We start from the raw sequence: 288,358 nt of genomic DNA on the forward strand, positions 1-288,358 counted from the left end.
GAGTTGAGGTGAGTTGAATTATTATTTACTTAACCCGAAGTTTCGAGACCTTTCCAGATCATGTTTAATCTAATTCAATTATGTCCCATTTTGCCAGTGGGAGGGTCCTTTGCACAGGATGCCGGCTAGATTATGGGTGCCACATCGGCGCCTATTTCTACCGTGAAACAATAATGTCTAAGCATTATTGTGTTTCAGTCTGAAGGGCGCCGTAGCTAGTGAAATTACTGGGCTATTGTGACTTAGCATCTTACGTTTTATGGTGACGAGCGGATTTGAAATGCCGCTCAGAATTTTTTGTTTTTTCAAAAATTCTGAGTGGCACTAAATTGTAATGGGTTGCGCGTATCAATTACTATCAGCTGAACGTCCTGCTCGGCTCGTCTCTTATTTTCACAAAAAAAATCTCCCCTGAAAAACATATTCATTATTGTAATATTCATGTGTTTCTTTCCATCAAATAATGAATATTTATTACTTGACTGAAAAATTTATTAACGTTTTCAATTGAGGGTTTCCAGACTTTAAAAATACAACTGAAATTATTTAACAAGTCCACGTAATTTAACAATTAAACAATGAGTTTAACAGACCATTCTTTGAGCTGAAAGTTTTAATTGGCCGTTATGTTAGTGTTTGAATCCTTATGCTGAATCACTTTAAACTTCTTAAAGATTGTTAACCATGTAACGGTTAAAGGCTCAACTAAATGTGCTTTTGTACCTTTATCTCGTAGATAAGTAGATTTCTTTATTTTTAATTTTCTAAATTGTCTGCATCTCTTATATAATCTGGTGCTACAGGTTTTCTTTGGGTGACGATTCTTACTACCTACGATGTGATCACTTGCCGAATTCGGATATTTTTATTCTCAATAGTAGCTTAAATCACTTCTTGAACTTCAAAATCTACCATCCACGCCATAATTTTTGCCTCAGACCTCACAATAAGTACCTTCGGGTGCAAGAAATTCAGCAAACTTAGATTTAAACAATTTGTTATTTTTAAAGTGATATCCGTTACTTCTGGGGACATTTATACAAATTAGATTTGTAACCAAAATTTCTCGACTCGAACCCACCACCTCTCGGGTTCCGTCCCATTGCTCTTACCTTCTTAGCAAACGGTTAGTTAATCTTGGTACGTCTTGTTTAACTCTCAGGTTGTGGCTCCATCTATAAGATCTATTTTACGGTTGATATTCTGCTCAACCCGAATAATTGCATATTAGGAAGTTACGCATCCAATCTGTGGTATTATTATAAAAGTAATGTTGCGTAGCAACGCTTCGACGTATATGACGAGAGTGTCAAATTTCATATCGTGCAGCAACGTAAATGACGAGAGTTGTCAAACTTCAAGACACTGTTAATTTCAACAGCTCCGTCAGCAATACTCATAGCTCAGCGGAAAAGTGTTTACTATAGACGCTGTAGACCCGGGTTCGATACACCTACCAGTGTATGGATTTTTTGGGTTTTGTAAAGTTAATGGAAATTTCTAGTAAGTTCAAGCTCAAGTCGAACAGAGTAAAGAGGATGGAAAATGTGTAAGCAGGATAACAATAGTTAAAAGAAATTTCTAGTACAATTTAAATTTAAAGATGGAATGGGGGAATCATTTTGAAAATAGAACAGATCCGGGGGTATATAAGCCGTACTAAGCGTGGCCTACGGCAGTTCTAGTTCTGACTCGGAAGTGTTAAGAAGAAGAAGAAGCTAGAAGAGACTTAGTGTTCGGTGCGGTGTGACGCGTTGAAGGTACTGCCGCCCACAAGAGGAACAGCGGCAGACCGGCGAAGTGCAAGTTCAGAAAACCTGAACGCAAATAAAGACTCGTTCCTATAAGCGGAGTATTATTTCCAATCTCTGACCCACTCCCGTGTCAGTAATTTATGTTATGGTAATGTTTACCACATAAACATAACAATACTTTTGAATTTCGTAACATATGTATTTTGTACATTTTCTGGGGTCGTGTTGTTAAAACAATGTATATCGTTGCCTAATTGACCTAACTAACTCGACTTCACCGGGTAGTAGATATGACATAACAAGTTTATGTTTGTTCCTCGTATTAATGTGCTTATGAACATTCAGACCATTATAGAGAATATATTGAGTTTGCAACAGTTAAAATTTTTATTAATAAAAAAAATCTTAATTATTTAGGAACTTGATTATAAAAAGCGCGAAGAGCACTCTTCTACAGCTCTAATATGGTATTAATAATGCACTGCACTACCCCATAAAAATATACCATAGCACATAATACTATGAAATTTACAAGTAAAGAAGTCGCGCCGAATCTATCTCAGTAAATTGTCTAATTTTTTAACCGCATATGCTACAGAACTAAGTCTATTAGCCAATCCTTCATAACGTGAATTAAAGGCAGAAAAAATATTGAACTAATTTCGTCTGTCTGTCGATTTCTTCCGGTTAATCTCTGAAACGGATTATACAAATTTGTATCTTTGGTTACTTTTATATACGAAAGATGTAAAAAATAACCCACGAAATTGTGTCCGTTATACAATTCAATGGTCAGATTGTCTGTGAACTTTACGTGGGTTGAAATTTAGGGCATTCGCTCGAAGAAATAAAACAGCGCTTTAAGCAATTGTACATCAAAGCCGTATAAAATCCAATCGAGATAAAGATCCTCTCACAACGTTATAAAACACTTAGGTAAAAACTTATATGTTCCACAAAAGAGTTTAACAATTCAATTGAATTCAACAATTTTTATGTTCTTATTAATATTGTGTAAGTAATTTGTAAAGAAGCATTTTACACTTAAAATTAACTGATATTATGCTGTATGTAAAAAAAATTAAACGCTTTTTATTATCATCTCTTCTTTATACATTTAAAAATGAATTTCTGTTCGTAAGTCTCGCTAAAGCTGTAGAACTGCTGGACCGATTTGGCCAATTTTGATCTTGAAATATTTGTGGGAGTCCAGAGAAGGTTTAAAAGGTGAATAAATATAAAAATGCTCGGAATTAAATGAAAACAATAATTTTGTTTTTTCTTTGATGTGTCCCCCGTCGTTCAAAGAACAATTGAATGAATAGTTTAAAATGAATAACAAATTAGAATTTTTATATCTTTGTAACTCTCTCAAGAGGTAAAAATATAAACTTAATTTAGAGTAGAATCGAACGAAATATAGTGCGGTATTGTATTTTACGATGTAAAAGTGATAGTGAAAAAACACTTATGTTATATTATGATACCTATATAATATATAGGATATTATCTGTCTCATGCTGGCCACGCCAAACCGATGTCTAGTTACTATACTTGGTCTATTCCAATATCTGTTTTGTATGCTCATATTTTTTATGAGAAAATTTATTGACGCACGGTTTGACAGTTCTGCTGTGAAACTATTTCATTATAACAACAGAGCGCATATTTTACAAAATAATTCTTAATGTTATGAAATATTATTGCCAAATTCATAAAAAAAAAGAATTTTATTCATTATGTACAGAACAACGTGTGTCGGGTCAGCTAGTATGATAATAAATGATCGCATTACTTCTCCGGCCTTTTAGTTTTAACTGGCAGAACGTCTGATATGAATTAACAACGAATATAGAGAGTGGTAACTTTATCTTGTCGATTATTCCTGCTTTTCATTTAATCGTGCAACTATTTTACGTTCCTTTTAACTATTACGACACCATTTAAATCTCCAGGAAATCTTTTGTACTTTGATGTTGAGGTTTTCTTTTCAGTCTTTTACGTTAGATGGTATTTTCACGTTATCCCTCGTTTATACTTTAATGAATCCTCTATATATAAAACAAGTGATCTCTTGCCTTTATCGTGTATATATCATGGCCAAGGCAGCCAACAGTATAATAAAGATAATAATATAAATACACTAATAATATAGTATATATAATTTTGGACACGGGGAGCGAATGAGTGAAGAAAGAAAGACTTATCGAAGGCAGGTCGGTCGCTGGAAACCTTATAGAACATTCGTCGACCAAATTGGGGACGTTTTGAGAAAATGAATGGTTCGAAGCACCCCGAACCAATAAGAATGTATTAAAAGAGTAATAGAAGCGCGTGAGGGTTGTAAGGATAGAAGCAAGTGGCATTATTTTGTCTCTGCCTACCCCGACGGGAAGAAGGCGTGAGTATGTGTGTGTGTGTGTGTGTGTGTTATAATTTTCGTGAGCTTATGTTTATTATAAGATAGTTAGTAACTCTAAAAAGTATAAGGAAAACCCATTTCCAGTCTAGGAGTACCTAAGTGAGAGTTTGCTTTTGTCGTTTATATATTCCGCAAAAATCAAATTATGGGCACATCCCTGGAAATTCGATTTATTATTATAAGTGTTACCGAATCCAATTTAAGTATAAGTAGCAAATAAAGACGTGATGCCTTAAATCTTATATTAACATGTCGAGAAAGATTTTAAGTCCACTTTAACGAAGTATGGGACACAGATGTAGATAGTTGTGCCAAAGAAGTATAATTTGTGACATGTCTATATTCATAAAAAGAAAGAAAATAAAGAAAATGTTTATTTATTACGTATAGTACGTTTTAATACACAAGATCTTAATATTATAAAGGCCGATATCACCAACGTCGTATAAATGTTATTCCTAAAATAATTTGTTAATAACTCGCGAATGAGCCTATTTTATTTTTCACCAACATTTAACCTAGAGTAATCTTTATACTAGAGTAAAATCGTTGACCACCTCATTGATTTCGGCCGAGAAACAGAGTAAAGTAATAATGGAATAGCTACTCTAGTGTAAATACAGTTTTGGTAAAAGCAGGCCTAAGAGAGACAATCAAAAAACTGTGGAGATACGTCACAAAGTCGTTCCAACTCAGCATGTTTGCTGGTTTGAATACCATATATATACCATTATAATATATACCATTTTTATCACTCCACTGTAACTCTACCTATCATAAAATTAAAAATAATTATAATTTGAAAAAAGAATATGTTCTGTTGGAGGGTACTATCACGTGCTATTAAGACAGAGATCGTGTTACTTCAAAGCTGTCTCCAGCTAGTTAACAATTACCGTTACTGCGTAATGGTTGCTAGAGACTCATGTTAAATTAAACTTTATACTATTTCCGGTTGTTAGGAGATGCAATTAGCAGAAATGTTAACGAACCTATCCCTCCACTGTTATAGTTTTTCAGTCAGTAGATTACAAGCTGTCTATAATAGCTTGAATTATTAAACTAATTAGAGAAGACATTATTCTATTATATAGATTCGATAGCCTTGTTGTGCCCTAATAGTGGTTAGTGACCCTGCCTGCCAGGGGCGGATCTACTTAATTGCTTTTTGGGTTGCAGCCCAGGGCTCCGTATACATACAGAGGGCCCCCCACCGAACTGAAAACAATAGACGATATTGTCAACAATAAAAATTATCTAATATTTAAAAAATCAGTTCCTAAGGTTGGCAACACTGCGATCAATTAACCCGTGTGCGCATCTATCAAACGGTGAAACGTGTCGGTGTATTCCGTGTATTGACTTCCCTCCGCTTATCGCCTGACGCAATTTTGTTATTTTCCGAATTTTTGTTATCGTCGACTATGTTAACGAATTGACTTTGTTATTGTTGGAAAAGTGTTTAGTGCGTGTTTAGTTTACTAAGTGATATATAACTTAAAAGTTATAAGGCCCGGACCTTTCTTTTAATTTACTAAAATTGAAAGTGTTCATCATAAGTAGACTTCCTGCTTTTAGTAGGCGGTAGGTAAGTAAAAAGAATTATAAAACATGACTTTTCTTTTCAGTTTTCAAAACTAAATGAATCGAACTCGTTCGATATTAAATCATAATTTGTGAATTGGTACACTCATTACAAAGTATTTATTTTACATTATGTCTGCTAGAAAATATAAAAGTGGAGCTGAAAAACGAAAATTACAGTTTGATCGAGAAAAAGAAAGAGGGAAATGCGCAAATATTTAATCTTTTTTTTAAATCCACTTCGGATGATGCGAATAGGGTGGTGTCATCGGCATAGCGGAGGTTCGATATTTTGACTCCACCTATCTTTATGCCACCTTCCCAGTTTTCTAGCGTTTGTCGCATTATCTGTTCTCCGTATATGTTGAATAGGATAGGGGATATCACGCATCCCTGTCGAACACCTTTTTGGAACTTAAATGTGCTCGATGTGACATCCGCAATCGTAACTGTGCCATAACCTGACTCATAGAGGCTGCGTATTAGCATAACAAGTTGCGTTGGAACACCTGACATTGAGAGTACATGCCACAGTTCTTCCCATTTTACGCAGTCAAAAGCCTTCTGGTAGTCAACAAAGCACATGAAGGTCGGCGTGTTGTACTCGTAGCATTTTTCTACTATTCGTCGCAGATTCAGGATTTGCTCTCTCGTTCCTCTGCCCTTTACCATACCTGCTTGTTCTTGCGGTATTTGCCAGCCGAGAAAGGATCGCAATCTCGCGTTGATTACATGTAGTAGAATCTTACTAGCATGTGACACCAGGGCGATTGTTCTGTAATTATTACAGTTTCTTACTGAGCCCTTTTTATGAAGAGGGAGTATAGACGAGTGTGTCCAGTCCGATGGCCAGTGTCCACTTTGCCATACTGCGTTGCAGATGTTGTGCAGTTGGGTTATTCCGTTAGGTCCCAGGGCCTTTAGAACCTCCGCTGTGATACAATCTGGTCCCGGAGCCTTGTTGTTTTTCAGTTTCCGGATGGCATTTTAAATTTCCGTACGGAGCATTGATGGTTCTGCATCAATTGGTGTTGCGGGTGCCAGTGCAGACCGGTTTGACTGGTTCTGATAAAGTTCTTCGCAAAACTCCCTCCATCTTTCAGCGACGTTCGTGACTTCATGGATTGGATTTCCATCCTTATCGTCTATTACCCATGACGATGGCTTGAATTTGCGGGTTATTTCCTTGATCTTCTTAAAAAGATCCACTGCCTGGTGTTTCTCGGCATGGTCTTCAATTTCAGAGCATATGTTCTCGAGATATTGGTTCTTGTCTCTCCTACACTGTCGTTGAATCAGTTTATTGAATTCACTATATTGCTCCTCATATGTGGAAGACTTTCCGCCTTTTTTCATTTCCTTACGCAATTCAATATTCTTCCATGTCTCGTCTGATATCCAGTCTTTTCTCACTTTATTTTGAGTTGCCAAAGTGTCAAGAACATTGATGACTCTTGTTTTGAAAGTTTCACATTGATCGTTAGGATTAGTTTCCGTTGTGTCTGACAGTAGTTCAAGTTCAAGCATGTTCTGGAAGTGTTCATGTTCAGGTTTTGATAGTCTAATGAACCGTTTTGGTTTCTTGCGACAGATTTTAAGCCGCAAGCGTATATCCGCTACTAGGAGCTGGTGGTCTGAGCCGCAGTCAGCGCCCGGGAAGGTTCTGGTGTTAGTGATTGAGGACTTCCATCGGTTTGGAATGGTGATGTAGTCACCCAAGCTTAAAATATATATAAATATGGAATGAGCATCCTTGTGCGCTGTTGTGTGTACCTCCAAAAAGCACGTACAGTTTTCTAAAATGCTCCTGAGATTCTTCTGGTGATGCAAGAGAATATGAATCACTTACAATCATGACGCGTATGCTCGATTGGCCTCTTCCATAAAAAAAAAACAGATTGGTGTGAAAATTTCAAAACAATAATATATAAAATAATAGTGACGCATTCGATCGATTGTTATTAAATGTGTTTTAATTTTTTTAATATCTATGGCCAGCTAACTTAGCACACTTGGCAAATGAGACTCGACATCTTTTGTCTCAAAGTGATGAGCGCAGTTGTATTGCCGCTTAGAATTTTTGAGTTTTTCATTAATCTATAGCGGCTCCCCATTGTAATGGGGAGGGCGTATCAATTACAATCAACTGAACGTCATTCTCCTCTCGTCCCTTAAAAGCCTAGTGTCTGTATTATATTTTTTTGCATTTATTTATCCAAGTATCCTTACCATATTATGGAGGAAAAACACCATGTAAAATAAATATACAATAAACTAATAATATTATTATACTTTATATTAAAACACTTTTAAATAAACACCTAAATGAAAAATTTAATATTATAAATAAAGGAACTAAGTAAGCTAGCTAAAGTACTTGAACGGGAATAACGAATCTACTGTTTCGCACAGATACTCAACTTTTATTGTGTGGTTTCCTTTCTCGTGGATTAAGGTTTAATTGTTTTCATATTTGACAATCTGTTTAAATATTATTTCATGTATCAAGGTTTCTTCATATTTATTTTTTTAGACGGACATATTACATATTGTCAACTTTATTACAGCATTTTCAGATCATCAATTTGAATCTTAATGTTTCTTGTTTGTAAAATAGAAAAGGTAAGCAAATCTACTGTTAGTGTAACCGATTTCGATTGACAGGTCGTAAATAGTCAGCCACGTTTGGCATTAGCTCCACAGTATTTTGAATATTAAACGCACAAATTGACAAATAAAAATTTATCTTCCAATTTAACATCTGCTATTGCAATAAAATTAAGCCAACCATTTAATTAAATCAATGCATATGCCATTTAGTTAATTTTACAATGTATACCATATTCCATATTGTTTGTTGCAGCTAAGCGTTAGTTATAGTCTCACACCGGATGTAACTGCTAATTGGGTTTCCTTGGTGGCCGGAAATTGTTAGTGCTTACTACGATGCAATGCAGACTGTTTATTACGGGACAATTTACTTAGAATATAACAACCGAACAAGAAATACTTGCCTATACTCGGATAAAACGTTTATTTATTTATAACTAGCTGACCCGGCAGACTTTGTACTGCCTCAATGGATAAATAAAAACCTAAACTTTTGTTTAAAATAAACTCAAAACAAACAAAAGGAATATTTTTTTTTATTATGTTAAATAAAAAAATGCTCGGTATGAATGAAATTTTATAATTATTTTATATGTGTAATTAACATTATATTGCTTGCTTACTAAACAGAGTTTTGATACAGTCTGTTAATCAATTTAAAGCTTTCTGATATATTTTTGGGCTGTTGCGTCGTGCGGTTAGATTGAGAAACTCAATTTGTGACAAAACTTAAGATTTATTAATCTACCTATCGATGTTTGAATACTGTAATTATTCTACCAACTATAGTTAGCTGAAATTAAGTTTATCTTTTACCTCCTGAGAGATAGAGAGATATATAGATTCTAATTTGTTATTTATTTTAAACTAATCTTTCAATTTGATTTCTTAACGACGGGGGAATATCAAAGGAAGAACAGAATTTTGGGTTATATTTATTTTTTTCCGAGAATTTTCATATTTATTCACCTTTTAAACCTTCCCTGGACTTCCACTAATAATTCAAAACCAAAATTAGCCAAATCGGTCCAGTCGTTCTCGAGTTTCAGCGTGACTAACGAACAGCAATTCATTTTTATATATATACACTAGTGGACCCGACAGACGTTGTCCTGTACACACGTCTGAAATATGAAAAATCGGTCCAGCCGTTAGGAGGAGTTCACTAACATACTCAAGAGCAGGAGAATTATATTATATGGACGGAAATGAGAATCTAAACCAATCTCAAATTCACTGAAACAAACAAAAAAGTAATCAAAATCGGTCCAGCCGTTTAGGAGGTAGTTTAATTGTGAATCTAAACCATTCTCGAATCCACCTGAAGACACACACCAATCTCAAATTCATTGGAATACACAAAAATATCATCAAAATCGGTCCAGCCGTTTAGGAGGTAGTTCAATTGTGAATCTAAACCATTCTCGAATCCACCTGAATACACACAGAAAGTTTCATTAGAATCGGTCCAGCCGTCTAGGAGGAGTTCAGTGACATACACACGCACACAAGAAATATATATATAAAGATATGTATGAATATTGATGCATCTACTGTAGTAGTTTGATGCAATTTTATGACATACATTATTACTTTGTTTTTTTTTTGAAGTTATACTTCTTTAGGCGCATTCAAAATAACAGGGTGAAGTTGGTTCCTACAATTTTCTGACGTTTGCGACAATTTTCAAGTTTTTTTTTTTTTGGTTTCTTCGTACATTATTAGGATAGGCAAAGGGATCAAGCCCGTACAGCCGTATTCGTTATTTAATAATTAATTGTCAATTGTGCAACGATGTGCAAGATTTTTACAATATTATTATTTCTACAAACGTAGAATAGCACGAGGAATAAATAATTTTAAGGATTTTCGTAAGTAAGAAGTAAGTATAACTTCTTGCGTGCATACATAAGTACACACACATTGTTTATTTCAAATTAATAAAGGACCTGAAGTTACGCCTTGATTTCGTGAGTATTTTTGTTGTATCATTTTGCATATAATATTTTATAGATATTTTGTTAAAAGCTAATTCTATATTTATATAGAAGGTTGGCAATGAGTTTTTCGTTAGTTTAATTAATTAGAGCTCAAATTTTTTTTATATGTATTTTAGTATGTATTTTTTTTATTCTTCGATTTCATATGTATGTGTGACATAATTTGTACAGCCACATATGTATGTGTGACATAATTTTTACAGCCACACACATGGAAACACATATCATAAGTACATACTTTTGATATGTGTTTCCATTGAAGTTCCATGTTGAAATTAGATCGAATATTATTACAAAGTGACTATTTGTACAGGTACTGGACGAATAAATTATATTTATTCGTCTATTATTAGGGACTACGCGCACTTATTCAGCTCTTTTCAGCTTTTGTCCAAAGAAAACAACAATTTTGTATGGAGACGTGTACGCGTCGATTCAGCTTTCCGCGTCCATTTTCTTTCGCGGCAAACCAGCATAAAATGAGGATAAATGTGTTTTTATTATGCGAATGCTATAGAGAGCGTTCGGCGCTGTTCTGCCGCGTACAGCGCTGTTCGCCGTCGAATGCGGCGGAACAGCTCTTTACAGGGATGGTTCGCGACTCCTTGTCGACAAGTTGCGACCTGTATTGTTCCTGCATTGATTTGACGTAATCATTATGCACGCAAAGTTTAAAGAGTGCAGACGTGATTTAAAGTTATTATTCTCATTCTTACGACGTGTGACCAAAATTGTTCAGTGAAACGCGAATGGAGCTGAATAAGTGCGCGTAGTCCCTTAACCGGAAGATTGTCAATCGACTTCATTTATTACAATTTACGGCCTGGTTTTCAGTCTTTATAGTGACATTGTAAGACAATGATATTTTGACTATTTAACTGGTCGTTAGTTTATGAGGCCGTCGCTGATTGGTCTGTTTCTTGTATTTATTATATAGTCATCATTTTTTAGTTATGCGTTAGTGTAATCAAGTAATTCTTATCCAATTGAATCAGCCCTTGTTCACTAGTAAAGGGAATTGAAACAACTTTCACATATTTTCTACGTAAAGATCGTGAACTGAGGTTTTGATGACGAGGCCTAAGCTCCAGAATCTTCGGAGAATTAAAAATGTATTGTGCTGTGTTTGTCTTCAAATGGGTACATTACAAATTACAAATGAAATTACTTCTCAGTGAAATTGTTACTATAAATACCATCTGAAAATTTCATGGTATTTGTTTGTATCTATATCTACAGTTATAAGGTAGGAGCTACCTCTTACATTATAACTTCTTTAATTAGAAATGATATGAATGAAAAAAATGTAAAAATGTTATGCGTCCTTTAACGCGGTGGGCTTATAACGTGTTTTAATATTACGCGATTTCAATCGGCCGGGGAGAATTGAATATGTTGTACCGAATACCAAACTGCAAAATACAAAAAACTTTGTAATGTTTTCATATAGCTACTAAGAAGAGAGGAAACTAAAACGACTAACTTACAATTTCATAAACCAAATTAAATATTTTTGTACTCGACTACTTTTATCTGTCATAGTACATATTATATGCACTAAAAACAACGACGTTATAAAACGTCATTGACTGAAAAGTATAAAAATAAATCGCGTATTTTCATACAATCTAATTAATCCAATAATATAATTTTATTTAGTTCTTTTGTTTAATATATTCTGCTTTTTAAAGGCAAAATTAAATAACAAAAGTAATTAAGAGAATATAATAAATATTATCTAAACTCTGTGATAATATTTAATTCGATATTAGCAGGATTTTTCTACTTCAAATATAATAGAAGTCATAAGCAGGGATGGAATCAGTCATGCTCTGATTAATTCTCAGATGTTTGCCTTACTTACACATTTATAAAATCTCCGAGGCAATAAAACCCTCCTGATGGATAAAGTGACGCATCGGTTATTTCTCTTCTCCAGACGGCGACAAATACTTTTAACATTTCCAACCTATTTCATTATTACCTTTTCCTTGAAAAGTTCCACGGCATTTCGCTTTTCATATAACCTTTCTGTTATAAACTAGAACGTTCTGAAATCTGCAAATTTATGCTACATAGTAGAAATATAATTGTCACTAATGAGTACTTTTATATTAACAAATTATTTAATTATTAATTAATATTTTATTGTTGTCCATCACATACTGAAATATTTTAACTTTACATTTTATATATATTTATATCCTTTGCACAGGACGCCGGCTAGATTATGGGTACCACAACGGCGCCTATTTCTGCCGTTAAGAAGTAATGTTTAGGGTTATAGGTTATAGGTTATCACGGGCTATTATCCGCAACTCGACGACTACAGCGCGCCTATTTTGCGTGGTGAGGAGGGCGGCTAATCCTGCCACCCCAGTTCCTCAAGGTAATGTATCAAACCTCTGATGTCACCCATGACCTCGGGGAGAGTCCTCGGTGACACCAGGTGTTTGGCCCGGTATGTGGCCACACTCCTACACTCCAAAATGACGTGTGCGGCCGTTTCATCCGCCTCCATGCAGGCTCTGCACAGTGGGCTGTCGGTGACACCTATATTGAACAGATGCTTGTGAAAAGGGCCGTGACCCGTTAGTACATGAGTTATTTTCCGTAACCAAGGTCGTGGAAGTTTTACTAGCTTGCGAGAGAGCTTGGGGTCTATTTGAGGTAGAGATATCCAGTACTTTTTATGTAATTCCTTGGTGTGTTGGCGTATTACCGTGGTAGGACTGCTAGGCGGGAGAGGGATAGTTGGTTCTGGTCCTTTTGCTGTCATCGCTGAGCCTCTCCTGGCCAATTCATCAGCGGCATCATTCCCTCGTGAGTTACTGTGACCCTTTATCCATTGAAGAAGTAATGTTTAAGCATTACTTTGTTTCGATCTTAAGGGCGCCGTAGCTAGTGAAATTACTGGGCAACTGAGACAACATCTTTCGTCTCCAGGTGACGAGCGTAATTGTAGTGCCGCTCAGAATTTTTGGGTTTTTCAAGAATCCTGAGGGGCACTGAATTGTAATGGGCAGGGCGTATAAATTACCATAAGCTCAACGTCTCGTCACTTAGTTACCATAACAACTATTAAACAAAACACTTCTTCGATTCAACACAACTGGATCAAATAAACGTCAATGACGCCATTTTTTTATCGGTTTCAAGTGGGTCTCGGCGAACGCTAAGATGTCGCACAAAAACTTAGATAGTGTTTCGTTAGCGCTTGTCAAAATTAAAACTTGGCTACGATATAACATGTGATGTAGCGATTTTAGCCTCTGGTAGAAATCAACATTGTAGAAACGATTACATATCTATTCTACCATTTTGAACGATGTTAACTTGGCTACCAATTTTCTATTCGTTGGTTTTGACCACGCGACCTTAACGTTTTTGTGACGTCATTGCCATATATTTGATTAGGTTTCTACTAGCGTTGAGGATTGTAGATTGTCAATTTGGCTAGTAATATAAATTGTCATATTTGTGTACGATAGCGCAATAAATGAAATTTATATTTTAACCACATAAATTCTATTACTTTTGTTCTGATAAATAGAGTAATTCTTGCGAAATTATTCCCTAACCATTCCGAAATGTTAAAAATTCACAACGTTAATGTTCAAGTTTTCACTTCTGCCGGCACTCCCGGAGTGTAAACTGCAATCCGTTAGTTTATCTTATCTCTTATGTAAGTGACTTTTTTGTGTTAATGCAAATAAAAAATTCTATAAACCAATTATGTGAATGGGAAACCGTAGATATATGATATGGCGAGTGCAGTGATGTGTGTGTTTAATAGAGAATTTCAATGGAATCTTTGTGTCATGAGTAAATTCTAAATTTTAATTATGATCGATATCACCAATCACCAATTTATAGGTGGTCGTTAAATCAATAAACGGTTTTTATTAACAGTTTTATATTCGTTAACGAATTAACTTTCTTGACTCAAGCGTACGAGATTTCTTAATCGACTGTCGCGACTCTGTGAAACTTTGACATTTGTTAATTGAAGTTCAAATTAAAGTCTTTAAACGACTATGACGTCTCTCGAAGGTACGATTCTTTACACAAGAGGCATCCTCCACAAATTCCCAGCGAACATTTCGGCGTATCATCTCAATAAACTTATCTTTTTTGTTTGTCAACTGAAATGAATGTTATTTATTTTATTAAGGCACGAAAACGATTGCAAAGTAAAAAATATCAAACAGAAAATATTTATACATAAAGTACTTATCTGGGAAATAATTTGTATGAGTTTTTCCCTCTCTATACAGGTTAAGAGGATAATGGTCACATAATAGTAAGTGAGTACACTTTGGACCCAGTTTTTGGAGGTACTGTGTCGTATCGACCTGGGAACACCGCGCAAGGAATCGCAGTTTTGATTTATATGGAGGAAAGTTGTTTGAAAACCACACTGTGGGTGGTGATAGTTTGCAGTGGGATGGTGGAATTCAGTAGCAAAGAACAGGTCATTCCGAACACACAAATGCGGTAGAAGAGATACAATGAAGCAACATCTCTGTGCAATATTATCGAAACCAGTGGGAGGTTCCTTTGCCCAGGATGCCGGCTAGATTATGGGTACTACAACGGTGTCTATTTCTGCGGTGAAGCAGTAATGTGTAAACAGTGTTTCCGTCTGAAGGCCGCCGTAGCTAGTGAAATTACTGGGCAAATGGGACTTAACATCTTTTGTCTCAAGGAGACGAGCGCTATTATAGTGCCGCTAAGAATTTTTGGGCTTTTCAAGAATCCTGAGTGGCACTGCATTGTTATGGGCAGGGTGCACCATCAGCTGAACGTCCTGCTCGTCTCGTCCCGTATTATAATAAAATAAAAGATATAAAAATGATTTCGTTATAGGTATATATGGGCGCAAATCGCCAGCTACCGTCAATTGTTTGCAACTATTGATATTTATGTTTTAGTTTATCGTTAAAATTAATATGGTATATCTGAAATATATAAGATTTAATACAAATAGCTATTTGTAAACATAAAACTGTTATTTATTAAGGTCTAACTAATTTAATAGACACTGTTTTGACTGTTTGAATTGTTTGAAGATGTTCCATGTTTTATTTATTGTTAAAATACTTAATTGAATTTGAAAATGTTCAAATTAATTTGTATTAGAATTAATACCGTTATTCTGTATCAAACTTTATTATTTTATGCATTAAGTCTTTCTAATTGTATTTCGAAACTTGCTTGCAGCGCCATCTTCTTACTTCGTAATGTTTGTTCAAATTAAATGAACAAACTATTATATAAATCATTTGAAGTTACATAAATTCACTAAAACATTTATTGAGCTGTATTTAGGAATTATTTTACAATACCTAATTGTATTTGTGTTATAAAAGAAGTTGTATCTACTCTGTTTCATCTATTGTACGGAAGCTATAAAAGCGGTTCTTTTATGTAAAGACGGTTCATATCTGTACTAGCAGTTGTGCTTCAATAAACTGAGAAATTATTAGTGTTGTATTTCTTCATGGTGGACCCTGGTCAAGGAAACCCTGGCGTAACGCCGACATATATATACAAGAATTGCTCGTTTACAGATATAAGATAAGATTATATAAATGGAAATACGTAGTAAACGTACCTACACCGTTCATGTCAAACACGAGCACCTAGGTTATGAATATTCCATATTTAAGCAAATAACACAGACCAGCTTGAATATTGCCCGGAGACTGGTTATGTCGTCTTGGTACCCGGTCCACTGACTTCTGTTAATATCTCCTGCATATTCCTTAATAATATACTTAATATTTTGGCAACATGTGTCTGTATTTTCAAGCATACAATCACACGAATAAAATACAATATAAATATATTTACAAGGTAACTAAAAAAAGATATTTTCTATAGTATTTTGAAATTAGTCAAGCATGAAAATTAAACATGCAATAGTAAATGTGTTACTAATGATCCACCCTCGATTCTTTTTGATGTAAAAAAGAAAATATTTTAAAATTTAAGAATTTTTTTCTGATAACGTGTATATCTTAGTGAACCTGGTTAGGATATACATTAAGACAAAATTACGAAGATAATGAAATGTCATCGGTTCTTGATAAGTGTAAAGTTTTATTATAATCCGACCGCGACGTTTTAAAATGGATCTTCTTCTTCAAGTGCCCCTCTCTGACTGGGGGTCAGCAGTCAGTTTTTAAATTTTTCCTTGTCCATGCCTAAGCGGAACAGTTCTTGGACTGTCTTGATGACAGTCCACTTCCTTATCGCTGAGCCAAGACTTCTTTCTTCCTCCAACACCTCTTTTCCCAGCAATTTTCCCCATCAAAACAGTTTGCAGCAGGCGGTAGCTATAGTTGCGCAGTATATGACCGAGGTACGAGATCTTACCCTGTTTGATGGTTCTCACTAACTTGATGTGCTTCTGCATTTGGACGAGGACCTCTGAAACTTTAACCGTCCAACTTATGCGAAACGTTCCACGATACATGCACATCTCGAAGGCTTCAATGCCTCACAACCGTATGAGTTGAGTTTAAAGTGGATGGAAATCACAAAATATACATAAACCCTTTAAGAGATTCTACTCGATTCTGTTTATCGTCAACGCGAACAAGGTTCAAAAGCACATTATTTCAACCAACTCATATCGACCACATTGCTCACAAAATGCCAATAATTTGGAGCGTCCTATGGTGACAGGGAAGGTAGAATGAAAGAGACTGAGAGGCCGGAGTCCCATACGGTGGTCTGACTTAATTTCCAAAGAGCTGGAGGTGCCAATGTATGTTGCAATACATCAGGTAACGGAACGCAACTAATGGCAACAGGTAGTGGACAAAATCAGTCACGATCCTCAGCAGTGAGGGAAATTACTGAGAAGAGAGAGATATCGTCTGTTGACGACAAGCAAGAGAAAGCGATAACACTGAACAAAAAATAGTGTGCAGAAATTCCATAAGACTTCTTCCAAAATATTTGTTTTTGAGTAACCCTTAGAAATTTGTGAAATAAATCTTTATCATATACAATCTCCATTACATGCGGGAGGTTTCTATTGTAATATTTTCTTTACTTTTACATTTTATGAGTACACTATGAACAGTCAAAGTTCAGGTAAAATTTCGTATTTTCTGTTTCGATAGAAACACAGATACAATGCATAAGATACCTATCAGTATTTTTTTTAACAAAGATGCGTTATAACGTACACACGTACGGACGTTTGTATGAAAAATATGACGGGACTTTTAAGGACTCAATTATCCGAAGAAATTTAAAGATAATATAGAGTACACAATAGTTGATAGTGGAATTATAATACTAGAATAGGGTATATTTTAGTCTGTGTGATAGTCATTTATTTTTTATATCGCCGCATCGTATATTAGCTGTAGGAATATAATAATATTGGTATCACCGACAGTGAAACTTTGCTTTAAATCTGAAATAAAAAGGCAATTTAGACTCAGACATACATAATCTGTGAGAATTTCAACTATCACGGTAATAGGGTTCCGTTATACCTTTGTTTACCGCACCCGAAAAACGGTGTGTGCATAAGAACACACAATGGTAGTGAAAACGCGAGGTAAATAATATGAAAATAGTTATTTTGTCATTAAGTAAAAGCATCTACAATGTACATATTCACAGAATATACAACGTGTTACAAAATTCCCCGTAAAAATATAATTATTTATCAAAGCCACGGACTAGTAAAAAAGAAGTGATATTAGCAAGTGAAGCCCCTTTGTGCTAGTGTGTGTGCTAAAAATTGTGTAACTGGTGTACCCCGTAACCGCACGGGGTACACCAGTTACACAATTTTTTCACCCTTAAATAATCATATATCCACAAATACTTTTATTTTATTGTTTTTACACTTTTTCTCAACGCACGACAGTATTTTTTAAATATTTAATTGCGACGCAAACTGATCTGACGTCTGTCACAGACGATGGCAAATCTCATAATGGCGGCCGATCGGCTTGTATTAGTGTAAGTGCATGTGTGGGGCTATGTATTTACACGTTTACCGGCTTGTTTTGGTGCCTCACTGTTATGTAAGGTGACACGGAGTCCTTATTTACTCGTCCGTGATCAAAGCAAAAATTTTGTCAACCCTAGTAAGCTGTCATGTCAGGGAACCAGATTATCAAACAGAAAGGCCTAGGTACCTATTTTACCTAATAATTGTCTACTTTAATAGTTTTTCAATTTTTTATTCATAAAACATTTATACTACCTCAATACAAGGTTGTCGTTATACTCAAGAACGGGCTTCAAAAAATGTCAAGTTCCTAAAAATACTTATGCGAAGGACTGAGTGTATTTCTCCGATTGCCTTACGGTTGCCGAGGTGGAACAGCGTGTTGGATCGGTTTTTGCATCAATAACACCCACGATAATACAAAATTCCACACAAGTAATATCCCGACGAGTGAGTTTGTGTATTGAGCAAGGCGGATACACTTTGAGTCGTTTCTGTAAATTACAATTCAATGATATGTTGGACACCTCCAACATGCATTGCTATGCAGATGACAGCACTGGTGATGCCGTATACACGGGCCATGCAGGTCTCTCTCGGGAAATCGTCGACCAGTGCCGGGAGAAACTTGTGTCTTCTATCGAGTCGCGGAATGGGGTAAATTGAACCTTGTCCAATTTAACCCCCAGAAGACTCAAGTTTGCGCGTTTACCACTAAAAAAACCCCATTTGTCGTATCACCGCTCTTCGAGAACACTTCTCTTAAAGCCGCGCCTAGTATCGGAATACTGGGTCTCGAAATCTCGAGCGATTGCCAATTCCGTGGCCATCTGGAGGGCAAAGCCAAATTGGCTACGAAGAAGCTGGGCGTCATCAATAGAGCACGGCAATACTTCAAGCCGGCCCACATTCTAGCGCTCTACAAAGCGCAGGTCCGGCCACACATGGAGTATTGCTGTCATCTCTGGTCTGGTGCACCCCAGTATCTTCTCGATCCATTTGACCGCGTGCAACGTAGAGCAGCTCGAATTGTCGGGGACTCAGTGCTCTGTGAACGGCTGGATCACTTGGCGTTGCGTAGAGACGTCGCTTCATTGTGTGTCTTCTACCGCATTTATCACGGGGAGTGTTCCGAAGAGCTGTTTAACCTAATTCCTGCCGCCGAATTTCACCTTCGCACGACACGCCACAAGTTAGGATATCATCCCCACCATCTGGATGTGTGGCGGTCCTCCACAGTGCGGTTTTCAAGAAGCTTTCTCCCTCGTACTACAACGCTGTGGAATGAGCTTCCTTGTGCGGTGTTTCCGGGACGATACGACATGGGTACCTTCAAAAAAAGCGAGTACACCTTCCTTAAAGGCCGGCAACGCTCTTGTGATTCCTCTGGTGTTACAAGAGAATGTGGGCGGCGGTGATCACTTAACACCAGGTGACCCGTACGCTCGTTTGTCATCCTATTCCATAAAAAAAAAATATTTGACGTTTATTATGAATAAGTAAGTGTGCGTTTAGGTTGTTTCATTTTTTTATGGAATTAAGGATGAGATGAGCAGGATGTTCAGCTGATGGTAATTGATACACCCTGCCCATTACCATGCAGTGCCAGTGCAAAGCCCCAAAAATTTTGAGCAGCAAATGAAATTACAAGGTGACGAGCACAATTGTAGGATAGGTCTTTTTTCTCGTTAGGTGGAAATGTAGGTATATTCTGCGTAGTTTACTCTTTAATTTTACTGAAATGATTTTTTTTGGGTATGTACGGCGCTATTACGGTTCTATATTGTGAATGGACTCGTTATAAGGCCCCATTTAACCTCCTTTGGGCTTTACGGGTAGTTTTGTAACATCCTGTATATAGATACATATTTTATACAATGTATTTAATTTTATTTAAACAAAACAAATCTTATAATGTATTTAATTATATATAAATTACTCTGACTGATCACACTCCCTTAGTCAACTCGAGCTTACTTTAAAAAACGAACGTTACTTGACCTTTCGGGACAGCTCAGTCTCATTAAACACCCACAAAATAAAGAACGAAACTAAAGAAGTCTTCACTTTTTTATAATATTATGCAATGAGGATTAGATATGGAAAACGATAAAAGTATAAATCTGTTAACGTTTATAACGATGGAATTTGGAAATCAAATTTTCAAAGTTGATGCAAATATCAAAATTGATTTATGTTTCAATTCATTGGGAAAGTAAATAGACTGTTCACTTAATTGGGATTGCTTGGGCGTAAACGACTTCAAACGTAAATCTACGGATGACTTCTTCATTATAATATTCTATACATTTCAGTATTCTGTAAGATTTTGTTCTTATAATATTTTGTCTGTGATAAATGTTAGAATGATTAGTGAAACTTTTTCAGTAGGTATATAATGGCAATTAAATGAAATGCCTTTACTTGTATTACAAGAAGATTTAAATATATTTATGTGGTTGGTCTCCAGTTTGTAAGCTGCTATTCTTTGCCGATTATGATAAACCATGTTTTGCACCATTGGCTTCACAATTTGATCCTTCAAGATGGTAACCGCCTGAAACTGTGACAAAGTTCCGATAAATGACGACCTATAGAGCCGAATTTTTAGTGACCCTGACTACTTAGCTAGAGGTCCCGGGTTCGAATCCCAGAAGGTGCAATCATTATGGATATATTTCTCCGAGTCATGGATGTTTATATGTATTTATGTATGTTTATGTAAGTATATATCGTTGTCACGTACCCATAGTTATAGGCTATGCCTAGTTTTGGGCAATATAATTTTGTGTAAAAGTGTGTGAAATATTATTATAACTAATTGATAGGGGTGTGATACAAAGATTTACCTTTCGTATTGATTAACGAGAACCACAAGGCTACCACAAGGGTCTATTCTTGGACCCTTCCTCTTCCTAATCCTAATTTATATAATTGATCTACCTAACCTTGTAGAAAAAAAACACAAGGTGGTATTGTTTGCGGATGACACTTCACTTATATTCAAAGTGAAACGAAGCCAAGTTTTGTATGACGAAGTAAACAATGCTCTATCTGACATCGTGTACTGGTTTAGCGCCAATAACGTATTGTTAAATAATCATAAAACCAAATATATTAAATTCACCGCGCCAAATGTCAAAAATGTAGATGCAAATATTTTATTAAATGGAGAGGTGGTAAAACCAATGGAATCTGCTATATTTCTTGGCATTACTCTTGATTCCAAAATGCATTGGGGCCCCCATATTGAAGGATTGGCGAATAGGCTTAGTTCTGCAGCATATGCGGTTAAGAAAATTAGACAGTTAACTGACATAGATACGGCGAGATTAGTATACTTTAGTTATTTTCATAGTATTATGTCCTATGGTATATTGTAATGGGGCAGTGCGGCCGATATTAATACTATCTTTGTGCTGCAGACGAGGGCTATTCGCGCGATTTATAACCTAGGTCCTAAAGAATCATTAAGAGAAATTTTTAAGAAATAAATATTTTGACTGTTGCTTCTCAATACATTTTCGGTAATGTTTTGTATGTTCATAAGCACATTGAGGAATTTTCTAGAAACTGTGACATTCATAATGTTAACACGAAGAACAAACATAAACTTGTAATGCCTACTACTCGGTTGGGTCGAGTTAGTAAGTCTTTTGTTGGGCGATGTATATGCTTCTACAATATGATCCCAGAAAATGTACAAAACAAATGTGTGACGAAATTTAAAAGAATTGTTAAAAAACGTTTGTGTGGAAAAGCTTACTTTAATAAACGATTTTCTTAATGACACCACGGACTGGGAATAAAGCGAACACCCTAAGGCTCTTTAATTTTAAATGTTTATTGTACGATATTACATTGTAATCCATATTTAATATCAAAAAAAAAGCCCGCTGAGTTTCTTGCGCCCATTCTTCTCAGGTCTGAGGCAGTCTCTTTTGAATGCGTGGTAGATTTTGACGTTCAATAAGTGATTTTGAATCCTATTTTGAATAAAAATATTTGAATTTGAATTTGAATCTGTATTTACATACTTTATAAACTTTTTATGTGTAACAAATTAATTGTAAAGAGTCTATGGCAATTTTAATATTTTATCAGCTTTAGTTATAATCAAATGGAATCAAATTTATTTAGTAATACGGCTTTACTCATGATTTGTCGGTGTGGGTTCCGGCTAGTTTCGGACTATCAGGGTGAGTATAGTGGGTTCTCGATGACCAGAGTAAGAGACGGGACGTTATGGCGAACCCACTACACTCACCATACTAATAAATAAGTGTTCGTTTTCTTACCCCTTTTAATGTACTGTCTTTCTCTTTTATTGTATTTGAAATGGTTGCCTGGAAGAGATCATTATATAGTGATAAGGCCGCCATTTGCATGATATGATGTTATTATGTATTTTTTTATGGAAAAGGAGGACAAACGAGCGTACGGTCACCTGGTGTTAAGTGATCACCGCTGCCCACATTCTCTTGCAACACCAGAGGAATCACAGGAGCGTTGCCGGCCTTTACGGAAGGTGTACGCGCGTTCTTTGAAGGTACCCATGTCGAATCGTCCCGGAAACACCGCACAAGGAAGTTCATTTCACAGCTTTGTAAAACGTGGAAAAAGCTAAGGAGCTTTCTTGAGTGTGGTGTGAGGAGTGCGGTTTTCAAGGGAAAACCGCACTGTGGAGGACCGCCACACATTCAGATGGTGGGGATGATATCCTAACTTGTGGCGTGTCGTGCGAAGGTGGAATTCGGCGGCAGAAATCAGGTGAAACAGCTCTTCGGAACACTCCCCGTGATAAATGCGGTAGAGGACACACAATGAAGTGTATGTTAGTAGTTAAGTTATATTTAGTGTCAAAAAAGTGTAATAAATAAATGAAATAAATAAATAAGTTAATTATGACTCACGTAAGGAATCAAAATTCATTTATTCAATAAGACCAAAAAATGAAGCTTATAATTAATGTGCAAGTCTTAAATACATTTTACGATGGGCCATCACTAAGGAAAAAAGATTATTTGTGAATTAAAATAAAAACTTAAATGAGATGTGGCAAGATGTTAATATTCGCAATTTTTCAATATTTACAGCTTTCGGATTTTACAAATACTAATACATAATCTGCAACACGATGGAACAAAAAAATACTAAAATATTCAACCAACTTGAATTCCAATCAAAACTATTATGGATACATACTCTATAAATAGTGCAATGCTGACCAAAAGCCTTTATAAGAATTAGTACATGTGCTAAATAATTGCTTTCTATTCGTTCGTGTCAATTACTACAAAATTTTCGACATATCAGACACATCTGTGACATTTCAGAGGAAGTAGTTTGGTATATCTTTTGTATTGTTTGGTATATTGTATTGCAGATATTAGCGAATCATGCGAAATAAAACTATTATTAAGAAGGATGTACTACCTATCTCACTACTACTGTCTCCATTAAAGCTTTAGCTGGGTTTTAAAAATGGAACTCGAACAAAGTGTCTACATTTTCCTGAACACTGAGGACATATTTCACGTGTGGTGCTCTGCACGAATGCTTCTGAGATTTCTATAATATTTCTCTCTCTAGTTCGCTGCACTTATTGTTTTAACGGTTGTTCTTGAAATCTATTTCAAAATTAAAATCTGTGAACATTTGTGCGTTTATTTGTTAACAAAATACTATTGAAATGGAAACTCAAGGATGCCTCAGTACTTATTATGTATTCGTGCTGTTTGAAGGACTGTATGATGTCTATATACCTAAATATAATATTAAATCTTTTTTTTACAATAAAATTTAACAAAAGACTCAGCCCTAGCTTATGAAGTTCCATCTACTGCGTAACTGGAAAGTTTCTGGCTTCCTCAGAACTGAAAACTCTTAGTTATCCAATCTCATGATTACGATTATAATTTATAATGTCATTATGTCTGTTATGAGTTTATTATATTTGGAATGCAAACATGAAATTCATATTTTTTAAATGATGTAATATATTGTTGACAGTGACAGGTGGACAGGGTGACGACGTCTATAAAAGGCAACGTGTCCCTCCCTAGCATCGACACAACTCAGAGGATACTCCATAGGAGTGCCGCTTGCGCCTCTCTCTCCCCATGAGAAGGTCGCCTTCAATGAAGGCTTAGAAGGCACCTGCCTAAAGCCAACCTCGGGTGGAGTTTAGTGGGTAGGCACGTAGGCTTTACGTGAGTCCCACATGGTACGCATGAGCATTTACCACCTGCCTCCTGTCGTTATCCCGGAGGGTAGCCTTTTCCCTTTGTTTGGGAGCAAAAAAAGCATCGACACATTTCCGCTGCAATCGTTGACTAGTTAGGTCGTTACTCTTCCCGCTTTCTGGTCGTATATTAGTCATGATGTTATTTAAAGTTTATTCTTAGAAGCTTAACGAATTGATCTATTTCATTTAAAAGTTAATTATTTAGATGTTAGCTTGTTTGTGAATTTTTAGTAGATAGTATTAAAATTTGTCAATTGTTATAAAAAAAACTCTTTTGTTCTTATTTAAATAAAATAAATAAATAAATCCTTTATTTTGCTAGAAAACATGTAACAATGGGTGTAAATAGTTTTAATGTATCAATGTTATCGGCCATTTCTGGAATGCGAAATTATTATTAACAAAATTCTAGTTATTATTATAATTGATTTAACATTAACAAACTCTATATTTTAAGCACTTAGGTCAATTTAAAATATAATTATTATTTTTAAATGTCATTATTTAAAGACTAGAATTAATATATATAAAGTCAATTTAATTCAACCTAATGTGTCAACATTTCACTTATGGAATACAAACATTTATCTATAAGCCATGTAAAAAGATCCTTTTTAAATCGTTGGACGGGTAATACGCGTAAATTTGGAGGGAGTTTATTAAATATTTTTATACACATGACATAGCTACATTTCGTAGGATGCATTATGAAATTTGTGTGCAATCACCAGTCTGTCACCGTTTCTTGTATTTCTCGGATAAATATCTCTTGCTTTCCTAGAATATTTTATCAAATAACTAACGCACACTGATGAAAACAAAATTCTTTGTATCAATTTAATAACATTGCAAGGTAGATATGAAAAAGTGAAATTTTACAAGAGAGGAATTTATAATTAGTCCAAGGCTTTGAATATTGCATAAGGCTCTATCATAGAGTAGCGCGGCGTGAATATTGCCCGGAAACTGGTGAATATGAAACTGGTGTCTTGTTACACGGTTCACTGGCTTCTGCTAATATCTCCTCTGCATATTTCATTATGTAATGTGCGAGAGCTTGCTCGATTTATATTTTTATCGCATATTTTCGTTTGATAAATATTTCATTATACATAAATACCGTACCTACTCACCATATATACATAAATATAATATAATCTTACTTATGCTTAGATTTTCAGTTGAATATGAGAAAAGCGGACAGAAATATAATATATCAATATTGTTAATATTGGTACGAGTATTATATCCCCACAAATCTAAAAATTATAGAGACGAATAAAAGGTTATTATATAATGAAAGCCTGGAGGTGAACTAAATCATCCTAATTAATGTCTCAACATTTTCCCAAGGGCTGTTCCATTTGATTGCCCAACATAATTGCTTCGCCTTTATAACTGAACAACTCAACGAACACTTATCTACATCGATGTTAATAATTAGTGCTAGATAACAAGTTAAGTCGATTGGAACATAACGATAAACTAAAATTCACATTTAACCCAATCAGTTGAATGGGCTAAATATGGCACATTGATAATACTAAGAACATTACTTTATTTTACAAATAATGGACAAAAAAATTTAAATAAAATTAAATGGTTTTTTTTTTTTTAATCCAGTTAATTTATTTAAATACTTGAGTATTTTTAGCTTTTGCATAATTCATGAAAATTTCCAAATTCTTCACAGAATCGAATCCAAAAATTTCATTTGGATTTGGTCTAACATGTTAACTATTGTTTTAACTAATTGTTTTTCATCTGTTTGGTCATACTTTACTCACGTTTTGTTCGTTGGTATTTCACCATGGGATAAACTATTTGCACCAAGATATTTTCCACACGCAAGTTCCTATATAGATTCAGTAGCTTGAGATTAGACACACATACAGCGGTTTTCAATAACCTATCTATCCTTAGTTTAATTTACTAGAAGTAAGACAAATCTAACCTTATACGCTTACTTACATTTCAATAACCTATCGACATAAAGCATTGGACACTAATTATACTGGAAATATCTATTTATAGATAAGATATTGTCATTAAACGGTGACAGCAATGTATCCGTTACTAGAGATACGTTATTGAAAACGGCCGTTAAACAATTGGATGCATCGATCCATTTTTGTGAGCGCTTATTTTTCTGTAATAGCAACCAGGGGCCTATTGCATAAGTTTACTAATAATAATAGAAAATAATACAAGTTACAAGCTAACGATTTACAAGTCGTACTAATTTGTGTTGAATAACAATTTTTTTGTGCTAATAATACAAGAATATTTAAATTTTTCTAAACTATAATTTATATGATCTGAATTAACTAGTATTAATGTATTTATCGGAACTAGTAATAGTGGTTCTAATATAATCAGCAAATTATACAAATAACAAGATTATTTTCGATCAACGAATACCTTAATAATATATATCCCTTGGGTGTGTAGAAAAAAATACAAGTTTCTTCTAATAATTTGTATTTTCACCTTAAATTGCAACTAATAACATTTGCTTGTACTTTTTGATGCAATAGGCCCCAGGGGTTTTTATTTAACTTCTGTCTATCGATTTAGTATCGCTAAGTAAAAAGAGTTACATAACTTCCCAGTGAAAAGATATTTACTATAACGTGATTGTATTCTTTGAGTATGCATTAAAATTCAATACTCTCTCAGCGTAAAAGCCTCTTTTGTACCTTACGAACTTCGAACAAGTGATTCGATAGGGCCATTCAACAATGAACTAAAGTTTTATGTAAATAAAGTCAAGTCTCTCGTACAGATTATTATATTGTAGAGAGGCTGTTGATCTGTTCTTTATTGTCTTTTTGGAAAATGTTTTTCATGTCAAAATAAGAAATAATACGTTCGAGCAGATGTGCCATCAATGACAATACGGTCTGTGTCGTAAAAATATCACAAAATGGTTGGCGTAGCGTAAGAAGATTTAAACCACATTAAGTCGAACTGCGCCCGTCTGCCTGCACAGGCTAAATATATTATTATTATGAAGGTTCTTTATTCCCCTTTTTTGTGTATCCTAATTATTTTAGTATTCTATAATTTTCTTCGTCAAGAATAGTCTTACGAAGCAATTATGATAATAAAATATAAAATCTAAATCACATTATTTTACACTTTTAAGATTGCAGTATTCCATAATTGAAAGATTCGTAAATTGACATTCTTAATATTTATTAATTCATTTATTTAAACATAGACACCTTTAAAGAGTACTATTTTCAAACAGAATTTGCATTGTGATAATAAAAGAGGTTCTTCCAAGAAACGTCATAGTCGCGTAAAGACTTTAATTTGAACTCCAATTAACAAATGTCAAAGTTTCACAGAGTCGCGACAGTCGATTAAGAAATGTCGCACGCTTGAGTCAAGAAAGCGATTGGTAATTAGTTTAATTAAACAACCCTCCTTGTTTTGAGCTAATAATTTATTTGTATTGTCATACTAAAACATTCTCATTGCAGTGACGACGTATTGAGAACCCCCCATTAAATCGAATCAAATAAAATCAAACATAACACATAAGTTATGTTTTTGGTCAAGAAATTACACTTAAGAATAACGAAATCGATTATATACAGGATGGTTTTTTGAGAAGGGCGGTGATGGCCAAGTCGGGAACTACGAGACAAAGAGAAAAGTGGTGAAAGGAGTTACGCCCTTGATAAATAAGAGACCAATAACTACATAGTTCCTTAAAATTTCTTGTACTTTTGACGGAAATAGAACCGAATGATTTTTAAAAAAAATTACACCTGTATTATAAAACCAATGGACTCTCTTGTTGATAAGAATCAAACTTTTCAAAGATATGTATCACTTAAAATGAAAGCAAATAGAAAAAAATTACAAATTGCCTTTCATATCTCAATTTTACCTAGGTAATAAGTTGCTCAAAATGGTCTCCGTTGAGTCCAATGTATAAGCTTATATATCTATCTAATGACCTTACTGCATTTAATACCATGACAGAATTTATAATCGATAGAATTTTAACAAAAAAAGTAAGATATGTAACAAAAAGTTTAAATAGGTGAGTTTTCTTCTGTGTAAAAAAAACAGAAAATTTGGTATTTCATTCTTAGCAGCAAAAGAGTCCATCAGTCTATATGACTGATGGACTCATGACTCATGACTCAGGACTGATGATACAGGATGTTATTTTTTAAAATTATTACTGGGGTCGAGTTCCGTCAAAAGTTCAAGAAATTTAAAAGAACAAATGTGATGTTATTGATTTCGATTAAATGCAAATTGCAATGAATTTATTGCCACTCCTTTATAGCGATACTTTAACTCTCGAATTTTGTCTCTTTTATACAAGTTAGGCCCGATTTCACCATCACTGAATTTACACTAGAGTATATCCTAGTATAACTTCACTCTGTCGCTTAATTCGACGGTTAACTCAATTTTGTTTTATCACATTAGTCTATAGATATCTTGCTCTCCCATTCTTATTCTATGACGTTGAACGAATGAATTCAATGAATGCGTAATGCACCCAAGTTAAATAGACAGTTTGACGTATGCCAGCGCAATAGCGCAACGTATTCTTTTATTTGTTCGGATAATACGTTAGCTTGACAGTTGAGTTGACAGTGATCCCGTCTTTCAGTATATTATAATGTACACAGTGACAGATATAGTGACAATACTGATCTACGAATAACAGCTTACTCGACCGAAATCGTTGGTTTATGATTTTAGTCTAGTACCTATAGAGATGAAATATTGGTGAAACGTAAAATGGGTTTACTCGCGAGTTACTAACAATTTATTCCGAGAATAAGATTGATACACCGTTGGTGAAATAGGCCCCGAGGAAGACAAAACAAAATTGATCACAGATTACGTATTGAGACAACTTCTAGTACACGAACCTGGCTTTTGAAACGTTTAGGCTTACTTCAGGAAGTTAATAAAAGAAGATCAATCAAAAAATCTCCAAAGATAATTTGAGTAAATTACATAAATCAACTTACGCTTACTGTAAAAACAGCGGTATTAAACAAAGTTTTATATTTAGAGTTCTTAATAACAATATCGAACATCAAGAATGATGATCCCGTAAATAACTACTTTAACAACTCCCTGTTAAAGTACTTAATTCGGGAATTCAAATAATAATATAGTTCATAATTTAATTCAAAAAGAACGCGCGCAATTTTTTATTTTAATGTTATCTATATAGGTGTCAGTATTGGTTGATATTTTATATTAGTTTATAGTTAAATGATAAAAAAAAATATCGATAGTTTTATTGGTTGCTTTATTTATAAATATCGATAGTTTTATTTTAGCCAATATTATTTGTCCTGTACAACATTTGGTTGTAGGTTGATGTCAATATAGTTGAAAATTTTTTCCTATTGTAGCAAACTGTAGGTAAAATTAAATGAACTTTTAATGAAACAATAATGTTTGATTTATTAGTTACATTTATTGGTATCAACCAAATGCATGTTATGAAATTTTTGACATTCGAATTAATGTTTTATATTCCAAATAACTGACATGTAATTTTATATGTCGGCTAACGGGTGAATATCGTGTTAATCAGCCGTTTGCAAAAACCTATCTACCCTTAGTTTAACTCACGGATACATTGCTGTCACCGTTTAATGAAAAGATCTTATCTATCCATCGTTATGCCTAATATAGTTGTACAGCCGGTTTCAATAATCTATCTATCCTTAGTTTAACTTACTGGACGTAGACAAATCTATCCTTGTACGCTTACTAACATTTCATTTACCTATTCACAGATAGCATTGGACTATAACTATATTGGACATAACAATGGATAGATAAGACCTTGTCAAACGGTGACAGCAATGTATGTGTAAGTAATCTAAGGATATATAGGTTATTGAAAACGGCCGTTAGTCCAATACTATCTGTCAATAGGCTATTGAAATGTAAGTAAGCGTAATAGATTTGTCTACGTCTAGTAAGTTAAGTTAAGGATAGATAGGTTATTGAAAACGGCCGTTAATAGTAGTTGATATACCCCGCATATTACAGAGCTTCCGCTATTTCAAGGATTACTGGGGACAAACACAACCTGAGACCGAAACCAAAACTTGAATCTGTTTTACACACACATAATATTGAACGAATAAGGTATTTATAGAAATAAAAATACACGAAATTCACGAAAATCCTTGACTATCCGTATCTTATATTCAATCAATGGAAATTACTCAAGGGAAAATAGTACGCAGAAATCTCTAAAGACGTGAAATTCGGAATATTATATCTGGGGAAATAAAAATCAAATCAACCAATCTTTTTTGTATCTTTCATTTAATATTTTGAGGGAAAAATCTCTTTTTCCTAGTTGTTATTTATAAATTCTCGCCTCTTTATCAGAATAGCCGCATTTTGAGTCAAATATTTTTCATTCAGAAGATATGTGATATAAATTCGAGTGTTATATGTATAATAAAAGTACTACATATTTCATATTCTTCCCTTTTCAGTTATTTAACAACGGCTTCTTTTACTTCTTTGTAAAACATAGCTATTTGTTGTTTATGTTACGGGCAATTTGATAAGTCCGGGCACAATTGGACAATGTGATTAAAACAGCATGAGTAATCACATTTCCCGGCTATTATGAATAATGCCCACCCAATCGTGGGCAAAGTAATAAAATAGGTGAACTGTAGTGTTTTTGTTTATTAAATGAAATTAAACTTACAAAATAATCATGAAAAGATAGCAAAAAATAAAGTATTGAACAAAGTAGTAAAAAATAAACAGTTAAAAATGTAATAACATCATTAGTTAACTACTTTTATTTTGACAAATATATTACTTAAGAAAAAATACTTTAAAAATTAGTAAGCTGAGAAAAATCAACAAAAATATCAAATAATTAAGGACTGTGCAAGAAAGTTATTAAGAAAGTGATAAATTCAAGCTATATCAAACATTGTTTTTTTACATGGACCACGGGTCGTCGGGCATTATTAATAATGGCCGGTCAAAGTGATAAATTAATCACTTTGCCCATCGCTCTTGGGCATTATTAATAATGGCCGGTCCTTATTAATAATGCCCAGATAATCACGTTGCCCGTAACATTTACATGTAAGAGGATTATTAAGCGTACACATCACCTGATGATAAGTGTTCACCGTCGCCCAGATTCGCCTGTAACACCTGAGAATTCACAGGACCGTTGCCAGTCTTCTAGAACAGTATACACGTTTTCATTGAAAGTATCCATGTAGTATCATTCTGGAAACAGGATGGTGTCGTGTTTTTTTGGTCAAAAAATATTTTTTTTATGACAATAAGGGGCGAGACGAGCAGGACGTCCAGCTGGTGGTAATTGATACGTTCTGCCTATTACAATGCAGTACCACTCAGGATTATTGAAAAACCCAAAATTCTGAGCGGCACTACAACTGCGCTCGTCACCTTGAGACATAAGATGTTAAATCTCATTTGCCTAGTTCACTAACTCGGCGCCCTTCAGACCGAAAAACAGTAGAGCTTATATACATTACTGTCTCACGGCAGAAATAGGCGAAAATTAATCATGTTGATATATTTTTTTGAAAAAAATTACTAATATATATATTATTAATGATCTATAAGCCTTAGGTTAATTTGTAAATGCAAAACTAATAAAGTTTCCGTTAACATTTCTTACAGTCTCTTAAGGTGAAGACACTATAACATAGAGTCTTCGCCTTAACTCAATTGTTCACTTCACATAATTCCACAGAGTTTTCACTACACTAAGGTTTAATTCTTTCGAGTCTTCTCCCTAGGTCCAACACGAGCCTTGAAGAGCTGGAGCTTTTAGTTAATGCCTATAGCTTTTTTTATGGAAGAGGACAAACGAGTCTACGGGTCACCTGATGTTAAGTGATCCCCGCCGCCCACATTATCTTGCAACACTAGCATATTCACTGGAGCGTTGTCGGCCTTTAAGGAAGGATCTGTGTCGTATCGTCCCAGAAACACTGCACAAGGACGCTCATTGCACAGCTTGGTTGTACGTGGAAGAAGTTCCTTTAAAACTGCACGGTGGAGGAACACCACAAAACCATGGTGGGGATGATATTCTAATGTGTCGCGTGTCGTGTGAAGATGAATTTGGGCGGCAGGAATCAGGTCAAACACCTCTTCGGAACACTCCACGTTATAAATATGGATCTGATATTTTATAAACCATAATAAGTTTCACTCTTGTACATAATATTATTATAAAACATTTGTAACAACCCATGCTCGCACGAGTTAGCAACGATCGCTTAACAGTTAAATTAAATAGAAACTTTGTAATATTTGAATTGTTTCATCAAAGAATTAACATGGAAGTTATGATTTACAAATAACTGAAGGGAGTTATAGACCTCTTATATATCACTGAATAATTTTATATTTATAAACCTGGAATTACTAATCTCTCATAACTCAAGTGATAATGGGAAACTATGTTGGTCATTACTTTACTTTAAAAAATATTTGGGTATTTCAAGAATCCTGAGCGGCACTGTATTGTAATAGGCAGGGCGTATCAATTACGTCCTGCTCGTCTCGACCCTTATTTTCATAAAAAAAATATGTAAGTCATATTATTGAATAGCCATGATTTTATTTAATTTTAATTCTTTTACATGGTGACTTTTACAAGTTCCTCTTTATAACATCCATCACATCTATTACATAGGACTTTGGGAACAATTTACGATAATTTTAATATAAAGTTAAATTATTATGCTTAAGAAAAATACATTGTGAGAATATTAACAGAAATAGGGAAATAGAACAATATTTATTTACCACAGGGAGTGACATTAACATAACATATTGAAAAAGTACTTGTTAAACATCATGAATCTACATCAGTTCGTAGAGAGGCTTTGATATGGGATATATATCTCATCTCCCGGCCCATCTTGTAAATCATATAACAAATTAGCCTACACAAATAAAATTTGAAAAACAAAATTTTATGAACGATGCGTGATTAGAACCCCGGCGTTCCGTGCTGGTGCTCTAACCAACTGAGCTAACCGTTCGAGTACCGCCTCGTTATAAAATTCTGTTTGCTTTGTTCGACTCTCAGGTTGTGGCTTCATCTACAGGATCTACTTTACAGTTGATAACCTGCTCAACCCCAATATTTGCATATTAGACCACCGGCACGGAACGCCGGAGGTCGTGGGTTCGAATCCCGCATCGTTCATAAAATTTTGCTTTTCAAATTTTATTTGTGTATTAATCCTAGAAGTGAGGGTTATCACTTTAAAAAACATAACATATTGTTTACAAATTAGTCTATTTAATATAATATCATACAATTTCAGGTGGCCTGCGCAGAACTAGACAAGAACCTGTAAGGTTGTCTAGTTGTGCGCAGGCCTATTCCTCTATATTCCCTATATCCTCTATATTATAATCTACTGTACTATAGAAAGCCTTCTTTGTCAAATAATGGGCTTGCTGATCATACCTTTATTAATGAACTATTATACTGGTGTGAATTCAATTTTTTTTAATTTTATTGTTTTATTACTATTATACAATTTATGTTTTGCATGCGTAATACACGATTTGTAACGATATTAGAGTCTGTCACTAAGTAAGATATTATTCTTTTACAATTTACGCGACTCTTGTTTGTGTCGCAAATGGAAAAAGAGCAGTACTCGTAAATTATTAAACAGAGAGCTCTGAAACTTGACCTTATTTCAAAATGGATTCATATAGGGTGAAAGCTTTGTAATAAAGTTACCAATATCATCACTCATATGCTGTGAATGTTTTATGAACAGATAAGTTAATAATAATTTTTCAAGCGTAAACATTACATATCATGAGTTACTGCTATCATTTTTTTTATTGTTGAACTAAAATTAATGTAATTCTAAAGTAAGGTTTCATTTTTTTATTATATATGTCGTAGTCAAGAACGTCGAGGCACGAGCGAGTAGAGAGATGTTTCCGTACTCGTCTTGGCTCGTTTGTAATCGGGATGCGGTGCGAGTACGGTCGAGATCGGGTGCCTGGCGAGCGCCCAGCAGTGAGTCGGGGAAGAACCATCGAGCGAGGTGGTTGTCTTGCACGCGCATACATGAAACACCAAGCATCATATGGCTTTGTGAAGTGTAGATAGCTACCATTACAGTTGTAACGTTTATAAAACTGTGTTTTACTTGCTATCGTGTTCAACGCCTACAAAAAAGGGACAACCACGAAGATCCTGACTATGTGACCGGCCTTGACCCGTCAGTATAATAATACTTTATTTTTTCATCTTTTTCTTACACTCACTGCAAGTAACTTAATTTACTAAATGTACAATATTTATTTGCATAATACTAATTATTAACATCTTTTTATCGTTAATTGTAATAATAATAACATTGGAAACCGGTTTTGCAGTGATATTAAAATGGGTGGACCTCTGACCCCGAAACTAGTTAAAACTGTATCTTTGGGATCAGTGATTCCTCGACAAATGACAATGACCAATGAAATAATTAATAATAAATAGAATGGATTTTGGAAAAGTATGGATTTTGTATTTATGAATTAATTATAGCCACATACTTATTATGGCATTTGCGGTCAAAATGTAGACTTTTTGTAATTTGTAGACTTTTAATGAAGAATTTTGAGCGAATATGAACGTGCTGTACAATGGGGTCACTAAGTCAATGATTCAATGAACTTGAATCTTTGCACATCAAAATGCGATGTTGCCATCCCGCGCGCTTCTAGTTCAAAAATCCTGGTCGTTTGTCAAAACAGCTTCGCGGATTTAAATTCAATTCTGTTCTATCCTGTTGTTTATGTTGCCAAAAAAAACCAATTTGGAAATGATGAACATACCGATCCGTTTTTGGAAAACATGTTAACTGATGAAATATAGAGCACGTGCGATAACGTACAAGAACGTCCTTAGAAGGTCGGTCAAGCTTCACTGATGGTGTTATGTATTTGTTGTATGCGATTACTAATAATGACAATAATCACGACCATCACGTTCACAGCATCCTTACACAAACAATAAATTCAAGCTTCAAAGCTTGATGCATCCAATATACGATAACTTATATTTATAAAATTTATTCTTCATTACTTTTTATAATACAGGGCGTCCCAAAGTTATGGGACGGGGAAGGGAAAGTACTCATCAACTTAAATATCGTAGATAGGGTATTTTACTGAAAGAAGACTTTATGTTATTTTTAAAAGTTAGTAATTCTGCATTCAAAGATTTTCTAAAAATTACATGCCTCGTCTGGGAATCGAACCGACTTAAATGTAAAAGCACATCCCTACTTTTATGATGCCTATCGAAAGAATGGTCTTCTTTCAGTAAAATACCCTATCTACGATATTTAAGGTTATTTTCCTTCATGTCCCATAACTTTGGGACACCTTGTATATTTGAAACTTAAAACCCTTTTAAATTTGAACACGATTAATATATTGGATGCAGCACCTTACAAACTAATTTAGTAAAATACTATCGATTGAAAAGAGTGGCCGTTGAGTTTCTTGTATGTTCTTCTCACGAGCTCTACTTTTTCCGAACATATGGTAGATTCAGTAATTTAAAAGAAATATTTATAGTGATAATTCAAAAGCGCTTAACTTGAGCCTTATTGGATAAAGTTTATTTGACTTTGACTTTGTGGCACAACCCGGTTTAACTCGCAATGCGGTAATTCTGTGTTTATGGTAGGATTTGAAGGGCGTTCTTCATTAAGGTTTATCTCCGGGCAGGACCATTCAGATCTCTACTATCAACAACAGATGAGGGTACACCAAGAGATTTATGAAAGAGGCCTAAATTGATAAGTTGAAGGTGTGGTCTTTTATCATGATAACGCAAGACCACATCTTCAGTCACCCAGCAAAAAAATTGAGTTTGGTTGGGAGAGTCTAAGTCCGCCATACTTTGCACCTTCAGATTTCCAACTGTTTCGATCTCTTCACAATTCTTCAGAAGTGTCAGGTTAAGATCAAAATAAGACTACCAAAATTACTTGTCGCTTTTTGAACGTTATAATTCTTTTGGCGCGTTAGGGAAAAATTATCACACCGTCACGCAAATTCGACACCCTGACGTTAACTGGTCAACTAGACCATTAGTATCATACTTCAGCTACCAAGCCTCTTATAACTCATATGTCTTCTGAACCATGATCAATAGACGAGAATTAAATAAATTTTAAAATAAAATGATTTCAATTTATGAACAAGTTGTAAAATAAAAAGAAAATATTTCTCTCTAATTGTATTAAAATAATTAAATGATATTTAATAACACGCTATTTAAGTAAATTATTATGTTGAATAATATTTTCATTGTTTTTATTTAAAACCTACTTAATCACCTTAAATATTGTTTTTTTTTCTACGATTTCACGAGGAATAATTTGTTTTAAGGATTTTTGTTTTATTACGCCAAAGAAGAATAATTTTTTACCTGCGTACATAGGTACATACCTTATTTTTTATCAGAAGTGTCAAAATTTTTACAGAAACGTGGTCACCGTGGTCAACCGACCGACGATCTGTCAAAGATAGCTGGAATACGTTGGATGAGGGCATCGCAACCCATCGTCATGGAGATCAGAACACGATGATGACACTTTGAAAAAAATCTGTTGAGTTTTAATTTAAATGCGAAGAAACATTTTCTGCAAGCTATAATAAATATCTTAGAAGGGAACAAATTGTCGAATTCCGCAACGTTTTATCTAAAACCATTGACCCTTGTACCATATTTATCATTGGATTCAGGCAATTTCAAGGGAAACGTGAGATAAATGCTAACTTTAAGCCTTTATCTATACGAAACAGGCATCTCCTTAACGATTGTCCAGTTGAAGTGAAGCGAAAATTTGAAGTCTCTATATTGTTATGAATGATAAACAAATTAAATTATTTGCTAAAAATCTTTTAAAAACATTAAAGTGGATTACGTTATTATGTTTGTGTAAAATAATTTCATTGTATGTAATTATTCTAATTGAATTCAATATATTTTTATTAGATACTAGCTTTTACCCGCAATTTCGTGCGCGTGCAATAGTTACTTTGGGCAGCAAATTTTATTTTTTAATATTATCACTTTGCAAATAAATATATTACATATTATATTGTAATTTGAAATGATTTGTAAATCGATGTAGGTACTTGAATGTAAATCTTGATATAAAAGAGTGGCAATGAGTTTCTTGCTACTTCTTCTCATTAGTTCAACCCTTTACGAAGTAGCGGTAGATTCAATAAGAAAAATTTTTTTTTGACATTCAAAAGTGTCATTTCCGTGACCTACGTGAATAAACTGATTTTGATTTGAAATAATACACAACAAACTGGCGTGGTTAACATTTTTATAAGCTGCGAAGTATAGAACTTTAATACCCCTTTTTCATCCCCACACAGGTCTCAATTTTATAATCGATAGAACAATTAATATTTATTTATTTCTTATCAAGGGCCTAATACAAATTTCCATCTTCGATAGTGACGAACTTTCATATAAATTTCCAACCCCTATTTCAACCTCGCCAAGCCTTTTATTCGCGATAAAAGGTAGCCAATGTCCTTTCCCTAAGCTCTTGTCTGTCTCTGTACTAAATTTCATCGGTTCAGTGGTTTAGGTGTGGATGCGTAACAAACATACTTACATTCACATTTATAATATTAGTAGGGATTATTATATGTATTTACTCATGTCAATTTATTATCTCTATGTATGAAACACAGAAAAGGCGTTGGAAATGCTATTTCGCAACAACCGCAATAAGTACAGATCCCCATAATATATCGTTCGAAAGGTCTTGATGAAAAGGTTAAAATCGTTGAATTTAGTTTTCCATGTGGTCGGGATCATAAGGCTCAAACATTTCCCATAGAGTATTTTCTTTAATTAACGCGAGTGTTACCCATTTAAATCCAAAACTTTTGGTTAGTCAAAATGTATGTAGTGGTTAGGACGGTCTGTTATGTGTCCACATACAGCCACAGTAGACAAAATATAGCTAACTTATGATGTGATGATCGTGATGTCTGTGTTTGATATCCGCAATGTGTTCTTTAAGTCGGCTTGAGATATTGCGTTTGGTTTGCCCAATGCCAGACAGGTCACAGTTACAGTCCAGTTTATAGACACCCAACTACCTATGTTGGCAAATACTATCTTGACTCATTTCATCAAATTTAACTTCAACGCAAAACAAAGTTACAATTACACGCGTTTTAATCCTTTAAAAATTGTATAATTTAAATTTCCCATAGAGTTACACTGAAAATGAGGTTTCCACGTATTAACTATTATTATTTCTATTTCTTTTTGCATACATTCTTCATTAGATATTAACTGCCCTAAGTATATATATTCCTGAACGTATTCTATTTGCTCGTTATTAACTGTTATTTGCACTGTTTGTGAAGAATTTGTCATTATTTTTGTTTTTGTTAAATTCATTGAAAGGCCTGCCTTAATACTCTCATCCGCTAACTCCTGTAACATTCCATTTAAAGTTTCTGGGCTATCAGAAAATACGATTAAGTCATCAGCAAAACGTAGATGATTCAGATTTTCGCCATTTATATTTAGTCCTTTCTTTGACCAATTCAGATTCCTGAATACCATTTCTAGGACGGCTGAAAACAGTTTAGGTGAGATAGGGTCTCCCTGGCGAACACCTCTTTCAATGTCAAACTCTTCACCTGTAGATTCAAACTTTATTTGTTGCAGTACCCTTTTTGTAAACGTTTTTCAGGGTTCGAATGTATTTTGTTTGTATTCCTTGAAAATGTAATGCATCCCAGATAAATTCATGTTCTAAGGTATCGAATGCTTTGTTAAAATCAACAAATCCGATAAAGTAGGTTTTCTTAAATTCTTTAAACTTTTGTAGTATTTGTCGAAGGGTGTGGATGTGGTCTATAGTTGAAAAATTTCTACGAAATCCAACTTGCTCCTTAGGCTGATTTTCGTCAAGGGTATTGGCTATTCTAGATAATATTATTTTGGAAAACACTTTGTAAACATTGGACATTAAGCTGATTGGTCTATAATTTGATATATTTGTCTTGTCTCCTTTTTTATGTAGTAGTATTATAGTCGATTTGGTCCACTCCTCTGGAATAATTTCCGTTCTGAGAATCTCGTTAAATATATCTGTTAGTTTTGGAGCGATCACTGGTAATGTGGTTTTTAGTAGTTCATTTGTAAGGAGATCTGGTGATCCTGGTGCCTTATCGAACTTTTGTGTCCTAATAGCTTTTATAGTTTCATCCTTTAATATTACAGGTATTTGCTCTTCGTCCGTCAGCGCAATGGATTCTTTTGTAGTTTTTCGAATTTTATCACTTTTGTATATATTTTTATAATATTCGGTAGCAATTTTTAATATATCGTGTCTATTGCTACTAGTTTTACCGTATTTGTTTTTAATATTTGGTATCCAGTCTTTTTTGTGGCTAATTTCCTTTAGTGCCTTTTTAATTCCACCTGTTTTTTCTATATAAACTTTCATCGTATTTAAATGTTTAGTTTTTCTTTCTTTTCTAAGTTTTTCACTAATCTGTTTGCTAATTTCTGTTATTTTTTGACGGTTGTCTTTATTTTTCTTTTTTTGTAAAAGTACCTTCCGTTCCTGTAGTAATTTTTTAACTTTAGGTGATGCTTCGTTTTTGTTTCTTGTCTTTGTTCTGCTTGTGATAGTTTTTATATTGTTAATTAATTTATTGAATTTTTCTTGTATAGATGTCGATTTTTTGTTATCATGTTTCTCTTTATCTAGTGATGTCTGAAGATTGTTAAGCAGTAGTTCCGTGTTTCCTGTGATTCGAAAAGCTGTATATTTATTGATAAATGGTCTAGTTTTCTTGATACGTGTTCCTGACAACGTTGTCCGAATCATCCTATGGTCTGTGTTAAAGTTTAAATTTTTATAATGGTCAATAACATCTTTAAAAACTTTTTTATTGTTTGACATAATGTAGTCGATTTCATTCTTATAGAGCCCATTAGGTGATATCCATGTCCATTTATTTGAGAGTTTCTTCTTATAAAAGCTATTTAGTATGGTAAGTCTGTTTTCTAAAGCAAAATTTATTAATCTTGTGCCATTTTTACTTCATTCATTACCAAAACCATATCTGCCTATAATATATTCTTCTCCGTTATTAGGTGTTCCGATTTGGCCATTAAAATCTCCCATTACTATGATATTCTTATATGCGGTTGCAATAGTATTTTGGAGGTCATGATAGAATTTTTCAATTTTTACTATATCTCCGGTTTTGTCTGATTCTGTTGGTGAGTAGGCCTGTATAATGGACCATTTCTCTTCCTTTTCTCCATTCACATTTAATTTTATATTAAGAATAGCAATACGTTCTGAGATTCCTCTGAGTTCTTCTATATTGTTTACTATTTTTCTTTTCACCATGAATCCGACTCCGTACAACCCTGGCGTTTCTCCTATATAGTGTAATATGTATGTTCCATGATCTTCTATACTTTCTCCCAATTTTCTCGTTTCACTAAGTTCGATAATATCCCATTTAATTTGTGCGAGTGCCATTTCCAGTTCTTGAAGTTTTTCAGGGGTTCTAAACGATCGACAGTTGATAGTTGCTATATGAAAATCATTTGTTTTCTTCTTCGTGTGAATTTTATTTTTAATCTTTGGAGGGTCGTGGTCATTTTCCCCCACGAGGACCATTAGGCTTGGGGGAGGCTGATGTTTTTGTTGTTATGTTGTCCTTTATATAACTAGGTTGTTGGGTTTTACGTTTACCGATAGTTAATTGTTATATTTTGTTAGTTTTTATTGTGGAGGGAAGTGAATTAGATCTAATCTTCATCATATTATACGCATTTACTGAGTTGGTGTTTGTGGGCTTTAAAATTTGATGTTTCTTTATATGTGTACTATTTTGTGGTGATACTGATATATTATCTCTTTTTCTATTATCGTTGGTTGTGTTAATGTTTTCCTTTTATTATTAGTTTGTCAAGCTTTATATATGCAATATTTCCTTTTTTCCTCTCCTCAATTAATTGTGGTTGCAGCATTCTCCTTTTTTTTTTAAGTTTAAGTAAGTATATTGTATTAAATATATCGTTGTCACAAGACAAACTAACTCCAAACTAGGCACAGCCTGTGCTATGGGTTTGTACCCAATTTGTGTAAGAGTGTGTCAATATTATTGTTATCAATATTATATTTTCACATTACTTCAGGAAATGCTTTTAGAGTAGCGTAGCTACTCTAAAAGCAAACAATATACAGAGAGCTCACTGTTCATTATTGCACTTGCAAGCTTCTGACACAGTGAAAACATATCACATTTGTTACTCTATAAAATCCATGTTTTCACAGAGCGTGCAATTTTTACGTATAACGGGGATTATTGAGAATTGATTACTTTGTTGCTTTATATAGAGTAGCTATTTTTCATGAAAATATTACCGTACCATTAATCTTTCTTAATTTTTTATGTGGAAATTTAAACAATAAGTGTTTTAAATGATTTAATACTTCAATGTATTAACGTGTACTATTAATCTATTTTTTATATGGAAATGTTAAATAAACAAATCTCTCTTTCTTTCATAGCATAGGTTGGATCGACAGTATAGAGCTAACTGAACTATTCTTACAATTACGAGTGCCGTCAGTTCGCACTAGACACACGTCTCTATTCCAGGTCCCGCTGAGTCACACCAATTATTATGAAAATTCAGTAATCTGTCGCACTCTATGCAACTCATCATTATCATCAGCTGAAAGATGTCTACTGTTGGACAAAGGCATCCCCCAAAGATCTCCACGACGACGGGTCCTGCGCTGACATCGTTCAACGAATTCCGGCTATCTTGACCAGATCGTCGTCCATCTAGTGGGGGGCTTACCAACACTACGTCTTCCGGCACGTGGTCGCCATTCGAGTACTCTTCTGCCCCACCGGCCAACTGTTCGTCCAAATATGTGCCCTGCCCACTGCCACTTCAGTTTCGCAATCATTTGGGCTACGTCGGTGACTTTGGTTCTCCTGCGGATCTCCTCATTTCTGATTCGATCTCGAAGGGAAACTCAGAGCATAGCCTTCTCGATTACCCTCTGAGCAACAATGAGCTTCCTCATAAGGCTAACTCACACACATTTTTTCCATGCCACACACATAACAATACAATCTTAATACTTAATATACATTCCTAATCCTAACTTAACTAAGATGTGTAGCAAAAGAAAAGGCCGATTCTAAGCTTGTGCTGTAAACCAATACTGGCTGCAGCGCTGATCTACCTGGTTAACTGTCGAAGTGCCAGTAAACATATTATATGTAAAATATATAGTTTGAGTTAATTTAATTTTATCTTTAAGTGTCTAATTTTTTTTGTAACTATGGGTCTTATTATGCCCGAAGTAAATGCCTTTTAGTTATTTAATAAGCATTAACACTATATTAAAAAAGTACCTTAATTTAACTAGCTATATAATAAAGCAATATAGTTAATTCCGATGAATATTTGTAAAGTGTAGGTTGTAGTAGCTTGACCTTTTTGTCACTTATTAATACGAAAGGATTTTTCTCCTCAAATATGAGGCTATAATAACAAATAAATAATTAGACAAACGAAATCTGTTAATAGATAGGTCTCTTGCTAAACATATTTGAAGTTTTTATTTACCTCTTTGATAGACATGTTATTACCAACAGGCAATAAACGAAATCAAATAACACAATGATGAATATTCTTTGAAGAAAAAACAATCTCTTTTAAAACATTTAAGTTTTTGTATTTTGGTAGGGATAATAGAGACATTTTTCCAAATAGCTAAAGCATCCTCTTGCTATTTCATTCGTTTGAACTCTATTCGCCTTTCGAATAGAATTGCTTTACCGGCAGTTTTATTCTCTCCAACATTTATTTACTTTCGTTTCCGCTTTGTCTTGTGTTCGACAAACTCTAGCACACTAATCAGTACCGGCATTTTGATGTAATGTATTGATTATTTTTTTCAAATTTTAGGGCCAAATATGACGTTTAAATTTATTAATCCTATGGATCCCCATCTATATGCTTTGTAAAGCGATTACGAACAAATTCCACAGATCACTAATTGAAATGCCAAAAGCAGGAAATGAATTATAATTATAATATCCGATAATTTTAATTACGATTGAATTTAATATAAATTGGTATTAAATTGAAAATAATACTTCTACTTACAATAGTACAAAAAATAAGATATAATTATGAGTAATAGTTATATTTTTTTTATTGAGATTTTAACTATATTTGGATTTTTGAAGGTGTTTGAAAATGTAATTTGTTAATGTTTCAATTAACATAGCTTGAGTAGAAAGGCTCAATTTATGTAAATACTTCAATAAAGACATTTAATAGCCTCGTCAATGTTGAAAACGACGTAATTGCTTAAGCTCTTTACAGGGAAATCGCCTGTCGTAAATATAATTAATTCTTCTGAATTTCGTTGTTTACTAAGATTCTTAATCTTGTGATTTATGTATTAATTTTCCTGTTCACTAAAATTCTAAGCAAACAATCTTGTAAGGGCACAACACTGTTACTCTTTAATAAACATTTTGAAATATGGTGACAGACATACTCTTGTCTAAATAAATATTTTCTGAATATTTCGTTTTGTGATGGCTTGCTTTAAACTGTCACTTTTTTGGGCAGATTATCTGCTGCAGAAGTCAAAAAAATCTTAACTAAAGCCGAATTTAAAATGTCGATTTACAGGTGACGATCGATTTGTTTCCAGTGGGAGGCTCCTTTGCACAGGATACCGGCTAGATAATGGGTAACACAATGACGCCTATTTCTGAAATGAACCAATAATGTGTAAGAATCGGCCTGTAGAGCGCTGTAGCTTCTGAAATTACTGGGCAAATGAGACTTAACATCTTATGTCAAATTGCCTTCAATATCCGCAGCGTTGCAAGTAAGAGCACTTTCGCACTACGTCCGATCCGTATCCGTGAAAACACGGTCCAAAGTAGTCGTAGAACTATTTCTATTGTAGTTTACGCACTAGCTCCGGCTTCCGTCATCCAATTTCTTTCCGTCAACCGTTAGAAATAGTAAACGATTACACCGGACCGTATTTTCATGGGTTCGGATCGGATTCGGATCGGACTTAGTGCGAGAGCGCTCTAAGTGTTGTAGTACAGCGAAAGTCATCCCAAAAGATGACAACTTTGAGCTGCATTGACCACACGAAATGGACTTTCATACCACCAACTATACTTATACAACTATTTTACCGCAGAGTTGTACAGAATAAATAACGCCCTTTCAGGCAGTCGACATTAGAGAAGGTGGTGGTATAAGGGAAATTCCAAAATAGGCTATACCTTTGTAACTAATCAATTTAAAAGAGACACTGTATAAAGGAGTCGCTTTCGCCCGTAGGTATACTTCGTATAATCTTTGTTACCGCGAAAATCCTCTTCGCTTCAGCGGGCGGGCAGCTACAAGAGAACCAACCGTATGTTATAGAATAGAAAGATGTTTATTTTTTAATAGAGAGATGTTAATTTTTCTTACTTAAATATTGCATTATGTATACAGGTGGATGGTGTTTTCGGCCTGAGTGTGTCAGCTTCATATAAGATTGAAGGATTTTTTTTATGGAGTAGGAGGATAAACGAGCGTACGGGTCACCTGGTGTTAAGTGATCACCACCGCCCACATTCTCTTGCAACACCAGAGGAATCACAGGAGCGTTGCCAGCCTTAGAGGAAGGTGAACGCGCTTTTTTTAAGGTACCCATGTCGTATCGTCCTGGAAACACCGCACAAGTAAGCCTATACCACAGCTCTGTAGCACGTGGAAGAAATCTCCTTGAAAACCGCACTGTGGAGGACCGCCACACATCCAGATGGTGGGGATGATATCCCAACTTGTGGCGTGTCGTGCGAAGGTGGAATTCGGCGACAGGAATCAGGTTAAAAAGCTCTTTGGGACACTCCCCGTGATAAATGCGGTAGAAGACACACAATTAAGCGACGTCTCTACGCAACGCCAAGTGATCCAGCCGTTCACAGAACACTGGGTCCCCGAAAATTCAAGCGGCTCTGCGTTGCACGTGGTCAAATGGTTCAAGCTGATACTGGGGTGCACCAGACCAGAGATGACAGAAACACTCCATGTGTGGCCGGACCTGCGCTTTGTAGAACGATAGAATGTGGGCCGGCTTGAAGTATTGCCGTGCTCTATTAATGACGCCCAGCTTCTTCAAAGCCAATTTGGCTTTGCCCTCCAGATGGCATCGGAATTGGCAATCACTCGAGATTTCGAGACCCAGTATTCCGATACTATGCGAGGCTTTAAGGTAAGTGTTGTCCAAGAGCGGTGATACGATTGGCAGTAAATTGAAATACTTGGTCTGATAGAGATCTATATAAGTGTTGTATTGTCTGTGCTGTGAGCTTGTTAGTGTGTACAAAATGCTGATACTGGGGTGCACCTGACCAGTGAAGAAAACACAAGTCTATTATGTGGTCAGACATAGGCTTTAAGAAGTACTAAAATGTATGCATAATATGGATATATAATTTCCTTAGATCATTCATACGTGTACATAGACTATAACAGCTGTGAAAACGTCGAAAAAAATGTAGTTTATAACTAACCTCTATTTTGAGCAATTCACGCACAGTAACACAAAGTGTCACACAAATCGCGAGTGTATGACGTAGTTTGTCCCTCAAATTAAAGTTATAAACCTGGCCTGTTTTCATCGATTGTCTAACAGCAAGAGGTTCCTAGACGTGTTAATTATGTAAGACAATTTCAATATCTTAATAAGCCCAATCACACGTTCCACTAGAACCCTTGATATTTTATCAGTAATAATCTAAATCCTTAAAATAATTCGTTATATAAAGAAGTTCTGGTGGCAATTTGTGTCTTTTAATTTAGTTACACTCCACCACCAGTGGGAGGCTCCTTTGCACAGGAAGCTAGATTATGGGTAACGCAACGGTGCCTATTTCTGCCGTAAAGCTGTAATGTATAAGCATTACTGTGTCCGAAACACAGAAGGGCGCCGTAGCTTGTGAAAGTTGAATCGAGCGCAATTGTGGTGCTGCTCAGAATTTTTTGGGTATTGTTATGGGTAGGGCGTATCAATTACCATCAGCTGAACGTCCTGCTCGTCTCGTCCCTTTCTATCATAAAAAAAAGTGAAATTTTTTATGACAGTTTATTTATCGCGTAATGGAAGTCAAGTATTATTTAAATGTATGCGATTTGAGATGATCCAGAACGGGTAACTTATTTTGCAGCCCTTTAAGTAATAGCCTGAAATGATCTGACATCAATTTGATAAAATTAGGTCAGAACCTATTTTCAAGCGAGCCAAGAATTTTTACCGTTATATTCAGTCTTTATCATATTACTGCTGAGTTTTATGTTAATATTTTTGTTTACTTTTATATAACATTATCAGTATTTTTCAGGTTCTTTGCACCTTAAAACGAGTATTTTAAAAAATAAATCGTATATAGTGCCTACAACTTTTCGACTAGACGCTATCTCGGCTTACTTATTTTTACAATAATGCAATCAAATCATATCAAATCAAAATCACTTTATTCATGTAGGTCACGGAAATGAGACTTATGAATTTTTCTTGTTGAATCTATCGCCACTTCGTAAAGAGTTGAGCTAATGAGAAGAAGTAGCAAGAAGCTCATTGCCACTCTTTTATATCAAGAGTTACATTTCCATCGATTTACAAATCATTTCAATTACAATATAATTATATGTAAAATGATGCAACAAACATACAATAGGTATACGATAAATATTTTTTATACATTAAATACAGCCCTGATTTTTATATAATTCAAGTAGTTTTAGTATTTATTTATTACAATAATACATAAATGCCATCAATAACACAACATGTAAAAAAACCAAGTCTCTCAGTTCGTCTACCGTAAAAATTTGTGAGATCCATGTAATACCAAGTCGGTCAATTTATTTAGTCTCTACTTAAGGGTCCTTCTGTCTTAAGTTAATACGTAATTAGCTCATCTAACAACATCGTATCCTGACCATATCAATATTAAATATATTTTATGTTTTAAATAAATAGATCAACTTGTCCATCGCATGAAAACGAAATTTAAAAAATATTATTTTTTTTGTTTGTCCTATCTTGTCTCTTGCCCGTTTGCCCCCTAATAGAAAATAGAATACCACCTCGATACTAATTGTAAGCAGTTCTAAGATGCCGTGATAATTTTTATAACATGGATCGGGTATATGTAGAATTCAAAGTATTTGTGAAATACGATTGCTTTTTCCTAAATTTTAAAACTTGAAGCAGATCTATACACTAAAATGTTTTTTTTTTGGTAATAGGAGTACAAACGAGCGTACGGGTCACCTGGTGTTAAGTGATCACCGCCGCCGCCCACATTCTCTTGCAAAAAATAAAATTGACAAATGAAAGTATTAGAATTATACATTAAAGAATTAAGAAAACATTTTGAAAATGCTCATAATTTTTCCGAAAAAGCTGTTCAATAGTATAACAATAATAGATTGCATAAAACGTAGGCAATAGATCGTTACACAGCTCGCCAGAAATTTTAATTTACGGGTATCAAAATAAGTCTCCCAAATAATTTACTTAGAACGAAAGACCTTATATAAGGTCTTTTAATAATTTTTATGCTTCAGAAATCCTATGTATAATCTCTACAGCCAGGTTTTCACATAATATAGAGATGGATTGATTATTAAATAAAAAGCTCTTAAGGAATCAAATAAAATTATTTTTTAAATTTAGGATTGTTTTAAAATAGGTTTAATAAACCAGGTATCAGGCGCGTATTACCTCTTGAGAAGTGATCACCAACACTTTGAGAACAATGTACTGCCTGCGTCAAAAGAACCTGAAAGAATAAAAATATCTAACATCTAGATCTGAAAGATATGTATTGAGTGAGACCATTCATTGATTGATTATCTGTCTGTGAGTGAACTTAACTCATAAAAACGGGTTTTTTAATCTATTTGTGTTCTACATGCTGGTTGGTGGCTGTGATGATCTTTCTGCCTGGTCTAGTTCTGTTTATTGTTAGGTCAGACCTCATACGCTAATATGTATATGATTTAACTAAAATGAAAAAAATCTTGCTTCCTTTTCTTTTTATGACAATAAGGGACGAGACGAGCAGGACGTTCAGCTGATGGTAATTGATACATCCTGCTCATTACAATGCAGTGCCACTCAGGATTATTGAAAAACCTAAAAAGTCTGAGCGGAATCTGAACCTTGTAACCTTGAGACATAAGATGTTAAGTCTTATTTGCCCAGTTAGTTCACTAATTACGGTGCCCTTCAGACCGAAACACAATAATGCTTACACATAACTGCTTCACGGCAGAAGTAGGCGCCGATGTGGTACCAAGGAACCTCCCACTGGTTAATCCTTAATTCACCATTGAGCTTTTGCAACAAAACTAGCTCCTTAATTATCACCTTTATACTGAATAATGATGAATTATTTTCCTTGTATTTATAATATATGTATGTAAATATGATCTATACTCAATCATTTCTAGTAAAATATGAAATTATTTCATGAAACAATTGTTTGTTTATTGTGTTATACGTTTATTTATAATAACTTACTATATTAAAACCACATTAAATCATCTTCAACTGATCCTTTATATATGCAAATATACTTGAATGTAGATACAGAAATGGAAAAAAAGCGGAAAAGTCTTCAGAAACTTAATCACCACGACAAAGAAGAAGAAAGTTAATTTTCAATTGACTAGTAGTGCAACGGTACAGGGGAAAATACATCTAAAACTATCACGTTGTATATATAATATGGAGGTGATTAATTATTAGATCGTAGAATATTATAAATTAAATATTTACCCTATTTTATTTTCTTCTCGAAGAAATATAATTTTTTTTTGACGAGGGTAGAAAACGCGACGTATCGGCATCAAAAGTATTTCATTTCTCGTATAGAAACACCATAGAGGACATGATAGAATATTTTATTGGCTCAGAATTTTTCATAGAAACCGAAGTTTTGCGTACAAAGGTGTGACCCTCGTCAACACTTCATTCACCGGCACTTTAATAAAATATGTGATCTATCACATACTCTTTGTATACCATTATTTTTCTTAATTGATAGCCCTTCCATATATAATGCGCCGATTTTTGCTTGAAGATGATTTAATGAAATTGCGTTTCATTTAATATAACCATATACTAGGTTAAACATTAACAGTTTTACGAATGATTGTAACACAGTGAAGGAAAACAACAAACTGTAGATTATAGATTGCAACTTAAAAAATGAAAACATAACTTGTAAATTTTACAAATTAAACATTAAATTTTAAATTTTGCGTAAAGAAGATTATTAATATCTTAAGTGTTTTTTCCCCTAAGTTTTATTAAGTTATTGCATAGGTTCTATAGCGGGCCTTGAGCGTGGAGACCGAATCCAGAAATTCCGTAACGAAAATAACCTAACACTTACATACTAGATCTATATAGATATTTCGCCTCGGTCATTACAGTTGCCGTGGACCAGCAGTTACACGTATGATTTTTGTGCAGAAGGTCCCAGGTTCCAGCCTGGGGTACGTCTTGATTTTTTTTAATTTCTTTATTTTTTTTATCACGTTTTTTTAATTTTTGTTATTATGACAAGCATTTTTATTTAGTTTCACCTGTCCCGTTGTCTGTCTGTAATCAAATCTTGCAAGTAAAATTTTACTCACTTCCCGTTTGCTTTTTTTTTAATTAATTTTATCAAAAATAAATACTGCATAAATAAAATAAATAAATAATTATAATTGCATAAGTTGATAAAAAATGCTATGCAATAGCTTTACCGCGGCAGTCCCCGAGTGCCACACGTCTTTTTTTTTTTATTATAAGTCTAACGAGGCATCTGTTGTTTCAGAGTTCGGCTTACGTATTAAATCTTAAAACATGTAAAAAGCTCGCCTACCTGAATTTCAGATATAGTTGGGTTAATATAGTAGTTGTGTAACCGTTGTTGGTAAACTTATTGGTTCATACGTACTGCTTCATTGGTTTAATATTAAATTCCGGTAATTTCATGTTAATTTCCGATATAATCCCCTAAAGATTCTGTCATGCATTATCAAGGCACGTATCATTAATTACATTTTTATACCACACCTCCGCGGAAAGTTCGCTTTCTTATACAGTTTTCCGGGAGAAAAGTGGGACTTTTCAGAGGTTACTTCCCCACCCTAGTTGTGTATATATTAATGTATCAAATCAAATCAAAATCACTTTACTTAAGTAGGTCATGAAAATGACACTCGTGAATGTCAATTTTTTTTTCGTATTGAATTTACCGCCACTTAGTACAGGGTTTAGCTAAAGAGAAGAAGTGGCAAAACAAGAAAAGTTGCCACTCTAATACATTTACATTTTCATCGTTTCACAAATAATTTCAATAACAATATAATATGGTAAAGTGATGCAACAAAAATACTCAAACGTCAAATAGTCAATACCTTACACGAGTGAGTCAAAAAAATAAATGCAAATTAATACAAAGCAAAAGTTATTGAGTACAGTTATAGCTGCATCATCCATAAACACCGTAAATAAATAAAAGTATTTTTCGAGCATTTTATAAGCGATTAAAAAAAAATATTTTTTAAGAATCTGAATATACTGTTGTGTGAGTTTGAAATAATCTGTCTTCTATACTTTTAATTTAAATTACTGTACATCTTGTATTAGACTCGAATGAAATAAACCACAATTGAAATGGGAGCTGTAGGTAGAAGGTGAGACATATTGATGGCGCCCATAAATAAAGAACAAACTCAATTTGTTTAACAGACGTCTCAACCTTTACGGTGAAAATACTTAACTTGAACAATATACATATATAAATCGGGTTCGAATCCCGGTAGGTGCAAGCATTTATATGATGAATATGGATGTTTGTTTCCGAGTCATGGATGTTTAAATGTATTTATGTATGTTTATATGAATGTATGTATGTTTAAGTAAGTATATTGTATTAAATATATCGTTGTCTTGTAACCCATAACACAGGCTATATATGCTTAAGTTGGGGCAAGATAATTTGTGTAAAAAGTGTGTTAATATTATATTATCTAATATATAAAATTCTCGTGTCATGGTGTTAAACATTGAACTCCTCCGAAACGGCTTGACCGATTCTCATGAAATTTTGAGTGCATATTGCGTAGGTCTGAGAATCCGACAACATCTATTTTTCATCTTCCTAAATGTGGGGACCTCCTAAAGGGTGGTCCACACTATTTTTATTTTTTATTTTTTTTAACATTTTTTTTAAACTTGTTTGATTATGAGTTAGCATTAAAAAAATATATAAATACATACAACTTCAAATTTTCACCCATCTACGATCAACAGTTACTTTTGTATCGCGATTTTAATATCGGCAATACAACGTTTGCTGGATCAGCTAGTTTTATATAAAATCTGCAACATATGGTATGAAACATATACTGAAATATTTTTTGTTTTCATAATTATTTGGTGTGGTTATTTAAATTCGATCTATTTCAATTAGTTATATTTTACACCGATAGCCCCCACTTCTGGGATTAATTACACAAATTAAATTTGAAAAAAAAAAAATTATGAACAATGCTGGACTCAAACCTTGTTGAACTCTCTTACATCCAAACAAATTGTTTAGTCTCAAGTCAATTTCCTACTATGCAAATATTGGGGTTGAGCAGGCTATCAACGGTAAGGTAGTCCTTGTAGATGAAGCCACAACCAGAGAGTTGAACAAGACATACAAGAATTAACAACGATACGTCACTCGAGCGGTTGGCTCAGTGGAAGAGCGCTCGCACAGAACGTGAGAGGTCGCGGGTTCGATTCCCGTATCTATCTATTAGTTACTTTGATATATACTTTTAAATTATTTTCGACGACAAACCTATCATAAATTCAAATATTTTTATTCAAAAAAGGATTTCAAATTACTTATTAACCGTCAAAAACCAACCATTCGAAAATGTATGCCTTAGACTTGAGAAGAACGGGCAGAAGAAACCCAGCGGGATTTTTTTTTCAAATAAAATTTATATTCATATAAATTTTATTGATCACGGTCACTCCATTTCCAATCGGTGATATCATTTACAATGTTATAGTAACCTTACCACATAAACGTGTTTTTAACAATTCTTTTGAAAATTTATTGAATTAGGCGTTACTTTGCGGAAATCCATAATTATACAAATGATTTAAGTTTTCTTTACTGTTAATTCCGCCAATATTTGTCTTTAAAACAATTCGACACGTGTTTCGCCTCTACACGAGGCATCCTCAGGACGTGTTGTCTCGCATTTTCTGGAAATGGAATTTTTTTTTTCTTTGTTTCAGTATTTATGGCCAGATTAGGTAATTAATTTGATTCTAGATTATTGTTATTTTTGGAATCGGTGTGCTGCAGCCTCGGCGTTTATTTTAAGTAGCAATATTGAGTCGATAAACTACTTTCGTAGTTTGGCAGATTGTAAATATGAAATTTGTAATGGCTACTTGAATAAATAAATAAATAAAAAGATAAATGATGTAACATTCGTATATAAAGCTCCTCTAATCGTCAAAATTAGTTTACAAGTTGAACGAATTCGTGTGAAGTTAGGAATGAAGCACTCACTCGAAACGCAAGATTAGAGGATTACTTAACAGGAGCCAAATAAATTGCTTTCCTAATGGCAGACCAGTTTAACGATCGGAACATTCTCACTCGTTTCAAAGCAATTCAACGGTTCGTTTTCAATATTAAATTTGTTTCAATAAACAAGCAAAAGTGTAGGTTTTTTGATATATAATTTAAAAATTATCAGTTATTTCTTATCATTATTATAATAACACTGAGCTTTATAGAGCGCTAGAATGTGGGTCGGCTTGGAGTATTGGAATGGTCTAGTTATTATACTCAGCTTCTTCGAAGCCAATGTGACTTTGAGGTGCCGATGACCGTGGAATTGGCAAATGCTCGAGACCCAGTATTCCGATACTAAGTGAGGCTTTAAAGGAGGTGTTATCGAAGAGCGGTGATACAGCAAATGGGTTTTTTGTTGTGGTAAACGCGCAAACTTGAGTCTTCTGGAGGTTAAATTGGACTAAGTTCATCAACTCCATTCCGCGTCCTTCTCAAGAGAGGGCTCGATAGAAGACACATGATTATCGAGCAGCATAATTTCTTAACCAGAAATTGTTTGCTATGTTTAAATTGCAATTGGTAATCCGATGGTATTTGTATAGCCCTATTTTTTAAAAAACTTCACTGTAAACAACATTTCTTGTTCTTTTTTCTGGCTGAAGAAAACTCTGGTGAACTGACTCTGGCCATGCAACAACTGGCACAACTAGACCTGATAGAAGACACATGTGTCATCCGGCGCTGGTTGACGATTTCCCGAGAGAGACCTTACCAAATGCCTTTTCTGTCTATTCCGAGTAATCTCAAGAATGGATGTACCAATTTTGACGGGCATGTTACGTTGTTTATGTTGAGTAAAAGGTTTATTTCCGATAAAAGGGAATTAGATTTATGCGCAATAAAATGTCAGCTGCAGACAAACCCCCGAAAACGTCGAATATAGCTCGGAATAATATAAGAGGTTGTTATTTATATATGTTTGCTATGATTTATATTATATCATTAATTATTATTATCATTAATTGGATACAGTTATCAAAGAGCTATACAAAAATTTGTCCAATAAATATAATTCAATTATTCACAAGTAAAAAATTAAAAAAGAGTAACTTTCACATGTAGTTGAGTAGTTTATATTCCACAGACAACATTATGCATGACATAGTACTTTTTTATTCAATATTCTGTTTAGTTTACTTCTGCCTGGCTGTCGATACTGACAACACAAAGGCAAATTGAACTAGATTGTGCTCCCTTTTCGCTGAGCTTGGAATCTTCATCTTGTAATTTACTCCCACTTTGTACAAACAAATAGAGTTGGGACATTTTATTCAATTCCCCGGGTGCGATCACCCACTACGTACTATTTTCGGTTTTCGAATTCATGTAATGTTTGGTAATTCCAAGCTAAAGCTTACGTATAAATACGGTAGGCTATGTTCTAGTAACTCCTCAGATATTTCAAGGGAGTAACAGCCATGGGTCAGAGGACCCAAACGCTATGTTCGTTTGTAATCCTCTTCCTTAAGAGTTGATGATTAGACTTCTGGCACTGTTTGCCAGCAAATAATACCATTGTACTATTTACTTGGTTAACATAACCAAGTGACGTATCCTACTAATATTATAAATGTGAAAGTTTGTATGTCTGGATGTATGTTTGAACTTATTTAACGCAAAATCTACTGAATAGATTTTGATGAAACTTTACAATAATATAGCTTACACACCAGAATAACAAATGGGCTATAATTTATAAAACTATAGTGTGAATTATACAAAATATAAAAGAAGTGTGATTGTTACTAATGAATACAACTAGCGCCATCTCTTATCAACTAGCAAGCACAAGATCAATACAATTTATATGGCAAAACAACGTTTGCCGGGTCAGCTAGTGATGAAAAAAATAGAAATACCACGCTATTTACAATAAAATACATTGTTTTTTTTTAAATAATTACATTATTTGTTGTCTATGCTTATTGAAAATAATTTTCTACTTTTCAGTTTGATTTTCTATAAAAGCGTATAATTAGTTTTTTTTAACTACTGTGAGTCCATGAGCAGTGTGCAAAGTTTCAAATTAGTCCAATGTTTTGAAGGATTCTTGAAAAACCCAAAAATTCTGAGCGGCACTACAATTGCGCTCATCACCTTGAGACATAAGATGTTATGTCTCACTTGCCCAGTAATTTCATTAGCTACGGCGCCCTTTAGACCGAAACAGAGTAATATTTACACATAACTGCTTCACGGCTGAAATAGGCTCCGTTGTGGTACCCATAATCTAGCCGGAATCCTGTGCAAACGAGCCTCCCACTGGTAAAATCATATCACCAACAATCATATCGTTAAAATATTGTAAAGTAGGTAAATATAAAGACTACATTATAATCCATACATTTTTAAGTAAAGCAATACACAGCTTATGACAAAAGGAAGGAATTTTCAGTAGTTTCCGGATTTACAATGCAGTGCAACCATTATAACTCTACATGCACCATTGGTTGTATGCGCAATAGTTGCTAGGTTCTGTGAATTATTAAGCAGATATATTAATACCAGCTTTTGTTCTCGCTGAAATAACGTTCTATTTACTAAAACATCCCTTAATAATATTGTAGTGAAAATACTAATGGGTTGAACTTATCACTACGTATTTTAAAACAATATACTTTATGTCTGTTCGTGATAACTAAAAAACTACTGAAGTGATTTTAATGTGAACACCAAGATAGAGTGATTAATGAGGAAGGTTTAAGTGTTAAATATGTTAAAGGTTTGTGCATCATGCTTGAAGTATTGTGATGATTGTCGAAGATGTAGGAAAAAATCAAGCCTGCTCAGAACTTTCATAGAAAACGCTGCCTAATGAGTATGAGAAATAACAAGACAATGTATGTTGGTATTATACAAATGATTTAAGTTTTCTTTAGTGTTAATTCCGCCAATATTTGTCTTTAAAACAATTCGACACATGTTTCGCCTCTACACGTGTCAGATTCGTCACTCGTCGTCATTCTTCGTCATCAGTCTCGTGCCAGATTTTGGCGAGACAACACGTCCTGAGGATGCCTCGTGTAGAGGTGAATAACGTGTCGAATTGTTTTAAAGACAAATATTGGCGGAATTAACACTAAAGAAAACTTAAATCATTTGTATAATTATGGATTTCCGCAAAGTAACGCCTAATTCAATAAATTTTCTTATGTTGGTATTGTCACTTTTTTTAGGTCTGCATAATAAGACATATGGCATAATGTAATATATTATGTAAACAGGACGGCCACTATGACATATTAAATCAATTTTATCAAATTTTCATATTATTATTTTTTTTAAACCGATTTCGCTACCTGAGCTCGAACGGACGAAACTTGTTTGGGCGCTGGTTTTCGTGATACTATTACGATCGCAATTCTTCTTATACTCAACTATATGCACCCCTCTCGCGCGCTTCTTAGATATTCGGAGCAGTGATAAGTTAAACCAGTAATTGTATTGAGACGGAGGACATGAAGAGGGGCTGCCCTAGCCCCGGTGAGCAACCCTCGGCAAAGGTGATCGCCGAGATGTAGTACGACAGCCCGACCTCGCCGCCGGAGCCCGAGCACGACAGAGCCCATATCTCTGTCATCCAAGCTTTGTACTACAGATCCGCAGAGGAGCTAGGTAGTGCACTACAGGAACTGGGGTTCAAACCCACCAAAGTTGTCGCCTTCAAGGGTGACGCCAGTGCGTCCGAGGTATCAAGTGACGCTCCCGAAGAGCACCGATTAATATCGGTGCCTTCAGAAAAGTATATTTGTCACCAATCGGTGCGAGTCTACAAATACAAAGCAAACAATAAATACGGCACTATGTGTTCCAGGTGCCAGACATTCGGACATGAAGAACGGAACTGCAACCGGGCCGCCCGCTGCGTCAAGTGCACGGGAGCCCACATCACAGCGGAGTGCGACCGGACGCTCCAGTCCGGTGCTGCAACTGCGGTGGACAGCACGCGGCCATGTACCGTGAGTGTCCCCAACGCGGCATCTACCTTGCGGCTGTCAAGGAGCGCCAGGAGCGCTTCCAAACCCGCCAAAGCCCACCACCCCAGCCCAGAATGTTCAAATCGAACATGGCGAACGACCACGGGTGGAACTCAGTAATGACCGGGAACGCCCCGTCACCGTCAGGCTTTCAGCCACAAGGCCTTCAAGCACCCATAACGCGGTCCACTGCCGGACCGCCGCCCCTCTTGGGCACTCAGTCCGGAAGACAAGTCTTCCGCGGTCTTAAAACCACTGGCCCAATGCCAGGTGTCTTCAAAAGAGTCGTGACAGACTCTTCACTCCCTAAAACTACTGAAGAGCCAGCCTCTGAGGAAATGACCACAAATGAAATAATAAAACTTATTCAAATCGCAGGTCAGCTGAAACCCCTGCTCCGCCGCAGCATGAGCTACGAGGAGCAAATCATCACAGTATTCCAGTTCCTGAGCATCCATGGATGAAGAGACCCCTCCCCCGACTGGCACTGCTCGTCCTCTACGAGTAGCGTCGCTTAGCATTAACGGTATTGTGAGTAGGAAAAGAGAAAGAAAACTCATACATTTCCTGTGGTACGGTCGTAAAAGGAAATAAAATGTTTATTTTAATTAAGATAATTAAATTAAACTATCCATTACCGTACAACAATATTTATATTAGTATTGATTTTAACATTCATGTGAACAGCGAAAAGTATCTCTCTCAGAAAAATATATGATTCACTTGGTTATCCCTTGTTGGAGATATAAATGTCAAATAAAATTCAGTTCCTCTACAGAGACAGAATATGACATTTTAACGAGGGTTACATCCGATGTAGTAAGATAAAACTGAATTATTTCTCCGTTGCCTCACCTTTATGATTAAATATAATTTGATGATACATTATTAATTGTAAGACTTTAATCGATCTGAGATTCTATACGTTTTGTTCGAATATACGTGTATACTTTATTTTATTATTTTTGTAAAGGCATAAAAGGCATTTATTTTCTCAAAATTGATTCCTTTAGAATTACTACCGCTTCGGAAACAAATGGCGCTCTGAGAGAGAAGAAGCGGCGCAAGAAACTCTCCCAGCATTCCTTTTTTGCGCTCTTTTCAATAAAAATACACAATATTGTACAGTCATTTCTATCACTATAAAATAATCACAATCTAGTCCCAGGCTGTCCGATCATTTAGATATTCAGCAGTAGAGTAATAGGATTTACGACAGAGCCTTTTTTTGATAAAACATTTAAATTTATTTATAGATAATGCCTGAACAGTGGCTGGGACTTTATTATAGAAGTGTATACATTTACCCTTAAAGCTATTATGTATCTTATGAAGCCTATAAGCAATCCTTTATTTCTAGTGTTATAATAATGAAAATCACTATTAAGACGAAAAAGGTATTTGTTAAATCCTATGTTTTTCTCCCTTTTTGTGTGTTTATCAAACAATATAATTGTATGTTGTGTATATATACAGGGTGGCCCACCCAAACCGGTCAGTATGGGGATTTCAGAATATATAAGAGATAGAAGAATATATTCTAAGGAACCACGATATCGATTTTAGAGAAAACAAAAACTGCATTCATAGATTTTCAAAAAAAAATCATACACGACTCGGGAATCGAACCCGGTCATTTTGGAAAAAAAAAATACATTTTTGTTTTATAGCCATATTGATACAGTAGGTTTTAAGGAGTGATTTTTACAACCTAGTGTAGGTTGTAAAAAATGTATTTTTTCCGTAATGACCGGGTTCGATTCCCGAGTCGTGTATGTTTTTTTTGAAAAACTATGAATGCAGTTTTTGTTTTCTCTAAAATCGATGTCGTGGTTCCTTGGAAGATATTCTTGTATCTCTTATATATTTTAAAATCCCCATACTGACCGGTTTGGGTGGGCCACCCTGTATATGGCATCATCATCACCTGGTTACATTTTTTTACTTCATTTCACACTCAATTATTTGGATGTTATTATTTTTTATTCTTCTTTTTCTGTCTTTTTGAAGTTATACTTCTTTTAGCGCGATGGAGAAAAATGATGAGAGTGAATTTTTACGATGCACGCGCACACCGACACCTGAATACTACATCGTGAAGTTAGTTCTAGGTGGCATGAAAATCGATAACAATGTTCAAGTTGTACTTCGAGTATTTTTATATTTAGAACACGTGTTTCGTAACAGTACAATTAAACAGTGTGAATAAATAAATATTATTTTGGTGTTTTTATTAAATCAATTTCATATACGACGGTGATAGTATTTACTAATAATTTAATAGTTTATATTGAATATTAGTGATAAAACTGATTTTAATAAACTGTTGGTATGTATAATTTATTTACATCGTTAATTAAAATTATTACATTATTATCTAAAATTTTTTTTTTTTCGTTTTGTTTTATTTCTGGTATATTAACAAATTTTATGTGTAAATAAAAAAAATCTATACTTGTTTATATTAACCTTAAATGCTGAGTGTTTATACTATCTTTGATCTTAACTAGATGTTAAAATTTGATTTATTTTTCCATACGCCAAAGAAGTATAACTTCTAACGCGTGTACATAAGTACACACACTCTTTTTTTGTTCTTTTCTTTATTTATTTCCTATTTTTATTTTTTTGGTAATTTTTGTCTAAAGCTTTCGATCTTATTTCCTAGTGTATATATGCTTTTGTCAATTTACAAATATTTTTCTACTTTTAGGTTACCTAGAAGATAGCTAGCGGTAAGCACTTTTTTTAAATGAAAATAAGGGACGAGACGAGCAGGACGTTCAGCTGATGGTTATTGATACGCCCTACCTATTACAATGGAGTGCTGATCAGAATTCTTGAAAAACCCAAAAATTCTGAGCGGCACTACAATTGCGCACATCACCTAGAGACTAAGATGTTAAGTCTCATTTGCCCAGTAATTTCACTACCGAAACACAGTGATGCTTAACTGCAAAAATAGGCACCGTTGTGGTGCCCATAATCTAGCCGGCTTCCTGTGCAAAGGAGCCTCCCACTGATGAATGGTATTAAGGTATTCAGTGACATGGCTGTATATTCTATTCCAAAATAAATTATTTCCTGGTTTTATATGATGTAATTTACAGTCAACAACCCCAATGTTTCAATATACCGTTTAACAGCAATATGTTCAGAGGTATTTCCACTTGAAAAGCATTTTGTGTACATTCGTGTTGTTGACATCGCTTGTAATTGTGTTCATCGTGACTTCAGTGCACCTTTACTTCTGCAGCTGCTTAATTAGAATTCTATGAATAGCCGTACAGTAAAAGTTAAGTACTTTTCTTACCACTGTTCAGGCATTATCTATAAATAAATTTAAATGTTTTATAAAAAAATAGCTCTGTCGTAAATCCTATTACTCCACTGCTGAATATCTAAATGATCGGACAGCCTGGGACTAGATTGTGATTATTTTATAGCGATAGAAATGACTGTTCAATATTGTGTATTTTTATTGAAAAGAGCGCAAAAAAGGAATGCTGGGAGAGTTTCTTGCGCCGCTTCTTCTCTCTCAGAGCGCCATTTGTTTCCGAAGCGGTAGTAGTATAAGAAATGACATCAAAAAGAAAGGACTAAAGGAATCAATTTTGAGAAAATAAATGCTTTTTATGCCTTTTTACCTTAAAGTACTTGGATGACTTAATTAGGATTTATGTCTGTATGATAGATTTTATTTCATTAAAATAGGATGCAAAAGGCTTAAATTAATTTTAATTTTATTGATATGTTTTACAAATGCATTAAACTCAATCAAATAAATCATTTACCAATTTTTAGTGATGTAACTAAAAGGTAAATGAAAATGTCAAATTTAAATACCCATATCGATTGTAGAAGAATTTTTAGAATTATAAATTATACTACCTTAGATAAATAATACATCTAGATAGAGTCTCTTGCTGTTAGATAACCGATAAAAACAGGCCAGGAATATTAGTTTGACACTTTGTGTCAGTGTGCGTGCATTGAAATCAAAATAGAGGTTAACACTAAACTCAATTTTTTATGACGTTTTCACAGCCGTCACAGTCTATCGAGACGTATTAATGATCTAAATATACAACCTTAAACCAATTTACCAAGCCTATTTACACGGAAATAATCCGTTGAATTTGATTATCCGCAGTAAAAGCCGTGGTCCCTTAGTAATTACGTTTGGAAGAAAAACAAATTAAAATTAATCGTCTGGTGCTCTTCATTATTTGATTGGAATACGCCTGAGAATTTCTTGTTTACTAAGTTTCTTGCGCCCGTTCTTGTCGTGTCTGGGGCATAAATAGGTGGTAATTTTTTACGTTCAATAAATGATTTCATATCCTAATTTGAATGAGATTGTTTGATTTTGATAAGATGAGATTTAGGGTACCACGTTAATTAATGAGGAGCACCCTAATTGTAAGTTTAATTTTGAGTATGATATATATTTAATTAATCACTAAATATTATAAAACATAGTCCTCCGCCGCGTCTGTCTGTCTGTCTGTCTGTTCACGATAAACTCAAAAACTATAGCACCGATTTTAATGCTGTTTTCACCAATCAATAGCGTTGTTCTTGAGGAAGGTTTTTAGTATATAATTTCTTCAGTTTTGAATATATTTTTATAAACATTAACGATATTTGTTGGAGATGTCGGAAAAAATAAACCGTTGTAAAGGGAGCTTTCAACGAAAACGCTGCTTAAACTCTTTGAGATATAAAAGGCGTAAAAGGCATTTATTTTCTCAAAATTGATTCCTTTAGAATTCTTTTTGATGTCATTTCTAATAACTACTAGATACTACTACCGCTTCGGAAACAAATGGCGCTCTGAGAGAGAAGAAGCGGCGCAAGTAACTCTCCCAGCATTCTTTTTTTGCGCTCTTGTCAATAAAAATATACAATATTGTACAATCATTTATATCGCTATAAAATAATCACAATTAGTCCCAGGCTGTCCGATCATTTAGATATTCAGCAGTGCAGTAATAGGATTTACGACAGAGCCATTTTTTTATAAAACATTTAAATTTATTTATTGATAATGCCTGAACAGTGGCTGGGACTTTATTCTAGAAGTATATACATTTACACTTAAATCTATTATGTATCTTATGAAGCCTACTAGAATTAGTCACAAGCAATCCCTTATTTCTAGTGTTATAAAAATGAAAATCACTATTAAGAGCAAAAAGGTGACGATTTTTGTGATCGTATATGAAATTTTCAATATTATATTCTTGAGTAGATTGTAAAGAGGTGATTTTGTGAAGTTTTGCGGAAACGACACATTAACACTAAATAATGATATAAATTTATATATTTTTAATAACAATGGATTTCCACAAATAAAATAACAAATACTATAAATTTTCGTTATTAAATCATATTTTATTTAACTGTAAGGCATAGTTTAAGAATTGGTCTCCGCTGCGCTCCAACTAGATACCGCAGGCGTAGTGGCAAAGTGCGATAACTAAAACCCAAGTGGGAGTACTCGAGCCAGTCTCGATCAATGTGTGACGTGGATGTGCCACATGTTCTGTTAAACTTTGCTAATAATTGAAACAAAAATGTCAGATTGCATTTTAAAACTTTGTAAAAATAATTATGTGGTGTCGTGGGACACCAGGTAGGAACGAAGTTCCTTCGGCTAATGTAGAATCGACACAAATTGCAAAAAAAATCGTTCTAATATTGCTATAATCGTTAACATATATTAATATAATAATATTGATAATATATACACTACTCGCTTGTGTATGCGACTGTCGCGCCTGCGCACGTCTCATTTAACGGTTTTATTCCACGCACTTTTTTCCACGGATTTTTTCTTACGGTTTTACTATCACATTTTTTTCAGTTCGGTCGCGCAGCAAAATCCCTATCCCCTCCAAGCCTGCCGTAAGGAACTTCGTTCCAATTATTACAAGAAATAAGAAAGAAACAGGGATCACATAACATCAGTAAGTTTTTTTTATTTAATTAATTTCAATGTAAAATAACACGAAACGTATTTAAGTTATAAAATTTGAAAGATGCCGATTGAGTGTCAAGATGCCACGCACACAAGCATCTTTACAAATAGCCAATACACACTACAATATAAAGTTGCCGTAATAAAAAAGGTATTGTTCTTAGGTAGTACGGTATCTAGTTGGAACGCAGCGAAGATCAATTCGATTCTAGTAATAATTTAGGGGCAAGCACTTTAATTAATTTTAATAAAAGCGGTGGTATTTTTAGTATTTTTTAATGAAAATAAGGGTCGAGACGAGCAGGACGTTCAGCTGATGGTAATTGATACGCCCTGCAGTATAATGCAGTACCGCTCTGGATTCTTGAAATACCCAAAAATTCTGAGCGGCACTACAATTGGGATCGTCAGCTTGACACATAAGAGTCAAGCCTCATTTGCCCAGTAATTTCACTAGCTACGGCGACTTCGGAGCGAAATACAGTAATACTTACACATTACTGCTTCACAGCAGAAATAGGTGCCGTTGAGGTACCCATAATCTAGCCGGTATCCTGTGCAAAGGAGCCTCCCACTAGTAGTTTATTTTATTTGTTAAAATCCAAAGACATGATGCCAGTCATGTGTTATCATGTCAGATATGTTTCAATACTAATGATCATTTTACCGACGCCAAAATTGCTTTTTCTTAGAATTTCTGTCTATTTGCAACCGATTCTAATTACAATCAGTCCACAAAATTAATCTTAATTGATATAATATGACACAACGCCTAAAAAAACGTGCGTTTGTTTTCTAATTTAACTTCAATTCAAATATTTTTATTCAAATATGGTGTAAAATAACCCTTTGGAAGTTAAAAACTACCACCCTTTCCGAAGGAATGCCTCAGACTTGAAAGAACGGGCGCAACAAACACAGCGGGCTTTTTTATTTCATAAAAATGCTTACATGGTGACAAACTAATATCGTACAATTAAACTTATTATTTAATAGCCTGAGGGCGGTCGCTCCATTCCAAATCTGTGTTATAATTAAGAAAGTCATTTATGTTATAGTAGCCTTTACCACACAAACGTTTTTTAACAATTCTTTTGAATATCGTAATAGGTGCTTTTGTTTTGAACATTTTCTGGCATCTTGTTGTAAAAGCATATACATCGCCCCACAAAAGACTTACTTACTCGACTAAGCCAAGTAGTAGGCATTATAAGTTTATGTATGTTCCTGGTATTAAGATTATGGTTATGAGAGTTTTTTTTTATGGAATAGGAGTACAAACGAGCGTACGGGTCACCTGGTGTTAAGTGATCACCACCGCCCACACTCTCCTGCAACACCAGAGGAATCACAAGAGCGTTGCCGGCCTTTAAGGAAGGTGTACGCGCTTTTCTTGAAGGTACCCATGTCCTATCGTCCCGGAAACACCGCACAAGGAAGCTCATTCCACAGCTTCGTAGTACGAGGAAGAAAGCTCCTTGAAAACCGCATTGTGGAGGAACGCCACACATCCAGATGGTGGGGATGATATCGTAACTTGTGGCGAGTCGTGCGAAGTGCGAAGGTCTAGCAAATTCACTTATATGCCTATGCAAACATTGTCTTATTAATTTAAGTAAGAAATTATTGTAAGCACCTATTGTAAGGATTATATTTTCATTTGTAACAGATCTCGTAGTAAGGATTAGGTAGAATTCAATAACGGCCGTTCCCAATATACTATCTACAGATAGACATAAATTACTACCTTCTACTGTCAGTAAGTAGCTGTCAATAATCTGAAGTTGTCCCAATATACCGATAAGTCATTCTTATCGCCTTATATTGGGACGCGTCAATTACAATTTCCATACAAACTTCTATCGCTGGTAAGATATACGTCGTCCCATTGACAGACAGTTTGTTCAGATCCGTGAGTTACCGTTGATAAGTTTATTGGGACAGAAAAGTCAACGATAGTTACGATTTTAATCTCAAGTAGGAGATAGACTGATATTAGGAATGGCCGTTAGACAGCCTGGACAGAGCACCTTGACTTTGAGCAGTATACTTGATTACGTCAATTCATTACTCGCAAGACATTCTGACGGCCTCAATATATTGCAAAGTCAAAGTCGAAGTCAAAGTCAAAAAATCTTTATTCACTGTAAAACTTTATAAGTTATTTAGTGCAAGTCAGGATGAAGTACAAAAGTTACAATAACATTCAAATGAGTATAACAATATTCATTAACAAAATTTATTAGAACATTAATTCCAACTATCTTTATCATTCAAATAATCTTTCACATTATAATAGGCCTAAGATGTTAATTTATTTTTTACGATACATTAATAGGTAACATTTTAATTTCATTTGGGAGTTAATTATAAAATATAACACAATCCACTTTAAAAGATTTAGCAATTTTACGGAGCGTAGTAGATGGAATTGCGAGTTTATGTTTGTTTCGAGTATTCACACTGTGTACATCACTATTCTTTTTAAATTAGCTAATATTTTTATAGGAGGTTCTCGTATATGTACTGGCAGTGTACTGTCATAATATTTATTTCACTAAACTTTTCTCTCAATGAATCCCTTCAACGCAGGTCCAATAAGATTGCTTCAGTTACCGCTAGTTGCACAAAGCATCTTTAAAGTTAATGTTTCATTATATCACATGCTATCTTTGACTGTCAAAATGGAAAAGAAATTGACGGTATTATATTTAATGAAACATTAACTTTCAGAATGCTTTCTGCAACTAGTGGTTAGTGTTTGCTGGTTATAATACCAGAAATTCAAAATTTTATGTTGGCTTCAGTAACCGTATGTTGGGAACTTACAGCCGTTTTCAATAAACTATCTATCCTTAGTTTAATTTACTAGTGGTAGACAAATCTATCCTTTTAGGCTTACTAAAAATACTAAAAAGGTTATTGAAATGTATTCAATAACCTTTTTTTTTATGGAATAGGAGGACAAACGAGTGAACGGTTCACCTGGTGTTAAGTGATCACCGCCGCCCACATTCTCTTGCAACACCAGAGGAATCACAAGAGCGTTGCCGGCCTTTAAGGAAGGTGTACGCGCTTTTTTTGAAGGTACCCATGTCGTATCGTCCCGGAAACACCGCACAAGGAAGCTCATTCCACAGCTTTGTAGTACGTGGAAGAAAGCTCCTTGAAAACCGCACTGTGGAGGACCGCCACACATCCAGATGGTGGGGATGATATCCTAATTTGTGGCGTGTCGTGCGAAGGTGGAATTGACAGATAGCATTGGACTATTAGCCGTTTTCAATAACTTAACTATCCTTAGCTTAACTTATTATATTGCTGTCACCGTTTAATGACAAGATCTTATCTGTCCATAGTTATGTCCAATATAGTTTTACGGCCGATTTCAATAACCTCTAGAGAGCTCCTCTATTTATTGGGCAATTTAATCTCCCATATTTTCACTTTTCTATCCTTATCATTGAATTATCATATAAATTTGTATGCTAGTGTCAGCCATAAATCGTACAGTGCCAGCTAACTGGTTTAATTGTAATTATGGCTTAGTCGGTGCGGACTAAATTAAGTCTTCATATTAATTGGGACTGGAAGAAGAAATGACGTCACAATGATAAATCTTGTATGTATTTGTTTAGCTCTCAGGTTGTGGGTTCATCTTGGATATTGCATGAACAACATCACTTTATAAGAATTTATAAAATAACAAAATGTTTACATATGAAAGAGCGACATCTCAAGTCAATTTTCTAATATGCAAATATTAGGGTTGATCAGGTTATCAACTGTAAAGTAGATCCTGTAGATGAAGCCACAACCTGAGAGTTGAACAAAGCGTACAAGATTTTGTGACGATACGTCACTGGAACAGTTGGCTTAGTGGAAGAGCGCTGGCAAGAAACGCGAGAGGTCTAAGGTTCGAGTCCCGCAGATGTAAGGGTTATCACTTGAAAATAGAAATTGTTTACAAATGACGTCGTCAAAATAAATTTTAATAAAAAGAAACTGCCAGAGGTAGTTCATGGTACCAATTAAACGGTCCATTACGTTACTCGTGCCCGAACGGCCGGCCATCTTGTTCTGATAAAAGCTAAATTTTAAATATACATACCTTTTAAGAAAGCATTACGTCCTTAAAGGAAATGTCCTCAAGCTTGTACAATTTTCTTTACATTTTATCTCTAGAAGTAGACCGTGTGAAGTTTGAATGAACGCGTAAAGCATCTCAAAGGAACAACCTAATGAAGTAAAATGTGGTAAAATGCACCTTTTCATCTTAGCGGAAATGATTTTCCGCATTTTAGAAACGTCATTCAGTGACTATTTGTGTAGATATTCGCTATTTTCTTTTAGGGTAAGCCTTATAGAACAAACATCTTACACGACATACTTACTTCCTTATTTTATTTTTTATCTTTGCTTATTGCCAACATTAAAACACTCAATGTCCTAATAACTATTACATCATCCAAACGAGTGTTGTAATGAAATTCAGTACAACATTACACCATCCGTTTTCATGATACATAATAACACTCCTTTGGATGATATTATAGTTACTAGGACTGGCTTTTTTAATGTTAGCAGTAAGTTAACTGTTTCGGAATCTTTCATAGAGGATTCATATTATGGGTATAGATAAAGTCTTGTATGCAACTGTTGATAATTATTAGGTATTAAAATACTCATGTAATATTATTATCAACACCCACATTCGTGTTTTAATACCGCTTATTACACAAAGTTGCATATAAAACTATTACGCCCCTCAACTTAGAATTATTTATCCGAAAACTATGCAAAGCATGGATATGGGTGTTCGGAGCTAAGTCGTTTATTCCGGCACTCATATTCAAAAGGCGTAATCACTGACTCATGGAAGTCAGCCCTTGTCCATCCAATCCAACAAAAAGGAGACAGTTACCTTCTTGATCTCCAAAATCATGAACAGTATAATTAACCGCCAGCTTGTCGTACACCTGGAAGGTCACCAGTTGATCAATGACCGACGGTACGGCTTTCGCCATGGTCGGTCGACGACCTTCTGTTATATCTAACACATACATGGGTGGCGGCTGTCGAAAGCATGGGGAATCGCCTGGCAGTTAGCCTGAATATTGTGAAGGCCTTTAATCGTGTATGACACAAGGTACTTTTCTCAAAACTTCCATAATTTGGGCTTCCCGAGAGCTTATGCAAGTGGACCTCAAGCTTCCTCACTGGGCGCAGCATACAAGTCGATGTCAATGGTTATTGCTCGAACCCGAAGTCCGTGAACGCTGAAGTGCCCCAAGGCTGTGTGCTATCTCCCACACTGTTTCTTCTGCATATCAATGATACGATGGACACCTCCAACATACATTGCTATGCAGACGACAGCACTGGTGATGCCGTTTACACGGGCCATGCAGGTGTCACTCGGGAAATCGTCGATCAGTGCCGGGAGAAACTTTCTTGCCGGTATTAAAACCTCCTTCCTCTGACAATGATATAACATACATACATAATTAAATATATAAACATTCATACAAACAGTGTTATTCATCATAGATAATGAACGGCATCAGTCGGGATTAGAACCAGATTCGATTCCGATAAGTACAATTTGTCGCCTTCAGGCTCATTTACCTATAATAGGTCGTCGTATTTGAAACTTAGATTTAAATTTAAAGTAAATATTCATCATAAGGAAGTGTATATTTTTTTTGTATATTTTCTGCTTATATTCACAGGAAACTCTAACCAGCTTTAAGGAGCAATAAACTGCTAGCGACGCCATAGAAGTGCATTTAATCTTCTCGAAGCAAATTTGATGACACTGTAGAAGTTTAATACGAGGGATTTATTTCGAAATGAGGCAAATTAAAATGGGAAGAACATAATAATACGTTAGACTATTACTAGTGGGAGGCTCCTTTGTACCGGATGCCGGCTAGATTATTATATTGTGGTACCCACAACGGAGCCTATTTCTACCGTGAAGCAGTAATGTATAAGCGTTATTGTGTTTCGTTCTGAAGGGCGCCGTAGCTTCTTGAAATTACTCGGCAAATGAGACTTGAAATATTATGTCTCAAGGTGACGAGCGCAGTTGTAGTGCCACTTAGAGTTTTTCAACAATCCTGAGCGTCACTGCATTGTAATGAGCAGGGCGAATCAATCCTTATTTTCATAAAAAAATTATAGATTACAACTCCAAGTAATACATATAGAAGCGAACCGTAGAAGATGTGATGAGGATCTCGTCTTTGTTATAATACTTCTGATAGTTACCTATTATGTAAAATTCTGATCCGATAAATTGGTTGTCATCTTCGACGCACGCCACATTGAGTTTCCTGATCGCTAACAATTTATATATAACTTGTGGACCCAACAGACGTTGTTCTGTCGGAAATTTCGTACACACGTCTTAAATTTGAAAAATCGGTCCAGCTGTTAGAAGGAGTCCTCTAAAATACACTATATGGACGGAATTGAGAATCTAAACCAATCTCAAATTCACTGGAACACACAAACAAATCATCAAAATCGGTCCAGCCGTTTAGGAGGTAGTTCAATTGTAAATTTAAACCATTCTCGAATCTACCTGAATACACACAGAAAGTTTCATTAGAATCGGTCCAGCCGTCTAGGAGGAGTTCAGTGACATACACACGCACACAAGAAATATATATATAAAGACTAGTTTTTTTTATATTTAGTTGGGTAGTATTTTTTAAAATACTTACTTTGCAAATAATACACATCATACTGCTATGGTTAATTCATTTTTATAAGCTGCCAATAATAGAACTTTTATTCCCCTATTTAATTCCCAGGTCTAGAGTTTAAAAGTGCTAGAACGATTAATTTTATATTTATTTCATATCAAGTGCCTATATACAAAGTTTTGTGGAGCAATGGAACCTTCTGATGGAGGATGAAGGCTTCTGTTTTACGTCATATTTTTTACCTTCAATATGAATTATTCTTAGTGAAAGTATGAAAATAAAAAAAAATCTAAAATAGTGTAGTTGCTCAAATATATGTCGTTGAGTTATATTTCTAGATTTTTTGTCCGTATCGTATAACATCAGCTATGTATTACTAAAAGGGAAAGAATGGCACGCACATAGGTGTTTTTTTTATAGAGATTGTGACATATTACAGTTTACCAGTGCCAGTCCTTTGCACACGATGCCGGCTAGATTATGGGTACAACAACGGCGCCTATTTCTGCCTTGTGGCAGTAATGTGTAAATATTACTGTGTTTCGGTCTGAAGGGCGCCGTAGCTAGTGAAATTACTGGGCTACTCAGACTTAACCTATTCCTTGTATATATAAATGATTTACCATACTTTGTACAAAATAAACATGAGATAGTATTGTTTGCAGATGATACTTCTTTACTTTTTAAACTACATAGACAGCATACTGCTTTTGATGACGCGAACAATGCTATCTCCAAAGTAGTGGAATGGTTCACTACGAATAATCTCTTTCTTAATGAAAAAAAAAACCAAATGTATTTAATTTTCCCTTTCTAATGTTAGACAGGTTGACACAAATATTGTAGTAAAAGACGATGAGTTGAAACCTGTAGATACACCGTATACCGTATTTTTAGGGATTACCTTAGATACCAAACTTCAGTGGGGTCCTCATATTATGAATTTGGCGAAAAAGCTTAGTTCTGCAGCATACGCAGTTAAAAAAATTCGGCAACTTACGGATGAAAATACCGCGAGGTTGGTCTACTTCAGCTATTTTCATAGTCTGATGACATACGGTATTTTACTTTGGGGACATGCTGCAGAAGCGAGCTATTCGTGCCATCTATAAATTAGGACCACGAGTGTCACTAAGGGAAAAATTTAAGGAAATAAAAGTTTTGACTTTGACATCGCAATACATATATGAAAACCTTGTTTATGTAAAAAAAAATATAAATTCGTTTAAAAAAATTAGTGACACTCATAATGTCAATACTAGAAATAGGGATAGGCTTGCTGTTCATGTAAGTCGACTCCAAAAAGTCACAACTTCATTCAGAGGTCTGTGTATACGTTTTTATAATAAGGTCCCTATTGACATTCAGAACTTACCTTTAAATGAATATAAATCAGTGCTAAAGAAAAAGTTGTATACAAAAGGGTACTATAAAATATCTGAATATCTGGATCTAAAGAACCCTTGGGACTGAGCTGCTGGGCTGTTACATGTCTGTCTTAGTTTGATAAATATCATTATAGTTATATAATTTAAATATTAATATTGTTTCTGTTGTTTAATCAATTTTAATAATCATTATCATGAGTTATGTAATTTGAAACAAAATTGTAAGTAGAGGCATTTAGTAAGTATGGCATAATATGTAGATGAACTTGAATTGTTTTGTTATTCGGTAGGTTTCTCGTGGCAGGTATCGTCATGCTCGCTTAAATGCCTCTGCTTGTGGCGGCGACGTGGGGCGGGTCGTTCCCTTCCCTAAAATATGGTCGAGGGAGGCGATGGCTGGTCCATGCGTCATGCTCTTGAACGGGTGCTACTCGTGGGGGCTGGATGATCTTGTTACCGGGAGGTCTGCTTGATGTGTTTTTTTTATTATTTTTATTTCCTTTAAAGTTAAAGTTATTATATATTTTGTTTTATAAAATGCTCACATAATGCCTCTATTTATTTACGGTATGTGTGGATTGATGCATCTACTATACTCAATAACTCTTGTGTTCATAAGTATTAATTTACTTTTTTTTTCTTTTTTTGACTTACGCATGTAAGCCTTTCAGTTTTTGACTTTTGAGTATTTTTGTTGCGTCACTTTGCATATATTGTAATTGAAATGATTTGTAAAACAACTAAAATGTAAATCTTGACTTAAAAGAGTGGCAATGAGTTTCTTGCTACTTCTTCTCATTAGCTCAACCCTTTACGAAGTAGCGGTAAATTCAATAAGAAACAATATTTATATATTTTTTTGACATTCTTAAGTGTCATTTTTGTGACCTACATGAATAAAGTGTTTTTGAATTTGAATTTGAATTTAACATATTATGTCTCAAGGTGACGAGCGCAATTTTAGTGCCGCTCAGAATTTTTGGGTTTTTCAAGAATCCTGAGCGGTACTGCAATGGGCAAGGCCTATCAATTACCATCAGCTGAACGTCCTGCTCGTCGCGTCCCTTACTGTCATAAAAAAATATTGTAGAATTGTAGTTTGTAGCGGTAAATAAGTAGTACATTGCTACCCATCACTCTCGTCGTACGCATAATAGCCTACGTACATGATCGGATTTGGTCCGACCGAGCCATCGTACGCGGTCTGATACCGGACCATATTTGATGGTATCTCTCATTCACCATCGCACAAAATCTGGTAATAATAATAAATTGGTTTGTTGAAAATGTATTTCGGCCACAGCGTAATAGACATACAATCTCTTCATAAAGGCCGGAACGCATTAACGCGGCGCTGCGCAGCGCTGCACTGCGCGTCGCTGCGCGTCGCGGCATAGTTGCCTCCGAGAGAATATTTTGACGCGCAGCGACGCGACGCTCAGTGCAGCGACGCTCAGTGCGACACAGCCGGCGGCGCGTCGCTTCACTATGCATACTGTTAATTGTTAAGTCTTATAGAATGTTATCTTATAATTTAATTTATTTTAATAACTAAATAAAAATAATTTAATTATTAATTTTATTAGTTTAATTTAATTATTATTTTATTCATATATATTGCATGCATACCCTTTCAAACTAACTTATTCTATGTATTTTTATATTTTCTGTATATTATTTACAATGACTGTATCATTGTAAAATACTCGATTGATTGTAAAATTTGGCCGTTGTATTTCTTGTATGTTCTTTTCAAGAGCTTTACTTTTTTCGAACATAATGGTAGATTTAGTAATTTAAAAGTACATTTTATAGTGACAAATCAAAAGCGCTTAGTTGAAGCCTAATTGAATAAAGTTTATTTAACTTGAATTTTTTTTGTCTTTCATTAATTCTTCTTCTGCGCACAATAAAGAAATAATGACCAAATTTTCGTCACTATCACTCATCTTGTAATGTTGCTCGCACGCGAAGTGCTATAGAAATGACGCGAGCTGCCGCTTACTGCAGTTGTAGTGCGATAGGTAGCGTCTAGCGACGTGAAGCGACGCGCAGCGCAGCGCCGCTGTAATGCGTTCCGACCTTAAAAGAGACTTAATTTAAAAATGTTCATGTGTGATACTTTTACAGATGTGTTAGAGAGTTAGTGAAGTGTGTAGTATTTTACTTGGTACTTACAATCCTTATGAAAAATATTGATAAACGGCGTGATATTCACGTATACAATATTTTATTTACTAACACATTTTTTTAATTAATATAATCTTTAGAAGATAGAGTATTTACTGCGTTATATACGCAGTAAATGTAATATTTAGTATATTATTGCATGCCATTTACCTGTGAAATGTTTCTTTAGTTTACACAATTTAATTTAAAACAAATTTAATACAGTACACGACTCCATTATATTTTAAAATTAATATCTGTTAAAATGCAGAACAGAACATATAATAAATAAAATAAAAAAGCCTTTTATTCCCATACTAAAGTACATAATTAAGTTAAGCTAAATTTAAAAATTACAACAAACTTATAATTATTGTTAGTAAACTTAACTTAAGACTAATATTATAAGAATTTAAATGGAGAATAGTTTTATGTAAGTATTTTTTTTTCTATTTCTTAATAATAAATCTTTAATTAGTAGTATGGGCCGCTCTTTGGGTGAAGGCCTCCTCCATTTTTTTCCACATTATCCGGTGTTTGCCCAATATTAGCCAGTCTTCTCCAGCGTATTCAATCACATCATCAGCCCACCTCTTACACGGTCTTCCAACTTTTCTAATGCCCACCGGCCCTTTCCATTTCGTTGTATTTATCGTCCATCTGTTGTCTGTGAGTCGTGATATATAAAAAATAGAACAGAACATACGGGGTCTAATTTGAAAGGAGATACTAAATTGTTTTAAAACGGTTTCATGGTCTTCATCTATTCCGTCTCTTTCTCACACCTAGGTTTTTATGTAAGGCTACTTATCTCACTTACACACAGGGTTCGTCTATACTAAGTTTATGGTTTAGGCTGTAAGTTGTTGAATGAAAGGTCAGGTAAAGAAAAATAATACACACAAATAATTCGTTTCGTCTATTTCGTGTAACAAACATTATTGAATCAGATTCATAGAGTCATCTATACAATAAGTATTACTCTATTGTGCTATGTTTATCTACAATCTTGATTTACATAATTAGTTATTACCTTATATAAAACTATTTATCTAATCTTTGCAGTTCTATTGATTTATTTGTTCAAACAAAGAGATATTTCACTATAGTAACAAATGAAGTTAAATAAAATATAGAAATTACAATATTGGATATATCCTAGAATAATTTCACTGAGAATATACAGACATGACAACAAAACGTACGTAAATAAGTAAACAATAGAATATTTATAGGCGAATACACAATATTACATAAATCAAGACACCGACAGACATATTAGTTTATATAATAATGAATATAGATACAAGGCTTAAGGTAATGTAATTGTTGTTTTAACTTATTCTTAAATGACGCAGAAAAGGAGTCCGAAAACAGGTTTACATTAATGTGAGAATCCAATAAAGAACGCTTTCTGTGAAGAGGCGCGCGAAACCCAATATTGGTTCTAGGAGCCGGTAGGTTGAAAATTCTCTGCGTGCGTAAATATCTGCTAGAAAAGTGCTATAACGATCCTTTAATTATAATATAGATAATGTAATGTTTTATCCTCAAAATAAAGCGTTTACATAAGTTGTATATATTGTAGCAGGGAGCTTATTATCGCAGTCAGACTATAATCATTTCAATACCCAAACCTCCAACATCGCATGACGACCCTGCCAGTGCTGCCTGTCGGCGGCGCTGCGCAGATGGTGTTTTATTACGAGTAAATTGCAGTTAAAATTATAACATCTAAAGTACAATTACATAAGTTTCTACAAAAATAAATTCTTCGGAATATCATCATACCAAAATTAAAAATAATAAAAAATTACGAAGAGTTCAAAATTTAAAAATGAAATAAAAGTGAGAAGTGTATATTGGCGTTTGCTATGCTGTGCTGCTTATTAAGGAAAGCTGATGATGCCTATGATATGGTGATGGTGCCTAGCAGGGTGCCGGGAGATGAAGGTGTCGGAAGTGGATGCAGCAGGGAGCTTATTATCGCAGTCAGACTATAATTATTTTAATACCCAAACCTCCAACATCGCAGTGAATATTTCATATAATTTACTAGATTCCAGTGTTAATATTTTGTGTAGAGACTTGAAAATCAGACAAATAGCTTAAAGATACAATTTAATATATAATAACAATAATGTTTTTTTTTTAAATGTTTGTCAGTAAAGTACTACACATCGTTACTTAAATTTATAAGATGTGAAACGTATTTTATTTTATTACTCATCTCAATGACGTGTATACTACGGCAGTAGGTATGCCTAAAATTTAAGATTATAATTTTCTTTGTAAGTGTACTTTGATATTTAAATTTTTTGAATTATTAATTTAAGTTTGGTTTAATCTTGCACGATGTCATGTACACTATCAAAAAACACGAATAAATGTTTCTATATATGCCTGGCTTTCCCTTTCAGCTTCGTTAAGTCAAAAGTGTGTGCTATAAATTAGAAAAGTACACATTTAAATAATTTTACGGCCCGTATGTGACTCCTAACAAAAACACTTAAGTCTTTTAACATATACCAATTCTCTCTAATCTAATAATTCGACACCGATGCACGCGACACAATAAACCAATTTTAATAAAAATTTTTTCTACCCGCATTCGCGACTCAAACCGCGATCATCCCGCTTGCAAAACTGTCAAATCTGAAGACCTCGTAATATCTCATACTTAGATAATTTATTTGTCTAGATAGAGCCTCTTGCTTCTAGACAACCGATGAAAACAAATCAGATTTTTAGTATAGTGTGCGTGACAAGCTACGTCTTACATTCACTATTTGTATGTCATTTTGAGTTAGTTTGCGTGAATACCTCAAAATAGAGGTAAACCGTCAAACTCAATCTTTTTTGTCACAGTATCTAGACGTATAAATGATCTATATATTCACAATATAAAGAATAGAATAGACAAGAAAGTCAAACCAGTTAATATTAATATGTTTTATTGCTATATTCTGATCAAACACATAGTACATTGTAAAAGGTACTAAAATATAAATTCAATGTGAAATAAACTCGGGCTGAATAGATTACACTGTCTCGTCTGTGGTCATCTATTCGCGTTGTGGTCGTTACACCAAGTGCACCGCACTCTAGAAAATAAACATTTAGATAGCATTGATGTACGAGCCTGAAGCGACCTGAATTACACTTTCAACAAATCTCTTTGTTGTAGCAAAGGGAATGAGCGGGCCATAATAAAATTGATGCAATATCGAGTAACAGCATTTTAATTGATGCATATAAATAATTGTACGGTGCTTATAACAATTCTGTTAGTATTCACTAATTTATTATATTTTTTGTCTTTGTGTGTGTGTTTGAATTAATTTTACAATTAATTAAACAAACTCAAACGCAATGGTTATTTATTTTGGTTGAAAATTACACTTAATGATAACGTTACACTTTTATCATTAAAATTAAATCAATATTACAGCGTAATGATGCTACAAATATTTTAAATACAATCAGTGCAAAGTGATGCAACACAATACGTTGGACGTGTAACTTATTTATAACTTAATTGAAAAAATAAAAACGTAAGTAAATTATTAAAAAACCTCACGAGTTCTATAAAGTAAAGTAGATGGAACATTTAACACACACTGAAAATAAATAAAGGTATGCAAACAGTTGAAATTTTTTTAAAGGTTTTTGTTGTTGTACATTTTTAAATATACACAACAAAAACCTAGCTCTCGGTGGCTGGATCATTGCCACTGAATTGCTGAACCAATCTTGATGGGACTTGTCTTCTTATTTTTAGAAAACAAATTAGATTTCCACGTAAAAAAATTAATTCAATATTTAATTTGTTTATACATTATATACATATAATAATTACTATTATTATTATAATTAGAGCTACTTAACTTACCAATCTTTGGTAACTATTAGCGTTATAATTGGAAAATTTAAACAAAATCACTGATAAAAAACATTTAAGAAACGCAACTCCATGTCTTTTTTTTGAGAAAAAAATAATCAGCTGACGCCAAATATTATATTTCAGTTAGTTAGTTATTCTATTAAATATACAATCATAGTTTTCAAAATGATTTACTGTGAGCATTACTATACTACAAGTAGTGTATTTACAAACAAATACTTTAAATGTTATTATTTATATCCGAGGCGACTAACAGCATCTGGTAAGATTCACATATGAGATGCTTATATGTGCGACAGAAGGGTCTTGTACATTTCGACTAGCAGGTTGATAAATTTAAATCTTTGTCTTCAACTTCAAGGTTATGAAGATCATCCTCATTATCCCACTGTATTACAAAATTACAACAAATAATCGCTGTGGATCAATCTGATAAAGAGCTATATTGGACGAGTGATAATGAAATAAAATAACGTCACAGCTTTGTTGCCATTTGCGCCATCATATTATTGAGTATTGACCGCTCATCGCTTTTCTATGTTCTTTCCATGCGAGCGCTATGATATTTTCCTCTGCTGTCACTAGATGGCGCTCTTTCGACGTGATCGAATAGCTAAAAAATCATACACTTGGCACTCTGTAGTGATGTCGCTACACGGTCGATTTCACATTTATCTCAGCGGATACTCCACAGGGAGTGCCGCTTGCGCCTCTCTCTCCCCAAGAGAAGGTCGCCTTCGATGAAGGCTTAGAGGGCACCTGCCCAAAGCCAACTGCAGGTGGTGCTTAGTGGGTAGGCACCTAGGTTTTCACGCGAGTCCCACATAACCAACACAGACTTAGGCTGCGTCGGTATGCATGAGCATTCACCACCTCCCTCCCGTCGTTATCCCGGAGGGTAGCCCTTTCCCTTTGTTTGGGCGCAAAAAAAAGGTCGATTTCATTTATCAAATTGTCAATCCATTACGTTACTTTGGCATTTCAATAACCGTTACAATCTATCTATGACATCCCATAGTCTATATACTTGAAAGTTAAGGTATCGAAATGCAAATCCAGGATATATTCACGAAAGATATAATATTATGTTGATAAGAGCGACCAAGAGTATAGTATACAATTTTTCTTTTCTTATTATAACAGCCGTTAGTGTGCTATCGAGTTAAGTATTGTTTGTAAATACACCTCAATCATAATAATTGACATTTTTCTAATATATCTACAAGAATTACATCGAACACACTAATTAGTACATTCTTGAATCGGTAATATTTGAGGTAAATAACTGAGGTTAACGATTTTTGTTTCATTTGAATTAAATGTAAATAATATATACTTAAGTATTTAATTTAATGTCTTTTATTTTCTATTTCACTTTCATTTACACTATATGAAAATTTAATGTAAAGTTTGACTGTACAAGCAAAAGTTATGTGAATTTTTATTAAAATAATTCGAATGAAACTCAGTGGGAAAATGTCTTTGTGCAAAATATTTAAATCGAATAATTATTCTACAGTATTTATCCAGACATCGCCTCACATCTTTGAGTTACGATACCTTATCGTAGAACAATAATTATTACGAGAGTAAAATAATGAAATCATTTGACTATGCCTATTTTTGGAAAGCTATGAAATATCCTTGTTAGAAATTTCGTAAGGTCGCTCGACCATCACAATCTCAACCTAAAACATCGAATATGCATCGATGATCCAACAAGGATCTAACGTGAACGATAATAATAAGTATATAGAAAGAAAATCTAAAAATCAGAACAGAATATATTTTAGGTGTAGACCCCAGCAAGGTTCTTGAGTTGTGAATAAATGCGATGCGTGTGATCGGGAGACGCCCCATTTTATTAGTCAAATCTTGGTATTTTGGTTCAACTCTCAGGTTGCGGTACTATCTACAGCTTCTACATTACAGTTGACAACTTAAATAATTATTAACAACGTAAATTTAATAGTTATGAGTGAGGGAAATCTCAGCAATTAACAGTTAATTTGTATATTATTCTTTTTCAAATTAACGTTACATTTAACGTCACCGCTCAAGAACACCACGGTCTACACCAAAGTGTACAATAACATCGATACAAAAGCAGAAAATAATTATCTACATATTTAAAGTAGCAATACAAAACAGTATTTATCAAAACATTGTTAAAATGTGATGAATTACGATTTGATACACGATAAGTATGTGTTTCAACACTCTCATAACACACCGGGATATTGTTCAATACCAATTCACTTGTTTTGCTCTTTACAAATCATCGACAAGTATTGTCATGACATACCAGTATTCCGAACACTTCAGTTCTTCCACCTCTTGAGTAACGATATAAGCCTGGTACAAAAACTTATTTACACCTACGATTGTCTCACTCATTATTAAACTATTAAATGTTTTCACATAGAATTAACAACACAATTAGTACTGTTAGAATGTTTACGGTGATCTGACCAGCCATCGCTGAAGCAGCAGGGGCAGGCGTTGGAGGTCCCAGCCTGGTGTTAGCTCGCACAACTTGTGACCGCCATCGAATTGTGTACAGCGGTTGCTGACGGGACAAGGCCACTAATCTAAATATAAATAAAAAAAAGCATAAATCACAGACGTTATAACAAATTTAAGGTTATACGCGAATCGTGCTTTCAATTGATGCGATCACTGCGTAGTATGCGTGTGGTGAGACTGATTAAATGCTTTTACAACAAGATCCCAGAAAATGTTTAAAGCAAAAGTATTACGTTATCCAAAACAATTGTTCAAAACGTTTGTGTGGTAAAGGTTACTATGACATAAATGACTTTCTTAATGATACCACAGATTGAGAATGGAGCGACCGCCCTCAGGCTATTAAATAATAAGTTTAATTGTACAATATTACTTTATGAAAAAAAAGCCCGCTGTGTTTGTTGCGCTCATTCTTCTCAGGTTGAGGCATTCGTTCTGGAATGAGTGGTAGTTTTTGACTTACAATTAGTGATGTTCCTTCCTATTTTGAATAAAAATATTTGAATTTGAATTGATATAATTCTGAATACGGTAATACGAGCACGCTGTTGTCTGAAAGAAGATGTTGTGATAAGGACTGAGAAAGGAATGCTGAAATGGTTTTGACACGTGGAGCGAATGAGTGATGAAAAATAGACAAATCAAATATATGAGACATCGTAGGACGTCGAATAAAATTGGGAACGTCTTAGACGTAAATATACATAATGTGTTTCTTTCGTTACAACATGAAATCAGGTGATGCTTCGATAATTTATCTATATAAAGCAATTGTTTGTAAAAACAGAATGAACGGTGCCCATAATTTACTCTTATATGACCCAAAAATCCCAGCAAAACAACTGAAGCTGAGAATAGGCCAAAAAAAAGGGGTTTACCGACTACCGGCTTGATACTATGGCGTTGAGTAGAAATGTGGGTTCTGCCTACACCTTACATATAACGGGGAGTGCTCAGAGGAATTGTTCGGGTTGATGTTGATGATCCCGTCAAAATGCGAAGTTTCTCCTGCACCATGTTATATCGTCTAGCCTTCTGGCCACGCGATTTGCGAGGAACTTCTTGCCTCGATTTGCGAGGAACTTTTGGAACTGACTCAAAGTTAAGTTTATTTGTCAATAAATATAGCCGTAATGATAGCTATGAAAATAGATTACATACATTTCAAATCAGACCTCTGCAAATACGTAGAAATGCTTCACAATTGTTTTGTTTACATAAACTTTAAAGCTATGATATGGACTTCAGCCCTATAGCCCTACGGACTACGTTCCTTCAATTTTATCACAAATTCGTTTGCATATGCCTGCTTTTAATTGTCAGCTTAGTACTTTTTCCCCCATGCACATTAAATTCTACCACAGTAATTATGGTTTAAACTCTCCCCTGCAGCTAATATTACAATTATATAATAGTACGTTTAATAAAGATGACAACATTGATATCTTTTTTTTCAGTTTTTTAATTTTAAATCCTCTCTTATGTAAAAAAAAAATAAGTACTAATAGTAAGTACATTTATTTAGTTAATCTGTATAGAATCAGTGGATTATTACTCACATGTGTATAATTATCCACAAGTATTGAATATTATAATTATGTCCGTATGATAATTAATGCATGCTATAATTAACCATCTGTATTTACATTGTTCGCGTTACCGCAGGTTTGTGGTTACACATTAATTGCACAATGAACATAAAACGTTTTAAATAAACATGTGTACAATATCTCCGTTATTGTTTGGGCCTTTTTCAAAACATGCATATTTTAATCGTTGCAATGAATTAATTACTTACAGAATATGTTTAAGGCGAAGAGTAAGCAGAAAACACGCAAACATGGTTTTTTAGACAAGTTTTGTGGTGAAAGTATAGCATTTCGAGCTATGAACACTACTTAATCCTGTTACACATATCCTTAAGTCTTATTTGTAGGTTGCTAATGCTTGCTGTTGGTTATAGTTAACTCTGCCGAGCCTTTTTGAACTACCACTTTTCTTTGAAGTTAAACAAGTTTTTTGGCATGGCGTGACGCATTTTTTTGGTACTTCTCTCAGAAAAGTTATTCTTATAGCTTGTACTTTTTTGTGTAGGTTCATTTATTCAGATTAGTAGTGAATAACGAGGATTGTAAGGATATAAACTGTTTTCCACCCAAGAATTTTGAAAATATTGGCTTTGTTACATAGATGGCGGGCCGGCAGCCGTGAACTCGTATCGCTCAAAGTCGCTGGCATTTAGTGTCGTCTTAATCAGAAATAATGTATTCGTCAGACACTATTTTTAGGGAACAGGCCCGGCTCATACTCTCTTGTAAGAGCGCTTTCGCACAACGTCCGATCCGAATCCGTGAAAATACGGTTCGGTGTAGTCGTATACTATTTCTAACGGTTGACGGAAGCCGGATCTAGTGCGGACTACCATAAAAATAGTTCTACGACTTCTTCGAACCGTGTTTTCACGGATACGGATCGATCTAATACCAGATCTACGGCATTGTGGCAGTCCGGTCTACTCCCCGTGAAGTATTGAAACAGTAAGTTTCAATACTTACACGGGCACCCCAGCCAGTAAGGACCCACGAGCGAGCAGCGACGCACGCCCGAGCTTTGTTATTCACCTACTTCACCGATCCGACCGATCATTTAAAAATGGAGAAACATAAAAAAAACAAAGCATATTAAAGCTCATCGATTCAAATTTAATTCATTAAAGCTTCCTAAACGAAGACGCTGAAATAATCTAATTATTAATATTAATATTTAGATTAATGATAGCTACCTTTTTATTTGCTAATCTAAGCATACAATACTATCTGTAACTAATGTATGTTGGCAACGAAACAATATTGATTTAAAATTACGATTACATACCTATTTAAATTATAGAAAAAACTGAGCTATTTTTATGAGATGACCTTATACTAAATAGGTACAGCTTTCGGTAAAGAAGACAACTCTAACGACGTCAGAAGAGGTAACAGTCACGCGATAGAAAGAGAGGCAACTTCTAGGTAAATAAAAATGTAGGTTAATAGCGCTGTGCGATCTGAATTACAACCGTATTGTACGGCCGCAAGAGCCCTTTTTCTTTGATTGATTTTGCAGAGTGAGGCTTCTGTACTTGTACAATTACATATTCTTAGGAGTCAACGGTTCTACATATTTCGCAATCGTCAGCTTTGATCATCGACGATACTAAAGAATATTGCACTTAATACACTTACATCATATGAGGGTTCCAAAGAGTAACTAACAGAAACTTGTTTTACTAAAAATCCACTGTTATATGCATGTTTGAAGTGCTGAAATTTTGACAAATAAGAACTAGTAGCGGCTACAGTAAAAAGTTATTAAAATCATGCCGTGGAATCACAAAATATCTAACAGTAAAGTAAAAAAATAATACGATTATTTTCCAAAAGTATATAGTTGTGCTTTTATATCTTGTATGATGTTACGGAACCCATGATGTCGACTAGTAATTGAACGGTCTCAATGTTATTTATAATTCAGAGTATTGTGGTATCAGAAAGATTTTTACTCTTAGCAATTATAACACTACTATGGAATCATAAGACAGTTATCTAGTTTTATAACTGCAATGAAATCAGTAAATTGACTATTGGATTTTTGTGTATTTTAAGAGAAACTTTTGGTGAAGCGCCAATGGGTTTTTAAATATTAAAAAATAATACGGGTTGCATTTCGGGCATGCCGGCAGAACTGAAAACTTGAACACTAACTTTGTGTATTTTTGAATATTTTGGAATGGTTAGAGAATAATTTGCATGAATTTCATTGTTTATCATTAAAAAAGTACTAGCATTTATATGGTAAAATAAAATTTTCATTTATTGCGCTATCGTAGACAAAAATGTCAATTTATATTACATATAAACACTTCAGAACTATTACAATTACACAATTACATTAAAAAGTTTATCTCTCAGAAAAATCAACTTTCATCCATAATTTCAACGACTGTCTTACGAATTCGATCAGGTCACGTGTCCTGACGCGAGATTAGTATAATATACCCATCCCAAGAAAAGTGCTCAACTCGGCGTTAAAGAGGCTCTCACTTCATAAATATTTTAGATATTTTTCATACACAATAAGAATAATCTATATATATAAAAATGAATTGCTGTTCGTTAGTCTCGCTAAAACTCGAGAACGGCTGGATCGATTATGCTAATTTTGGTCTTGAATTATTTGTGGAAGCCCAGAGAATGTTTAAAAGGTGAATAAATAGGAAAATTCTGCAAAATTAAATAAAAACGACAAATTTGTTTTTCCTTTGATGTGTCCATACATAATTACTATGAGAGAATTTATTGACGCACGGTTTGACAGTTCTGCTGTGAAACAATTTCATTACGACAGCAGGGTGCATATTTTACGAAGTAATTTTTGATGTTATGATATATTATTGACAAATTCATATAAAAACATTATTTTATTTATTATATACAGAACAACGTCTGTCGGGTCAGCTGGTCATATATATATAAGTTTATTTTTATAAGGTATAGCTTCTATTTTGAATCCTCGCGCAAATATCTGACAACGCAGCGCCCATAAACGTATAAGACTTGATTGAGGATTGTCTCGCAACATTGCCAATTGATGGCAGCAGAGACCAGGTTTCTTGCTCACCGACAGCCATTCTTATTACATTGAGTAAGCGCCGCTCCGTCTTAAAAAATCTTTTATGTTGATTTTTTATGATTAAACCATTCAAACGGTAGATTAATAAGAATTAAGGATCGCCGGCCGGCAGCCACTACAAGAACCACGTGTGAACGCGATATCTTCCCATATTCTTGTCTGTGCGATCTCAGCACCAGAAGCCAAGGTACGAGGGCTTAAGTTGCTGTGGTGTAATTCTGTGGTTTTGGTCTTTTCGAGGATTCATCATAAGTATAACAGTTTAAATTTTACTTGAACCGCTATTACCATTATTTATTGATCCTTAAATGATTATTTTTTTGCACAAAGGCGCAGGCTATTGACACGCCTTACCACCTTTTTTATTATTTAACCGAATACCTTAAGGTACAATATGAAGTGCCAATATCTTTCGGCAATAATATATCACCCATAAAATAAATGTTAGACTATAAAACTCAAATAAGAATAAGGTGAGGAAATTTCTCGAATATTTCACCAGGATATTGAAGTTACACTAAGTAAATGCGCAAACACACTTAGCACTCTACAAATGCACTTTAGTGCATAAGTTCGAAAGTTATTCTCGCGAATCTTTGCTGAAGATTTACGAGTTAAAATGCGATTTGGGAAACTCAACACGTAATACATACTCGTGCAATGATTTCTATAATACGAGCTAGCTGGGTTTAATTTTAAACACTAATTTAATTGTATTTTTAAATTGGGTTTCCTTTAATAATTGCTCTATGACTATGGGAAGAAATGGTTGCACGTTCAAAATACGAAGTGAGAATAAGATGCACACTATTTGCAACCAAAAAAGGAAATAATAATAATACTTTATACTTTATTTCATTTTCTTTTACACTCACTGCAAATAACTTAAATTACTAAATGTACAATATTTATTACACAATACCAATTATTTACATCTTTTTATCGCTAATTGTAACAATACATTGAACATTGAAAAACGGTTTTGCAGTGATATTAAAAGACCTCTGACCCCGAAACTAGTTAAAACTGTATCTTCGGGACTGGCAAGTAACGCTGTAAATTGATTAAATAAAAATAAAGAAATAATAAGTCGTTTGTTTTTTAATGAAATCTTTTGTTTTCAGTTTGTCGGAGGGTGCTGTTTATAAATTGATAAAATTGATTCGCATGCGGTTGGTTGAATAAGTATCTATGCGTGTAAAATTTTGGTAAAACAAGGTAATCAGTATTTACACAATATTGAAGTTGGTGCACCATATTTGAATGTGTAAAAACAACCACCAAAGAGCCTCGCTGGAACGCACGAAATTATGTATTTTTGGGGTTAAAATGGACTAAATTTTGCGGTCTCATTTCGAGATTTTACATGGCATAGTCTCGATTTTAGATACAAGTTTGTTCCTGTTCTCGTCGATGCTATCCTAAGAGATGTTGACGCATTTGCCAACTTGAGAATGTTTTTAATTGTAGAAAGTATATGAATTCTTGAAAATATAAATAACTTGCAATTTAGAAATTGAAAAAAGGCGAACTTAACGTTTGTAGTAAAACTATAAATAATGATCAGTTTATTTTAATTTGTCGAGTGTGATGTCGTTCAAGCGAAGCAATTAAAATAATTATTTCTTGAAGTTAACATTTTCAGTTAAAATGCTTCAACGTGGAGTTATTAATAAATATTTAGGTCATGGTTTTGCATTAAGATAAGCGTACTACAAACATTTCAGAATTTTACCTTTCATCGGTAAAATATAATAAAAATATGTATGTATGTAGACACTGCGTTTTTTTTATGGAAAAAGGAGGACAAACGAGCATACGGGTCACCTGATCTTAAGTGTTCACCGCTGCCCACATTCTCTTCAAACACCACAGGAATCACAGGAGCGTTGCTGGCCCCTTAGGTAGGTGTACGCGCTTTTTTTAAAGGTACCCATGTCGTATCGTCCCGGAAACACCGCACATGGATGCTCATTCCAAAGCTTAGTAGTACGTGGAAGAATGCTCCTTGAAAAGTACATAGTGGAGCACCGCCACACATCCAGACGGAACATAACTGCGTGCGGGAAAGTACGCGTTTAAAGTAATCGGGGTGTAAGTATTAATTATTCTTGTTCACTCTTCTCTTATCATAAGTCTATATACCTAACAGAACTGACATGCAGCGTTGACAGCTGATACTCACCATGGTTACAATATTAGTAATATACCAGTAGCGTAACTCAGCGGTGTCCTTGAAATTTATACCTACGTGTGGGTGGAGCGCTACTATTGGTAGATACAAAAAGATTTACGACGCGAACGGCGCGGCGCAGCCTATTTTACTCGGAGAGCGACCAGGCTTGGCAGCGTACGGCGTGGAACTCAATAGTTTTGTCTTCCCAAGATGGCTTAGCAGCCGTGTAAATCGTGTATATGTATGCGTGCGTGCGTCAAATCGGGCGCTCTAGTATGAAGTTAAAATACTGTTATATATTATAATATTACTGAACTGTGGCACGGTTCCCCGCTCGTATCTCGCCCGCCGCCTAGGACTAATGTGTTTCATCATCATAATCAGCCGGAAGACGTCGACTGCTGGACAAAGGCGTCATAGAAAGATCTCCACGACGATCGGTTCCGCGCTGCCCTCGCCCAAGGTATTCCGGCGATCTTGACGAGATCGTCGGTCCATCTCGTGCAAGGCCTACCAACACTGCGTCTTCCGGTACGTGGTCGTGAGGACTTTTGTGTCCCAACGGCCATCTGTCCGTCGAATTATGTGCCCTGCCCACTTCATTTTCGCAATAATTTGGGCTATGTCGGTGAATTTGGTTCTCCTACGGATCTACTCATTCCTGATTCGATCTCGCAAGGAAACTCCGAGCTAAGCTCTCCCCATTGCCCTCTGAGCGACAATGAGCTTCCTCATATGGCCCATAGTTAGTTTTTGTAGCCCATATTAATGTGCTTACGGATTTCGAATTCATAACTTTTCGTATGGTTCGCGGTGGTTACCATGTTTGCACTCTTTTTCCTTAAGCAAACCTCTCAAATAACTTACCTTATAACAACTGTATTTAATCGCCATGGGAGCGTATATGTTTGGTTCTTGTTTCTTGCGCAGAACGTGTAGAGTAGATCTCCAGCCGTTGCTGCTAATCCACCGTCAGTGTGGACGCCTCTTCCAGACCATTCATGTATCGTTATATTCCACGAACTGCATGATTTATCCTGGACGATACAATAATGGCTGAGATGGGGAATGAAAATGAGAAAATATCTATTCCTTGTGCATCAGCAGAAACTGTGCTTCGAGATTTATTATTATGTTTTGTTATAAACAGTTTCTTTTTTTTTATAAATATTACATCATAAAACCCTTACTCTATAATTATATAATTTTTTTATGTATCATTGAGCAGAAAATTATATTAATTAGATTAATCGACTAAAAATAATAAAAATAAATTCTTTTTTTTTTATTAAAATAAGGGACGACACGAGCAGGACGTTCAGCTGATAATAAGTGTAATCGATACGCCCTACCCATAACAATGCTGTGCCGCACAGGATTCATGAAAATCCCAAAAATTCTGAGTGGCAATACGATTGCGCTCGTCACCATGACGACGAAACATAAGTTGTAAAGTCTCATTTACCCAGTAATTTCACAAGCTACGGCGCCTTTCAGACCGAAACACAGTAATGTTTACACATTACTGCTTCACGGCAGAAATAGGTGCCGTTATGGTACCCATAATCTAACCGGTATCCTGTGCAAAGGTGCCTCTCACTGGTGAAATTATGGTGTATTTGATGTGTCCCAAGGTAACAAGCGCAATTGTAGTGCTGCTCAGAATTATCGGATTTCTTAAGAATGCTGACGGCACTGCATTGTAATGGACAGGGCGTATCAGTTACCATCAGCTGAACGTCTTGCTCGTCCCTTACTGTCATAAAAAACACAACATAATTTAATTTATGCCAAAAACATAGTAACATACTTTTTATAGATAAGTTGCTTACAATTCAGCACATTTTTATTCGTGCTACAAATGACATGCAATATTACCTGTTCGGAAGAAATGTCAATGAAAACTTGTCGCTCGACGTTCGAATCTAGGACCCATGTGCATTGCTGATAGAAGAATTCATTCAAGCTGCCCGTGACAGAAACATTTCTTGAAGATATTTCACCTGTTAAAGTTAAATTTATTTCAGAAAATAGGGCGATAGTAATATTACAGACTAGCTGATATCCCGCGACTTCGTCCACGTACAAACAGGACGGGGAACGTAGGAGTGGCATTTCAATTAGATTCTTAAAATAAAGGGACATTTTAACAAATGCTGTCGCGACAATGTTTGTAAATAATGATAATAATAATAATAAAAATTATTTCCTTTACCGTCTAGCTAGCTGGTTCGGCTAGCATTGCAAAATTAGGAATGAACCTTCGAAAGTTTGAAGCCAAACCGAGAAATGGCCTGACTTGAGTAGCAGTGGTTGGAGCTGGCGCATCCACAAGAGCTCGAATCTTATGTGGATTTGGTGTAACTTCGCCCGCTCGAAAAACATAGCCCAGATATTTTTTTTTTAAGAACTTACATTTCAGAATATTGAATAAAAAGCCCGCTTCCGACAAGGCTTTAAGAACTTTTATTAAGTTAAGTTAATTTTTCCGCTCCTACCAAGTCAGTATCAATATTGTCAAAGTCTAAATTAACTAATAATTGAAAAAACATTTGACAGGTGTTGGTCTCTTTTTGTCTATTGAAAGTTAAATTGTTACTGCTAATTTCTTCATTCTCAAGGTAAACCTTGAAGTAAATTTAAATATACAAAATCAACTAATTATAAACACACATTAAGACATAGGGGACTATCGTGTAAATGGCTCTTGTCCAGCAGTGGACGTCTTTCGGCTGATGATGATGATAATGATAGACAGTAACTAAAAAAAAATCGTTCAGACTGTTCATTATCAGTCCTTTTTGCACACATACATTTTTACAATAAAGTCCCATCCACTGTTCAGGCATTATCTATAAATAAATTTAAATGTTTCATTACAAAAACAGCTCCGTCGTAAGTCCTACCACTCAACAGCTGAATATCTAAGTGATCAGCCAGCCTGGGTCTAGATTATGATTATTTTAAAGCGACAACAATGACAGTAAATTACTGTATATTTTATTAAAAAAAGAAGCTGGCAGAGTTTCTTGCACCGATTCTTCTCTCTCAGAGCGCCATTTGTTACCGAAGCGATGGTAGCGTTAGAAAAGACATCAAAAAGAATTCTAAAGGAAGAATTTTGACAAAATAAATGCCTTTTATGCCTTTAATGCCATACAATAGAAAATTCATGAAACCTTAACATTTTAATTAAAAAAGAATCCTTGAAAAGATGAATTATAGTTCAGCATAATGACCACGATGAATCTCAATTACAACTGGCAACTGGTAGCCATTACCAGACATATAAATACAAATTTAAAACGAGCCATGAGCCGTTATTTTACAGGTTTTCATATAATGAAGAAAGTTTAATTGTAAAAAGTCACAGCAAAAGCTATTTAAAAATTTACATTCGCAAAAAGACCGCACGAATACGAAACTCGAAAATGGAATGTCAGGACAATGGCGACAATGTAATTGGAACTTTACAATAACTTTCGAGGATTTTTCATTTTCCTAGCTCGCGTGGAACTAGGTTGTGGCAAGTAATTTTCTTGGACACGCCTCGTGTGTCGAGAACAATATACATTGATGTGTGCTAAGCGGTGATTTGTATGTTGAATGTTAATAAGGCGGTCGTTTCAATATTTTATTTTAATTAAATTATTTTTTTTAAACATTTATAAGAAAATTAGTCTCGAAAGTTCTGTAAACGTGTTCTTAAATCTGCCTCAACTTGCTTTTGACTAGGTATCAGTGAGCTTTATAATGACGCTTTTACTGTAGAGGAGGAGAAGGATTAAAAGGTCTCTTGATACTGGCACGGGAGTGGGTCAGGGATTGGAAATAATACTCCGCTTATAGGAACGAGTCTTTATTTGCGTTCACTTTTTCTGAACTTGCGCTTCGCCGGTCTGCCGCTGTTCCTCTTGTGGGCGGCGGTACCTTCAACGTGTCACACCGCACCGAACACTAAGTCTCTTCTATCTTCTTCTTCTTGGAACACTTCCACTTTTCACTGCTTCTTCTTTTCTTCTGCTTCTTCCTCTTTACACTTTCGAGTCAGAACTAGAACTGCCGTAGGCCACGCTTAGTACGGCTTATATACCCCCGGATCCGTTCTATTTTCAAAATAATTTTCTGTTCGATTTGATCCTGAACTTACTAGAAATTTCCTTTAACTTTACAAAACCCAAAAAAATCCATACACTGGTAGGTGTATCGAACCCGGGTCTACAGCGTCTAAAGTAAACACTTTTCCACTGAGCTACGAGTATTGCTGAAAGAGCTGTTGAAATTAACAATGTCTTGAAGTTTGACAACTCTCGTCATATACTTCGAAGGGTTGCTACGCAACACTGCCCCCTCCCAAGACATGATCGTCCCGATCATCGTTGCTTCCGTAGTACTTAGCCACCCGATCGACATGTACGATTTTCGGGGGACTTCGAGGGGTACGCTGGATCCTGAGAGTCACATCATTTATCCTTGTGATTACTTTGTATGGTCCCTCCCAACTTGGTTGGAGCTTCGGAGACTTCCCCTTTCGCCTTACAGGATTATGTAACCAAATCAGGGTTCCCTCTTCAAAACTAGGAATATTAGCTCTTCGATCGTAGCGGGTCTTCATCCGTTCACTTGCCTTAAGCCCAGTTGTTCTAATTTCCTCGTAGATGTCAACCATCTTTTTCCGTAACTCATCCACATATTCTGTTATACTTTTCGGAGTATCCGGTGGACAGCCTGAGAGTAAATCAGCTGGCAATTTCAATTCCCTTCCAAAATTGGCGTACGCAAGAGTCACCGTTGTCGTCTCGTGTATTGCGCTTCTATACGACATAAGAAACAGTGGAATGTACTCATCCCAGTTATCCTGATGACTGTCCACTACTTTTGCCAGATGTCGCTCCAATGTTTGGTTAAACCTCTCCACCATCCCGTCCGACTGTGGATGATATGGCGTAGTTCTGGTCTTATGGATTCCCAAGATCTTGCAAACTTCTTGAAATACTTGTGACTCGAAGTTCCGCTCTTGGTCACTGTGCAACTCCAAAGGCACACCGAATCTGCAGAAAACTTCATTCACCAGCTTCGTCGCAATGGTAACTGCTTCTTGATTCGGTAGGGCAAATGCTTCCAGCCACTTCGTGAAATAATCCATCACCACCATTATGTAACAGTTTCCAGATTTGGTGACTGGCAACGGTCAGGCCATATCCAGAGCTACTCTTTCCCACGGAGCCCCAACATTGTACAACTTCATAACTCCTCTGCTCCGGGTCTGAGGTCCTTTGACAGCAGCACAACTCTTGCATTTTCGGCACCAGTCTTCCACATTATCACGGCTATGCAACCAGTAAAATCGTTCTTTTATTTTTGTGAGAGTTCTTCTTATTCCCAAATGTCCACCTGAAGAACCATCGTGATAAGCTCTCAGGATCTCGTTCACCTTCTCCCTGGGAACGACCAGTTGCAGATGGCAATCCTTTCCTTGCGGGGTTTCCCATTTCCGGCAGAGCAACCCGTCATGCATCACCAAACTGTTCCATTGTGCCCAGAGACGCTTGGTAGCCATACTGTGTCTAGCCACTTCAGACCATTTTAGTTTAAGTGATCCACTTGCTAGCCAATGTAAAAGTGGTTGAAGATCCTTATCATTTTCCTGAGCTCTCCTCATTGCAGCGTTGCTCCAGTTCCCATCGATCGAATCTATTCTGATCAGTCGGATTATTGGATTTTCTTTCTCCTCCTGACGAATGCAATGTTTGCATTCCATCGGACAAGGTCTTCTAGATAAAGCATCTGCGTTTCCATGAGTTTTTCCTCCTCGATGTTCGATTTCAAAGTCATACTCTTGAAGTTGCTCAATCCATCTGGCCACTTGTCCTTCCGGATTCTTAAATTCTAGTAACCACTTCAAGGCGGCATGATCAGTCCTTACGAGGAATTTGCGACCCAACAAGTACTTTTTAAAATGTTGTAATATCTTCACCACGGCAAGTAACTCCCTACGAGTTACACAGTAGTTTCTCTCCGGCTTCGATAAAGATTTGCTAAAGTATGCAATTACAATTTCTTGATCTCCCTTCTTCTGAGATAACACTCCACCAATTCCAGAATTGCTAGCATCAGCATCTACTATGAATCTTCCCTCCGTGTCCGGATATCCGAGGATAGGTGATTCACATAGTCGTTTCTTCAACTCTAAGAAAGCTTCTTCGCAGTCTTCATCCCAGGAAAAGGCTCTTTTCTCCTCCGTAAGTCAATGTAAGGGCTTAGCAAAATCGGAAAACCCTTTCACAAAGCGTCGATTATAAGACCATAGTCCAAGGAATGCTCTCACATGTGTCTTTTCTGTCGGCGTCGGCCAGTCCTTGACAGCACTTATCTTGGCAGGATACGTCGCAACGCCTTGCTCCGAGATAACGTGCCCCAAGTAATTCACCTGACGTTGAAAGAAGGAACATTTCTTTGGACTCAACTTCAAGTTAGCATCCTGCAGTTTTGCGAAGACTTTTTCGAGCTTCTTGAGATGATCTTCAAAACTTCGTCCCATAATGATTATGTCATCCAAGTAGACAAGGCAGGTTTCTCCCAACATACCTGCCAGCACATACTCCATCAACCTTTCGAAAGTAGCTGGGGCGTTGCATAATCCGAAGGGCATTGTTTTGAACTGCCATAATCCTTTTCCGGTTGAAAAAGCCATCTTCTCCTTGTCTTTGGGGTCCAGATCGACTTGCCAGTAGCCACTTTTCAAATCCAGAGTAGAGAACCACGTCATGCCACAAAGTGAATCTAAGGTGTCATCGATTCTTGGCAATGGATAACTATCCTTCTTAGTAACATCATTCAGACGCCGATAGTCTACACAAAATCTAGTTGATCCATCCTTCTTCTTCACCAGAACCACTGGAGAACACCATGGACTCGACACGACGACGGTTTTATCACACCATTTTCTTTCATATCCCGAATCATGTCTTCCACTTCTTGTTCGCGTGCAAACGGAATACGTCTTGGTCTTTGCCGTATCGGAACAGTGTCTCCTGTGTCAATCTTGTGTTTCACCAAACCAGTTCTTCCGATGTCCCCGTCGTTCTTTGAGAAAATCCCGGAGTAGCGTAGCAGGAAATTTCTCACTTTTTTTAACTGTAGCTTGGTAAGATTGTCCTTACAGCTATCCAGAAGTTTCTGTATGTTCACATCCTGGTTTGCAGCTACGGTCTTCCTCCCTTCTTCACACTTTCTTAACCAAGCTATCTCCTCACAAGCTCCGATCACTGTTCCCTTCCTAATGATTTGCTTGTCCTCATGAGGATTAAACATGGGAACCATCGCAATCTGGGAGTTACCCACAACAGTCCTGGCTGGGATCCATGTCGTGTCCGATGTCTCCCTTTCTATTATAGCGCATTTACAAGGTCTTCCTCTGTCATCCCTTGGCAGGACTACCGGGACTAGGGTCTGCGATCTCGGATTTAAAGTAGTGTCTCTTAAACACAACACTTTCCCAACAGTTCCGCCTTTTATTGCAATTTCTTCACCTCCATGCTTCAATACACCATGTTTCATGTCAATGGTACACTTCACTGATGATTACGAAGAAAATCCAACCCAATGATGCAGTCATCTGTGATATCCGCGATTACCACTTTTTGCCAGTACAACGTATCCTCGATTTTCATGGCCACGATCTTCTCTCCCTGGACTGGTATGCGCTGGCCGGTAACTGTTGTGAGTGTTAAGTTTACATTTTCTCGCATGTGTCGTCTTCCGATGCTCTCTAGTCTTCTTTGGCTAACGACTGTACGTGAGGCTCCCGTATCCAAAGTGAAACGGCAAGATTTTCCATTTATCATTCCTTCTATAACTAAAGTGTTTCCGTCACAAGTCTGCTTAATGAAGATCCTTGGGGCTTTGCTTCTACCGGCCAGCGCCCACCCCACTGCCCTGGCCTTTTCTAGTTTTCCTGCTGCTCCAGCGATGATGTTGAGACCGCCGCATCCTTCCTACGTTGCGTTATGCTCTCACGCCTGGGGCAAGTGCTCCTAATGTGTCCTCGCTCCCCACAACCATAGCATACTAGGTTATATGCTTGCCTTCGGCTGGAATCTGCTGGTACAATTTTGCGGAGTCTCAACGCCCGAGAATCGTGGCGAAGCGCTTCCACTTCCAACGCATGTGCCACCGCTTTCTTCAAGCTGGTATGATGACTCAATCGTACGGCTGCTCTAACTTCGGCGTCCCGTATTCCATAGATGAAAACTTGAAGCAACATTTCTTCTATTGCAGCTGGCGACGACTGATATGCTTTACGCACTAGTTTCTCGGCTTCCACGGACCACTGCTGTAGAGTTTCGCTGGCCCTTTGACTGCGGTCCTTAAGTTGCGCCCGGTACACATGTTCGAGGTGTTTATCACCATAGCGTGCCTCCAACGCGTCAATAAGGTCTGTGTAGGTCACTTCCTCCTTCCCAGCGCCGAGTGCTTCCAATACGGAGAGTGCTTCGTCACGGAGCGCTAGTGTGAGGGCAAAGTGCGCTTCTTGGTCACTTCAACCGCAGGCTCTTCTGACCGTCTCCAATTGTAGCTTAAAGGCAGCCCAGGAAGACTTGCCGTCGTAGGGAGGTACTTTTAAATTTCTGCTCGATGTGGTTCCGCAGGAAACTCCTTTGTTGGCTGAAGGACACACGACCCTCCCGCTGAGCTGATTAATGGTAACTTCCATCTCTCCCATCTTCTGTTGAAAGTTCTCTTCAACTTTGTCCATCTTCTTTTCTACACTGTCAATCCGGGCGATCTCTTTTTCCACAGCGTCAATACGGATGGAGTTTTTCTGCACAACGGATAAAATGTCTTTGGAGAGGCCTTGCGTGCTGGTTCCTCCTGTTGGCGCGCTTGCTCCTCTTTCAAGCCCCGCAACTACTCCTCTTGTCGGCGCGCTTGCTCCTCCTGTCGGCGCGCTTGTTCCTCTTGCAAGCCCCGCAGCTGCTCCTCCTGTCGGCGCGCTTGCTCCTCCTGTCGGCGCGCTTGTTCCTCTTGCAAGGCCCGCAGCTGCTCCTCCTGTCGGCGCGCTTGTTCTTGCATCATGACGGCCATCTGCTGCATGAGCGCGCTGATGTCTACGGCAGGAGCCTGCGGTGCTGACACGGTCGCACTGAGTCCAGAGCCGGATGTTTCTGACTCGTCCTCTGCCGCTGCAGCTGCTCCCGCTCGCGTGGTCACTCCCTTCTCGTTCCTGGGCACTAATGGCATCTTTCCAATCCCACTTCTGACACCAATTGGCACGGGAGTGGGTCAGGGATTGGAAATAATACTCCGCTTATAGGAACGAGTCTTTATTTGCGTTCACTTTTTCTGAACTTGCGCTTCGCTGGTCTGCCGCTGTTCCTCTTGTGGGCGGCGGTACCTTCAACGCGTCACACCGCACCGAACACTAAGTCTCTTCTATCTTCTTCTTCTTGGAACACTTCCACTTTTCACTGCTTCTTCTTTTCTTCTTCTTCTTGACACTTTCGAGTCAGAACTAGAACTGCCGTAGGCCACGCTTAGTACGGCTTATATACCCCCGGATCCGTTCTATTTTCAAAATAATTCTCCCATTCCATCTTTAAATTTAAATTGTACTAGAAAATTCATTTAACTATTTTTATCCTGCTTACACATTTTCCATCCCTTTTTTTCTGTTCGATTTGATCCTGAACTTACTAGAAATTTCCTTTAACTTTACAAAACCCAAAAAATCCATACACTGGTAGGTGTATCGAACCCGGGTCTACAGCGTCTAAAGTAAACACTATTCCGCTGAGCTACGAGTATTGCTGAAAAAGCTGTTGAAATTAACAATGTTTTGAAGTTTGACAACTCTCGTCATATACTTCGAAGCGTTGCTACGCAACAATACATTAGTATTGTTTATTGAGTGATGTCTAGAAATATTAATTTATAACTGATGTGTTCAACGTTATTCATAACTTTTAAGATATTTAAAGGACCAACTATTTAAGAATAGAATCTATTGTAAGTCATACCCCTAGATCTTTATTAAATCTTTATTAAAATATGAAAGCAACCATTATACAGCTTCTTAATGTATACAATTAACTAAACACAATATAACTAATTATTATTCAAAGTTAACTTTCATTATTATAGGTAACTTAGTGGCTGTCATTAAACTGATTAACCCTATCGTTTCGTACTAGTAAAAACTGTATCACAAAAGAATAGTATTCATTGTCCTTAGGTCAGCGATACTTAGGTGCGTGTACTTGAAATTAGCAAACTTATACAAACTAGGTATTTGATTGTGTTCAAAATCGATCGTATCGTAAATCATAGTATGAGTAACGTAAATGTTACACCATATTTTTGAAAAGCGGTGGTGAATTATATAGTTTTAATGCAAAATATATACAGAAACTATAAAGAGTCCAAGGTGTTTATTAGAACTGTCTTAAAACAGATTTCATGCTTTATATTGGGAACTTTAAAAAAGAAAGTTACGATGAAATAAAAAGTTTGTGTGTAATATTGTTTGCACGCAAGAAGTGTATAACTTCTTCTTTGGCGTAAAAAAGCAAAGTGTTTTTAGAAAGAACAATTTTGTAAAAATCTTGCAAAGATGGCTTTGACAATTAATTATTAAATAATGAATACAGCTGTATGGGCTTGAACCCTTTGCCTGTCTTAATAATGGACGAAGAATCGAAAAAAAAAATAACGAATGACGCAAACGTCAGAAAAATTTAGGAACTAACTCCTACCTGTTACTTTTGTGTTACAGTGAGGCGCGCGCATTTTAAAATTTCACTCTCATCATTTTTTCATAACGCGCCTTAAAAGTATAACTTCAAAAAATCAGTTATCGTGTTCGCCAACATAAAACTAAATAAAATCTATTTAAAGTTTATTGTATGCCAAACTGAGAAGCAACGGGTTGCTTTTTCAATCCCCGTTAACGAACGTTGCATTGTTCCATTGCTGAGTTTTTTTATGTCCGAGAATATACGAGGTGGAACATCAAAGTAATAAATTCCGGCAACGAACAACCGATTACTAACGCAGGGGCAGTGAGGGAGTACTCGAATACTCGATAAATACTCCATCAGTGGCATATTATTAATTACGTAATGGGTAAAAAACGTCGATGGCACTATGACTTGTCCCGCTGAGACATATATATCAGTACGGAAACTAAGCCTTGTTGATGAAATACTTACCTATATGTGCGTACACTCCATTGAAGCAATAGGGTTGTCAGGTTATTTTTCTAACCGAACTTTAAAGAAGGAGTTTCGGAACGAAGTTCCTTATGAGGCGTTGCAGAGCGTAAAAAAGTAAAAAGCGGAAGATTGTAATGTATAGTGTAGATATGATAGCTATACAGTGTATAATGCAATATTATAGTCTACATGATGACTGTTATGTAAAGTTTTTAAACAGCATTTTATTGAATGTTTTTCTTGGAAATATTTTTTTTGGAATGGTTTTTTTTTATTTTCGTTGAAATATTTTATTTGAAATACTGACGGGAAGCTTTGAAATATGTTTTTTAAACTTTGTCCGTTGAAGTTTCACTTCTACCATAGTCTTAAGAAAGTCTTCCCTGCAGTCATCTCACGAACATGTCTAGACGGGGCAATTATTGTTTTCGTGAGTGTCAATAACAAATATGACATCTATTTTGAGAACCGAGATGGTGGATGTGACTTTTACAATAAAATCAAATTGGGTATCATTTTCGAGATTTTCAGGAGTGTCGAGATTTTCGGGAGTGGAATTACAAATATTACAACCATTCCAAGATCCAACATGGCGGATGTGACATTTTCAATAAAATTAATATGGGTATCATTTTCGGGAGTGTCAGTGAAGACACAGTTTTATTTCAGTTTTCGTTTCTTTTAAGTCCAGCAATATCGGCTTCGACACCCTCGAGAATCATGAAAACAATACCCATGATAAAAAGTTGATAATTTCATGTAGCTCCAACTAGGATTTACTATTTGACAGCACTATAAGTACTATCACAACATCCTCAAAAACTTTTCATGCAGCCACCATCTTGCATTTACATTCTGACACTAGTATCTATTTCAGCACTCTCGAAGACCATGAAAACGACATGCGTGACGAAAAACTTGATAATTTTTTGCAGCCGCCATCTTGAATTTTCATATTGGTTTCAACACTCACGAAAACCATGACAAAACACCAACCACAGAAAAAAAATATATAAAAAAACATCATAGAAAACCATTTAACTACAATCATAAAAAAATGATAATAAATATTGCAGCCGTTATCTTAGGCAGTGCAAATTGTGAATTATATCCACTAATTTATTATAATCGATCTCACGTACTTATAATTCGAATACCTACTAATAATAATAATAATTGATTTTTGATAAATCATTCTTATATACTTTACTACTTTATAGTTTAAAAAACGAAAACTGGAGTTTTGATGGAGCCGAGTTCAAATAGCCGTATACCACGCAATACGCTGGCATTTTTAAAAAGATGACACTCGACTCGTATTGACGAAAACTGCTTAGGGGTCTCGTAGATGCGCATGTTTGTGTGAGTGTGTCATTTCGAACGTTTGTAGGTAGTTTCCGTACTGGTACATAATATGTCTGTGCCGCTGCCCCTTATACGGGAAGCAGTTCGATCATTTGTATTCGATTTTCGAATTTCATATGTACGTTTATTTGACGATCTTACGTTGAAAGAAAATATCCAAAAAAAAAAAAAAATTACCAATACGGCGGCCAACCTAATAAATTTTCGGATTAAAAGGTTTCGAACTTAAAGAAATTTAATGTTCATTGATGCATGATGATGATGGTGTATAAACCTTTATCCACACCCATGCTTTAAATCCTCTATTAAAGATTCTAAAACAGTTAGCTTATTGCCAATATTAAAACACCCAATGTCCCATTACATCATCCAAACGAGTGTTGTAATGTTGTACTAAATTTCATAACAACACTCCTTTGTTTTTTTTCGATCCCTTCATGCGCAAAGAGTTTCAACAGATAGCCACATTCTTATTGCTCGATGCGTGGTATCTGTATGAATTTCAAAAAAAGAACATTTTCGTTTACGGGTCTTCCACACTACCAGAACGTCGCGCGCTGTATAAAAAAGTATGTTATTCGAATCCCCGCCATTTTCATTGATTTGTTTACAAAAAATGAGCGATTCAAGTTTTTTAAACGCTGCAAACGAGCATAATATTCAAGTGAATTTTAATAATTGCACTATACAAAATGTAAATTACTACTAAAATAAATAATACGTTCATTATGTGATAAATACTTAGCTTATTTGTATATAATCAATAATGGATGATATTAAGTTACTACTAGGACTGGCTGTTTTAATGTTAACAGTAAGCTGTTTCAGAATCTTTTATAGAGGATTCATATTATGGGTGCAGATAAAGTCTTGTATGCAACTGGTGATAATTAGGTATTAAAACACTCATGTGATACTATTATCACCCACATTCGTGTTTGAAAACCCCTTATTACACAACAGTTGAATAAATAACTATTCCATTTCGGGAAACTGATCGCGCGTTATGCCTCAGATTGACGTGATTTTGGCACTCGCGCAGCGTTCTGTCAATGCGTTTTATTTTACGTGTAACAAGATTGCTTATAATTAGGATGAATTGAGAGATTGTATCTGAAAGCTATTGAAACAAGCTATAAGACCATGTAAAATAAACCATCTTATAAACAAAATAAGGGTCAGAACTTGGTGAGGGAAAAATCTAGTGCCGTGGGGTACTGCCGATTTCGGAATAATAAAGAGACAACAGTATTCTCTCTTAAATACGTAGCTACATGTTTGATACTGTCGTATATCTCTGTAGAACTCTTACCAGAATGTACTGTGTACGTCCTCTGGCCACACATAGCGTCGTCATTAAAGCTGTATGCAGCCGCGTAGTCGAACCCTCGACTCGCGTACGTGTAGTGGGCTACAGAGTACTCTAACCTCAGACTAGTCCAACTACGAACAACTACAGGCAGCCAGGCAGACTGTAACAAAGAACAATTTATGCATCGTTTCATTTATTATAATTCAAATTATAAGACAACTTTACTTTTCCCTGTCTGACCGTATTTTTTTTATGAAAGTAAGGGACGAGACGAGCAGCAACTGCGCTCGTTACCTTGAGACATAAGATGTTAAGTCTTATTTCCCCAGTAATTTCACTAGCAACGACGTCCTTCAGACTGAAACCGTTGTGGTAACCATAATCTAGCCGGCATCCTGTGCAAGGAGGAAAAGAAGAAAGAGCAAAGGAGCCTCTGACTGGTATACCAAGTAACTACTCTTAAACTATGTAAAGGAGCTTGACCTGGCTTTCACCAACAGAAGTACAACAAATCCTAATTATGTTAAATAATAACAAACGTAATTTGCTAAGCTTTTAACGTGCTTATCCAGTATTAAATGTTGTACAAATTATTATGACAGTATTGAATAAATTTAATTATTTTTCTTTTAATTAAATTGTTTCTCCTAAACTAATGAACGGATTTTAATGGGGATAACTTCATGCAGTGCAGTTCCAACTTGAGAGATATGATAGTTTTAATTTCGATTTGGGACCTAAATATGGATAGTAAATCTACTCATCAAATCTCATAGTAACGTTTTTGGTGCGCATCATTTCTCGCGCACCTTTCACTGTCTTGTATTTTGAAGCTTTATTATATTATTGAAATTGATTTATTATTATACTTTCATAAAGTTAAGTGAAAATTCTATAAATTATGGAATAATATGGTGTGAATAATAGTGCTGGAAAATCTGATAAGCACGTAGGTACTAAGTAAGTTACAATTCATAGATTACAACACTATGACATGTATTGAATATAAAATAAACATGTGTTCTTTGTATTTATTAAACATTGAATTATTCAATATACTCCATACAATTTATATGAGCTATGCACATAATTAAATGTTTAATTTAACACGGAGAGTATATATTATAGTGCATTTCACGCCAAATAGACAATTTTTAACCTAACCTACCTAAATTTAATTTTTTTAATATCTATATTTTTTTTAAAGTTATTATGACTTATTTTCTATTAACTATTTTTGTAGTTTCAGTTACGATAATTAATGATTCGATTGTATAGTTATGATGATTAAATCGTGTAAGATCTACTTAAATATAATATATTTGATATATGTCGAATAGTAAAAATGTAAATAAAATAAAATATATTATATATTCCTTAAGAATTTTCATTAATGCGTTTATTTACCCTTACATATGATGTCGATCTTTTCTAATTAATACGCTTTAATTAGCTTCTGCTGTATGTCTGTTTCAGGGCCGTGCATTCAATATAGGCAAATAGGTAAATACAAATTAATATTACTTGAGATATCTGTGATGGTGAAAATTTTGTTCGATCGCTATTACTTTACAATACCTTCAAATAACAACACGAAGAACACCTACTAAATATTAAACCTACTTATAATATGTAGAAAAATATATTAGTTTTGAATGATAAGCAGACCGATTGTACTATGTAATTTGTATTTTGAGTTTATAAGTTTGAAAATTATATGGATTAAGATTAAAGTTGTTGAACAAATGTTTCAAACACATATTATTACAATAATTAGAGTTCACATTGGATCATGGATGAGAGACATCTACTGCCTCTACTGGTGACTTAAGAAATATGAAAGTACAAAATACAATATATTATATTTTATTAGTGATCGTGAAATCGATGTTAAATTTATGCAACATCATAAATGCATAGAAAATCTACACAGTGATTGCAATTTGTGGCTTTACCGCTAGAGGGCGGTAAAAATGAAAATATGTATATATCATAGTTAATTTTAATAACAAGATCATTAAAAAAAAACTACGTGTACCTATTATGGTTATGGAGCTACAATAGGAAAACTAATTAACATATTCTGAAGCTAATAAAAAACCGGACTCTATGTCATTTTTGTAAAGTTTAATTTAAATCATATCAATATAAAATTATTTTGTAGAAAATATACGATGAATAATTAATTAAATTAAAATTGTGCTGTGCAATACCTAAATTTTTAACTATGTAATTTTATATTATTAGGTACTTATGCCTAGAGTGATAAAAACTTAAATATTAGGTTGACCAATTAATGGTCCCGAAACTATACGGGTAACACAAACAACTTCAATATTTTGACCTCAAAACCTAGTGCTGTCGGACTAAGCCCAACTACAACTAGTTTGATCTTCATGCCTACCTTGCTGGAAAACCAATGGACGCCCCTGGTCTGTTTGTAACCGACTCCATTGGACTTGAATTTGTTTAGTACCTGTTCAAAGACAATCGTTCTTGAGGAGTAAACTCCAATCGTGCGTCGGAGCTGACACACACACTTTTTTTTTATTTCAATATTTGTTTTGTAACCTGGACATATTTTCTATGAAAGACTTTATTGACGCACGGTTTAACAGTTCTGCTGTCAACAACAGGGAGTATATTACGAAATAACTCTTGATGTTATTAATTATTTTTGAGAAATTCATAAATAACTTTATTTTATTTCTAAATTTTAGGTCGGCTAGTTAATAAATGAATATCCTACAGCATAAAGCGGAAACTTCAACAGCTTTTTTTCATACAAACGTTCTCGGCACTTTTCTCTATGGTTTATATCTCTAGATATGAATTATTTTTAAATTAGATTAAAAAATAAAATAGTAATAATAATTAATAATTGTAATTAATAAATAGTAAATTCAGAAATTTGAAAGAATACAAAATATGAGGAAACTAGCCCACCTAAATAAGTTTTGTCTACCTAAATATAACAATGTATATGGTAAAAGAACCTGTAACTATGTATTACCTAGGATATTAAATACATTACCTAATGATCTAAAGATATATATCTGCAAAAGAAAAATTTCAAAGTAAAGCTAAAAAAATACAATCTAGAAGCTAATAATCAGGAAAACCTATGATGTATATTTTTAATAATACTACTACATATATGTTATATTAAGTCTTAAGTAATTAAAACAATTAGTGTTTGAGAGATCATTTTTAAAATCTAAGATGGCCACCGCGCAAATACATTTTCGGCGCGGTATATGTGGTGGTTATTAGTTGTTACCCTAATTCCAAACAACTAAAAGGCGTCTTTCGAAAATTTTTGTACCACATGGAACTAAAATCGTTGAAAACACGAAACACTAGAAAACGTCAATATGTGTTCTTCTTCACTGCATAATATTAATACAGCTGCTCCATCTTCAGGGACTGATGTTGCAAATGAGAATGAAAGTGACGGTTATATGATAGATAACTTAGAAGAAAATGGATGCATAATGTCTCGTTTACTAGATCATAACCAAGCTTGCGAATATATAACTATTGCAAATGGTTGGATATATGGCTGGTTTCGTGGTGAGATCTCTGTCACCAGTTAAATTGCATGGGTTGCATCGGCTTGTTGACTGTGAATAGTAAGTTTGAGTACCACAAATAAGTAACCTCACGAGATGGAGGTGGAATAATATATGCCTCATGCGACGTTTATGAGGTTTGTAAAGCTGCAGAATTTGTAATATATATAATATAACTGTTTAAATTAAAATATTAAATATGTTTTTAGCTTGGTGAAAAATAGTAAACCTTACATATATCCTGGATCTCCTGATACTCTATATCCATCTCAATCTCTAGTAGCCTACCCCGTATTAAAAATACTCATTGAAAAGTATTGAAATTATAATATTAATATTATATATTAATAATTATTTCTTGTGTATTTATTAATAAACAGTTTACATGAAGCGACTGTATATTTTTTTTTACTTTTCAATGAGTATTTTTAATCAGGTACTTTTCAGAAGTGCTGTGTGAAGCTGTGTGCTGCTGTGAAGTACTTCTACCGTGTATGACTTGCACACACACACAGATTTCTTTTTAATTATAAACAAAACAATAAGCATGAATTATACGAGAATATTAGTGAATCTTTTCTTAATATTATGGATAATTATATTTTCTGAGTGTCTTTATTTTGTGAATTAAAAATCGTTAATGATAGTCTTATTAGTTAAACGTATCACATAAGTTCACATATTATATTCTTCAATTTGCTTGCTTAAATGTCACTGCTTGAGGCGGCGACATGGGACTGGTCATCCCATTCCCTAAAATATGGTTGAGGGAGGCGATGGCTGGCTCATGCGTCATGCTCGTGAACGGGCGCTGCTTGTGGTGGCTGGATGATCCTATTGCCGGAGACTCGGTTTCAGATTCTTAAAAGTTGTTAGGTGTGTATATATGTATGGATACATATTTATTTATTTATAATCGCTTATAACTCACAGAACCTTTATTTATTTATGGTGTATGTGGATGATGCAGCTACTGTACTCAATAATTTTTGTATTAATTTACATTTACTTTTTTGACTTACTCGTGTAAGAAATTGACTATTTGACGTGTGAGTGTGTCTGTTGCATCATTTTACATATTATATTGTAATTTGAAATGATTTGTAAATCGATGTACTTAAATGTAAATCTTGATATAAAAGAGTGGCAATGAGTTTCTTGCTACTTCTTCTCATTAGCTCAACCCTTTACGAAGTAGCGGTAGATTCAATAAGAATTTTTTTTTTTGACATTCATAAGTGTCATTTCCGTGACCTACGTGAATGATTTTGATTTGATTTGATTTGATCTGATCTGATCTGATCTGATCTGATCTGATCTGATCTGATCTGATCTGATTTGATTTGATTTGATTTGATTTGATTTGATTTGATTTGATTTGATTTGATTTGATTTGATTTGATTTGATTTGAATATAACTACTTTAATTTACCTTGAAACAAAATGGAACTATATGTTCACTTTGGAAATATTATGGACATTTACCGCAGTTTACCGCTAAAGTTAACTTCAAGGTAAATTAGTGAATGAAGGCTAGATATTTTTCAGTAACATTATGGTCGCAACACAACACTTCGTTCTCGACCTCTCGTTAGGTGAAACCTTGACACGTTTTTCACCAACTGTCTTTGAAATATTATATTAATTTAAGGCGAAGCGTAAGCAGAAAACATGCAAACAAGGTGTTTTTAGACATGTTTTTGGTGAAAATATAGCATTTCGAGCTATGAACACTGCTTAATCCTGTTACAGATATACCTACTTAGGTCTAATTTGTAAGTTTCTAATGCTTGCTGTTGGTTATAGTTTTCACTCCAGAGCCTTTTTGAACTACCACTTTTCCTTGCAGTTAAACAAGTTTTTTGGCATGGCATGACGCATTTTTGTAGCACAACTCTCAGAAAAGTTATTCTTATAGCTTTACATTTTTGTGTAGGTATATTTATTCAGATTAGTAATGAATAACGAGGATTGTAAGCATATAAACTGTTTTCCACGCAAGAATTTTGAAAATATTGGCTTTGTTACATAGATGGCGGGCCGGCAGCCTCATACCCATATCGCTCAAGGTCGCTGGCATTTAGTGTCGCCTTAAAAGCGGCGGAAATCCTTCAAGTGCGATTTAGACTCGCCCTTGAAGGATTCCGTAGCAGCAAGTAACAGTATATGCAGTTCTTGTAGTTAACTTGTGTAACTTTGATCGATGTTTCAATAATAGTGTACTGTTTATCAAATAAGTTTTTGATCTCGTTCGAACCAATTTTATCAATGGAAGTTTGCATGGTAATGTACATCATATTTTTTTTAGTTTTATCATTCTCTTATTTTGGGAGGTACAGGTAGGTCAAGATTCACAATTCACCACTATGGAAGTGTCTCTTGCGCAAACTATTCAGTTTACAAAAAAATGATTTTTGAAACGTCAGTATCATTTTACATCATAGACCCTATCTAGAAATACCCGACACGTATGATTTGATAAAAAAAATATTAATTTCAGTTCTATGTATGGGAAACCGCCAAAATGTGTAATACCCGTTTTGTCGAAGTGATGTCCATAGCCTGAACGGCTCTATAATTAAGCAGCTTTTCTTCTGTCAATGTAATTTACATTATTATTGTTGCAAAAGAAACAAGTAAACAGACATTCAAATGCTTTTTTAATAATTATATTCCTCAAAGTTACTCCGTATTTGGAATAGACGAGGAGAACGCATTATTCTTTCAATATTTTCAAAATCATCGCATACATCGTCTTCAAAAATATAATTCAAATCGTCTTGCATTTTTATTTTGAATCAGACACATGTTAAACATTTTACCACGTCATTGAGCAAAACAATAGTTAATCTAAGTGTGCTACTTTGTTTAAGTTAATCAATCGGTACCTAACCAATGGTTAGTGCATGATGAACACTAAAATACTAATAAACGGCCGTTTAAACCTTAGACAGTCGTTCATTATTTAAACGTCTGTTAGTCAACTCGGCTCTATTTGGAATAGTATCATAATGACCAAACAACAAAATTCTCTTTTAAATAATAATAAATGTTGTTCATATTGATTACTTATTTACAAATATAAAAGTAAAAGATGGACAATCGTTGGTTTAATTGTTATTAACACTTATCTAATACTAGTTTCTGTATATATTATACTTTACACGAGCCTTTACTTCTAAATAGCGTGCCGCTACAATGGGGACATTAAATGAACACACGGTGAAACTACTTTACCGTAATCATAAAAAATAAATCTAAAAATAAAAGTAAATAATTGAATTTTTCAGATTTTCAAACAAATTATATATTCAAAAAACAAAAATGTTACCTTACATGGACACTAATCACCTCCAAGTTCTGAATAGCTACGGTGCGGCGTGGGACAAGAAGGTGTCAGTGCGCTACACCCTACAGTAGCGCGCGGCTACTAGATTGCTGTCAGGTTGTTTCGAAATAATATTAAGTAAAATTAATTTATCAAATGTGTTGGAAACGAAAATAAAATTAATATTAAAATAATTTCAATAATATGTACAATTTTATGGGGTCCTACGCCCTAGGGACGAAGAAATGTGTAGCTGCTGAGGAATGGAAATTAAAAGATTAGCGAAGGTACTTAATCCGAAACAAGCAATGGCGTGACACTTGCAGTGACTGGTTCCGGTACTGGCGTGTATCGGACGAGACAATGCACACACACACATGTAAACAGACCGTGAAGAAAAGCAGTGACAACTACCGAGTACATTAGCAACAACGGGCTGAAAAAATGACTAATGCATGGCAGTCTCTGATCGAAAAACAACGGGCTATTTACATTTATATCCCTATTTACCTAAGGTTAATGAGACCTACATATAAGGCTTGATTGTATACTACTGTAATGAAGTAGATTATAAGCACATCTCAAAATATTAATTTAATTGCGAATAAAGAACATTAAATAATGTGAGTACCTACCTCAACCAAATTTATATTTGTATCAATCATTTGTTTTGCTGTAAGTACCAATTCTTCCAAACCCAAAAGTAAACATACAAAAGTGGCATCAAAAATATCAACAATGATATTAAGAAGAATATTAAAATATATGAAGACTACAAAACATACACCTAACATCCATCTCTACTGAAATATACATTTTATTTATTCAATAGTACTGATCTATCCATAATGGGGGTTCTTCGTATTGGATATCATTTTATGACTCAACAATATTTGGGTCGTTTCTTACACATCAAGTCACGCCACATGAAAGCGATCTTTTGATGTTAAATTCAGAAAAGAAGCCGTTTTTATCGAGCCATCATATAGATGTACTCATGTCAATTATATAATATTCATGTTACAAGTATTCGTTTACATTTAAACAACAAAATATCGAATATATTAAAGACCATTGTTCCTTTTTCAGAATCGAATTTAACACTTAAATTATATTGTCTTTTTTTCTTTTTTTATTTCTTTCGCATTATTGAGTAAGACTTCCTTTGATGTGAAGCAGATTTATTTACCATTAGAACTTCTCTGAATTATTTCCTAAGTTTCACTATAAGAATAATCAGGTGATAACGTATTCCGTGATTTCAGAGTTTAACTGACATAAAAAGTTCTACATTTTTTATAACATATCTTTTTTCCAATAGAGGAGCGAGGCTTCTAAGAAGAGGTTTTATCAGATACAATTTTATTTTTGATTCTTTCGAACAAGGATTATCTGTTTAAATACCGACTTGCCTAAAGATTTCGACAAAGTAGATCTCCTTTTATTGCTCAAAAAACTTCATTTCAACAGTAATCTTATCAGTAACTTCTTAGATGGTATTCTTCTTACCTTAAATGTAGAAATCAATCGGTACTGCTTAGTGGATTTAAACATTCTCGCTGTGTCTCCTCTGTTGTTCCACAGGGATGAATTTTGGTTTAATTCCTTTTCCTATATTATATAATAATACTATACGACAATTTTGAAATTTTCAAGCAACTAAATAACAATGCAGATTGTCGCTAAGTACAGAAAGATATCAAAAGATTTGCTATGCACTCAATAAGTTGGCTTGGCCTTTGATAAGTTGAAAGTGGTAGTCTTCTTTAAAAAACGCGAACTAATTTCCTTTCATTATAAGCTAATGAATCAATCGCTTGAAATAGTAAATGTTATTTGTGACTTCAAAGCATGGTACTAGAAGTTTACTACTCAAAACGACAATTTTAAGAAAAATAAGTGTAGGTGATGTAATTGTCCACAATTGGTCTCGCAAGTCAGGCTTCAAGTATCACACTCTTTCACATTTTCATTATTGAAGCATGTTTTTTCATTGCTATCATCACGCACCAACTCAGATCGTAGAGTTCCATTGATTAGAATTTATGTAAATTACAATAAGTATATACTTCTCTAGCATTGATCTTAAAGATAGTGCTCTTATGATTCAACTAATAAGCTAACTTTTTCATAAACATAAAATTTTGATAATGAGGTAATGATAATGCCAAACATAAGTATTTTAAAATCCTGATGTAATTTTAAAATACTTATGTTTTGTATGTTTTGCATTATCTGTTACTGTTTTTTTCTCCAATAAATTAATAGGATCCTGGCTACGTCACCTCATCGGCACTTTTTTCTGCCTCCAAGCAGTAGTGTGAAAGCGCTGTTTGTGTTTCGGTTTGAAGGAAGCCTTAGTTATTGTAATGACTGACCTAATGAGACTTGAACATCTTATGTACCTATCTAAATAAGTGCCTGCTGCTCAGATTTTGGGCTTTTCAAGAAGTCTTAGGCTTGCCGTATTTCTTATCAGGTACGTTTTCGTTTACAAAATAGTGAAAAACATAGACCGCTAGATTGATATAATCTAATTTATGTTGACTGTCTATTAGATTAAGAATGTAAAACTTTTCATATTCTCGAAACCCTTTATGATCCCGGCTTATCCGGGCATAATATGCTTACTCGTTGCGTACTGATAGTAAAATGGGTAGGGTCGAATGGCAACCGATATAATAGAATTTGCAATGTTACATACTCCTTTTCCTAATAAAGCCAATATCTAGTTGATATTGGATAATCATATATTTCCGAAACTCTTGAATATTTCTTGTATCGGATACAATACAGATAAACTAAGATGCCAAAGAAAATTCAGTTATTTATCTAACTTTTCCATTACATTTCAAAACAGGACTAGTAATGATGACTAGAACACTTTTATATTTGAAAATAAGTAATCAATATGAACAACATTTATTATTATTTAAAAGAGAATTTTGTTGTTTGGTCATTATGATACTATTCCAAATAGAGCCGAGTTGACTAACAGACGTTTAAATAATGAACGACTGTCTAAGGTTTAAACGGCCGTTTATTAGTATTTTAGTGTTCATCATGCACTAACCATTGGTTAGGTACCGATTGATTAACTTAAACAAAGTAGCACACTTAGATTAACTATTGTCTTGCTCAATGACGTGGTAAAATGTTTAACATGTGTCTGATTCAAAATAAAAATGCAAGACGATTTGAATTATATTTTTGAAGACGATGTATGCGATGATTTTGAAAATATTGAAAGAATAATGCGTACTCCTCGTCTATTCCAAATACGGAGTAACTTTGAGGAATATAATTATTAAAAAAGCATTTGAATGTCTGTTTACTTGTTTCTTTTGCAACAATAATAATGTAAATTACATTGACAGAAGAAAAGCTGCTTAATTATAGAGCCGTTCAGGCTATGGACATCACTTCGACAAAACGGGCATTACACATTTTGGCGGTTTCCCATACACAGAACTGAAATTATTATTTTTTTTTATCAAATCATACGTGTCCGATACAAGAAATATTCAAGAGTTTCGGAAATATATGATTATCCAATATCAACTAGATATTGGCTTTATTAGGAAAAGGAGTATGTAACATTGCAAATTCTATTATATCGGTTGCCATTCGACCCTACCCATTTTACTATCAGTACGCAACGAGTAAGCATATTATGCCCGGATAAGCCGGGATCATAAAGGGTTTCGAGAATATGAAAAGTTTTACATTCTTAATCTAATAGACAGTCAACATAAATTATGTTATATCAATCTAGCGGTCTATGTTTTTCACTATTTTGTAAACGAAGACGTTTACCTGATAAGAAATACGGCAACCCTAAGACTTCTTGAAAAGCCCAAAATCTGAGCAGCAGGCACTTATTTAGATAGGTACATAAGATGTTCAAGTCTCATTAGGTCAGTCATTACAATAACTAAGGCTTCCATCAAACCTAAATACAAACAGCGCTTTCACACTACTGCTTGGAGGCAGAAAAAAGTGCCAATGAGGTGACGTAGCCAGGATCCTATTTATTTATTGGAGAAAAAAACAGTAACAGATAATGCAAAACATACAAAACATAAGTATTTTAAAATTACATCAGGATTTTAAGAATTTTAAAATACTTACGTTTGGCATTATCATTACCTGATTATAAAGAATATGTGGAAAAAAGGGAACGGTCGTAATATTTAAATTGAAATCTATTGTTATGGACATCAAACTTATGCTTTCCAATATGTTTTTATGAAAGAGGAGTTTAAACGACCATTGTACCCCTAATCATAAGGATTCACAAGAGCGTTACCGACACTATAAAGAGTCGAATTAACGTACACAAGAATTCAAATCGGACACACATTGGTACGTGACGGGATCGAACCGAGAGTATAGTAGTGAGAGTCCATGGTTTTGCCGATTACATCAACAGCGTTTTAAAACATACTCTACAAAAACTGAATGGAGAAATCATCGTAAAATATTAATAGATAGACGTCGTGGCCTAAGCAATAGAGATAAAAATAATCAAAAGAAGAGTCAGAGAAGTTCGCATTACACTTTATGCTAGGTGATCACTTCCTTCTATTACATCCATAATTGATGCATAAATTGAGTTTCTTCTATATCTGAGTGATGCGTCACTAAAGCATGTCTACCTACATTTGTAAAGAAGGGCTTTGTTCATCCATCTGGAGTATAAGTCATAAAAAACTGCTGATGATTAAAACGAAATGAGGCGCATTAAATTTTTGCCGTTATTTAAATAAGTAAGCAAGTATATCATTATTTGGAACAAAAACTACAAAAAAAAGTTAACATTAGCAAAATATAATAACAAATAATATTATGAATAAAATATGAAAATGTTATCTTAATAATTACGAAAATAATATACATGCCTTATCTAATTAAAACTAATTTACATCAAGAACCTGTGGCTAACAGACATTATTCTAGTATATATATTTTATCATACTACACATACTACACAAAGAATTTAAATATTTTATTTAATATTTATATACCTACTAGCTGACCCGGCAGACGTTGTTCTGTAGATATTAAAAAAAAACACTGTTTTATAGAAATTTTCCAATAATATTTAAAAACATCAAGAATTATTTCGTAACATAATTTTAATGCCCTTGTTGTTATAATGAAATTGTTTCACAGCAGAACTGTCAAACCGTGCGTCAATAAATTATCTTACAGAAAATATGTCCATACAACACAAATAATGGAAATAAAATTAATTATGGGTCCCAAATCGAAATAAAAACTATCCTATCTCTCAAGTTGGACTAAACTGTACTCCATGAAGTAATCCCCATTTAAATCCGTTCATAAGTTTAGGAGTTCATCGCGGACAAACAACGTGTCACGTAATTTATATATATTAAGATTAAAAATCAGAAAAAATGACAAGTGGTGTTACTGACCCAAGAGGAAATGAATGTCATTCAATTTATTTCCATTGAAAGTATAAGTTCACACATTTCGTTATTTGTAATATCTTTAAATAATATTCTTAATTAATTTCTAAAGCATTGTTGTATCGTATCGTGTAATTAATGTATCATATAGTATCAGTGTTTGTGTAAGTTTTATATTATAATTTATATTTTATGTACTCGTCTTAAAATGGCGTATTATAAATAGTGAAAAAGTGTTGGTGTTTTTCTGACAATGGTACTGTACCCAAACTATTAATTTCACACCCCATACGCCAAATAAAGAAAAAAAAGACAAATGTGGTGTCGTGGGACACCAGGTAGGAACGAAGTTCCTTCGGCTAATGTAGAATCGACACAAATTGCAAAAAAAATCGTTCTAATATTGCTATAATCGTTATCATATATTAATATAATAATATTGATAATATATACACTACTCGCTTGTGTATGCGACTGTCGCGCCTGCGCACGTCTCATTTAACGGTTTTATTCCACGCACTTTTCCACGCACTTTTTTCCACGGATTTTTTCTTACGGTTTTACTATCACATTTTTTTCAGTTCGGTCGCGCAGCAAAATCCCTATCCCCTCCAAGCCTGCCGTAAGGAACTTCGTTCCAAAAATGAATAAAGAAAAAAAAAACGCCTTTATGGCCTTATCAATAAAAGTCGAAACATATATAGAATTATATATAATGTTGAATATATTTTATAAGTACGTACTACGATTGAATAGAATTAAAAAAATATTTATCAGCTACTGTCAAAAAGTCAAACACCGCATTTTCCACAAACGACATGAATCTAACTTATTCACCAAAAATGAAACACGCACAAAATTAATTAGCTTATCGATATAGTGTGGTAGCTTTTCAAACCATTTTTTATGATTTATGATGTTTTCAAGTGTTTTTGTAAACAGCGATCTATAAAAAAGTCTGAAAACAGGTTAACAACTTATTACAGAAATAACAAAAGCCTCGTTTTCCAAATTTCCTTCACAGAGTATCTAACATCGTGTGTAACTAAGTGGAAAATTGTGAAGCCGGCTAATTTTGTTATGTTGTTAATAATTGAATATTCCTGGCTTTCGGGAGGAAATTGTTAGCTTAGTTTGGAGTGCGGAGTGAGGCCACTAATAACCACGATGGACACATGTCACGCTGCCAGCAACTATGCGACGGCTTATTGCCGCCGAGGCATGCCTCTATTAGAATATTGCATATCGTGGACCGCAAACAATGCAATCAACGACCTTTGAACAATTTTGGTATGGCGATTTTCAAATCTATGTCAATATTGCAGTCACGTATCAGCCATTGCTAAAACTTTTGCCGAAACAAACTCAAAAAGCATCACATTAGCTATTTCATTCTACATCAGGGTTTTGTATATGAAGTTAAAAAAGCTAATGTTTGTATGAATCACTGATCAATATAGTTGATATAATTTCAACAAGAGTTTAATTAATCATTAGAATATTCTCAACGAAAACTTGACGTTTTATAAATTTTCATAAGGTTTTGTCATTGAAATTGTTTTTAATTAACATTGAGGTATTTTGTATTGTCATGGGTGTGAGTTTAAATGATTCAGACCTTAGATCATTTATACGTCTAGATAGGATGCGACAGCGGTGAAAACGTCGCGTTGAGGTTGACAGGTAACCTCTAATTTTGACGTAAAAATCGCGAGTTTTGGACGTAGCTTGTTGCGCATACTAAAGTAATAAACCTTATGATGTCAAAGTCAAAAATTATGGTAGAAGTTACATTGACAGTTGACAGATGATATTGAAATGAGATTTTACTATCAGCTACATCGAATCGATAACCAGAATAAAATAAATATATATACGTTAGCTGATACCCTAACTGAATACTAAAAAACTACTAGTATCACGTTCATGTGGATAAGTTATATTAAACACTAGCTGACCCGGCAAAGGTTGTTTTGACATATAAATTATTTTTAGAGTTAGATCGTTTCTTGGACATTGCTTTATTTTTCTAAAATAAACCTAGCCTAAGTTACTCCTTATTACATCAGCTACCTGCCAATAAAAGTCGCCGGATTAGCCGGAACAAACAGACAGACAGACAAAAATTGTAAAAAAAATTATTTTGGTGTATGTACCGTATATGCATTCAAAATATACATTTAGTAAAAAACGGTTATTTCAATATTACAAATAGACACTCCAATTTTATTTAAATTTATAGATAATTCACACAATATTTTTATAAATTATAGCCTATATGTTATTCTGGTGTGTAAGCTATATTAATGCAAAGTTTCATCAAAATACATTCAGTAGTGTTTGCGTTAAAGAAGTTCAAACATACATCCAGACATACAAACTTTCACATTTATAATATTAATAGGATATATTATTTCTGTATTTATTTATTTTTGTAATGAATAATTCGATTAATCGATTAAATAGTAATTCGATTCTCTTCCAAGCCATTAAATAACTTTAAATATTATTTTTAGACTACCTCTACTAGCCTACGACTCCCCATTATATCTCATTTTACTTGTAATAAATCCTACAATAATCTATATAAAATTCATAAATGTACAAGACAGTCCCAATTTGGTTGTTCTTTACAAGTGAATATCGTCAGAGTTAACTAATATTCAAATTCAAATTCAAATATTTTTTTCAAAATAGGATTTAAAATCACTTCCACCAACTTCAAAAACTACCACCCAGACCTGAGAAGAATGGGCGCAGAAACTCAGCGGGCTTTTTTTTAATATAAAATATGGATTACAATGTAATATCGTACAATAAACATTTATAATTAAAGAACCTGAGGGTGTTCTCTTTATTCCCAGTCTGTGGTGTCATTAAGAAAATCGTTTATGCTATTATAACCTTTCCCATACAAACGTTTTATATTCTTTTAAATTTCGTAACACATTTGTTTTGTACATTATCTGGGATCATATTGTAGAAGCATATACATCGCCCAACAAAAGACTTATTAACTCGACCCAACCGAGTAGTAGGCATAACAAGTTTATGTTTGTTCCTTGTGTTAACATTATGAATGTCAAAGTTTCTAGAAAATTCCTCAATGTGCTTATGAACATACAGAACATTATCAAAAATGTATTGAGAAGCAACAGTCAAAATGTTTATTTCTTTAAATTTTTCTCTTAATGATTCTTTAGGACCTGGGTTATAAATCGCGCGAATAGCCCGCTTCTGCAGCACATAGATAGTATTAATATCGGCCGCACTGCCCCATAATATGCTATATAAGCTCCATCGGGTGAGGATGGCTGCTTTAAAATACATAAGCAAGGTTTGAGCTGCACAATTACATATTAAAAGTGAAATAAAAGCTTGTCTAAATGCTAAATAGTTGACATTATTCTAACACTAGCTACGAATTAGTACGATACTCGTTACGTAGTAATTAATTAGTCACAGCCGCTCTCACGCTACACTAACTAAAACTTTTTGCACAAGAGACATTTCAATTTTATTATGAGGACAATCTCATTTAGTACTGAGTTACAATTTTTAGTTGCAAGCTTTATGGTTCCGTTTTATATGCAGCTTTAATCTCATCAAAGCTAATAGAAATTATTTATAGAAATTAGAAAGTACTGAAACTGTAAAATTCTAACAATATACACAAAAAAAGGATTGTGTGGTTTTATGAAACCACGGCAAAAGTGAAACTTTTTTTGGCATTTAACTAAAAATTGAAATTGAATTTAAAAAAACTATTTGCTTTTTCCTCGTTGATCAGTTTTTTGGACTCACTTGCTGTGTCGTTGTTTAGCAAAAGCAAATAAAAGTGTCACTTTAATAAATAACAACATTTACATTAAACACTGACAAAAACAAACGAAATAGCGTGGAGCACTGGTACAAATGAGTAATAGTCTATACACTACACGGTCAGCTGCTGCGAACTATAGGCACCGGCCGACCGTCACGCGACATGCAACACACAGACGAAAAAGTTTGAGACGATGTAATAAAAGTTTCACTTTAATAAAATTTGAAAACAAAATTTTATGAACGATGCGGGACTCGAACCCACGACCTCTCGAGTTCCGTGCGAGTGCTCTTCCAGCTGAGATAACCATGCATACAAGAGTTTATGATGATATGTCACTCGAACGGTTAGCTCAGTTGGAAGATCACTCGCGCGGAACGCGAGAGGTCAAGGGTTAGAGTACCGCATCGTTCATAAAAAAATTGTTTTCAAATTTTATTTGTGTATTAATCCCAGAAGTGAGGGTTATCACTTTAAAAACATAACAAAATCTAACATTATGTTAGTTTTTACCATTGCGTAATTAAAAACGAAAATTGTGGAAATTATTATTCTATTAACTTTATAAGTTTATTATCAGAATATTATATAATGATGGCTAAACACGGCGTGATGGTTGAAATTTCTTCTTAAGAAATTTGATTTAACTCTTACTAATTAATATTAGGTATTAGCTGAGGTCTCTTTCATCTTGAGGAATACTCAAACAATATACCGTCGCGATAGCACAGACGAAACAGTAAAAAGTACGATAGTTTCTATATAACAATATAGTACGAGACGAGCAGTTCAGCCTAGCGAAACTCTCTAAGAAAAAAGGGATTCTCTCCATTGTATTAAACGTGCAGTCATTGATAGATTGACAGATGACGGCTATTATCTTGTAAAAAACGGAGCTTGACGACATCCACTACGTTTTAAGCAATTGTTCGCTTTCAAACTTAGCTAGATTATACTTCGTGGCCAATCGCGATACTGTAATTACTACTAGTTCAAACTTATGTCAAATCACTGCACGTTTCATACTAAACTAAATTTCAATTTTTATTTAGGCAGTCCCTCCTCTTATTACGTAGTATTTACATCCTCTTTGGAGCAGTTCTCGACAGTAATATTAATATGAACATATTAATTATATATTCCTACAATTTTTCTTGGGCTTAAAAATGGCAACGAACTTGTAATTTAAAAATATGAATTAATACAGAGTTAATACTTAAATTATATTTTCAGCCACATTTAAAAACAGGAGTTAATGTTTTGTGTGTTTCCTCATATCTCTGCCATTTATTTTTTATCAACAATACCAAATTATCAAGTATACCAAAAGTATTATTTTGGTTTAAAGTATAACTTGGTGAAATGAAATGATTTTAGGGTAAGTTTTCACGAATGGTGTGGTAATTACCTTAAAAATAGAAACCACCCTAGTTAAGGCAATTAATTTCTAAACAATTTGTTATTTATTTTTAAAGTGATAACCCTCACTTCTGGGACTAATTACACAAATTTATGAACGATGCGGAACTCGAACCCGCGACCTCGCGCGTTTCTTGTGTGCGCTCTTCCACTGAGCCAACCATTCGAGTGACGTCACATTCATAAATCTTGTTAATGAAATTCACAAATAGTTAATTACTTATTCAATATTAAGAAATATTCAAGTAAGCGGAGTTTTACAGGCATGTGTCTTAACGTAAATTACTCAAAGGTGTAAACTTGGTGAACAGAAAATTTGATGATTTCTACCCAAAATAAGCTAAAATGAAAATAATTTTCCACCGTTGGAAATTGAATAATCGTTAATAATCCTGTCATGCCTATTATCAATTATTTATAGAGTTACCATTCGATACGAAAATATATCGACATGTTTATAGAAAATACGCCTTAGATAAAATATACAGGTTGTTTTAATAAATCCTTACTCTTCCGAGTACATTATTTATGGCATTCCATTCGAACGCTGTACCAGTGTACGGGGCTTTCGTTCGACGCAGCCCGAGCGCGAAAGGATTTTGTTAAATCTCTCGCGTGTTACTCTCAGGATATTTGGCAAAGGATTGTTTTGTTTGGATATATGAATGTACATACGTTTTCACGAAATTCAGACCATTCACCATTCTAGGGTTAACATACTAGGCACATGTTTAAAGATGATAGAATATTAATATAGTTGTTGTTTTTCTGTTTATTTATTATTTCACATGCTGACATGACACGCATTTATAATATAAGGAGGATTTATATTGTAACTCCTACAGTTTTTCCGGCGGACGCATAAATAGCTCGCAGATTGCAGATTTATGTCCAAACTAGCTGACCCGGCAAACGTTGTTTTGCCATATAAAGTATAATTCACGCGATAGTTTTGTTCGATTTTACACCTTGTGTTACAAAATAGCAATTTTATTACGGATCCCTAATTTTGAAAAAAAACATAGCCTATAGCCTTCCTCGATAAATGGACTACCCAACACTGAAAAAATCATTCAAATCGGACCAGTAGTACCGGAGATTAGCAAGCAAACAAACAAACAAACAAACACTGCAGCTTTATAATATTAAGTATAGATTACTCGATACTTATATTATTATTATCGATAATTCACACTTTATCTTTATAAATTATAGCCTATGTGTTATTCTGATGTGTAAGCTATATTATTGTAATGTTTAATTAAAATATAATAATAATAACATACATCTACACATTCCTATTAACTTTCGCGTTTATAATATTAGTAGGATGGTAGGAGTAGATGTTGGTTGGTTCACAGCCAATTTTCCGCAACTAGCCGTCTATATTGTGCGCCTATTTTACATGAAAACCCAGTGCGTGTATGTCAATTTTACACACAACCTTTAAATTTCTTCGCATGTGTGTGTAAGTGCCATCACGACGTGTTTCTTTACCGTAACTAAGGTGAGTAAAAGTACATAATATGAATTTAGAAACCCGAACACACATGGGAAGTGGCGAGGGGGGATGAAAGGTAACGACACTAACCTTTTCACCACAGACACTCTTTTCACTAGATGTATAAGTATATAAATATACTAGCCGTTCCCGCCCGCTTCACTGGGCGAATTTCAAATAGGAAGGAACGTTGGAATTCTAATAAGTAAGAATAAGTAGCCATAAACCATCTAGGATAAATTTAGCATCGAATGGTGGTAGTATCATGTCGATACGATCAGTGGTTTAGGCTTGCAAGAGCTTCAAACAAAGACCATTTTCATTATATATACATGAAAGATTATAAACTCTTTCATACAAAGAGATTGTAAGATAGAAAATTTATTTAATTAGGACTCAAGACTTGAGTCTCGTGCTATAATTTGTCGTATCAACATCTCCTGAGGATGCATTGTGTTAAAGCGAAACACGTGTCGAATTGATTAAATACAAACGTTAGCGTACTTTACACTCAAGAAGACTCACAACTTATAGTTGATAAGATAGATTATATATGAATTCAATTTACTCATCGTCGAATGAATAGTATTTCTAATACTCATAATCTTAACAAAATAGTAGGGCTATCGGGGTAATATTGCCTGGACTTTAAATTATGAAGAAAATTTATGAACAAAGCGGAATTTGATCCAGAGCTCTAACTAATAGCCTTCCGAAATCGGCAAGTGCGCTAGGGCACAGGCTTTTAAGATACACCAAAATCGAAAGTGCCGTACGGCACACTATTCCCTCATCAAGTTCTGACCCTTATTTTGTTTATAAGGTGGTTTATTTTGCATGGTCTTATAGCTTTTTTCAATAGCATTCAAATACATTCACTCAAATCATCCTAATTATAAGCAATTTATTGATACACGTAAAATAATACGCATTGACAGAACGCTGTGGGTGCGCCAAAATCACGCCGTTCTTGCCGATTTCGGAAGGTTAGTCAACTCAAACGTCCGGATGTCGCATTATACCTATACAATTACTAAAAACAAATGAACAATTTTAATGTTAAACAATTCAATTTGTTTGACTCTAAAAAATACATAATGTTTGTATTTATTAGTCAAGAACCTCTCAAATTTCTTGTAGAAATCATTTCGGTTCAAGTAGGGAAAGGAAAAATACAAAAAGACGAGGACAATCCGCTGTGGACTCATTAGTCAGTTATATAGTCGAAGATATTTATATAAGCTAGTTAATTTGTTCGGCCGTCGCAAGAAAGCGATTCGTGATTGGTTCCTTCCATTGCTCAGAATTTTCCTTTCTGTGACAAGCAATTATCGTCAGATGTAACGACAGACATTTCATTAATGGAATTATGGTTCCTTTTTCATTCCTTTCATAGCTACACTTATTTTAAATGTCTTTGACTTAATGATGTACAAATTTAAGCGTATTTCTCGCTGTTTCTTTTTGTTAACTTTTCTACAAAAATTTTATGATCTTGTTTTATGTCGTCCACCACGCCATTTATGTTGCGTATATTTTTTCTTAGGACTTAGGACTTCTATAAAATTCTGTAGATAAAGATATATAAATTACGTATTCAAAGTACGTTACAACGAATAGTAATATAAAGGGTAACCCCCTTATTCATAATAGTCTGCTAACTTAAAGCATTGCTAATTCTCACTCTGTCTTATTCTATTGACCTAAGTCAGAGTGAAAAATAACACTCGGTAGCAGCTGTTTAAAGTTAGCGGACCATTATGAATCAGCGGGTAAAAGCATGAATTATAATCGAAAATTCAAATTATTGAAGTAAAACTTCTTTACCCATGGTTCACTTGGGGATTAAGCTGATGAATGCGTTACGAGAGCGTTACAAACGCACGCTAGCGTTACGCGAACGGTGATGTCTTGATTATTTTGTAATTTCATTTCATTCTTGAACAATTTTACAAATTAATATATATTTAACTTCGATCGTGTGGTCGAAAGCACACTCGTTTGTTTTAGTTTTTTGTGAGGTAAAATAATATATAATATATTGTATAAATCCACATACTTCTTCATTCAGATAAAAAACTTTTATTTTAGTCAAATCGACGTATCGAAACCTTTCGAGATCACGTTTTCAGGGTTGAAATAAACTCAGTTACAATTACACGCGTTTTTATCCTTTAAAAAGTCTTTTATTTAAATTGGTTACACTTGCGTTTATCAAAGATATTTTTGGATTGTAGCGGTGTGGGGTGTTGAGTAATATTGTCAAAGATCAGTTGACGAGTCGGGGCACGTTCCGCGATCATTGTTCAAAGATCCAATACAACAGACGTCAGCTGTTATTGCTTGAACGGATCTGCGGAAGCTGTAGTATTACACTATGAAGTAACCACTAAACTGTTTCGATTAATATTCTACGCGGTAAGCTTATCATTAATTTAAGTAATATCTAATATATAAAATTCTCATGTCGCGGTGTTTGTAGTTAAACTCCTTCGAAACGGCTTCACCGATTCTCATGAAATTTTGAGTGCATTTTGGGTAGGTCTGAAAATCGGACACACGCCCATTTTAATTTTTTTAATTTTTTTGACATTTTTTTTTAAATTTGTTTGATTATGAGTCAGTTTTAAAAAATACATACAACTTCAAATTTTCACCCATCTACGATCAACAGTTACTTTTGTATCGCGATTTTAATATCGGCAATACAACGTTTGCTGGGTCAGCTAGTATAATTATAATTTTAATTACAATTACTTCTATATCTCTTCTTGTTTTTAAGTTAAGCTAGTATAGTAATATCTTAATTCAGTCGAGGTTTCGCCTTTGAGGTTCATGTGTCACGCGGGGGTCACAGAAGACCATCGGTGCAACACACTTATGTTGGAACACATGCTGAGTGGCTCCTTTTTTAAACACCACACGTTTTTATATTTTTAAATTGCTTCATTTTGTTATTTGTATGTGTTGAAATAAATGTTTATTTTTCTTTCTTAAAAAAATTCTGAGAGGCTGGTATTCCTTCCTTCCTTTCCAAATCATTGTTTCCTCTTAGGAAGCGATTAAACTGAAAACGCACGCTGGATTCATTAGCTGTATCCTCACCAATCATAGCAATGATGCAATGAGGTATTTCTGCTGCCTTGATTGTACATCGGCATTCAAATTGAAAAATTACTCATATCTTTACTGATTTCATCTTAACTTTAAAACATTTATTTCTTATCTTATTTATTTAGAGCTTTGGCAGTGAGAGCATTTGTTCATAACAAAAATTAAGTAATTTTTCATTTTATTCCATTATAACCCACTTTAGGCCAAAAAAACGTGCACCGATTCTAGCGAGTGTAAAGTTATGACGTCACAGTGGTCAGTGACCTCCATCCATAGCGCCTAGATATACAATTTAATATTTCTGAAACTATTGGTCGTATTAACATTTTTTGACTATTTTAATAGAGCATAAATTAAGCTTAAAAATGTCAGTTAAGAGCTTTGAAACGGCATTGACCAAATTTCGATTAAAAGCTCATGTTAAATGTAACTTATGTTATGTTGTACTAAGTAATTTCAATTCAAGAAAATTAATAACGGTTCTACTTAAAGTAAATAAAGTTGCGAGCAGTCGCGTTCCTTAAAGACCGGCAACACTAATGGGGTTCCTCTGGTGTTGAAAGAGAATGTCGGCGGCGGTGATCACTTAACACCAGGTAAAAAAAATGTCACTTGTTGGCAAGATGATAACGAAGCAAACTTACTTGAAAGTCTCCACATAAGCAGGAGAGGTGTGTTCCATCGCCGGCCACTAGAGCGATGTGGTCATGATAGTGAAGCGGCGTGGCTGAGCGGCACTCGCAGCCGGCATCACCGCAAGCAGTTCGGCATCCTGAAGCACCAGGTACTACCAAGCTGGTTGGCTCAGCACTCCACATTCTTTCCAGCCTTTGGATCTGGGAGTAGAAATGTAGCATTACAATATGATAATAATAATAATATTGACACACTTTTTACACAAATTATCTTGCCCCAAGTTAAGCATATATAGCCTGTGTTATGGGTTACAAGACAACGATATATTTAATACAATATACTTACTTAAACATACATAAATACATTTAAACATCCATGATTCGGAAAACAACATCCATATTCATCATATAAATGCTTGCACCTACCGGGATTCGAACCCGGGTCCTCTAGCTTAATAGGTTATTATATATATACTAGTGGACCCAACAGACGTTGTCCTGTACACACGTCTTAAATTTGAAAAATCTGTCCAGCCGTTAGGAGGAGTTCACTAACATACACATGAGCAGGAGAATTATATTATATGGACGTAATTGAGAATCTAAACCAATCTCAAATTCACTGAAACAAACAAAAAGTCATCAAAATCGGTCTAGCCGTTTAGGAGGTAGTTTAATTGGGAATCTAAACCATTCTTGTATCCACCCGAAGACACACATTAATCTCAAATTCACTGGAACACACAAAAATCTCATCAAAATCGGTCCAGCCGTTCAGGAGGTAGTTCAATTGTGAATCTAAACCATTCTCGAATCCACCTGAAGACACACAGAAAGTTTCAATAAAATCGGTCCAGCCGTCTAGGAGGAGTTCAGTGACATACACACGCACGCAAGAATTATATATATAAAGATATATATAGGTTAGTATAGTATAATATTGCTTTCGTAATTTATACGTCCAGATAAAGTCTCTTGCTGTTAGGCAACCGATAAAAAATGGCCAGCTTTATTACTTTAGTGTGCGTGACAAGCTGCGTCTTACACTCGCGATTTTTATGACATTTTGTGTTAGTTTTTTTTTTATGAAAATACAGGACGAGACGAGCAGGACGTTCAGCTGATGGTAATACGCCCATTATAATGCAGTGCCGCTCAGGATTCTTGAAAAGCCCGAATATTGAGTGGCACTACAATTGCGCTCGTCACCTTGAGACACAAGATGTTGAGGCTCATTTGCCCAGTAATTTCACTTAGCTACGGCGCCGTTCAGACCGAAACACAATAATGTTTACACATTACTGCTTCACGACAGAAATAGGCGCCGTTGTAGTACCCATAATCTAGCCGGCATCCTGTGCAAAGGAGCCTCCCACTGGTGAACGTGAATTATTGCTCAAAATCGAGGTTAGTTCTAAACTTAATTTTTATCATCGTTTTTACAGCCGTATTAGTCTATCTAAAAATATAAATGATCTAAGCAATATTGCATAGTTGCATTTTTTTAATAGATCAAAATAGACAACTGGGAGTGTTTCCGTACCGTGTCTTCGCTTTCAAAGCGCTATTTGTGTCTGAGGTGGAGTAAGTGAAACCAAAAAGAATTATAATGAAAAAAAAGGATTGTGTGGTTTTATGAAACCACGGTAAAAATGAAACTTTTTTTCACATTATAGACATTTAACTAAAAATTTTTGGAATAATATTCCATTAAGGGTATAAAGATCACTTAATCAATCTTAATTTTATCCTTGGAAAATTGGATTGATAATGGGAAATAATAAAAGTAACAACATTAACATTAAACACTGACAAAAACAAACAAAATAGCGTGGAGCGCTGGCACAAATGAGTAATAGTCTATACACTACACGGTCAGCTGCTGCAAACTATAGGCGCCGCCCGACCGTCACGCGACATGCAACATACAGACGAAAAAGTTAAAGACGATGTAATAAAAGTTTCACTTTAATAAATTTTGAGAAAATAACTTCTAATGATTTTTCAATCGATGATGAAAATGATTGACTATATTCAAATTGAGATTTTAAAACATATTTTATTAACAAACATGTATTGCAAAACATTTTATTATATATATATATATATATATATATATATATATATATATATATATATATATATATAAAGTGTTGAAAATTGGTCCACAGAGGCTGTACTAAAATCTCAAGTAAAATGTACCAAGAGTAAGAGTTTTTTGGGTGAGAGAGAGAGTTTCAAGGGAAAAATAGACTGGATTGCATTACAGAATCGTGGAATAGAAATGTCTATGGACTGTTAACACACATGTACATATACATAGATATTTTACATGTAGTTATTATTATTAATAGTGTATTTATATTTAACGACATCAATTTAATCACTACTGTTACTGTACACACGCTACAGCCATTGCATTAAAACGTGTTCACAGCGAATACAATATTAGTGGCTGTACGCGAATGTTATAGAGCACAAATTATTTATTTATTAAGCGAGCTTGCCATTTGCAAAGTTCATTAGAAATAACCACAACAAATAATTGAAATTGGACAATTTCAAAATAACAACCGCATACAGATCACTTTAATAAGTGTTTAACACTGACTTTGTGTTTTATAATTTCTAGTTCTATAAATTCAAAAGAGAATTTTTGTCGAGTGTCTATTTATGGAATACAGTGAATTTGGCTTGCCTTTATAATCATTCAGTTTTACAATAATTATTAACCCCCTTATTCATAATGGTCCGCTTACTTTAAAAAGCCGCTAAGCAGCTTTTTTCTCATTCTGACTTAGGTGAATAGAAGAAGAAAGAGTGAGAATTAGCAATGCTTTAAGTTAGCAGACTATTATGAATAAGGGGGTAAATAGCTATAATATTTTAAGATCTTCGAAATGCCTTTAATACGTAATGACACAAATAGCGGACAAAACAGGGAATGGAATGAGCATCATACAGCCTCTTCGCATCAAACTCGTAAATTTTTATCAATAATGTCAAATACAAAATAATGTGATTAATTTTAATCATTCATCTAGTGTTGCTATTGGCATTCTAATCTTTGTTGAGACACGTATAATTTCGTGGCCTTTTTCCGACCAATATAATTCTTACTTATAAGAAATCTTTTTTTTTATGTAATAGGAGGACAAACGAGCGTATGGGTCACCTGGTGTTAAGTGATCACCGCCTCCCAAATTCTCTTGCAACATCAGAGGAATCACAAGAGCGTTGCCGGCCTTTAAGGAAGGTGTACGCGCGTTTTTTGAAGGTACCCATGTCGTATCGTCCCGGAAACACCGCACAAGGAAGCTCATTCCACAGCTTTGTAGTACGCGGAAGAAAGCTCCTTGAAAACCGCACTGTGGAAGACCGCCACACATCCAGATGGTGGGGATGATATCCTAACTTGTGGCGTGTCGAAAGAAATCCTTAAAATAATAATTTGGCTAAGGTTTTTTGTCCAAGATTAATATGCTAAGCCTAATAGTTAATCGATTTGAAATGTAGCGTCTAAAAAGAAATGTTGGTTATGAGAAGAATGAGTAGAATAAATTGACTGAGAACATATTGTATTTTAGTTAAGGTTATTTTTTCAGCTTTATTGTGCTTCAATTAAATTGAATGCGCAAGTAGTGGCATCAGTCCCAAGGAGTGGTATTGTATGAGGTGATGTTTATAATAATAGTATTACCTCTATAGTGACGCTCTGATTGGCAGCGGGTATAAACCGATGCGTACACAGGAGCCTCTCCTCTATGTTCCAGAACACGTGATGGTGGGCTGGAGCTGACACCCCGCCATGGGGCGGGGCTGCAAGCCCGTAGTGCGTTGAGGCACATGTGGCGTCTGGAGATACCGTGCCTTCATGTTGTTCTGAGAAACAAAACTCTCCGGTACTTTCTAGTAGCAGTTTCTAGTAGTTTTGCAGTCTGGTTGGTGTGGTTGTATTGTGGTACGCATCATCATTTTGGATTTTGTGATGCGTTATGGCTCAAATCATATCGCCATTATTGTAGAAATATGAAGCTGCTTACCATGAAGTACTACATCTGCTCTTTAATACTTTTTAATGTTGTATCTACTTTTTGTGCTAAACAATTATCTGTTATTTATATTATGTCTCAGGTATATCTACAGGACGGTTGCATGTGTTTAATAACTCAAAAATGAGGATCACAAAAATATGGGCCCTATAAAACTATGATAAACTTATCATATTTACAAACTCACCATCGTGAAATGCAAATGCTCCGTCAACGAATTCTTCTTCATCAGCACTTTGCGACGCTGCTCTTCGAATCAAGATCGTTAAATTAGCACCTTTCGAAGTGACAGCTTGGCGGACAAGGAATCTTCCAGAGGGATCGCGAGCCTCTCTCACAGAGGGTCCACAAACCCGTAAAAGTGCTCTGTCCCCTCTCTCGTATCTCTCGGATCGGTCGCCACGATTCCCAAAGTCATGAAGCCCTTCCAATATCTCAATATGAGACCGACAGCTTTGCAACCTATTAAGTAGTTTTTATGATTGTATTTGACATGAACAACTATACAATTTGTTATGTTTTGAAAGTGATAACTATCACTTCTAGGGTGAATTACACAAATAAATCTGAAAACAAAATTTTATGAACGGTGCGGGATTCGAACCCGCGATCTCTCGCGTTCAATATTTGCATTTTAAGAAACTGAGAGTTGACAAATCATTCAAGATTTTATAAACGATACGTTACTCGAACGGTTGGCTCAGTTGGAAAGAACACTCGCACGGAACGCGAGAGGTCGCGGGTTCTAGTTCCGCATCGTGCATAAAATTTTGATTTCAGTTTTATTTGTGTAATGAACAAATACAATTTCGGCGTTGAAAAATATATCACTCAGGCATACTCAGAAATAATAATAAAAAAATGAGCACCAATTTTTACAAAGCGATGATAGTAAATTAGCTTGAACTTTTTTTATAGAAAAGGAGGACAAACGAGCGTTCGGGTCACCTGGTGGTGATCACAGCCACTCAAATTCACTTGCAAGCACAGGAGCGTTGCAGGCCTTTAAGGTGTACGTGCTTTTTCTGAACTTACAGAACTATGTATTTTATGTATTACATTATATTTTTACCAAATAATAAATACATTTCGTGACATTTTTTTAAAAGAATTCCGAAAAGTCAGACGTACCAGTTAAATTTAAAGAATAACTTACAAGTTACAATGTTTATTAACTACAGGGTTATATTATGTGTTATAACATAACTGCGGTGTTGCAATTTTGCAATTGCAAAGTTCCATTGTCTTTACTAACTGTTACCCGTGACTAAATTAGTTAATATACTATCAACTCAGTCGTTTTTGAGTGATTCTTACAATCGCTGTCACATGTATAATATTATTACACAGTATATATTTCTTATTTTATTTAGATAATAGCCGTTCCCGCCCGCTTCGCTTGACGAATTTTAAAAGGAAGGAACGTTGGAATTCGAAAAACAGGGATAATCTAGGATACATTTCGCATCGAATGGTGGTACATTCATTTCGATACGATCAGATGGTTTAGGCGTGAAAGAGTCTCAAACAATCACCATTTTCATTATATATATATAGAAGTAGTAGAATTTTTATGTCATCAACTCTGCCAATAAGGTGTAATAATTTACATTTTTTTATTTAAGTTCAAAATTAATTATAACAAACAAAGCCTTTAAATTTTAGCTACAGAATATACAAGACACAAAATACTTTACCTTAGATTATAGTTAAACAGCGAAACTTGAACAACATCTGCGGGTGTGCCAAGCAAATGTATCGCACACTGAGTTCTCCAGGCAGAAGATCTAGTATCAAAATGTCCGGATCTCGCTCCACCCGCACCATACCCTCTCACAGTCGCACCACACCCCACTCGACCGTTAATTGATATCTCGTTTGATATAACATCGTTTTCTATCGCTAACTTGTCCCCTGTGAAATACGGTTTTATTGCGAAAATATTTCCTTGCCAAGAATATAAATTGCTACAAATATGGTAACCTTTCCTTACTTAATTTAAAGGCTTTTTATGGTGAGATGCATATTATAACTTAATGATACTTTTCTGAAGAAATAAAATAATTCACGATGTTTGAACATGACATTGACACATGACATCCTATTAATATATCAAATTTAAAAAGAAGATCTTTGATGTATTAACTGCATTTTCAATTTTTCTAACAAAAAATAATTGTATTATTAACATAATTAATTAGTTTTGCTGATAGAAAGAAAAAATATATTTTTTAATATTACAGTATACATTTATTCAACAAGTGCTTTCATATTCCTTTCAAATTATTCAATTTTTATTATAAGTCACAAAAATGATGAATGTATACTGCTGCTACTTGCGTTCTCATAGTGTTACTAGCTGACCCAGTAAACGTTGTATTGCCGGTATTAAAATCGCGATACAAAAGTAACTGTTGATCCTAGATAGGTGAAAATAAGAAGTTGTATGTATTTTTTAATGCTGACTCATAATAAAAAAAATGTCGTAAAAATAAAAAAATAAAAATTTGGCGTGGACCACCCTTAACATTTAGGGGGATGAAAAATAGATGTTGTCCGATTCTCAGACCTACCCAATATGCACTCAGAATTTCATGAGAATCGGTCAAGCCGTTTCGAAGGAGTTTAACTACAAACACCGCGACATGAGAATTTTATATATTAGACATAATTTTTTTATAATACTTACCATTAAAGATAAAGCAGCTTTTTAGCTATTAACACCGATTTGTATTCAATTCGTTACGAAGTTGCTATCGATAGTTAGTAGAGATACGAATATAACTTGAAAGTGTGAATAGTGGCAGCAATATTAAAATACTAGCTGACCCGGCTAACGTTGTTTTGCCATGTAAAGTATAATTCACACGATAGTTTTATAAATAATAGCCTATGTGTTATTCTGGTGTGTAAGCTATATTATTGTAAAGTTTCATCAAAATCCATTCAGTAGTTTTTGCGTTAAAGAACTTTAAACATACATCCAGACATACAAACTTTCACATTAATAATATTAATAGGATAATAGGATTGATTACTTTATGTGTTAATAAGCGTTACCAACGTCATGAACTGCCATAAGACATTAGACATTTTTGACATTATTTGACATTATAAGTTTACGACATATGATTGATTAGATTAGATTAGACATTCCAATTAATTATAACATTTATTTAACTACTTACTGTGTTAGTACTGTTTTATATATTTATAACTATAATTTTAGAAATAACTATAATAGCAAACTATATTCAATTCTTTAGCTAATTTGATTCGTGTAAGTTAGTTGGCACTACTGTAGTGCCAACTAACAGCTGGTAATATCATCACTGTGACAGTCGTGCTTAGCGTAAACATAACTTATTGTGAATTGTAAGGGGTAACGCTTCCCAAATTGTGTTAAACGATGATAAATTGTCAGTGGAAACTATAAACACAGATATTTAAATTTGAATTGCGTTTAAATTACCAATCCCTTCTACAATAGCTTTCCTTAATCTTAATCGTTAGGCAAACCCGATGCAATCCATTTGAATTTATGCCATTAACATCAGAGGATCTGTGGTCGTTAAATTATATAATATCGCTAATTGAACTTACCATGATGTGTATGATGGGTAAGTGCAGCTAAGGGTTCCGAAGCTGCAAGCACTGTTGGCGGTGGTCCACTTGTTTCTATCTTCTCTAGGAACTCCAACCTTGCGATGAACCCATTGTAATCGTAAGGTGGAACTAGGGGACCGGAACTAAACACAGACAACAAAATCAAATAATTAAAAAGAGGTTTCTTAAAAAGAAGTAAAGACACTCAGATGTTATAAATTTTATTGTTTCGGAATGGTTGTACTTAAACAGACTTGGCAAGTCTTCTTTGCACAGGATACCGGCTAGATTATGAGTACCACAACGGCACCTTTTTCTGCCGCGAAACAGTAATATGTAAGCATTTTTGGGTTTTAATCGGAATGCGCCTAATGAAACTACTGTGCAATTGAATGCTGTAGAGGAAACTAAAGCGGAGCAATTAAGTGGGGAAATCAATGTTGGTGGATGAAAAGTTCTATTTTTAACAGGGCCTAGAATTGACCGACAGGTTCTCATTCGAATCATATTTTTTTTATTATTTACTATCTATATAGTCCATTCAGGTTATCGAACAATTATTAATCATAATATAATAAAATATTATGTTGTTATTTTCTGTCTGTATATAGACTATCTTCTCTCTTTTTGCAGTATCATCGAACATTTTCACCAGTGGGAGGCTCTTTTGCATAAGATGCCGGCTGGATTATGGATACCACAACGGCGCCCATTTCTGCCGTGAAGCACTAATGTGTAAACATTATTGTGTTTCGATCGGAAGGGCGCCGCAGCTAGTGAAATTACTGGGCAAATGAGACTTAACATCTTATGTCTCAAGGTGGCGAGAGCAATCGTAGTACCGCTCAGAATTTTTGGGCTATTCAAGAATCCTGAGTGGCACTGCATTGTAATGGGCAGGGCGTATCAATTACTATCAGGTGAACCTCCTGCTCGTCTCGTCAGTGAATGGATGATAAGGTTCGGTAAATAATTTTAGAAAGTAAGTAAAAGGTAATCATTATTTATTACTGTGACAAATTCATTACTAGTTCTTTTCTTGGAATTATTTACTGTATGTGTATGTTTAAATTAGATGCATATCGATAACACTACCTTCTGTTATTTTTTCAACTAAAACAACTTCATTACAGGTTGCCTGGTAGAAATCGCTCTTAAGCGATAAGGCCACCTATTGCTTTTTGTAGTCTCGATGTTTGTTATGTTTAATTATTATGTGGTGTGCAATAAAGATAAAGATATATTTCATTACATATTTTTCTACCGTTACCTGATTAAAACAAATCAATAAATTATGCATATAAAAGCTAGCCAACCACAGATTAAATGGTGACGTATGTATAAATTAGAGGATATGGCATTTTGCTAATGCACTAGTTGGATTTGTAATGGAACGTGATAAATAAACTTTTCCAAAAATAATTTATTGAAATAGGCGTTATTATGTGGAAATCCAAAATTATCCAAATCCATATCCATAATCCGTAAATGTTTTGAGTTTTCCTGAGTGTTAATTCCGCCAATATTCGCCTTCAAACAATTCGACACATTTTTTCCTCTACACGAGGCGCCCTCGGGAGATATAGATCAGAGACTAGTCTCTTGAGGATGCCTCGTGTAGAGGCGAAACTAGCGTCGAATTGTTTGAAGATGAATATTGAAGGTCCTCTTGACAATAAAGTAATGACTCGTTTTTAACGGATCTACTGCGTTACGGACTTCCGCATGTCAATCAATGTCAATGGTGAAAAGTTGATGAAGCGAATGCATATCATATTTGCAATTTTTCATCCCCGAGGTCACCTAGATGCGTGTCATAGACGGATTGAGTTAGTTATTAGCGAGAAAAGGTATTGAATGCATTGCGATGTGCATATCTTTATAAGATAATATTATTTATCTACACCCATGCTTGGAATCCTCTTTTAAAGATTCTAAAACAGTTAGCTTACTGCTAACATTAAAAAAGCCAGTCCTAGTAACCATTACATCATCCAAACGAGTGTTGTAATGAAGTTCAGTACAACATTACAAAACTCGTTTGGATAGTGTAATGGTTAATATGGTATAGATGAAGTCTTGTATGTAACTGTAGTGTTATAAGGGGTAAAATAACACTCATGTTAATTACACAACATTGCATTATAACTATTAGCACGCCTTTTATGAAAATAAAAAATGGCATAAACACAATTCTATTAAAGATTTAGCTTAATTAGGTAGATCCCTCCTAATGGCTTTAGACCTCATAGTATTTCTGCAGAGGTATCATTCAAAACCCACAAGTTATTTTTTTATGGAAAAGGAGGACAAACGAGCGTACAAGTCACCTGGTGTTAAGTGATCACCGCCACCCACATTCTCTTGCAACACAGAGGAATCACAATAGCGTTGCCGGCCTTTAAGGAAGGTATAATCGCTTTTTTTTAAGGTATCCATGTCGTATCGTCCCGGAAACACCGCAAAAGGAAGTTCATTTCACAGCTTTGTAGTACGTGGAAAAAGCTCCTTGAAAACCGCACTGTGGAGGACCGCCACACATCCAGATGGTGGGGATGATATCCTTACTTGTGGCGTGTCGTGCGAAGGTGGAATTCAGCGGCAGGAATCAGGATCTGACACATCTGGGGCATCTACCATGCATCTCAAATGTCGTTATTACTATAGTGGTAGAATAAATAGTTGTACGCACTCACTTAAATTCTAACAGCAAATTTGGTCCTGGTTGTTCTAGCGTGGCGCTTCGTTCAGAGCAGATAGAAGCTAACAGCGGTGCGGAAGGTGAACTGCCGGCCCGAAGAGTTAGATAATCCGATGAGCAGTGACTAGATAACATAAAAAAAATAGCTATTAATAATTGTATTATCATAAATTTAATGATCGATGGAAAAGATCTAAAATCAACACTAAGCTGTAACCCAGACGTAGGTATATACCTAAGTATGAATTTATAACTTTTAAACAATAAATTTCCATTTTTCCTTTTTTTTGATTAATTGAATAATAGTTATTTATAAATCTCAGCAAACTATTGTGTTTGATATCTACATTACAAAGCATGCGTAACAAATGTCTGTGATGTTAGCCATTCTAAAGTCATCTATTTAGGAGTAAATCTTGGGTCCCTTAGCGGAGGTGACATAAAACAAAATATAATAGTTTTTTTTATGAAAATAAGGAACGAGACGATAATGACGTTCAGTTGATGGTAATTGATACGCCCTGCCCATAACAATGCAGTGCCGCTCAGGATTCTTGAAAAACCACAAAATTTCTGGACAACTGCGCTCGTCACCTTGAGACATAAGTTAGTCTCATTTTACCAGTAAGTTCACTAGCTACGACGCTCTTCCGACCATAACACAGTAATACTTACACATTACTGCTTTTCGGCAGAAACAGGATCCGTTGTGGTATCCATTATCTAGCCGGCATCCGATTGAAGGAACCTCTCCTTTGCACAGGATGCCACATTCAATGGGAACACTAAAGTTCGTGTCCTATCCATTTAAAAAGATCTGATGTGATCAAAGGTAAATTAGAATGAGAAAAACATAAAAAACATTCAAGAAACAAAGAGTCACTTCCATGATAATTCAATGCCATCCATTTTTTATATCCACACCAAAATATTTATTTAAGTTTTGTTATTTACATTGGTATTAGTACCCACTAATATAACGAAAGTGGTAATAATAATAAACGCTACACAAACTGTTCAGCAGTTCGAAATGTTGTAATCCATTGTGACATTATATTTTAGTATATTCAGCTGAATTTCAATTAACCTATTCATAGCTCAAGCAGAATTGAAAGCATCAATTAAACAGAATGGACGCCCTACTTTACAAAGTTGATAATGTCACTGTAAATTTTTAAGTAACGAATAGGGGTAGCAGACAGAACGACGTCATTTTATTTACTCACTAAACCGATTTAGTTCGTCAGCTATTTCAAACGAACAGAACTTTATACGGGTACGATAATGCTTTTAGAAAAAATTCTTTTATTGCGGTTTTCAACAATGCTTCTGATATGTTTTTTGTTTCAAAGAATTTATAGGTTATATTGAGAGAGATATTATTCCAGGAAAATCTGTTTAATAACATCAAATTCTCAAGGCTTGTGAATGATTTTTCATTGTTTAATAGTTTTACCAGTGGGAGGCTTCTTTGCACAGGATGCCGGCTAGATTATGGATACAACAACGGCGCTTATTTCTACCGTCAAGGAGTAGTGTTAAAACATTATTGTGTTTCGGTCTGAAGGGCGCTGTAGCTAGTGAAATTACTGGGCAAATAAGACTTAACATTTTATGTTTCAAGGTGACGAGCGCAATTGTAGTGCCGCTCAGAATTTTTGGGTTCTTCAAGAATCCTGAGCGGTATTGCATTGTTATGGGCAGGGTGTATCAATTACTATCAGCTCAACGACCTGCTCTGTCTCGTCCCTTACTGTCATAAATAAAATGTTATTTACAACTATATTTTGTATATTTGCCAGTGAAATAATATTGTTGCTTACGATTCGAGCTAGGTACCACATGGAGCCATTTTCTGTTGTCAAGCAGTAACGTACGAGCATTATTGTGTTTCACTTTGAAGTGTAGCGAATGAAATTACTCTGCTAATGAGTACTAATATCGTATGCTTCAAAGTGACGTCAAAGTGCCACCTTTGTACCTAATGTGACTTAGCGTAACATTGCTAAGATTTTAAGTTTTGCTTGTAAATTGCAAATACAATTTAACAAATAAAAAGTAGATAGCTTTTTGTAGTCAGCTTTTTACAAAAACATTTAGGCTGATAAAAAGTTTTGTATTTAGTATTTGTTATAAGTACCGTATTTTGTTTTACGAAAATAAGGGTCGAGGCGAGCAGGACTCTTAGCTGATGGTAATAATTGATACACCATACGCATAACATAGCAGTGCCGCTCTTCCGCGATTCTTGAAAAACCCAAAAATTCTTAGCGGCACTACAATTGTTGCGCTCGTCACCTTGAGACATAAGATGTCAAGTCTCAATCTGGGAAAACCCAGTAATTTCACTGCATTGTAATGGGCAGGGCGTATTAATTACTATCAGCTGAACGTCTAGCTCGTCTTGTCCCTTTTTCTTAAAAAAAAAACAATTTTGTCTATTTTACACCTCAGTAAACATTGAGAAAAATGCCCAAAACAAAGTTGATTAAAGAGTTAGTGAAGGTACAACATAACCTAATCATAAAGAACTTTATAATTATCTTAATATAAACTTGATTTGCACGCTCACCAGCTCGGGAAAGGGAATAAATTTTGAAATTTTCCGGTGCGCGGGAACTTAGCTAACAAAAGGGAGACGAACAAAAACTCAAGTATTTTATTAACAAATTTTCCTTCTGAATAATATAACCCGAGGAACAACGGCAGGTAGGTTCAAATAAGTTTCGTCGACTAATTTAGACTGTATTAGGACTTTGACTTTCGCTCGGTGAATGAAAACATTGATATTACCAAGGAAATATATTTAAACATAATTAAACGGCTAACATATAATTTACTAACTTGTGATTAATCTTTCTTGGAAATTTATAAACCTAAAATTTATTTATTGTGTAACGTTTACGTTAAATGTATTACACTTTATTAATTGAGAAATTGTAATATGCAAGTATTTTTGTGTTTTGGTTTACAGGCATTTTTTTTTAAATTCTGCAATAAAAATATATTTACTTATTAAATAGCGGGCTATTGCTCCATTCCTAAGCTATGGTTTCATTAATAAAGTAATTTATACCACTTTATAATTATATCTTTACTTTTATTGATAAAGGATCTGTTTTTTTTTATAAATTACTTATTATTTAATAGCCTGAGTGCGGTCGCTCCTTTCCCTATCTGTGATATCATTAAAAAAGTCATAGTTATAGTCAAGCTTCCCTGTTTGCCGATGATCTAATGATATATAGAGTAAATAGTAATAATAGTGATTGTAATTTAATTCAGGCTGATCTCAATAATATACAGGTATGGTGTTATAATATTAATATGGTCTTAAACACAAAAAAATGTCTTGTGATGAGGTTTACCAGAAAAACCATTCCTAATGTATAATATAATTATTACATAAATAACTCTGAGCTCGAGGAGGTGTTTGAAACAAAGGACCTCGGAATTATCGTGGATTCAAAATTAAATTTTAAGGCACACATAGATTCTGTAGTTTTAAAAGGTGTACAAAAGCTGGCTTTTTTAAAACGAATCACGAAAGACTTCAGATTAATCAATACTAAAATCACTTTATATAATACTCAAGTATTTTAGAATATGCTTGCACAGTCTGGAGCCCAAGCTATAGCATTCACTCGCAAAGACTAGAAACCATACAAAGGAGATTTACTAAATACTTGGCATATAGTGCTCAGGGTATATCCCACAGAAGCACTTATAGTGACAGAAGTAACTTTTTTAAGTTGAACACTCTCTATAACCGACGAAATAATTTAGGTTTAGTTTTCTCATATAATTAATAAATGGTTTTATTTATTGTCCTAAATTATTAGAAGCTGTTAAAATATACGTCCCTCACAACATGCCTCGCAAAGCTAATTCGTGTATTTTTGATATACCACGCTATCGAACAAACTTAAGGTCATTTTCACCAGTACCACAACTGCTTAAGCAGTACAATGAGATAAATAAAAAATAGTGAACTTAGACATATTTTCCAATAGTCTACAAGAATTTAAACGTAATCTTCGGAAACATTACAATAAATAAAAACCACTCGGTATTTATAGAAAAAAAAAACATCTTTTATTCTTTTTATATTTAAAAATTTAACTTTTGTACTTAACTTAAAGTCTATATTCAACTTTAATTTGTTATTAAATTTTATTTTATATTATATTAGTAATTAGGTAATAATAAGTATGTAATAGTTAATAATTGTCACAGCAGCAACTGTGAATGTTGTGTACATCTGTTATAGATACTGGCATCAGTAATGTAATTTCCTGGCTATTGTTATGAAATTGTTATGTGTGTACGGTTGATGTATCATTAAGAATAAATAAATAAATAAAAATAAACCTTTACCATTTCCAACGCTAGCGACCATCCAGCTAGGTTGTAATCAAAATGTTAAAAAATAAGTTTTTATGATAAAAAAGGAAAAAAAAACTTACTTTCGTGGTAGAATGATAGATGTAAATATTATCTTGACCCTCGTATGTACTGAGTTAGTAGCGAGCAGGTATCGACAGCGGCGATGTGGTGGATACAGGCCCGGATAGCCAGGACTGGCCAACACACAAGGAGCCGATCTACACGACACATCTTGGTACAACCAGTCGCAATCTGTTGAACATACAATGTTAATTATTAACCGTGTAATAACACGCTTCACGGCTTGTATGACATGGTTTGAGCCTTAGGTGTTATGCTACACGAATTCTGTTTAGCTATTTCTAAATTTGTATACAGATTAGTTCGTCTATCTATATACCAACTTACACTGTTGTATATTTTGTTTTAATTCTCATAACGAATACTTAAGCTAACCTTTTTTAAAAGTGAAAACCTCTTTAGCGGCGTTGAGCACTTTTCTTTGAATGGGTATAAAATGTTAAACTCGCGTCAGGACATGTGACCTGATCGAGAATTCGTAACTCTCTGGGAGAGTGTTAATTAAAGATAATTTTTAAATGTAAAATAATTGTAATAGTTCTGAAGTGTAAAATGTTTTATCTATCTATATATATATATAAGAGATTTCCACGTATATAGTCACTCATCACGATATCTCTGGAAACATTGGAGCTAAAGAATTGAAATTTGGTAGGAATGCTCTAGTACCTTTATACTGATAAATAAAGCGATTCGTGCGAAACAATTCTATAACCATTCCAAAATATTCAAAAATGCACAATGTTAATGTTCAAGTTTTCACTTTTACCGACACTCCCGGAGAGCAACCCGTTATTTTTTCATTTTGACTTATATTTGTGGCCTGCCGTGTTTCTCGCAACCGTTCATCTAAGGCATTTGTTTTCGAATGTTTTTTTTTGTTGTTTAATGAGTGATTATAAATACTTCTAATATCTACTAGAGGAATCACAGGAGCGTTGCCGGCCTTTAAGGAGGGTGTACGCGCTTTTTTTGAAGGTACCCATGTCGTATCGTCTCGGAAACACCGCACAAGGAAGCTCATTCCACAGCTTTGTAGTACGTGGAAGAAAGCTCCTTGAAAACCGCACTGTGGAGGACCGCCACACATCCAAATGGTGAGGATGATATCCTAACTTGTGGCGTGTCGTGCGAAGGTGGAATTCAGCGGCAGGAATCAGGTTAAACAGCTCTTCGGAACACTCCCCGTGATAAATGCGGTAGAAGACACACAATGAAACGACGTCTCTACGCAACGCCAAGAGATCCAGCCGTTCACAGAGCACTGGGTCCCCGGTCTGGGAATTTTGTCGTTAGAAGAACGTTGGCCGGGTCAGCTAGTATTTCAATAAAAATCAATGTGAACTATATACATAACGAGTAGGTGATCACCTAATGTAAATAGTAATGTTCAAGTAGGTTCTTATTTGTTAATTTATTTCAAACTACTACCTTAAGCTCTTCTGCATTAAGCAATCGTTTATATACACACACAAATTAAATTTGAAAATAATAATCAAGAAAGATGCGGGACTCGCACCCGCAAACCCTCGCGTTCTGTACGAGCAATCTTCCACTAAGCCAACCGTTCAATTTATGAACGATGCGGGACATAAACCTGCGACCTCTCACGTTCCGTGAGAGTATATTATTTGTGTATGTTAATTATTTTCAAATTTAATTTGTTTTAAAAATGGGGGTTTTACATTTAAAACAATTACATATTGTTTAGCGTTTATATGTGATAAAAAAAATTACAAAAAACAACCGACTTCAAACAATACAATAACCTAACTAAAATTAGATTGTATAAATATACGCAATTATTTTTATACTTTTTAGTGCATATTATATCTATTGTTTCGGAATAGTGTTTTTGAAATCGGTTGTTTTTTTTGTTAAATTTTTTTATCACATAACTTGAATTAGATTAATTAAGTAGTTTTATAAAAATACGCAATTATTTTAATACTTTTTAGTGCATATTATATCTATTGTTTCGGAATTGTGTTCCTGAAGTCGTTTGTTTTTTTTGTTAATTTTTTTTATCACATATAAACGCTAAACAATTTGTAATTAAACTAACTATTTATGTAAATATGTGTAGATATACTAAATTTTTCAATGTAGCAATGATAAGCGCTTTGCAATTTGACTACAGACGGTTGGAAATTCTGCCACAGATCGCACCCTTACTGTAAGTCGTTAAGGAGTCCCATTGATCATCATATTCGACTACGACAATTATTTTACCATAACTAGTATATTGATTCTATATGGTAGACCTAAATATCCAGATAGCATTAAAAAGATTCGGCCGAGTATCGTTAATTTGCTCCTAAGAATTGAAGAGTTCCGTTACTTTGTCATAGATTCCGTAACCAAACTCTCACCAAATTATTTTTGAAGTTATATCCTTTCCAATAAAAAAAGAATCGTCGAAATCGATTACCGCGATATTGAGTAATTCGTATATTTATCATCCACTTTGCTATACGAAAGTATAGCAAATTTAAGACTTTTATGGTTTTCTCATGGATGCCATTGTCAGATTTTGACCAAATTACAATGGGACCACACGGAAAGCACCAGCTTTCAGAATTATCAAAATCGGTTCACCCCGTCGAAAGTTTTGAGGTAACAAACATAAAAAAAATACCGACGAATTGAGAACCTCCTCCTTTTTTGAAGTCGGTTAAAAAATGAAAATACTTTCTACTACTGTTGTTAGTTTCGTTGCCAAGTGGAGAAAAAAATAATAATAGTCGCACACTGAATATATTTTCTTCATCAATGTAACAATATATCTATCTTTATAAATAGGTATATCATATTATATATGAAATTTGTAACTTAGGTTAACAGACATAAATAAAAAATTATGAAATATAACTTGTAATTTTTAAGCAATAATCTACAGGTGTCTTATGTGTGTTAGGTTAGGTTAGATATCCCGTTTTGATGTATATCGAATTTATCAGTGGGAGGCACCTTTGTACAGGATGAAAGCTAGATTATGGGTACCACAACAGTGCCTATTTCTGTCGTGAAGGAGTAATGTGTAAGCATTACTGTATTTCGATCTGGGTGCCGTAGCTAGTAAAATTACTGGGCAAAAGAGACTTAACATCTTATGCACTGCGGCACTGCATTCTAATGGGCAGGGTGTATCAATTACCATAAGCTTGTCTCGCCCTTTATTGTCATAAAACAAACTACTTATATAATGCTATTAGTATGAGATAACTATTAAGATTTCAAACTTTTACATTTATTTCTTCGCAAATTAAAAGATTCGAAACTGGCTGGGTCACATTAAAAAATATTATCATTTTCGCTTTTAAATAGGGAACAGGGATTAAAATTTACATAATAATTCACCTCTAAAATGGATTCACTTGTCTGAGAACAATACAAAATTTAATCGCTTTCAAAAAGTGGGTGAGGGCGCTATCACCGCGTAATTTCAATGTACTATCGAGGAAATTGAATCGTGCCCTACCTTAATATCATTTTCCTACAGTCATAATAAACAATTGGGTTAAAATTCACTTGAACATACATTTCCTCACTGACCTCTACTATATACCACTGGACTGGCAGCTATCAAAGTGCTTATGTGCCTGTTTGATATTCGCCATTTTGGCGCTGTTGGACATGTAGCGAGAGTCGGCGGTAGTAAAACTAGTGATGACAACCTCGGCAAACATGGTGGGAAACAGTTTAAAAAAAATGTGTATTACGTTGATTTTTGAAGAATAGATAACACGGAAAACGAACAAAATTAATTCAAAATGAAAAAAATGAATAAAATAAATGCAAGGCTTATTCTATATAGGTTTACTGTATGATGCAAGAATTTTATTTAATGAAAATAAGGGACCAGACGAGCAGGGCGTTCAGTTGATGGTAATTGATACGCCCTGCCCAATACAATGGAGTCCGCTCAGGATTTTTGAAAGATCCAAAAATTCTGAGCTGTGCACTACAACTGCGCTCGTCACCTTGAGACATAAGTTGTCAAGTCTAATCAGCCCAGTAATTTCACTAGCTACGGGGCGCTTCAGACCGAAACACAGTAATGCTTACACATTGCTGCTTCATAGCAGAAATAGGCGTCGTTTTGGTACCCATAATCTAGCCGGCATCCGGTAAAAAGGAGCCTCCCACTAGTAAATTTTTATACATATAGAAATCAACTTTTCCCTCAGGGCTCGTTTGATGAAGTCACTCCGAGTACAACAACAATGGTCCTGATTGAGTTTGTATCTTTGAGTTCTTAGGAGACATTAGCTCATGAAATCATGTAGGTGTGAGGTCACAAATTTAACAGTAGAAGGCGCCTTTGCACAAGATGGCGGCTAGATTATGGGTACCACAACGGCGCCGTTTTCTTCTGTGAAGCAGTAATGTGTAAGCATTATTGTGTTTCGGTCTAAAGGGCGCCGTAGCTAGTAAAATTACTGGGTAAATAAAACTTAACATCTTATGTCTCAAGGTGACGATCGGAATTGTAGTGCCGCTCAGAATTTTTGGGTTTTTCAAGAATCCTGAGTGGCACTGCATTGTTATGGGCAGGGCATATCAATTACCATCAGCAGAACATCCTGCTCGTCTCCAATAATTGAAACAAGACATAAAAACAAGAATCAAATTCAATATAATATCATATAATATATGAAAATCATATAAATACACACACAATGAAAACCTTTCTCTTCAATCGTATAATCCATATAGTCAAAAGCTCGAGGATACATAAAAGATATGCCGAGTAAATTGGAAGGAAAGATAAAGAAAAATACCCCCACGTAAAACTGAGGGAAAAAAACTTGAGATGAGTCTACCTGCTAAATTTAACGGTTCATTACTCCCTTCGAGCCGAACTGATATTGAAGAATAAAACAATATTATATAGTCGATACTTTACATTGATTTTATATTGGATACTAGCTGACCCGACTGACGTTGTTCTGTACATAATAAATAAAATACAGTTTTTTTTGTCAATATATTTTCACAACAGCAAGAATTGTTGTTTTAATGAAATTGTTTCACAGCAGAACTGTCAAACAGTGCGTCAATAGTTTCTCTCATAGAAAATATGCTCATACTAAACAAATATTGGAAATAAAAATAATTATGGAACCCAAATCTCTCAGGTTGAACTAAACTGCACTCCATGAAGTAATCCCCATTAAAATCCGTTCATTAGTTTAGGGAGTTCACTGGAAATAAACAGCAGGACACTGGATTTATATATAATGTATACTTTTATTTCGATGTTTCTTTGATAAACGGTAGCATTACGCTACTTTATAAAAAAAAAATAACAAAAAAACATCCGACTTCAAAAACACAATTCCAAAACAATAGATATAATATGCACTAAAAGTATAAAAATAATTGTGTATAATTTATACAATCTAATTAATTAATCTAATTCTAGTTATGATTATTGTCCGGATAGCATAAAAAAGATTTGGCCGAGTATCGTTACTTAGCTCCTAAGAATTGAAGAGATCCGTTACTTTGTCATAGATTCTATAATCAGAACCTAACCAAATTCTGACCAAATCTCTTAACTTTGAAGTATATCCTTTCCAATAAAAAAAGAATTATCAAAATCGGTTTACCCAGTCGAAAGTTATGAGATAACAAACATAAAAAAAAAACATACCGACGAATTGCCTCCTCCTTTTTTGAAGTCGGTTAATAAAATACATTTTAAAATATTAAAATGCATGAAATTGTAATTGAATTCTTACAAAAGGTTTTTGTGTAAATTAAACTGAAAATGTTGACCTGCAAATTATTAAAAATAATATATAAATAATTAAGCTTTTATGCATATACCTAAAGTAATAATTCAATTAATTATTACTCGCATTGTAGTAGTACATATAAAAGTCTTTATTTATTAAACTCTTTTATATTCCAGTTAAATAATGTGTGTAAGAAATGATTTAAGTTTTCTATAGTGTTAATTCCACCAATATTTGTTTTTAAACAATTCGACACGTGTTTCGCCCCTACACGAGGCATCCTCAGGACGTGTTGTCTCGCCAAAATCTGGCACGAGACTGATTTTTAGTCTCGTGTCGTCAAACAAATATTGGCGCAATTAACACTAAATAAAACTTAAATCATTTGTATAATTATGGATTTCCGCAAAGTAACGCCTACTTCAATAAATGTGTGTAAGTTAAGTAATTATTTTTTTATTAAATATCTGGCTCCATTAACTTGTACCCTTTTCTGTATTCCTGTTCCGATGAAGGCCTAGATCGACATAAAGCTATTGCTTTATCTTCCATCATACAAACCTACTTCCATCATCTTTACATGACCAAACTGCAACAAGTAAAGTTCGCAGTAAAAATTGAAAACTAAGAAATATATATTTTTATTCAACTCCAAGAACTGGAGTGGTTACTACTTATTATATATTTATAGCAAACATACGACGTATATAGATCCACAGAGCAGTCTACTGCCTAGCACTTAGAATAACACCGTTGAAGCGAAAACGATCGATAAGCCAACAGGAGCAATGAACAGCGTCCAATCCATTATTCACATTTCAGGGTTTCATTTTTCAGGTGTGACTTTATTAGATTTTTTGCTTTATGTATCGTTAATCTTATAATCCTTTTTTATCAACAGTATTAAATAACATTTTAATTTATTAAGGAAACTTACAACTGTTGATAATTATGTCGACATATATTTGTATATAAAAAAGCTATTTACTAGTTTTCACATATTATTTATGATTCTAATTACTTTAAAATAATCCTAGAGAGTTACGAGATTTTATAATGCGTTAGATTAAACAATTTGTTATGTTTTTAAAGTGATACTCACTTCTAGTATAAGTCATTTCTAGGATTAATACACAAATAAAATTCGAAAAACGAATTTGCCGACTATGCACTGGCACGGAACGCCAGAGGTCGTGGGTTCGAATCGCGCATCGTTCATAAAATTTTATTAGCTGTTCTAAGTATAGAATTAGTACTTAATACTTGCATCATAGTAAGTATAAAAATCTGTATGGTTAAACAAGACCTTATTTTTTTAAATAAAGATACAATTAATGTTGAAACTAAATTCCACTGATGGTCTTTAATCAATAGTTCCCCTTACAGTAAGCAAAATTATTTTAACTCAAAATAATTTTGATTATTAATGTTTCAAATCAGCACACTCTTATTTAAGGAGTTATGAGACTTATGAAGGCAAGCAATTGATAAATTTTCTCTAGGTATGGTTATGGATTGTAACGTGGTACAGTTCAGTACAGCCCTGTTTCACTGCGACCAATGTGATCTATTGTGAAGCCACTGTTAACTATACCTCACTGCTAAGATTGATTATTTTTATGAATCTTATTATATCTTTTACAGTAAGCTGACGTATCTCAAGTGGTTTGGACTTCCCAAAGAGATGCTATGTTTACGCATTATAGGACCACATTCAGAGAGAATGTGTATGTTTCTAAGTCGTATACTCAGCCTAGTGAAACTCTCTACAAAAAAGCGATTCACTCGATTGTATGACATGTGCAGTCCTTTAAAGATTGACAAATGACGGCTATAATCTTGTAAAAAACGGAGATAGCCAAATTCCACTACGTTTTAGGCAACTGTTCGCTTTCAAACTTAGCCGGATAATACTTCGTCTGCAATTGCCATACTGTATTTACTACTATTTCAAAATTTAAGTCAAACGACTAAACGTTTCATACTAATCTAAATTCCAATTTTTACCTAGGCAGTCCCGCCTCTTAATACGAAGTATTTACATCCTCTCTGGTATACTGAGCGGGCCTACGATTGGCAACACCAAAGTGATTGGACTGCTCCTCAATGTTATTCGTCTCATTTTTCTTTTTAAATTCCACAAGATCTGTATTAATTATTCTTTATTACTGTTACAAATTATGTCGAAATTAAATATTTTGTTTCCTTTTTTCACAATATAAATTTTGCCCTATGTTCTGTAGTGTAATTATGTTGCTAATAAAGTTTATTATTATTATTACAAAATGATATCAAAGCGTAGTATAACTAAACACTTGTCTGAATTTCGAGTTAAGTGCAAGTAACTTCAGATATTTTAACATTGTATGCAATTTCGCACTTTGCTGTTCCTATTACGAGCAACAATGTAACATCATGAGCATATAGTGAACGAGCGAATCGTTATGAAAAATATAAGTTTACGTATCATTTCCTTTTTGATATTTTCTTTAAAATGTTCTGTTCTTATCCCTATAAGATTTTAAGAACAAAACATATAAAATAAATAATTGCAATTTCATCCACACATAGGAATAAAATAGAGAGTGATCGAATAGTACAAAAAAACACTTATTTTCGTCTCTATATGTAAAATATTTTAGCCAATCCCACAATGTAATATTTATTCTCGAACTCATATTCAAAAGCTGATCTTTCGGTCTCTTGGAAGTCAACTCATTTCCTCACAAACTACAGGCATATAGTCAGGAGTTAACAAATCCCTCTGCTCTCAAGCCTATGGAAAGCCTCAGGAACCACCAACTCTTGGCATATCTAAAGGATTGTCAATCGATCAATGAATGATTGAATAGCTGTATATGGTCAATCTTTTGTTTCTGCCAAGTACGGATTATTAATTTTAAATTAATTAATCTCTGGTCTGGAGAACCCAAAAGAGAAAAATAGAATTTTCTGTGCGGCGTTTCCAGATCAATAGAGGTCCCTTCAAAAAAATTCGTGTGATTCGTCTGATCCTCTAAAAATTATAGGCTATCGCATCAGGATACGGACGTGCCTGTTAAGTTATCTATTTAATTTTTTGTCATCATTAATAAATTCAAAACTAAATAAATATGTTTAACTTCACTACCATACCTTTTTTGGAACAAATTGCGCTTTGAGAGAGAAGAAAGGAACGACAAGTTTCAAAGACATTTTGTTTTAATTTCTTAATAATTATTACCTGTATGTGGTATTCTAGAACCGCCTCGTGGATGAAACCCAACTCCTTGTGTGTTACTCAAGGAGGTAAAACTGAAGAAGGCTAAGAACTGTGATCTCACAGTTTTTTCTTTTATCCTGGGGAAAAATAAAACGATTGAAATAAAAAGAACTAAAGAAGCTAATGTATCTAAGAATAGATAATTATTTTTGATTGGTATAACAGGCACAATGGAAAGCAAAATATGAATACCTAAAGTAAGTAAAATAAATGCATACCTAAAGTCCAGTATTGAGGCTCCATGATCAGCAAAGAGAACCACTGGAGGAGTGTACCTCTCATTGGCTCCACATAGTCTGGTTTCCGCTGCACCACTAGCATCCTGTACAGCACTAGCACCACCAAGTTGAAGCCAGCCGCCAACACAACTAAATTCAAAGGACACTCTAATAAGTACGATTTATTGAATTTAATTAATTAGAAAGGTGGAACCAGTTCACGTGATGTTAAGTGATAACCGTCGCTCACGCAATACTCCAACACTTTTTTTATGAAAATAAGGGACGAGACGAGCAAGACATTCACCTGATGGTAATTGATATTACTGATTACATTCCAGTGTGTACAGGACTGTTGAAAAACCTCAAAAATTCGGAGCAGTACTACAATTGCGTTCGTCACCTTGAGAAATGGGTAAGATGTTAAGTCTCATTTGCCCAATAATTTTACTAGCTACGGCGACCTTCAGATTGAAACATTTCAACGGCCATTTTATTCTTCATTTTAATAGTAAATAATATAAAATGTGACTTCAGTGACAAGACCATCGATTTGTCCATCGAAAAGTAGCATGTGAATAATGAAATAGAATGATAAATAAAAGTAATCTCATCAAATGATATTTTATAATCAGCAATAATTTCCACTACTATAATATTTTCTTAATGCAAACAATTCGATCAACCATCCGAAGTGAGCGGGTGCCGGGTGCTGAAGGCTTATTGGTCAAGTAATTATCACAACATTCCGTAAACATTCGCTATTGGCTACTGGGTATTTATATAGTATCTGTGTCATATGAAAGCGTTAGTCTTTTATTAGGCATCTGTGGGTTACAAGGCTGTTGCATGGAACGTAAATACTGCGAAAGCTTATAACACTTTTCCGTTATATTTGGAAAAAGTTGTATAAGACTGTAATGGCTGCCGTTTGAATAATTCGGGTAGAATAAAGACGTCAAATTTCTCAAAATGTGGTTTTTCTCTTTCAGGATAAGTTTGGCGCTCGTTTTTAGGTTTTGAAATTTTAGAAAGCTCAAGACTGTATCAATAAATAGTATAAATGACTTCTGTAATACAATTGTAACTGAATCTTGGTGGAAAATGAAGAAAATTAAATATTTATTGAAATTTATTGTTCTATTTCTTTTAACTAATTTAAGAAACCATTTTATAGTTTCAGATGGATTTTTTATTTATACAAAGTAGTAAGCTTAGGAAAACTAGTTTCTTTTATTTCATCGTACAGTGAACGGAGATACATGGAATACTTAGATCAAAGCTACAAATGATAACTAAGAATTTTGTCTGGATTAATTCATGTGACATTTTTATCAGCATTCAGGGAAGTACAAACGAACGACATGCACTTTTGAACAATTCGAAAATGCGGGTATTTAATAATTTGTTTTTCATTCAATCAACTCAAACAATTTACGCTGAAAATGCTCTACAGTGTCGTTGATTAAGTTTGGTACAACAAGAACTCCCATATCTATAAATTTGTAAATACAATGTTTGCTTAGAAACGGAACTAGGTGAATTTATATCTAGCTAAGCATTGTCGAGGAGTTTCCAAGTTTCGTAACCACGAAATCAAGACAAAAGCAAAAGTTGGGATATTGTGTTTCAAACGGGAGTAAATCAAGCCAAGCGACCAAGTAGGTTTTGGTAATGAGAATCTTATGCACGGGGTTTTATATTGTATATCTTAGTTACACTGTTAAATTTAGTTTGAATTGCAATTTCAGCATTAATGAATCGAATACGGCTTTATAAATAAACTTGCTTTCAGTTATAACCGAGAATCAAACTGAGACTAAGCAAAAGTTTGACTATCGGCCGTTTTCAATAACCTAGACGACTAACGATAGACGTAGACAAATCTATCCTTTTACGCTTACTTACTACTATATAACTATATTGGACATAACTATGGATAGATAAGATCTTGTCATTAAAAGGTGACGGCAATGTATGCGTAAGTTAAACTAAGGTTAGATAGGTTATTGAAAACGGCCGTATATCGCTGACAATTATACTGTCAATACAATGATAATTCTGAAGTTTTCCGAATGTCAGGCAGACTTGCAAAGAAACGTTGTATGTCCAAATTAACCAATCATAAGCAAAATGTCTGTTTGTAAACACTTTGCATATTCTTGGTTTATTTTCAGACATAAATTTATACCAAGTTTATTTGTAAGGCTGTTAAATTCTTGATGAATTGAAAGGCTTGTTCTTCAAACTTAATTAAAAAGTTTGTGTGTTAACTACATTTAACGGAGATAAAACTTTGATCCACATTCATTCACTTAATTTGAAGTATAAACAATTCGATTATGCTTTATTTGTTGATCTTTTGTCGATAAAAATTATACAATGCCATTTAAATTTTAACAAAAAAAACTTGGTTTATCAGTTACCATTACTTAACACAATTATAAAACAATATGTCAAAAAAATTATTCTACGACAAAAATAAATGACGAACAAATTTCATTCAATTCACATTTTTATTTGTATTCGTTAGTTCTTCGTCGCTTCTGTCTCTCCCGCTGCTTGGATTCCTGAATCGATACAATTTTTAAGCAGAGTTTTACTTTAGCGACTAACCCGGTCGTTTGGTGGAGGTTCAGCAGAGGGCGCTTCTTGTGTGAAGGACGCGCATTCTGATTTATAAGCCTTTTATGTAGGATATTTTTGATAGGATTTTCTATAATTTTAGACATGATTTTGGAAAAGTATAATAATATGTAATAATGCTCCTATTTAACATTACAAAACAAACTGCATATTTACTATCTCTTCATCATAGACCAATTTTTTTCTGGTGCTTAATTGAAAATAAGTTATTTTTTGACTTTGTATTGGAGACCTTGTACCCATAGACCATTAATTTGCATGGTAAGCAATAAATCGTGAAAGTTACTATATTAGAAACACAGATCTTTTAATAATCCAAAGTAGCCATTAGTGACTTTTATGATTATGTGATTACTACCTGACCAACGAGCGTGAAGCGACAACTCACCTTAGTTGATTATTTGAATTGTGTGCCTTGCTAATATTATATAAGTATTAGTAGTCTTGTTGTTTATAAGGTTCATGATTGGTAAGCAATTATTGTAATGGATAAGTATATTATTTTAAAGAACTTACCTTGAACCATTAAATCTTCCAACAGAAAGTAGTCTGTATATTTGGATCTCAACTCGTTGTCCCGCATCAGGCTGCAGTAGGTAAGAGCAGTATCCAGGACCTTCGATTGAAGGAGACTTGATTTGTCCGAAAGTCTTCCCGGATTTGCTTCTGAGAATCCGGGAATCAATGGTAATGTTGCACACTGGACAAATAAAGATTGTATTAGATCAAAATAAGATTCAGAATTTTAAATGCACATCATATTTTGTAACATATCATCAAAAATATACAAACTCACTTTTTACTGATGAAAGATGGAAATCAATCTTAATTCAATTAAAATATTAATAACTATATTCTAAAATTGTATACAGAAAATGATTACAAGTGAAAAAGGTATCAATAGATTTTTACGTTGGTGTAAAGTCTCTGTAATAGTGTACAATATAAAGTTATTTAAGCCAATTTATGAATAAATGTAAGTGAAATAGCCTGTGCAGAGCTTGAGTGTGCCATTGTTGTAAGTATATACAGACCCCCCGATGCATTATATGAGTTATTTGAGAGTGTATTGGAGGAGGTTCTATCAAAATTATCAGAATCTAAGAAATATATTATGATTTGTGGTGAATTTAATATTAACTTATTAAAAAAATCCACCACAAGTATTAGATTCAAATCTTTGTTTAAATCATATAATTTATAAAATATTTTCTTAGAACCTACTAGAGTTACCAGCACCTCTAAAAGCTGTATTGATAATATTGTTACTGATTATAAACCTATTTCTCAATCAATAATTTCTGTCGGTCTGAGCTCAGTTTACTAACTGAGCTCAGACCACTTTGGTCAATTAGCCTCTTTTAATATTGAAGGAAACAAATGTACTTCAACTAAAAAGTTTATGTTTATTCCGGTATACAATAGGCGAATGGAGAAATATAGAGGCAATGTTTCAGAAAAACTCTCAAACTTGTATTTGAATTATAACAGTACTCCAAATGAGATGTATGGAAAGTTATTTAAAATAATTAAAACAGAGTTTGCTTCTATATTTACTTCAAAGACAGTCAACTCGGGTGGTCTCTTGTCATTTAACAACTGGGCAACAGCTGGTATTCATAGGAGCAGGCAACGGTTATATGAACTATATAGTGGGAGATCATCATGTAATCATGATGTATCTTTCCTTGTATATGTGAAAAAATATTCAAAATTATTTATGAAAGTATGTATGTACTATTGCTAGGTCAATGCATATTAGAGAAATAATTAAAAATGCTTCAAATAAAATAAAAATGACTTAGAAAGTTATTAACTGGGAATCTGGAAGAGCGAAAGACTGCAAGTTTGAATATAATCTAATAATAAACAATACAAAAATCCACTCTGAGCAGGAAGTAGCTTCTGCTTTTGAGAAATTTTTTTCTTACATTCCAGTTTCCATCTCAAGCACCCTTGTTTCCTCCACCAGTGTTGCCGAGTCACTTCTTTTGGAAAATGTTAAGGAATGTAAACAAAATTTCAAATTCTAAAAGTGTTGTTAGCCGAGCAGTAATATATAAATTTTCAGATCCTTAGAAATGAAAAAAACTGCTGATATATAGGGCATATCTGTAAAAATAATAAGTTCTGTTATTGACGTCATAGCACCATATCTAGCACTAGTTTTTAATAGCTGTATTGAACATGGCGTGTTTCCTGACCTTCTGAAGTATAGTAAAATTATACCAATATTTAAATCGGGACTCACTTCTGACCCGAATAACTATGGCCCTGTTTCGGTGTTGCCAACCCTTAGTAAAATTTTTGAAAAAAATTTTTAAGCCAAATGCTTACTCACTTTAACACTTATAAATTACTTCATATAAAACAATTTGGCTTTACTAGGGGACGCTCGACTACGGATGCAGGTGTTGAACTCATCAGGAATATTTTTGAGGCCTGGGAGGAATCACAGAATGCACATCTTCTGTGATTTATCTAAGGCTTTTGATTGTGTTCAACATTCAACGCTGGTCAGGAAGCTATGCCACTATGGTATAAGAGGAATTGCACTCGATCTTCTGATCTCATATTTAAATAATAGGATTCAGAGGGTCGAGGTGAATGGCAGGAGATCTCCTGGGATTCCTCTCGGTATGGGGGTACCACAAGGGTCTATTCTTGGACCCTTCCTCTTCCTAATTTATATAAATGATCTACCTAACCTTGTAGAAAAAAAAAACACAAGGTGGTATTGTTTGCGGATGACACTTCACTTATATTCAAAGTGAAACGAAGCCAAGTTTTATATGACGAAGTAAACAATGCTCTATCTGACATCGTGTACTGGTTTAGCACCAATAACTTATTGTTAAATAATCATAAAACCAAATATATTAAATTCACTGCGCCAAATGTCAAAAATGTAGATGCGAATATTTTTTTAAATGGATAGGTGGTAAAACCAGTGGAATCTGCTATATTTCATGGCATTACTCTTGATTCCAAATTGCAGTGGGGCCCCCATATTGAAGTATTGGCGAATAGGCTTAGTTCTGCAGCATATGCGGTTAAGAAAATTAGACGGTTAACTGACATTGATACGGCGAGATTAGTATACTTTAGTTATTTTCATAGTATTATGTCCTATGGCATATTGTTATGGGGCAGTGCGGCCGATATTAATACTATCTTTGTGCTGCAGAAGAGGGCTATTCGCGCGATTTATAACCGAGGTCCTAAAGAATCATTAAGAGAAAAATTTAAAGAAATAAACATTTTGACTGTTGTTTCTCAATACATTTTTGATAATGTTTTGTATGTTCATAAGCAAATTGAGGAATTTTCTAGAAACTGTGACATTCATAATGTTAACACGAGGAACAAACATAAACTTGTTATGCCTACTACTCGGTTGGTTCGAGTTAGTAAGTCTTTTGTTGGGCGATGTATATGCTTCTACAATATGATCCCAGAAAATGTACAAAAAAAATGTGTTACGAAATTTAAAAGAATTGTTAAAAAACATTTTTGTGGGAAAGGTTATTATAGCATAAACGATTTTCTTAATGACACCACTGACTGGGAATAAAGCGAACACCCTCAGGCTCTTTAATTAGAAATGTTTATTGTACGATATTACATTGTAATCCATATTTTATATTTAAAAAAAAAGCTTGCTGAGTTTCTTGCGCCCATTCTTCTCAGGTCTGGGGCAGTCTCTTTTGAATGGGTGGTAGATTTTGACGTTCAATGAGTGATTTTAAATCCTATTTTGAATAAAAATATTTGAATTAGAATTGAATTGAACTAAGTATGTATGAATTAATAAGTGTAGTGTAATAAGTTACTATTCAATGGATTAAAGGTTACTCGTGCAACTCATGCGGAAACGATATGGCAGATGAGTTAGCTAGAAGAGGCTCAAATATTACTGCCATAGAGCCAGAACCAATCATACCTCTACTTTCTGGCTGGCTCAAGAGCCAAATTCGTAAATGCACAAGACATCAACACAAAAATCTATGGTTAGCACTAGAGGACTGTAGACAAACACACTCCCCAATTTTTATGCCATTACGGCAAATCGCCAGATTAAGCTCAATAGAATTCAACTTCCTTCCTAACGGCGGCACATCACTAGTGCCTCGGGTGAGGCGCGAGATCGAAGCCTCCTGTCCCCACCATTCTGTTTGCCATAGACGGTCAACCGTCGCGCATGCATCATATTTAAGAAACCTATCACTCAACTAGGCACTCAAGTCATATTTGTAAAAGTCATTTAATATACTATAGATTCAATACAGTTTTGAAGTATTTATTTATACATTCCCGAGAAGGAACATTGGTGACCCCGACGTGATGACGACGTGATGCAGACATTATGAAGATGTAATACACTGCAGCAAAGATACGCCACGTGCACAATTTAGCCAGGAAAGTGCCCAGTCATTCACATACTTATATCCTTTTCAATTCTTCCAACTGTGATTTTTCCCTTCTTGTTTGCCTGAATAGCATTGCCAATTCTTCTTTATTTGTTTATTGCAACTATTCAAGCTACAGCCGCGCAGCCCACTTTCATACTATTATACGTTATTCATAGCAATTATTAATTATTACGCTATTAAATCAGCTTAACGATACATTCAATTTACATTTTGCCATTAATTATTACAAGAAAGCCATAAAATCTCTGCTTTATTCTTCCTTCAAGTGCAAGACAACTTTTATTTTTAAAGCTTTAGAACAATTGAATGTCGATATAAATACAGGCGGAAACAAAAGTGAAGCTATCGGTTTGCTTAAACCCTGTTTTTTTCCGCGCGCCGCCGCGCCACATGGTTACATTACTCGCATGCTTATCGCCGCTATTGTTCTCGAGCGCATCAGCTGTTTCATACCTAGATCAGTAGCAGTGTCTGAACGAGCACCAGGTGTTGGGGCGTAAAATGGCTTGAATTTACGTATCGTTTTATTTTTTATTATTTGATCTACTTGATTTTTCCTGTTTGGTAAAGGTAAAACCGTTTACTCTCACCACGGGACCGCCGTTTTTATTTTCGCCCCCGAATAACAAATATATTTTAAGTCTTTTTAATTCATATGTTGATTTGACGCTTAACAAAAGAGCATAGGTCATGGTGATCACATACCATTAGGTTTGTCCTCCTTTTGCATAAAAAATACTTCTTAATGAAGGACTCCCGATAGGTCTTTTTTATGAAAATAAGGGCCGTTCAGCTGATGGTAAATGAAACACCCTGCCCATTACAATTCAGTGCCAATCAGGAAGGATTCTTGAAAAATAATTCTGAGCGGCACTACAACTGCGCTCGTCACCTTGAGATAGAAAATGTTAAGTCTCGTTTGCTCAGAAATTTCACTAGCTACGGCGCCCTTCAGACCGAAACACAGTAATTACACATTACGCTTCACGATAGAAATAGGCGCCGTTGTAGTACCCATAATCCACTCCCACTGGTAAAAGTGAGTCTAAAAAACAGGTCGAAGACAAGTCAGTTAAGCTGCATTAAACATTCGGTTGTAGGAAGCTTATTTTTACGATTTTCTTTATTTATATACCTACTGTTTTTCCTACCAAATAACGTAAACGTAACCACTGAGAAATAGCACGGCTTGGCAGGGCAATATCATGATAGTAATAAATTTACTTGTAAAATTTAAACAGCGGATTTGCAATAGTTTGTGTTAGCAAGAATCGTGGGATGAGTAGGGGTGAGGCTTGGAGGCCCCCTCTAGTACTCCCAACTTCGGGAATTTATAGTTACTGGAAAAATGAAATTGAATTTTTGCCATTGGTTATCCATCTCAAAATTATAGATTTATTCCCATCTCTAAACTGGATAAGGAAAAATGGTGTTGCTAAACGATATTGATCATTAATATAGTAATGAGATCACAGAAGAAAAATAATAAGAATATGGCAACCTTGAGTTGACCTGGCATTTTTTATTTAAGAGAGGGCAAACGGGCAAGAGGCCCACGTTGTTGGAAGTGGTGAGGTAGCAGCCCATTTACATCCAAAAGCCAGGGGTCAAGAGATGCATTGCCGGCCTTTTAAGTGGGAGTATACTCTTAGAGAACACAGCAACCGGTAATTGAATCCACAAAGTGCCTTTCATTACGTTTCCAATAATATGGAGGTCATCCGCCGTACGTCTTATATATTTAAACGAGAATTTGTTGCACATACTTTCTTTTTTTTTGCGTATATCGTATTCTGCTGTGGTAATCAGGATAAAAGGTATTACACGGAGTTTCCGATCTATCTTACCAGTCTCATGTTTGTTTTTATACCAAGCAGAGATCGTCAATTCTCTAAGAATGATACGCCATATTTTAAAATTAGAATAGTATTATAAATCAAGTTTTATTTGAATAAAACAGACTCTGCAATCCATTGGAAAAGATACCGGGAACTTGAAAATAACTAAAACAACAATTTAAGATTCAGAAACAGGCCAAAGTGGAAGCTCTAATGCATGTTTATCTGCTTATAATGGACTAGCTGACCCGGCAAACGTTGTTTTGCCATATAAAGCATAATTCACGCGATAGTTTTATAAGTAATAAAATATTGCCTATATTATAGCCTGTGCATCATTTTGTTCTATTGTCAATAGTTTTTGCAGCGCACGCAAAAATAGGTTTTCGATTTTACACCTTGTTACAAAATAGCAATTTTATTACGGACCCCTAATCATGAAAAAAAAAAACTTAGCCTATAGCCTTCCTCGATAAATGGACTACCCAACACTGAAAGAATCATTCAAATCGAACCAGTAGTACCAGACATTAGCGCGTTCAAACAAACAAACAAACAAACACTGCAGCTTTATAATATTAGTATAGATTACCTCTAGAGAACACAATCCTGATCATGTTTTTCAATACCGGGATTAAGGGGTTTAAGATGCGTAATCCCGAGGATAGATTATGTGGCTTCAAATTGGTCTAAAGCGACTTAACTAGTTACTTAAGCATTACTTATGTATGCTTAAGTAACTAGTATGCTATTTTAGTACAACACAAATTAACATACATATAATATAGTAATATAAGGGAAGTCAAAAGACAAAAGAAAATTCTATTAAGAATTTTGCAAACCTGAACGTTTGCAGAAATATGGGTACAGAATGCCAACTAAATACAGTATGATTTTTAAGGTCTATCACACCTAGAATCCCTGGATTAGGTAATTTGGTATTTTCTAGTAAGGCCCAAACTAAATTTAGCGCATGAATTCAAATACCGACCTCTGTTTTTCAATTGGAAAAAAAATCCGTTACACAATAACTCGGCAGTACAAAAGCTGCTTGACGCTGCAATTTCCATTGATGTATACGATTAGTAAATAAATCTTTTACCAAATGAAACAATAACCGTGCACTAAATGATATAAGATAAAATAGGAAAATTGCAAATTACCTTGCGAGAGCTTGTAGATAGCTTGTATATCACACGAGAGGAATGAACCTATATTTTTTTTTTGTTCTTCCATTAAATTTAAAACGCTTGAGTAAATAGTTTGTACACGACTGTATTTATGAAGCAGAAAAAGTCTCCACCACCAATATAATAGCACGCAGCCATTGAAATACAGCGCGTCTCACCTTCTTTCCTTCCACCTTCCACAATCTTACTGTCAATTTATTTGTTAGTGCTGTTTTAACATGGCGGTAACAACTACCTGGTTACAATGTATCAGGGTCTGACGTAGATGACGTCACATTGTCGCTTTGTTACGGTATGCACAACAAGCGTCACTAGGATATTATTAATTATAAATAAATAACGATATATTTTTTCAGTATTATATGTAGTTTGATGTAAAGCGGTGTGTGTTATATTGTGATTATTATTATTATAATGATGAAAAATCATTAATCTGGAAAATCTGAAAAAATGCAATAATCTGGGTTAGGTAAAAATGAATTAATTTCCTGGCAGTACTATTATAGTGACACAGAACAACATAACTTTTAAAAACAAAAGTCAAAACGTAACAATGAAATTAAAAAACAAAGCAGTGATAGCACGAAAATATCATAACATGCTCCTAACGGTAATGAAACTACAAACCGTACGGTCGCAACAAAATGAGAGCGATGGGGGGAGCAGGGAACGGGAGGGTCCTCAACATGTAGTAAATTTGGCCGTGTAGTAAATTTGGCAGTTGATGTCACATATTTTTAATAATGTTATAACTTACTGTTGGAGCAGTATTGTTCCAGGCCACACTGGGCACACCGAGTAGGTGCTACTTCTCCACAAGGACACGCTCCATCACGAACACAGCAGGCGCAGTCATCTCCACCATCTCCAGGACACGCACATCCAGAAGATGATTGGGTCCAGAGGTCGACTTGGCCTGTTTAAAAAAAGTTTATTCAACCACCTATCAACAGTATTTATTTACACAAATAAAATTTAAAATATAATATAAATAAAACTCTAACAAAATATAAATAAGACTCATATAATACAAAAATAAAATTTGAAAAAAATAATTTTATGAACGATGCGGGACTCAAAGCTCTGGCACCAGAGGCGGCGGCGGCTTAAATCATCGACGACTATGTTGGTTTTCGGAGAAATTGTATCGCGATTTTACACTACACAATTCCGGCACCTGAACGAAGAATCTAACGAAGTTTGACGGATTATATAGGAGTATAGCTATAGCAGACAGGGATTCAGCCAAATCGAAATAATATTCAAATTTCTTGTAGAAACTGTATTTTTTCCACTTAATAGATACATTAAAGAATTTGTGGTAAATAATTTTTTGTCCAAAAATAAAAAGCACAAACATGTGTAAATACCACTGGACAGGTTGTTCCATATGTTTGACAGCAAATTTTATGTGCCTATTTGAAGCGCCACTCGCGAGCGTCCAGAGAACTAATTTTGACATACAATACAAATGCTACGAAGGAACGAAATATGCATTTTGAATTAATTTCGAACGTTTTTAGTGTTATTTATCAAGAATCAACGTAATAAAGTACACATTTTTTTTGTAAATAGTTCCCCACCGTCTATCGATATTTGCTGAGGCTGTCATCACTAGTTTTAGTACCGCAGACTCTCGCTACATGGCCAACCGCGCCAAAATGGCGAACATCAAACAGGCACATAATCACTTTGACAGCCTCTAGTCCAGTGGCTTAAAGTAGAGGTCAGTGTCGTAAAGTGACACAAGTCAAGGCGATAACAATTATTCAACCATCGAGATGCCGTTCGCAGCGGCGGATACTGGCAGCCTCAATCAAAGAGAATATAACTTCGTTCTAGCTAAATATCAAATACAATGATCTCCACCCTAGTGCTGCTGATGCACCTTTTTATTCTAAATTTAGTTTAGCGAAGCGAGCAGGTTATTTTAATAAATAAAGGATATTTAGATACTTACTGCTGCCATCCAAAAATATAGGTGTCCATGCAATTTGTGCCGAAACTGCGCACAGAAGAGCGAGAAGCAAGGCCGCGCAATGACGCATGTTGCGCACGGGCATTACCGCGCACGCGCACCGCGGCCCACGCGTCGTCTTTTCATTTGCCCAAGGCTCACGACCCGGCGTACAAATAACACAATAACTTCTCAACACTCATCATTGACCGCTCGTATTACAAATACCACAGCTTCTAGTTTATCGTAGCATCGTTCCAATTCTTAGTAATTCCCATTTCCATTTTATTCCTTTTCACATTTTGGCCACAGCGTTGTCTGAAACAAAGCAATATCCTTGATATCGGAAAACACTTCTTTTACGTAGATAAATATACAGTAACTAGCACTCATATCTAACGATGTTCTCATAGTATGTAATGTGTGTAGTGATTTAAAATAAGTGTTGTTAAATATAAATGTTTGTTTTTATTGTTTTAGTAATTGTTTAAGCCCATCATAATATTTTATCTACTCTATCCATGAATAACTTCTTATGTTTATTTCTACCACCAATATGTATTTCAATATTAATTACAGATTTACTGAGCTAATTTTTCGAGTTACGCGTTGTTGTTATCACATACCGCCTGTTGCAGAAAGCATTCTTAAAGTTAATGTTTCATTATATCACATGCTATTTGACTGTCAAAATGAAAAAGAAAGTGACGGTATTATATTTAAAGAAACATTAACTTTAAGGATGCTTTCTGTAACTGGTGGTATGCTGTTTAAAATAATAAAATTGGCTTAAGAAGGATAGCAGGAATACAATAAAATTTTCTTATGGGAGTTTGAAGTTTCTGCTTCTGATTGTTTCGCATTCGTACTATTACTAGTAAACCAAAGAGGTCAGACGCATATGAAGAACTATTGGCCAGTTATGTTTCGGTATAATAACTAGTATAGTAACCAATGATATTATAGTATTAAAAGAGGTAGATATGTGACTAGTCGCCGAAAATCAATCGCCTAAATGGAGTCAATTGGTTCCTTTTGTCGTAGTCGCTCTCTCGATACGAAAACGATACACACGCGTTTGACAGAATTGCTTACAATTTGATATAGGTACAACATTAAAATGGCGTCTTGTGTTATGGGAAGATGCACTAATTACGAAAGTAAAAAAAATCATAGAATTACATACCACAATTAAGAAATCATGTATTTTAAAATTTTATTTGATTTCATTATTCATCTAACAAAATAAATATGTCACCATGACAACGCTGATCGCTTCCAAGCCAATCATAAATTAACATACAGAAATGACGGAATATTGATGCTGTCTGTTGCGGGATGATCGAGGTAGAATATTTTAGTAAATGATGTAAAAAGTGGGTATATAGGTAGCTGAACTATCAACAAACAAGTTTTAGGGTAGGTAGTGGATGTAGACAGTGAGTGCTATTTGTTTACGTAGGAGTTTTTTCAGTAACACTGTCCCTTGCAGTATATCCCTTGCTAACTGCAGAAGAATCAATGGATCACTTTCTTCTTCTCTCATTACCTTAATGTTATAAACCCTCAATAAAAAGACATTCATAAATAATATAAGATACAAAAAATAATAATTAATAATTGTAATCTTAAAAGTTTTTGGGAGCCGTCGCGTCGTTAGTAAAATTGTAAAAATGGGACTCTTTCTGTAGATACCTTTCGGCTTTGTTTTCGTGTCTGTATGTTTTTTATTATTTTATGTATAAATAATTGATATCATCAATTTGGCTATATATTATAATCAATATTAAATTATTTTTATAATATCAATGACACATTATCTACCTAATTCCAATGCAGGTTTACTACTGTATAGCGTTTACTATATGAACTCATGAATGTAATTTAGGCATAAATCACGGTGTACGGTTAAAATAATATCTGATGAATTAACTGTATTTTTCTATACAAATACGAAGCAATTAGCAAATTCGATTTATCACTTTTTCGCTTGCGATAATTGCATTTACTATCATTCTTTGACGTGTAATCGTAATGTAGTGTGCTATTGCAATGTTAAATTATTCATGTGTGCGTTAGTGTATCATTTTCAAACACCGAATGTTGTCTACGTAACCTATCTATACTTTCAAATATCATTGATAGTAACTAGCAAGTTATTGCAAATAAGAAAGAGTTCGTGAATGGAAGTACTATTTGTAGTAGTAGTAGTTTTTTCGTGTCGTAGTTATGAAAATAAGCAATTGTGTGGTTTTAATGAAACCACAATGCAAGAGAAACTTTTCTGAAGTTAAAACTTCTTTTGGCGCACACACATTTTTTCGTAGGTTAGGCGGATCCGTCACCCCAATGAATGAAGCGATTAAATTCTCTTTGCGTCACACTCTGAGGTGAAAGGCTCGATCGTAACACGAGTCAGCCATGTACAGCTTACCTAAAGATGGGTCTAACTTACCAATCGCTAAAACAATCTTAACAGATCGATATGGCAGAGATATCTTCAAAATGACATTATACGCATTTGAATAGCTTAAACTTGTGTTGTAAGACTTTAATAATAATAATACTTTATTTCAGATCTTTGATCCATAGTAGAGACTGAATCTTTAGCCAGAATCATGATTTGAAGCCCCCGTTTCGATCCTCGCCTGCCATCTACTTTTGTTCAACGCTTTTATAAGGTCGGGAAAGTTCGTGTGATTCGTCTAGTTCTCACAAGAGAATATGGGCAGCGGTGATCACATACCATCAGGTGATATCATACTCTTTTATCCTACTCTAATAATAAGTCCATAAATAGAATACATACTTGCTGTTAGAAGGCGAATTTAAGTCATTGAACTTAGTGATTAATAGCTACGCCTATTAGTATAAGTGTTTTTTACATGCATACGGTTGCAGTCTGCAAGTTCTTTCACATGAACATGGTTTATTCACGGTCGCCCAGCGGCGGCGAGCGGTGGTCGCACGCAGTATTATGGAGGCACTAGACCACCGTTTTGCGCCCGGGTTCATATGAACGAGCCTATATAATTCAGTACATTACCGCAAAGACGGTTGCTGTGTCAAAACCGTGCTTACAGCGGAAAAGCCCGGTCACGGCACGGTCGCCGTGCCATGTGAAAGGTGTCATTGTATCTCATACATTTCTACTTAACACTGCACGGCAATGGTGCCATGACATATGCATGTGAAAAGGCACTTATATTAAAATGAGAACTGTAGTTACCTAATTAAATCAACAAGCCTCATTCGCACGAGTTTAATTTTGGCGCTAAAACTCAAAGCAATAAATTATACTTTGCACATTAAAACAAGCGAAGTACGCACATTGACTTTTCACTATACTACCTGTTGTTAAGGTAACAACCTATGATTTCGACCATATTTACCATAACCATATTTGTTGGTGCTTTAATGCTGCGAGATACAAAAATATTAAACAGTCATAATAATAATATAATATCTCTGATCGTTTGGCAGCGTTCGTAACTTTTTCGTTCGACCATTTATCTCCATCATCATCAGCCGGAAGACGTCCACTGATGGACCTTTGTCCATCTTTGAGTGAGGCAAAGGCCTCGTCCAAAGATCTCAAAGATCGGTCCTACGTTGCCCACATCCAACGTATTCCGGCGATCTTGACCATATCGAAGGTCCATCTTGTCCTAACAACACTGTATATTCCGGTACGTGGTCGCTATTCGAAGACTTTTCTGCCCCGATCGCCATCTATCCGTCGAGCATGTACCATGCCCACTGCCACTTCAGTTTCGCAATCATTGGGCTATGTCGGTAACTTTGGTTCTCCTACAGATCTCATTTTTGATTCGATCCCGCAAGAAAATTCCAAGCATAGCCCTTTCCATTGCCCTCTGAGCGACCATGAGCTTTCTCATCAGGCTCATAGTTAGCGACAACGTCCGCGTATTGTGAGTCATCACTGGAAACACACTGGTTGAAAACCTTCCGTCTTCAGACACTGTGGTATTTCTACAGGTTAATGTATGTAAATACATATTACAGCCTTACTACACTTTGGTAACAGACCTCTTTAATATATAAGTAGAGATAAAGGCGCTGACATTTAAATAAGGCCTATGTTTATTTTCGGTTCTTCGAATGGATCTAAAGCCTCGTACGATAAGGCGTACACATTTTTATGTGTTAACTAGATAATTTGTTACTGCACTCGGACAGTACTAAACTCGTAAAAATTAGTTCTGTATTAAAACAAAGAAAAACAAAATACATCTGGTAATATAATTTAATATAGCCGCCAGTTGTTAAGTTTAATATCGTATCTTTAAAAAAATTATAGAACAACAAGTTAACAGCAATAGTAGTAACAATTTTTCTCAGGAATACACTTCGCTGGAACGCAGTTGCCAGGACAAGAGATGCTTGGGTGACAAGTAGGAACAGGATCACACGTATTTTTCTCAAAATGATAACAACAATTACCCTGAATAAAAAAATATATATTAATTTAATCATTTTTTTGACATGAAAGAATATGCACTGCATTGCAGTGACGCTCAGAACTGTTAAAAAATTCTAAAATTCTCAGCGGAATTACAATTGCTTCTTCACATTGAGACATATGTTAAGTCTCATTAGCCCAGTAATTACACTAGCTTACGACGCACCTAAAAGCAAATCACAACTACTAATTGATAGAAACTGAAAAAGACGCCTGCATTAAAAAATTACTTAATTTCATATAGATCTCTATGACAAACATTTTTGACTAGTTAACCTAAAAGACGCAGTGTTCGTAGGCCCAAACGCCGCAGTAGGTTGGATGAGGGCAGCGCAAAACTGATCGTCAGGGCTTTCTTTGGGGGAGACCTTTCGGAGACGGAGACATCTTCCGATTGAAATGATGATGATGAACCTAACAGGCACTGAAAGAAAACTGATCGTGTCTTTCCTCCATATTAAGCCACCGAACCTTGCATTGATTTTAAGTAAATAATGTGTATAGCATAGTGTTTGTTTGAATGAAATATGGCAGAATAGAAATGGCAGCTAGGAATCGGTTCTTGGACATCCAAGACATTATTGGATCCACAATTTCATGTTTCTTGGTCACTTCATACACCAGTGGGAGGCTCCTTTGCACAGGATGTCTGCTAGCTTATGGGTACCACAACGACGCCTATTTCTGCCGTGAAGCAGTAATATGTAAACATTACTGTGTTTCGGTCTGAAGGGCGCCGTAGCTAGTAAAATTACTGGGTAAGTGAGACTTGACATCTTATGTCTAAAGATGAAGAGCGCAATTGAAGTGCCGCTCAGAATTTTTGGGTTTTTCAAGAATCCTGAGCGGCACTGCAATGTAATGGGCAAGGCGTATTAATTACCATCAGCCGACTTGACTTGCACGTCTCATCCCTTATTTTCATTAAAAAAATCTTAAACGAATTTGACTTTTTATAAAAACCTTCCATTTTTACACCAATATCATAAAACACTATCCAAATTGGCCCAGGCATTCTCATAAAATGGAAAATATAAACCAAATACAGTTTAGTACCTCACCATAAAATAGTATAATTGAATATAATCAAAATTTATATTACATACACAAAAAACTGGCTTAATAAACCAAAATTTTGCTGATGCAGAAAATCTTAAACTGTAATCTTTGCAAATTAATTTTATTTTCAGGTAAAAAATCGCCAACACGGAAATGCCAGAACTTTGTTTCAGAGTTCCACGCTCTCTGTTAATTACTAGAGAGGCCGAAAGTTTAAATCCCGTAATCCGATCTACATAAATAGCAGAAAAATGTTAATTTAAAAGCAGACTATGAACTTCTGATCATGATAAAATTAATTAAGCACCTACTTAATCCAACGTTCTCCAAAACTTATTTCCCTAATCAACAAAGGGTATATGGATAGAGTCAGTAAGTGTCCCATAAAATTTGTGGATTACTGGGGCTCTGAAGAGAAGCTACAACTTTATACGGATGCAAATAAATCCTCATCAGGACCCGGCAGTCATCCGTCGAATAAATACGCGGTTTAGGTCGAGACGATCAGTTCCGAAAACTCCTAAACAAGCAGTCCCTAAGTCACGTCTAATCTCGTATAATTATTTACCGTTAGGGTTGAGCGGTGATTCAATTAAAATTCAAATTTCGCTAAAGACTTTAAAGGAGCACACGAAATTTCGAGTTTGGTGTGCTGTTACAAACGAACGCTTTGCATAATCATAACGATAGCATGTAATTCTACCCGTATTTAGAGGTTTCATTTTCACAATCCAAATTGATATCAACAGAGCTGTAATAATTCATTGACTGTATGTAGTCATAAAATAAGGTTTATCATATTAAATCTGTATTGTTATTATAACTATTCTGATGTTGTGTGGAAACAGAATACGATATCAATGATCTTCAATGTAAATAAGTGCGATCGTTCATTGGGACTTGCATAATATTTGCTAATACTTTAAAAAAATGTTTATTGCCCGTGAAATCAGTCAGTGCGTACGTAATGTCGTACGAGAAACAATATCTTTAAAATGTGAAGTTAACTTGGAATAGTCAAATAGATTTGTACGTACCATATACCAAATGAACCCACGAGAATGTCTAATAGAAAAATTCAAAGAAGTTCATATTATGACCATGTACGGCCAATATATTTATAGCAATCTCCTGCACGTACACAAACATTATAATTTATACAGTAAAATAAGCGACAACCATAATCTAAACTAAACTACAAGCTTATTATAGTGCCCCTTACTGTGCTCTGTAAAAAATTGACGTTGACGAGCAATCTGCTGATTTTATGTCAATAAAGTATTTTTGACTATGACTTTGGTCTGAGGTTATTCTCGATTCAGATAACTCTACCATTCCCTTTGGTTTTATTAAGGTAAAACTTTCATGTTGTGAAAATTTTTTTTAACTACTTTAAAAAAAATATAACTAGAAAAATACCCAGTCATCTTCTGAAGCGTAGCGTCTTATTTCTTTTTCTGAATCTGCGCTGTAACTTGTCTCGACAAATGGTTTCCTTCTTGGTCGGTTACCTACAGCGACCTCGCAGGCGCGCCGCATAAGAACCGTAGGTTGATTCACCTAAAACAAAGAAAATACTTTGCAGGTAGGTGCTTAACTTCGCACTTGATATTAAATAATTACATTGTAGTAATATAACAGTCTGTAAATACCTAGAGTATGAATTCTTAGTCATCTAAAACATCTTCAAGAGCAACTTCAATAGGTTGCTTTTTATATCGTTTAGGATTTAAATCTTCACTTGCGTATGTTGGTACTTTAACGGGATCGCATATTTTAACAGGCTTTGAGCAGACATCGAATTCTATTGATACATCACGAGGACATCTCATCAGAAAGTTGGTAGAACCCATGAGTTTCGAATGTTCTTGGTCCTGCATTCCATTCCTTTTGAAAGCAGAAACCGGCAGTTTTCTCACCTGCAACCGACAGCGCTAATTTGAAAATATATCTCTCTTAACTTTACGATACTAAATTTACAATATCTCAATGTATTATTTTAATAATTTTTATCTTAGTGATCGCGCGGGGTAAGGACAAAAGCCTCAGTTTCTTTTCATTTTTCACTGCCGCTAAACGGTTGCAAGTGACAAAATTAATTACCAACGCACCTAATAGATTCATCACTTCTTAGCAACAATAACAGGGAGTTTCTTCGTGTTTTGAACTGGAAAGCAAAATGGATAATCGCTCCAACACGCATTATCCCAACTTTTTCTTATATATGAATTTCCTCCGCTTTCGATAAACTTTTGATCTTGAAGTCCATTTCTTTTCAAAGCTGAGGAGGGCATAGGGTTTACCTGTTGGTTGAGTTCTCTTAAGTTTGTAAACATCATACATTTTCATTATTAACTCGCAGTTTGATATAACTATTAACAAATTATTTTTTTGTCTTTCTTTCTTTTTACTGGCCAAACTTCCTGAGTAATCCTAGGATATATTACACGAAGAGGCTCAACAGCAGTGTAAACGCAACACTGATTACATTTTTCTCCAGCGCACAAATATCTTATAGCACCTCGATAGCCATGTAATTGATCTTGCATCCCATTGCGACAGTACGCAGAAGTTGGAAGCCTACCTTGACGACTTTCAACATATCTTTCCTGAAACCAACAACGAATATAAATGGCCTATACATATGTCGTTGGTTTCAGGAATTGGCAAATGGAAATACGAAGTTTGTAACTAATAATACTGCAACACTAAGTATTTGGAATGTATCCAAAAAAGTATGGCGTATCCCCATTTTTAATAATAGCAGCAAAAGTACTTACAATTCTACCATCTTCATATCTATAGCACGGGATCACGTATTTCGTTTTGACAGGTTCACAGCTGGGCTGTTTACAGGATGTGCAACAAGGTGGCGAGCATGACCTTCGACATTCTATTGTTTCCGTTTTACTTCTACTTTTTCCCGGATGGCTATTATTTCTGAGTCTTTCTGGCGATTTTGGTTTTTTATCGCAGCAGTAAACTATTTGTGCCTTTGGACAACGTGGCAAGCATGGGTAACAAATAACAGGAGTATCGCATTTAGTCTCACATGACGCCACAAGGACAGGAGTTACTTCAAAGTCTCCACATACTTCGTCGTAACAACAGGACATTTTTATTATTTTATTTTGTACCTTTATACACTATAAATTTTTCATAATAATACCAAAAATATTTTTCTTAGTTTTCAATCTAAACGTTTACGTCTATCACTAGAATTTGAATGTCACTTTAAATTTATTTCTCTAATAAATTAAAAAAGATTTTTCGAATTTGCCAGACAGGGTGGTTTACTATTTAAAAAGTATCACAGTAAGTAGGTATATAGCTGCTTCTAACTTAGTATAATAAAATTGCAATATCTATATTTTCGCATTCATAATTTTTTCACATTTCGCAATATATATATATAATCTGAATCTCGGAAACGGCTCCAATGATTTTCATAAAATTAAGTATGCAGGGGATTTCGGGGGTGATAAATCGATCTAGCTAGGTTTCAATTTAAAAAAAATGGTTTTATCCATGTTTGAATGAGAAACAGCTACAATAACATTAGAATACAAAGGTAAATTTCGCCACTATATACAAGACTATTATAGCTCAGATTGGGTGATCCGGAAAGCAGAAGACCCCGGTTCGAATCCAGATGTCCTATTAGTTTTTTTTTGTTCAAGTTTTGTACATTCTTAAAAATCGGAGCAAGGCTCGGTCGTCCGGATATCTTATATCTTTAAATGAGCAATTCTTGTATATATATATATATATATATAATTGGAATCTCGGAATCGGCTCCAACGATATTCATAAAATTTAGTATATAGGGGGTTTCGGGGGCGATAAATCGATCTAGCTAGGTTTGAATTTAAAAAAATGTAGTTTTATCCGTTTTAATGAGAAACAGCTACAATAATTTTAGAATACAAAGGTAAATTTCGACACTATATACAAGACTATAGTAGCTCAGATGGGACATTGGGTGATCCGGAAAGCAGAAGACCCGGTTCGAATCCAGATGTCCTATTATTATTTTTTTAAATTCAAGTTTGTACATTCTTAAAAATCCGAGCAAGGCTCGGTTGTCCGGATATTCTTATATATTTAAACGAGCAATTCTTGTATATATATATATATATACAAGATTATATATATATATATAATCTGAATCTCGGAATCGGCTCCAACGATTTTCATAAAATTAAGTATGCAGGGGATTTCGGGGGTGATAAATCGATCTAGCTAGGTTTCAATTTAAAAAAAATGGTTTTATCCATATTTGAATGAGAAACAGCTACAATAACATAAGAATACAAAGGTAAATTTCGCCACTATATACAAGATTATTATAGCTCAGATGGGACATTGGGTGATCCGGAAAGCAGAAGACCCCGGTTCGAATTCAGATGTCCTATTAGTTTTTTTTTTGTTCAAGTTTTGTACATTCTTAAAAATCCGAGCAAGGCTCGGTCGCCCGGATATTATATCTTTAAACGATCAATTCTTGTATACATTATATAATCTAAATCTCGGAAACGGCTCCAACGATTTTCATAAAATTAAGTATGCAGGGGATTTCGGGGGCGAGAAATCAGTCTAGCTAGGTTTTAATTTTATAATATGTAGTTTTATCCGTGTTTTAAATAGAAACAGCTACAATAACATTAGAATACAAAGGTAAATTTCGCCACTATATAAAATACTATAATAGCTCAGATGGGACAGTGGGTGATCCGGACAGCAGTAGACCCCGGTTCGAATCCAGATGTCCTATTATTTTTTTTTTTAATTCAAGTTTGTACATTCTTAAAAATCCGAGCAAGGCTCGGTTGTCCGGATATTCTTATATATTTAAACGAGCAATTCTTGTATATATATATATATATATATATATATATATATATATATATATATATATACAAGATTATATATATATATATATAATCTGAATCTCGGAATCGGCTCCAACGATTTTCATAAAATTTAGTATATAGGGGGTTTCGGGGGCGATAAATCGATCTAGCTAGGTTTCAATTTTAAAAAAATGTAGTTTTATCCGTTTTAATGAGAAACAGCTACAATAACTTTAGAATACAAAGGTAGATTTCGACACTGTATATATAGATGACTATAGTAGCTCAGATGGGACATTGGGTGATCCGGAAAGCAGAAGACCCGGTTCGAATCCAGATGTCCTATAAGTTTTTTTTTTAAATTCAAGTTTGTACATTCTTAAAAATCCGAGCAAGGCTCGGTTGTCCGGATATTAAGCAATTATAAGCAATATATTTTGCATAAAAATAATAAAATTATTTAATTGAAAAACTTTGTGCATCTACATAGACAAAATATTGAAATTTTTATTTTAAATGCTATTTATAAAGAATTTTATTTTAATATTTATTAACACTACTCGATCGTTAGGAAAGTACTTTCACCAACAGAGTACTTTAGTCTTTTTGTTTCTGAAGAGGGCTGTTCACGCTATTTATAACATAGGCCCCAAAAGAATCATTAAGAGAAAAATTTAAAGAAAAACACACTTTAAAAGTTGCTTCTCAATATGTTCTTGATAATGTTATATATGTTCATAAACACATTGAGCAATTTGCTAGAAATTGTGACAATCATAATGTTAACACGAGGAACAAACATGAACTTGTTATAACTACTTGGTTGAGTTGAGTTAGGAGCCTTTTATTGGGCGATGTGTATGCTTTTACAATAATGATCCCCGAAAATGTACAAAACAAATGTGTTACGAAATTTAAAAGAATAGTTAAAAACATTTGTGTGGAAAAGCTTACTTTAATAAACGATTTTCTTAATGATACAGATACAGACTGGGAATGAGGCGAACACCCCCAGGCTCTTAAATTATAAATGTTTATTATACGATATTACATTGTAATCCATATTTTTATAAAAAAAGTTGAGTTTCTTGCGCCCGTTCTTCTCAGGTCTGAGGAAGTCTATTTTGAATGGATGGTAATTTTTGACGCTCAGTAAGTGATTTTGAATAAAAATATTTAAATTTGAATTGGCTGTATTTTATTCAAATATTCGTTGTTGATAAAGATACGCAATAGATAGAGTCATTTTATTATGTTTTTTAATGAGAAAACCTTCACTTATGGGATTAACACAGAAATAAAATTTGAAAACAAAATTTTATGAACGATGCGGGACTCTAACCCACGACCTTTCGCGTTCTGTGCGACTGTTCTCCCAACTGAGCTAACCGTTCGAGTTCCGCATCGTTTAAAAAATTTGTTTTCAAATTTTATTTGTGAGATAGACTCAATTTTTGTTTGAATATTAAAAAGTTAAAAAGAAGTCTATGTAATTCAGCCTTAACATAGTCGAGATGAGCAACTTGTTCAAAATAATTTTATAAATAACAAATACCTACCGTAAAAATCGACTAAGGTGAAATTCTTAAGTAAGCGTTGAAAGCGTTCGAAAACAGACATCGCCGCCTCGGCGTCGCCACCGCAGCCGGTTCGAAAATGCAATTTTCCCAATGCAAATCGAAATCTGCAGACAGATTTAATGCTTTTTACTTGCCGATTCCGTTCATCATTTCCGGACTCTGTGGATCCACATCTGTGGAATATCACTTATATAACTTTATAGTCTTTCTTTACGACTGCTTATTAAAGTTTCAATGGTATTACTTACTTATCTCCACTTTATATTCTAGAATTTTGCGATTAAAATATTAAGTAGAAATTATTTTGAGCGAGAAAATTTTAAATATCAATTTTGTTGAAAATATATACAGTAACGCCGTGTATGTAAGCCTAAAGGAAATTTCTTTTATTTACCTTTTTGATGGTTCAAAAGCAAAATTAGCATTATAGTAATTATAAGCTAATAGTTATAAGCCTAGCGGCTAGATAGAGCCTCTTGCTGCTAGAGAACCGATGAAAACAGGCTAGGTTTATTATTTTGGTGTGCGTGACAACCTATGTCTTAAGCTCGCGATTTGTATGTCAATTGTGTTTGTGTGCGTGCGTTGCTCATACTAGAGGTTAACTGTCAAACTCATTATTTTTTTCTACGTTTTCACAGCTGTCACAGTATATCAAAACGAATAAATGATATACAGTTTTAGCTTGGTACGTTTTAATTAAGAAGTCTACTGTAAATCCACAGCAAAAATGCTGTTTAACCTGATACCTGCCGCCAAATTCCACCTTCGCACGACACGCCACAAGTTAGGATATCATCCCCACCATCTGGATGTGTGGCGGTCCTCCACAGTGCGGTTTTCAAGGAGCTTTCCTCCTCGTACTACAAAGCTGTGGAATGAGCTTCCTTGTGCGGTGTTTCCGGAACGATACGACATGGGTACCTTAAAAAAAAAGCGCGTACATCTTCCTTAAAGGCAGGCAACGCTCTTGTGATTGCTCTGGTGTTGCAAGAGATTGTGGGCGGCGGTGATTACTTAACACCAGGTGACCCGTACGCTCGTTTGTCCTCCAATTACCAAAAAAAAAGCTAGGCATAAAAAAGTAAAATAAATAGGCAGATAGGGCAAAAAAAATTTGGTAAAGTGAAAATAATAAATACCAGCAACTTAATATTGAATAAAACCTTTTCTATTATAATTTTTCTCATGGATGTATTTGCATATTAGGTACTCTGGTATTAATAAATTGGATCTTGGAATAAAATAAAATATGAAAACAATAAAACATTGTTCCTCGATTAAATGTAGATTTTTTGCGAGTCCAGTGGGAAAAAGCATTGTGAAATTGGAATATTTTAACTTGATCCATCCATCGGTCGGCGGCACGATTCCATATTTGCGTAACAATGTTTTGAAAATCCCTTCTATTTTAAATGTTTGATCCGACTCCATCACTCGTACCGATATTGTTTGTCTGTGTAACTAAAACATTGAAGCAAATACATTCATGAAATGGCATCCCTTTTGTCTCTAATGTAGTTTTAACACGTAGAAAAATTAACGAAATTCCAACTACAATTAATCGAATTGATATCTAATATATAAAATTCTCGTGTCATGGTGTTAAACATTGAACTCCTCCGAAACGGCTTGACCGATTCTCATGAAATTTTGAGTGCATATTGGGTAGGTTTGAGAAACACGAAACTTTTTTATTTTATTTTTTTTTTGACATTTTTTTTTAAATTTGTTTGATTATGAGTCAGCATTATGAAATACATACAACTTAAAATTTTCTTTCCAGTTACTTTTTTTACATTTTACAGTTACTTTTGTATCGCGATTTTAATATCGGCGATACAACGTTTGCTGAGTCAGCTAGTAATTTTATATACATTTTTGCGTACAATACTGATATTTGCTGGAGGTGTCGGAAAAATAAGCCATCTGGGAGCTTTCAACGAAAACGCTGTCTAAACTCTTTGAGTTGAACCAAAAGACAATCAGCTCAGGTGGTGTTTCCTTTCGAGGACCGGCCAACTAAGGTAAAGAAAGGAAGAAGTCAAGGAAAAATGATGATTGCCTCATTCTTTGGTCGGAAAGGTCATTTCGCGACAGTTGTGCCAGAAGATGGAAGGACAGTTGCTGCAGACTGGTATGTCAATCGCTGTTTGCCTGTTGTCTTGGAAAAAATTCGACAGCAGTGCCCTCAAAGCAGGATCCTCCTTCACCACGACAATGCTTCAGCGTACTCCGCAAAACGGACTGTTGAATATTTGACTATGGCAGATGTCGAGATAATGAGTCATCCGCCATACAGCCCTGACCTGGTGCCCTGCAACTTTTATTTATTCTCAAGAACTAAAGATAAAATTCAAGGTATTCGCTTTAAGAGCCCTGAAGATGTGGTGAAAGCGTACGGAAATGCCAGAGAAGAAACCCTTAAAGAAGAATGGGCCCACTGCTTTTCTCAGTGGTTCCATCGAATGCGACGATGTGTAGAGAGGAATGGAGATCACTTCGAAAAACAATAAAAGTATTGGCAACTTTCTACATAAGGCCGTTTTTCATTTTCTAAACATTTTTAGTGTTACCTAGGTATATAAGATTTTATATTTATATTTCTAGTCAGTGGTTTACTATTGAAACTTGAAATCTTTGCGGACACAGGACAAAAACAGGAAAAAATTATATAATGCACACGCCATTGTCTTTAATTTTCATTTTTATTGGATAGAAAAGTATCTTATAAAGTTCATATCTTTTTTTTATTGGATTATCGTGAAAATATATACTTGAAACCTTTTTATACATTACTGTACTACTAGCCCCGATGGTTTTGATTTTTCCTGTTCATAAATCATGTGATAAGCACTCATATGAAATCCAATAGTCATTTCTTTTCATAGAAAAAATATGACTGTTTTGTATCTATACGTTTCCTAACGATTCTATTGAGAAGCAGGAAACTGTACGATACATAAAGGAGCCCACAGACGCCGACTGCTTATATAATATACGGCGGTACTTTTGCAAGAAACTCAACTCGTGTGGTGATTTACGAGGCATTTCACAAAGAGCTGTTTTATGCGGGTTGTACGACACAGCTTGCCGAACTATTTATCAGTGCGAACAGTTCTCACTTATATACGATACTAACTGTTTCTTTATAGCGATGTTATTCTTTTTAACCGACTTCAAAAAAGGAGGAGGTTCTCAATTCATTAGTATGATTTTTGTTAATGAATTAGATTAATTAATTACATTGTATATAATAACGCAATTATTTTTATACTTTTGAGTGCATATTATATTCTTAGAAACACAAGAAAATTTTCAAGACGTGACGTCAGCTCTCCCCACTTGCAGCCGACAGACCGCTATATAAGCGGTAACAGAACAGTTGGTGACCATTTTTGGAAGACAGACCACCTTTTGGAAGACAGACGTTTTCAAGTGGCGGTTGAAGACGCTCTGTCTGCGGAGCGCCCCATCCAAGCCGGTGTGCCCCAGGGAAGCTGGCTGTCGCCCGTCTGCTACAGCAGATGCACGGACGACATCCCAGTCGCCGACGGCGCCATTTTAGCGCTGTATGCCGACGACGCGGCGTTCATTACCACCTCGCTGAATGCCCCGCATGCAGCGAGCACTGGACGCGCTTCCCACCTGGCTGAAGGACTGGAGACTCAAGGTCAACGAGGCGAAGACTCAGGCGATTTCCATCGGGCGGGCGCGCTTATTGCGGCCCCCGGTGTCACTCATGGGCGAGACCGTCGAATGGTCCTGCCTCTCCGTACGAAACTGTGCGTATACAAGGCGTACGTTCGCACGCGACTCACATATGCGGCCCCTCATGGTTCGCGCTGACAAGCGAGACGGGTCGCAAGTCGTTGCGAGCGCAGCAGTCGCTGGCGCTTCGCACCATCTCTGGAGTACCACGCTTCGTACGGAATCAGGTCATCTCCAGAGACCTGCGCATGGAGAGCCTGGATGACTTCGTTCGTCGCCTGAGCACCTCTATGTTCGCGCGCGCCGATGGTGCGCGATCCCAGCATTTGCGTGGCATCGCGTCATACCATCGACGACCGCCGGACATAAGAGGACTACCACGTGACCTAGTCTCCTAGGACACGACTACCTCCTCGCCACTGGCTGATGGGCGCTTACCGGTACACTACCGGCGGGCTCAACCTCCTGAGCGGCGGGCGCAAGCCAACCATGGACCTACCACCCTGCCGCAGTCCAGATTGCTCGCGACACTACGCGGGCTCGATCGCACTGCAGCAGGACACCACCGGACATTACACCTTGGACCAACCGGTCCCACCCAGTGCCCCGCCTGTAATTGCAGGCGGCGACTATATCACTGAAAGGGGCCATCGCCCCGAACAGTTACCCCGAGGCCCGTGAGGGCCTACGCGGAAGACCCAGGGTGGTGACCATTACTTCGTTTGTCGTCGCACTGTGAACATCTTACCGAAATTCTGCCCGTTTTCGTATAGATTGTTTGTAGTGAGTAATTATTTAAATTTTGTTGATAGTGACAGGTGGACAGGGTGAAGACGTCTATAAAAGGCGACGTCTCCCTAGCGTCGACACATTTTCGCTGCAATCGTTGACTAATTTGAACGCTACTCTGCCCGATTTCTATTCGAATATTAGTCTTTGTGTTGTTTGAAATTTACTCTTAAAAGCTTCAAAACCCTTTTTGTTCTTATTTCCTGATTATATAATATCTATTATTATAGTATTTTGGAATAGTGTTCTTGAAGTCTGTTGCTTTTTTGTTAATTATTTTTTCTTAATACAAAAAAACACTGTTTTAGCAAATTTGAGTATTTGGTCCGGATCTTTTATGTATACAGAATTTCCAATAATGACATTTTTTATTAAAAAAGAGGACAAACGAGCGTATGGGTCACCTGGTGTTCAGTGATCACCGCTGCCCACATTCTCTTGCACCATTCCTTCCATTCCTCTAGAGGAATCATAGGAGCGTTGCTGGCGTTTAAAGAAGGTACACGCGTACATGTTTTTAAAGGTTATTTTAAAATGGTATCTTCTGCGTATCTTATATTTCTTAGGATTGGAAGAGGTCCAAAAACTAGTTTTGCATTTATGTAAGAGCATAACCTCAACTTTTAGGACGGAATCCCATCTCTTGACCCCTGGTGTTGCGGATGTCCATGGTCCAGATGCTTCTCAATTTCCCATCACGTAAGCAATTTACTCCACTTACCCCTTCTCATATAAAATATTGTATGTTTTCTATGAGTAACACGCATCTCACTGATCTAAGATAAACAAACTGTAAACTGCGAAAGGATCTTCCAAGTTATAATTGTGTACAAACATTAACCAATGAATCATAAAATCTTACCCAAAAATAATAATTATTAAATCTATTGAAAAAGCTTCGACAAATTATAACAGGAAATACGTAAACCGTGATGTTATGTGTGTGAATAAAATACGAATGATGAAAAACGAACCGCATTTAAATTTCGTAATCGGATATCCAATCTGAATTGATTTCACATTTATAAAAAGGGCCCGTCAAAACAAGTGCTTTGTAAAGTGCTTATTGCTTTTGTTTTGCAATTCCTACAGTATTATGTTTTTCGCTGTTCATATTATCAGCCGAAAAGAAAATTGATTTATTAAGGCTTAATGGTTTTATTAATTTGAAATACCAGTCATATTTGTACTTTTAACATTTTAGTTCCTATTATTTTTGTGATAAACACTTAGATTAAGGATTGGACTCCGCTGCGCTCACTCTACATACCGCACTACTTAAGAACAATTATAGTTTTTAGTACGGCAACTATTAGATGCTTGTGTGCGTGGCATCTTGACAATCAATGGCATCTTTCAGGTTTTGTAACTTACATACGCTTCGTGTTATTTTCAGTGAAATTAATAAAATACAAAATGCTTACTATATAATTAGAGGGAGGCTCCTTTGCACAGGAAGCCGGATTGATTATGGGTACCACAACGGCGCCTATTTCTGCCGTGAAGCAGTAATGTGTAAGAATTACTGTGTTTCGGTCTGAAGGGCGCCGTAGATAGTGAAATTACTGGGCAAATGAGGCTTAACATCTTATGTCTCAAGGTGACGAGTAGTGCCGCTCAGAATTTTCGGGTTTTTTGAGAATCCTGAGCGGCACTGCATTGTAATGGGCATGGCGTATCAATTACCATCAGCTGATCGTCCTGATGGTCTCGTCCCTTATTATCATTAAAAAAAATAATAATGGGATCCCAGTGTCTTTCTTATTTCTTGTGGAATATTTTTATGAAATTTTTCTACGCAAACCGACATTTTTGTTTCAATTATTAGCAAAGTTTAACAGAACATGGGACATGTCAACGTCACACATTGTTCGAGACTGGCTCGAGTACGCCCACTTAGGGGTAATATTAGTTGTGCAAATTACGACTACACTGCAGTATCTATTTGGAGCACACTGAAGATCAATTCTTAATCTAAGAATAAACAGAGGCAATTTTATTCATTCTTTATGGATTTTTTTTAGAATTGGGTTTTATTTTTATTGGAATGATTGTTATAAGTTTATAAGGCCATTTTTTTATTACTAAATATTGCAAAATGAACAATTAAGCATTCAAATGTGACAGACAATGGGAGGCTGATTTGCACAGGATGCTCCCTTGTTTATTGGTACCACAACGCTGCCTATTTCTGCTGTGAAGCAGTCATGTGTAAACATTACTGTGTTTCGATCTGAAGGGCACCGTAGCTAGTGAAATTACTGGGCAAATGACACTTAACATTTTATGTCTCAAGGTGACGAGTGCAATTATTGTGGTGCCGCTCAGAATTTATGGGTTTTTCAAGAAGCCTGAGCGGCACTGCATTGTAATGGGCAAGGCGTATCAATTACCATCAGCTGAACATCCTGCTCGTCTCGTCCCTTATTTTCATAAAACAAAACTTACTAGTTTAGTATAATAGTAATGAAAAATTTCGAAGCCTTATTACTTAATACAACTCCCTGAATATTAAAGCTCAAAATTGCTCTTCAGTTAACTCACCTCGAGTGTATATGGTAATTTATAACGCGTGTAATATATTAGAGTATGAAACTCTCGAGAGCTTGTACAATAATGTATTTAGAAGAAGCGCACTCGACACTCACAATATTTGTGTTTGACAAGAGTAAACAAGGAAAGGATTTTACGAGGGAACAAGCTGACCCTAACTTGTCGAAAAACACAGTTCAAACATGAAAGATTTATGTCTTTAGCAAAAAGCGATCCCTCCGCTGTGAAGGATTTTCGCCGTTTCACTAATTGCATTTTCCGTTCATTCATTTAACAGATCGTTCTTCTAGTCATTGTTTTATATAATATGAATGAATTCTGCTTTTTAATCTATTTTTTTTGTATATTTTCATTTTCAACCATAGATAATTTATACGTTAGAGCCTTTTGCTGCTAGAGACTCTATCTAGACGTTCAACCTTTAAATAGTTCTGTCGGCGGTTTTCAATTTCCTATCTGTTCTTAGTTTAACTAAAGGTAGACAAATCTATCCTTTTACGCTTACATGAATTTCAATAAACTATCTATCGATAGCATTGGACTATAAATAATAATATAACTATATTGGACATAACTGATAAATAAATAAATAATAGATAAGATCTTGTCATTAAGCGTCGATAACAACCTATTCGTCACTAGAGATACTTTATTGGAAACGGCTGTTAATCTATTTCTAAGCGGCTTGATCTAGTTTGATAACATCATTTGCTTGTACCCAGTACGTGTCAGATGTGAGGATTAGAATATATTTATAAAATAGCCAATGTCATTTATAGGCCACTGTCTCAATACAACCAGACCAAAAACTGGTTGCTGGATGAATAACAAAAATTAAACGGTATTTTAATATCAATCCCAATTTTTAAACTTAATTTACGATCGACAAAATTGTTTCATGACCCACTTCGATGTTAATACTTTGAAAATCATAACAGGTTTATATTTGCACGAAAAGGATTGTATGGCTGGCGGACCTTTAGTGTATAATAAAAAGAGAACAGTTATATAGGAAATGTATGTATGTCTGTGTTTATTATGACTGAATCTGACACTAACGTGAGCCACGATTAAATTTTGTCAATAGTACTTAGTCAAATATTATCTGAATAATTGGAAAATGGATACAGGTTACAAGCATCTTTAGAAGCTCCATTTCTTGGTTTAAGTAACTTAAATATTAACTTATTTTCCATTTATATGGTGATATGACATGGAAAATATTGATATCATCGTTTCAAATGACAATGAAAAATTGTCAAAAATAAAATAAAATTGCAGAGAACAGAACTTCAGAAGGCTAAAATTACAACATATTTGATGTTAGTAAAATTATGAATTAACTCTTTAATTATCTTGCAATAAAATAATAGGAAGTATTAAGGTTAATTTCATATTTCTAAGATAGCACTGAAGGTAAAATTTGGCGTCAACTCGAGTCATGGAATATAAAAGGCCCTGGAAACGATGATATTAAGTCAAAGTCAAAAAAATCTTTATTCACTGTAAAACCTCATAAGTTATTGAGTGCAAGTCAGGATGAAGTACAAAAGTTACAATTGCATTCAAATGAGTATAACAAGATTCATTAATAAAATTTAGAATTCCAACTATCTTTATCATTCAAATAATCTTTCACGCTTATAATAGGCCTTAGATGTTAATTTATTTTTTACGATACATTTAAATTTTTTAATAGGTAACATTTTAATTTCATTTGGGAGTTTATTATAAAATACAACACAATCCACTTTAAAAGATTTAGCAATTTTACGGAGCCTAGTAGATGGAATTGCGAGTTTATGTTTGTTTCGAGTATTGACACTGTGTACATCACTATTCTTTTTAAATTGGCGTATGGGCGTATAGGAGGTTCTCGTATATGTACTTGCAGTGTACTGTCATAATATTTATTTCACTAAACTTTTCTCTCAATGAATCCCTTGAACGCATTTTATAGACTGCTCGAATTGCTCTTTTCTGCAGCACAAATATGTTTTCAATATCTGCAGCCCTACCCCACAATATAATTCCGTAAGACATGACACTATGAAAGTAGCTGAAATATACAAGTCTAGCCGTTTCAACATCTGTCAGCTGCCTAATTTTTTTTATCGCAAATACTGCAGAACTAAGTCGATTACATAAGTTTTATATGTGAGCACCCCATTGTAGCTTAAAGTCTAATGTAATGCCTAGGAATGTTGTCGTTTCTACTACATCGAGTTTTTCATTATTAATTTTTATAGGTGTTGGTTGGTGCTTTATATTTGGAAGTGTAAACCTTACACATTTTGTTTTCCTTTCGTTTAAGTAAGTTATTAACATTAAACCAATTTACTACTTCAGCAATGTCGTCGTCAACCTGACAGAAAGTTTTTTGCTGGCGTTTTATTTTAAATAACAAAGATGTATCGTCAGCAAACATTATAACGAGCTATGGCGTTTGTCAACCACAACATGATTTACTATCCGTATCCCTACGTAATACATTGATCTGAGTAGCAGGAATGTGGTTATATAATATTACAAGAGGTATTTCCGAATTGTGTTAGTATATTTTACGTGTATTAAGCGTATATTTTGTAGGAGGCTGCGTCAAAACAATTATCCTCTAATATTGGAGTAACATATTAAATATATTTGGAAATTTTTTGATTTAGCTTAATTGCACCCGTTAATGATTTGAACATAAAGGTCAAAGTCTAAATCTTGTATCGCTGATGTGATTTTCTAGACTCGCATCATTCTTTCGTTTTTAGAGTCCCGTTACTTTTTCATCTGCGCGTCTGTCAATTCCACCTTTTCCGAAGTATCAATAAATTAACATCAAATACGTGTAACAAACCTTGAACTTAATCAAATATTCTATCATATCAGGCCTTCATTTTAATTCGCAGGTAAATTATATCCTAGAGATCAGAGAGCTAGAATCATTAATTCTGGCAAATAACAAATACTCAAGGCTCAAGAAAAGGTACAAAATAATGCAAGATATTCCAAAAAACACCATTAACATATTTATTTACTTCATTATGCATAAACCTTAAAACAAGGTCACTAAAAAGCGAAAAAGAAACTTAATCCACAACATTTTAAATTAATACATAAAAATTACGATATCATACACTTATACAAAATACCTTAATATATAATGTCAGTATTAAATATTATGTTGATGTTAAGTAGTAACTATCACCAATTTCAAAATGTCTGGTACAATGGTTTACTAATGAGGGGCTCCTTTGCACAGGATGCTGGCTATATTATGGGTACTACAACGGCGCTTATTTCTGCCATGAAGCAGTAATGTGTAAACATTACTGTGTTTCGGTATGAAGGGCGCCGTAGCTAGTGAAATTACTGGGCAAATGAGACTTAACATCATATGTCTCAAGGTGACGAGCGCAATTTTAGTGCCGCTTAGAATTTTTGGGCTTTTCAAGAATCAAAAAGAAATAAAGAAAAAAGGGCAGGGCATACCAATAACCATCAGCTGAACGTCCAGCTCGTCTCGTCCGTATTTTCATAAAAAAAAACACAAATAGGTAACAAACACAAACATACATGCAGTGGAATTGAAAGCTGCAGGAATTTTTAAGGTTTAAAATACCAAATATTAAACTGAAATTGTTGTTACGTTCCTAAATAAGGTATTGATCCCTGGCAACATCTAAACTGTAAAGTACTGTAATCACTTCAACACAGGCCGCAAAATCTCATAAACTGCTCCAACTTTTTACAGCTCAACGTAAATCCCTAGCTTAGGGACTGTAATGAAAGCTTTGCATTATTGCGGTGTAACGCTCTAAATTGCCTCACCTTTATATCGTTCAATCTTTCATTCATCCCAGAATTTTATATACCTAATGGCCATTACTTTTGTTACAAGTAAAAATTTATTAATGTTACATGAATTATCTAAAAAAAATATAGTTTAATAATATAATTATAATAGTATTTTCTTTGATCAACGCGAGTTTAAATAAAACACTTTTTAAACGATGAAAACGCGTGTATTTGGTAGTGTGTTTTTTACATTAGTTTCAAGAAACGTCGCGTTAACTAACATAATAATGAAAATGTAAAAAAATTGCTATAATTTCATAAAATCCTTCAAAAAGTGCTTTATTTTAATAAATATAATACTGATATAATACCCGGCAAAAATTAAGAATTTATTAATTAAACAACAAATCGATGGCGTGATTTTAGGGAGGTCTCATTTTTATGGGGTATATAGTGAGCATTCTTCCACAAAACTGTGTACGTAAGACAGTGTAAAAATATATTAGATCACCGAATACAATATCTTTAGACTCCTTCTGAAATACAGACCTAAAAAAACTAATCACAATATTGTAAAAAAAAAATATTTTTAAAAGCGTTTGTGACACAATGGATGGACCCGTTGTCACTCGCTATATACGTTTACTTGACGCTTTATAACGTCAGAAATGCCTTTGGTGTTACTAGAGAGTATGGGCAACCCAGATGTATGTTCATTTGCCGTTCGCTACCATAAAAATATTGCTGGAGTAATCATTACTAACTGGGAATTATCATTGCACACAATTGCATGACAATTCGCTTACTGTAATTATTTTGCAATATATTATAGAAAAAAATACAACGGTGTAAACATGCCTCTTCTAGTCCAGTCATTTAAGCTTAAATTAGGTAAGAATCTCGGAATTCGAGATACCCAGCTGTATATACTTGTATATTGACACCCTCAAAGTTGTCTCAAAACCTACATATAATATAATAGTTAATAAAAATTGACAAATCAATCAATCAATAATCATTGATTTATCGATAGTTCATCAACTATTTATGGCGCGTTTTCGACCGGAGGCACCGGTTGACCTGAAGTGATGCTGTGACCGCGCGCTCTACGCCCTCTATCTCGAAAACGGTTCAACGTTTAAAAAACTTTTAAAACAAAATTTGTAGAGAAATTTGTTTTCTACAATATTAATAATAAATACAAATAGCAAAAAATCCATAGGAAATGAGATATCTCCAAAAAAAGCGCAAACAACCGATTTTCTGACCTTTGACCTTGAAATTTAATAGTTGCTTACACCCTACCATATGTAGGTTTTGAGACAACATTTAGGGTGTCAATATACAAGTATTTACAGACTTACAGCTGGGTATCTCGAATTCCGAGGTGAACTTACTATAATGACTGGACTATACCATCTTTACCATAGGGAGGCTCCTTTGCACAGGATGCCGGCTAGTTTATGTGTACCACAACGGCACCTATTTCTGCCGTGAAGCAGTAATGTGTAAACATTACTGTGTTTCGGTCTGAAGGGTGCCGTAGCTAGTGAAATTACTGGGCAAATAAGACTTAACATCTTATGTCTCAAGGTGACGAGCGCAATAATTGTAGTGCTGCTCAATCTTTTTGGGTTTTTCAAGAATCTTACAATTACCATCAGCTGAACGTCCTGCTGCGTCCAGTTCCTTATTTTCATTAAAAAAAAAACATTTTAGTGAATTTCATTATCAAACTTGACACTATGCTGTGCTCCCTTTAAAAACGCAACCTTCATCAGGTTGTGTTATTGAAAACAAACCGAATTCAAATAAAGAAAATTATACTTACTAAAAAAATAAGTATACATAATACATACCTACCGCCCTAAGAGAATTGGGTATTTAATATAATTGAGTAAAGTAATCGTTGTTTTAAAAGAATATTACTTTACATGAATCATTAACATTTCGAATAATAGCATTAAATAAATTTGTAACCGTTTAATACAGGGCTCACATATTTGTACGATTTAACATAGAGTACGGCACTCAACAACTGCCCAAGGAATTTATTTGAAATGAAACAAAGTCATGCTAAGCGAATACAAATATTACTTCGTGGTCTTCTCTCGCCGCGCCCACATGGGCGCGGTGGGGGAATGCTGATCAGGACTTTTCGTCCCCTGCAGCAAGGATCACTCGCCGCCCGTTGAAACGGGCGGGTCATTGGGGGTGAGAGTCGTTGCTCTCTGCGGTCGTCTTCTTTAATTTATGGTATGGTTGGGAGAGCGCCCCCCCCCTTTGTGGTCATCTTTTTGGAGCTGAGGGAGCGCCTGTTCCCTCAGCTGAGATCCGGTGATTGTTGCCGGTTTGCGCGGGCCTTGACGATCAGCCCCGAAGAAGAGGGAGGGCGATCAGCCGATCCGCGCGCAAACACGTCACTCTACATCCTCGTCCCGCACGAGATCACGCGGGTAGCGGCGGCTGTCAGGTGGCCGCGCGTGCCAGGGGGCCAGATCTCGCAGATGATGGAGATCGGACGAGTCGGCACGCGCGAACATGTTGACGGCGAGACGACGAGTGAAGTCGTCCAAGCCCTCGACTCTTAGGTCCCTCTGGATTTTTTGGTTCCTCACGTACCATGGTGCGCCCGTGATGCGGCGGAGGATCTTGTTCTGCACGGTTTGCAACCTTTTCCGGTTAGTTAGATTCACGAGCGCGTACCATGCAGGCGCGGCGTACGTGAGTCGGCTGCGTAGGTGGGTCTTGTACACCAAGACCTTCACCCTCAGAGGGAGGCTTGAGGAGAGCACTGGACGAAGTAAGGCCATCGCGACGTTTGTCGACGCGATGGTCTTCGTGACGTGCTCGTTCATGTTGAGCCGGCGGTCGATGGTGACCCCGAGGTACTTTACCGTCGGGGACCACGAAATGTCCTGTCCGTTTAGCTGCAACCTATGCTGGCCAGTGTGCACACTCCCAGTCGCGAGCGCCTGGGTTTTGCCAACGTTCACCGATAGCCGCCACTTCTTGAGCCATTCTGGCAGGGTGTCCAGCTGGCGCTGCATCTTCACGGCGGCGTGCGTTAGGTTGAGTGACGATGTAATATACGCCGCGTCATCTGCATATAGCGCCAGAGTCGCCGACGGATCGAGCGGGATGTCATTTGTGTATTTTGCGTACAGCAGGGGAGAGAGACAGCTCCCCTGCGGTACGCCAGCAGAGATAATCTTGGAAGCTGAAATGGCATCGTCTACCCTTACTCGAAACCGACGGTTTTCAAGGAAATTGGCGACTATCCTCACCAGGCGGGGAGGTGTCGAGGTTGCAGCTAACTTGTGCACGAGTCCAGTATGCCAAACACGGTCGAACGCCTTCTCCATGTCCAGGAATACTGCCACAGCTTTCTCTCTTTTGTTGAGAGAAGCGGTGAGGGTGTGCAGTACCCTGGACAGCTGGAGCGTGGTGCTGTGTTCAGCGCGGAATCCAAACTGTTCTTCCCTAAGCTCTATGTAGGGTCTTAGGAGTGACAGCAGGAGAGATTCGAATATCTTAGACTGGGTCGCCAGAAGAGTGATGGGCCGGTAGCCATGTACTAGTGCGGTGTCTTTCCCCGGCTTATATATTTATTTTCTTCCCAATGATACACCATATTCGCGTAAAGTTTTAATATCGCGTTTCAATAACCTACCTAAAAAGTACAACGCCATCTATCGAGCATATATGGGTAAACTCGAAATCGAACACATAGGTTGGTTAAATTGGTTCTGAACTTATTAAATATCATTTAATGCTCTTTTAGAATAGTGCCGCGATGTTTTTGAATGAAAAAGGTTTTAGGCTACAAATACTCATCTGATTCCCGTTCGCAAAAATGATTGAGCAAAAGTTGGGTCGCCAGAAGAGTGATGGGCCGGTAGCCATGTACTAGTGCGGTGTCTTTCCCCGGCTTATATATTTATTTTCTTCCCAATGATACACCATATTCGCGTAAAGTTTTAATATCGCGTTTCAATAACCTACCTAAAAAGTACAACGCCATCTATCGAGCATATATGGGTAAACTCGAAATCGAACACATAGGTTGGTTAAATTGGTTCTGAACTTATTAAATATCATTTAATGCTCTTTTAGAATAGTGCCGCGATGTTTTTGAATGAAAAAGGTTTTAGGCTACAAATACTCATCTGATTCCCGTTCGCAAAAATGATTGAGGCTATTCATCTGACTGAACAAGTCATCTAGATTCTAGGTCAAAATTAACACAATTCAAATCATAATCACTTTATTCATGTACGTCAAGGAAATAACACATGGGAATGTCAAGTTTTCTTTTCTTTTTAACCGACTTCAAAAAGGAGGAGGTTCTCATTTCGATTGGTATTTTTATTATGCATGGTTTAAATATAATAATGTCGTACCTACACTCGCCACGGGAGACTTTGAGTCTAAGCGCGCAGATACGCGCGGGCAGACGTCGTTGATAATTACAGCAAGTTAATATTTAAGTTACTAATTATAATATTAGTTTTTATTTTTTTTTTGGGCTTAGCACCCACTTAACCCCTATCAATAGCTAGCACATTCAAATAATAGCAGGTATTTTAGTAATATTAAACAAATAAGGTTTGCATAGGGGGTGTATTCAATTTAATCTTTATTAAGTTGTTTTACACGTTTTAGTTTTGAAAGTCGGTTTTTTTAAACGTAGTTATTTTTATACATTTACCGCCATCTCACAAAAGATTGAGCTTTAATTGTTTTACAAATCATTTTGACTATATTATATGTAAAGTGATGCAACAAAAATACTCAAAAGTCAAATTATTAAAAGTAATGCCTTACACATAATGACATACGTTGGTCATATGTACGATAATGGCAATGAAAGAAAACAAATAGTTTGAAGAATATAATTATTCAGTTGATAATAGCTCTGTTCGGTTGAGTTTCGCGTGCAAAAGTTTAGGACACACCGACACACAACTCCGAAAGTTAAGTTAAAATATATTTTATACAAACGAACACGTAATTTGTTTCAATAAATAATCACTACATACTATTATAAAAACAAAGTCATCCACTGCGTCTGTCTGTCTGTCTGATGGCGATAAACTCAAAGACTACTGCATTCATTTTCATACCGTTTTCACCAATGGATAGCGTGGTTCTCGAGGAAGCTCTTAGTATATAATTTGTTAAGTTGTTTAATACATTTTTGTATGTATTGAAGATATTTGTTGGAGATGTCGAATAAAAATAAGTCGTCTGGAATATTTCATCGCAAACACTGTGTAAGCCTTTTGAGATAAAACAAAGTAATTTATGGTTGGAACTGTGTAGGTATCTTACATAGGTCTACAGAAAAGTATGCGATGGCGTATGTCTGTATCTCTTAAGGATATTGTACTATATCCATTTTAATACTTTAAAAGATTTACACTAAAAAAGCGGAAATGTAAAACATGTTTACACACTTATCATTTCCAATGGATGTAGACTACATTATTTCCGAATACTTACATAATTTTTTCTATAAACAGAACAGCGTCTGTCATGTCAGCTAGTTTATTATAAATTGGTGGATTTTTGATATATTTTAATTTAAATTGAATATTATCAATGTAGATATCTAAATTCATCTAATACAGAAAACAATTGTGTGTAACATTCATACTAAATATATACCAATACGTAATTAGATGTATTGATAAAAAAAAAATAATCACCAAAACGTTTTATATCGGTTGTATGCCAAAAGAAGGATTAAAAAATTATTTTTCAAACGCTATAATTGGCAATACAAATTGACTGTCAGTAGCAAAAAGGATGTAAATACTATGTAACAGTAAACGCATAAACTGCTACATAAAAAGAGGCGGGACTGCCTAAGTAAAAAATTAAAATTTAGTTTAGTATGAAACGTGCAGTGATTTGACATAAGTTTGAAATAGTAGTTACTGTATGGCGACGAAGTATAATCCGGCTAAGTATGAAAGCGAACAGTCGCTTAAAACGCAGTAGATTTTGGCTATCTCTGTTTTATACAAGATTACAGCAGTCATCTGTCAATGTATCAATGACTGCACGTTTTGCTAGGCTGGTTAGAAAATATTCCTCATAAAAGTTGGTTATAGCACTACTTACAGTAAGATCTACGGGATTAATCCTCTACTCTACTCCAGTCTTAAGATTCAAATTAGAAAATTGTAAGGAGCAGTATAAGAATATTCAAGGAATTTGAACAATTGAAAAATTATTAAGAACGTCTACTATCGCTGGCAGGGAAACTGACTTTTCAACAGCTGAATTCACACGGAAGGAAAATTAGTCTTCAGAAGAATAATGGGAAGGACGTGGTTTGTTTTCAAAACTTTTTAAAGAATGGAGCGGAAATTTATTAAAATAATGACAGACATTATAGAACATTATTCTATAGCGGCTTTACAAATAAAATTGGCATAAAGTTCGCTAAAGGAACGCCGGAGGACGTGGGTTCGAATCCCGCATCGTTCATATAATTTTGTTTTTCAAATTTTATTTGTGTATTAATCCTAGAAGTGAGGGTTATCACTTTAAAAATATAACATATTGTTTAGATTTACAAGAGCGACATCTCAAGTCAATTTCCTAATATACAAATATTGGGGTTGAGCAGGTTATCAACTGTTAAAGGCCGGCAACGCTCCTGTGATTCCTCTGGTGTTGCAAGAGATTGTGGGCGGCGATGATCACTTAACAACAGGTGACCCGTACGCTCGTTTGTCCTCCTATTCCATAAAAAACAAAAAAAAAAAGGTAAAGTAGATCCTATAGATGAAGCCACAACCTGAGAATTATTGAACAAAGTAAACAGAATTTTATAACGAGGCGGTACTCGAACGGTTAGCTCAGTTGGTTACCGGCACGGAACGCGGAGGTCGTGGGTTCGAATCCCGCATCGTTCATAAAATTTTGTTTTTTAAATTTTATTCGTGTATAAAGTTAGTTTACCTCGTTTACAAATAGACATTTTGCTAACGATTTTGTAACGATTTGTACGAATGTATAACGTTTCCTGCGTTTAATTGCAAGGCTGCTTGACATTCGAAAAACTTCAGCATTATCATTATATCGACAGTGTTATCAGCGATATTGTAAACATTTTGCATATTCTTTGTTTAACCTGAGGTATAACTTTACACAAAGTTTATTTGTAAGGCCGTAAATGTTTAAACCTTAGATAATGTATACATCTAGATAGAGTCTCTTGATGTTAGACAATCGATGAAAACAGGTCAGGTTTATTATTTAAGTGTGCGTGACAAGCTATGTCTTAAGCTCGCGATTTGTATGTCTGTCTGTTTTTCGACGTTTTCACAGCTGTCACAGTCTATCTAGACGTATAAACATAGAATATGTAAGCGAATCCATTGTTACTGTAACCGATTTTGATTAACATGTCGTAAAAAGTCAGCCAGTTTTTGAATTAGCTCCTTATTGTCATGAATATTACACTAGCAAACCACTAGCTAACCATATCCGTGAAAATACGGTCCGAAGTAGTAGTAAAACTATTTTTATTGTAGTTTACGCACTAGATCCGGTTTCCGTCAACCATTAGAAAAAGTTGTTCGACTACACTAGACTGTGTTTTCACGGATACGGATCGGATTCGGATCGGATGTAGTGCGAGAGTGCTCTAAGGTTATATTGTACTAAGTTGATTTAAATACAATGATTATTCGATAATAAGAAATGTAATTTTTTGAGGATTTTAAAATGTTCGTCTTTGTTATTTAAGTACGTACGTACTCCGGATGAATTTATTATTTTAATATATTTTACATTAAATAGGAAGTCACATGATCAACATCTCATACTTGACAGCACGGCAGTGGCCTCTTTTTCGGTGTTGCCACTGTTTTGAAATCTATCTACCTTCTTAAACTTCAAAATGCGTGTCTCAGTTAATGGCCTCAATGATTAAAAGATGGTGTAAAAGCAATATATACATAATTTTAAAAAGCCTACACTTTTTACAAATTAATGTATACTTGCTAGAAACTATCATAACCATAATAGTAACACCAGGAACAGACATAAGCTTATAATGCCTACTACTCGGCCATGTCGAGTTAATAAGTTTTTTGTTGGGGCGATGTATATGCTTTTACAACAAGATCCCAGAAAGTGTTTAAAACAAAAGTATTACGCGATTCAAAAGAATTGTTACAAATCGTTTGTGTGGCAAAGTTTACTATAACATAAATGACTACCTTAATGATACCACGGATTGGGAATGGAGCGACCGCCCTCAGGCTATTAAATAAGAAGTTTAATAATTGTACAATTTTACTTTGTAAACATATTTTATGATGAAAATAAAAGCCCGCTGAGTTTGTTGCACCCATTCATTTGTTTCATTCATTGCATTCATTTTGGAATGGGTGGTAGTTTTTTTTTGATTTTCAATAAGTGATCCTATTTTTAATAAAAATATTTGAATTTGAACTAAGGGACACCACAGTTATAAATACTTTTGTGCAAAAGAAAAAATATACGAGTATATACTGTATACTGAAAAAAGCTGTAACAAGATGGATACTGACCAACAACTATGAGAAAACGAGAGAGTTAAAAACTACCTACTCTATATATAATATGTATTAATTTATCACTTCATTAAGTCTTTATATTTCTAACCAAAAAAAAAATACATAATAAATTCTTAAGGACTATTCTTTATGTATTTATAATGCTTATTACACAATATACTTCTTTACAAACTCATAAACAACCTAATAGACTGTCCAGATATTCTTCAAAATATTGGTATTTGTGTACCGTCATTTAATTGCCCAATAGGTACTAATTCCCCAATATTTATTAAATTTTATAGAAATAACTACGGATTAAACTCTCCCATTCAACTCATATGTGTAAACTATAATAAAATATTTAAATTAGATCATAACATCGATATATTTTCAAATATAAAATTTAATAAAAAACAGGTGTCCTTGTCATTAAAAGGCTTAAACATAGATGAGTAACTATGTAATTAGTATTAGTAGTATATTCATTATTGTTATTTTTCTAATTTGTTTTAAGCATTAGTTTTTTAGCTTAGTAACGATGTGCATTCACCTTTAATTTAGATATGTAAATAGTAACTCTTATTAATGTTTATCTTATTCGTATATGTTAAATTATGTATCTAGTTGGTAAGCATTAATAAATAAATAAATATTATCCAACACAATACGAATTCACATACACACACTCACACCTAGTGTTAAGTAGGTACTAATTATAGATATGAAAGAGCGGGATCTTCTGTCACAGGTTTTGTCACCTAAAAGAAGATCCCAACCAATTATATCACGTAATAGTAGTTTTGATACCAATAAAGAAATTTGAATTTTGTATATATATTTGAAATATATATATCTAATATATAAAATTCTTATGTCGCGGTGTTTGTAGCTAAACTCCTTCGAAACGGCTTGACCGATTCTCATGAAATTTTTAGTGGATATTGGGTAGGTCGTCAATATTGGATAATAGAATTATTAGACCACCCCCCGTACAGCCCCGACCTAAGCCCTAATGATTTCTATACTTTCCCTAAAATAAATAATAAATTGCGTGGTCAGAGATTTTCATCACCTGAAGAAGCTGTGGACGCCTACAAAACGGCCATTTTGGAGACCCCAACTTCCGAATGGAATGGTTGCTTCAATGATTGATTCCATCGTATGGAAATATGTGTCAAAATGCGCGGAGAATACTTCGAAAAGCAAAAAATAAATTTTTAATAGTAATGTTGTGTCACTTCCTTGATTAACGAAAATTTCAGTGCTGCCCTCGTACATGACGAGAGTTGTCAAATTTCAAGGCATTGATAATTTCGACAGCTCCGTCAACAATACTCTAAGCTCAGCGGAAAAGTGTTTACTAGAATTTCTAGTACAATTTAAATTTAAAATAGAACAGACTCGGGGTAATATAAACCGGACTTTGCGTGGCCAACGGCAGTTCTAGTTCAGACTCGAAAGTGAAATGGAAAAGAAGGAAATAAGAAAAGGAGTGGAAAGTAAATAGTGTTCTAGTGTTCATCTGAAGAGGAACAGCGGCAGACCGGCGAAATGCATGTCCGTGGAAATAGATGCAAATAAACGCTGACAATATGCATGTGTGGCAGAACCTGAGCACCAATTAATATTGTTACACTGATAAATGTGAACAAAGTCGAGGTTAACGGCTAGTTAACTAAATTAAGCAATGCAGAATTTCGATTCATAAGGAAATATGACATTATAGGTACATCAACTTGTGTAATTATGCCAGATAGAAGTCGAGGCTTTTGTCTGTGTAGAAATGTAGTGACGAATTATTGTCGGGCCGCCGGCATTCGTTTCCAAGCATACTCAACTGGGTCACGGTTGTGTCACTATGTCAATATATATTTAAAAGTTGCTTTGATTAAGCATCAACTCAAACACGTTCCACTTACCAAGTGTGAATCCGATAGATATTCGTTATGTTGAAATAATATTTTCGGGGAGCATAACCGTATCGATACTATAAAATCAGAAATGGCACGTTATTTTATAGCTTAAATTTTTATTATATGCATTCTTTACACATACCTATAAATAAAATTGGAGTGTGTGTTGGTAATATTAACATAACCGTTTTTTACTACATGTCTGATATAGTAGTAGATGTTTTTTACTACATGTGTGATCAATACGGTCCAGCAATTTCAGAGATAAGCTGGAACAAACAAATTGTAAAAAATGTTATTTTGGTGTATGTACCGTATATATATTCATATACATGTAGTAAAAAACGGTTATTTCAATATTACAAATAGACACGACATTAGTTCATGTTTGTCTCTACGAGAGTCTAGAGTTTTTCCGCGTAGATTTCATTTATGTTAAAATTTTACTGTTGAATTAAATTTCATAGTAATTTTTATATTTATGCAATAAATCTTACCTTATTTTCGTAAATGACTCCGTACAACATAAGCTCTTAGTAAGTATCTACATACTAGACTACGTACGTAATTGTAGTGATTTCGTTACATAAATACAAACATAAAAAAAACATAAAGCGTGTTAAAAGCATACACTAGATCCTTGCTCGTGACTGAATACCGTCTGTTTATTGGTGCATACTACATAAATGATGATGAAAAAACTACTTCGCAGTAGTTGAGTTTCATTAAATCAAATGAAAATCTTTTTATTATAAAATGGTGGTACAAAATACAGGTAGATAATATTTAACCTGCACCCTTGCACAGCAATATTACTACATATTATTATAACATAAAATCCTCCGCTGCGTCTGTCTGTCTGTTCGCGATAAACTCATTGTCGTGCTGTTTTTGCTACTTGAGGAGAGGAAGGACTAAAACCTATCTATGTAATTTATTAAGTTTTTGTAAAAAGTTTTGTATATCGATATTTATAGGAGGTATCGGAAAATAATAAGCCACCTGGGAGCTTTCAACTGAACAAGACGAGTATTTATAAACCAAAAAATTCACCCAAAAATTCACATAAAACCGAACCGATTTTAAAACCGAAATCGGCAATCGCTCGAGATTCCGAGACCCAGTATTCCAAACGTGGTGATTCTAGGGAAGTTTTATCGAAGAGCGGTGGCCATACGGAGATACGACAGTTAGTTCGTTTTTTGTTTGTCTGAAGATATTGTTTTATTTGAATTTATAGGAATTTTGTCTTGTTTACTTTAGGGCTTGTTGAGATTGATAAATGGACAATATGTTATGTTTTTAAAGTGATAACCTTCACTTCTAGGATTAATAAACAAATATTTCAAATTTTATTTTTTAAAAATTTGAAATTCAAATCCCGCATCGTTCATAAAATTTTGTTTTTCAAATTTTATTTGTGTATCAATCCTAGAAGTGAGGCTTATCACTTTAAAAACATAACATATTGCTTAGATTTAGAAGAGCGACATCTCAAGTAAATTTCCTAATATGCAAATATTGGGGTTGAGCAGGTTAGCAACTGTAAAGTAGATCCTGTAGATGAAGCCACAACCTGAGAGTTGAACAAAGCAAACAGAATTTTATAACGAGGCGGTACTCGAACGGTTAGCTGAGTTGGTTAGAGCACCGGCACGGAACGCCGGAGGTCGTGGGTTCGAATCCCGCATCGTTCATAAAATTTTGTTTTTCTAATTTTATTTGTTGATAAATGGAATTTATTGAATGTATAAGAAATGATTTAGGGTCAACTATAATATTAATCTCTGAATTTGTAAGACTTATGTTTTGCATGACCCTTATATTATTTTTATTTCTTTAAGTGTGAATTATTTTCCACATGGATCGCGTTTTGTTTTCAACCGAGCTGAATTTACGGATATTTATAAATTTCTTAGATTTATTCATACAATTATTTTAGTTATTATATTATATTTTTTAAGGTTTCTAGTTAAAGTTTATATATTATTTTTATTTCTCCAAATAACCCTTATACGTTTACTTCAAAATCACTTCACATATCATCAACCCTCACCCTCACAACCATTCACCCAACACTCAACACATTAAATACATTCCAAATCATATGTTTCATACTTTTTATTATATATTTTATATTATTTAATATATTGCAATATCTTTTATAAAAATTGTAAGTTTTTTATTATTTGGTCTGTGATACATATATCTCTTTATATAACGTGCGGAATACTACTTTTGGAATTTATTTTTCTTAAAATAGTTCTTGAATCTGAAATTAAATTAAAATATTCCAAGTATAGCCTTATAAAGTACCTCAAATTTGAATTGGCAAGTTAACCCCATACATATTCAGTTTGCGGCAACGACGCAGTGCGCAAAAGTTTTGGCACTCTCGCTTGCATACAAAAAATGAAAGTGGCTTTGCCGTGACTAAGCCAACGCAATCCTTTTGCCGCCTCTCCTGACCTATTTAATCTAATTCTATTAACCCTTAAATATAAAACAACACCAATATAAGTTCAATTGGGATGATGATTTGTGTGTGATTTGATTGTAATTGATTTACACTCATTCATGTTAGAAGAAATCGGTGAACTTTAGGGTTCCGTAGCCATTGGCCCTTGTGGATTCGTCATGACTGTCTGACTGTCAGTCCGTATGTCACAGCCCACTTTTTTACGAAACTATAAGAACTATACTGTTGAAACTTGGTAAGTAGATGTATTCTGCAAACCGCATTAAGATTTTTACACATAAATAGAATATATTTTTAGAAATTGAAACTCAAAAAATTTTTTTCATCAAACCCATACGTGTAATGATGTTGAGGTTTTTTATATAATTTTTTTTTAAACTAAATAGAGTGATCGGGTGCTACTTGTGGTTGCTGGATGATTCTGTCGTTACAATCATTGTCGTTAAATTTAAATCTATATTCTCTACAAATACCTCATATTATTAATGTTCTGGGCTTAGACCCAGTAATTTCACTAGCTACGTCACCATTCAGTACCGAAAACTTCTTATTACATTATTGTTGCACAGCAGAAAAAGGCACCATTTGTCTTATTTAGTATTCTCTACTCGTGCACCGTAAAAAGTGACGCAAGTTTTTCGCATCACGTGTTAATAATAATGTTATATAGATTTTATTATTATTTTTGATAAAGCTCTCTTTTTATTTTTGGCAAATGATAAATGAGGAGATCCAAAATGACTGACATAGGCCAGATGGTTGCAAAACTGAAGTGGCAGTAGGCAGAGCACATAGCTCTACAGACGGATGGCTGTTGGGGCAGTAAAGTCCTTTATCAAAAAATGGCTCTGTCGTAAATCCTACTACTCCACACCTGAATATCTTATAGATCGGACAGCCTGGGAGTAGATTATTATTATTTTGTAACAATAACAATGACAGTAAAATATTATATATTTCGTGGACGTGTTACGGTGATATGATGATGATATAAATTTATAATTTTCATTAATTGAAAGTAACCGATAAGATCGTAATTTCCAATATGTATACATTTATGAATATGACACACTTGAAATGATGATTATGTAATAATTTTATCAATTGCAATGATATATTACAAAGAAGAAGAGTGTAAAATAGAAAACTAAGAGAGTTTCTTGTACTCTCTGAGAACGCCATTTGTTTACGAAGTGGTCATCAGAAATATAATGAATATCTTATATATAAAATTCTCGTGTCCCGGTGTTGTTACCAAACTCCTCCGAAACGGCTAAACCAATTTGTTTGAAGATTTTTGTTTATATCGGGTAGGTCAGAAAATCGGCCAACATTTTTTTCACATCCCTAAATGTTATTTAAAATTTTAATTTTTTTGACAATTTTTTTATTTTTATTTTATTATGATTCAGCATTAAAACATACATACAACATCAAATTTTTACCCGTCTACGATCAACACCTATTTTTGTATCACGATTTGAATATTATTCTATTCCATCCACAGATACGCAATAGAGTTGCAAGATGGCAATCGAATATAATGATTATTGTGGTACGATAAATTTTATGTACGATATATGAGTATTTGGTAGGTTTGAGAATCGGTCGTCACCTATTTATTATAGCCCAAAATTTTTTTTTTTATTACTTTAATTGGCAATACAACGTTTGCTATATTATTTGTTACTAGCTGACCCAATTTTAAATGTACCAACTCTTCTTGTTTAAAAATTTCGTAACGAAAATATTTAGTTTTATTTTAAGCGTCTGCATCAGTTTGAAACAGAAACATTATTATAGTCTATTGGAGTGCTGTTCTTATTATTATTTTATATTTTGTAAAACTTAACACATATGGTTTGAAATTATAATCATTTAGCAAATTTAAATCTATACATAATATAAATAAAATTGGAGTGTCAATTTGTTATATTGAAATACCGCTTTTTACTACATATACATACGAAAATATTTTATTTACAATTTTTGTCTGTCTGTCTGTCTGTTCGTTTTGACGGGACATTTATTTTCAGGTGGCTGATGTAATAAGGAGTAACTTCGCCTACGTTTATTTTAGAAAAATTCTTTGATTTTAGAAAAAAAAAGTAGTGTTGCATTTTCAACGAAACGGTCTAACTCTAAAAATAATTTATATGACAAAACAACGTTTCCCGTGTCAGATAGTTATTTAATATAATAATTGACCGTATGAGTCACCTTATGTTTCGTGATCAGGTAAGGTTAGGTGATCTTTCAGGTACCCAGTTTTCAAAGGTACCCATGTCGTACCGTCCTGGAAACACCTCACAAGGAAACTCATTCCATTCTTTGGAAGAAATAGATGTACAAACATGGAAGAAACTTTCTTGAAAACCTACACACCACATAGGATCGTCACACATCCAAGTGGTATATATTGTTTCTTCTTCTTCGAAAACTATATGTTGTATCTATTCCATTGGGTAATGTTATATTAATAGTAATACAAGAATTGCTGAGATTTTTCAAATTTTTATGTTAATAAGGGCTGAGACGAGCAGGACGTTCAGCTGATGGTAATTGATACACCCTGCCCATTACAAAGCAGTACAACTCAGGATTCTTGAAAAACTCAAAACTTCCTAGCAGCAGTACAATTGCCCTCGTCATTGAGACATAAGGAAGAAGTTTTATGATAGAAGAAAATTTTATGTTAGAATACTTTTTATATATTTTTGTATTCGTACTTATTAGCTATTATATAAAATTCAAAATATTTTCACTTCTTATTGGGTATGTAGAGACATACAGGAACAGACAAAAACTTATAATGCCTACTACTCGGCTAAGTCGAGTTAGTAAGTCTTTTGTATATGCTTTTACAGACTTCAGAAAATGTTAAAAACAAAAATATAACGTTATTCAAAAGAATTGTTAAAAACGTAATTTTGGTAAAGGTTACTATAACATAAATGACATTCTTAATGATGCTACAGATTGGGAATGGAGCGATCGCCCTCAGGCTATTAAATATTATGTTTAATTGTACGATATTACTTTGTAAACATTTTTTTTGATAAAAAAAAACTATTTTCTTCAGGTCTGTGGCATTCGTTTTGGAATGGGTGGTAGTTTTTGACTTGAAAAAGTGATGTCACGTCCTATTTTGAATAAAAATATTTGAATTTGAATAAAAATATTTGAATTTGAGTTGAAATATTGTGACTCATGTAATAGCAATCTAATCGGTCACTTGAGTGTTCTTGTTTATGAATAAATTATATCAATTAAGGTTATCCATGCCGGAGAGTGAGCAACACCAAAGAGTCAAGAGTTGCGTTACCGGCCCTTAAGGGAGTGTGTTCTAAGTATGAAGAAAAATAATACACAAACAGTATATTTCTTATTCCTTCTAAATATGAACACGTACGAGTAATATAATAGATAATTTGTTTTTTTTTGACAATAAGGGATGAGACGAACAGGACGTTCAGCTGATGGTAATTGATACACCCTGCCCATTACAATTCAGTGCCGCTCAGGATTCTTAAAAGACCCAAAAATTCTGAGCGGCACTACAATTGCGATCGTCACCTTGAGACATACGATGTCCCATTGACCTTGTAATTTCACCAGCTACGGCGTCCTTCAGACTGAAATACAATAATGCTTACACATTATTGCTTAGCGGTAGAAAAAGGCGCCGTTCTGTGCCGTTGTGATACCTATAATCAAGCCGGCAAAAATAATATTATGTTAGGAGTATTAAAGATGACAAACTTACCAAAATAACATAAGAACAACCAAAGAACTTCACTCACTTCACTAGAAATAATCACTTTATATCTAACAGCACAGACGTGTAATGTCTAAAGTCATAGACACAACACACGTGGTCAAGTTCTCGATCCAGGGCGCTCGTTCAGCTCAAGCCGCGTGCGAGCCTTATGATGCGATACGTCGCACTACGAAGGCTCGACGACGGAATGTACTGCGCATGCCTGAAATGTCAAACCGCCACTTTTAGAATCCACACAACAGATTCTTACCTCAAAACTATTAATTGTTTTCGCAGTTTATGACTGCAACATTGCAACTATTGTTAAATAACGACATCTGAATTCTTAATAAGACTGTTAATTCTATACTTATTTTTTGTATGATTACAATTTTTATCTTCAAAACTCTTTACGGCCTTATAGCCTTGTCGTTGGCACCCCTGATTTCTGAGCTAAAGGTCCCGGGTTCGAGTCGTAGTGAGCAAAGAACATCTGTATGATATATGTGAATATTCATTTCCAAGTTTTAGTTTTTTAATATGTATTTATGTAAGTTTTACGTATGTATATTGAAATGAATATATTATTATCTGGCATCCATAATACAGAATAGACAATGCTTAGCGAGAAGTTAAAAAATGTATGTAAAAATACATCAGAGAAATTTTTGTTACATAATATTTCAATCATTTAGGCTATTATAGAACTTGTATATCACCTAAAGAAAAGCAGAGGTATATCACAACCACGTTTCAATAAAATTGAAGTCCAATAATATTGAAGAATTGGCAAATAATAATAATAATAATAGGAGGGAGGCAAATGCCTCTTTACTCGCGTCCACCAAAGCCGGTAAACCGAGAGTGCGCATGAAATGGAGTAAAGAAATGAACCTATTCATTATGCGCACCTATTACTACATCACCAAATTAGAGACCGACCTAACCACCTACAGAAAACAGTTGCATGAACTCTTCTTACAAAAATATCCGGACTTAAACGTTACCGAACAAAGAATTGCGGATCAAAGAAGAGTAATTGTAAAAAACAACCTCTTAAATCAGGAAATTTTAAATCGAATTAAAGAAGAAATAAAGTCACAAATAGAAATAGAAAATGAAAATCAAATCCATATTAACATTAGTGACGCTCAAAGATAAATTAAATAAAATAACCTACCTGATAGACATTGCTGTTCCAAACACGCATAATTTACAAAAAACAATTTCTGAATAAATTAACAAATATACTGAACTGAACGATGAAGTGGCTAGAATCTGGAACCAAAATAAAGTATACGTAATTCCAATAGTCCTTTCCACCACAGGTGTTATCCCAAACCATCTATTACATAGTCTCAAACTACTAGAATTAAAGGATACTCTTAACATCACCTTACAAAAAGCCGCCATCTTAAATACATGCCGAATCGTGAGAAAGTTCTTACAAATTGACGAACACGACGTTCCACCCGACACATAAAATTAACACACAACACGCTGCATTTACTTGGCTTCGACCCGTAAATGCAGGCAAACCAGCGAAAGGCTGAGAAAAATTATAAAAATAAATAATAATAATAATAATATTGACACACTTTTTACACAAATTGTCTTGCCCCAAGTTAAGCATATATAGCCTGTGTTATGGGTTACAAGACAACGATATATACAATACAATATACATACTTAAACATACATAAATTCATAAAAACATACATAAATACATTTAAACATCCATGACTCGGAAACAAACATCCATATTCATCATATAAATGCTTGCACCTACCGGGATTCGAACCCGGGACCTCTAGCTTAGTAGGTAGGATCGCTAACCACTCGGCTATACAGGTCGTCAAATACACTTAATGTTGCAGCATATCGTGTTTAAAAGATTATACAATTAACTGACATAGATACGGTAGTTATTATGCCTAATACACAATTATGTCGGGTAGATGAAAGTCTTTTATTGGGCGATATCCTTTTGATACATGATCCCAGAAAACGTACAAAACAAATGTGTACTATAAATAAATGACCTTCTTAATGATAACTTTGCTAGGGAATGGAACCAGTAGCCTCAGGCTATTTAATAATACGTTAACTATTAAATAGCCTGAGGGTATTCATATTAATAGGCCGAGCCTATTGAGTTATTACAGGCCCAAAGGTTTTGTCTTGCTACTGAGAATTAACCTGGGGATCAAATTCTAGACTTCACAATCTCGCTTGTCGCACATGTGAGGCATAAAATATATATTAAACAGCATCAAATAATATCGCTTTCTGCTGTTCTATTTAGCCCTTCTCCTAAGCCAAGTACAGGATATTGATTTTCACCATGAGTTGGATGATTTTTCACTCAAGGCTTATATGATGATATGCTTATATATAGTATACTAGCTGACCCAGCAAACGTTGTATTGCCGATATTAAAATCGCGATACAAAAGTAACTCTTGATCGTATGATGAAAAATAGATATTGTCCGATTCTCAGACCTACCCAATATGCACTCAAAATTTCATGAGAATCGGTCAAGCCGTTTCGAGGGAGTTTAACTACAAACACCGCGACATGAGAATTTTATATATTAGATAGAATTTATATATTCAGGCTTAATACATATTTAAATGAATATGAAAATATTTTTACGCATCAAATGTAGATTATAATTGTCTTTAACTGTATATCATTCAAATATATATTTAGAAGGTATGAGGTGTTAAGCAAAGCAAGGCGTTCAAGATGGCGGGTTTCGACCTGGCCGCCATCTTGAACGGTGACTGTTGAGTACTTTTCCCATTGCTACTTACAAACTATAGCTCAATAAATTTTAAAATTACCAAAAAATCTTAGGTTTAAAATTAAAAGAAAATGTAACATATAATAGAGTCTTGTAGTGAGCCAAGTTTGTTGTTGCTGTTTTATTGTAGATTAAATTTAGCAAATAGAAACAGAACTGCCAATAAAGAGCGCGGTTCGCGCAATCGCGTGTGCTAATGTTCGTGAATGTGTGTGTGTGTGTAAGAAATAGCGCTGTGTTATTATGAGAAAAGGTGACAATACTTGTAACAGATTCACTAGATTGTAAGTGATAGGTCCTGCCCATTACAACGCAGTGCACTTTCAGGATTCTAGATTTTTATCCTAAATTATTTGCAGTATCACAGTTACGTTCGTCACTCGATACATAAGATGTGAAAATTAATTAGCCCAGTAATTTACCCAGCTGCTATATAGTGCTTGCATATTACTACTTTATCAGCTATAATCCTTTGCAAGGAAGTTTCCCTTTTCACAGCAATTGTATAAAAATTTGAGAAAACAATAAGAAGAGAAGAATTAGTATACCTTTATTTTTAAATGTATAATTTGTATATTCTTATTAAATCATTGTCTTCATCTTTATTAAGCTTCACGCTTAACTTCGAAATCAAAGGCTGACTTCTCATCAATTATTGACAAAGTATCTTATAACAGTGAAGATAGCAACCCTCATCACAAGGTTAAGAGTCATTTTGAAATTCTCACCTCATGAAAACTAAGATTTAAAATACTGATATTGTAATTTGTAAATTAGTACCCATTCCGATCGTAGTAATAAAAACGTTTGGATTTTAAATTATTCCGTGAAAACGTATAGAGATATGCCTTGTTCGCAAATCAGTCACATATTTGAGTTAATAAGGTCGTTTAAACACTAAATGCCTTAAATGAGCTTGAGCGAAAGGGTAGGAGTTTGCGTCACAACAAACCCCCGCGATACTAATTTTTTATTCCAATATGATATTTAAATTATACAAATATTTTTTTTTGTAACCAAAATTTATGAGCGATGTGGGACTCGAACCCGTGACCCTTCGAATTCCGTTCGAATGCTCTTACCAACTGAGTCAACCGTTTGAATGACGCATCATCTTTCTATGTCTTGTTCAACTCTCCATCTTCTTCATCAATCCAATTTTAATTTAACAATTTGTTATAATATAATAATAATAACTCTTTATTTTCAAGTAACTACTTCCAGACTCAAAATCATGGTAGTCAGACTTAAAAACTACGTTAGTACTCGACCTACTCTTAACTAACTTTTTATTACTTTTATGTGAGTAACTATTTCTTCATTTCATTAGAGATAGAGAAGCAGTTATCGCAAGTGTAACACGTAGCTTGCCATGCAAACAAAAGTAATATTCCTGGCCTGTCTTCATCGGTTGTCTAGCAGAATTATGTAATAAAAAAACAAACAATATTTGAAACAAATAAGAGTTTTTAAGCACATTGGTTCCGGTGTTGATGCTCCACATAATTAAATTCATAAAATCCCTACCCTCTGCAACGTAAACATTGAGGAAAGAAATAGATGTATGAAATAGAAAAAGTCACTCAAGCAGCATATGTGGTGGGCAGCTAGAAGGTTTTATATATGGATTAATTTGCCCCAGGTTCGCCCTTCATTAATTAGGTCGCTCTGTTACCGCCTTAGAGGTTTTTGTGGCTACAATTGACGTATTACTTACGACCTACTTTAAGCATCGATTTATTGTTCACGATGTATTTAATAATAGAGTGTCAGGGTGTTATAATGACACGGGAGTGGGTCAGGGATTGGAAATAATACTCCGCTTATAGGAACGAGTCTTTATTTGCGTTCAATTATTCTGAACTTGCACTTCGCCGGTCTGCCACTGTTCCTCTTGTGGGCGGCGGTACCTTCAACGCGTCACACCGCACCGAACACTAAGCCTCTTCTATCTTCTTCTTCTTGGAACACTTCCACTTTTCACTTCATCTTCTTTTCCTTTCCTTCTTCTTTACACTTTCGAGTGAGAACTAGAACTGCCGTAGGCCACGCTCAGTACGGCTTATATACCCCCGGATCTGTTCTATTTTTAAAATGATTCTCCTATTCCATTTTTAAATTTAAATTGTACTAGAAAATTCAATTCAAACTATTTTTATCCTGCTTACACATTTTCTATCCCTTTTTTCTGTTCGATTTGATCCTGAACTTACTAGAAATTTCGCTTAACTTTACAAAACCCAAAAATATCCATACACTGGTAGGTGTATCGAACCCGGGTCTACAGCGTCTAAAGTAAACACTTTTCCGCTGAGCTACGAGTATTGCTGACGGAGCCGTAGAAATTAACAATGTCTTGAAGTTTGACACTCTCGTCATTTACGTTGCAGCATTGCTACGCAACACTGCCCCCCCCCCCCCTAAGACATGATCGTCCCGATCATCGTTGCTTCCGTAGAACTTAGCCACCCGATCAACATGTACGATTTTCGGGGGACTTCGAGGGGTACGCTGGATCCTGAGAGTCACATCATTTATCCTTGTAATTACTTTGTATGGTCCCTCCCAACTTGGATCTCGATCGTAGCGGGTCTTCATCCGTTCACTTGCCTTAAACCCAGTTGTTCTAATTTCCACGTAGATGTCAACCATCTTGTTCCGTAACTCATCCATATATTCTGTTATACTTTTCGGAGTATCTGGTGGACAGCCTGAGAGTAAATCAGCTGGCAATTTCAATTCCCTTCCAAAATTGGCGTACACAGGAGTCACCGTAGTCGTCTCATGTATTGCGGATCTATACGACATTAGAAACAGTGGAATGTACTCATCCCAGTTATCCTGATGACTGTCCACTACTTTTGCCAGAGGCCGCTCCAATGTTTGGTTAAACCTCTCCACCATCCCGTCCGACTGTGGATGATATGGCGTTGTTCTGGTCTTATGGATACCCAAGATCTTGCAAACTTCTTGAAATAATTGTGACTCGAAGTTCCGCTATTGATCACTGTGCATCTCCAAAGGCACACCGAATCTGCAGAAAACTTCAATCACCAGCTTCGTCGCAACGGTGACTGCTTCTTGATCAGGTAGAGCAAATGCTTCCGGCCACTTCGTGAAATAATCCATCACCATCATTATGTAACGGTTTCCAGCTTTGGTGTCTGGAAACGGTCCGGCTATATCCAGACCTACTCTCTCCCACGGAGCCCCATTATTATACAACTTCATAGCTCCTCTGTTCCGGGTCTGAGGTCCTTTAACAGATGCACAACTCTTGCATTTACGACACCAGTCTTCCACATCATCACGGCAATGCAACCAGTAAAATCGTTCTTTAATTTTTGTGAGAGTTCTTCTTATTCCCAAATGTCCACCTGAAGAACCATCGTGATAAGCTCTCAGGATCTCGTTCACCTTCTCCCTGGGAACGACCAGTTGCAGATGGCAATCCTTTCCCTTCGGGGTTTCCCATTTACGGCAGAGCAACCCGTCATGCATCACCAAACTGTTCCATTGTGCCTAGAGATTCTTGGTAGCCGTACTGTGTCTAGCCACTTCAGACCATTTTGGTTTAAGTGATCCATTTGCTAGCCAATATAAAAGTGGTTGAAGATCCTTATCATTTTCCTGAGCTCTCCTCATTGCATCGTTGCTCCAGTACTCGTCGATCGAATCTGTTCTGATCAGCCGGATCATAAAATTCTCTTTCTCCTCCTGACGAATGCAATGTTTGCATTCCATCGGACAAGGTCTTCTAGATAACGCATCTGCATTTCCATGACTTTTTCCTCCTCGATGCTCGATTTCAAAGTCATACTCTTGAAGTTGCTCAATCCCTCTGGCCACTTGTCCTTCCGGATTCTTGAATTCTAGTAACCACTTCAAGGCGGCATGATCAGTCCTTACGAGGAATTTGCGACCCAACAAGTATTTTTTGAAATGTTGTAATGTCTTCACCACGGCCAGTAACTCCCTACGAGTTACACAGTAGTTTCTCTCCGGCTTTGATAAAGATTTGCTAAAGTATGCAATTACAACTTCTTGATCTCCTCTCTTCTGAGATAGTACTCCACCAATTCCGCTGTTGCTAGCATCAGCATCCACATTGAATCTTCCCTCTGTGTCAGGATATCCGAGGATAGGTGATTCACATAGTCTTTTCTTCAACTCTAAGAAAGCTTGTTCGCATTCTTCATCCCAGGAAAAGGCTCTTTTCTCCTCCATCAGTCGATGTAAGGGCTTGGCAACATCGGAAAACCCTTCCGAAAAGCGTGGATAATAAGAGCATAGTCCTAGAAATGCTCTCACATGTGTCTTTTATGTCGGCGTCGGCCAGTCTTTGACAGCACTTATCTTGGCATGATCCGTCGCATCGTCTTGCTCTGAGATAACGTGCCCCAAGTAATTCACCTGACGTTGAAAGAAGGAACATTTCACACACCCATAGCATACTGGGCTTTATGCTTGCCTTCGCCTGGAATCTGCTGTTATAATTTTGCGGAGTCTCAAAGCCTGCTGTGATGACTCAGTCGGCAGCTCTTACTTCGGCGTCCAGTTTTCCATCTCCATGAACACTTGGAGCAACATTTCTTCTATTGCACCTGGCGACGACTGATATGCTTTACGCACTAGCTTCTCAGCTTCGACGGACCACTGCTGCAGAGTTTCGTTGGCCCTTTGACTGCGGTCCTTAAGCTGCGCCTGATACACATGCTCAAGGTGTTTATCGCCATAACGTGCCTCCAACGCGTCAAGAAGGTCCGTATAGGTTACTTCCTCCTTCCCAGCGCCGAGTGCTTCCAATACGGAAAGGGCTTCATCACGGAGCGCTTGTGTGAGGGCAGAGTGTGCTTCTTGGTCACTCCAACCACTTGCTCTTCTGGCCGTCTCTAATTGTAGCTTGAAGGTGGCCCAGGAAGACTTGCCGTCGTAGGGGGGTACTTTCAAACTTCTGGTCGATGTGATTCCGCAGGTGACTCCTGGATTGGCTGAAGGACCTACTTACCTACCTAAGGACCCACACACGACCTTCCTATTGAGCTGATGAATGGTTGCTTCCATCTCCCCCATCTTCCTTTCCACAGTGTCAATCCGGGCGATCTCCTTTTCTACAGTGTCAAGCCGGGCGATCTCCTTTTCTACAGCGTCAATCCAGGCGGAGTTTTTCTGCACCACTGATAAAATTTCCTTGGAGAGGCCTTCATGCAGACCTCGCAGCTACTCCTCCTGTTGGCGCGCTTGCTCTTCCTGTCGGCGCACTTGCTCCTCCTGTCGGCGCGCTTGTTCCTCTTGCAAGCCCCGCAGCTGTTCCTCCTGTCGGCGCGCTTGCTCCTCCTGTCGGCGCGCATGCTCCTCCATCTGCTGCATGAGCGCGCTGATGTCTACGGCAGGAGCCTGCGGTGCGGTGCACTGAGTCCAGAGCCGGATGCTTGTTGTGACTCGTCCTCTGCCGCTGCAGTTGCTCCCGCTCGCGTGGTCACTCTTAGTACGGCTTATATACCCCCGGATCTGTTCTATTTTTAAAATGATTCTCCCATTCCATCTTTAAATTTTTATCCTGCTTACACATTTTCCGTCCCTTTTTTTGTTCGATTTGATCCTGAACTTCCTTTTTTTTCAACTTTACAAAACCCAAAAAAATCCATACACTGGTAGGTGTACCGAACCTGGGTCTACAGCGTCTAAAGTAAACACTTTTCCGCTGTGCTACGAGTATTGCTGACGGAGCCGTTGAAATTAACAATGTCTTGAAGTTTAACACTCTCGTCATTTACGTTGCAGCGTTGCTACGCAACAATAATTTATACTCAGTCTGGTCATAAATATTGTTACAATTAAAAATAAATAAAATATTATATTTGAATTTGGAATCTGTCATTTTTATTTAATTGTTCATTGAGTATTCTGATTTTGGCGCCAATACATTGTACAATATTTTGCGATATTAAAAAATAGGGTGATAAAGCGAACTGAATCACTGTGATTGCATTACATAAAGTAGATATGGAGCCAAATGCAATTTTTAAATCTCTTCATACGCTTGTTTTTAGAAAAATGTTTGTGTACCGGGCTATTAGTAGGTACATTGGGACCTCCTGTTTATGACAGAAAAAGATCTGGCCGTCCATGTAATGTTCGTCGAAAAAGGTGGTCAAAGCAAATTCGAAGAAGTCCGAAAGCAAAAAGTTTTATCTCGAGAGATGAAGATAGAACCTTGAACCATGTCACGTATTTTAAATAGATGACTTAGGAATTGCAGCTTATAAGATACGTATTGGTCATTTCCTTAATGATCATTTATGAAAGAATAGGGTTGTAAAATCGAAACAATTACTGAAGCAACCATATATACACATAGCACCATAAGTAAATATTGTATTTAACCATATAAATGCTAGTACTTTTGTACTGATAAATAGAGAAATTCGTGCGAAGTTATTCCCTAACCATTCCAAAATATTCAAAAAATACAAAACGTTTCGTTATTCAAGTTTTTACTTCTGTCGGCACTCCCGGAGTGCAACCCGTTATTTTTTGTTATGTCAATTAAGCGCCCCACGCTCACTCATTGTATGAATTGTTACACAGATACCTCAGTTCCAAAGAGTAACAATTTAGAAAAGGGTTTAAAAGAAAACAACTCGAGTTGTTACTTACTGTATGAAATGAAAATATTCTAGAATTATGAAGAAACACTGGAATTAACAACTTTTTTTTTTTATGAAAATAAGAGACGGGACGAGCAGGACGTTCAGCTGATGGTATTTGATACGCCTTGCGCATTACGTTGCAGTGCCGCTTAGGTTTCTTGAAAATCACAAAAATTCTGAGCGACTCTACAATTATTGCGCTAAACACCTTGAGACATAAGATGTTAAGTCTCATTTGCCCAGTAATTTAACTAGCTACGGCGCGCTTCAAACTGAAACACAGTAATGTTTATACATTACTGCTTCACGGCAGAGAAAGGCTCCGTTGTGGTACCCATAATCTAGCCGGCATCTTGTGCAAAGGAGCCTCCCACTGGTAAAATTAACTGCATTCACTTATCGACTTGTTTCTGAGTAGTAATACTGGTGGGTTATCGTTTATGAATCTCAAACCTTTCCCATAGTTACTGAATTTAAAACTTGTTACATTTTGAGCTATGTTATGTAATGTCATTGACTGAATTGTATAGGTATTTCTAAGTCAAAAAAAAATAGGTTCGGGATAAATAATCACCAACAAACATATTCCTATTATAAATAAAACCTTCTCCAAAACACGCTGCCTCTTGTGGTATAAGTATTATTCCGATCGGTTCAGTAGTTTTTGGAGTATAACCGAACAAAAAAACTATTCCCCATTTATTAGTGAGTATAGATAGATATGTTACGGGCCAAGTGGTTAGTCGGAATTCATAATGCAAGTTCATTATGCATGAATATTGCTGTCTAAGTACCCAATACCGAATTAAACTTAATTATCCATCAAATCCTCTGGCTATTTTGAATATTACAACGAAACTATAATTCAAGTTCAAATATTTTTAATCAAAATAGGATATCACTTATTGAAAGTCAAAAACTACCACCCATTCGAAAAGTATGCCTCAGACCTAAGAAGAACAGGTGCAAGAAACTCAATGGGCTTTTTTTTCTAAAAATATGTATTTTTTTATGGAAAAGGAGGACAAACGAGCGTACGGGTTACCTGGTGTTAAGTGATCACCGCCGCCCACATTCTCTTGCAACACCTGAGGAATCACAGGAGCATTTTCGGAAATCCATTCATTCTGAAGCTACGATGACATACACAGACACACAGACACGTCAAACTCATAACACCCTTCTTATTGCGTCAAGGGTTAAAAAGGAAAGAAAAATTCTCTCTTTTATATTTTCTACAACATTCTGAAGTGGGTGATCATTAGTATGTTCTTTGATTAACGCGAGTCTTACTCATTTAAATAAAACACTTTTTAAAGGATTAAAACGCGTGTAGTTGTAACTTTGTGTTTACATAAGATTTTTGCGTAAGAGTTAAATTTTAATTATTCAAATACAATACAAATAGAAATATTTTTATTTGTCTCAAAAGAAAACGTATTATACAGAAAGCCATGTACAAGTTAATACAAAGTTACATACTTACTGATAATACCTACTACACAACATTATACGTCACAACCATTAGGTACATACATTAAGAAGAAGTTTACATAGGTACTTAAGTTTGGTAAATAAATCTAGACAAGTAGTTGTTACTGCTAGTACTTCTTAAAAAAACTAGGTACATACAGATAGTAGGTTTATGTAAAACAGACATAAAAGCTTGTGCCTTTTTCCACAAAATAGAGATAGATGGAGATTAGGTATGCAATTTACATAATGACAACAATCTACTAGCACATGGCTGAGCTCTAACTCCTAACTGTTATTATATTATTTTAGTTAAACCGACGTTTCAAGACCTTTACAGATCTCGTTTTCAGGGGGACTGCAGATGAAATGAGTCAAGATAGTATTTATCATAAGTCATTATGAAGTTTAGTGCTATTTATTACCTAGGAGTTGGTATTTTCTGTAGGCAGATAGTTTTTGGCAAAATTATACTATTATTATTCTAGTAATTACTACTACTACATATCATATTAACATTATGTAAGGTGTAATATATTTTATTATCATAATCATCATTATATTATTAAAAATATGTCTCATGTCGTTTTTATACCCGGTTCTTATTTACGTAGCAAGTGGGAGTTACCAGCGGGAGGCTCCTTTGCACCGGATGCCGGCTAGATTATGGGAACCACAACGGCGCCAATTTCTGTCGTGAAGCAGTAATGTGTAAGCATTACTGTGTTTCGGTCTCAAGGGCGCCGTAGCTAGTGAAATTACTGGGCAAATGAGACTTGATTCTTATGTCTCAAGGTGACGAGCGCAGTTGTAGTGAATGCGCATTGAAATGGCTGGGTGTTTTAATTACGATCAGCTTAACGTCCTGCTCGTCTCGTTCCTGATTTACATTAAAAAAAGACAGGCTTCCTTGCACGGAATGTCAATTAAGATACGGTATTACAATGGTTATAACATTTTCTACCGTGAAGCAGTAGTGAAGTACTTATATTATAACTGTGCCAACTTTAACATTATTAATACAATCAGTATTAATAATATTAAAGTTGGCACAATATACGATTATTACTTCAAGTCGTCAAGTCACCTAAAATGGATCGAGACATGCACACAATAACACTTTAATTACTTTGTAAACGTATGTAAATTTGGCCCAAATATTACCGACTACAATTTAATATTCAACCGTTGAATTATTTATATCATGGGCTTTATTTCAACAGAAAAGGGTTGGGTAAAACAGTTATAAGGACCGAGTATATTGTAGGCGGCATGTTTACATGAACATTTAGTTCGGTCGTGACATCATTTAGGTGCAAAAAACATAGGCTTTTCCCTTATATTATTCGGAGTACGTCCGTCCTACAAACGTCATCTGACAATGCAGGGGTAGGAAAATACTATTAGATAATAAAAGTCCATCGGTGTGAATAATCTTCACAAATGCCACAATTTCAAGTTGAATATTTGTTAGGTTGGGGTGCTATTTGTAGCCACAAAACGAAGTTGAGAATCCCCATACAACCTAGTAGTTGAGTCATACTTTACCTCGAGTGATATTATGCGCTTTATACTTAACCTACGAGGAAAATATGAACGAAATAGAATAGTACTTAGTTATAAAATTACTTTTAAAGCTGAGATCATTTTATAGGTCTAGATGGAATATGACAGGTGTGAAAACTTTGAAAAAAATCAAATTCTTAGCTGACCTCTACTCGGCCAAAGGAATATTCCTACCAAATTTCAAGTCTCTACGTCTAATTGTTAACGCCAGAGATATCGTGATGAGTGGCTATATATGTGAAAATCTCTTATATATATAGATTGTAATACTTTCGGTACGAATAAAAACTTTTTTGTATTTGTCGGCGCATTATTGTGTTCTGGTCTGAAGGGCGCCGTAGCTAGCTAATTACTGGGGAAATGAGACTTAGCATCCCATAGGATGCTAAGTCAAGGTGACAAGCGCAATTGTAGGGTCACTCAGAATTTTTGAGTTTTTTAAGAATCCTGAGTGGCATTGCATTGTAATAGGCAGGGCGTATAAATTACCATCAGCTGAATGTCCTGCTCGTCTCATACCTTATTTTCATAAAAAAAAAATTGAGAATCCCCATTCAACTTAGTAGTGAAATCATACATTATCTCGAGTGATATTATGTGCTTTATACTTCACCTACGAAGAAAATAAGAATGGTATAAATAGTACTTATAAAATAAATTGCAGCGCTGAGATCATTTATACGTCTAGATAGACTGTGACATCTGTTAAAAAAATGTGACATTTTCTAAAAAATGACAATTTATATTACATAAACAATGTACACTTCAGAACTATAACACTTAATTTACATTAAGGAGTTGATCTCTCAGAAAAAACCACTTTAATCCATAATTTCTGTAATAAAATAGTACTAAGTTATAAAATTACTTTTCAAGCTGAGATCATTTTATAGGTCTCGACTATGACAGCTGTGAAAACTTTGAAAAAAATTGGGGTTGCCAGTTAAGAGTTAACTTTACACTTAAAATCCACAAATATGTAGAACATCAGTAGTTTTAGTCTAATATTTAATGTTTTATATAAAGGTGTAAAAATACAAATTCATTTACCTGCTTCAATGTTTTTTGGGATCTTCTGACACAGTATTTGTCAGCTAAAAGAAGATCCTTTTGGTACGAATAAACTTTTTTGTATTTGTTAATTTGAAAATATCTGGACGTACTTTTCATTGGACCAGTGGGAGGCTCCTATGCACAGGATGCCTACTAGATTATGGATACCACAACGGCGCCTATTTCTGACGTGAAGCAGTATGTGTAAGCATTATTGTGTTCCTGTCTGAAGGGTGCCGTAGCCAGTTAAATAACTGGGCAAATGAGACTTAACATCTTATGTGTCAAGGTTACGAGCGCAATTGTAGTGCCACTCAGAATTTTTGGGTTTTTTCTTAAATCCATTCATTACCACCAGCTGAACGTCTTGCTCGTCCCGTCCCTCATTTTCATAAAAAATATAAAATAAATACTCTATTTTGAGCAATGCAGGCACACTAACACAAAGTGACATATAAATTGAACGACGTAGCTTGTCACGGACTCTAAAGTAATAAGCCTGGCTTGTTTTCATTAGTTGTCTAGCAGCAAGAGGCTCTATCTAGATGTATAAAATAATTGTCTAAGCTTGTTTGTATCAATTTTACAAATTGAACGAGGAGAGACCCATTTGAAGGTTTTTACAGACATTTTAAATTAAGGCATAGTTTGTATGTAAATTGTACTTAAACAGCACCGTAGTCAAATTCTAATTCAAATAGTTCATTTCTCAAAATAGGATAAATGCATCACTTTTTGAAGTCAAGAAAATATACAAATAATAGAATAATACAGTCCTACCTACTGCTTATAAATTAAAATAGTATGCAGACCTTAATTTAAAATTATTTAGATTGCTTTAATCCCATGCACATTTATCTGTTATATAATCTTTAATTGTATAATAAGCTTTTTTTAAAAGTTTCTGTTTAACAAATATTTTAAACTTTTTTAATTGTAGTTTGCAAAGTTCTTCAGGGATTTTATTATTAAAACGGACACATTGTTTCCTGAATGAGTTGTCTATTTTCGTTAGCCTTGTGTGAATCAGAGCAAGATTATGTTTATTTCTAGTGTTGCAGTTATGAATGTCACTGTTTTTTTTAAGACGATCTATATTTTTATGCACAAATATATGGTTTTATTTTCATTATATTGTTTTATTAGTATTATTATATTATATTTTATATTATTTTTATTGCTAATATATTGATCTCTTTTAATTTGTCTCTCAACGAATGTCTACTGGACAGATTATAGATTGCGCGAACAGCTCTTTTCTGCAGCACAAAAATCGTTGGAATATCACTAACGTGTCCCTACAGTAATATACCGTAAGACATAACAGTATGGAAATAACTAAAATATACGACACATGCCGTGTCTTCGTTTGGGAGCTGGCGAATCCTTACAGCAAATGCTGCAGAACTAAGTCTATTCGCCAAACCAGCTATATGTGGATGCCATCGGAGTTTTGCGTCTAAAGTAATACCCAAAAAACTGTGGTGTCTACAAGTTCCAAGTACTCCCCATTCACAAGTACATTTGAATTCACCTGACTGACATTTGGGGTTATGAATTTAATTCATTTAGTTTTCTTTCTACTCAAAAGAAAATTATTAGCATTAAACCAATGAACAATTTTGGACAAAGCATTATTTACATCATCCAAGACTGATTCACGTCTTTTAATCTTAAATAAAAGGGATGTGTCATAAGCGAATAAAACAATTTCATGATTATCCTTAACAACATATGGCAAATCATTTATATAGATCAAAAATAGAAACGGACCAGGAATTGAACCCTGTGGGACACCCATTTTTATGGTTGATCCAAGGGCGCGCTTTCCATTGATATCAACAGTCTGAATTCTATTTTCTAAATAAGAACTAATAAGTGTCAGCCTGATGCCATAGTGTTGTAATTTCCTGATAAGAGTCTCGTGTTGGACGCAATCGAATGTCTTTGATAGATCAAAAAAAAAAACACCGAGAGCATCCATTGAATCCTCCCAGGCATCATAGATATGATGAATAAGCTCATCACCCGCATCCGTTGTTGAGCGACCTTTCGTAAATCCAAACTGTTTACACGTAAGCAAAGTACTAAAGTGTGTCTGCATTTGATTTAAAATAAGTTTTTCAAAAAAGTCCGTTGAACTATTAAATACAAAAATACATGAAGAACGTGATAGAAATGGTTTTTTATATAATTTTTCTGCACGCAAACAACGTTGATATATATATATATATATACCACTCGGCTGTTCTTTGGGCAAATAAACGCGCAGTGTGGAACATAGCCTCTCACTGATAAAAAATATGTAAAATTCTTAAAACAATCATTAAAAAAATGTAGTGCAATGTGAAGTGTACATTACAAGGGATTTTTGTTCATCATATTCATATTAAAATAAAGAATATATTTAATAACTGAATATTTTTCATCATACCCTCAAATTATGATAACCCTAAAATAAATCATTATCACTTTGATAATAACAATGAATGCTAGATTCGTAAATGAGAGGTTAAAATAACACATACGGGCACGAGGAATATCAATAAGGTTTATAGAGGTAGAAAACATAATACGGCCATCGCGACAGAGTATAAACATATTATGCAGAGAAAACAAGCTTACGAGAGTTTGAATACATAATATGAGGGTTTACGATGATGTTAGGGATCAAAGTACCCACTACTACTAATGGAAGGCTAAAGGAGAGCGTAAAATTACATTAAAACACCGTACTGCCAGGATTCAGGGAACGAGTATTGCGAAAACTCTCATATCTAACATGGCTTTTAGATTTCCTTAAGCCTTTGATCTTAGCAGAGCTTGTGTGCTTTAAATATTTTATAATTTCATTTGTATGTCCTGTGAATTCATTTAATCAAATATAATATTATCATTCGCTTGGATTTTGGCATTAGTAATTGAAATTGCTCCATAGCATTACTGCCTAATTATTTATTATTTTCTTTTCTTAGTATTACTATTATTCTGAAAATTTTATTATTATATTGTTACTGATGTTATAACTCAATAATGTCACTTTGATCTTTGACTATGAAAAAGGGCAAATAAGAAGGGCAAGAACCATTACGAAAAAAAATTAAAGAAATAAAAATTTTGACTGTTGCTTCTCAATACATTTTTGATAATGTTCTGTATGTACATAAGCACATTGAGAAATTTTCTAGAAAGTGTGACATTCATAATGTTAACACGAGGAACAAGCATAAACTTGTTATGCCTACTACTCGGTTGAGTCGAGTTAGTAAGTCATTTGTCGGGCGATGTATATGCTTCTACAATATGATCCCAGAAAATGTACAAATGTGTTATGAAATTTAAAAAAATTGTTAAAAAACGTTTGTGTGGGAAAGGTTACTATACCATAAACAATTTTCTTAATGACACGGACTGGGAATAAAGCAAACACTCTCGAACCCCAACATTGTAATCCATATTTTTATATTTAAAAAAAACCCGCTTAGTTTCTTGCGCCCATTCTTCTTAGGTCTGAGGCAGTCTCTTTTGAAAGGGTGGTAGTTTTTGACGTTCAATAAGTGATTTAAAATCCTATTTTGAAAAATAATATTTGAATTTGAATTGACACAACACTATTATCTCATCATCACCGGAGAAGCTGCATTTTAAGAATTACATAATTTTTTTTGTATTATTTTTTTCTTTCATCAATCGTTAATAAAAATATTTTAGTCGAGTAATTGATATTTGCTCCTTTTGAAGTTAGTTAATTATGCCTTGTAACATTTTCAAGAAATCTTTTATGGAATTAAGATGTCGACACTTTATGTTTTTCACTTTTCAAGTACTTATTTCTTTTTATGACAAACAGGGCCAAAACGAACAGGACGTTCAGCTGATGGTAATTGATACGCCCTGCTCATTACAATGCATTGCTGCTCAGCGGCACTACAATTGCGCTCGTCACCTTGAGACAAGAATAAGATGTTAAGTCTCATTTCCGTAACAGTAATGTTTACACATTACTGCTTCACGGCATAAATAGGCGCCGTTGTGGTACCCATAAACTAGCCGACATCCTGTGCAAAGGAGCCTCCACTCGTAAAGAAATATAAATCATAATTTATTATATTATATATTTAAGTATTTAATCCCAGAAGTGATTCACTTAAAAATAGAAAACTGTTCTGATAAAAGATCTATATGCTTTGCTGGAACAGATAATAGATTCGAAAGCGTTAGCCAATAAACGTACAATTTTGAATTTACGTTTATTCTAGAATACAGGCAATGTAATTTGTTCATTTAACATAAAACTTATTTAAAATAAAATAAATACTTCTTGTATTTTGAAGATAAAGAAAAGTTACATACTTCTCAAGTATTCTTTATTGTTTGATGTTTTCCGTGACAATTTATGGTCATTCATGCAGAGTGACCGCTAGAAATGTCCCTACATCGGTAAAGTTTCCTATTCCACATTCTAATTCTACATCCATTCTTGAAGAATACATGTTGTTGGCAAAAAGCAAACTTTGACGGTACATGTTTAAAATATTTCATATAAAAATTCCTGTAACAATATTTTTCACTGTTAGATTCGAATAATAGTAAAAAGAACATATGATGTGTGGCTCTTTATATGAATTACTTTAAAGTGTTTTTGCCATTTTATAATATGTATTAAATTAATTACTGAAATCTGCATCTGCAGATAATTCTTAAATATATTGATGTGCAATGCCAATGCTAAAGAAGTCACTCTACGTCCATTGGATAATAATATTAGTGTAAATATATGTAACTGTAACTTTTGAAGGCTCAGTTCCCCTGAAAATAAGCCTGCAAAGGTCGAGTTAAATAAATAATAATAAAAAATAAAATTCCATGCATTTGAATCGCTTAAAAAGTATTTTATTTAAACAAACATTAGAGTTTAATTTTATTTAAACAAGGTTTCCGCAAAAACATTAACCAAGATGCTATTTCGACTATAAAGTCTATCGGGAATACAAAAGCGATGCTCCATTTCCAGAGTCTAAAAATACGATACCTATTCGGAGTACAGCCACAGATAAATTGGAGTCTGATCGTATCTGCGAGGGCAATTAAGATAAGCGAACATTGTGCTGTCACGGACCTCTGTACGTTTAGCGGACTTACTCGATTTATACGTGCTTCTAACGGTCTACACTGCTTGCATTATGCGTACCACAGTACTGTGTGTAGGCTTGAACACAATAATGACTAATCACAATGCATATATCGTTGGTAACAGCTGTTAAATATTACTAGTTTCAGTTAATTTTACGAATATTTGTTCCTATAAACATCTAGGTTTTCTTTGGCGAATTGGTAAGCTACCCAATCGTTCTACTTACAAATCCGTAGACTAATAAAAAAGAATAAATCGGTTATGACCACCCATATAGCCCAGTGGTTAGCAGCTCTGCCTACTGAACCAAAGGTCCCTTTGAATCTCGGTCCAAACATATTATTTTGATTCTTTGTTTTCGAGTCATAAATTGATACATATTGTATCAATGTAAGTGTCATTAAATATTACTTTTATAGTACAGACTAGCCTAGTTTGGGGCAAGACCATTTGTGTAAATGTGTTAACATTACACATTTTTATATATGAGTGATGAAAGTAATATAGTTAACCGAGGGCCACCAGACATCACCTATTTTCTGACGAACGAAGTTTTTGAGTAGTTTTAGTATATGCTACGATCGCATGCCTACCTGCTAGCTAGCACAGACGGCCAATTTCCAGGTATCAGATAATCAAAAGACATAAAAACATTACTTACCTCATGTTAATTCTCCAAGCTGATATTTAGACAATATCATTAAAAATAAGTCGTCAATACTCTCAGACAGTTTCCGTCGGCCGTATAGTTTTGCAGACCCTATATAGGTCCCAAATTCATTAATTAACTTAACGTAAATTCTGATGCCCCATTTTTATACCGCCAGCGTGACGTTATAAGGGCGATATTAAATGAAAACTCGGATAGAGCTATCTTACCTTAATCATAAAAAAATATTTCTTAAATTAAGAGTAAATAATTGAAATTATCAAACAAGTAAATTTTATATTTAGGAAACAAAATTGTAATCATCTTATGTGGTCGCATAAGACGGCACGAAGTAGGTGTTTTGTTAGGTTTTCTTACAGGATTTTCTCAAATGATATTTTAGGTGAATTTCTTATTTTATTTTTGAATATTTTTTTATGATTACGGTTAAGTAGTTCTACCCGTGTGTTTATTTAATTTTGCGATTTTAGCACCACGCTGTATATGTTCACCAGATAACTATTTTAAAATCTTTTACAAGAAAACAAACCGATACGGGGGGCCCATAATACTTTCAACTCAATTTTAATCTGTGGGTACTTTTTAACTACAAAATAAAGAGCACACAAATGTTGGCAGGAAATAATTATCGCTACCATATAGATAACACCTGAAAATGACTTCTGAGCGATTAGATTGAATTTAGTTTCCTTCCCCAAAACTGAATCAAACTTTTAACACAACAGACAAAGTTCTTAAAACAATATTCAAAAGTCATTAACAGAAGCTATGGACGTTAACAATATCATAGTTAAATTTACTGTTAATATAGTTTGCTCGCAAAGTGAATTTTGCGAAGTTAGCAACTAAGGGTGGAGGAGATATTTAAATAAAGGTTATTATTATGAAAGAGAAGGACAAACAAGTATAAATACGGGCCAGTGCGGACCATAGACTCTTGTAACACTAGAGGAATCACAAGAGCGATAAAGTAAGTAATTAATGTACGTATGAATTCGAAAAAAGATAACACATTAGTACGTGGCCTGTTAGTGTTGAACCGGGGCTATTCTGAGAGTTGCTCCGCCAAAACTATAAGATAAATAATTAACTATAAATTAATAACTGTATAGTGAATAAATTGTAATATTGTAATATAATAAACTAATAAATTGTATCTAAATTACATTCGATAATCTATATATATAATAATGAATTGCTGTTCGTTAGTCTCGCTAAAACTCGAGAACGGCTGGACCGATTTGGCTAATTTTGGTTTTGAATTATTTGTGGAAGTCCAGGGAAGGTTTAAAAGGTGAATAAATATGAAAGTGTTCGGAATTAAATAAAAACAACAATTTTGTTTTTCCATTGATGTGTCCCCCGTCGTCCGATATTTGTTTTGTATGGACATATTTTCTATGAGAGAATTTATTGACGCACGGTTTGACAGTTCTGCTGTAAAACAATTTCATTACAACAACAGGGAGCATATTTTACGAAATAATTCTTGATGTTATGAAATATTATTGACAAATTCATAAAAAATAGTATTTTATTTATTATATACAGAACAACGTCTGTCGGGTCAACTAGTTTTAAATAAATTTAATTAAACATTCCATACAATTATCTTAGAAGAATCTATAGCTTTTAACTATATTTTTATATACGAAAATGTGATTCAGGTGATCTTTCAAAATTTGTCGTGATCAAACTGGACTGTAAGTCCCTGGTACCAGGGACAAATGTCGTCCTGCTGGGAGAGAAACGGCCACTTTTCTCTTTCGTACCAGGGTCTAAAAGCAAGCTTTTCATCAAGGTTGGAAAAAAATCATATACGCACCACGTGAGATAAGTAGGACATTGTCACCCGCGATTGTCATATTCCGCGGATAAGAATGACTTACTTTTTTCCCTAGTTGCGTAATATTCTATTATTCACACATCGCAATGCGACAGAAGATGTAATCATCGCGTATTTATATACGATCTAATTAATTAATTTAATTCTAGTTACTATAACTGTTATTTTTGTCGCGCTTGAAAATTATTGGAACCTTATAGAATAATCTCGTTATCTCCTTGGATTTAATGAAATATATCTTCAAGTGTTAAAGAAGTAAACATGGTCGTCACCAAAGAAAGACTCTATGTCGTCCATTACACATTTTTCATATGACTAACATCAATAAAATCAAAATATTAGTTCTCAAACTTTGTTCTATCATTTAAGTTACACTTATATTTCTCCTCTTTATTCAATAGAAATGTTATTTAGGTCATGTTCTTCGTTACTATACAATGTAATATCTTGGTTGACTCTTCATTACCTTAACTTTAATTAATTCAACATGTTTATCACACTTGTAAATGTTTACACCTGTTAAGGCATGTCATAATGTTGTTTATTTTTTTTTTATGAAAACAAGTTACGAGACGAGCAGGACGTTCGGCTGATGGTAATTGATACGCTCTTCCCATTATAATCCGCCGAGTGCCGCTCAGGATTCTTGAAAAACCCCAAAAATTCTGAGCGGCACTACAATCGCACTGCTCACCTTGAGACATACGATGTTAATTCTCATTTGCCCAGTAATTTCACTAGCTACGGCGCCCTTCTGACCGAAGGACAGCAATGCTTACACATTACTGCTTCACGGCAGAAATTGGCGCCATTGTGCGCTAGATTATGGGTACCACAACGGTGCCTATTTCTGTCGTGAAGCAGTAATGTGTAACATTACTGTGATGCTCTGAAGGGCGTCGTAGCTAGTGAAATTACTGGGCAAATGAGGCAATTATTTGGGTTTTATAAGAATACTGAGTATCACTGCATTGTAATGGGTAGGGCGTATCAATTAACATCAGCTGAACGTCCTGCTAGTGTCACCACAATTAAGCCAATGTCCACTTTCATTAGACCACCAAGCTTAGAGAATATTATTTGATCGGTGTTAACGAATTTACCAGTGTTTACGGTCATGATCGGTGTCAAGATCGAACATATTTTTATTTTTGTTGTTATACTTGAAACAAGTATATGCTGTTAAATTATAATGGACAATCACAGATAATATTATTTATATATTTGTTAGTTAAAATTTAATATTATTTGTGTAATATAGTTACATAAAATATTTACGAATTGATAATTATATAATAATATTGCAATACGCTTTCTAGACAAATTATCCAACCGCAAAATTGATATAGCCTGTATTATGGGTATGGACAACTATATACTTAATACGATAAAACATAGGTACACGAGCAAAAGTTGGAGTCAAACTCCATGTTCATCAAATAAATGTTTGCAGGGTTCTAGGGATCTTTTTTTTATGAAGATAAGGGACGAGACGAGCAGGACGTTCAACTGATGGTAATTGATACGCCCTGCCTATTACAATGCTCTTGTGATTCCTCTGGTGTTGCATAAGAATGTGAGCGGCAGTGATCACTTAACACCAGGTGACCCGTACGCTCGTTTGTTCTCCTATTCCATAAAAAAAATGCAGCGCCGCTCAAGATTATTGAAAAACCCAAAAATTCTGAGTGACAATACAACTGCGCTCGTCACCTTGAGACATAAGATGTCAAGTCTCATTTTCCCATTAATTTACTAGCTACGGCGCTCTTCAGACCGAAACACAGTGTTATGGTGCAAAGGAGCCTCCCACTGGTAAAAATAATGAATAAATGTCGAAAAGGTATGATAGATAACTCACGGAAACATAAGACTTCTTCTCGTAAGAAATAAAATTTAACATGGTAACTTATCAGTGCAAACAACAATGTAAGTAACCTTAAAGCTTAACGGAATCTAAATTAATGAGTGATCACCAAATAGCCGTTCATTTACTTGTTGGCTCGACCCAAGAGCAGCCAACTGCGAGATTTTGTTTATTTTCTACTGAGCAACACTGCATAATTGTCATTTTAACGACTCTTAAGATTTATTGCACATTATTTTACGGAAAACTGCACAGACTTTGTAGGAAGATGTATATAATATTTACGTTTTGTCGGTACTTCCAATTTAATTATTTGTAGTTATTGGTGAATTTTGTTGGATAAAAAATTATGAAATTAAGATAAATTAACCACAGCACAGCGCTGTTTCCAAGGGGACACACACAACCATAAACTTAGTATACTAGCGTAATAGACGAGCCCTGTGTGAGAGTGAGATAACTAACATAAGACAAAAACCTAAGTGTGAGAAAGTGACGGAATAGATGGACCGTGAAACCGTTTTAAAACGATTTTGTGTCAATTAGTCTCCTGTCAAAATGGACCACGTTTTGAGTGTATTTCATCATAATTATACTGTGTTTTAACGAATATTTATTAAAAAATATAATGGTGTCGTGTTCTGTTTTAGATTGTGATGAACAATCCAAATAAAGAAACATATCATATGTAAATACTGATTGATGATCAATACTGCTGCTGTGTTTATTTTCGAAGAATATATTCACTAAAATATTTGGAATCAACACACTTTATTTTCTAAAGATTATATTAATTTTAAGAAATATATGTTAGATAATAAAATATTGTATACGTGGATAGGACGTCAGATATCAATATTTGTCATAGGGATTGACCGAAAGGAAAATACTATACACTTCACTAACTCACTAACACATCTGTAGACACATAGCACACATGATCATTTTAAATTTAGTCTCGCCGTAATAACGAGAGTGTTTGTCAAATACACTAATAGACTAAGTTTATGCACATAAAAAGGCGTTACATCAACGTTACATGAATATTATGAGCTATTAGCCCCGATAATCGGTCCCAAATTTTCTTAATAAGAAATAGTTATGAGATGAGCTAGATCTTCACCGGCCTATTATAATGCAGTGCCGCTAGCGTTCTTGAAAAATCCTAAAATATGAGAAGAATTGGCATTGCACTCGTAATTTTTTTTAACAGTGACAGATGTTAATTTAACATGGACAGAACCATCGGCAGAAGCTAATTTTATATATATTAAAAGAATAATCTTAACAAAGCAGTTGATTTTGATGTTGAGAATGTTTTTTCATATGTTCTTTTACACAAAAAAGTTTTCCGTGTTGAATTTTGATAGCATGGGTCGTTTCGAGCTAGAGTTCTAATTTTTCCCTCATTAAATGCTTTATTTAATTACAGAGAACATTTAAGTAAATACAGCACAGACGCTCTTAAATATCTTTTAAATCGAATTATCTCTAAGTAAACCGATCCTGGAGATATAATGTTTGCTTATCTTAATTGCTTCACGAGATGCAATTCGAATTCGTTTTTGCCTTTGGCAGATTAATATTATTTGTTACGTGATCGCAAGGAAAGATAAGAATTCAAAATGGATGTAGGAGAGTTTATATGAATTTTCATTCAGTTTTGAGTTACTATTACATATGAGAGTACCATCGATCCTATTGAGATTAACATAACACACAAAAATAAAATACGTTAGAGACTTAATATCTACATAATGTTTTTTAAGGCAGTTTGACTCAAACAGTTTGCGTAATTCATATTGATCAGAACTATTCATATTTATAGGCGCAAATACATCGTCAATGTAGAGTTTCCACATTTAACCAGTTTAAGTGTTTTTATGAGCTGTGTTAACTCATTCCAAAAATTTGTCAAGTAACAGATACTAAATTTGATCCCGTTATTTAAGTTTGCTCTGTTCGATAAACATACAAAATTGAAATTGATGATTTTTCAATAATCCTGTTCGGCCCTGTGTTGTATTAGGCAGTTAAAGATCTAGCTCATAATATACATGTAACGCCTGTGTTGTGTGCATAAACTTAGTATTCGAGCGTAATTGGCAAATACTCACCTCATTACGTCGAAACTAAGTTTAAAATGATCATGTGTGCTAGTTTTACAGATGTGTTAGTGAGTTGGTGAAGTGTGTAGTATTTTGCTTTTGGTCAATCCCTATGACAAATATTGATAAACGACGTCATATTCACGTATGCAATATTTTATTATCTAACACATATTTTTTAAAATTAATATAATATTTTGAAAATGAATATTATATATTATTACGATGAAGACTTTTATCACTAGAAGGGCGGCGAAATGTGGATATGAAGGCTTCTCTTTTGTGTCTTGTGACGTAAGTGAATTAAATCCAAATTAAATTAAACTGATTTAGCTTTTTTTATGGAAGAGGAGGATAAACGAGCATACGATCCACCTGATGGTAAGAGATCCCCGCAGGCCATACCAGAGACCAGAGGAATAACAAGAGCGTTACAGATGTCAATAAGAGTCAAATAAAGGTAGGTACAGTGAGCGTCAAAAAGATAGCGTCACCCATTATTCAAAAACATAGCAACATCCATCGTTACCATATACATCGGTTCACCGAAAGTGACCAAATAGATGCCGTCATTCAAAGTAGGCAAATATATCGGGACACCATAGACATAGTATGCGTCATAAACATAGCTACATTCAAAGCTTAAAATGTATCGCTACAAAGAAATCGCCAAAATATAGAACCACACACAGTGTTCAAAATTATGGATACATTTGTGGAAAATGAACTTTCGGTGTAAGAATTAAGGATTAAAATTAGATTGTCAACAAACTTTAAGTTCATTTGACAATAATATTAACATAAAAGATTATCAGGTAAATAAAAAAGTATTAAAAATTGAAACATTTCTCTGTCTGCATGTTTACATTTAATGTTGAGTAGGTGAGGAACCAAGGGCCTTCGGGGTGAGAGTCAACGGTTCAACCTATTGCGCCATGGACGCTTTTTGTTAGCTGTCTTGTTAAAATAATAAAAGTGACTTTTATTATTTTATTAATATTTTCTTATTAAATAGTTAGTTATAGCAAAAATGTTACATTTAATAATAAATTAAAATACTCTTATTATTAAAGTGAAAACTTCTTTATTATGATTAAAAAGTCAATAAAACGAAAAAGCGTGACAGATAAAAGAGACAGACACATAAATTCATATGATTTAACGTGGGAGAAAATGAGATAGGAATCATTATACAGTGTATATAGTACCAGACGATCATAGTTGAATTAGAGATTGTCTTATGTATGACGCGAGTATACCTTAATATATTCTGACGTCATTACAAAAATGATACATTTAATAAGAACTTATAATTCTCGTTGCATTGTTAAGTGTATGACGTAATGCGCGCAACATTATATTCAATCTTATTTTCCAGTTAAGAAATAAAACTTCGAAGACTGATTTGACTTTCCAATACCTTCACCACTTTGACTGAGATTCTCAATACTTTTTCATGAAAATTAATGCATTCATTACTGAATATTGAAACCTGAGAATGTATTATACTAATATTACGGACTATACTATATATTATTATAAACAGTTTCTACACAAATCTGGATAGTTTTTTAAGTATACAAATAAAGGTAATAACAATAAATATAAGGAAAAGGTGTGTTTTTTTAATGAAATTAAGGGCGAGACTAGCCAGACGTTCAGGTGAAGGTAATTGATACGCCCTTGATTCTTGAAAGACCCAAAAATACTGAGCAGCACTAAGTCACCTTGAGACATAAGATGTTAAGTCTCATTTGCCCAATAATTTCACTAGCTAGGACGCCCTTCAGACCGAAACACAGTAATGCTTACACATTACTGCTTCACGGCAGAAATAGGCGCCGTTGTGGTACCCGTAATATAGCTGGCATCCTGTGCAAAAGGATCTTCCCGCTGGTAATTATATAGTAGTTTTTTTAACCATTCAACAATCTATTAATCAAATAAAATTTGGATATGATGGCCGTGTGTTCTTAGCATTTAATTAAATCCCTGTGATATTTACATTAAACTAATAACTCAAATGTAGTGGAACTTTTCTGCTGCTATAGTTTACTTATATAATAGTTTCTAAGACTAAAATATTTTAAGTGTATATAAGTTTCATACTAAAATGTATATAAAATTTTATTTATACGTCTAGAATCTAGATTGAGCCTCTTGCTGATAGACAACCGATGAAAACAGGGCAGGTTTATTACATTAGTGTGCATGACAAGCTACATTTTACACTCGCGATTTGTGTGTCACTTTGTGTTAGTGTGCGTGCATTGCTAAACATAGAGGCTAACAGTCAACCTCAACTTTCGACCTTTTCACAGCCCTCACAGTCTATCTAGACTTATAAATGATCTAATCTTCATATAATAAAGAGTGATGAACTGGCAGTGAAAGATATAAGCATCGTTAATATGGGACACCACTGACTCTCATCGCGGTACTTTCGATTCGATCCTAACTCACCACGTACAAATTTGTTTTCGAATTTCTAATTGATCAAATATTTATTCAAAGCTTTATGGCCGCTGTGATCACATTGTTCTCCTCTTAAATAAAAGTAAAAAAAAATATACAATTCACCTAAAATATGCACAACAAAATACCTGTTTCGCACCCAGGATAGCATTCGGGGAATTTTACGGATGCAAGACTGGTTTGTGTGCAGTCGGCTGAATTCGAATGAGATTCCCTATTGGTATGAATGCGACTAACATAACAATAAATTGTTATACAAAAGTAAATCCGCAACCAAAATTGTTTTGAAATTAAACAAAAGAGAATCAAGTCCTTTGCTCTACAAATATTTTTTCAATACAAAATATTTTTCATTTCATACAGGTGCGAATCCATGCGAAAGAATTATTTGCTAAATGGCATTTTAAGCGATAACGAATAAAATTATTAACATCGTACATTAATTTATTTGGCATAGCTAATGGCCGCTTTGTCATATATATATCTATACTATTATGTGGAGAGCCGTTTTCTTCCTTCGGTTATACTGCGAAGATGCTGCGCATTTCAGAGAAGATTTTAGTATTTAATTTATGGTGATTAGTTATCTGCAACTTATATTTTTTGACGTAGAAATACCCATACATTCGCAATACAAATAATTCAGTCAATCACATTTAATTACATATGGCAATTCATACAATGAGTGGGCGCGGGGTACTTAATTTATTTGGCAATACAACATTTTTCGGGACAGCGCTATTGTAACATAAAACGTTACTGCGATATTCTGTGACAGGATGACAATTTACACTAATGCCAAAGCATAAACACCAAAGTGTTTGTTTATGTTGTAGACTGGACTCGGTAATGTGCATGGAGCCGAAACTAATGTTAAGATTCCTTTAAATAAAACACCCGACGTGTTTAGGGGGACTGCAGATGAAATGAGTCTGCAGTCCCCCTGAATTTTATTTATACTTAATATTTTTAATCTATTATTTATAGGGATCATCGCATATCTGCGAGATATGCTACGTCGTAGCAAATCGTACGATATGATATTATTATATGATATGCTTATAATTCTTTATCGGTCAAGATTTCAAGAAGAAATTGTGTAATTCTCATTACTAAAATACAATATAAAGTGTCAACAAGTATTTCTTAAGCTTTATTCAAAAATTAATGTCTTGGATAATTGACTTTTTAAATTCTTCAATGAGTTTGATATCCATATTTACGATACCACGGCTTCAGCTAAAATAAAATAGAACTACTCAATCTTTCAAAAATGCGTATACATTCACCAATTGAGACCAAATCCTTATTTTTTGACGGGTTATTTAAAATAACTATTTTTTACGGTTTTTAATTGCACTGTCAGATTTATTTTTTAAAATACTTAAATAATACATTTACATTTATTTAATTTTTTCCCTGTGATAATTTCAGGATGGAACTGAAAGCGTAGCGAACAATGAAGTTACAAAGACTGACTTACTTAAAAGAGCACTCACGGAAACAAAAGACTTCTTGAAAAAAATATAAGTTACTGTACTCATATTAGCGTACCAGTGCAACAGCATTGTAGGTACTTAAACTTAATGTTCAACAGAATCTTAATTAATGAATGATTCATTTGTTCATTGGCTCGACCCAACAGCAGCTAATATCAAGCTTCTGTTTATTTTCTACTCAGCAACACTGTATAACTGTTATTTTAATGACTTAAAATTATTGCACAATATTTATACACACTCTATACGAATATTATATTTATATTAAGTCGGTAACTAAATAAGTGCTAATGTTTATTGGTACATTTGATCTGTGTAAAACATTCAAGTTGAGATTTAGTTGTAAAATAGGTAGAGCGATTATTGAGATATATCATGTACCAGTGCAAGGCTCCTTTGTACAGGATGCCGGCTAGATTATAGGTAACACAACGGTGTCTATTTCTACCGTGAAGAAGTAATGTCTAAGCATTATTGTTTCGGTCTGAAGGGCGCCGTAGCTAGTGAAATTACTGAGCAAATGAGACTTAACATCTTATGTCTCAAGTTGACGAGCACAATTGTAGTGCCACTCAGAATTTTTGGGTTTTTCAAGAATCATGAGCGGCACTGAATTTTAATGGACAGGACGTATCAAATATCACCAGCTGAAGGTCCAGCTCGTCTCGTCTCTAATTTTCATAAAATAAATGTTTATCTTAATTGCTTTGCAAGTTTTTTGTACCTTTAGGGGGACTAATATTATTAGTTAAATTAGTCTGTGTTCAACATTTATTAAAGCAGTACACTAATCTAAATTGTTATTGTTATTACAAATATAGGAGAATCGAGTTTTTGTTATAGAATTCGTTATGCTCGTTTACATTTCATTACTTGAGCTTCGCTAAAGTATGGTCCAGGGAAATAATGGCTGGTCCACGTGTCGTTTTTTTAATTTCAATTGAATTAAAGAAAGAATGAATGAAAGAAGTTGGACTGGTTGATTACAAAATATATAATTTTACAAATTTATTTATAAACAGTAAACTATCTGACCATCATTGAGTGGCAGATAGTTTGTGATTGATTTTACTTACAAAACTGATTATAAATAATTATATTTATGCTTGTTCCCCATGGTGGTGATCAACAAATCGATTGACTGAACTGAATTATTGAACAGCTGGTTCCAAAAGAATATAGATCTTTAATATAATTCAAAAAAGACCGGGGAGACTACACATGTTTGGATCTAATGCTGATTAGTACTTCATTTATCTTACTCCTTATAAAATACGTAAAACTAAACTACAGACCGTGTGATAATATTATCAAGAGGTCTTAGGTTTAGGTAATTAAAATTTTATAATTTACAGGGCTTATGGTAGTAGATCTGTTTTTTAAGTCTAACTTGATTTAAAGCTTTGTACTTTACAATGTTTTGGAAGGTCTCTTTGGATGCTAGATACTTCAATACAAGATTTAAAAATATATTTTTAGCCGAGTTAAAAAAGGAGGAGTTTCTCAATAAATAATTATAATAATTAATCATTTATTTTCAGGCATTTAACCCATAAATCTACAAACAATATTAACTTAAATTACACTACAGGTTGAGTTTACTTCGATTTTAATTAAATTACGGATAAAAAATTAATATACATCATAGTTACAATTAGAAATAAAATAGTTAAATTATAGAAATAAAATAGTAAAATTAATATAGTCTTATACAAACAATTCAATGATGTTAAATTTTATTTTATTTCTTACATTATTGAAAAAAAAAATATATATTATGTCAAATACATCTAATCTAATATATAAAATTCTCGTGTCATGGTATTAAACTTTGAACTCCTCCGAAACGGCTTGATCGATTCTCATGAAATTTTGAGTGCTTATTGGGTAGGTCTGAGAATCGGACAACATCTATTTTTCATCCACCTAAATGTTAAGGGTGGTCACACGAAATTTTTTTAACAATTTTTTAACATTTTTTTTTTAAATTTGTTTGATTATGAGTCAGCATTAAAAAATACATACAACTTCAATTTTCACCCATCTCCGATCAACAGTTACTTTTGTATCGCGATTTTAATATCGGCAATACAACGTTTTCTGGGTCAGCAGTAATATATATAAGTTGTCACAGGTCACAAATATCATATTTACAACAGTCATACACAGCATTAATTATTAAATTACAGCTTTTTTCTAATAAAGGAAGCGCCTTTTTCTTAACACAGCATAGAAATCGTCAACCGTATTCTCCGCAAACATACCCGACGCGCTACAGCGCCACAGTAGTCAATTGTCGGTATGTTTTTTTTATGTTTGTTACCCCAATCAATACTTTGGACTGGGTGAACTGATTTTGATTATTTTTTTTTTTTGAAAGCTGGTGCCACCCGTATGGTCCCATTGCAATGAAGCTATGAAGCAGTAAAATACTATGCCCACATCTAGCCTATATGTCGACATTTTGTGAAAATTCATGGAAAATTTGAATTAAATATTGTTAATAATAGCATTTTTATTATATATTATCTATCGTACCTTATTCAAAAATAATCATACACGCACACTGATAAACTTTCACCATTATAATATGAGTGTGATGAGCAATTATTACTTTTGTGCCGCACACATGAATACCTCGCAGGTTGCAGATTTATTCCTACTTCTGCACCAGTGGGAGGCTCTTTTGCACAGGATGCCAGCTAGATTATGGGTACCGCACCTATTTCTGCCGTGAAGCAGTAATGTGTAAGCATTACTGTGTTTCGGTCTGAAGGGCGTCGTAGCTAGTGAATTTACTGGGCAAATGAGACTTAACATCTTATGTCTCAAGGTGACGAGCGCAGTTCTAGTGCCACACAGATTTTTTGGGTCTTTCAAGAATCCTGAGCGGCACTGAATTGTAATGGGCAGGATGTATCAATTACCAGCAGCATAACGTCCTGCTCGTCTCGTCTCTTATTTTCATTAAAAAAAAATAGTTTTTTTTTATATAATATTGACACACTTTTTACACAAATTATCTTGCCCCAAGTTAAGCATATATAGTCTGTGTTATGGGTTACAAGACAATGATATATTTAACACAATATACTTTTTTAACCATACATAAATTCATATAAACATACATAAATACATTTAAACATCCATGACTCGGAAACAAACATTCATATTCATCATATAAATGCTTGCACCTACCGGGATTTGAACCCGAGACCTCTATCTTAGTAGGTAGGATCGCTAACCACTCGGCTATACGGGTCGTCTTACTGACACTTATCGTATTATTTTGGATAATTCACACTATAGTTTTATAGATTATAGCCTATGTGTTATTCTTATGTATAAGCTATGTTATTGTAAAGTTTCACTAAAATCCATTCAGTAGTTTTTTGAGTTATCATGCGTAAAGTAAATCTTATCATACGTAACTTATTATTGAATCTTATTTTCGAGGTAAAAAATAAAACTTCGAAGACTGATTTGACTTTCCAGTACCTTCACTACTTTGAATGAGATTCTCGATATTTTTTCATGAAAATGAACGCCTTTTATATCCATTATTCATTACAGAATATCGAAACCTTAAAATTTATTTACACTTCGATTCTATAAAAATGTATGAAGCAAGCAGGTTTGTAATATATTGGTATAAAAATAAAGGTTAAACAATAAAAGTAAGGGAATTAAACCATTAATTATTATTTCAAATAAAATTTAAATATAATGACTAAGTGATCCTACAACTTCTGCACCCAATAATAATTGGTGACATGTGATAATTACATTAAATACATAATAATAGAAATAGTTACGGTACTTTACTGCTATATGGAGGATTTGTATGTTAGACTAAAATTATTTAATGTATCTGTTCACTCAGTAGTGAATTAATAGTGTAGTAAGCTTTTTATGAGTGAAAAACATAAAACAACATATTGAGCACAAACCTAGACAAAAACGGTTTGATGAAAACAAAGAACTAAAGCTACCAACACAATCAAAAACAAAGAAAATACATAATTATTATAATAATGCATAGCCTATGCATTAGTCAGTCATATGATCTGACTAATCACAAACATTTTTCAAGATAGTTAGAACCGTTCTTGAGTTATAAAAACACCATTTAAACATGACAATTTCAATTATCTCAATCACTGCTAGAGTACAGAGTTCTATTAAGGAGTCCATCGAAGTCCATCTGCCGGTATTACCAAACCAGGGGTATGGTGTTATTCCATTTGACGCTTGAGTATCCGGTCACCACACGGGAAATGATATCTCTTAAGTTCCAGTGGCCTTTGGATGTTTAATGTTAGAAAGGCTTCTTTCATTATTGTAATAGTCAAAAAAAAATTGATTATGAGTGACTGATAATGGAATAAATACCCTTTCCTACAATATATTTTTCATTTCGGTGTATAAACAACCGAGATAAGAGGTAACAAAAAAAATTCAGTCAGGTGTATAAAAACCTTCTCGATTTTTTGAAGTCGGTTGAAAACAGAAAATATAATTTGTGAGATAACATGAAATACTCGTTGTAGTGGCGTCAGGTGACAGTTTTGTTCATTCATAAATCATTATGACAAATACTTTCTACAACGTAGATGGAGCCAGCGAGTGTTGCCAGCTCTGTGCTCCTGCGAATGTTTATATTCGCTTTACCTATGTTAAATAACACAATTGTATAAAATGAGATACAAACACATACCATAAGATTTTACATTTTGTACATTTAAAAAATATTTATAAATTACATTTTAGTTATAGCTATATTTCATTTTATTTGTTTGAATTATTTTATACAGGTGACAACATTGTATCTCATACCTACGCAACACGCTACGCCGTAGCACGCATAGTCATACTCTATCAGATAACTACGTGCTACTACGTTAATAATCCTTTATCGGCCAAGATTTCCATTAAGATAATTATGACGTCGGGTAGCCAATACCTCACCCATTTACCTACAATTTTATAAAAGAAAAATAGGATTATTTATACCACTATGTAAGACGACGTATATAAAAAAGGTTTTTCTTATATCAACTCTTAAGAAATGATTTTAGGTGACGTAGATTCACTCCGGCCTAATTTCAATTGTAATAAGTGATAATTGGTTACTAATTATATAAGAAACAAACGTTTTTTAACCTGTTAGAACAGTAACAACAAAAAATACGAAAATGTGCATAAAAACAGGCTCCCTTGTTATTATTACCTGTTTAATAATATAAGAAAAAGATTGAGATCAACAATTGTGTTCATGATAAACGTGCCCTTTCATTAAATATAATCTCAGCAGAAATTAAGTGTATCATTTAATCAAACAGTTCTTCTCTTTTCATCTATTGTTCAAAATAATTAAACAATTTTTTAGCTCTTCAAAATTCCTGTTCTTTATAATGTTCGTAGTCCTTCTTATTTAATAAAGGGATGAAGATAATTTATATTTAATTAAACATTAATTTCCTCATATTTTCATTGATTGAAACGAAAAGTAGCTTTTTGAGCAATAATGTAATTTACCTTTGCAACCTTTCAAGTTTCCAATATCAATGGCGACCTAATTTAAATTTTATTGACTTCTACTTTTTTTTTAATTTCCAAGCGACTTTAAAAGGAAGAAGATTTTTAATTTGTCCGACATTTTTTATGTATCCTCAGAACTCAGTAATTTTGATCCGATTACGAAAAATAATTTTAAGACGATATCAAAGACTTAGTTTGGCTTCACTCAATATCGAAACTTTCTTTAAAAAAAGTCCAAGAGTGGTTATTTAATAAAGAAAAACGCCAAGGTTTTATTCGAGTATTTTCTTAGCTGAAAAAATGTTACTTTACAACATATTATAAAACAAAGTCGCTTTCCGCTGTAAGCTTAGATCTTTAAAACTACGTAATGGATTTTGATGCGGTTTTTTTTAAATAGATAGAGTGATTTAAGAGAACGGTTTATATGTATATGTTTATATGTATAATACATGCATAATTTAGTAGAGGCACACTGATAATTTTAAATGTTTCTAATGTGATATCGTCAATAAACACATTTTTTCGCGCATACTTTGTCTATCATCAATTTTATTAATAACGGGAACACTCGGAAATTAGAATTTCTTTATTTAATTTTTACTAACAACTTTTGACAGAACGAACACTGTTCGGGCAGGTTGTATTAGCATAAGGGGGTAAAGTGCGATATGACAATACAGAGATCGGAATTAAAAAACAATTGGCTCGATTTCATAAGATTGGTGAGAGTTTTGTTTGATCTCATTGTTGATACCAAGTGAGCTATTCTTTCTTAATATTATGGTTTTGATCCTTTTTTTATTGAAGAATTATTCGCCAGGAAAAATAAATTATGGCTCACTCACATCACCGCGTATTATTCAACTAAAAAAAAAACTACTACGGTGTTGCCAGGATTATATAGTAACGTAGTTACGGAAGTCAACACTTATGTTATCCTCTGACATTGACATCAAGTAAATTTTGAGTTTCAACTTCACTGTTTTTTCTTTACAAATTATAAAAATAATTTTATAAAATTTGAATGTTTGTAATTATTTAAAAAAATGTTTTTATTTAAGAAGATGACTAAAAAAATTTGTCTGTTTCTCTGCCTTTAGCTAATATCTAAGATGACTGGGTCGATTTTTAAATTACGCCATTCCCTATCTTTCTCTATCTAATTGCGTTTGTATGACGTCTCAAGCCGCATAAATGAAGAGTGAAATCTAGTACGTGTGTAGAGGTGTGGAACTTACCGTAATGAGGGCTGCATCTTGGGGGAGATTTCAGACTTTGGGCTCCTCGTGTGTTGGAATACGATATAACCAAAAGATGAGAGAGGAGGAAATGAGACACTGGGGCTGAACAATGAACAAGGCCATAATTTTTAGAGGAACAACATTCAAAAGACACATCATCAAGCAATGAAAGGAACACGCAAGGTATGACCGAGTGTTCGTTTTTTACTATTGCATCCCCTTCACGGAGATCCTGAGTACAGAGTAAAAAGTCCGACAGAGTAGCTCATGTCTTAAAAAAAGAACAAAACCAGCTCTGAAGGTCCCGTTACTGTCAGTGGACAGCCCACTAGGGAATTTCTGGAACTAAAGACAACATGCAACGATTAGATACCCCCAATATAGTGACACATAGTAGACTGCAAGTACTAATCAAGGGTAATAAGTTACAAGCACCAACCAATTAACAAAAAAACAATTTCTTCCAAGTGCACTGCTGATCGTAAATGCTGCATTGCTTGACGGTTCGTCAATACAAGTATTATATGTTTTCCCTGTATTCACAAATTATTAAATCTATTCAATTTTGTGCATCTAAAATAACATGTGTGTGTGTGAAGTTGTTTCTTGTTTGTTGATTATTGTTGCAACTAGAAACTCTAAAGCTTCTGTAATTGAATTTCCAAACACGAAGTTATATCTAAGCTTTATTTGTTAGTGATAGTTTATTAGGATCAAAAAAGTTTGTTCTCTGTTAAAAACAAACTGAAATCTTTTCTATTTGAGAAACAAAAGTGTTCAGGGGCATAAAAATAATAATAATCAGAAAATAAACAGCCTCAATAATAAAAAATAAAAAAAAAACACAATATATCCTTTTATTATAATAAAAAAATTAAACTTAACACTGCTTTAGAATTCAATCTATTAAGTTTCTTCTCTTTTTGTAATATTTGTAGACGGTCACTTTTAAGACCTATAAATAAATGAACCGTACGTCTACGGCTGCTGTCAACAGGTCGACTTGGTAGGTACCTACTGAAAATCAGTGATGGAATTGGGGTGATCCTTATTTCAATTCCAAAATTCATAAACACATACATACACACTTACATACATTACACAAAAAATCACCACACTCGCCGGCGAGTGTGTTCTTATCACCTTTTCATCTTTCATCTTCATTTTCATTCTCTCTCCTTCCCACAAGCACACAGCCGGTTTGAGGTTCGAGTCTCCTTAGAAGACGCCCCGCGACTGTTGTTGCGTAGTCTTTGCGGCGTCCACGGCCCACGTCCTACTTCACTGTGAAAGCCAGAGCTGCTAACAGCACAGAGGAGGTTTTAGTCGGTATGGGGTCGAGTCCGACATATTACGCCCCGTTCCGGGGCGTAAATACGTAACCGTATTTCCTCCTCTCAAAAAAAAAAAAACAAAAATTTAATTCCAAAAATGCTGTGTGTCCTTTTCGTGACGCCGTATTTTTAAATTTGTTAATTTTACTATGTATAAAATGTTTTGTGTTGTCATGAATAAATGAACACTTTACTTTACTATATGAAAGATCAGACAAACTTTACAATTAATTGTTCTATTCATGGTTATCAACTTATGACTGCCCAATTATAAGTTTTTTTATATTATTTAATCACCTACATACCATCTGTATATCTCTCTGTACAATTTTTGGGTGCTTAAAATAATTAAGTCTATATTTGTTTGTGATTTATGCATTATTTTGTTTCTCGACTGTCTTGTTTCGGTGTTTTCTCGACCGTCTTGTTTAATTAATATTAAGGAAAAAATGTCCCCATCAATAACTATTATTAAGCAGTCTGAAAGTCTGTCATTGAAGGAAAAAAAACAACTTATGAGTTGAAGACCTCCTTGTACTAACTTATATTATTGTTGGGTTTGTTTGTTTATATATTCATTTATTTGTGATTCCTTAACTCGGTACAACTTCAATATCAAGAACCCGTCTTCAACATCACGTGCTTAACAAACCGTTGTGATTGGCGGCGTTATGTTCCGCGACCAACGAAGTTGAAAATAACCTATTAACGATCGGCAAACTCACAGGGTTGCTTGAGTACTGGCAGTTAAATTGAAATTCAATACTTACATGCTAACTTTGATAACGTCTGGGTATAAAAATATCTTTCGTGTACCGCGGTTCTTTAAGTTTTTTATGTCGCTTAAATGCCGGGCGATTATAGCGCGCACATTTTCGCATGCGAAAGTGTATCTAACAGAATGCTTATACAGAGCTAGGGAGATTTCACTGAATTTATCTGAAAGCTATTGAAACCATCTGTTATAATAAGTACAAATTATTTTATTTGTGTTTTTATGTTATTTTACTCAGACGTTTTTTCCGACAAAAAGTTGAAAAACAGTTACATTTTAGAATAAGTGAGTATTTTCAACGAAAACAAGTAGTTTTATGTATAGGTATTTATGGTTCCATGATCAAAATTATATGGTCTTTCTTTCTACGGCTGAGCGACTCTGACTTTTTTAAGTCGGTTGAATGCCGGGCGATTTTGGCGCGCGCATTTCTCGCATTTGAAAGCGTATCTGTTTTGTTTGAATGTTAGGGAGATTTCAGTGAATTTGTCTGAAAGCTATTGAAACTACCTCTTATAATATGTACAAATTATTTGATTTGTTTTTATATTTTATTTTACACAGACCTTTTATTCGATAAAAAGGTTGAAAAACAGTCATATCTTAGAATCAGTATTTTCAATGAAAACAATTTGATATGTTTTTGGTTTATACATAGTTCATTAATCAACTGTATATTATGTTCTTTCTTTCTACGAAACTAAACATGCTTTCATAGTAAGAATTTGAGATATTCATTCAGAAAGACACCCACGAAATTAACGATGAACAGAGATTGCATGCGTTGGTGACCGTACTTTTATAACCGGAGTTTTTTCAGAGATTTCGGAGTAGAATACAAAATTTAAGTATTTTCTTAGAAATCTAAATATCGGACTCCGATTATCGACGATCAAGTCATCTCTCTTTTAATTTTTTGGCGTTGCGTAGAGGTATGGAGTATTTCTTACATCTTCTACGGCAGATATGACCGGGACTGATCAAAGGAGCTGCTTAAGTATAATAATAATAACAGCACCTGCATTCCACCACCGGATATTACGTCAAGACGTACAATTCTACCCACATCTTGTCTCGCATCTAATATAAATACATTTTTCACTCTGCAATAATAGTATAAAAAGACAAATAGTATATAAAACATTTTTAACGTAAAGTTAAAAAAAGTAAAGTTAAGTTTTAAGCTGTCTGCATTGGCTATCAATAGAATGGATCAATACAGCTAACGATACCGATTTGAACAATAAAAGGGATTCGAGATATCACTTAAATTACTTTGAGAATCTATCGCTATTATTAGACATTTCAAAATGTAATTGTCACACAGTTGTAACATATAATATGAAGTCTGTAATGAAATCCTGTTTTAAAATTTTGAGCAATTTACGTAGTAAAAATATAAATAAAACTAGACATATTAACAATACATAACGAATATAGATTCGATGAAACTGTAATTAAAACTAGATGGTCAAAGACAATAATAATACAAATTCTATGAAACTGTATCGATCAATCTAGGTAGACTCAGAAAGAAGAAGACAAAATCTATGAAACTGTATCAATAAATCTAAAACAATTAGAAAACAAACTCTATTAAATTGCATGAATAAATCTAGACAGTCAAAGCAATTAGAAAACAAACTCTATGAAATTGCATCGACGAATGTAGACAGAATAAGGCAATTAAAAAAAAAACTCTATGAAATTGCATCAATAAATCTAGACAGCATAAGGCAATTAGAAAACAAACTCTATGAAATTGCATCAATAAATCTAGACAGCATAAGGCAATTAGAAAACAAACTCTATGAAATTGCATCGATGAATGTAGACAGAATAAGGCAATTAGAAAACAAACTCTATGAAATTGCATCGATGAATGTAGACAGAATAAGGCAATTAAAAAACAAACTTTATGAAATTGCATCAATAAATCTAGACAGCATAAGGCAATTAGAAAACAAACTCTATGAAATTGCATCGATGATTGTAGACAGAATAAGGCAATTAAAAAACAAACTCTGGAAAACTGTATCGATAAATCTAGACAGCATAAGGCAATTAGAAAACCAACTCTATGAAATTGCATCGACGAATGTAGATAGAATAAGGCAATTAAAAAATAAACTCTATGAAATTGCATCAATAAATCTAGACAGCATAAGGCAATTAGAAATCATACTCTATGAAATTGCATCGATGAATGTAGATAGCATAAGGCAATTAGAAATCAAACTCTATGAAATTGCATCGATGAATGTAGACAGCATAAGGCAATTAGAAATCAAACTCTATGAAATTGCATCTATAAAACTAGACAGACTAAGACAAGAAAAAGACAAACTCTATGGAACTGTATCGATAAATCTAGTCAGACTTAGGCAATTAGAAGATAAACTCTATGAAAATGTATCGATAAAAGTAGCTAGACTAAGACAAGAATAAGACAAAATCTATGAAATTGTTTTGTTAAATCTACACAGACTTAGGCAAGAAGAAGACAAACTCTATGGAACTGTATCGGAAAAAAATAGACAGACTCTCACAAAAGAAGACCAATCCTTTGAAACTGTATTAAATAGCACAAAAGACGTTAACGTATATTTCATTTTAATTACTAAACAATAGCAATTTTATTAGTATTCATTGTTACATTTTAATGCTGTTCGTAATAATATAGTCAGTCATATTTGATTTAATTTTATTTATGTGATTGACTACTACCAGATACTTGGAGGAATACTTGTTCTGTCATTTATATTCGAACTCAATGGAGCATCACCATCAAATAAGCCTTAGACTGAATCTACAATTTATTTTTTGTCTGCCTTTTTATAAAAACAAAGATTTAAACCGCTATGAAATGTAATGTCATGTCAATATCATAGTCGCCAAACTCCCATAAATTTTAAAGGTAAAATAAAAAAGCTTTGTAAGTTGTAATTTTAACGTCAAGTTTCACGACACCTTCTGACAAATCATAATTTTAAATTTAAAAACACCAGTACTTTTGTTTAATCAAAATGTAAGCGAATCGGAACTAGATAAAATGTAAGCAATATCCGCTCAGTATAGCAACGACATCAATTTGCCAGAATCCCTACAAATTGCACCGTTTGTAGCGATGAGGAAACAATTACAGCGTCTAGTCTAGTTACATAACTCTACCGATTGTAAGGCTTTCTATAGTGAATGATTGGTGCCTGACTAGTATAATCTGGACAGTACGATAACAGAATAAAATTTAAATAATACAGTATCGATGTTTTGCATAGAATGACACCTAAGTAGATGACATAGATCGTTGGCACAACTGCGCCTTTTTGGAGTTATACTTCTTTAGGCGCGTTATGAAAAAATGATGAGAGTGTAATTTTAAGTTGCGCGTGCATCAATGTAACACAAAAGTAACAGAGTGAAGTTGGTTCCTAATACTATGCGACATTAGTTTTTTTTTGGTTGCTTTGTCCATTATTAGGATAGGCAAAGGGTTAAAGCCCGTTCAGCCGTATTCGTTATTTAATAATTAACTGTCGAAGCCATCGTTGCAAGATTTTTACAATATTGTTCTTTCTAAAAACGCACGAGGAATACATAATTTTAAGGATTATTGCTTTGTTAGGCCAAAGAAGTATAACTTCTTGCGTGCATACATAAGTACACACACTTCTTTCTGCTGTCAAGCAGTATATAAACTACTTATTCCTACAACTCGGTTAAGTCGAGTTAGTAAGTCTCTTATTTGGCGTTGTAAATGCTTTTATGACATGATCCCAGAAAATGAATACACAAATATTTTACCATATTCAAAAGAATTGTTAGTAAACGTTTGTGTGGTAAAGGTAACTTTTATATAAATGATTTTCTTAATGATACCACAGACTGGGAATGGAGCGAACGCCCTCGGGGCTACTTAACTATAAATTTACGTCATATATTGTAACTAACTTAGGAAAAAAAGCCTGTTAAGTTTCCTGCGTTGATCTTCTCAGGTCTGAGGCATACTATTCGAATGAGTGGTAGTTTTGTCATTCAATAAGTGATATTCAATGCTATTTTAATAAAAATATTCGAAAGTGTAAAAATCAGTATTTGTGTTTCAGTTCGAAGGGCGCCGTATATTATGAATTAATCTATTATTATCAATTAACTCTTAATCTGTGTAGTCAAGGTATATTATAAAATACTAAAATATATTATGTAGAAAGCACATTATCTCCAGTATTATATACTAGTATATAAACATCACTATTTATAAAGATTGGAGGGATAAAAATTCTAAGTACCTCGGTTAGTGTTGTCGAGTCTGGAACTACCGGCACACGTTAACGACGGCAATAAATCTTGCAATTCCGAGGGTATTTATCAACAGCTCTTCTCAGAAGCGTTCTAGTGCTTTAAACCATAATGTGAACTTTTTAGTTCATTTCTAAAGTCGATACAAAGATTCAATCGAGATATATATGGTTTGATCTTATTAACATTGACATATCGAATACCATATGTAATGTTGAGTTTAGGTATAATAAATACACTACTTGTCTTATATATAAACAGTGTAAAGTTACTCCAAGTTTAAAATTACTTCTCCTTATAATATTTTCTTCTTTTTTGTTCTTGTCTCATTCTGAAATTCAAATAAAAGAAAATCAAATTTAACATATAAAGAAATTAAAATTAATGGGCAAATGAGACTTAACCTCTTATGTCTCAAGGTGACGAGCGCAATTGTTAGTGCCACTCAGAATTTATGAGTTTTGAAGGACCATTTACTGCATTGTTATGGGCAAGGCGTATCAATTACCATCAGCTGAACGTCCCGCTCGTCTCTTTCCTTATTTTCAAAACAAAAATTTTTTTTGAATTTTAAAATAATCGCGGTTACAATGTTGCTGTTTTCAAGTATCGTCTGCAATAAATAGCTTCACAAGAAAACCCATGTTATATCCTATGTTCTTTTGGTAAGCATTACAATGTTGGAAGCTTGGCTTGGAGCCAGTGTTGGACCCATATTGATATGACAATTTTTCGAGGCCAGTGGAATAGATTTTCACTGAGTGCAAACATCCTACGCTCGCCAAATAATGTAATCGACAAACATAGCGGTCGCATAAAGCTTAAATACGACTACCTCATAAATTTTTCCAACTATCAAAATGTCCACTGCATTTGAACCGCCCTAACATAAGTTTAATTTACGATTACTTTGAGCAAATAGATGTAACTAATTACCAGTGGGCAGCTCCTTTGCACAGGATGCCAGGTAGATTATGGTTACCACACCGGCGCCTATTTCTCCTGTGAAGCATTAGTGTGAAAGCGTTACTGTGTTTCGGACTTAAGGGCACCGTAGCTAGTGAAACTACTGGGCAAATGAGACTGATTGTGGTGCCGATCAGAATTTTTGGATTTTTCAATAATCCTGAGTGGCACTGCATTGTAATGGGCAGGGTGTATCAATAACCATCAGTTTAACGTCCAATCGTCTCGTCTTTTATTGTCATAAAAAAACTACTTTATTCTAAATCTAGTGTTCTAAGACTAGTCGTACACTATTCACAGAGCAGTTGTGGTCGTTATTTCCACTTGATCTCGCTTAACTACTCTTCGCCAATCATCGCAGCACTCCTAAATACGTGTACAAAATTCTTAAATTTGGTCAGCACAATTCATTGAATATCTCCCCATGCTCATGTGCTTTCCTCTTCTCTGACCCGAAGGCGTCAGACAGAACTCTCCATGTTGTGAAACGTACCTGCAGAATGTGAAAATACGAGAGATAGGCGCTTGATAAGCTTGATAAGTTCTTGGTATGTGGATAGGTTTGTACAGAATACAGTTTGGGCCGGCGAAAGAATTGACTTCTGTGCACGATAACCTAAGCATTCTTACCCAACACCATATCTAGTGAGCTTCTTCTACCTGTTTCTTCTCATTTCGTCCTGGTTTTCTGCGGGATAGAGTAAAACCACACCATTGCTTGTACGCGCTGGGTGTAGACGGCTTTTGTGACGTTGCGGTAATTTATTAAGTTTCTTTATGGCAGAGCGGGAAGTTACACCGCGTGCTCTCATGATACGAATAGAATACGAATAGCACACGTCGTCATTGAATGTTTTTCATTTAAAAGCTGGCAATGCTCATGTAATTCCTGTCCTGTTACAAAAGAGTTTGTGCAGTGGTAATCAATTACCACCAGGTGACCTGACCCGTTTGTCCGTTTTAACTCCTCTTCTATAATTAAAATACTTACTTATAATTGCCCCTCTGATCTTAAACTCAATAATATAAGGCATCCCTGTAAATTAATATAACAGTCTTGTGATAAGTATGTAGGAATAGACTAGCGAGATTGAAAATAACCTATTACTGATCGGCAAACTCTCAGACACTGTTAAACCTATATACCTTAAATCTCAAGTATTATTCTCCGCTGCACTCTAACTAGATACCGCACTACTTAAGAACAATATAGCTTTTTTACGAACGTTGTTCGAGACTGGCTCGAGAATGCCCACTTGGGCGTAGTATTAGCTGCTGTACTTTGCGATTACGCCAGCGGTATCTAGTTGGAGCGCAGCGCAAACCAATCCTCAATCTAAGCGTAACACTTCTTATGGAAAATTAATTCTCATAGAAGCATGAAGTATTCTCCTTGTGTAGCAATGAAAGTATTTCAAAATAATTTACTAATTATAAAGTCGTTAGTTTGATACTGCAAAAATTCAGAATCGTATGACAGTTTAAGGTTATATTATGTATCTTTTCCTTTACGTAACGTTTGATAATATGCTGATGATTTTCGTGAAAGTCAAGTTCAATTTAATTATTTGTTATAAAATTTGGAAGGTGTTATAAAGATGCTTCCAGATTGGCGATTCCGTTTAATTCAGGTAACCTTGAGTTGATAAGAATATAATATATTTACATACAGTGTTGTTTAATATTCACTTACATTAAGTTATAATATAATGCGCAAAAGTGTTTTAAAGAAGCAAGAGCTAAAGTAGGTATTTCAATTTTTTGTTTGCAGTTTGAAAGCTGAAGTTCGGTCTGTTTTATGCATTCATTATCCAAATTATAGTTTGATTTTTGTTGTGGACTCTCACTTTGAGTAAGTTATCCTTAGTTTTATTAGTAGCCAAACTGCAGCCAAGATAAATTTGCAGAATCGTTTAAACATACTGCTTAAATTTTAGTAAACATAATAAATTTAGAATAAGTAGTATTTTCAGGTTATGTTCAATATCACTATAATAAATGTAGCAATAGTAATGACACAGCACAATAAAGTGTAAATAGTATTTTTATAAGCTTTGGTAGAGTTTCTTGCACCATGATTCCGAAGCAGTCGTAGTGCTTCAAATCCTCCCCAGGCTTCAGACTTACCACAGTGAAATTTCTTCACAAACGGCTCATCGCTCTTCTACCTCTGTTGTAGGTACGTGGTTGCGTTGACGAGGTACACGGTGGAGTATTCGGTGGGTCGATATCCTTTCTGAGGGTAGCTCTCCTGGCTATGTGCTTCCATTTCTGATGGTTAGGGCCGTTGCGAGTACACTGGACTATGGTGGACTCAATAGCCTTTGTGATGGCGTCTATCCAGCGGGTTGGCGATAAACCGCGTGCTCTCTTACCTGGCCCTGAACTACCAGTCTCTCCATCGAGTTCTCATTTCTAGAGACGTGACCAAAGAAGTTCAGTATTCTTAGTTGCACAATTGACGATAGTCCGTCTTTAATACGAAGCTCTTTGCGGATGGATACATTGGTGCAAAATGCCGTCGAGGGGATCTTTAGGAGGCGTCTCCAGCACCACATCTCTAATGCATTGATTTTACGGCGATCCTGTAGTCTCAGAGACCAAGTTTCGGCTCCATAGAGAAAGATTGGAAACACAAGGCATTTCATCAATCTGAGTTTAGACTTTTTGGTAATCCTCCTGTCCCTCCAAATCTTTCCCAGTTGTTCCACTGCAGACCTAGTAGTATATAGTACAACCAAGGTAAATATAGTTCTGTACCACTGCTGGATAAAGGCCTCCCCCAAAGATCTACACGACGATCGGTCCTGCGCTGTCTTCATCCCACCTACTCCAAATCGCCGGTACATCTTGTGTGGGAGATACCAACACTGCGTCTTCCAGTACAACGCGACTTATGTAGTACTACTAACTAGTATGGTACTAAGTAGTGGTACTAATTGGCGCTCCACTCAAGTCAATCTTATCGGGATATTTTTAACTTTAAGTCTAAACTACTTAGTGAAAAACACAGACATCATATACCATACATATTGAAAGCGAAAGAAAGTATCAAGTTTTATCATAAAATGCAAATTAATTAATGTGAGCATCGGAAACATCAGTATGATTGGTAATTAACGAATACTAAAAATATCGACGATTGAGAAGTAAGCCAAAGTACATAAGATCCTTCGACGTGATATTCTGATTTATAATAAGTTACCGAGTAGCATAAAAAATTTAAATTCTAGATTATTCAAGAATAAGCTATATAGTTGGCTAAATGATTATAATTTTTATAGTATTAAGGACTTTATGGAAATGAAATTCTGATTATATTCATTGTGTTTAAATATTTGCATGCTAGGAATAGTGCTGGCAAAACATGTAAGCTCTTATTATTTATTTAAATTTAAACACCATTGTATACTATGTTTTTTGCAAATAAATATATTATTATTATTATTATTATTATTATTATTATTATTATTATTATTATTATTATTATTATTAAAGATTTTTTACTGTAAAGTGTCATCAAAAATAAGTTTCACAGTTTTTCCATTTGCATACAATTATCCATATTATCTTTTCACAAACTATCGTATTTATAATATTAAATATTAAGGCTTGTTGTTAGTCAGGAGTACATTTATAACTATTTCAAACTCGCGGCTTGACCAACTTTGACGAGGCTTGGTGTTGACGTACCCCATAATTAATCAACTCATAGGCTACTAGAGCATGATAAAGAACAAACAAAAACACACACACACACACACACAAACTTTCGCATTTATTATATTAAGTAGGATTATTTAGTTAGATTCCTTGCTCATCCCAAAGGGAAAATAAAAAATTTCGGGATAATAAGCTAAGCCTATGTATTAATCCAGTGCGAGGCTCCTTTGCACGACGATGCCGGCTAGATTATGGGTATCACAACGGCGCCTATTTCTGGCGTGAAGCAGTAATGTGTAATAATTATTTTGTTTCGGTCTGAAGAGTGCCGTAGCTAGTGAAATTACTGGGCAAATGGGACTTCACAACTTATGTCTCAAGGTGACGAGCGCAGTTGTAGTGCCACTCAGAAATTTTGGATTTTTCAAGAATCCTGAGTAGCACTGCATTGTAATGGGAAGGGGGTATCAATTACCATCAGGCCTAAACGGCCTACTAATCTCGCCCCATATTATCATAAAAAAAATATTATTAATTATCCAGGGTGTCAACTACCTCCAATTATATAAAAAAAAGTCCAGACGTTTTATTATCAAACGAATTATCACTCACAAATGAGCGTAGTTTTTTTATGAAAATAAGGGACGAGAGGAGCAGGACGTTCAGTTGATGGTAATTGATACGCCCTACCCAATACAATGCAGTGCCGCTCAAGATTCTTGGAAAACACAAAAATTCTTAGCGTCAATACAATTGGGCTCGTCACTTTGAGACATATATCGCCGTATCTATAATATTATTAGGCTGGTGGTTAACAGGCCGGATTTTATTTTCTTTTCAAACATATGTCAATTTCAAGTATAGAGCTTTAATGTGGGGTCTAATCCAGATAAAATAAAACAAAAGAAATTGATGACTCGGCGATTCCCAAGTGTACTGAAGAATGAGGAATAGCTTTGTTCGCCACGCTTTTAGTGCCCTCCTAAAATGTACGAAGGTAGAGCAATCAAAGAAAATGTATTATCTAGTTTTCTTTCATTAGTAGGTATTAACTTTATATTCCAATTTCATAAATACCTTTCCTACCGTTACGTCTTGCCTTTTACTAACATAAAATAAGAGAAAAACAGATTCATGTAAAATATAATAAGCTGGTTAAAAATATATGCAATTTGTTATGTTTTAAAGTGATAACCCTCACTTCTGGGATTAACATACAAATAAAATTTGAAAACAAAATTTTATGTACGATGCGGGACTCGAACCCGTGACCTCTCGCGTTCCGTGCGAGTGCTCTTCCAACTGAGCCAACCGTTCGAGTGACGCATCGTTGATTAAATCTTGTATGCATTGTTCAACTTTCAAAAAATTTCATTTGTGTAAAAATATATTGAAAACCATGATTGAAAACATAATTTTGAATAAGACTATGTAATCTAACTCATATTTCGTGCAAACTTTTGCATTTACTTCAAACATAAAATCAATAATTGTATTCGCCGTAAATACAAGGAATGTTCTATATTCAGGCAATAATCTTTAATCAAATTTTTGTGTTTCTTAATATTGGAACCAAGATTCACAAACATTAATTCTAGTTACAATTATGAACTTGTATACAAATTACAGCTCATCGGAAATATAATTAAAACAATCGTATAATGCCTCCTCTCCACTATCGGCGATGATCGTTACTTGTATGATCGTATGTCATAGGCAAGTAAATCGTTGATCATCGTATAAGCATCCACACGATTGTCCGTAATCATTTATTGAGCGCCGGTCCTTCAAGATGGACATAATTGATTTCATGATTTACTAATATGAGTGAGTATATATGTATATATGATGGTGAGTATTTATAAGCCTCATAGTTATGACAAATATCTGAGTACCCATATACCTACCTCATTTTAATTTATTTGATATTTATGTTTGGGATTCCATATTTCTGATAAAGTTCTTTGAGTTTACATGTTTCTTCATTAGACCACTCATTGTATCGTACTCGCGCTATATAAATGAAAGGAAAACAAAACAACCTCGCGCTTCGCTCACTGTCCAGTGTTCTCCAGTGAATGAATGACCGGCAATCGTGTGGGCACACGCTCGCATCTACCCGCGATTTCCCTTTGATGCGTCCCTAAAAATTGACAAGTCACCGATCGCCGCGATCACTATGACTATTACAGACGATGACCGGCGACTAGAAGCGAAAGAGCCACACGATCGTGCTCGCGTGTAATCGCCGATTGTAAAGAGGCGCCATAACATAAAGCTTAATAAAAATATAAGTAGAAAGTAACGGCTAGTGGTTTTAAGCTGTCTGCATCAGCTACGAATTGAATGGATCAATAGGACGAACTAATATTTTATTTGAATCACGCTGAAATAAACGAACAACGCTTCGAGATCGTAATCAAACATTGACATTATTGCACGCCTCGAACGCGAAGCGGCGAGGTTGTGGTTTATAACCGACCTGTCACACCATTTTCACTCTTTAAACTGCATATTTTTTTTTCTTTTACTCTTACACATTTTAAAAAGCACATCAATATAAAGCTGAGATACTAATGACTAATCCTGATATTTTTTTTAAGTTGTCGAATACGTATTAATATAAAAAAGTTCATAAAAAAAAATGATCGTGGACGTCCATTAGTCTGTGGTTCAAAAAAACGGCGTGGTACGGATATCTCGAGAACGACTTGACGAAAAGACTTAATTTTTTTCACAATTTTCAGAATTGCAGAGAAGGTTCCTTTCATCAAAATCATTACTGCAGGCCTTCTCGTGTTTTTAAAAAAACGCAGGTGATTCGATTTTATTGGAAATTTAACTTTAAAAATATATAGCAAAAGCGATCGAGGCGTACACTTTTAAATTTTCAAAGTTTTTGTTTATTATGATCATCATGATGACTTCATCGTTACCGTCGTCTTCGACTTTGTTGAAGAAGAGTTATTAGTTTTTGGCGATTCTTTCGATTGACATCATAAAAGTAGGAGTGTTTTTTTTTTTTTTACATTTAAGTCAGTTCGATTCCCAGACGAGGCAAGTAATTTTTAGAAAATCTTTGAATGCAGAATTAACTTTTAAAAATAACATAAAGTCTTCTTTCAGTAAAATAGCCTATTCGATATTTAAGGTACTTTCCCTTCATGTCCCATAACTTTGGGATATCCTGTATATTCTCGATACAAATAATTCAGTACAGGATATTTAATTACATAATATGACAATACATACAATGAGAGGGCGCGGGTAGTTAATTTATATAGCAAAAAAGTTTGTCGGGTCAACACTTATTTTATTCTTATAAAATGCTTCAAGAAATTCAAGGCTATAAATACGATATTATATAATCTATTATTTACGTTAACAAATAGAAAATGAATGAATTTACACGAATAGGATAACGGATTTGAATTAAGCTTCAAAATTTTTTAAACAAACCCTTAACGAACGTAAACTTACTAAAAGTAGGTGTCTTTCTTTCATCATTATTCCAACTATACTGTGTGATAAGAGAATTTGTCGAAATATGAAGGATCTTATTTATTTTATTTCAAATCACTAGCAGATTCCAAAGACATAATTTAACATAGTAACTGGTTCTACAATAGACTGTTCTGAGTGTTCGAAACTAAACAATAAAAGGGAGGTATTATTGTATATATTAAAATAATGAAACTTATTATTGATTAGAATATTTAACTGAACTATTATTAACTAAGTTATTACCTACAGTTACTAGAAATTCGAATTATACTAACCCACACGTAAAATGAACGTCCAAACACGTTATTGGATTGTATCTCTGGCATGTAATTACAGGTACAGTGTCGTTGTGAAATGGCTTCGTTGACATGAACTAGCATGAGTAATTGTTTGACGCCGTGAAAAGCCTGCGAGAGAAGCTACGTTTCCCTCACTGACACTTCTTGATGATATATTTGTTCAAATAAAAGGTGGAAACGAGAAAGGCCTTTATTATAAATAAACATATAGTAGTGGTCTGTCTGTTTTGACTTCTATCAAGACAAATTTTCCAGCGAATACGTTGAGAGAAAAATACTTAGTTCTGGAGCATATGCGGTTAAAAAAATTAGACAAATTACTGACATAGATAGGTGACTAGTATACTTTAGTTATTTTCATAGTATTATTTTCTATATGTTATATTGTTATGTGGCAGCATTGATATCATTCGCGCTATTTATAACCTAGTTCCTAAATAATCAAAGATAAAAATTACATTATTATAGCAACATTTTGACTGTCGAATCTCACATCACCTCACGTCACACGTCACATCAAGCACATTCAAGAGCTTGCTAGAAAGTGCGACAATCATAATGCTAACACGAGGAATAAACATAAACTTCTTATGCCTACAGTACTCAGTAAAGTCGAGTTAGCAAGTCTTTTATTGGGCGATGTATAAATGCTTTTACAACATGTACCCAGAAAATGTACAAAACAAATGTGCTATCAAATTCAAATGAAATTAAAAAAAACTATTTAATTAAAAGTTTTATTGTACGATACTACACATAATATTGTAATTAATTAAGAAATAAAAGCCGCTGAGTTTCTTGCACCCGTTCTTCTCGGGACTCTTTTACTTTTTCTAATGGCCAAAACTACTACTTTTTGTCTTCCATTAAGTGATTTTAAATCCTATTTTGAATTAACATTGCATACAGCGGACTGCATAGTCTGTCAAAATTGAAGAGTTTCTGTATTTTCTTATAACTTCTTGATCTTATAGTGAATATTCTAATTATTACAAATACTAATTATCTTCATGCAAACATTTCAATTCTCACCTCTCGCAGATTGGTTGTAACTTAGCGAAATTCACTTTGCAAGCGAACTATGCAGTACGCCCGTTATGAACCCACGACAGTAACTTTAACTCTGAAATTGTTGACGTCATTGTTGCCGTTAACGACTTCAGAACAGTGTTTTAATAACATTTTCCAAGTTGTGTTTAAAGCTGGATTTTGTGAGGGAAAATAGTCCTCAATCATTTCTTTTTAAAAGATGCCAAGATCTTGTTAATTTTTGATGTTATCTGCGCGAAGATGTCTCAATATATGAATTAACCATAAACCATTTAATATTCGAAAACGACGAGAAACTCTTACATTATTCGCAGACAAACAGATGTGATCTAAAAATTTATAGCTTTTGATACAATATTTTGAGTGTTAACAGAGCTTATATCTCATGTGATTATTGGAGTTTACTCCTTAAGAATCGATTTTCATAAAAGGCGCCCGGTATGAGAAAAATACGGAGAGTAAAACCTACTCATCAAATGGGATAGTAACGTTTTTTGGTGCGCATCATTTCTCGCGTACCTTTTACATTTCAGTTGTGTGTGTGTTTATATATACTTGTGTGTAACTAGCATACACAGAATACTGCGTGATAGCTTACGCATGTAGCATAATATACCTATTAGGGTGTGCCAAAATGTAACTTCCTTGATGGACCTTTTAAAATTGGTAATTTGGATTCCGCTTTTAACAGGAGTTGTGTTTGGACATTTCCTGACATGAATGTGATTTTTTTGATTTTTTAATTAATACGCTTTTATTAGCTTCTGCTGTATGTCTCTTTGTATCCGACTCCATTGGACTTGATTTTGTTTAGTACTTGTTCAAAGACAATCGTGACCTGAGGAGTAAACTCCAGTCGTGACAGCTGACACACACACTTTTTTATTTTGTTATTATATTTAATACATACCCTTGTGCTTCTGGTGTAAAATATCAAATTTATAATAAATATAGTACCGTACCAACGTACCATCTTGGAAACACTGCCCAAAAAGCTCATTCTACAGTTTGGTTGATTGCAGAAAGATCCTTGGAAACCGCACTCAGGAGGAGCCAAGTTTGTGGCGTATCATAAAATGGTGGAATTCGGTATCGGAAATAAGGTAAAACTGCTATTCGGGACACTTTGCATTAGTAAAATCGGTAAAAGAAACACAATGAGGCGAATAATTACCAGTACCTCCTTTGCACAGGATGCCCTCTAGATTATGGGTACCACAACGGCGTCTATTTCTGCCGTGAAGCAGTAATGTGTAAACATTACTGTGTTTCGGTCTGATGGGCGCCGTAGCTAGTGAAATTTATTTATTTATTTATTTATTTAGGTTCACCAACAGATTATACACTATTACTAGCTTATAAAAATAACAAAATAAGTATAAATTATGGTGTAAATCCAATTACAGGCAAACCAGCATGCATTTTTGAGTTGCACAAGTGCGGGGTTGCAAGTTTACAATGAAAGAATATTGTATTGTATAATAGTTATAGTACTATAATGTAGAAGTAACAAGTGAAAAAAAAAATACTAAAAATTAAATTTTGGATATAAATCAAAACAAAGCATACGTTATGTGGTTTCTGCACTCATAAATTGCTGCAATAATTTTTTGTAATGCGGAGGGGAGGAGGAGTGGATGTCAACACGAGTAGTTTTGAAAAGATTATTGTGCTCCCGGCAGATCCTTTCTAAAACACTATTAGCACCGAGTTCAGTTCTATATAAATTTCCAATAAAAGGTTTGAAATTTGTGAAACGTGCACTTTCGCGTGGCACTGAAAATTTAATTTTGGCTAGGATATTGGGACAGTCTAATTTGTGATTTAAAATTTTGTATAGAAACATTTGATCATTCACCCAGCGACGATTTTCTAGTGACGTTATATTAAAGAAATGCAATCTATCATTATAAGAGGTTAACTCGAACTGTTTTTTTTCATGTACTGACAATAAAAAAAGAAAGCGTTTCTGGATTCTTTCGATTCTTTTGATAGGATCCTTATAGAATGGATTCCAAACGGTGGAGCCGTATTCTAATAAACTACGAATTAGAGCAAAATAAACCATTTTAAGAGCTAAACATGATTTAAACGTTTTGCAATTACGCCAAACAAAGCCTAATAATTTGTAACATTTATTGATTGTTACATCTATGTGTGTATTGAAGGATAATTTCTTGTCTAAAATAATTCCAAGGTCTCTGATTTCATCCACTTCATCTAACAAAAGATTATTTAAAGAATATGAAGTATTAAGCGGAATTCGTTTCATTGTAAATTTTATATGCTGACATTTTTTTACATTAAGGGGCAATTTATTTTTAATAGACCATTCGGAAATACTGTTTAAGTCATTTTGAAGGGAAATCGAGTCTAACGGATTTTGGATAGATTTAAAAATCTTTAGGTCGTCAGCAAATAACGAAAAATTTGAAGATTTTATATGGTTACACAAGTCGTTAATAAATACTAAAAATAATATAGGACCTAGATGGGATCCCTGAGGGACTCCAGATGGAGCCATGAATGGATCTGATTGATACCCGCAAACCACGCAGTTGCAGATTCAGCAAACAAATCTCTTTTCAAAATTTTATTAGACCAAAATTCAATAGAAAAAGCCTTGAATAAACTAGACGATAGAAAAGGAGCTGGTCCTGATAAGATACCGGCTAATTTCATTAAAAACTGCGCTTCATCTCTGTCCTATCCGCTATATCTTATATATAATCGATCTCTGGCTACTGGGATATTTCCTGAAAAATGGAAGTCCGCTAATGTTGTGCCAATTCCGAAAAGCGGACAAGCGGATGATATAATGAACTACAGGCCAATTTCTATATTGTCCATTTTTGGTAAGGTTTTCGAATCTTTGATATGTCCTTATCTTTCTTTTCATTTGAAATCTATTTTAGTCCCTCAACAGCATGGTTTCCGCAATAAAATGTCTACCGTAACAAATTTAACTGAATTTACAACTCAAGTAATCGATAATATAGACAAGGGACACCAAGTGGACGCTATATATATGGATGTTAGTAAAGCTTTCGATCGGGTCAACCACTCAATGTTAATAAGTAAACTACATAACGCTGGCATTCAAGGAACTTTACTGTCCTGGCTCTCGTCGTTTTTGTCGTACAGACAACTACAAGTTGTGGTTTGCGGGTATCAATCAGATCCATGCATGCAAATTACTGGGCAAATAAGACTTAACATCTTATGTCTCAAGGTGACGAGCGCAATTGTGGTGCCGTTCAGAATTATTGGGATTTCAAGAATCCTGAGCCGCATTGCATTGTTATGGGCAGGGCGTATCAATTATCATCAGCTGAACGTCCTGCTCGTCTCGTACCTTATAATCATAAAATAATAATAATTGAATAACACATCATTTTGAGTGTGAACGGAGCTAATATCTCACGATATTTACGAATATTATTTTGTATTATTTGATACAGAAACTTGTGCTTGTGGTATTAAAATTTGTATCTATAATTATAAATATAAAATCTTATTTATATAGAATCTATAATATAAAAAATATGATCTATAGTGTATCCTTTTTCTATAAAGAACCCCATCGTAACATTACCAACGTACCATCATTGAAACATTACCCAAAAAAGCTAATTCCACTGTTAGGTTGTAATTGCAAAAAGTTTCATGAAAATTCTCAGAAGGAGCTAAGTTTGTGGTGTGTCATAAAATATTGGAATTTGGTATCAGAATTGAGTTTGGTACTAAACAAATGTGTTATACCGAGACAAAACTTATACAAAGTAACAGAGAAATATCGAAAAATAGTAGTTCAAAATAGTTTTGAAGCGTTACATATAACCAATAACCAGCATTGGTAACGTACAAATAAGACTTAGGGATATGTGTAACAGGATAAAGTAATGTTCATAGCTCCGAATGCTATATTTTCACAGAAAAACTTTTCTAAAAACACATTCCTTCCGTGTTTTCTGCTTACCCTTCGCCTTAATCCTAGAAGTGACAAAGCCAAAATGTTTGAATAGGTATCGGAGTCTCAACAATTTACACTTAGCTTTATAACATATTATTTATCTATCCAGTGCGAGCTACTCGAGTAAAACCATCATCCATAAAAGATTTTAGGATTTGAAAAATATTATATTATCGTTGCATGAGTTACAATATTACCTTTGGTATCGTTTGCGGCGGTCGAAGTTAGATTTCAGAAGATTAACGTTAGCCTGTTCCTCTATAACTACATTTACATACTTATTCAATGGCTTATAATATAAGATTGAAATTAAATTTTCTATGAGTAAGTGTATGCTTTAGAAGGTGAAGCATTGATTCTTATTCAAAATTCTCTGTAAAAAACCCGCTTTCAAAAACACTATTTCAAAACACTAGATATAATGTGCACTAAAACGTATAAAAATAATTGCGTGTTTTTATACAATCTAAATAATTAATTTAATTCTAGCTACGATTATTGTTATTTTCGGAATCAGTGTCCTTCCGCCGCAACCCCCTCTCGCCCTTTGCCTTCTCACGACTCAAGCACATCTCACCTATAACTATGTATGTAGTAACAAACCTATCTTGCATGACACCGACTCTAAAAATTACAATAATCGTAACTAGAATAAGATTAATTAATTAGATTGTATAAAAATACGCAATTATTTTTATACTTTTTAGTGCACATTATATCTATTGTTTTGGAATAGTGTTTTTGAAGCCGGGTGGTTTTTTGTTAAAAATTAATTAATTTATGATTTTTAGTGAATTTGAAGTACACTAACTAACAATTTGTCTAAATATACAAAATTTTTCAATGCAGCAAAGAACGTCAGTACATTGCAATTTGATTACAGACAGTGTTCTGTTACTTTGTCATGGATTCTGTAATCCGAACCTTACCAAACTCTCACCAAAATATATTTAAAGTATATCCTTTCCAATAAAAAAAGAATCATCGAAATCGGTTGGCGCGATATTGAGTTATTCGTAAATTTATCATCCACTTTGCTATACGTATGTGTAGCAAAATTTAAGACTTTTATGGTTTTCTCATGGATTCTACTGTCAGATCTGGACCAAATTACAATGGTACCACTCGGGAAGCACCAGCTTTCAAATAAAAATGAATTATCCAAATCAGTTCACCCAGTCGAAAGTCTTGAGGTAACAAACATAAAAAAAAATCCCGATGAATTGATAACCTCCTCCTTTTAAGCAATTTATTATTGTAAGTGTATACCGCCCCGTATATGATGCATTGGGGGGGCCAATGCATCATATGACCAATTACAACATAGAATGGAGGAGGTACTATCAAAATATAGCAAACCCAGCAAGTCAATTATAGTGTGTGGAGATTTTAATATAAACTTGCTTGAACTTCGACCAATTGTACTAGCCTTAAAAATTTATTTCAAAGATTTAATTTGTAAAATGTCTTTTAGGAACCTACTAAATAACTTCTACAACAGTAACCTGTTTAGATGATATTTTTACAAATGTTACTATTACTAGTAAATTTCAGTCCGACCTTAGTGAGCAACTTATAAATGTAAATCCAAGATTGGACAATGTCTGACCAAAAAAGGTGACGATTATACCAGTTACGGGTAGCCGTCTTGAGCGGCTTAGAAATAATTTGGTAAATACGATACCATTCTTACACTGTGGTGAAACTGCTAATTTACACTATAACATAGTCTTCAATTCCTTCTGTGAGGAATTTGACAGGATTTTTACTACAATTTGACAGGAATTTTACAAGTAACGGTAACAGTAAACAACAAACATTGTTTTAATGATTTGGCAACAATGGGTATCCACAAAAGTCGTAAACGCTTATATGACTTATAGTATGAGAAACATTACAATAATAGTGAAGAATTTAAAATGTATGTAAAAATACTCCTAGCTCTTTAAAGTAGTTTGTCATGAAGCGAAAACACGTTTCATTGCAGCTAAAATTAAAAACAGTAATAATAAAGTAAAAGCGACTTGGAGTGTAATTAACAATAAAACTGGTAGATCGAATTGCCGTAACACCTCTATCTGTTTAAATATTAATAATCGCGTTATAAATTCGGAAATAGAAATTGCAGATATATTCAAATTCAAATTCAAATTCAAAAACACTTTATTCATGTATGTCACAAAAATGACACTTATGAATGTCAAAAAAAAATATAAATATTTTTTCTTATTGAATTTACCGCTACTTCGTAAAGGGTTGAGCTAATGAGAAGAAGTAGCAAGAAACTCATTGCCACTCTTTTAAGTCAAGATTTACATTATAGTTGTTTTACAAATCATTTCAATTACAATATATGCAAAGTGACGCTACAAAAATACTCAAAAGTCAAAAACTGAAAGGCTTACATGAGTAAGTCAAAAAAAGAAAAAAAAAGTAAATTAATACTTATAAACACAAGAGTTATTGAGTATAGTAGATGCATCAATCCACACATACCGTAAATAAATAGAGGCATTATGTGAGCATTTCATAAAATAAAATATATAATAACTTTAACTTTAAAGGAAATAATAATAATAAAAAAACACATCAAGCAGACCACCCGGTAACAAGATCATCCAGCCCCCACGAGTAGCACCCGTTCACGAGCATGACGCATGGACCAGCCATCGCCTCCCTCGACCATCATGATAATGATTATTAAAATTGATTAAAAAACAGAAACAATATTAATATTTAAATTATATAACTATAATGACATTTATCAAACTAAGACAGACAATTAACAGCCCAGCAGCTCAGTCCCAAGGGTTCTTTAGATCCAGATATTCAGATATTTTATAGTACCCTTTTGTATACAACTTTTTCTTTAGCACTGATTTATATTCATTTAAAGGTAAGTTCTGAATGTCAATAGGGACCTTATTATAAAAACGTATACACAGACCTCTGAATGAAGTTGTGACTTTTTGGAGTCGACTTACATGAACAGCAAGCCTATCCCTATTTCTAGTATTGACATTATGAGTGTCGCAATTTTTTTAAACGAATTTATATTTTTTTTACATAAACAAGGTTTTCATATATGTATTGCGATGTCAAAGTCAAAACTAGTACACTATTAGTCAAAATTAGTGACACTCTTGGTCCTAATTTATAGATGGCACGAATAGCTCGCTTCTGCATCGTGAAAATGGTGTTAACATCGGCAGCATGTCCCCAAAGTAAAATACCGTATGTCATCAGACTATGAAAATAGCTGAAGTAGACCAACCTCGCGGTATTTTCATTTATTTTTTTTAACTGCGTATGCTGCAGAACTAAGCTTTTTCGCCAAATTCATAATATGAGGACCCTACTGAAGTTTGGTATCTAAGGTAATCCCTAAAAATACGGTATACGGTGTATCTACAGGTTTCAACTCATCGTCTTTTACTACAATATTTGTGTCAACCTGTCTAACATTAGGCAGGAAAAATTTAATACATTTGGTTTGTTTTTTCATTAAGAAGGAGATAGCATTGTTCACGTCATCAAAAGCTGTATGCTGTCTATGTAGTTTAAAAAGTAAAGAAGTATCATCTGCAAACAATACTATCTCATGGTTATTTTGTACAAAGTATGGTAAATCATTTATATATACAAGGAATAGGAATGGCCCAAGAATCGAACCCTGTGGAACGCCCATGGTAATGGGAGATCCAGCTGACCTCTTACTGTTCACTTCAACCATCTGAAACCTGTTGCCCAAATAAGACTTCAGAAGGCCAAGTGCTTCTCCCTTGATACCATAATGATGTAGTTTAGTAATAAATTTGTTAAATACTTCTCCAAATTCCGATAACCACCATAACCATAACAAAGACCTTAACTCTTCACATGATATGCTTACAGTACACGTACCAGTATTTTCCATTGATTTGAAATTTAACTATGTATGCGGCAACAGGTTACAGGCGTCCGCATCTATGCGTCTGTCTACAGGTCCCATAGTTGTAACGCAGAGGTGAGAAGCGGTGTACGCCCTGTACTTTCCCCGGGGCATAAAAAGAATAGGGGAGTCCCAGGCCCATGGGTGTCGTAAGAGGCGACTAAGGGCTTTTTAGAAGTGGGAGAGTCACGCAGCCGTCTTTTGACGTAAGCACAATCGGGCCAGACTCATCCGGGTTAATTACCACACTCGCACAGAATACCGGCGTGAAGTAGCGGCCTAGTGCCGATATGTTTCGCATAGGTTAGTGTCGAGGACCGGAGGCCTATCCCCCCCCCCTTCCCCAACAAATATTATGAAAGCGGTCCCTAAAGAGATAGTACCCCAGGAGGGTACCGGCTCTACCAGAGTCGGAGAATCCCTCCCGTATTCTGGGGAGGGCACAGTACCGCGCATAACCAAGGACAAACGAGGCAGTAACACCACGGCAGCCCGCTCCACACTCAATATGGACTTTTGCAATATCAGGGAAATTAACTCCAACTTAAACGCCGTCCACCACCACCTTGAGATGGCGAAGCCGGCCTTGTGTTTCCTAATGGAGACGCAGATATCTCGACCTAGCGATACGTCATATTTAACATACCCCGGGTACAAAATTGAGCACAATTTTTTGCCTCATGCCGGGGTATGTGTGTACGTTAGGGAGGATATCTGCTTCGCCGTCTCGGCAATTTTTAGGGTCTCTCTACTCTCTGGCTCCGCGTAGATTTAGAGGACCGCGTCCGCATCTATGCGTGTGTCTACAGGTCCCATAGTGGTAACGCAGAAACCGATCATCGCATGGGCTGCGTTCAAGCGGCAATTGACGACGTGCTTGCACAGATCCCCTCCGCTGAAATCGTAGTCTTGGGTGATTTCAACGGACACAATGCCGAATGGCTTGGATCACATACCACAGACTACGCAGGGCGATCTGTGCATAATTTTGCATTGGCGTACGACCTGTCCCAATTGGTTGAGTCGCCAACGCGGCTCCCGGATGTGGATAGCCACATGCCGTTCTTATTAGATCTTCTGCTGGCTACACATCCCGATGGTTACCAGGTCATTGTCGACGCCCCTCTCGGAACGTCCGACCATTGCCTGGTCAGGAGTGTAGTGCCTATACGACGCGCACGTCGCAGACCACCAGCGACCCGCCGCGTTTGGCACTACAAGTCAGCTGATTGGGATAGGATGCGTTCCTTTTTTGCATCCTACACTTGGAGCAGGGTTTGTTTCCCTTCGGATGATCCTAGTGCCTGCGCCGTTGCAGTAGCCGATGTGATACTACAGGGCATGGATATTTTTAAACCAAGCTCTGTAGTACCGATCGGTGGCAGATCACAGCCCTGGTTCGATGCGTCAGTTAAAGCAGCATCTGACTGCAAAAAACAGGCGTATCGAACTTGGGTTGCGGCGCTGGGCACATAGGATCCGAACTGCATAGTTCTTAAGAGGAAATACAACCGTGCTTCCAGATTTTTTAAGAGGCAAATCACCCGTGCAAAGCGGCGAGCAGCTTTCCAGGTACCCGACAGGAACACGCAAGTTCTGGTCGTTGTCGAAAGCTGATCTTGGTAACTTCAGCCAGCCGTCCATGCCGCCGTTGCACATGAGGAATGACACCCTGGCCCATACGGCAAAAGAGAAAGCCGATCTCCTGTGTACTCTTTTCAACTCCAACTCGACTCTTGACGACAACGGAAAAACACCGCTGACCTGCAAGACCTACCTAGACCTACCTAGACCTGCATGGTCTCTCTCGGGAAATCGTCAACCAGTGCCGGGAGAAACTTGTGTCTTCTATCGAGTCCTCTCTTGAGAAGGTCGTGGAATGGGGTAAATTGAACCTTGTCCAATTTAACCCCCAGAAGACTCAATTTTGCGCGTTTACCACTAAAAAAAACCCCATTTGTCGTATCACCGCTCTTCGACAACACCTCCCTAAAAGCCTCGCCTAGTATCGGAATACTGGGTCTTGAAATCTCGAGCGATAGCCAATTTCGTGGCCATCTCGAGGGCAAAGCCAAATTGGCTTCAAAGAAACTGGGCGTCATTAATAGGGCACGGCAATATTTCAAGCCGGCCCACATTCTAGCGCTGTACAAAGCGCAGACCCAGTGCTCTGTGAACGGCTGGATCACTTGGCGTTGCGTAGAGACGTCGCTTCTTCTACCGCATTTATCACGGGGGGTGTTCCGAAGAGCTGTTCAACCCGATACCTGCCGCCGAATTTCACCTTCGCACGACACGCCACAAGTTAGGATATCATCCCCACCATATGGATGTGTGGCGGTCCTCCACAGTGCGGTTTACAAGGAGCTTTCTTCTACGTAGTATAAAGCTGTGGAATGAACTTCCTTGTGCAGTGTTTCCGGGACGATACGGCATGGGTACCTTCAAAAAAAGCCGTACACCTTCCTTAAAGGCCGGCAACGCTCCTGTGATTCCTTTGGTATTGCAAGAGATTGTGGGCGGCGCTGATCACTTAACAACAGGTAACCCGTACGCTTGTTTGTCCTCCTATTCCATAAAAAAATAGGTTGTTATATGTTAATAAAAATCTTCAAATTAATTTATCTAAAGCGGAGTGAAAAAAGGGCCCTAAATCTGTTAAAATCATGTTCAAGAGAGTTCAGATAGTCAATGTAAATAGCAAACGGTCTTGGGGTAAACCTGTGGGAATAGATGTTCCACAGGGTTTTATTCTCGGTCCTTTCTTGTTTCTTATATATATTAACGATCTACCGTTTGTGGTAGATGATAGCCATGAGATTGTATTGCTTGCTGATGATACTTCACTTATTTTCAAAGTGAAGCGACGTGGAGATATTGATGACGAGGTAAAAAATGCACTCTCTAAGATAGTGCGTTTCTTTTAAGATGAATAATCGTCACTTAAACAGTTAAAAAAAAAGTGTTTACGGTTCATTATACGAAACAAAGCGGAGGTACAAACTAACTTACTTTTAAATTACCAAAGGTTGGAAATTGTGGACACTAAGGTCTTCTTAGGTATTACGTTAGAAAAAAAGCTTCAGTGCGGTTCAACATATTGCCCAACTAGCAGATAGACTCAGCTCTGCGGCATATGCCGTTAGAAAGATTAGAGAGTACACGAATTTTGCGACCGCTAGATTAGTGTACTTCAGTTATTATTACAGCATCATGACGTACGGTCATGCTGCTGACATTGATATAGTGTTTGCTCTGAAAAAGAGAGCTGTTCGTGCTATATATAAGCTTGGTTATAGACAGTCTCTCAAAGAAAACTTTTAAGAAATAAATATTGTGATTGTTCATTGTCAGTACATTTATGAAAATTTTAATATACGTTCACAAAAATCGTCACGTTTATGCTCTTAATAGTGATTTTCATTATTAAATCACTAGAAATAAGGTATTGGTTGTAACTAATTCTAGTAGGCTTCATAAGATACATAATAGCTTTAAGGGTAAATGTATACACTTTTATAATAAAGTCCCAGCCACTGTTCAGGCATTATCCATAAATAAATTTAAATGTTTTATAAAAAAAATGGCTCTGTCCGATATCCTGTTACACCGCAGCTGAATATCTAAGTGATCGGACAGCCTGGGACTAGATTATGATTATTTTATAGCGATAGAAATGACTGTACAATATTGCATATTTTTATTGAAAAGAGTGCAAAAAAAGAATGCTGGGAGAGTTTCTTGCGTCGCTTCTTCTCTCTCAGAGCGCTATTTGTTTCCAAAGCGGTAGTAGTATCTAGTATATTAGAAATGACATCAAAAGAATTCTAAAGGAATCAGTTCTGAGAAAATTAATGCCTAAAAAGGCATAAAGCCTTTATTTAAAAAAATATACTTATAAGGTTATTAGTTACAAACCCACTTACAAAATAAGCTTTTTGAATTTCAATTATTATAATATATTCTTATGAATAATTATTTAATGTAAAGTGTAAGATCAATAATGTATCATTATAACTAACACCTGCCGAAATTAGTGGGATCAAACAAAAATGTTATAGCTTTATTGAAATTTCTTCCTTAATTTGTTATAAATGTGTTAACATTCATTTTTGATGTATCGTGAGAAATAACGGTTTGAGTTAAAAAATTATATTTGAATATTGAGTGTCAAGATGCCACGCACACAATCATCTACTAGTTGCCGTATTGAAAAAGCAACTTTTCTTAGGTGGTGCGGTATCCAGTTGGAGAGCAGCGAATCTAAGCTACGCAAGTTAAGAGAAGTTAGAAAATCTATTAATTTGACATACATATAGTTGAAGTGTCAGTTTGTGCCTATATTACCCGTGCTAGGAAGCGACGAAGGCGGGATTAATATTAGCAAGACTCAAGGAATGAGGTGCGGGGTAACGAGCTCAGACCCGTTGCTCATTGGCACAGAGGTAGTGGAACGCGTCCACAAATTTTCTTATCTCGGGAGCTGCTTGTCAGAGACTGGAGATTCCAGCATAGTTAAGAAGGGAAGAGAATATCACTTCACGGATGGCCAAAGCACGAGCAACCCTTGCACGGCTTCGATCCGTATGCAAGCACGGAAACTGACTCGGATAGTTAAGCTAAAGATATTCCGGTCCAACGTGAAGACCGTATTGCTGTATGGGGGTGAGACGAGACAATCATTGAGAAGTACTCAAACAATCATTCAATCAAAACAGTTTATTGAATGTAGGTATTTCAAAATACATTTTTTAAAGTCAAAATATAACAAAATAATAATTTATACGTCATCATTAGAAAATGTAAATAATACGAATATAAAATATAATAAAATATACCAATGTCATTTTTTTGTTACATTTCAAATTAAATTTAAATTTAAACAACACTCATTAATGTCAAACATGTATCTTAAAAACTAATCAAGGGCATTTAAGAGCAATAAATTATATTTTTAGGACCAAGCATTCTTATCATTAGGATAATCTTCTTATAACAAGCTTTCTCAATTAGTTTACTTTTAACATGAGATTTAAATCTATTTAGCGCTACGAATATTACGTCATCAGGAATTTTATTTAAAAATCGTATGCAATTCCCCATTAACGAGTTATTCGCTTTTGTTAATGTTAATCTCGTACTAGTAGTTATTCGAAGTTTATACTCATTTCAAAATTATTTTCTACATTTGGTTTAGTTTTCTTTAAAAGTGTATTTTTATGTCATCGGTCCTGGATAAGTGTTCAAAATTTCAACTCAGTACGACTTTTCAAAGTGGGTGTATTAGCTTACATACATAGATACATGTCAAGATAATGCCCGTATAAAGAGTGTTAATATATATCTTACATCTGATTTCTAACTAAAACCAGTGCTTAAAAGTATAATTTGGATTTTATTGAGTTATGGCTCATAAAATTATAAATCTCCAAACGAACGTATGCTCTTAAAGCAATGGCTGAACTCCCAACGATATCTCGCTCCTAAATTTTGTTGATTCGTGATTTAATGAAGCATCGGCCGAGAGAGAAATGACCAGAAAGCTAGCAGCTAATTTATGATGGCTCTGTTTAATATTCAAATGCACTTTAACGACTGGTTACATAAATAATTATGTATTTTGCTTGAAATCTGTCTTATTATACAATTGAATTATACATAATGATATGGAATACTTATATTTATTTTTTAATTTTTTTTTTTATGAAAATACGGAACGAGACGAGCAGGACGTTCAGCTGATGGTAATTGATACGCCCTGCCCATTACAATGCAGTGCCGCTCAGGATTCTTGAAAAGCCCAAAAATTCTGAGCGGCACTACAATTGCGATCGTCACCTTGTGACATAAGATGTTAAGTCTCGTTTGCACAGTAATTTCATTAGCTACGGCGCCCTGCATACCGAAACACAGTAATGTTTACACATTACTGCCTCACGGCAGAAATAGGCGCCGTTATGGTAACCTTAATCTAGCCGGCATCGTATGCAAAGGAGCCTTTTTTTTTTTATGGAATAGGAGGACAAACGAGCGTACGGGTCACCTGATGTTAAGTGATCACCGCCGCCCACATTCTCTTGCAACACCAGAGGAATCACAAGAGCGTTGCCGGCCTTTGCCAGCCTGCCACTGGTAATGTAGCGGCGACTAAAGATATATTTAAGCCCAATTACATGGATAATGGTTACATTAGCGCCCATTTCCGAGATGAACGATGGTAAAAGTTTGGAATCATACCATATTCATATCCCAATATAGGTAGGTATACGTCGAACGAACGATTTTTACATAAACACAACATAAATTTTGGGGGTTCCCCGTACTTATAACTGGAACTAAATTTTTTTTCATCAAATCTATACGTGAGGTTCTATGTAGGAGAGTCTATGTAGGTTCTTCAAAAATGATATTGAGGTTTCTAATATATTTTTTTCTGAACTGTGGTGTAATGTCTGTCCCCCTTTGTAACTTCTAAAATAAGAAAATAATAAAACTTAAAAAAGTAAGAAAAACGATCAAAAATACAAAGAACTACAAGAACTTTTATAATATTATGTTACTTGCTCCTACGGAACCCTTCATGGGCGAGTCCTACTCAAACTTGGCCGCTTTTTAATTTCAATTAATTATAGGTATGTTTGAGCAACAATCATGATAAAATGCGGTGATTATAATATATATATATTGTTTTCCAAAACATGCTTTGTATTTTACATACATTCCAGTTAGAATCAAAAAAGCAACGCATCTAAAAGTTATTTAAGTTACCTTTCGATCAATACAAAAAATGTCAATCAAGGGGTCAAAGTTAAAGGATATTTATTATGTTCATAAGATTTTTTATTCACATACAGATAGAAATAAACAATCGGAAATCGAATAAATAACCAACAAATTTCATATTGATTTCAATGTTCTAAATTCGCGCTATAGTGGTGGACAGCTAGACAAGAAAAGATTATTGCCTATGTAGGTATCTTTATTTGAAAGCCACAGCGCTTATTGAAATTCTTGGTGGAATATTAACAAATACTTCGCAATAGTTTCTGTAAAAGCTTTTGGTTCTAAGATACGACCAGTTTATTTTTCAACGGTTTTAGAGCTTACATATTATTTAATATTTAAGATTCTGAGTTACTTTTATCCCTTAATAATTCATAATGTATTTGAGCAGTGCTCATTAATAAAAAATGATTATTAAATTTATTTAAATATAAATCCTAATTTTGTGTATGAGTGGCGAAACAATTAAAATACAATACAAAACAATTTTACCAGTGGGATGCTCCTTTGCACAGAATGCCGGCTAGATTAGGGGTACTATAACGGTGCCTGTTTCTGCCGTGAAGTACTAATCTGTAAACATTACTGTATTTCCATCTGAAGGGCGCCGAAGCTAGTGAAATTACGGGGCAAATGAGACTTAACATCTTATGTCTCAAGGTGACGAGCGCAATTGTAGTGCCACTCAGAATTATTGGGAGTTTCAAGAATCTTGAGCAGCACTGGATTCTAATGGGTAGGGCATTCATTACCACCAGCTGAACGTCCTGATCTCGTCCCGTATTTTCATGAAAAAAAATCACCGGGTATTCCTGGTTGAAGCAAGTATCAATATTACAATACACTGCCGACAGAATGGCATGATGTTTTAGTAAATATAAAAAATTAGATTTCTATTATTCATTTACCTAACTTTTAAAGGCGACGGGCTTATTGTATCAACACAAATCGCCTTGTCACAGAATGATTAGATTAGATTTTTCAAAGCAAACCTTAATAATTATATTTCATGTTTTACAATAGAGAAAAATACCAGTTTCGTTCCTTTAAAATGCAAACATATTGGAAAATAACAAAAATGTTAGCAATATCTGTTCGGCGAATTAATCCTCTTGAATCCTTGCAAATTACACGGTTTGTAGCATCGAGGAACAATCACTGACGATGATCCTGGTAGAGTTATGTAAGTCTTTATTAGACTTTGTGTAGCCAATGGTTGGTAGTGAATTTAATCTGGATTATTCAGAAGTCTCCTCCAGTAAAGTTTTTGTATGCTTTACATTTTTTTTAATTTTTGCACATAACTACGACTAAAAGTTTGTTTGTCTGCCCGTATCTTAACACAAAGTAAAGGTTCGATCAATGAGAGATACATTTAAGTTTACTAGCTGTTCCCGATTGCATCGCTGGCCGAATTTTAAAAGGAAATAAATTAAAGTTTATTCATATTATTACAAATACACTAAAAAAAATAAGTAGCCATAAACCATCTAGGATCAATTTCGCATCGAATGGTGTAAATTGAATGGTGGAAGATATGATCAGTTGTTTAGGCGTGAAAGAGCCTCAAACAAAGGCCATTTTCATTATATATATAAAGATTACTAGCTGACCCGGCAAACGTTGTTTTGCCATATAAAGTATAATTTACGCGATAGTTTTATAAGTAATAAAATATTGCCTATATTATAGCCTGTACATCATTTTGTTCTATTGTTAATAGTTTTTGCAGCGCACGCAAAAATAGGTTTTCGATTTTACAGCTTGTGTTACAAAATAGCAATTTTATTACGGATCCCTAATTTTGAAAAAAAAACATAGCCTTTAGCCTTCCTCGATAAATGGACTACCCAACACTGAAAGAATCATTCAATTCGGACCAGTAGTACCAGAGATTAGCGCGTTCAAACAAACAAACAAACAAACACTGCAGCTTTATAATATTAGTATAGATAAATAATATATATCGAATGGAGATTAATAAAAAATAAATTATTTAAAATTTTAAAATTCCTTCTATTATTTCAGAAGCTAAAGACTTGAACTAGATTTAGTTTCGCTTATTTCATTTAAAATCACTTTCATCAACATTCAGTTATTTTTGATGTGAAACATCTATAGGCGATAAACCTTATGGCGTGACGACACAGGCCGTGGCGATGCGTCGCCACATATGTATGAGGAAATATAATATGTACTATTCGTAGTCTATACGTTGTAGTGTGTGAGACGTAAACTCACTGATGAAAATAATTGAGATGTCGCGATTTTAAAGAAATTTTAAACAAAAATATTTTGAATAGAAACAAAGTAATAAATGTTTATTAAAATGAAATTTTTCAAAGAAGAACAAACAGAACTGTCAAACCACGCGTCAATAAATTCTTTCATCGAAATTAATTATGTCCATACAATAAATATAAAAATAATTATGGGTCCCATCGAAATAAAAACTATCCAATCTCACAAGTTGGAGTGAACTGTACTCCGTGAAGTAATCCCCAATAAAATCCGTTAATTAGTTTCACTGGAACAAACATTAGGACTATCAAATCCTTAGTTATATCTTAATGACATATTGATTTATAATAGATTATTAATTGACATTTTTGATATATTTGACTAATTATTAGCCTTTAATTAGTATCCATATTCTGAGCCTCATCGTTATAGTATGATTTATTTTTTAACTGTTAAAGTGTAACTTTTATAACATCGTCTCAAACGTTTTTGTCTGTGTGTTACATGTCGCGTGATGGTCGGGCGGCCCCTATAGTTCGCAGCAGCTGACAGTATTCAAATTTCATCATTTTTAATCCATTTCAACCAATATTTTTAACCAGGGCTAAGACACAGAGGTCAATAAAAATATTAGTTGGAGATTTAGTCTACATTTAAAGTCAAAATCTAAGTCAAGATTTTTATACCCTTAATAGAATATTATTCCAAAGATTTATAGTTAAATGTCTATAATGTGAAAAAATGTTCCACTTTTACCGTGGTTTCATAAGACCACACAATCCTTGTTTTAGTAACTCAATATATAATAATAATGGCTATTATAAATAGTATTAAAATAAAACCATATTAATGTCCATCTGTCAGTATTACAAAAACATAATAACATATGATCCTTGGCAAGCAGCCAGTGTTGGACCCATATTGAAATGACATTCTTTCGAGACTTGTAAAATAGATCTATTTTGACCAACTTTAAACAGCCAGATTTCGTTCAAACTTCGTTCATTTATCGAAAACCGATGACAAAAAATTAATTCAATAAATTTTTTCCATTTATCAATTTGCAAAATAAGTTTTGCTAATTAATAATTTTATTGCATCGTTCGTCGATCAATCAGGAAATTGATGTTCATTTTAAATTTTTAAATTTCAATTATTATCTTTTCAACCAAAGCATGTTATTTAGTTTTTAAAAACTATTTTTTATGATAAGTTTCTTCTGGTATACGATATATAACTCATTTTTTCCTACTTGTCTTAATCTGAGCAGTTGGTCTGTGGAACGTGATAGTCTTTTACCCAACTACAGACGCTACTCTTTAGGTACACTATCTAATTAATAAGGAAATGGATTGTCAAGACTGAAGAAATACAATCTCCAAATTTTCGGTCTCCATAGCTTCGGTATCTCAGAAGCCATGCAGCTGTTCGGAATAAGCAAGCATTCACAAAATTGAGCGTTGATTGAATAACCATGTTAAATAATTAGTAGCAGTGAAGAAAATACATTTGAAGAAAAGCCAGTAAGCTTACATACAAGTAAAGGAACAACGAAAAATGCCGTATTAAAAATGCCAATAAATTAAAATTCACTCCAGGCTACCCATGCCAGTTCTCTGATGCTATTAATGCGGACAGGACTGTTCTTAGAAAAAAAATTATCGACAAGAACAAGCCCTGACTCCAACTTATAAATCTGAAAAATAATTTTGATAAAACGTCAATATCGCTCTATTGACAAGCGCTATAATGTTCAATTGCACTTATTAACGACTTATTCAAAAATGGGAAACCCCATGCGATAATCCCGGCCCAGCTAGGGCATCAGACAACTATTCAGTAAAGGTAGGCGTGCATCAAGGGAGTGCTTTAAATCTTAACATAGTTACTTCCAATATTGTTAAATCAGTATACAATATCAACCCCATCTCAGATCTGTCACAACCAGACGTCGTTCTGGATAGTAAATCACAGAATCAACTGTCTCCGATATAAAGTCTCTGAATTTAGCTTGGTAGATACAGATTTATTATCTTAGATCACGGCCTGGTGCAAATGTTACACATATCACATAAAACTATGATAAATTTTACTAGCAGTATAAAATTGACTGAATAGAATGAAACATACGGCACTGAAACGTGAGCTCAAAAGATGATGATGACATGAGCAAAAGCTTCAAACAGCAGAGACGCATGCTGAGGTATTCTATAGGTTTCACCCGCAAGGACAATATCCTAAATGACCACGCGAGGAGAATTTAAAAGTTGTACCGATTGCTGATTATGTTGAGTCGAGCTTAAGACGGTACGAGCATGTTGTCCGATGATCTGAAAATAATTTTGTAATGAATTGCCAATACATAACTGCGGACAAAAGGGATAAAGGAAGATCTCACAGAACCTGAACGACGACAATTGTAAAAGAGTATAGAAGTTACGAAAAATGATGCCTGTGATGGTATGGCGTGCCGAGGCATGATTGTAAAATCCGACCCTATATAACGTGGAACAAGATGAATAAGAAAGAGAATTATGTAAGCCCCAAGTTAAAATTTAATATGGTAATAAAAAAAGCTGTATCACATCTTGGATTTCAGAAATAATTTTAATCCAATTAAACACCAATCGGCAATCTTGGACTTCTAAGAATGTATACATACATCATAATCTCACCGTACACGTACCTACGTTATAATGTTAAAGTCACAACTGACAATAATTATCGTCCAGACCAAGTTAATTGATTTACTCCTCATAAAATTTCCGAACCAAAAATAAATTCTTCAGGAGTAATTTACATAAATATACTAGATAAGTTACCTTCGTTACTTCATTTAATATCAACAGATTATTGATATTTCTAATAAAATGTCTAAAATTCATAATCGGTTAGTGCAGTAAAAACTAAAATGAAAATAAAACAATTAGAAGTTTCATCATACTAAAATACCTATAGCAGCTAAAACTGCTTTTTAATTTTTTGTTGTTTAAAGTTAAACTCCGTCCCAGCTACAGTTTCATGCATACATTACCCAAATGATAGTTTAATATCTCTGTGGACTTTTATACTTTCAGTAAATTCCACTAAGTTGTTTTTAGATTAGCATAAACTGCGTCCAAGATTAATTGTTTATGTAGAGTCTAGACGAGTTATAAGCTTCTAGTGATCTGCATGATATATTTTTTTTTGTATCTTTATTAACAATTTTTTCCTGTACTAAAGGTGACGACATAGTTCCGTACAATGCAGTGCCGCTCAGGATTCTTGAAAAACCCCAAAAATTCTGAGCGACGCCACATCTGCGCATGTCACCTTGAGACATAAGATGTTAAGTCTCATTTGCCCAATAACTTCACTAGCTACGGCGCCCTTCGGACCGAAACAAGCCGTGAAGCAGTAATGCTTACACATTACTGCTTCACGGCAGAAATAGGAACCGTTATAGTACCAATATTCTAGCCCGCATCCTGTGCAAAGAAGCCTCCTACTGGTCAAAATACTACTTTCGAATATTTTTTTATACTATTGTCGCGTAGCAACGCTTCGAAATTTATGACGAGAGTTGTCAAACGTCATTTCGTGCAGCAACGTATATGACGAGAGTTGTCAAACTTCAAGACATTGATAATTTCAACAGCTCCGTCAGCATTAGCTTAGGCGTAAAAGTGTTTACTTTAGACGCTGTAGACCCGGGTTCGATACACCTACCAGTGTATGGAATTTTTTGGGTTTCGTAAAGTTAATGGAAATTTCTAGTAAGTTCAGGATCAAATTGAACAGAAAAAAAGGAATGGAAATGTGTAAGCAGGATAAAAAAAATAGTTAAAAGAATTTTCTAGTACAATTTAAATTTAAAGATGGAATGGGGGAATCATTTTGACAATGGAACAAACCCGGGGATATATAAGCCGTACTAGTTCTGACTCGAAAGCGTAAAGAAGAAGAAGAAGAGAAGAAGAAGAAGAAAAGAAGAAGTAGTGAAAAATGGAATTGTTCCAAGAAGAAGAAGGTAGAAGAGACATAGTGTTCGGTGCAGTGTGACGCGTTGAAGGTACTGCCGCTCACAAGAGGAACAGCGGCAGACCGGCAAGTGCAAGTTCAGAAAAATTGTACGCAAATAAAGACTCGTTCCTATAAGCGAAGTTTTATTTCCAATCCCTGGCCCACTCTCGTGTCACTATTGTATTCATTGCAGTAAGTACCAATCTTAAATTGTTTAATTATAAAGAGTTGAATTGATGATACTTATAATACAGTAATTTGTTTTAGAATTTTTTGTTAACACTTCGTTTTTCCTTGCGCTAAAATGCTTACATTCATTTATGTTTCGTTTTGATCCTCACGCAGCTAGGAAAATTTCTTGGCTTATACCTCAAAGTGATGTGCGCAATTCCGGTGCCGCCAATATTAAAGTTTAAGAGAATAGCATCTTTCAACGGCTTTCTAATGACTTTAAGTGTCATCACATTTTAAATTTTTCATTCTTGGCATTAAAACCTTGTATTCATGACTAAGACGTGTTTAAGTCTAAGTTTTAAACCGAACCTAGGAGAAGCACCGGGACTTCAAATTCGACTGATATATTCATAGCTATACTTTCATATCTAACATCTATATATATAATGAAAATGGTATTTGTTTGAGGCTCTTTGAAGCTTTTATAACTACCGTTTATGGCTACTTATTTTTTATTGTTTAATTTATTTCCTTTTAAAATTCGCCCAGCGAAGCAGGCGTTAACTTGTGTAAGTAGTATATCATAAAAACGAAACAAAGATAGATGTATCCTAATTATTTACTAAATGTTTGTATACATAAAGCGAGCTTCAAGTACAAGAAGAGTTGTGTGGGAGGTGAAGTACAATGCTAATGTTGCTTGCAATTGTACGAAAGTTAACAATGGGGTGTTGGAGGGTCGCCTCACGACAGAGAGCTGCAATGAGTGCTCGTCACTCTTTCGCAAATCACAAGTGTACCTATATGTGGTATGAAGAACTATAGGTACAGTCGTGCACAAAATACTCAGAATATAAAAATAATTAATAAATAAATAATAACCAGTAGGAGGACCCTTGCCTGGCACCGAGTACCACAACGGTGTCTATTTATGCCTTGAAGCAGTAATGTGTAAGCATTACTGTGTTTTGGTCTGAAGGGCGCCATAGCTAGTGAAATTACTGGGCAAATGAGACTTGACATCTTATGTCTCAAGCGCTAGACGAGCGCAGTTGTAGTGTCACCCTGAATTTTTGGGTTTTTCATTAATCATTTCAGTAATGGGCAGGGCGTATCAGTTACCATCAGCTGAACGTCCTACTCGTCGCGTCCCTTATTATCATTAAAAAAAATTTTTTTTTCATATATAACAACACATATACTTTTATTCTTAGTTAAAATTAATGAAAATAAAGACACATCGTTCACTCTTATAATGTAATAACTATCAATGTTCAGACGTCTCACGAAAATTTGTTTGAATATTTTGTATTTTAGTTACAAAATAGGGATTTCTAATAAAATTATGAAGTTTTTCCTAATTTCTTACTTTTCTTTCATTTGTATGCAAAAATCCTCAAACAAAATATGTAACTTGAAACCTACTTTTCAATTATGATAAAATCGGCAGTTCAAAGTAATATCACTCAGGTATGCTCTTTTTCCTCTGGGGGTGCGAAATAGTTTATGCAGAATATTAAAATAATATGAAAACATTAAATTTCCATCAGTTTACTCAAATTGTAGTTGCACAGTACAATTTAGCTCAACATCAAAAGTACATTTTTTGTTTTTCAATTTTTGTATCAAAATATAATTTTAATAATTTATATGAATCAAATTCAAAACACACAAATTCATAGGCATCAGTGCTGATTATGCTAATGCGTCGTATCGTGTGAGGTTCTTGGTAAACGTTGATATCGATGTATCAATTAATATTCCTTCGCTTTAAAATACCTCTATTACTTTCACATTTTATGAGATCATTTACTTTTATAAGATAATATTCTGTGTCTCTAAAATATCTATAAACAAAGGTCTCTTACCCGATTTACTTTTAATACAGTCATATCAGTATAAATTTTTTATTGAACTCTTTGTAGCGTTGCGGCCAATCATATAAGCAAATAGTATATTACGCACCTAGGGAGAAAAGTAGGTCATTCTCATCTGCGGAAAATTGTCAATCACGGCGACAATGTCCTACTTATCACTCTTATACGAACTTTTTTCCCATCTGGATGAAAAGCTCGCTTTTAGTGCAGGGACTACCTCGTTCCAGGGTACGAGGCACAAAAGTCGTCTTGCCAGGAGAGAATCGGCCACTTTTCTCCCTCGTAACAGAGACAAGAAGACAGCTATTGATCAAGCTTTTTATGCAAAAAAAAAGAATTTAACATTTATGCAAAAAAAATCCTTGCATTGCTTTATTATTTTTTAACACATTTTTGCGACTGTACACAATGTGTTGAGGCCCCGGTTTCTAGAGGAAACTTCAGACACAAAAATCTGTCAGTCCAATTTAGCGAAGTGCGGCTGTGAGGTTCATTTTCCACGTAACAATGAAACTGTGCATAACTTGCACTGAACGATATAATATTATATACATATAATATATAATATAATACTCTTTTTCAAAATTGGGAAGGTTGAGGCTTTATAATACAACTACCCGACCGATGCTGCTCTGTCAATAGAAAAAAAATACGATGTAAGTATTCGGGTATAATGTCATTTATAGCCATCGGAATCGTTAAATTTGTTAAAAATGAAACAACAACGAATTTCTGAATATATACAAAAACACCCGAGAGCCAAGCTATCTATTGGTGAAAACAGCATGAAAATCGGTACAGTAGCATTTGAGTTTATTACGAACAGACAGACGCGCCGGAGGCCTTTAATTTATAATATTATGTAGTGATAAATAGCATCACTGTTTCCTGTGGCCATATACTGTGGTAGACATATTATTAGAAACACTTAGAGCATAGTGGCTGCAATATCAAAGAATGGGAATGTTTTTCCAGATGTGGAGTTGTACCTGTTCGAAATATTGAAGTTACAATGGATCAATTTCAAAAGACATAATTATTCCCTACCCTGACGACCATTTGCCTGTAGCTGTAAACTGGATCTTTCATGGTAATGACCCTAAACACACGGCCCACAGTGTCATATGGTTTATATGGGAACAGCGTATTTCCATCTGAGACTTGCCTGCAATATAAAATCTGTGGTATGTCGTTTAAAAGAAAGTTTCAAACAAATGCAACTCCAGTTAAAAAGAACTCTACTAGCTTTTGTCGAAGCATGGAACTCAATCCCAATCGAAAAATGTCTGACATTGCTTGAATCAATGTCACGTCGTTCCAGACCTGTCATTAACAGTGAAGGCTACGCAAATAAATATTAATTATAAAAAAAAATATTAGTCTTTGAACAGTATTCAGAAAACAATTTGATACTGATTACTTTTTGTTATATTCTTCTTAATATACAGGATGTCCCAAAGTTATGGGACATGAAGGGAAAGTACCTTAAATATCGAAGATAGGCTATTTTACTGAAAGAAGACTTTATGTTATTTTTAAAAGTTAGTAATTCTGCATTCAAAGATTTCCTAAAAATTACTTGCCTCGTCTGGGTATCGAACCGACTTTTTATGATGCCAATCGAAAGAATGGCCAAGAACTAATAACTCTTTTTAAGTAACATAGTATTTTAAAAGAAAGAAGTCAATTAAGTGGGTATTTTTTTTGTAAATTAATTAATTAAATGCTCAAAATGTGATCGTGATTGTTTTGTATGGACATTCTTTCTATGAGAAAATTTATTGACGCAAAGTTTGACAGTTCTGCTGTAAGACAATTTCATTATTACAACAGGGAGCATATTTTACGAAATAATTATTCATGTTGTGAAATATTATTGACAATTCATAGAAAAAACAGTATTTTATTTATCATGTACAGTACAACGTCTGTCGAGTCAGTAAATTGTATTAATTTTTACTGTATTTTTCTGTTGTTTCTAATAAGCTGTCCATCAGTATTTTTGCTGTTTTTCTAATTAATGATAAGTCATTGAACATATTTTATGCTATTTGTTGTTTTTAATATATTATTTTCATTTCCAAATAAAAATTGTTGCTGCAAAGTATCTTGTATTAAACAAGATATTGTTTCTAAATAAATGTCCACCACTCTATATCTTTTTGTCAATTGGTTTAATTGTTAATTCGTCACAGACTGTATATAGCCCCTAGGTTCATTTCGAGAATCTGATTCACTATAAACAGTTCCATATTGATTTAATGTATTATAATGAACCAATACAGGAACATATTGAGTAGGTATTATACGATAGGCAATCGGAGCAAATCGCATTTGAATATTCAACAGAGCAATCATGATTTTGACGCTAGCTTGCTGGTCATTCCACTCTCGACCAAGGCTTCATTATATCTCGAATCAATGAAATACAGGCACCATTTTGCTGAAAATTTGAGCCTACAATGCAGGAAGGAGATTCATTCGGATTGAATTGTAAGATTTAGGCTTTAAAACAATAATTTCATGTGGCCTATGGATTTGCATCTCGTGCCACGAAATAAAAAAAATATATGTTATTCCAATTACAATTAATTATTAATATTAAAAAAATTAGTTAATATTAATAATTATAATATAATTATTAATATTAACAACAAATTAGGATATCATCCCCACTATCTGGATATGTGGCTCGTTAAAAACCGCACTGTGGAGTGCGGTTTTTAGCAAGCTTTCTTCCACGTCCTACAAAGCTGTGGAATGAGCATCCTTGTGCGGTGTTTCCGGGACGATACGACATGGGTACTTTCAAAAAAAGCACGTACCCCTTCTTTTAACGCAAGGCTCATGTGATTCTGGCGTTGCAAGAGAATGTGGGCAGCGGTGATCACTTAACACCAGAAATCATAATATTTTACTCTCGTTACATTATTAGCTTACAGTCAAAACTTCTGGATTTGTTATTCATTATTTTAAATGTCTAGATATATAAATATCTAGATACCAAAATATTAAGATACAAAAGTTCAAGGAATCCAAAAAATGGGGTGAATAACTAAATTCCTTGGACTTACAAGAGTACTCTCAGGTACAATTCACTATTTTTTCCATTTTATATAACCTAATAATTAAACTAAGTTTTTTTTATGACAATAAGTGACAAGACAAGCAGGACGTTCAGCTGATGGTTATTGATACACTCTGCCCATTACAATGCAGTGCCGCTCAGGATTCCTGAAAAACCAAAAAAAATCTAAGCGGCACTACAACTGCGCTCGTCACTTTGAGACATAAAGATGTTAAGTCTCATTTGCCCAGTAATTTCACTAGCTATGGCACCCTTCACACCGAAACACAATAATGTTTACACATTACTGTTTCACGGCAGAAAAAGATGTTGTTGTTGTATCCATAATCTAGCCGGCATCCTGTGCAAAGGAGTCTACGAGACTACTTTCGAATATTTTTTTATACTATTGTATTCATTGCAGTAAGTGCCAATCTTAACTTGTTTAATTATAAAGAGTTGGATTGATGATACTTATAATAAAGAAATTCGTTTTCTAATTTTGTGTTAATGGTAAAGTTGATTCATTAATTCGAACAGTTTCATACGTAAATTCCTATCACCTGGAATATACTAGAAGAAAAATACTTACACGATGATGTAAGTAAAGGGCATATAAAACTTGTAAAATCAATTTTAATAATAAAGCTAATAAAATCATTCCTGGTGTTCTAGTTTTGAAACTTGACTATTTCTAGCCTCTGTTATTAATTACTCCGAAGTTGAACTGAAAATTATTAATTTATCAGATTCAAGTCTCATCGGCCAGTGTGTTTTATGAACGCACCTTCGGTTGAACTCAACAAGGAAGTCAAGTTCGGAAGTCATCCACTGCTGGACAAAGGCCTCCTCCAAATATCGCCATGACGATCGGTAATTTACTTTTATTTTATTTCATGTCCGTTTGAACATTTACTCCAATATAAAAAGAAAAACAAAATGTTTAATTAGCTAAATTGAAATACAAAGTATGTCAGTGCTTTGATTTGTACACAAAACTATTTCACCGGCCACGTCTCTAGGCCACTTTAAAGTTTTTCTTTTTATGCGTCCATAGGCATTGTTTTCAACATTTATCCATCACTCAAAGAGAATGCGTTAGAATAAAAGCTTTCGTGCCTCTAAAACTCGAATTTTATAGATTACAAACTAATGTAAAACTCTTTTGAAAAAAGCTTTTAAATTTAACTATATTCGATTCTCACAATGAAATGCTATAAAATTTTAAACGAAAAAACATATGCATTTTTTTTAAGAAAATAAGGGACGAGACGTAATTGATACGCCCTATCCATTACAATACAGTGCCGCTCAGGATTCTTGAAAAACCCAAAAATTCTGAGCGGCACTACACTGTACGTCACCTTGAGACAAGATGTTAAGACTCATTTGCCCAGTAATTTCACTAGCTACGGCGCCCTTCAGACCGAAACACAGTAATGCTTATACATTACTGCTTCAGGGCAGAAATAGGCGCCATTGCGGTACCCATAATCTAGCCAGCTTCCTGTGCAAAGGAGCCTCCCACTGGTAAAAAGTGCTAAATAAAATTTATAATTGACAAATCCATGTTTGGGCTGCTTTATTCTCATTTTGTATATGCAATGTATTTTTGTTCTTGTCTTAGTTTTAATTTGGTGGTAATAAGTCAGTGAAAGGTTATTTCACAGCAGCATAATATTATCATTTTACAAAATATGATAAAATCGTAATAAACATAAAAATGTAGGTACTATGATTATATTTTTTAAAGAACTCTTGCTTTATGTTTTATAAGCACACCTCTACTATATACCACTGCACTGGCAGCTATCAAGTGCTTTTGTGCCTGTTTGATATTCACCATTTTGGCGCTGTTCGCCATGTAACGAGAGTCTGCGGTACTTAAACTAGTGATGACCACCTCAGCAAACATCGATAGATGGTGGGAAACTATTTATAATAATAATATTCTTGAAGCATAAATAAACTGGAAAAGTAACGAAATTAATTCAAAATGCAAAAATACTTCAGAATTGTACGTTCCTTCGCAGCCATTTGTATTATACGTCAAAATTAGTTCTCTGGACGCTCGCGAGTGGCGCTTCAAATACTCACAAAAAACTTTGCTGTTAAACATATGGAACAGCCTGTCCAGTGGTATTTATATAGGTAATTGAGCACAACTACAAGCAGCTAGCCTATGTATATAAGAGAATTCCAAGAATGTGTCAACTCATCCCGATATCTCTGGAGCCATAAATCGTAGAGACTTAAAATTTGTTACCTATATTCCTTTCGCCGAGTAAGCTAACTATTTGCCGGATTTAACGAAATTCTACCCGCAAGAGTTTTTTTTAAGATGAACAGAACAACGTCAGTCGGGTCAGCTAGTATATAATATATAGGATTTATTCATTGTTGAAATTTTCATATTGACACTAACTTCAAAAGTTACTGTGTTATGATGTTCATTAAATAACTTTATTCACTAACTATGGGCCTTATGAGAAAGCTCATGGTCGAGGTCAGGTCAGAGGGCGATGGAGAGGGCTATGCTCGGAGTTTCCCTAGATCCATAGCAGAACCAAAGTTACCGACATAGTCCAAATTATTGAGAAACTGAAGTGGCAGTGAGCAGGGCACATAGTGCTACGGATAATACATGGCCGTTGGGGCAGTAAAGTCCTTGAATGCCGACCACGTACTGGAAGATGCAGTGTTGGTAGGCACCCCACAAGATACACCGACGATCTGGTCAAAATCGCCGGAATACGTTGGATGAGGGCAGCGCAGGTCCGATCGTCGCGATATATACGTCGTGGAAATATTTGGGGGCTGCCTTTGTCCAGCAGTCGACGTCTTCCGGCTGATGATGATTATGTTTGTTAGCAACTTTTTAGTAAATATTTTAGCTTAACTACTGAATTTATTGAAACAATAATACTTTTCCAATTACAAAGTGCTTGTTGCTTATTACAGAAATCAATCAATATTCAGTTCAAAAAACGGAAAGGCGTTCTCAATAATGTTTATATAATAACGGAAATTGAAATATGCTAAGCGGCCGTCAGATAGCAGATTTCGATTTAACTTCATCTAATATTATTTTCATTACACCGCGATTTAAAGTACTATAAAAAAGAAAATTTAAATCAATTACTGCCAATACATAACATAAATACAATGTTGGTTATCAGTGATCGGGGACAATCGTAGTAATAATTCATATTGCCTTATTAATGTTGAATTGTTTTCAAGTGATTGCGTATCACGTACAATGGGACGTATTCCCTACATGAATTATTAATACTTAGTCCATATAATATAGCGAATGATGGCAAAAAAAACCGGTAATACACGGTATACTAGCGTAGAGACGTTCTGACATTCCGATATTAATGCGTGACCAATATTTGTTTTGTCAGTGGTTTGATACTCAAAATACTAAGGAGCTAATTTAAAGCGTGACTGACTGCTTACGACTTGTCAATCAAAATTGTTCACAGTTACAATAGATTCGCCTTTCTTTAATATCTAATAATAGGATGCCGGCAACCTGTTTCTTTTTCATATTTTTTTTTCTCACAACTAAACATTTAAAAACCACTCACATGCTCAGTAAACAATATGGCGTTATTAGTATGCCATGAGCTCACAAGTCTCAACATTTTCACAAAAATAGGCAAATGCGCTGTTTTGTTTTGTGAAAATAATAGAGTACAATCAATAAATGTAAACATATTATGTAAATCTAAATTGTATATATAAAGTGCGTGAAAAAATAATCACTATTGTACGAAATGTTTTGTACAAAATGGAAGTAATTTAAACATCTAAATTAAATAAACTTAGTAAATTTATGCAACATATGGGAGTATAAGATACAATCTATCGTGATGCGAATTTTAAACTATTTTTTCCATTCTCAAATTCAAATTCAAAAAATTTTATTCTAAATCTTAATATATAAATCCAGGGTCCTAATGTTTGTTCCCAGTTAACTCCTAAACTAATGAACGGATTTTAACGGTGATTACTTCATGGAGTGCAGTTTAGTCCAACTTGAGAGATATGATAGTTTTTATTTCAATTTGGGACTCATAATTATTTTTATTTCCAATATTTTTTTTGTATATACATAATATTTTCTATGAAAGAATTAATTGACGAACAGTTTGACAGTTCTGCTGTGAAACAATTTCATTTAAATAACAGGGAGCATATTTTACGGAATAATTTTTTGATGTTATGAAATATTATTGACTAATTCTTAAAAACAATATTTTATTTATTATGTACAACAACGTCTGTCGGGTCATCTAGTAAAATCACTTATTGAAAGTGAAAAAACTACTAAACTAAATAATAAAATCCCATTTATTAAACCCATGCATTAAATCCTCTATTAAATATTCTAAATCTGTTAGCTTATTGCCAACATTAAAACACCCAATGTCCTAATAACCATAACATCATCCAAACGAGTGTTGTAATGAAATTCAGTACTACATTACAACACTCGTTTGGATGATGAAATAGTTCCTAGGACTGGCTTTTTTAATGTTAGAAGTAAGCTAACTGTTTCAGAATCAATTAAAGAGGATTCATATTATGGATGTAGATAAAGTCTTGTATGCAACTGTTGATAATTAGGTATTAAAACACTCATGTGATCGCCTCGATCGGTCGATCGTGTGATATACCAACATTCGTGTTTTAATACCGCTTATTACACAATAGTAGAATAAATAACTGTTAAAATTTACTGACGAACTAATAATTATTTGGCTTCAGTATGTAAATACTAATTAGATGTGATAGCTAATTACATATTCTGAAAGCATAATATTCATAAAGTGTGGAAAGTGGACGAGTTTCCAGAAAGTTTTCTTTATTAGTATTCAGGTTAAATTTTTCATAACTGAAGATTAAAATCTTTTGACATCACGGTGAAATTGTAATTGAGAATTGTCACAAAAAGTGCTTTATGCTTCCCAGTTTTGAGTAAGAATTATTATAATTTAAGACTTTCGTTAAATTCAGAGGCAAGATGAAGAAAAGGGATAAGTTCGGCTGAGTTCTTGCGTTTTTCTCGTTCTAAAACATTTATCTTTCTTACTCTAATTAACAAGCGATTATTAAGCACAATTTCGAATGGAAATATTTAATTATGAATTGAAATATATAATTTGAATGTACGTATAACATTCTACATTACATTCCAAAATTAAGTTTTTTTTAATCCTTTATAAGAAATTTCTAACGGCTCTAATTTCTGCCGTGAAGCAGTAATGTGTAAACATTAATTTGTGTCGGTCTGAAGGGCACCGTAGCTAGTGAAATTACTGAGAAAATAAGACTTAAGGCGAAGAGTAAGCAGAAAACACGCAAACATGGTGTTTTTAGATAAGTTTTGTGGTGAAAGTATAGCATTTGGAGCTATGAACACTACTTAATCCTGTTACACAGGTTTAGGTTTTGTAGGTTGCTAATGCTTGCTCTTGGTTATAGTTAACACTGCCGAGCCTTTTTGAACTACCACTTTTCTTTGAAGTTAAACAAGTTTTTTGGCATGGCGTGACGCATGTTTTGGTACTTCTGATTGTAAGCTTATAAACTGTTTTCCACCCAAGAATTTTGAAAATATTGGCTTTGTTACATAGATGGCGGGGCGGCAGCCGTGAACTCATATCGCTCAAGGTCGCTGGCATTTAGTGTCGCCTTAACATCTTATGTCTCAAGGTGACGAACGCAATTGTAGTGGTCTCAGAACTTTTGGGTTTTTCATGAATACTGAGCGGCACTGAATTGTAGTGGGCAGGGCGTATCAATTACCATCAGTCTCATCCGTCTCGTCCCTTATTTTCATAAAAAAGACATCCTTTAAGTGTTTTTGAAGTTTGCTGGGTGGTGTGCGTGGTCTGGGTTTGCGTTTGGAAGTTTTGCAGGAGCAAAACGGTCAAACAATGGTCAAGAACTGCCACTGATAGGCACCAAAGAGAACGTACTGATGAGTTCCATACTTCGCTGTACCACAACAGCAACAAAGTTAGCAGTGGCATCTAGATTGCCTTGCATTCTACCTCCACAGCGAGATCTGTATGTAACGTGTTACAGTCTGCAGACATATTGTGCGATATGCGACAGCAACCTTAGTGGTGCCGTGCTAAGCAGGTGATCGGCACTTTACTCTGGAATAGTCAGTGGTTCGGCAATCCCAAAGGAAGTCAACGTAAGCCAGAAGCCATCTGGATATGAGGTCAACAGAAGGTTCAAGTGAAGGTGTATAATATTCTTTGTCTGATAATTTTCAATTTGTATATATATGAAGCGTGAAATTATGTAAAACAAAATAATGATTTATTTAAAAGGGCCATTGATGTATGTTTATGTGTATGTATATATGTATTTATGTATGTTTAAGTAAGTATATTGTATTAAATATATCGTTGTCTTGTAACCCATAACACAGGCTATATGCTTAATTTGGGGCAAGATAATCTATGTAAAGGTGTGCCAATATTATTATTATTACTGAATTGAATCCTCGTTCCACCAGATTACCGGATAGACTGGTTTATGGCCACTGTCCCAGAACAACATTATACCTAAATAGTATCTACGTAAGGTGTATAAAATTATTTTATAGTCTACCTCTAGAAAAAAAAACTTACCACAGAAGCGATTTACTGGACTCCTGTTTAAATGGTTAATCGACAAACAATTTTAAACTTTTGCATGCTAATTTAAATTAGCCTAATAGAAGATACTTCAATAAAATTTAAGATCTATAATGGATACTGTATTCGATGCAACAAATAAAATTCATTTCATTTCATTTAAACAATTTACTTACTCGGCACTCATGGGGTTGGTTAAAACTAAAGTCTCAAAAGGACTTGAAACCAGCACACTTTCCCCTCAGAAAAGACGCAGAAATCATGTTTCATGCTCAGAGAGCAAAGGTATTCTTACTTTTAAATATAACATTTATCACTCCTGTAAATCAACGTTATAAATTCAGAAAATGGTGAATAAGTAATTGGAGTCGCAGGCTATATTCGTAGCACTGTAGGGAACGAGACAGGCGAAACTGGGACGTCAGATAGACTGAATGTATTTCAGAGTTGACCGGTAAGCGAGGCATTTCAGATGGAAGTGTATTTTATACTATTCATACGTTAAAAGATTACCACTTTGGGACAATTTTATAATGATGTTTCAATGTACTGTGAGAGTGGAGATGGCGCATAATGATGTAACCTTTGCAGCATTTATTATAAGTGTTTCAGAGAGCTGTTTGACTTAATTTCAGTAAGTGGGTTCTATTACCGGACAGTTTAACTATTCGCTATATTAATTCAAAACACAAAACTGATTACAACTTTACAAATGGGAGGCTCCTTTGCACAGGAAGCCGACTAGATGGTGGGTACCACAATGGCGCCTATTTCTGCCGTGAAGCAGTAATGTGGAAAATTTACTGTGTTTCGGTCTGAAGGGCGCCGCAGCTAGTGAAATTACTGGGCAAATGTGCCCCGCTCAGAATTTTTGGGATTTTCAAGAATCCTGAGTGGCACTGCATTCTAATGGGTAGGGCGTATCAATTACCATCAGCTAAACTTCCTGCTGATTATTTTGTCTTCAAATATAATACTACTTAAATTCTGATTATATTTTTTTGAATTAAATATTTATTATTAAGAAAACCATTTCAAGATCAAAATAATGTTGAAAACTAAATTTTTTAAGGTGTAACCTATTAAAGTTAAGTCTAGGATGTATGGTCTACCTGTCTTTGCCTTGAAGGATATAAAAATGTTTCATAAAATAATAGGGCCCATATACAAATGTTTTTAAAAGGTATTCATTTTCTCAAAATTTATACCTTTAGAATCCTTTTTGATGTCATTTCTTATATACTAGACACTACTACCGCTTCGGAAGCAAATGGCGCTCTGAGAATGAAGAAGCGGCGCAAGAAAATCTCTCAGCATTCATTTTTCTTATAAAATATACAATATTGTACTGTCATTACTATTGCTATTAAATAATCATAATCTAGTTCCAGGCTGTCCGATCACTTAGATACTCAGCGGTGGAGAAGTAGTAATTACGACAGCGCCATTTCTTAATAAAACATTTAAATTTATTTATAGATAATGCCTGAACAGTGGCTTTATTATAGAAGTGTTTACATTTTGATTTGATACTTTTCATCACTATAAATTTATTTTTATTTAATATTAAACGCCAACAAGATACTATAAAAGTATTTTACAAAAAACATTAAGATGCGCTTGTTGAACCCGAACAATGACGTCATAGTTCATAACAACAAACAAACAATTAGGGAGGATTGGTTAAAAGTACATATTTGACATTTCATTTCATTCATTCAATAATGGCGTCCCTTTTGAAATATCTGAATTGTCCATAAATTATTTTTTTATGACAATAAGGGACGTGACGAAGAGGAAGTTCAGCTGATGGTACTTGATACAACCTGCCCATTAAAATGCAGTGCCGCTCAGGATTCTTGAAAAACCCAAAAATTCTAAGCGGCACTACAATTGCGCTCGTCTCCTTGCAACATAAGACGTTAAGTCTCATTTGCCCAGTAACTTCACTAGCTACAGCGCCCTTCAGACCGAAACACAGTCATGTTTACACATTACTGTTTCACGGCAGAAATAGACGCAGTTGTGGTACCCATAATCTAGCCGGCATCCTGTGCAAAGGAGCCTCCCACTGTTATTATATGCTTCCAGTTATACTGACAATTATAATTCTTCTCAAAAAAGGTTTTGCTGAAATAAAAATATAATCAAAAATACAAATGTAGATATAATTTAAAAATTATAACTTATATAAAAAAAAATATCTTTCTTTTAAATCATAGCATTAAGCCTATTGCAATCACCAACGTCAAAGCATTGTTCAATACAATTATTTGGAAAGGTTTTTTTTTAATTTATGTCTTGAATATTGTAACCATGTCATTAAAACAACGAAAAAACCTCTGCTTTCTTCAATAATCTTGATGGAAAATTAAGTTCATACTTCGTTTAGATTTTCGAATACATTAATTAATAACACGATTTCACGCTTTCTACAATGATGAGCCTTTTTGGATACTATTAGCAACGTCTAAAAAGAGATGACGAAGATTAACGATTTTATAAAATCCAATTAAATGGATAGGATTTTACGTACCTTGGGAGTAATTTTTCAAAGATTTTGTTACATAGATAATTTATATAGCTATTGATGTTATCTCAACTAAAACTGTACTGAGGTTCGTGAAGGTGTTATGATGTCTGATACGATTTTGAATATATGTATCCGATTTCATTTTCCATATGGGACGATGCGGAGGATTTCCTTACCGGGAAAAAACGTCCGGAACGTAAGATAATTATTATATATATATATATATATATAAATAATTGACAAGTAACAATTGTTGACATTTGACACATTTCTGACAAATTACATTGTTCATTTTATTAATTAGAGCATTGGTAACAAGGTCAAACCGAACTAAAATACAATAAACGATTAATTATTAACTCGTATTTAAATAGGTTTATAACTGCACAATTACATTGACATAAAAGCAAAACATTTACATTATGTAAACCTTTTTGATGCTATTGAAGATAAATTTCTTTGACAATAATCTTTTGACATCTAAAAATAAAAGTTTTCTGAATTTTTCTGACGTTTGCGACCATAATTATTTTTTTTGGTTTCTTCGCCCATTATTAGGGTACAGCCGCATTCGTTTATATTCAATAATTTATTTCACGATTTTTACAATATTGTTCTTTCTACAAACGCAGAATAGCACGACGTATAAATAATTTTAAGGATTAATTTGTTACGCCAAAGAAGTATAACTTCTTGCGTGCATGCGTAAGTACATACACACACTGTTTTTTATTTAAGACAGTGGAATTCAGTGGAAATTGCCAATTTTTTTGGGAATCAGTAAATATAATATTTTAATAATAAGGAACTTCGTTCCTATTCGGTCTCCCGCGACACCACACGGTTTTTTTAAAGTTTATGTAGATTATACCCTTGGAATATATCTTGGCAAAATTGCATTTTTTTTTAAATATATTTTGCATGAAACGTACATAGCATTAACTGAGTTTCTTGTCAGCTGTACTTACTGAGCACAAAATTTTGATAGTTTCGAAATGCCCAACTTACCAACGTTAAATCGATGAACAACTACTAATTTTTGAAAAGTGTTTGTTTGGATGCTATAGTATAATTCTAAACTAATATATAAAGAACCGGTTTTTTTACTTTGCCTTCGGTGCTCTGTGAAAACTACTGAACCGATCGGAATAATACCTATACCATAAGATGCGGCATGTTTCAAAGAAGGTTTTAGTACCTATATGATATGTTGATTATAACTTATCTGGAACTTATATTTTTTGATTTAGAAATACCTATATATTCGCAATACAAAATATAATGCAGTCATGGACATTTCATTATATAATATTATGACAGTTCATACAATGAGCGGGCCCGGGGTACTTAATTTATATGGCAAAACAACGTTTGCCGGGTCGGCATTTGTGACATTATTAACGATATGATACCTTGGGAATAGCGAATCAATTAATAAATTGAATTCTAATGTTATTTCATTTAATTAAAAGCCCGCTGGGAGTTCTTCTTATGGTTCGAATATATAATATGTAATCCTATTTTTAATAAAAAATATTAGAAGTTAAATTCGATATAACTTTATAGCATTTATTTATTTCTATTTGTAATATTTATTTTAACTCCCATTTCGAAATTTCAGTTAATATTAATTAAACCTAATTCAAAGTCTCCGAAATCCGTAAAAATATTAACAATCACGTGCTGAAAAGTTCATTATTTGTAAGCTGACAGTGTAATGAATAATAAGAAGTTTTATAGTCTGAATTAAGTTTTAATGAAGCTTCTCTTGCGGCTGCGTTCTCTATATTGAACAATACAGTTTGTTTATTTCTGGAAGAACTAAAGAATATGTACGAATTGTGTGTATCTGTTAGCATTTAGTAAACGTGGGACTTTTTTGCCATATATAAAACTTGAAGAGAATTTGTTACCTTCTTCTTCTTCTTCATCAGCCGAAAAAGAAGTCCATTGCTGGACAAAGGCCTCCCA

At 34.6% G+C, this 288,358-nt stretch overlaps 2 protein-coding genes across 2 annotated transcripts; both read right to left on the reverse strand.

The window, feature by feature from the left end:
• Positions 1–77,643: 77,643 nt before the first annotated feature.
• Positions 77,644–199,484, reverse strand: LOC126966579 (uncharacterized). The gene is made up of 17 exons (XM_050810714.1): positions 199,321–199,484; positions 159,788–160,102; positions 158,585–158,743; positions 150,883–151,066; positions 147,721–147,870; positions 147,464–147,579; positions 138,496–138,667; positions 134,025–134,153; positions 131,326–131,471; positions 129,420–129,636; positions 127,910–128,184; positions 127,371–127,552; positions 123,680–123,871; positions 100,844–101,003; positions 88,832–88,956; positions 87,821–87,990; positions 77,644–80,168 (listed from the first exon to the last, which is right to left on the reverse strand). The coding sequence occupies exons 2-17, from the start codon at positions 159,888–159,890 to the stop codon at positions 79,985–79,987; spliced, it is 2,664 nt and encodes an 887-aa protein (XP_050666671.1). The 5' UTR covers positions 159,891–160,102; positions 199,321–199,484; the 3' UTR covers positions 77,644–79,984.
• On the reverse strand, positions 164,034–168,546 carry LOC126966618 (uncharacterized). The gene is made up of 3 exons (XM_050810782.1): positions 168,107–168,546; positions 166,746–166,886; positions 164,034–164,249 (listed from the first exon to the last, which is right to left on the reverse strand). Exons 1-3 carry the CDS (start codon positions 168,440–168,442, stop codon positions 164,115–164,117), a joined length of 612 nt encoding a protein of 203 aa, XP_050666739.1. The 5' UTR covers positions 168,443–168,546; the 3' UTR covers positions 164,034–164,114.
• Positions 199,485–288,358: the final 88,874 nt, after the last annotated feature.

This window comes from Leptidea sinapis, chromosome 10 (assembly GCF_905404315.1).
Source record: "Leptidea sinapis chromosome 10, ilLepSina1.1, whole genome shotgun sequence".
Classification (NCBI taxonomy): Eukaryota; Metazoa; Arthropoda; class Insecta; order Lepidoptera; family Pieridae; genus Leptidea; species Leptidea sinapis.

Bases quoted from the DNA above. Each gene is read 5' to 3' on its own strand.
- LOC126966579 (XM_050810714.1), bottom strand. From the start codon at position 159,890: ATGCCCGTGCGCAACATGCGTCATTGCGCGGCCTTGCTTCTCGCTCTT. The intron at 147,871-150,882 runs GTAAGTTCTTTA...CTTTGAATTTAG, and splicing joins GGAAGATTTAATGGTTCAAG to TTGTGTTGGCGGCTGGCTTC. The intron at 88,957-100,843 runs GTAAGAGTTCTA...TAACTTTAACAG, and splicing joins GACGTACACAGTACATTCTG to GTGAAATATCTTCAAGAAAT.
- LOC126966618 (XM_050810782.1), bottom strand. From the start codon at position 168,442: ATGTCCTGTTGTTACGACGAAGTATGTGGAGACTTTGAAGTAACTCCT. The intron at 166,887-168,106 runs GTAAGTACTTTT...TCTTTGTTTTAG, and splicing joins GATATGAAGATGGTAGAATT to GTGAATCAACCTACGGTTCT. The intron at 164,250-166,745 runs GTATTTTTCTAG...TTTTTTATTCAG, and splicing joins ACGCTTCAGAAGATGACTGG to GGTAATTGTTGTTATCATTT.